The sequence below is a fragment of the Dendronephthya gigantea genome, unplaced genomic scaffold (genome assembly GCF_004324835.1).
Source record: "Dendronephthya gigantea isolate DGI-Jeju-01 unplaced genomic scaffold, DenGig_1.0 000150F, whole genome shotgun sequence".
NCBI lineage: Eukaryota > Metazoa > Cnidaria > Anthozoa > Malacalcyonacea > Nephtheidae > Dendronephthya > Dendronephthya gigantea.
Window position 1 is genome coordinate 258309 of NW_021163160.1, and position 277607 is coordinate 535915.

Below are 277607 nucleotides of genomic sequence, written 5' to 3' on the forward strand. Positions count from 1 at the left end.
TGAACAAATTTAGCTATACACACGTTTCAGCTCCGCCTAAAAATCAATCGATCTGGTTGTCAAAAATTCAGTTGTGAAACATTATTTTAAACTGCATGGCATGTTTTTTGTGGTTTCTTCGTTTATGATTTTCGCCTAATGCAGTCTCACACGAACGCAGGCAGAAAAAACAGGTGAATAACGTAACCTATGAAACACTTTACATTACTAACAAATCACTTTGGATTTCATAAGCCATGCAGTTACCGATATATTAAACGAACGTGCAAGAAATGTGACTACAGCAAGAATATTACTAGCTATTGTATAGCTATAAATAAATGATGATTTGTATCATCAAAGTAATTATGTTTTGTTTTTCCTATTGCTCATGCATTTACTCGAGTTCGTAAAAACTGAAAGTGTAAACAGCATTTATGAAAGTGAACACGCTAATTGAAGAAATCATAAAAAAATCCACAGTCACGCTTTCCTCTGATAATCACTCTAGCGTAGTGCATTGAGGCATGTGTAATCATTCTAACCCCCGTTCGAAATCATATATCTCGTTAACCTCAAATTCCTTTCAATTTCAATAGTTTCTGCAAAAATTTAAAGTATCTATAAAAATACAACCCAGCGTCCATTCAAAGTAATTTTATATATCAATTCCAAAATGCCGTTTTTTTTCGGCTGTGTACTAACAGCTCTGATGCATGTTGAGGTGCATTACAAGAAGAGTGAAATATATATATATATATACATATATATATATATATATATATATATATATATATATATATATATATAACTTAGCATCTGTAACTTAGCATCAAATGTGGTATAACAATTGCCTAAAATAAACAAAACACTTCTCGACGTTTCGACCTGCATGAGTGCCGTCGTCAGGAGAAGTACACGAGAAGTCATACTAACTCTCCTGACGAAGGCCGTCAGGTCGAAACGTCGAGAAGTGTTTTTTTTTAGGTAGTAATTATACCACATTTGATGCTAAGTTGTGTGAAGATGCTGCCAAGCTGCTCCCTGGTTATATTGGAACATAAATTTATATCTATATAATTATAGGCCCTAGATAGTCACTGAGAATAAAATGAATTAATACTGATATAATTGCTATTGCTTGTTTTCAGCTTTTATTCTTGCTCAGAAATGATGAGCTTGGGTATGTAAATTGGGGGTCTAATTTGACAGTTGCATGGCTTTCATAGCTGCTTTTAATCGGGCTTCAAAGATCGCGCCCAAGTTATCGTCTTTTTACAGTTCACCAGTCTGGGACCCAGAAACATGGAAAAATTTTTTGTCTGTCGTTTTTAGTTTGGCTAATATAAAGTCAGCTGGTTATGATATTTGTTCTCAAATTGCTTGGATACGAGGCAAAAAAATGCGCCGTACGTCAATTTCCATGGCAAAAATTTATTGCCATGGAAATTAATTGCTGTGACACGATGCACGTTTTAGTATTCACCTATGCTCACATAAAACAAGGACAAAGAGACAATAAACTTTTTCTGCATTATACTGTTGAATAGGTGCAAAAGCGTGTGTAAGATGTAGTAAAATTATAGTCATTTCATGTATGCAAAGGCTAAAAATGATAATGCACATGAAACGAATGATAAGATCTGGAAAGAGGTTGTGATAAACCCCCTCCCTAAAAAGCTAATATAATAGGGTGCCGACGCAATAGGTTCACTTGAGCAAATTCACGTGGACATGAATCATGAGGTTGTGTGTGGACATAGGTCATTGATCATGTGAACAAAAATCATGATTCACGTGGACAAAAATCATGAGGGTGCACGTGGACTAAATTTATGACGTGAACATTAAGGATTTGTTCGAAATATATGTTTCATTGAGGTCTAGCGTTATAAAATTGTATAGAATGGTAGAATGATGTGAATTATACTGCAATAGAATATTTTAATTTACAGACATAAATATTGAAATAATACAACGCTTTAACTTTGAGTAAATTGCAATTAGACACAAGTATGACACCCCAAACAATTATTAAAATTTTCTTCTTGCTTCCAAAGATGGTTTTCTATAATTCAGCATTTCGAACACTTCATTTATTGCCCTTCTTATGTTCTCTTTGTTCATTTCCTCTTTGGCTTCGTTAACAGCGATACACCAAAGAATTGTCCGCGAGTTTCTATTTGTTCCCGCATGATTTTTGGATGATTCTCAGTTTTTTTTCAACAAATTTTACAATCAAATTGGCCACAATTCCTTTCCTTGCTAGAGATTTTTTTGGGAACGGCAACTTTGGCTGTAAAAATAATAATGCTTAAGAATGTAAATGAACTGATTTCGCATTATTGATCATCACGCGGAGGAGGACCCGGTTTACATTACACCGTTTTCGTGTGTATATGTTTTTTATGGGTATTTATACAAGTTGAGACAGCTTTTCCGTTTTGGACTGTGGCAAAAAACACAAATTAATCTCTTATTCGGTTATTAAGTTATATAAACTTGAATACCCTTGATAGATTTTTATTCTTTCAACATTGTTTACAGTGCAGATATTTAATCAAGTTTTACAGATCATAATTTTATATCAAACAGGAAATCAAGCAGTGCGTCCATCCAGTCTTATATCAAATCATACCATCCATCTTTTGGGAGAGTGCCACATTCTCTGTATTAATCAAGACAATTGCTATGGTTACAACTACAGAGTGAGACCAAGCAACCTTTATACAGCAAACTGTCAGTTGAGCAACAGCACGGTGAAGATGAACAAAACAATAATGAAGGATGGGCCATGGATTTTTTACGAAGATGTTTTGGTATGATTAGATTCATTCAACTGTATCGCTTTATATAAAAAAACACAAAGGGCAGGTAGACTTTCAGATTAAAGTTGAAGACTTGCACAGAGCAGAAACACACTTTTCAATAAAGATTTTTAGTAACAATTATATCTTTCCAAGAAAACTTCCATTTCATTGTAAATTAGAGTTTCAATTTTGCGTTCATCATGCAATAATAGATAGAAAGAGCTAGAATAGATGCCACATAATATTCATCTTTGTCGTGGCGCCTTTGCCACCTAATGATACATCATTATGATGTGTAATGATTACAACATTCTGCTAGACAAAAAAATCAGATATCTCCATGTACGTATTGCTATGTTATAGTATAACAAAACCAGGGCACATGACTTTTCTTATAGAACTGCCTCCACCGTCCTATAATTTCTGGTGCCTGCAACACATTCGACACTGCGCGTCCCTTCACAATCACTCATTTGACATTGCTCTACAACATAATTTGAGAAATATTTACCACGATATTTTTCTTTCTCATATAGGTAACTGAAGGTAAGCGAAAAATAAATACGCATTAAAAATTTGACTTTGCATTTAGGTAATCCCATCAGAATTAACAAGAGATTTACTAGTACTTTTTGAAAATAAAAATCGCAAAAGCATATGTGCTTGGCATTCTTACAGGAAGACCTAAATTGTTCTTGTTTTTATATTTTTAACGGTATATTATACCACGCTTTGGCATTTTTCTTATAAATACTGAATATTGATAGGCACATAATTCTGTTTCAGATGTTGACGAGTGTGAGAAAAGAACTTATCAGTGTAACCAAAACGCAAATTGCAGTAACACTCCAGGTTCATATAGCTGTCAGTGTCAAATTGGTTACGAAGGAAATGGAAAGCAATGCAATGGTACAATTATTATTTTTATTACACAGGATTGTTGTAATACATCACCACGACATTAACCTGAGGCGATTGTCATAATCAATTAATGATCACTTAACACTGTGGAATTTAAGCCGACGTATTTGCTACTACATGGTTAATTTCCCTAGTGCTTAAACAGCTGACCGCTTAATCATTATGAAACTTTAATACCATGTAGTTTACGTTTTGTTTTGCCGTTGATGCTCGATGCTACTGCGGATGATATTATTGTTGATAATATATTTTTCAAACTCTTTAATATTTCTTTTTTGTTTTTAACGCTGGGATTTTAGATCGGTTTGATTAAGAATTTGAGATTAGAATTTGCATTCCGTTAAAAGAGTTATAACGCTTTCAAACATTCTTTAAAAAGCATAACAAAATATACTATAATGTCCCCATGCAACTTTTAAAAGCTTTCAGACATGAATTTTGCAGATATCAATGAATGTGTAGATAGTCCATGCGCCCACAATGCAAAACTGTAGAAACACAGCTGGTTCATACATTTCTGAGTGTCGAACTGGATATGAAGGAAATGACAAAAAAACGAATAAGTTCACGGCAATGCAGAAAATATCCATTCCAAAATAATCGTTTTCGAAACGAATCGTTTCCTACTTCAGGAACTTCGCTAGTATGATTTTCACATGCAGAAAGCTCGTCATAACATAAAGCAAAATTATCTAATCCAGTCGTTCACGTAAAATATCTAGTTAATAAATATTATTAGAAAATACATTCTGGCTTAGAAACTGTGAACCCGAATGCCTCTTTTTTCAAAAACACTATAACGTCAACAGCTCCTAGCATGCTTTACGATAGCTGGAATTACCTACTCTTTCCTACTTTTCTGTTTTTAGCTGTCTTTAAACAATGAGCCTATGTTGGGATGTATCAAGAATAATATATTTATAAGCTAGGGATGTGTATTTTAGATATTGACGAATGTAAAAAAAGGACACACAACTGCAGCCAAAATGAAGTTTGCAGAAACACAGAGGGTTCATACAACTGTCAGCGCCGATTGTCAGCGTCAGGTAAATAATTTATAGCATTAATTGTTATTGGCATATTCGCAATTGAATTATTGAAAAAATTATCATTTGTAATTGTACTAAAACAGTTTCGTCTCGGATTCATTGCTGAATATTAGTGGAATAGCAACGGTTACCAAACCTGTGGGTAATATGTGCATTTAGCAAAGTTAATTCCGTCATTTCTATCCACCATCGTCCATGACATTGCGTGCCGAGTGCAAATCGCGTACGCTCCACTGACCAACACTAAAATGACCAAGTAAACTAAAAAAGTTCTGTAAATTCTTAAATATTAATTCTAGGCGTCAGTCAAATAGGGATATTCTATTGTGCAGTGATAACCAATTTGTTCAGGAATAAATAAGATGTGGAGTGACAAATAATATTCACCATCGATCAATATTTTTTATTATTATAACTTTTACACCATCACACTATGCGCACATTATTGTATGGGTATACATATATAATACATAACTATAATTGTGTAATTTCGCCGCATAAAATTGGTGGATTACGAAAACTGAATGGTGGAATGGTAGGTGACTTCCGGGATATGTCGCAGCTCTCGGAAGCTTTCGTCCAATTGGATAATGCTTCTCTATGCTTTCTAAACAACGAAGCAATGCTATTGGTTGAAACAGAAATGTATTGTAAAGTTCAGGCAATGAAAATCATTCTTGCGAGGAGCTGCCACACTACCCTAACTTCCCCTATTATAAGCTGAAAAGTAACACATTATGTGGATCGATATGTTCCCGCGGAACGTTGGAATCTGGTATTATGTGGCTTTCACGCGGGGATGATATCTTGCCTAGAAACTTACGTCACTAGTGTCCTCGTATGTTTCATGTGTTAATTTTAGCTACATCCAACTGACGAGTTTTAAATTATCCACTGTCCTGGGGCCGGTTAGCTTAATCCTTGGTTTTAATCGCTTGTTTACAAAGTTGAATGTCTTTTTCCATAAAATTAATATTTTCTAGGTCGACAAAAGCCATATTTTCTAAAGCCTAAAGGTTTAAAAGAAGATATTTTTCTATGTCGCGTAATACATGCTCAAAACCTCAGTTATGTTTTAACGCAACAGGCTAAAATTTTTAACAGTTTAGCAAATATGAAAAGCATCTACAACATATGTTTACTGTATTAGTCCGTATAATCTCAGAATATTGTGAAAATGAAAAGATTTCTTGGGAAACGCCTAGAGGAAAATGACTCTTGAATCGAAGCTACTTTTGTATCAGTGATAATGGCGCTGACATTTATAACATTATTGATAGCCGCATTATATAACTCTTGTCGTTTGGTGTTTCGCAATTTTGGAATTTTAATTACATATTAATAGCATGAGCCAGTATTCCCTTACCGCAGAATCGAACCGATTCCCCCTATCTCCGGAATTTCACGTCCCCGCTTTTAAAGATATCCATCGATGAATGCTTCGTGTAAGTTTAAAATGAATTGTCTTTATACAGCGATGCCTTTCCGCCTGGCAAGTTTTCTTATTGTCGCAGTATGAAACACACTATAGACTCTGTCAGTCATCTCTCATTACTTGTCAGGGTTAATCTACAATTATCCCTAACTATTATTATTTTCTCCTTTTTGTCCGGGTCAATTTCAAGTCATCTTGTATTCTTACTTCAACATTTGTGTTTAAGAAATCTTGAAAAATGAACCTGGTGACTTTCAAAGAAAATTGAATGAATGGTTGCCACAATCTGACAAGAGCTGGAATGTTTGTTGGCGTGGTTCGAGAGACGGATGGACAGCTTCAACATTTCATTCTCTATGCGATGGAAAATCACCGACATTGACGATTGTTAAAGTTGTCAAACATAATAAGAATTATATATTTGGTGGATATGCGACATTTTCGTGGACTGATCCTGGTGGAAATCACAGTAAGACCTGATAATCATTAAATATACCCAAGGATGGATCCAGCACTAATTTGCATCACAAAACAAAGTGGTTATTTTTAACAGTTTTCTTGTGTCATGCAAATTAGTGCACTGTAGTGATGGATCCACCCCTGAACATACCCATTCGTTAGCAGCTTTAAAAAATGTTTATAAACCGAAAGTACAATACTAAACAAATAGGTGCGTGGCATTTACTAGTTCTGTCAAAAAAAATTATTTCAATATAGGTTTTAAGTATGATATTGTTTTAATAAAATGATTGTGTGGCCTAATAGTTTCAGTGGGCAACGCGTTTTTTAGATTGGACCATGAAAATTTAAACCTTTGGAAACCCAATTTTGTGCTGCGACTGTGCATGGAAGCACAGTGTTCGGGTTAATGCCACGGTCGTGGTTGCAATGTCAATATCAGCGAGAGATTTTATGACTCTAAATTCTCAAAAATTAATCCAGAGTCTTATGGTAGCCTTATTTGTCATGAAATTTGTTGCTACAAACAATATACAATTTATCTGTTTTATTTGGGAGACTGTTTATCCATTTGAAATTATTTTCTTTATGAATAGACGTAGTTTTGTTTTTCAGCAGGTCTTGGGTCCACAAAACATAATGTTTCCTTCCGTCGCAGTAAATAACTATTTTCCACAACCGTCCGTAGCAACATGTAGCGTATATCATACATTCCTGGCCACTCAGATAGAACTTAATGACTTTGGAAGTTTGGAGAAATACTCTACGGTTCGCTACGGTTCGCTACGGTTCGCTACGATGCGGTTGAAGTTCGATAACAAGCTTAAGTTTTAAGTTTATATAGCTAGGTTTTAAATGGTTTCTCTCTCGCAATTCAATCATGAAGTGAAAACCTTTTTATTGTTTGTGATAAATGTTTCCTGATGACCTTCATTGGATCTATTATTATTTTTTTTCACATTTTATTTGGTTCAATTAATGTTTAAAGACAGTTTTATGAAAAAGTTTGCTGATTAATAACAGTAAAATTATTGACGTTATTTATCGATAACTAACGTTATTATCATTACCAGATTCCATTCGTCTGAATTTCGCACAGCGCATTACTAACAAACCAACCCTATGTCCATGACACAGAATTTTGGACAATTTTCGATTCCGCGTTGGTCATGTTATCTTCCAACGGAATCAGTAGTTTTTAATGTTAGCTAGCTTTACTAAAGAATTTAGGCATCAAATATCTTAACGCCGTATTTTGTGGCAGTTTTGGTTTTATCAGGAATTGTCTTCTCGAGAAACAATGACGTCTAAGAAACGTCAATAAGCAAACTATAGTATAATAATATGTTATAAAGTTATAAAATAGAGTACGATTCTAGTAGATAGCAATAATCGTATGATAATTAGCCATTCCGAAGTTGCGGTAAAGGGCTTGTAATAGTGATATTTACAATGCATCATGGGGTTGTTTTCGGGACGAATCTTTTTGTCTACGCCCCAAAAAGAGTCCTTTAATGCGTTGTCGGCCTCACTGTCACCAGTCCACTGCCGCGACTCCGGAAAGGCCAATTAGACGTAAGATTCTGCTAAATCTATTTCAGATCTTAAGTAGCATTAATTTTGACCCATGTACTTAGCTTGGAAAATTATTTTATTAAAACTAAAGTAGTTTTGGGAATTAATGTCATCCAACAAAGTTTGAAGGTATTCGAGTTGTTCAACAGCTTTCAGTTTTTTACTAAAAATGATTCAAATCGATTCATTGAGATACGGATATTGAAAAACGGGTTTTTACTTCCGAGGCTCTTTATCCGTAATGGTGGCATGAACCCTAGGGCAATAAAATTAATGAGTTATCAGCGTACGCGTACTTTCGAATCCCCTATAAACCTTTATAATTATATACACCTACATAAAAATAATTGTATATTTGCATGTTGCATACTTTGCGCATAATTTACTCCCTTAATGCATGGATTTGATTTCTTCCTACCACGAAAATATACTTAGAGTGTGTCTTGTTAATCATGCAAAAATTTAAACCGATTAGTTATGCATGTGGCGGAATATTTTTTTGATGATCATTGCAGCAATCTGAGATAATCATATTTAATAAGAATTTACCGCGTATTTTACAGACCGCTATACATCTGCTCCAGGTTCCTTTTTGTTTTCTCTTCGTAATAATGACGACCTCCCTCCATTCATGTCTTTGGTAATTAATGGGAAAGATGGGTATGGAATTTACCGAAGAAAAGAACACGGGCCGTCATTTGGTGGCGGCCATGATTTGTATACTTCAAACAACGTAGGATACTCCGACCTGGGTCACACTTACCAAACTCCACTTGGTTACACATACAAGAATATCAACACGAGATACCTCCTTGCAGGAAGCTATCATTTCACCCCATCCGAGGTTGAAGTCCTGTATTGAATCTGGTTAACATTTCTCTTCATGTTAAATAACGATGTAAGTATAAAATAAATACTACAAGCGTTCTCTGAAACGTTGGAACATGAAAAATGAGCATTTACTCGAAATGTTTCTCAAAATGTACGTCACAGTTTCGTATAACTGCCTATTTTTCTCCATATATTATTCAAAGCTTCGAAAATCAAGTAAAAATATTTGAAATCCTTTCGTCCGAAATGGAACATTTATTATTATTACATGTTTGTTATTATTTTTGTATTGGTGATAATGATGTACAGGAGAATTTTTAACGACTGCGATTTGTTGATTTGTGCAGCTAATACCAAGCAATAGTGCAAAAATGTATCAATAACAAAACTCAGTAGAGTGTAATTTTTCTGTAATGACAAAGGAGAATTTCGTAACAAATCAGTTTTTGGAGAACAGAGAGCATAAAAAATAAACATAGAATTTGTACGTACTGATCAAAAAATACTCGGGCCGAAGAATACAATATGTGGCGAAAAATTTTATTCCAAGATCGAACTTGTGAGGAGGTATATCTTGCAGTCAATGATACAGGCGGCTAGGGCGAGTGTCTATAAAGACTGCTACGATTCATTTTTGAAATCGTTAGTATACCGTTACAAAAAACACAACATTCTTTAGCTTAAAAATATCAGGAAATAATATTCTTGCATGTTTGCATGGTGACAACTGACATCAATAAGTGAATTAGCTTGTAGGTACACCACGTAAGTGACGTAAGTGACGTAAGTACTTGCGTGGTGCACCTACAAGCTAATTTACATGAGGAAACTTTAATAGATTAAGTGTTTTTTGTAACCCCAAGTTAGAATGGAATACGCATAAGAAAAGAATATATAAATTGTAAAAAGAACCGAAGCAATGTTTGAGTAGAAAAAAAATTACGACGTTTTAAATTGCATTTCATACCAAGTCTAGTATGTTAAAAATCACAAAAACAAGCCCTTTCCACCTCATAGATCTAGCTCGTTGGGACCGCGCTTAAAAGCCTCTTCGGGACTGTACTGAAAAAAATATCCTTGAATGCCTCCAAACAATTTTTGCATCAGTACGCAATCAATGTCTATTATTTCTATACGACAAAGTATCGATCAGGTTAAAGCCATGTGTCAACATAATTATTTTGAGAGTTATAGAGATTGACATCATACAAATATATATGGAAGAAATACTCTGTTCCAGGCTTTTTTAACGAAAACAACCTCTTGGGAATAATATAGTGAAGTATTAGTACTAGTTTGTGCCCCAATACTGGTGTACAATTGGTATGCCAATATCTGCTGTCATCTCCACCAGCATTTCGCGTCATTTAAAGCGCCGACCTATCTTCCCTAAATGCAAAATCTCTCGGTACGACGCTACCATTAAAATTGATATTTTGCCACCTGAATAGCAGGACAAAAGTAATTTAATTTTTAGAATTTTATACACAAGCCTATCAATTATAACTGAGCTATAACATTTGGGCCGTTTATTTTGGGCAAAGTTCCGAGCTAAAAATTGATAACTAGGATAAAATGCATTCTTCCTGTTATTTTTCTTTTTTTTAGGTGACAAAATGTTTGTAGCAAGAGACCAACAGGCCAAGTTTATTACAGCAAAATATCATTGGAGTTCATAATTATTATTTCACATTAGAGAAAGGCTATTGAGGGTAGAATAAAGCAAGGCATAAATTGGGGCAGATATATAAGTCCAGTATCAACGCCACATTCCTGCCATAATTTGGCTTAGCTAATACGAAAATTTTAAATTCTATATTATCGGTATATTTTACATGATTATTTTCTTTTACGCGTCTTGTGCATCATTTGCGCATTCTGTAACGCGAAATATGTAAATGTTTTGCTAAATCTCTGCGGCCAGTTGCTGAAAAAATAATAACTTTGGCGATTACTTTCACTATATATTGCATTATTACCCATGGGCCGGTTGTTCAAAAGTAGGTTGAATTTAACGCTGGGTTAGTGCTAAACCTGGGTTAAAATCCTTAACCCTAGGTTAGCTAAACCTAAGTTAAAACTGTGTTGTTCAAAGCAGGGTTAGCGATGGGATTAGTTAACCCAAGGTTAAAATATTTAACCTAGGATTAAAAGTATTTTAAGGAATAAATTGGATAATGTAAGAACGCTTTCCATTGGTCAATAAACGAGCGTCAAAACTTTAACCGATGAGGAAATTTTGTCAATCGAAAAATTATATGCCGTGAGAGCAGTACGTTGTATTGAACGGCAATTTCCGTGGATGGAATTTTGGAAAGCTTCGAGATGCAAGGCCATATTTTATGTTAAACGATGTGAAATAAAATAAAGCAAATTATAAACAATCGATTTTAGAATTTCAGGCAATGTTTGATTATTAAATTCAGAAACAAACGTAGTCTTACCACTGCATGCCAATCAAGATCTAGAGAATCGAGATTCAGTTGACGTTTGAAATACAATGAGCTAAGATACCTGATACAATGGAATCCGAAACAAATATTTCGATTATGATGTTTCAATTTGTACGGTTGTATGCCTTTATCATGCATGTATTGCATTGAAGCGATTGTAAATAAACCAACAAATCAGCTGAAACAGAACGAAGTCAAACTTAAATAATTCTCTGCTGTCCGAAATTGTTCGTAAAACCTTTCAAAAGTGTTTAACTCATAAAGAATCATCTGTATTTACGTGTTTCAGCTCTTATTCATCCATTTTGAATCGAAGTTAACCCAGGATTAAAAAGTTAAACCACCTAGCTAGCAGGGTTAATTTTTTTCTTGATTTTAACCCAGGGTTAACGCTAACCGGGCTCTGTGCAACGCAAATCAACCGAGGTTTAAAATTTAACCCTGGGTTAAGCACTTTTAATCCTGGGTTAGCGTTAACCGACTTTTGAACAACCGGCCCCATATATATATATCACAACGTGTTGGATTATTGTTTCTCTGATTCAAATTAGACAACATTTTCACTCGGACGGCTATGTTTTAGTGTTTTTTTCCGCAATGTTGAGTCCTTTCTTTTGCTGATTTTTGGCTAGGCAATACCCACTTTAGTGTCTTTCAAAATCTTTCATAGAAGTAGATCTTGCCTTTATCCTGTAATATTTCTGTGATGTTTAAAACATTGTAGCTTAGACTATATATATCACGTGTTACCGGCCTCTGCACTGCTTCTAATTTCAAAGTGAATCAAAATTTTGCGTATGTAGCCTTGATTATAATTATTACAGAGCTGAGGCAGCGACTTTTTCTTGTTTTAAATATGTGCGAGTTTCACTTCAAGTGAAAAAAATGTTTTAAATTATAGTTAGTTAATAGAATAGAATATTGATTAGTTGTTTGAGATAAGGAACTTTTTGGAATGTATGCATGTGAAACACGTGAATACGATTTTACATGATATTTAACACCAAGTTTCAAATGTATATGAAACACCTGAATACGTTTTTACATAATATTTAACACCAAGTTTTGAATAAAATTAATTATGGTGTGTTGAAATATTGTGTTTATGATAGCTGTATCAACTTCACAACAATGCTATAAACAAGCTTAAAAGTATGCGGTCTGAAAAAATCTGTTCGGGCATAAGATAAAAAGGATTTTGAACATATTTTCCTATCCCCGCAACAATATATATACTTGCAAAAACCCTTCACCATGGCCTCTCAGAGAGCTAATATCTGTATAGTAGAGAGCCAATCAGATTGGACATTAGCTCATATCCAGCGCTTGTGTATAGATGAATCATATATTATAATATATAATATATTATAATCATATATACAACCATAGAAACAAAAGCAAACAAAAGAAATCAGTCCCGCAGTCATGGTCATGCACCCCACAATCATTATTAAGCTCTATCGACGGCCTTGTTCAAATGTATCTAATTATGTATCAATAAACCAATTATTTATGTATCGAAATACTCATTTTCAGAGGGCGACAATAATTTCGCCCCGTTTAAATCATCAGAACAGTCTGATACACGCCCTGGTTTGGTTTTCTTATCACACTACGCGGTGGATGGCATCAGTAGCGTAGCCAGCCTGACGATTTGTCCCGCTATGCTAATATTTTGGTGTTCATTGACTGTGAAAACAATAAATTTCTAAGGAAATGAGTAATCATAATAACTCGAAATTTACATAGTTTACATAGGACAAAATCCTTAGGCTGGCTACGCTACTGGATGGCATCAGTGGCGTAGCCAGCCTGTCCATTTTGTCCAGCTATGTAAATTTCGAGTTATTATAATTGTTCATGTCTTTAGAAATGTATTATTTTCACAGTCAATGAACACCAAAATATTAGCATAGCGGAACAAATCGTCAGGCTGACTACGCTACTGGATGGCATCATACCTGATAGAATAGAATAGAATAGAATAGAATAGAGGTTTATTCAAATTACTTTGCAGCAAAAGCTGAATTACGTAATGATTACAACCTTTGTATTAAAATTAATTATGATACTACTGATATTACTTACATCAAAAAGTTTAAAAAGCAGAATAAAATTCAGTTAAAATCTAAAAGTCAGGTAGACCTAAACCTATTTAATTTTATTATTGAATCTGTTGCACATAGCAAAGATAAAAGAGTTTTTGGTCCTTTCAGTTTTAATTAGAGGCAAATTAAAATTATTTACATTCCTTAAAAGATAGCCTGGATCATATCTTCCAGGCAATAAGTGACGAATCTTGTGATTTTCATCGGACATTACAGATTGGAACAAAGTGTCACATAAATATTCGTGATGATTTTCCATGGATTTAATGTTTAACAATCTGAGAGCATCAAGGTAATGCGTATCGGGCATAATTATCGCAATTGCCCTTTTCTCCAACCGTATCAGTTCATTCTTTAAATATTGTGGTAATGAGTGATAGAATACTGGTATTGCATAATCAACAACAGATCTGATACATGAAGTGTAAAACAATGCTAAATCTTTCGATTTCACTTTGGCACGTTTTAATTGTATGTATGTATGTAAAACCTTCTTTAATGACGCTAGCCTTATCAACAAAAGTTGGTTTCCATAAGGGGCGTCCAAAACACAATAGAACATTTACAAAAGATAATAATATATCTACATAGCTATTTACAAAAGAGAAATATATAAGTAAGAAAATAGATTAAGTTGGTGTGATCCGGCCGTATGCTAAGATCTGTACATGATTGAATCTTAATTCTATTTAACAATTCATTTGCTTTACAATATTTTTGAAAGAATAAATAGATTGCGCTTCCTTAGCTTCTTGCGAAAGATTATTCCAAAGTTTAGCACCACTGTACTTAAAACTTTTTTTCAGAAATTCTCGTCTCGGTTTTGGAAGAGCCAAATCAATGTGACAGTTTCTGAGGTCATAATTATTTTGCAAAAGATTAATCTCAAAAGTATAATCTTTTATTCACTTTCTTAACCACAACCGCGATGTGCTCATTCCATTCCAATTTACTGTTTATAGTGAGACCCAACAGCTTTATACTTTCCACGACTTCTAATTCTTTACCATTAAGAACCAAGGGATCCAGATCAATGGGATTTGCGGAAAACGTAATGCGCAGTTCTTTGCATTTCTCTGAGTTTAGTTGCATCCTGTTTTTTTCAGACCAGCAAGACATTTCGTTTACTAGGCTCTGAGCTTTACTAATGCCGTTTTTTCCGACTATCTCAGATGTTGTTGAGTCGTCAACATACTTCCATAGATCCCCTTGAGATATATGTAAGTCGTTTATTAAAATAATAAACAACCAGGGACCTAATTTTGTGCCCTGAGGGACGCCTGATGGAACAGAGTCCCACGACGAAAAGCAGGAATTTCCCAGCTTAATTCTCTGGAATCTATCGGTAAGAAAATCCATAATCCAATTTACGACACTGTGGGGAATATCTAATTGTGACACTTTTTTGATCAGGATTGAATGGTCTATGAAATCAAAGGCTTTCCGATAGTCGAAAAGAATTGTTCTAATAACTGATCCATTTCCATCTGTTCCAGTGTACCATTGGTGTAACATATTAATAAGTGCCATTGTTGTAGATGATTCAGGTATAACGCCGTATTGATTCCGATCAATCGCCTTTAGTACAGCTGGCTTTACATATTTATTTACCACAAATTCTTCTGCCACTTTAGAAACGCACGAAGTAAGCGAAATCGGTCTTAGATCTTTTTCCGGGTGTTTCACAATCTTAATTTTTGGCATTGGAATAACATCTGCCTTTTTCCAAAGGGAAGGAACATACTGCTCTCGAAAGGATGCGTTGAGAATAAGGGTAATAGGAAATGCAAGGATAAATGAATATTCCTTTAGAAGCCAGTTAGGGATTTCATCTGGACCAGCTGCTTTGTTCACCTTAAGTTTTGATAAGACTCTCTGTACTGATAATTCTGATACATTGAGAAAAACTGGAGACTCTTCCAAAGGATATTTGGGTAGTGGAGAATGTAACCTATACTCATTCAGTGGGTCTAGTCGTCTAGAAATGCCGCGTTAATCTTATTTGCTTGATCTTTAGGGCTTAAGTTGGAGAATTCCTCAACGCCTGTAAAGTTGGACACGCTTTCCTTGATCTTAAAATTACAAATACGTTTCACCTCGTTCCACCATTTCTGTGGATTTTCTTTTCCCAGTTTTTGAACTCTTGACTCGTAGTACTTTCCACGACATGCCTTTCTTTCAGCATTGACCATGTTTCTGTAATATTTAATTCGGTTGAGTTAACTCCATATATAGTAAACGCCTTCTGTCTTTTTCTTATAAGGCTTTTCAATGTGTGATTCATCCATGGAGCATCAGTTAGGGAAATTTTAACTTTCTTCATTGGCATAAGAATGTTTAATCCAGACAGGACGGCTTCGTTAAAAACGTTCCACATATTTTCACAATTTTTTTCAGCCATAATTAATTCCCAGTTTATTGAGCTGAGATATCTTCCCAGTTCTGCTCTGCAGTTTGCTCGTCTATCGCGCTTCATTATAATCTTCTTCTTTTCCTTATTACTGGGCTTAATGCTTGGTGGTATCACTATAGTGTTATGGTCAGAAAGACCAAAAGGAGGAAACGCCTGAGGTACCGTATAATATTCATGCATATTCGTCAACAATAGGTCTAAAGTAACATTATTTCTTGTAGGGACCTTTATAAGTTGTTTAAGACGAAATTGCTTTAACAGATTATTAACTTTTAAACGGTTAAAGTCTCCAGCTAAGATTATGCCGCAACTTTGGTATTTGGACTCTATTCTTGTAAGAGAGATAAATAAATGTTCTCGAATTAACGCATCACAGTTGCCCGGGGGATGGTATAAGACTCCAACAATTATACTTGAGATGCCCCGTGGTAAACGATTAGGTCTAATATGAAGCCAAAGGATTTCGTGGTCGTCACAGCAATTTACATCAAATATTGGCTTAAAATTTTGCACTCGATTAGCATGAACATAAATACAGACCCCACCGTGAGCATCTTTAACTCTATCCCGGCGAAAAATTGTATATCCTGGAATATTTATGGAACAATCCGGTATTGAGTCTCTAAGCCAAGTCTCTGTGATAAGTCCCAGATCAATGTTTTGGCATAACATGAAGTTAGAAATTTCATCTAATTTTGGAGCTAACGACCTCACATTTGTTAACAGAATGTTAGGTACGTTAAATGTCGGTGTGACAATAGAAGGCGTTTTCTTAATTGAAATTAAGTTATTCCTGATACTGTTCTTATGGATTTTGTCTTCAAATTTACGATTGGAGTCGTTTAATAGTACCAACGGAACCATTTGATTTTTTCTCTCGGTCGAACTTTCAAACGAAAATCCTCTGTGGTCAAGGGGCCGGCTTTTTCCTGACGGGAAGTTTTTCTGCGAAATTTAGTCGGTTTCAGTCGCTTAGTGATTCGCGTAGGGATAGGTTGTCCGTAGAAATGGGTTGGCCCATTACGTTCCTTTGTGGGCTCTTTTTGGGAATTTCTTTGAGCGTTTCTTATTTCATAATTCTGGTCGGTACTAATCTGTTTTTCACCCGTATAACGTTGCTCGATACTATTGACACACGGGGTTTACCAATAATTCCTTCCACGAAGTGGTAGAATTTACACTGTGCTTGAGAACATTTTTAATCGGGAATCTACTAACTTTTTCGCTCTGAACTGTATTATCATTCTCTTTAAACGCGACTGACACTTCTCTGCTTGTAATACCGGCTTGTTCCCTAACCACATCGCACATCCTATTGACATGATAGACATCTTTTTCGTCGCTAATCTCACTATTTAGCTCGGTCAAATTTGATTTACTTTGTTTATTCAATTGAGCAATTTCACGCTTGAGCGAGTGATTTTGTGCTTCACTAGTTGTAAGTGATTTTTCAAGGGAATTAATAATATCTTTGAGTTCGGCTGTTTCCGCATTTCTACCGTTAACTAAGATTAATATATCCGCTTGAAGTTTATTATTTTTTGATCTTTCGTTTTCCAAATCTTGCTCCAAACGTTTAATATTTTCTTCTAAATTTGTGTCGGCTGTATATGTATTCGACTGAATATCATTCCGCATAATAGCCATTTCGAGTTTAATGCCTTCAAGTTCAGCGGCTAGAAGGCTGCACTTACAATCACAATTCGGATTGCACAAAGACATAAGGCAGTTTTCAGATATCATCGGTTTATGTTCTTCAGACTGTTGAGCATAACTGAATGAGGTTTGGTTTGTGCTTTCGACATGTATCTCTGAAATCTCAACTGAATTGTTAAAATTATGTTCGGATGGTGTAATCGGTGATGAACATTGATCTTTTGAATTTATAACTAAGCTGTTCGATACACCGCTTGTATAATCAACAAAGTCCTTGTTCAACACACTAACCAAATAGTTTTTAATATCTACCCCGTCTTTCCCACTAAACGTCAGGGAATTTAGCTTTCCCGGGTACCAGGTTACGACAATATCAGAAATTGAACTTCGGAACTGCTTCGATCTGCCTCCAGGAGTTCGCCAATTTCCCGTAAGTCGGAGCACATTAGCGATAAATTCTTTCAACAACTCGTAATTCCCGTCCACTTAATACGATCACCGTCATAAACTAAGTACGATTGATCATTTATTTTAATCGTTTTATTGAATCAACATCAATGCTCTTATATTTCAAATTTGTATATTTTCGGGAGCTGAATTCTACATCACCGTCCGCCATTATTACATGTGAATATCTGAAAGATATGCCTCGGGTTGTGAGGTGTGCTCGTGAGAGTTAAAGTTCAGAAATAGCAAAACTCAAGAGGTCGCATCCATAAGAATTTGCATGGTCGAGGCGAGGCGTGAGACATAGTCCATCCAGGATGGCGTCAAAGTCTAAAATCGAATGGCATGCAAAACCACGCGGGACACCACGCGAGTCAGAATTAGAAGCGTTCTCTTTCGTCTAAAGCCGGTTTTCCACTAGCGATATTTTTCGTGCGAAGCGACTTTATTCCTTTGTATTTGAGTCATTTGTTCCAGATGGTTGCAATTGAGAGCTCTGAAACAAAAGTAAAATGTCGCTTCGCGCGAAAAATATCGCTAGTGGAAAACCGGCTTTACGCATTATTTATTTCATTAGATATTTGCTCAAACTCGCATATTTGTGTTTACATGATTTAGTGGTATTCCAATTCTTGCCATAATCTGCATTTATAAATAGTTGTAGCATCTATTACGATTCGGCTTTTCGTCGTCTCAATATATTATAGACACACTATAGTTGGACGATTGATTTTAAATTCAGTAATGCGATAAACCACAACAAGATGCATGGTGTAATGGTTACTGTTGTTATGATGTCTAAACTCTAAGCATCGGTATACAAATTCCTAACCCAAATCCCGAGTCATAATAATTATGAATACCAAGAAGATAAGAACTTACCGTCACTGCATGACTTCGCTATCTGAAAGTGAAGCATTTTATTGAGCTGATACAAAACTTGACAACCACGGGGTAAGCGAATGACCACAAGCTTCTTGACTTAACGGTTCACGTTCTTTTAAGTTATTTCTTCAACTCACAGCAAATAATAGTTGGTGTTTATCATCAGTCCGATGATTTAATGACACTTTTCCGTCGGGTTTAAAGAATCAACAAAAGTATTTACAAACATACATTTAAACAAACTTTAGTGTATGTATAGTCGTTGGATCAGCTCAAAACAGATCTATACGCGGGGGCGATCCAGTAAGTATCTACAGTGTTTATGATTCGTTCTTTTAGAAATCAATTTCTATAGTTAGTTGTTTTTATTGTTATCATCAACCAATAGCAAAGCTTGTTCTAATGGGTACGTACCGTACCGACCAGGCGATCAAATTGAACAACTGTTAATTTATGCAAAGCCAGTATGTTGCATAATTATTAGCCCGATTTATACTAGAGACGGATTATTCGTCTGGACGAACTTGGGCAAGCAAAAGAGAGTTCGTCTTCTAGTTCTTCTGTGTGTAAACACGGGCACACAGACGTATCGTCCGTCAACACGAATTATCGGCATAGTTCGTCTATTAAGGCGAATTTGAGTGGGTAGTTCGCCTTGACGCATTATCCGTCTGTTAGTCAGTTAGTGCAAATACGGGGTTGGGAGAACTACGAAAAATTCATTATAAACGGCTCTTGTGAACTCTTTTTACCACATAAACAATTCCCAATTCCTGTGCACTCTCTAAACGCGCGATGGCATGAAAGAAAACACGAGTAACGGATAACCGGATAGCCGGATACCCTACATATAGAAAATTGTAGGGTAGATGTACCAGAAAGGTTTGTTATGTTTGATTAAGAGTACTTCTAGAAAGGCAAGAATATGACACTGAATATCTCACCTCAATTATGCACTGAAAGACATCTAGAACAAAAAATGTAAATAAATATTCTAGTTATAAAAATTGAAGTTCTGTTGTTCTTAATCTAATTTACCGTTCAGACTAGAAATGTTGTCCATAATTTTTATTTTGATATCGAACATTGATATTTATCAATGATTACTTAATAGAGTTACCGGTTATCCGGCTATTCGGTTGCCCGCGTTTTAAAATGCCGCGCTCGATTTTGTTTCGTCTACAGTACAGGGTTCTCTAGATAGCTTGTGTGTCATACTCAGACGAATGATCTGTCAGACGGATCATTCGTTCAGACGGATAATGCCGATAATCCATCTCATGGCTTTTGTCCCCGAGTTACATGTATCATAAACAACAAAAAATGGAATTTCTCGTTCATTGTATGGTAGCACGTGGGTTTATTTGTGAACAAAACACTCACAACAGTCTCTAACTCTCAATCAATGCACGACAACATTGTGCACTAAAAGTCAGTAAACCATTTAACTGGAGAACTTTTACGAAAAAGGGGGAAAGTGAGTTTTCTATTATGTATGATGGGTATAATTTTATAAGTATTGGAAATAAGTGACGTCGCCAGCATCGATAAATGGCTAATTGTGACTACCGCGTAAGCGGTAGCCACTATGTCAGAGGCTTGCTTGATTGCTTGCTTGCTTGCTTGCTTGCTTTCGTGATGCTTGTCTTGGACCATGACGTCACACTCAGAACTACGTCACACAACTGATGTACGTCACACTCGGCAGTTTTCGCCATTTATTGCAACCTTTCCGGTGCAATCAAATATGCAATTCAAATGCAAATTATTTTAGTATCAACACAGCTTTTCTATACGTACGTTGTTTCGCTTACATTTTTGAGCTGTTTGAACTTTGCACGTCTTACTCAAATATAATAATCAATATTTAAACGACACATATGGTCTTCTAGGGTGAAAACAGCTACAGTATTTAGAGAACACCTGCAGACAGCCGACGGCAGGCGATTTGTTTGTCTATAGACGATTTGTTCGTCTTCTGATGTGAAAACGGCTAATCGCTCATATTTTATGAAATTTGGAGTTAATCAATACGGCGGATGCGTTGCAAAACCAAATGCAATTTCTATACTTTAATAGTAACATGTAATATTTGTAGATGTGAATGCTGTCTGCTGAAATTTTAGCATATAGCTCACATGCACAATCAGTTTCTGTAAACATAAGTAGAGGCAGGAACGCAAAATAAAAGGCCGTGTCATTCTACCTAAAATTATGCTTCGGCCGAACAGGTCTGAACGTGATCCCAATTATTTTATACATCGTCACGCATCGTCATTCACTTCAGCATTAGCTTTACTGCCATCATTGTATATGATCAATGAATGTGGTAATTATTGGCATGGTGAGTAAAATAGCCTGCTTATTTAGGAAAGAATGAGGCCCTTCATTAGTCATCAGCAATGAACAGTGATAATAATATGCCGATCCTTACTGATCCATTGTATTCTTCTCTGACTGACAAAGGATTTTACACATGCACCAATGACCTCCGGTAATGACATGGCGCATTCTTTGGACTACAGGGTGTCCTAAAAAAACCGCAATCACTTAAGTATGCAGAACATTAATACAGCTCTAAAGCGCAATAGATACGCACCTCTGGAAATTGAAAATGGCTCTTAATCCTTCATTTAAAATGCTAAAAGTCATTTTAGCTGAACTATGGTGCAAACCCGAACAATATTAATATTCTTGCATATTTAAGTGTTCGCGTTTTTTTTGAGACACCCTGTACAGTAGTGTCAACCACGCGCTTTAGTATAAAAAGTCACACCCAGTTTACCGTGCTGATTCAGTGAATCAGTTTAATCAGACGATATTCATGGCCTCGCGAAGAAATAATCCGGCCGTTATTGGCTACGTACACAACCTGTCACCTTTGAAAAAAGGTAAACTGAATGGTGCGACTTCGAACTCCAAATGCAAGACAAACGGGTACAACTATTAGCACTATAGTTATTCTGCCAGCCAAATCCATGATACCACTCAGATGACAAAGACAGAGCGGTAGTCACATGTACGCGCTGCGTACCTATTTTTTTATTGTGCTTATAATCGGGCTGTATCTGTATTAGACTGTGTAAGTTTGTTGATAAAACAAGTACGATCGTACTATAGTGGACCAGGAACTACGTAACCGAGTTTAATTTCTGAACTGCATTGTATCAATTTTATAACAATCGAGAGGACAATGTATTTCTAATCGTTTGCGTTTACTTATACAGGGTGTCCCAAAAAAACCGAAAACTATTGAAATCACTCATTGTTAAAATTTGAATGCCGTGTTCACGAATTTCAGCCCGTGGGGATTTAATGCAACTTATAAAATGCTAAATGCTTTGTGTTGCTGGAGAAAGGGGACATGTCGAAGGTCATGGTCCTTGAGATGCACATTTAAATAATGTTATCCATATTTGTAAGTTGTAAATATTGTTAAAAAATATCATTTTTGCGAACGAGCAAATCTTACTGCATCATATGCATGCATAAAAAAATGCTTATGGCAACCCCGATTATACACTTGTGAGCCCAACAGAGTGCTTAGGCATTCAAACTCTAACAATGGCATTGTTATGGGTGATTTCAATAGTTTTCGTTTTTTTTGGGACACCCTGTATATAGGCTGAATATTAATGATATGTATATATTATTTGCTGCAAATATATCAAGAATTGCTTGTAACTTGCTTCAAAGGTCAAAAGTAAAAATTCGAACTCCGTCAATCGATGCGGAATATTGCTTAGAATAATTGTGCCAAGTTTCATTCCGATCAAACAAGTAATGATAGAGCCTTAGGGTTTTTTTAAAGAGCGTCGCCCCCTAACAACAACAACAACAACAAAAACAACAACAACAACAACAACAACAACAGCAACAACAACAACAACAACAACAACAACAACAACAACAACAACAACAACAACAACAACAACAACAACAACAACAACAACAACAACAACAACAAGATTAGCAGCGGTTAGGGACCAGTTCCTGGTCCAATAAAAACAATCTCCACATTATTGTCTTTCTGGAATCGAGCGACACTGATCTAAATAATAAACTGAAAAATAAATCGCAGGAGCCTACAGACCCAACTGCTTGCCGGCCTGCATTCAGTCTGGCCATAATCATTTTTAACATTTGCATTTGTACAAATATCTTTGCGGTACTTTAAAAACCTGGGTTTGTGTCGGTTAAACCGATTGGAGCATGAAAATTGATTATTGCACAATTAATTGGTCCTAACTTCATGGTCTTAACCAAAGGCTGGAACCTCTTTTTGGAGCTAAATTGTCTGCAGGCTGGCTACGCCACTGCTCCTATCTTAAAAACGGGAATGTCCATCACAGAAATAATAATATAATATGACAGAAATTATATACATTACCACAATCTTTATTTTGATTACTAATTCTTTACTAATTTAAAATTCGTCATGCAAAACTTGGCCAAAACGTGTACCGTAACTACCAACAAATATATGATAATTTGCAGCGAACTCCTCCACACCAAGCTTGCCGTCCTATATTGAAGAAAAAAAATACGTTAAGCCGTTTCGTCTGTAATTTTAAATATTGAATATCTGTAATAATAGTATGACACCACTACCAGTGACGGAGTTATGGTCTACATCTAGCTGGTTCGCATTTATTGCATGGTAATTGTCATAAGCATGTCATGGTGGCTGATATGATAGAATATCTCTGTATGTGTAGTCAACAATGGCCGATTTGAATAAAGAGAAAAGTTTACACTCTGACTATTTGCCATGGATGATAATGACATTTCACGATTGTTAGCAACCTCGTTCCCAGGGCATTTCCCTTTTTGTCATTGGAGCAAGGTTGTATGGTTAGGACAAATGGAAACCAAAACGTGTTAAAAGAGAAGCAATCTACCCCATTCCCATCCGCATATTCCATAAGATGTATAGCTTCATCTTCGGCTTTATCGTAACTTTTAGGTTTCTTCATAATTTCAATTTCCATCTGCAAAATTGTAAAAAAATTGTTACAAGATAGCAACACATTGAGAAATCTGATTGTATGAGATGATTAAGCAATCGAGGGCAAAATGAGATTTCGTTTTCAAACAAACCTCGCGTTGATAGAAAATATCTGGTAAGTGTATTAGAATTTTTTTTTAATTCATATTTATTTATTTTACTTCCAATTACCAGGGGCGTAACTAGAACGATAATTGGAGGGGAGGTGTGAATATTCATATATTCAGTTCTGCCCGACGGATTTCTTTTACACTAACAATGGAAATCGGTCTGGCAAAACTGAAGATATGTCTAAAATTATTACAAAGTGTTCTCAGCTCACCAAGCTCAGCTTGCCATCGTGATTAAGGTCAAAAATTTCGTAAAAATTTTTCATATCTAGAGCGGCAAACGCTGGTGCATTAATGGAGTCTAAAGCCAATAAATAAATACAAGAGTAGTAAGAATTTCCTCTTTCGGACTGGATACAACTAAAGACTAAAGACGTTAGTAACAGAAATGGTTTGGAAATGAATACCTATATTATAATATATACATATACATATATATATATATACACATATTGTACATATATATACATATACATATACACATATGTGTTTGACACTGTTCATTGAAAGATTGGAATCAATTACAATGAATCTTAATTATTGAAAATTTAATGACAAGCTGAACTCAACCCTAAACTTTCCCCTCTCAACAAGTCAATTCCTCTCTAAACAAGCGTATTGTATATATCATCTTATAGGCTGCTATAAAACTCTAAAAACTAAATGTCTGCTCGGTGGCCTTTGCAAAATTAAAGACCGTCAATGGTGAACAACATCATCTATTAATTAAATTAAATTAGGATAGAGCGACACCATTTAGCACCATTTATGCGGTCATTCAAACTAGTATGTCGTTACTTTATAGTTTTTGTTTTCTTTGGCCCATTTAACCCTAATTAACGTACAGGTCTGTTAAAAATTGTCTTACGGGTGATTATTAAATAAAAGAGGTTGTAATTAATCAAAGACGTTGTCAGGAGACGGGAGAGTCGGATTAATCAAGAAGAGAAGTTTATTATCGTTTTAACATTGGAATGCAACAAATAAATACTCGTGACATGCACTGTTCAATTTAAACAGACTAAGGAACAGCGAGGATTGCAAAGGATCAGCGAGGTTTAGTAAAGAATAAGTGGGAGTAATTTGGATAATGGTCAAGACATACCTTCACTTGCTACGGAAATTGATAAGAATAGCTATTCTGCGCCTACCGACTCAGGAGAAAGTCTTACCAAGATATTCCTTCAAAGATAGAAATCCATCCTTATCTTTATCATATTCGTTCATTTCAAGCTGTAATTTTCAAGAAGATTAACAAACCTTAAATACAATACCACTAATTCGGCACTTTCTTACACGAATTGAGAGAAACAGCGTGTTCTGTGGACGCGTTGCTTTTGCCTAACGTATAACTGACGTTAGTGTCAAAAAATTAATAACTCACTAGTTAGGTGCCCAGCGGTCATGTGGGCTACTAGCTAAGCAATTTTTAGCACATATGAACTTCTACTTCCAATATTATATTTCGAGTACCACTGCTATCATGCTTTCACTAATTAAATTAATATACTGTTTCATACAAATATATTAATATCATACCACAGCAATGTACTCGCTCATCGCTTCGTGTTCTCGTGGATGGTGAAAGAATTCAAATTCCTCTCTTGTCAGATTTTTGTCGTCATTTTTGTCCGCATACTTCCACTTTAAACGATCATCTTCTATGTATTTATACAAATTTTCTCTGCTCCACTTCTTGTCCTTTTCTGAAACATGAACATCAGAGAAATTATTCTCGAAAGCATAATTAATGGAAACATGCTGCGGAAATTCGAATGAAATTAACTACATTTTGTATTGTTTAATTTGAATATTTACCACTTTCAATAAATCCAAAAATATTTTTCATGTACTCATCCCAAGTAATCTGATTATCATAATCAGCATCAATGTCATGGAATATTGCATCAATGTCCTCGTGGACAGTCCAAGGTTGTAACTTGTGACGTATCCATATTGTTAATTCATTATCGTCTACATATCCATCCTTATTTATGTCAATACGAGGTACAAGCATTCTGAAATAAACAGAGAGGATTTTCACATTTTCACACTTCCTCCCAAGACAGGAGCCGCGGAAGATCCTTAAGTGTCTGCTTGTGGGGTACGGGGGGATATTCATATATACTCGTTCTGCATACTGATTAGAATCGTTTGAAATAGATTGTTTCTAGTGAAGAATGACACTCGTAAATTAGTTTGATTTGAACTTACCGAAGTCTTCTTATTGACTCCTTCTGTGTTAATCCGTAAAACTCACGAGCGGCTTCCTCGCCAAGGAATATCACGTGATCCTTGTGTAGGTCGTGGCCATGTGCCGTCGATCGTTTGGCTTTGTGAAACTGTTTGTTTCCGCTAGTCCACACGAACGTGTTCAAAAACAGCAAAATGGCGAATATCGTATTCGTGCTTGTCATCTGTGAGGATTTTCTGAAGAAAACGTGGCAATAAACAATATTGTCTGTTGTGCTTTAGCAATTGCCTGTTGAGCCAGATTACATAATGAATGCAGAGTAGCAAACATTTGAGCAAACAGATGTAATTCGATCGTTGCCTTGTGTTCCTTTCAAAACGATTATTTTATTTCCAATGCATGAAATTAAATGCATATAAGATGTATAGGTTCAGTCATTCACATGATGTACGAAATAATATATAAACTTTGGTTTATGTGACTTTTGGCCTTATTTTAACGGATTTTTAAATAAAGGCTGTTAATTTTGAACAACCGCAGAGCAGGGAGCTCCCTTTTACCTCTGATGATTGGTTTGATTCTCACACCGGACTTAACTCACGAGGCGGAAAATCAGTAGACATATATACAGGCTCTATAGCCGCAAGTCGCTAGTGTAAATTTCTCCGGGCAGATTGAAGAAAAAAAATGAAGTGGATAATACATACGAGACGAATAAATATATTTACACACGACGGTAATAGAAATTTTGCCGTAATATTGAATTTAGAGTTATAAACTATAAACTTTAAGCAAGAAAACACACTTACCTATACAGCTACAGTACAAAATAGTTGTTTATCTACCCCAGATTTTGTTCCGCTAAGATGTCAATGAGAACGGACTGAAAATACCGTAAAAGGTATACTATATAATTCCTAACTATAGTATTGTTTGCTGAATGATAATCACTTATGTTTAATTTTCCATCCGCTAAAGGTTAGTAAACAAATCATGCATTGCTTTATTCAGGTATAACAGGTGTATTGACTTTATATAAAAATTATACTAATAAGCATATACATGAATGATAAAATCGGATGAAACAATGTATAATGGTTTACAATTTAAGGCCTATTTTAAATGTTGCACTCGGCACTTCCATCAGTTCCATGCACTGATTTATACGCCTTGAATGCGGAAAAGACCTTTCATATATTGCCGGGTTATATTTGTTAATGTGTCGATCCTTAAAAGGTAAATGAGAAAGAGGAACCTTTCAGTTTGATAGGGCCGGTGTAAAACTTTCAACTTTAGTTTCAACGCTACCGGGTTTTTAGGAGTCAAACTGTGAATCTACTTGCGAAGGCCAAGCACATAAGTCATAATAGTGAAATAAATATCTCAACTTCAGCAAATTGAATATGAAAAATTCCAAATTCTGAAGCATAAGCCATCTCAAAACTAAGAATATAAGTATAGACCTAAAACAAAAATTTTCGATTTATATTTTTTTATATATATTTATTTCGAAATATCTCAAGTTGTTCGGTTTTGTTTGTAAAATTGTATATAGATCCCGTTTTTGACTTTGTTGAGTTCTTTGAACAAAAGTGCGCCAATGGCATTTTTTGCTGGCAGCACCGATGAGAACATACGGAATATACTACTGATACAGGAGAACTTAGCATCAAATGTGGTATAACAACTGTCTAAAATAGAAAAAATACTTCTCGACGTTTCAACCTAAGGACCTTCGTCACGAGAGTTATATACTATACTATAACCAGTTGTAAAGCCTAATTTACACTGCATGGGTTCATAAAATTTTGTTTCCCCAATCTTGTCTGCATTTGGGGATACCCTATACCAGATTAGTTCAGACGTAGCTAAATGCTAAGACATGCATGTATGTTGGTTTTAGCCGCAGCAATCGTTCATTTACATGTGTCAGTATTTTCTATTGTGTGACTTCAATACCCAAAGATTTTTCACAATTTGACAGCTGCATGCATAAATAATTTGAATGAGTTTAATCTTAAATCTCTGGCCTAGTTATTAAAGCGTAGATTTTGGTATTTTCTTAATTTTTAAGCATTCTTCAAGTTCAAAGCTGGAAAGGCTTAATAAGGAGAGAATTCTTACAAAAGCCGAAAAAACCTCGCCAAAAATATGATACTATTACGAAAACATTGTTTTATAACACCTAATGTTTGAGTGTCAGGTATTTCAGCCTAAATTCATAGAAATCGTTTGATGTGGACATTCAAATGTGAGCCAGGTTCATCACCAGTTATCAATCCAGTTACGTGAGAGTTCAGTGGGTCTAGGTCGTCTGTAGAGGTCAGTAATTTCAATTTTAGAAGAGCGGCATCGAACATGTTTAAAAAATTCTTGTTTCCAACTCCACCATAATACCACTTGTGGATTTCAGAATAATTTCTGCACTTTTCCTAATATCATCAGACGACTGAGTCGACTTGATATTAAAATGACGTATGATGGATGCTAATACTATTTTGTCTTCCATCATAGCAAATCTTTGCCCTGCAACGAAAATCCACATGAATAAATATAGGTATCATGATGCGATGGTGAGTAGAATAGTACGAATTTAATTAGTACGATTAATAGTACGAGTGATGTTTGAAAATTTTGTAAAAATTGGACGAGCTGCCGGGGCTAGTTTTTATTATTAACATGTTAGCATTGGGAGCGTTTTAATACGAACTTTCGGGCGTAATTTTCAATGCAAACACGATAATTAATACAGTCCTGCCAGACATTTGTCCATTATTTTGTACTTTGGACAGTATTTGCGTTTTCCTTTTTGGCCTTTTCAGTTCATCAAGACTGTTTAGTTTGTATATGCAAATAACTTTCCGCCATTTTTTTATCTGGGCAAAATCATCAATTAATGACAATTGTACTGCAGTACAATTAATAAAATACTTGATGAATTAATTGTACTCCTCTTGATCAATCTGCATCCAGTAATTTTATTACGCTAATAATAATAGCGATGATAAAGATTTAATTTGCATATATCGATAAATAATATAGAAAACGGTTCGTTCAATTCTCACGTTCTTTAGATATTTCACAAAAAATATATCCAGAATCTATCCAGAACAGTAATATATTTCAATGTTTACAAAACACTTTGAACGTTTTTTTCTAAGCATCAATGTTTCAAGGCTAGGCTTCAAGGATTGATCTATTTCATACAATAACATGAATTCTTAGCAATAGCTAGAAATTTCATCATGTAATAACTACAGTGAAGCACGCAATCTGACTGGTTAATATGCACGGAATATGACTATTCATATAATTATTTGTTACTCACCAATGCAGTTTCTTGGTCCAGCAGAAAAAGGAACATAGGCAAAAGGATGTCTTCCAACGTTATTTTCTGAAAGAAATCGTCAGGATGAACGTCTCTGGATCTCCCATACTTCAGGATTACGATGCAAACCCATTAAAGCCACAATAATGCTACATCCTCTCAGGAACACGGTATGACCTGAAAAATCTTATTGTTTAGACATTTTACACATGATGCGTTAGCGACATGAGAAAAAAGAATCACCATAGCCCAGTGACCCTCTATGTGAAAGAGAACGATAAATCGGTCGCCTCTGCATGGAAGCCAATTTTATAGACACCGTAGTGGACCACTAGTCAATTCCATTGTTTTGTCTCCACAACGACGATCGCGCAAACAAAAACAATAGAAAGAAACTGGCATTTGTGCCCGATTTAGTTTGAGATTATAGCTTCAAAGATAGTGGCCAAATATTCCAAATATGAGACAACCGTCAGTTATTGTTCCAGTCTTCAGAGCGTTAACTCCATGCATAGCGTCGAAACCCGCACATCGTACATAGCCTGGTCCTCGGCAAGCACTCGGCGATGCATTGCAGGTAAATGCGACGAAGAAAATTTATTTTAAATATTTAGCAAAGCGCTTTTAGTCTATAGTGATCAATGACAGAAGCCTTCGCCGATCGTCGATGACCTTTGAAAACAAAGTGCCAGTTGTATTAAACTCTTTAACTAAATTTCACACAATCAAATCCTAGTTAACTCAGAAATACACGATTCTGATCGTCCAATTCTGTCCTTAACTACAGTAAAAAATTAACTAGTCTTTTATACAACTGACCCGAGAAATATGAATGCCTGCATGCTCGTTTGGCAAAACTAGCTAAACAAAACCTTGGTTTAATTTCCCATGCATATGCATGCCGGGACTGTCAACAACTTTTAAAGGTTTTTATATTATTAGTTGTTGCTTCACTCGTTGTTTACAATAGAATAATAGCGAATAAGTATCAGTTAAATCGGGAGTTCCTAAATGCTCAACTTTTGAACCATTTCCTCTCACTTTACTCAGTTCAATCACTAAGAGTTATGCATGGCTAGAAATGAAGCTGAAATCATCCCACAAGATAAACTAGTTCATTCTCGGATTATTATAATTATCAGCAGCGCTGCATGTCACTTTGCTTTGTAAAAAAATCTTACCGAATTTACATTCCTCCGTCAATTCACGACCAAAGAGAGGTACAGACGGAAACAATCGCAATCCCTCCTACAAGGGAAACAAATGCAAATTAGCCTGGCATGCAAATGTTTGAATTGACTTTTCTCTTAAAATATACTCCATATTAGTCGGTACTCTATATTAGTCAGTATTCCATTGCAAGTTTCCAATAACTCACAATATCGATCGTACCCAGTTCCTACAGGTAACGCTCGCGCGCATTAATTTTGATCATGAATCCAAATAGTATGGACAATGCGATTATCATTTATAAAATTAATAAAAAATGTTCCCTTACTAAATATTTTAATAATAATAGATTTATTTATTTCTGCAGAAGAAAGTACATTTTCATTTCGGTAAAAGATGGAATTTTCCATTCAAGTCGGCTTTGCTATTCAATCTTTCACCTCACGAAAACATTCATTATTAGTATAATTATATCTCACCTTCACGACACATTCCAGATAACTTAAGTCCTTAAGTTGTTCAGGTTTAATTTTTCCATCAGGCGGTAAAGATTCTACAAAATACCATTATCGATTGCTTCATCAAAATATTACTTAAGATGTGTTCACCCCAGCTATTTTCCTGAACATTTTGTTGCATGCGCATTTCTTCTTTTCATAGTGTACGAGAGTGTAGATTCGTTCAGGTCAATCTTGAATACAAAAATTTTTGCGCCATACCGTAGCTACTAAATTGAGATTAATTGTGATAGAACTTCAAAAAGGTATTTTATATAAACGAATTCAGTGTTGACACTGCTGCCAACATTTTTTTATACAAAATAGGGAAAAGTAATATTGGCACAACCAATTTCGTGCAGATTTGTTCAAGTCAATCTTAGGTGGTAAAATTTTTGCGCCTTACCGTAGCTACTAAATGAGACTGCTGTGGTACAACTTCAAAGTGGCGGACCTAGTGGTGTGCAGAATAAATTACTACAACATAAAACCGGAATCGCTTTGGTAGATTTTCATGTAGAATATTTTTTTCAAATCTATAACCAATAGCGTTTTTACTAAGGTGATTTGAATTTAAAATTTAGCTGTGTAATTTATTCTGCACACCCATAGATCCGCCAATGAAGGGTACTTTATATGAACGAATTCAGTGTTGACATTGCTGGCGACGGTTTTTCATTTGTTTCATACTGTGGATCAACCTCGTACCCAGGGAGCGTAGGTAATAAAACACTGGGTACAAGGTTGACTCTGGATATTCTTAGGCGAACCTTGTAACAAAATTTTATCAGAAACGCCCAGAAAAAAGAAATAGTGAAACTTACCATACCAATTATCTACTTCTCGTTGCAAGAGTGATTGAACATCAGGATTAATACTAAGAAGATGAATGATCCATTGTAATGAAACTGCTGTTGTGTCATGACCCTGCAAGGAAAGACTGTTCACTTAGTGCGTCGCTATCTCAAGTTCTTTAAGAAAAGCTTCGCTTTAGGAAAAAAAAAGATCCCAAACAGAGGTTAGACTGATATCGTTGATATTAAAGCTAATCTGAATGGAGAAAAGGCTCAGATTTGTAAAAGAATGAATCAGATCAAAGTACCTCAAACATGAATGTATCAACTTCTTCTCTGACGCCCTCCTTCGTTATATTTCCCTGATCATATTCCTCTAATAAAAGATCCAAAAATGCCCGAATACGACGATTACTAGACGAATATATCGCCCTATCGTCAGGACCATCGAAATTCTCTGTTTTCCATAATTTTCGTTGCTCGATACGGTCGTTAATCACCTTAAAGAGAAAACTTTGATAAAAAAAAATCGTTTCCGTACAATAATTCATGCATAAACAGCATACAGGGTGTCTGAAAAAAACGAAAACTATTGAAATCACTCATTGTTAAAATTTGAATGCTGTGCTCACGAATTTCAGCCCGTGAGGATTTAATGCAACTTATAAAATGCTAAATACTTTGTGTGGCTAGAGAAAGGGGACATTGCGAAAGTCATGGTCCTTGAGATGCACCTCATTGAGATTTAAATGTTGTTATCCATATTTTGTAAATTGTAAATATTGTTATTAATAATAAATATTATTTTTGTGTACAAACAAATTTTACCGCATCATATACATGCATAAAAATGCGTATGCATGGCAAACTTTTATGTACACCTGTGAGTCCCAACAGAGTGCTTAGGCATTAAAACTCTAACAATTGCATTGTTATGGGTGATTTCAATAGTTTTCGTTTTTTCTACACCCTGTAGTTCACGGCAATATAATGTTCATTGTGTCCCCAGTGGCGTAGTGCCCAATCGACGATTCAGTTGTTCCGGTCGCTATATGTAAATTTTGTGTTATTATAATTATTCATTTCTTTTGAAATTCATTGTTTTCACAGTAAATGAACACCAAAATATTAGCATAAGGGGACCAATCGTCAGGCTGGCTACGCTACGGTGTGTTCCTAAAGCGCGAACAAGTTTCTCTAGATTCTAAATTGATAGCTACAATCCTTGACAAATAACATTGGAACGAACATACAGACTACCTACAGAAATTGCTAACTTAGTAGGAGGTCAATGGGGAAATATCAAACCGTGTTCATGGTGTATTGACCAAGCTATAGCGAGGTCAATGCAGAGGTTTGCTATAATTTACTGTACAGACAATTAAATGTCGCAGTTCGTAAGCTGATTATTACAAGGCATAATTTAATGTATATAACTATCGTAGTGGTAATTTTTGCCACTGCTAAAAAATAAGAAAATCACTCATAGTAAATGGATAATAATTACTAAGGTATAACGAAAAAGGATGAACTAATGTAATTGACACAAACATATAAAACTGAAGGGAAGGATGATGATTTGTTGTACTATTTTTAGGACACGTCAATCAATCGCATGCAAAACTGATAAAAGTGAATTTACTCTATAAATACCTGGTTTGTGAAACCATGGAGAACATTCAAGGCTTTTTGATGGCTTCTTCCAGATGACGTTATATTATATATAAAATCGGGCCAAAGCCATGGTGACTTTTGACGTTCTTGAATAAGTTCACACGTGCTGAAGAGAAAAAAAATTTTCCCTAAATGAATTTAGTGTCGGGAAAAAAAGACATTTATGCCCGCGAACGTCAACTCCATTGTTATATTATTGTGGTTTCCAGTGTTTTATCTACCTATTCTGCGTGCGTTTGGACTGTTTTCTCGCCTCAATTGTGCTCACACGTAAGCCCATCTTATATCATATAAATTATTGGGATTACTGTTTGCGTTTGATGGTTTTAGAGTTTACATATATAGAGAGATTCTTACTGGTTTTCGGTTTAGATGAGATCATACACTACATACGTAATTCAATAAGAAAAAAAAACAGTACCTTACCTGAACACGGCTTTTGTATATTCTGGATTACTGCCATATTGAGCTTTGATGTCGATACCCATTGACGTTTCTACAATTTGAGGAGTGAAAAGTTAAGATCGTCGAGTTTAATTATGGGATTTACCGATGATTAAAAATTAGAAAACATACAAATCACGAGCGCATGACTAATTTTTCTGATTTTTGAAGCTCAGGATGCACGTCTATACTTGTTACGTACAAAAATAATTTCTGCACAAAATTCATTTACTACAGTAGGAAGAATATATTTTTGTGACTGACTTGAACACACTATCATGGATAAGTTGTCAAAATTGGCACGATTAAAATGCTGATATCACCAGTATATACGGCACTGAAAATGGACTTAAAATGGACCGCTTATGTATAATCATGTAACAGCTGTGAGGCATGCAAGGATCTTTGGGCGAAGTATAGTCACAGCGGGAAATTTTTAAGCCCAGACCAAAAAGACCAGAATTCCCTACATGCGTCACGGTTTGTTACGTCATTATGCATAGAGTCTATTGCATGTAGTGTAACAAATCCTTCCACATGTGTAGCGTTGGAGTGGACAATACAATGTTACCATGGAATATATTGAAATTAGCAGATGTCCCAGGAATGCACAGTTTGAATTATGAAATATTTGTTTCGACAGTCACCATGCAAGTGTCCTAGCTAGACGCCGTAGTTATGCAGTCCTAAGAATTAACCTTAATGTTCTTCCCAGCACTAGGTGAATGGCCAAAACTGTGGAAAACAGTTGCCCAGAATCTCTAATTCTTTATTATTGCGATTTATACAGCTAAGATAAAAAAGATTACCACATATGATATCCAAGACACAGAGCGTGATGTAAGGAGCTATATCAAATTCACCCTTATCAGCTTTTGCCTTCAATAAATAAAAAATAATGACCATATACATGAGACAATACATGATAGAACAGATTAAGAGGTTAAAAGATAGACGAGAAGCAGTAAAATCAGTGAGATTCAATCAACAAACAGGAAATTACGAACGGGCAAACAGAATTCTGCCTTCTTTTAAAGACATGACTATTTGGACACCAATGACTAAGTGAGAGAAAACAAAACAAATTTCGATCACAGACATTTTTAGTACGGTCATTTTGTGATGCATATATGGACACTATAAAAGTAATAAATAAAACAGGACCATTGATAGTGGGAGCGGGGAAAACTATTGATATGCTGCTAGAGAAATACGACTGTCGCTTAAGTATGATAAATAACTCAAATTGCACTGCGCATGGCAAAAAGGTTAATTTTCAAAGTGGAACGTTACCAAGTAACGTAGTAACTGTTGAATTCCTTGAAACGTAGTCACTTATTTGCATTTTGAAATCGTAATTTGCTTCAATTTGCTTGAAAATGACGTCTATTCACTGGATCAAAAAATTGAATAATCTCAAATGAAGATAAAGCTTTTAGTTGTTGGCACGCAAGCATATACGGCCTTCAATCAAAATCGTAGCTGATTGGTCAATCCTAGAAACAGGGTAGCAACATAACCGGCGATGAAAATTCAGTATAATTTATACATGTTTATTAGTAACATTTGGGTCATTTTGCAACGTTCTTTGTGATCTTTAATTTTGGTCAACAATAAATTGTTTTATTTACGCACTTATACCTTAATCAAGGACGAAAAAAGGATACCGCTTATATAATTTAAATAATTTTAATCTCACCATTTTTTCTGCAAAAAATATCGGAAATATAACACTTTGTTCTGCATGGCATTAACAAAATATCCGCTAACAAGTAGAAAACATCCAAGGAATGCTCAAAAGCGACTTTTTACACATAAATAATGCTCAATTTTCATTACTGGTTCCGTTGCTACCCTTTTGCTAAGTATTCACCAATCAGCTGCGATTTTGGTTGAAAGCCGTATTACGTAGCTATTTCATTGAAAGCGATTTGCTTGAGCAAGCGCGCAAAGGACTGTGGGAAGTATTCAACCGATGCTTATACTGAATTACAAGTATAGATGTATTCAACTGTGATTCACATGCTGAATACCTGAAGTAATTCAACCATGATACCAGATTGTTTTTGGTGAATAGAAACGAAGTCATTCAGAATTTTGAAATGAAATGTTGGAGTGAGAAGCCTTCGACGAGATTTCCATTTGTTACCGGTGCTGTAAAAGAAAGTGAATGGATATCTCAACCGCTTACTTTTAACTGACGGCTAAAAAAAAGGGGCTGCATCGTAAAATTGCAGGGAAAGGATGAAAGTTTAAAATTTACATTTTCTCCAGTGACGTCACTATGTCTGAGAGCCTCGCTCTCATGAATTGTATGACCAATCACAATCCACAAACGCTAAACTAACAACTGGTAGCTGCATTGTAAAACAATATTAAGAAACAATTTTGCGAAAATATAATACAACACCATCACGCGCGTGAATAAATTAATACAACTAACCTGGTTAAAAGACCTGGAAACAAAAAGAATATGGAATTTCACGAACGGTTGTTCAAAAAGTGGTTTAGAGCCGTTTAGTTTTATAAACGAAGGATAAAACCAAAACAGAAAACAAAATTATCCGTTTTATGAACAAACGAGCAGAAATATTTCGATTTCACTAGTTTAATAATTTATGTTATACAAGTTTCAAGCCTTTCGATCATTGGGTTTTGTCTTTTTCTTGTATTAATATGCTATTGAAAAAGAATGTAGCACTTTTTTGCTGAATATAAAGATTGTGCACGTACTGGGCGGAAGTACGTTAATTGACCATAAAAAAAAGATAGCAGATGTACATTTTACCAGAATGCATTTCGGTCGGAAATCGTTTAAAAAAGCAACCTGACATATTTTAAAGGACAGGCATAAAACAGGAAGTTATTTTCTTCGCTGTGTTAAAATTTCACGTCATTAGGTGTTTTTTTTGCCATCTTTTTTCAATCAATCATTCTAAATGCCCGCAATGTATTCTGGTAAAATGTACATGCCGCCATCTTTTTCGTTACGGTCAATTGCATCACAAATATTGATAGTCACCATGCCCCTAATTCCTGATCTTTGACAATTTGCTTTCTTTAGGAGGAAGCTAGTGCATTCTCCTAGGAGAGTGTAAAATTTTTAAGGCAATGTGAACCTCCTTGCACCCTCCCAATATCTATCCATCTCACAATGTTTTGCTTATAATTACTAAGAAGATCGTATACCTGTTCCAAGCCATGAATGGAGAAAAATGTAAAGTGGTGTTTTAGTGATGTTTTTCTGACTTGCTAATAATATCTAGTAGAAACATAATTGAAATAGAAAAATAATAAAAATATATGTAAGACTCGATGTAGTGATAATTAATTTAGTCATTATCGCCCCATTTACACTATAGAGGTTCAAAGGGTCTTAATTTCGAGTGGAATTATATACACTTCAAATTCAATGCAGGAGCAGTTGATGGAAAAATGATTCGATTATAGGTCCTCCGGGAGGAATCGAACCTACACTTTTGCGATGCCGGTGAAATGCTCTTGCCTACCGATTGATTTAACCATTTACACTATGCATAATTTTTAGTATGTTACAGAAAAAAAGTTACAGATGAAATTTTAGACGGCCAAATAGTTAGTCAAATTTCACCGGAAACAAATTTTATTCATTTACACGTAGATATACAAGATCAAGTAATACCTCAACATATTCTGGTTTAAAAAGGACAACAACAGGAGTTCTTCCTAGCCAGACAGAGAACAATCCATCTGCATAACATTTGTCTATCCAACCTTTAGTCTGGGTGAACAATTCTATTTAAGTAAAAAAAATAAATGTAGTCAAGCCTAACTTGCTTGTACTTGACATCATGTTAACATAATTATGTAGAAGCAGGACCAGGTGAAAAAAAAGGTGAAATGGAGGACTGTGTTAAGATCTTGCTGCATGAATTGATAAGTAATAAGTCAAAAGCTCAATAAAAAAAAAATAAATATATATATATATATATATATATATATATATATATATATATATATATATATATAGAAACTGGTGTATATACTGTATATATATATACTGGTGTGTATATATATATATATACACCCATTTGCAAAAACGTTGTCTGCAGATAGATAGATAGATAGATACTCGAAGTCATTTGCATGGGATTTCAATCATATTACACAACATATGCAATTCTAATTAGATTTCGAGTATCTATCTATTTATCTATCTGCAGCTAACGTTTTTGCAAATGGGTGTATAATATATATATATATATATATATATATAATATATATAATATATATATATAATATATATATATAATATATAATATATATATATAGGTTATCATATGAGGAGGGATGTGATATCAGTTTTATCGCTTGAGGGACGATATCATAAATGTCACGAGTGAGCGCAGCGAACGAGGGACATTTATGATATCGTACTGAAAGCGATAAAACTGATATCACCTCGTCCCGATTGTGATAACCTGTTTATCACATACTTCTTTTTCTTCTATAAAGCAATCGACATCGGCTGAAACAAACCTCGAATTAACTGCTCGAGTCAGCAATCTTTGTTTTGACAGCGGCAAATGCAGCGGGACAAAAAGCGATATCAGTGACAAAAAGCGATATCAGTGACGATATCGTTTTTATGTCACCCTGTTATCGCCCTGATAAAGGCACAAGTATGTGATAAATATATATATATATATATATATATATATATATATATATATATATATATATATATATATATATATATAAATATATATATATATATATATATAAATATATATATATATGGGCTCCGACTATATTGATTCAAATACATCCCCTATGACCACAAATTGTAATAACCCATCATCTAAGCTAAATCATGGAAGTGCATATGAAATCTCTGATCTACAAAATAATCTCAAGCTTGCTTGGATTGGCGATTTTGCGTCTGTGAAACTTTTGGCCGCTGATTATCTTCAGCTCGAAGGCGAGTGGTTCTCCCCTGGTGGCGAGAAGAAAGTTTTATATTGTGGAGAATATCCAACTATTCTCTGGTGGAGTAAAAAGAAACTTTTGCAGATCCAAGGAGTGAACGCAGAACCTATCCAATGAAAGCTGTTTCAAGCCTTGTATTCTGAAAGCCTTGCTACAGATGGAGCTATGGCCGCTAATCATTCGAATATTAGGAGAGAAACACGTAGTTCTTCTCCGTGTATCTGCAGCAATCTATCGGCTGATCTAGAAGAAATTAAACATGATATGACCATTGCTGAATCGAATCAGGAAAGAACTCTGAACTTAGTTAAAGCGGACATAAACAAAATGCAAAGTGGTTTCGACTCGATAATTACTGCAGTTAATAGCTTGACAAAGGACATGTTTATCTCGAATACTGCGAATAGAAACGAAGCAGAATTAACAACGCGTTTAAGGGATGAGAACAGTCTACTTTCTGACACCCTGGAGGTTCTAACAATCGAGCTGGCTAAGCGTAAACCTGCGGTTAACCTAAACGAAAGTGTAGATAAAGCCGTGACTCCCCATGCAAATTCGCCGGCAGCAACAGTCCTTCCTTTATCATCAATAGGAATCGGTCAACCGATTAATCAAACTGTGGCCGACTCATGCGAAATTGTACTCGAAGACGTGAACGACTACGCAAATTCACAGGCAGTATTAACATGCCCGTCATCGACAAGTCGAATGGATCGATTAAACCGACAAACAAATCCCCTAACTAAAAGAAGTGCATCGTTGCCCACCACGAGCCCTTTAAGCGAAATAAAAACGCCTGGGCCTTCCTTTGATGTACAGATGCAAGAATATAAGCAACTCTAAAAAAAATCGGTTGCGTACACAGAAGCCGTCTGCATCTGCAAGTCAAGACCCAAATCATCCTCCCATAACAGATCTACATCTAGTCAGAAACCGAGATCAAAATTTTTTATTAAAAGCGTCCAGGAGAAACCACCGCCCAAGGAGAAACCACCGTCCGAGACCGCCCTGGACCAGACAGTCCAGGCAGCTGCCAACGTCTATAAAGCCCTAGGTAAAGCCCAATTCAAGTTTTCGAATAGATCCCGTAGAACAAATGAAGTCATGGAAGGAATACCTTCACTATGTTCATCGAGTAACATGGAACAATATCAGCCAGCAGAGATGAGAATACCAACTAGAATTACTTACAGAAATAAATGCGATAACCGTAATAACCTTGATACCGGGCGAAATTATCGCATAGACGAGAGTCATGTTCTACACGCAAATATCGTTAATCAAAGGCGAGTAAATAATAAAGATAACAGTGCACGTCGATCCATGCAACCTAATCAATATACCTATGAACGACGTGCGTTGAAAATCTCTACCTTCCCTGTTGCTTTCTAACTCGAGGTCGCTTGTGAACAAGATTGATGAACTCTCGGGTACCGTCTCCAATCTCCTTGTTGACATTGTAGTGATTACCGAAACGTGGCTCACTCCTAACGTCGATAGCTCAGTGATAAATTTAAGTGGGTTCTCGACATTTAGGCGCGATCGGGATGATGGTAGAAGGGGCGGAGGCGTGTGCGCTTACGTTAAAAATTGCCTACCTGTCGTACAGTTGAAGGAACTCTCAAACCCTGATTTCGAAGCTTTGTGGCTTTTGATTAAACCAAGACGCCCACCACGTGGCATTAACTCAATCATATTGGGAGCCATTTACCATCCACCAAATGGCGAAAATAGGCCCATGCTGTCTTACCTTACCGAGTCCCTCGACCGTGCCCAAACAGCCAACCCAGGAGCAGCTATTATTTTAACTGGCGACTTCAATCAATTTAAACATCGCCAACTCTGCAATTCGTTTTCCCTAAAACAGATCGTGAAGAAGCCCACCAGAGGTTTTAACATTCTGGATAAAATATTCACGAACATTGCGAAATTTTACGATGTTCCTGAAGTTGTCGCCCCCCTCGGATTTTCAGACCATAGCTCGGTTTTACTTAATCCACTGATTCACAGCAGGAACTCGCGGTCCTTCCGAACGATTAGAGATGCACGCCCTTCTAATCGGAGGTTAATTACCGAAGCCCTATCAAACCTTAATTGGTCTCCAATGTATCACCTGAGCTCTTGTGACGAACAGTTCCGATACTTCTCTTCTATTGTCGATGGTATTGTTAGGAAATTTCTTCCGCTGAAACGCGTTAAATCTGACAGTAGCGATAAGCCCTGGATTACCTCGGAAATAAAAAGATTAATATCGAAACGCCAAGCGGAAATAAGCCAATGTTTCGATTTTATAGGAACAAAATCAATACTTTGTGTAGGCGTGCTCGGTCAAAGTACTATTCCAATAATGTCGCTAATACTACCCAGTCGAATCCACGGAAATGGTGGTCCGCTGTTAAAAATATTGCTGGCCTTGCTCCATCTAAAAACGTTTCAACACTTGTGTACAACGGCCAGCCCTATTCCGGTTTGGCTCTGGCCAACCTGTTTAATGACAAGTTTGTTGCTGTTGGAAATTCTCTGCCACCGCTTGCTTGGACTCCTCTCGAAGTCAGCGATGTTCCTCCCGAATTTTACATCTCAGTTAACGACACCGAGAAGGCACTGCAATCCGTCAAACTCTTTTCAGCTGCAGGCCCCGACGAAATTACGTCTTGGTTCCTCCGCGAAAATTCTTCATCATTATGTCGCCCATTAGCAGCCATATTCAATTCATCCATCCATGACGGTTATATCCCATCCCTGTGGAAATCAGCAAATGTTATCCCTGCGGCAAAGTCCTCTCCTGGCTTGGATGTCGACTCTGACTTCCGACCTATATCACTCACGCCCATAGTAAGCAAGATCTTGGAGTCGTTCCCATACAACTGGCTCCTGCAGTCTATTCACGACCAAATTGATAAACTCCAATTTGGTTCAATTAAAGGATCTAATACCATCATGGCGCTAATACATCTACTCCATAAATGGTACGAAGCGATGGATACACCTGGAGCCTGCCTACGGATATGCATGCTAGATTTTTCCAAAGCATTTGACCGAATCGATTTTAACATTCTGATGCAGAAACTCGTCAACATGGACATTCACCCTATTTTAATCAATTGGATCGCCAATTTTCTTACTGACAGAAGCCAGAGAACAAGAATTGGCTCTAACTTTTCGAACTGGAGGACTATCAATGGAGGAGTTCCCCAAGGAACAAAACTGGGCCCCCTCCTCTTCCTCATCATGGTGAACGACTTGAATGTTTCTGACGATACGGTTAAATTCGTTGACGACACAACTATATGGGAGATCGTCTCAAAGAGTCAAGACCTTGATTCCGTTTTACCGTCTCAAATTACGGAATCTACCAAATGGGCCTCTGAGAATAATATGAAATTGAATCCTAAGAAAACTAAAGAAATTCGTGTAGGGTTCTCTCTTGATACTGAGACTATTCCACCGATCATCATCGGCGATCAGGAGATTGATGTGGTTTCGCATGCCAAATTACTCGGCGTCATGATCTCCAACGATCTTAAATGGATTGAGCACGTCAATTATATCTGCAAGAAAGCTTCGAAGCGATTGTATGCTTTACGATTACTTAAGAGATCCTCTATACCAACGGACAAGTTAGTTCGAGTTTATACTACGTGCATTCGTCCAATCCTAGAATTTTCGTGCGAGGTATGGCATTACAGCTTAACGCAATATTTGGGCGACGAGATAGAAAGTATTCAACGCAGAGCCCTTCGTATAATCTTCCCAGACCTCAACTACGAAGATGCGTTAGTACGCGCTGGGGTGGTGTTGCTGTCTCTACGGAGAAAGACCATATGTGACAAACTTTTTGTTCAAATGTGTCACGAAACAACCCATAAACTCCATTCCCTTGTTCCACCGAGACACAGAACAGGTTACATCTCTGCGTAATGATAATTGCCTTTCAATCCAAAAACATAGGACAAGTAGGTTTGCCAATAGTTTTATAATGGCCGGTAGCAGGGCCTATAACTCTATAGTTTTAAATAGGTTTTATGTGTAAATAGCTATGACTTGTAAATAATTAGTATTTTTAGACCATTAACTATATTCATGTAAACCAATGTAATTCAGTTTCAACTGCAATATTGGCATTTTAAATATATATAATATATATATATATATATATATATATATATATATATATGAAAGATATATATATATATATATATATATATATATATATATATAATATATAATAATATATATATATATATATAATATATATATATATATATATATATATATATATATATATATATATATATATATATATGAAACATGGCTCAATTAAGAGCAAAAAAAGCACAAATATATATATCAACATTTGCAGAAGTAACTGCATAACGAAACTCCGAAAAGGACGAAACTCCGCATTGTCAATAACAACTCAAGCAAAATCACAGTCGTTCCCAACTTGGCCTTGTAGCTCAGACGGTAGAGCATCGTTCTAAAAATGCGAAGGTCGCGGGTTCGATTCCCACCGCGGTCAAGTAGAATTTTCTGCTTGCCCGGTTGGTCATACTTGTGTAGAAGAACAAACACACCTTACATATATATATCCACAAGTGAAACATGGCTCAATTAAGAGCAAAAAAAGCACAAATATATATATATATATATAACTATTCACGGTGTTGTGTGTTGTCCAATGTCAACTCCTTCTTTTGGCAACTCTCATTATTATGCTCGAAAACATCGAACGCGTATCTGAAGAGTCACGGAATTGTTTACCATGCAGTTAACGGTACCCTAAAACCCAGGCCAGAACGGCGTAGTTGAGAGAATGAATCGCACTATAGTCGGGAGTGTACGGTCGATGCTAGCTCACTCAAACATGCCAACTGAATTCTGGGCTTGGCAGCTGACATTGAACGGAAGCATGGAACGGAAATTATAATAAATAGTCGAAAAAGGTCACAGACTCAGAATTTAATGAATTAATGGAGAACAACAATACATGGGACCTTGTATACCTCCACCAGGAGACAAGAATATCACTGATAGTCGATGTGTTTATAAGTCAAACGAAATGCAGGCGGTTCAGTTGAAAGGTTCAAAGCAATTCTCATAGCACAGGGATATTCACAGACGGAAGGCGTAAATTGTAGCGAAGTGCCACAGTTGTTTGAAATACTTCTGTGCGGTCATTATTGGCTCTCGCGAACACTTTGACTCTGCGAAACTTACAAAAACGCCCAACGTCCATGACGTAATGGCGGACAACTTTGATTGCGCATTTGCATTCCCGGGCGTAAGTTAAATCTCCGGGTGGAATTAATACCCTCGCCCGATGCTTAGCACCGGCTCAGGGATTAAGAAATAGAATAATGTTAATCTACTTTGTTAAGTTTAAATTACTATAGTTCACTAAAAGTTTAAAAATGCTTAACACTGTTCTCAGTTTTTGTTCGTTCTTCCCGGCAAACGTGACAATGCATATAGTAATATTTTCATGAAGTGATTGTCAAGTATCACATGACTTGTAAAATCTCTCTGTACTTGTGTGTGAGTCATGGCGACCACGTATGAATCATGATATCTTTTGTGTATTTTGTTCTATTTGATTACATATAAATAACAGTCATTAATGGCAATTAAATGACTCCCATTTAATGTAGTTTAAATGTTGAGATTCTTTATAAGCATTTTGAACGTCTGGCAACTTAGCAAAGCAACAAAACATTGAGACATTTTTGTGGCATATAAATTGGGCAGGAAGCGCTAAAAAAAAAGTGTAGAAGTTTTACCTAGAGGAACAGGTGGACCTCTAGATAACAGGGGAACAGGCGGACTGAACCGTCGAATCTCTAAGTCAGGTCATCAGGTCGCGTTTTTGACCAGAATGACAATTGCACTTCGCTTAGTGAGGTGTTTTTGAGAAAGACAGCACTTCCTGCCATTGTTTAATCACAGCAATTCATTACAAGCTCCAAAAAGAATATCGATAGACTATCTAGAGATAACTAACATATGAATGAACATAACGTATCAGTATCTTTTTTAGTTTTTGGTTATTATAATTATTTTTAAAACGCGGATATCTATCGCTACCTTTCAATAAAAAAACCCTTTAAATATTTGACCAGCGTTGTGGGCGCATTGGCTGAGGTCTTGCGAATGACCAATGCATACATGGTAAACGGGCAAAATCCTTGCAGAAAAAGGGGGCCATTGTTCTAGTCCACGTGAAGGTAAAGACCGTCAGGGGAGATTCAATTGGCCGTAACACACAAGTTTGGTATACGTTGTTCACATGCTAAGTTGCCAGAGTTCAGTCAGATATGGACTTTATGACTATTAACATGGCTGGTAAAGACTGCCTTGTTCTGCTGAGGCCTTGACCTTGCCCGAGGTAATATTAGTGCATGGGATAACTATGACAGCTAGACCAGAGATAGTCCATATGTAGGGAGAAATAGGACCTTCTAGAAATTACTACTTAATTAACCACAAATCTTTAACTTGCGTATAAATTCTTTATTTAAAAATTAAAAGCCAGGGAATTGTTACTGTTCTTTTCAAAATTTTCGTATGTAAGATGTCAAAACGAAATATTGGAATCTCATGCATGAATACACTTCATACATACGTACCGTGTGGATCTCTCTTCAACGTCAGTGCGTGGCCAAAGATTGGAGAGGTTTTTACAGGAACAGGAATCAGCCATACCTCATTGCAGAATTGAAAGTGTTTCCACAACCTGATGCATAACAAGGTTAAAATAACACCGAATATTAATACTGCCACCAGCATGTTCCAATCACTGCAGCAGTTCTTCATGAAGCAAATGTAATCTGACCTTTTATAATTTATCCATGTAAACAGCGTGGATAAACTGCGACGTGTCAACGCGTCACACAAGGGTCTTGTTAAACGGCGAAATGACAGCGATATTATTACGGCGTGAGCGACAGAGTTGTTAAATTCGCCTCGGTTTTGTTTTGTTTTTGTTTTTTGTTTTTGTTTTAATTATTTTTCGTCCTCGCAAGTGCGTTTTGGCGCGAAATATACTGGTATTTGAAAAGTGAAATATTTGATATATCTATAAATAAATATTTGATATATTTCATTCATTCTAGGACTTGAATGGATGCGACGCTAATTGAAGAGCCTATGCGACCGCATTTATCTACGTCAAAGTTTTGTCTCGCAAGAGTTGTGGTGGCAGTGATGCACTTCTTACCATCTATACCATGATGTTGCATTTCCGCAGCTTGTTACTGGGCATGAAATTGGTAATTACGAATAAGACTCCCTACACGAGTTTGAGATATTTTGGTCTTGGGGTAAAATTCCCCCCAGCCATTTTATTATTCAAAAATTCTTTATATATATTAATTTTTCATATGTGTCAAAATTGTTTTGCCCAGTAAGGTGAGGGCACAAATTGCGCCATCTATGATAACTATAGGATGCAGAGATGGCGAGGAGGTGGGCTGAGATAAAAAACTTTTTGATTTGACAGTCGATTCTTCTAAGTTGACTTCGGCGACTGATTCTTCTAGCTTATGAGTCCCTTTATAATTCACCGTTCTTGTGATGCCTAGGCTCCTCCTTATCCGGATATCTGCCGGAACGCCATTCTTCGCCATCTTTACACCTTCCTAACGTACACCATTATATAATCCCCACTCTATCTTGAACCCTTAACCCAAAACTATTTCATGCCCATTAGCACAGGACGGAATACATAAAATACCTTATTCGCTAGCAAATGACTTATTTATGCATTCTACCCTGATGAGCTTGGCAATTATACGTCACAATAATGCTCTATTTTCATACCATGATGTTGCATTTCCGCAGCTTGTTACTGGGCATGAAATTTGTAATTACGAATAAGACTCCCTACACGAGTTTGGGATGTTTTGGGCCAGGGGTAAAATTCCCCCTAGCCAGTTTATTATTAAAAATATTAACTTTAACAAAAAATTTATATATTGAAAAACCAATTGTATACAGCACATGCATAACAAAGTTCACCAACATAACACTTCTGGTGTGTTCCACTGCTTATCCTTCATGTAAAATAGATTGTAGTATAGTTCTTATACAACAGCCGATCAACTTTTTCACGAGGTAGTTCTTTTGAGATAAACCTAATCCCATATTTTTTTCTGAAATTCTAAAAAACTCTTTACACTCTTTGCCAATTAACCCAATTGCTCCCATAAACAAGTTGAAGTGTGTAACCTCGCTATATCATAGCTTCAAGGTGGTACAGAGATATTTATAGCGTGCTGTTTTCCTCCTGCAGTTTTTTGTTACATTTGTTTGATTGTTTCGAAACTGATGGTCAATTCAACTACACATACAGAATGGAAAATATATAGTTCCTAGTTAAAAGAAAAAACGAAAAGAATTTCGCTGATCATAAACCGCAATACGACGCTGCGTAAATTTATGTTTTAGCCAAGCAGCTTCTGCGAGTTTTCTGGAGTTCGTGCTTGGGTCAAATAAACTCAAAATATCCTCGAATAATGCCTAATGCATTGATCAATAATGACTCGCAGAGAAAAATCTATTGCATGGAAAGAAACGAAGTTATTTCCACATTTTGTACGTCAGATACCCGACTATTTTCATATTCATATCTGAATCCGAATGTGAAAATGAGTATGAAACCGTAAAGCTGATGGTTGCGTCTGTTGCGATTGGTCTTGAAAGCAAACGGCGTCGCCCTTAACTACGCCATTGAGTTTAGGCTATATAAACTTTGGAAAATGTTTGGCTTTTCAAATTCCCGGTGATGCATGTAAATAGCTTGATATACACATTATAATGATACTCGTTTGGTCACATGCAATCATAAATTAGGTTAATACGTTTCATCATGACATCAAACGTGGTATAATAACTGCCTAAAATAGACAAAACACTTCTCGACGTTTCGACCTGAGAACCTTCGTCAGGAGAGTTAGTATCAAAATAAAAAGAGGAGAATATATGTTTTGTATGGGGGCAACACTTGTGATAAAAATGGGCCAATAGAAAACAAAAAAATCAAAACAAATTGGAATAAATTACGTTGCCATAGAGACGCCTGATTGTGGGCTAAGAATAGCCCGCAATGAGGGGAGCCTGATCAGCAACGAAAATATATTACAAACAGTTTTGATGTAAACAAAGAAATGGGATTCATACAGCGGATTCCTTTTGACTCCAAAATAACAAGCGTTCGCAACACATATTGGGTCGTTTAGAATATGACGTTTCAATTTTGAAATGTCGCACGGTTTTGGCGCACATCTTTCATGTAAACATATTCGAAACGCTTGCGGTATTTTAGAATGTGGAAAGTCATACGAAAGGGCGATCCTATCGTCATGGGACACTTAACACAAGCACTTTCTTTTAACACAAGCACTTTCTTTAAAGCACTTTCTTTCAACAACACTGCAAGTATGCCAAAGCACAAATGGAACGCTCCGCCCATTCCTTGGAAACAGTGCATGTGACACTTCAAATGTCATATTAAACGACCCAACATGCGTTGCGAAAGCTTGTTGTTTTGGAGTCAAACGGAATCCGCTGCATTACTCTGGGCGAATGAACGTAAATAAAAGAGTCTTTCATTTATGCTAGAGGGACGGAGAATACCAAGACTGAGTCGCATTTCCTTTCGTTTACGGCTATTGTTAGTACCGGAAATGGGACAGAGGGCTCTAATTCTTATGTCCGTGACATATTGATTACCAGACTGAGGTAAAGTGTCTGAAAACAGTCTTGGTGTCATCGTGGTTGTTGACCGACATACGGTGTTCAACAAACCTTACCCTTAGAGATCTTGTTTCATCATGAAACTTTTATGAATAATTAAAATTTATGTACAGTTGCTATAAAAGTTAGTAAATTTACAAACTTACCAAAAGTCAAAATGATAGCAGTCTTTCGTAACAAAATGGTAATGTTACAATTAGCTGCTGAAATATATCCTATCTATAAAAGGTATTAAAATGAAAAGGTCTCAGTTCGTGATGCGTTGCGATTTCGAAATCAGGAAGTGGCACAAACGAAAAAGCATGTTTATTTCATTTATTTTCGTTTCCCGTAGGGTTAATATGCAAGCTGCAAGCATATACAGTCTACTACACTGGCGGTCAAAATTCAAAAAGAACTGCTCAAAACAAGTTAAACTACTCTCGAATGAACGTAACTGTCCCTCTTACAATATATACGAGTAAATATAGACTAGTTTACATGCTAAGATATGAATATTAATATTTTGTTGACCCTCTTTTGGCCATTAATTTATGACGGCCTTACACCGGCGTGGCATACTTTCTGTTAAGGTGGTAATCTTAACGGTCAAAAGAAATTCATCCTAGGGACAGTCTTTACAGCAACGCATAAATCATGAACGGTTCATGAATGAATTCCTTTCTTGCACTATCCCCTTCACATTTTACCACAGAATTTCAGTAGGGTTAAAGTCTTTTGACTGTGCACGCCAATCCATTTCTGTCACCTCCTCTTCCTGAAACCATTGTTTGACTATATCTTGGAAGGGTGGCAGGTTGCATTACATTATTGAAATATTGCTTGGAATAAGAGAATGATCCAAAACGCCTATGAAGCTCTCTCCTGTATTCGCTTCTTTTTATGAATTTGTATCTAAACAGTTCTTTTTTACCGCTAGTGTACAATAAAAGATTGATTGTTACGATTCCTGTTACATACGATAATAGCAACATTTGAGCAGTTCTTTTTGACCGCCAGTGTATATTTGAGCATTCTTGAATATTTTTATGTAGTGGAAAGACCAAATTCACTTAAGGTAAATACAAATTGCCTGACTAATTAATATTTCTGACGAATTAATATTTCTGACTAAACTGGGGAGGCTGGGACCCGCAGAATTCGCGTGTATTAAAAATATATCGTCATTTCTCGTCCAAACGCAATACAATTAACCAACATCAGCACATTCTTTAAACCTAATAAGAACAAATGCATCAAGTTTAAATGACACACCATTTTTTGTTCCTATCACGTCATTCTTCCTTCTTGATCTTCGCTTGTATTTCGTGAAATGAAACACGTTCCCATTTACTATAGCTTTAGTAAAAAACTCCCCTTCATGTTCAATGTCACTCCTTTCATAAAACTTCTCGACGAGATACCTTTCCTCCACATTCAAAGGTCTGGAATAGGATGCCCCTAAAAAGGTTACATTTTGTGGCATTTTCCTGCGGTGCGTACACATTGGGTTGATCTTTCACGAAGTAGGCGGCTTCATCTTTAAGAGGATCAGTGGTTTTAACAGTGCTACAAAGCAGTGACAATTTTTTGTACAGAGAAAGAATTTACAATCTGCTGTGGAACTGCTCGAGTTCCATGAAAAAAGCTCAAAAGTACCCTGTTAAAGCCGTCAAAAATATACGAGGAATAGAAGGCAATGGACCCCAATCAATTACCGCTTGTACTAGATGGGTCAGCTGATGGACATTGTACGTCATATGTATTTTGCCATACAACACTTGAAATCTTGTCAGCCTGGTTGAGATCAGCAGAGCTAATACTTGACTTGATTAGCAACTAAACGCAAGTAGCGACCAGTGCCACTCAGACTTTATTTTGTCATAGACCTTGGAACCCTTTTAACCTCTTGCGGTGTAATCATCCTTTTCAATAGTGAATCATTAAGTGCAACGTCTTTGCCAAGATACCATGGCTCATTGTGATTGGTAGAATCAAACCATAGATGTCCCAGTAGTCTTGTAACGCCCTGGCAGGTCTATGCAATGTAGGTTGTCTACAACAAATCCTCTTGCAATGTCAGAGAATATAGAGAAATCAGACAGTTTGGTTGGCCTTTCACCCCTATACTAGCTCTTTTTTTTCGGAATGCAATTCGACCATCTTTCTTCATTTCCTCGTGTCTTCTCAAGTCAGGCTATAGCACCTCTTCTTGATAGACGCTACAATGACCACCTCCTTTTTCAATTGTCTGTCCTAGGTTTTCGCACCAACCACAGCTATACAAACCATTAAATTGTTGGATATTCTGCAACATAAACCTTGCCACGCTGTCACACGAGCAGATGCACGCGAAGAAACTCTGGAACAAACATTCACACCACCACGAACCCATCTTATTCCAATGTTACTCAATTTTGTTAGTTCCTCTGTAAAAAGCTTAAGGAAAGTAGTCATAATTGGTTTACCAGTTCCAAACCATAAACCAATTAAGAATACGTTTTATCTCCTTTGCTTTGGTGGAAGTTCATTCAAGATTCCCTGGAGTGGCCAAACCCCGAAGTTGGAAGACATTAAAATTGTACTCCATCACAATTGAAGGAAAGACTTACGGCATTTGGATCTGACATCAACAAGCCTCTAACAATAGATTAATTGGTATAATTGGCCACCAAAAATGTCCTCAATTGCTGAAGAGGACACTTTGTTTCTCGTAAATCTATATGCAAGGTTTAAAGTCTCACCACTCTTTGTGAACAAATCACGTATTTGCTTTTCAAGAGGCAAGTAAATGAAGAAGTTCCCAACTTGCACTAGCGCATCCTTTTGATACATTGCATTACATAGTGTAGTAAGTGTAAATTCAAGATATTCAATACCTGTCAGCATAGCATTGCAAATAGGGCAATACAGCTTAAACTGAACACTGTTCTTAAAAGGATTAAAATGTTTGTCGAAAAGATACTTTGTCTTTGGCAGGCGTGAGTCACGAGGTAGCAATGCAGTTAGTATAATTAATATAAAAGTCACGCTATTTCCAAAATAGGCAATATTTCATAATTTATTGTATAATAATTATTATATAGCCAACGTGAATTTTATTTCTTATAGATTTAACATATTTGCAGTGATCAAAAATATAGACAGATTTCGCGCACAAAATTTTAATACGTTTATTCTTTAAATAAACTGGGTTAATGAAATTTGGTTTCCCTAATTTCGTCTGTATTTGGGAAGCCCCTATACAAGATTAGTTCAGAGTCTTCAGACATAAATGTTAAGATATGCATGTTGTTTTTAGGCAGGTGTGTAAACCGATCGTTCATTTACATGTGTTATCATTTTTCAGAATCTATACACGAGATATTATTGCTCGATCAATATAATGCTATATCATCAAAATGAGTGGGATTTTCTGTTCAACATATTCACGGATTTTTTATTGTGTGACTTCAATACCCATAGATTTTTTGCAATTTAACAGCTGCATGCATGCATAATCGAATGAGTTCAATCTTAAATCTTTGGTCTATAGTAAATTAATTTTGTCAAAGTTCCCGACATATCAATTATGACAACGCCACTTTTGAACAAAGTTCAATCTATAATTTCAATTGCATATCGAATTTGTTCGAATAACTTTCGAGATCTTTTCAACCTTTTTCTCCTCTACGTTTTGTGATTTATAACTACTTTTCCTAAAGCGTAGATGTTGATATTTCATTCATTTTAAGCATTCTTTAAGATTCAAACGCTGTAAATGCTTAATAAGATGAGAATTCTTCAACAAGCTGAATAACCTCGCCAAAAATATGACACTATTACGAAAACATTGTTTTATAATAATGCCTAACGTTTTAGTGTCAGGTATTTCAGCCTAAATTTATAGAAAATCGTTTGATGTGGAGAAATGTAAGCCAGATTCATCACCTGTTATCATTCCAGGTATATTAGAGTTCAGTGGGTCTAGGTCGTCTGTAGAGGTCATTAATTTCAATTTTAGAAGAGCGGTATCGAACATGTTTAAAAAATTCTTGTTTCCAACTCCACCATAATACCACTTGTGGATTTCAGAATAATTTCTGCACTTTTCCTAATATCATCAGACGACTGAGTAGACTTGATATTAAAATGGCGTATGATGGATGCTAATACAATTTTGTCTTCCATCATAGCAAATCTTTGTCCTGCAACGAAAATGCCAGACTTTTATCCATTATTTTGTACTTTGGACAGTATCTTCGTTTTCCTTTCTGGCCATTTTGTCCATGACCATGAAATAATTAATAATGGTAATTGAACTGAGTGCAATTTTGGTGTGAAATCAAACGCGTGATTACAAATCGCACGACCACGAAGCGGGAGTGTGATTTATAATCACAAGTTTGGTTTCACACCAAAATTGCACGATACAAATTGCAATTTCCACTTAATTATATTCATTTTTAAATCATACAAAAAATTAAACAAATTCAAAACCATTTATTGGCTGGAAGAACCGTAAACGGCGTAAAATGTGAGTAATTTTCATCTATTTTTGTCAAGAAAGTTTGCGGGGCATTTAAAAATTCAAAATAATAAAATTTTGTGCTATTCTTCCTGTAATTGATTGGATAGTTAATACTAAATCTGATTGGTTATTGTGGTGCAGAGCTTCAATCTTATTGGCTTATAAATGATGTGGATAATGCTCAAAAATAGTGCGATTTGGGAATTATCAAATTATTTTCAACCAGTCAGATTGCAAGAGACACCATTGATTTCAAAAATGAATATAATAAATGAAATAATTGTACTCCTCTCGACTAAATAAATCTGCACCCGGTAATATTATTACGCTAATAATGACAACGATACAATGAAGATCGTTAGAATCTATCCAGAACAGTAATAATACATTTTTGTTAACAGAACACCTTGAAGGTTTTTTCTAATCATGTTTCAAGGCTAGACTTCAAAAATTGATCCATTGCATACTGTAACATGAATTCTTAGCAATAGCCAGAAATTTCATCATGTAATAACTACAGTGAGACACGCAATCTGACTGGTTAATTAATGTACATGGAATAGGACTATATTTGTTACTCACCAATGCAGTTTCTTGGTCCAGCAGAAAAAGGAACATAGGCAAAAGGATGTCTTCCAACGTTATTTTCTGAAAGAAATCTGTCAGGATTGAACGTCTCTGGATTCTCCCATACTTCAGGATTACGATGCAAACCCACTGAAGCCACAATAATGCTACATCCTTTAGGAACACGGTACGGACCTGAAAAATAAAAATGCTCACATGCTCGTTTGGCGAATAAAACTAGCTAAACAAAACGTTGCTTTAATTCCCCATGCATACATGCATGCAGGGACGGGCGAAAATTTTTAAAGGTTTTTATATAGAGGTTGTCTCCTCACTCGTTGTTTATAATAGTGAACAATTATTAAATTGGGAATTTCTAAATGCTCAACTTCTGAACCATTTCCTGTCACTTTGCTTAAGCTCAATCACTGAGGGTTCTGCATGGTTTCTTGTGTAATTCGAGTGCACCAAATTAAGTTGAGATGATCCCACAAGTTCAACCAGTTCATTCTTGGAATGAATTATCAACAGTCCCACATGTTACGTTGCTTTGTAAAAAAAATCTTACCGAATTTGCATTCCTCCGTCAATTCACGACCAAAGAGAGGTACAGACGGAAACAATCGCAATCCCTCCTAACAATAGAAACAAATGCAAATTGGCTGGGCTTGCACCTGTTTGAATTCACTTTGAAATTACACTCTATTTATTAGTCGGTAATCTCAAACATCAGTATTCCATAGCAAGTTTCCAATGACTCACAATATTGATCGTACTCAGTTCGTACAGGTAACGCTCGCGCGCATTAATTTTGATCATGAATCCAAATAGTATGGACAATGCGATTATCATTTATAAAATTAATAAAAATAGTTCCCTTACTAAATATTTTAATAATATTAGATTTATTTCGGTGTTTTTTTATGCTAAATTCATTTCTGCAGAAGAAAGTACATTTTCATTTCGGTAAAAGATGGAATTTTCCATTAAAGTCGGCTTCGCTTTTCAATCTTTCACCGCATGAAAACAAACATTGTTTGTATAACAATAATCAATATCTCACCTTCACGACACATTCCAGATAAGTTAAGTCCTTAAGTTGTTCAGGGTTTATTTTCCCATCAGTCGGTAAAGATTCTACAAAATACCATCACCGATTGCTTCGTCAAAAATATTACTTGAGATGTGTTCCTGAAAATTTGGGTGCATGCGCATTTCTTCTTTTCATAGTGTACGAGAGTGTAGATTCGTTCAGGTCAATCTTGAGTACTAAATATTTCTGCGCCATACCGTAGCTACTAAATCGAGACTGCTGTGACGTGATACAAGTTCAAAACGGTACTTTATATAAACGAATTCAGTGTTGACATTGCTGGCGACGGTTTTTCATACAATAGGGAAAAATAATATTGGCATTGATATACATCCAATTTCGTGAAAAATAGGTTTCTTGTAAACGTTGATCGACCAGACTTTACAACCATCGCTTTGTTTTCATTTTCATTATTTCATACTCTGGATCAACCTCGTACCCAGGGAGCGTAGGCAGCAAAACCCTGGGTACGAGGTTACTCTAGATATTCTTAGGCGAACATTGTAACAAAATTTTATGAGAAAAACCCAGAAGAAAGAAATAGTGAAACTTACCATACCAATTATCTACTTCCTGTTGCAAGCGTGATTGAAATCAGGATTAATACTAAGAAGATGAATGATCCATTGTAATGAAGCTGCTGTTGTGTCGTGACCCTGCAAGGAAAAACTGTTCACTTAGTGTGTCGCTATCTCAAGTTAGTAAAATTTGTTAGGAAAGGCTTCGCTTTAGGAAAAAAAATAGATTCCAAACCGAGGTGATTTGTAAAAAAATAAATCAGAGCAAAGTACCTCAAACATGAATGTATCGACCTCTTCTCTGACGCCCTCCTTCGTTATATTTCCCTGATCATATTCCTCTAATAAAAGATCCAAAAATGCCCGAATACGACGATTACTAGACGAATATATCGCCCTATCGTCAGAACCATCGAAATCCTCTGATTTCCGTAATTTTCGTTGCTCGATACGGTCATTAATCACCTTAATAAAGGAAATGCTTTGATAAAAAACTTTGTTTCAGTAGAATAATTCATGCATAGACAGCATAGTCCACGGCAATGTACATTGTGTTCGGTGTTCCTAAAGCGCGAACCAGTTTTGCAGATAAATAACATTGGAACGAACATACATACTAGCTACAGGACTTGCTAACAGAGTGTGAGGTCTGTACGGAGAAATATCAAACCGTGTTCATGGTGTATTGACCCGAACTAAAGCGAGGTATAGCGAGGTCAATACAGAGGTTTGCTATTTTAATGTACAGACAATTTAATGTCGAAGTTCGTAAGTTAATTATTAATTACATGGCATAATTTAATGCATATATAATTATTGTAATGGTCATTTTTGTTTAGCAGTCGTGTTTTCCTAAGCATGAATTATTAAGGTATAACAAAATAGATGAACTTACGTAATTGACACAAAAACTATTATGACTACTTTTTTAGCTACTATTTTTGTTAGTATCAATCAATCGTAAAACTGATAAAAGTGAATATACTCTATAAATACCTGGTTTGTGAAACCATGGAGAACATTCAAGCCTTTTTGATGGCTTCTTCCAGACGACGTTATGTTATATATGAAATCGGGCCAAAGCCATGGTGACTTCTGACGTTCTTGAATAAGTTCACATGTGCTAAAAAAAATTCGAGAGTTACATATTGTATAGCTTCCTTGTAAACTCGGCTCTTGGCGTACGTTCTCCCAATCAAATTTTAAGTAAATTTTCGAGAGCTGTTTTTTTCACCACATTTGGTTCAATTTATCAAATACAGTAATTATAATAGAGATTCTTACTGGTTAACTTCGGTACAATAATTAACACTATTTATCTAGATGAGATCATACACACTACATACGTAATTCAATAAAAAAACAGTACCTTACCTGAACACGGCTTTTGTATATTCTGGATTACTGCCATATTGAGCTTTGATGTCGATGCCCATTGACGTTTCTACAATTTGAGGAGTGAAAAGACAAGACCGTTGAGCATATAATTACGGGATTTACCGATGATCATGGAAAAATTACAAAACATACAAATCACGAGCGCAAGACTAATTTTTCTGATTTTTGAAACTCAGGATGCACGCCTATACTTGTTACGTACAAAAATAATTTCTGCACAAAATTCATTTACAACAGTAGGTAGAATATATTTTTGTGTCTGACTTGAACACACTATCATGGATAAGGCTTGATAAAAAATTGGAACAGTTGGAAATGCTGATATCCCCAGTATTTACGGGACGGAAAATGGACTAGTAAAACATAATGCACCTTATGTATAACAATGTACCTGTGAGGCCTACAAGGAACTCTGGTCTAAGTAGTCAAGGCGGGAAATTTTAAAGTTTAAATTTTCCGCCGAGACTACTCAGATCAGAATTCCCTGCAGGCGTCATGGTTTGTTATGTCATTATGCACAAGGTCTATTGCATGTAGTATTAACAATCATTTAATGGTTTCCGTGTTTGGATGGCCTGATCTAAACACGCGGGAATGCTGCGAGAGTTTAGAAAAGCGCGCGAAACATCATAAATTCGTTTATAAATTCCCGCGAAATTTCGGTGTTTGGATTGCCTGATCCAAACACGGGCTTCAACCAATCAGAACACGCGTATATACATGTTATTTTATAAAACAAATTCTTGTACATGTGTAGCGTTGGAGTGGACAATACAATTTTATCATGGAATATATTGAAATTAGCAGATGTCCCAGGAATGCATGCACAGTTGAAACTATGAAAAATATTTTTTTCGACAGTCACCATTTAACGATATCTAGACGTCGTAGTTATGCAGTTGTAAGAATTGACCTTAATGTTCTACCTAACACTAGGTGAATGGCCAAAACTGTGAAAAACAGTTGCCCAGAATTTTTAATTCTTTATTATTGCGATTTATACAGCTCAGATAAAAAAATTACCACATATGATATCCAAGACACAGAGCGTGATGTAAGGAGCTATATCAAATTCACCCTTATCAGCTTTTGCCTACAGTAAATAAGAAATAATGACCATATACATGAGAGAATACACGATAGAACAGATTAAGAGGTTATATGCAAGATTGACGAGAAACAGTAAAATCAGTGAGATTAAATCAACAAACAGGAAATTATGAACGGGCAATAGTTGACAACCTCGAGTCGTGTGCGAGGCATCCATGCGTGGTACACGCAAACTCGAATACCCCGCTGCAATCGAGCTTTCTGATTGGATGATTTACAGTTGATATATAATATTATATATAATATACATCATACATTTTTTTGTTGGCTATCCGGAATCTTTCATAACAAAACTATTTATATGCTGCTAGAGAAATACGACTGACGCATAAGTATAATATATAACTCAAATTGCATTTCGGATGCAAAAGAGGTTGATTTTCAAAGTGGAACGTATAGTAACGTGGTGACTGTAGTCACTTATTTGCATTTTCAAATCGTAATTTGTTTCAATAAAATATTACTGGATAGTACAGTTAACTTTGAAAACAACTATTTACTGCATCAAAAAATTGAATAATCTCAAAATGAAGATAAAACTTTTAGTTTTCACGCATGCATATTACCTGTTCCTCTTGAAGGGATTTGCTTGAGCAAGCGCGCGAAGGACTGTGGGAAGTATCTCACCGATGCTTATTCTAAATTACATACAAGTATATATGTATTCAACTGTGATGCACATGCTGAATACCTGAAGTAATTCAACAGGATAGCAGATTGTTTTTGGTGAATAGAAACGAAGTCATTCAGAATTTTGAAATGAAATGTCGGAGTGAGAAGCCTTCGACGAGATTTCCATTTGTTACCGGTGCTGTAAAAGAAAGTGAATGGATATCTTAACCGCTTTCTTTTAACTAGACGGTAAATTTGAAGGGCTGCATGGTAAAAATGCAGGTAAATTATAAAAGTTTACAATATACATTTTCTCCGTTGACGTCACTATGCCTGAAAGCCTCGCTCTCATGAATTGTATGACCAATCACAATTCACAAACGCTGAAACTAAACCGTGACGTGTTGTTTTCAACTTGTATGTATGTGAATAATTTTGCGAAAATAATAGAACACAATCACGCGTGAATAAATCAATACAACTAACCTGGTTAGAAGACCTGGAAATAAAAATAAAAAGAATATATGGAGTAAATTAAAGACGTCGATATAAAGTACATTCTGTGCATATCTTCTGATCATAACAATTAACTATAAAGAAACATTTCAGGGGGCAGTGCCGCAGTGGTTCGAAAAGCGGTTTAGAGGCGTTTAGTTTTATAAACGAAACCACGAACTATAAACGAAACCACGAACTCAAGAATGATAAAACAAAACAGAAAACAAAATGATCTATCTATTGAACAAACGAGCAGATATATTTCGATTTTCAGTACTAGTTTAATAATTACACACCCCGCCTGCGTATGCGCAGCGGAGTCTTAAAATGCCATGGTCTTTTTTCCTTTTAGTAGTAGTCGTAGTTTTGGGCGACAGAAGTTGGCATTTCTACAGGTAACCCAAAACAACTTCATTTTTGACCGAGAAGCCCCTGGGTTACACGGTCCACGGATGACTTATGTACATCAGTTGGCATGCAGGCGGAGTGAACGCCTTGAGCAGGCGTCTTGTTTTCAATTGAGGTACATATTTTATTGGTTTAATTATTGCATACTAAGGATGTACATAGATATCACCTCCAATGTAGAGTGTGCATGAACAGGAGCTGCCAGGATCAGGTATGAAAATTGCGGCGCCAAGTTGCAATCCGGTATAGTGTAAACGGTGTCAAATTCAGTCTTCACAAGTTGTATGAGAGGTATTTTGTGCATTTAATTATTATCAAATCACCCTATAACGGCACACTACTCGCTTTCTACTTTTTAATTCGTGAAAAAACACGGTATTAAATCCGTAAAACACTTCTTCCGGCGTAGCGCACTTGTTCTGGATTGGGTAAGGGTTGACATGAGAGATTGAACTATGCCATTTTTAATCATCAAATTTTTTCATCCTTCACATTCGGATTATTAATTCTCACACTCACAGAATATGCCAACCTCAACACAACCTTGCCCCACACCACCTTCCAAATTTATTAGGTTCTGCATGTTGATCAATGTTATATATAAATTGCATAGAGGCAAAAAGGTGGTTAATATTAAGTAAGGTTTAAGATAGTTAATATTGGGTTTTCAGGAGGAACCAGCTGCATGCTTGGCACTGAGCAAGAAAGTTTTAAAAATTTCAAGCCTTTAGTTCTTTGGAAGCTGTCTATTTCTAGTATGACTATGATATTCAGAAAGAATGCAGTACTTTTTTGTTCAATATAAAGATTGTGTAGTAATTTGGGCGGTAGTTAACTGCATCACAAATATTGATAGTCACCGGTGATGCCCCTAATTCTTGATCTTTTACAATTTGCTTTCTTTAGGAGGATGCTAGTGCATTCTCCTAGGAGGGTGTAAAATTTTTAAGGGGATGTTAACCTCCTTGCACCCTCCCAATATCTATCCATCCCCACAATGCTTTGCTTATGTTATTTACGAGGGTCATTACCTGTTCCAAGCCATGAATGGAGAAAAATGTAAAGTGGTGTTTTAGTGATGTTTTTCTGACTTGCTAATAATATCTAGTAGAAACATAATTAAAAAATGATAATTAACCCTGAAATACATTGTTGACTTTATAGTCATTATAGCTTCATTTAGACTTATATATACATAATTTTTGGTATGGTACTGAAAAAATGGTACAGATGAGATTTTAAGCTGCCAAATAGTTCTGAAAGCAAAATTTCACCTGTACCAACGAGAAAAAATTAAATTGCCACAGGAAATATGCACAGGAATTGTTAAACAGTACTGGCATGTAGATTAAAAGAACAATTAATACCTCAACATATTCTGGTTTATAAAGAATAACAACAGGAGTTCGTCCTAGCCAGACAGAGAACAATCCATCTGCATAACAATTGTCTACCCAACCTTTAATCTGGGTGAAAAACTCTATTTGAAGTAAAAAAGTTTAAATAATTAGTGAAGCCTAACTAACTTGTACTTGCAATTGACATATACATGTTAACATATATATGTAGATCAAAGCAAGACCAGCAGGTAAAAAAGCAGGTAAAATTAATGCATGTGTTAAGATCTAGTTTAAATTTAATAGTATATATAAACCCCATATTAACGGTTCCAGCTATGATTATTATGCTTATAAATATAATTACCTTGAAAGAGACTTATGCATATATAAATAACATCATATAAATAAATTAACACATTTATAAATGACTGTATCATTCCTGTACAGACGAAACAGACGTAAATGGACGAGCTGGACGTTATATCTACTCTATCTATACGGCAATGAGCGCTCTCTAGTATTTCGTACGTAAACCAAACGTCATTAAATCTTTATTTTTATATATATACAAGTACAAGTTACAAGTAGATTATGTATAAGAGATTAAACCAAAATTATGCAATTTAAAGAGCTTGGTTATTTGCCAAGTCATAATGGCAATTAAAGTACTCGTCATTAAAATTAAAAGCCAGGAAATTGTTACTACTGTTCTATTCGAATCTCCTATGTAAAAAGCTAAAACAAAACATTGGAATCTCATGCATGAATACACTTCATACATACGTACCGTGTGGATCTCTCTTCAACGTCAGTGCGTGGCCAAAGATTGGAGAGGTTTTTACAGGAACAGGAATCAGCCATACCTCATTGCAGAATTGAAAGTGTTTCCACAACCTGATGCATAACAAGGTTAAAATAACACCGAATATTAATACTGCCACCAGCATGTTTCAATCACTGCAGCAGTTCTTCGTGAAGCAAATGTAATCTGACCTTTTATATAAACAAAGAATGATAAATATTACCTTGAATGACCTTCGTGAATATCACCTTCATTGACCTTCCTGAAAACAATACTTTGACCAGTAGTCCAACTAGTTCAACAAGTGTCAACACATATGACATATTAACTGCATTTTCATTAGTTATTCTTACGAACTTGACTAGCCTTTATTCTTGTTTTTCACTGTTGCGAAATGTTTTAAAATGCCCAAATAAGCAAAGCTTTGCACGTTTTGCATACTTTTGTGTTAAGGCCTATTTACACAACGCGATTTGTCGTATACGATTTACGCGTACCCTGGCGTATGTGAACGTATGAATACAACCGTGGCATAGGCCCTCTTTTGCATCCGTCAAAATGATAATTGCATACAACTTATCGTGTAGTTTAAATCAGTTTAATCAGCCACGAATGTGGCAATTTCCGTGGGTAAACACCGTTACCAGAGAATCTTAGCGTTTATTTATCCGAACGAAATTCCATCATGAATGTTTATACTTATGACATTCCTTTTCCAGCTTTCCAGTCAAAAACGGGTATGATTGTTGATCAAACATAGAAACAAGTGAAATACCACGGAATATTTTTAGGTACTGGTTATGCTGCCTGTACCCAGGGAATGGCTTTCTAAAGAGATCTTTTCCGATGGTCTGGCAATTGGTTTTTATTTTGATATTCAAGCGCGGCGAATGTTGTAATCCGATTAACGAATTGCAAGGAAATATTTCCTCGTGCTAGTTACTACAAGAACCTGCTTTCCAAGTGAAAAAATTGTCTGCAGATTCTATTTATTATTCGAATTCTTTCGATTTGTTTTTCGAGAAAGCGAACGCTATACTTCGTATATAGCTACGTATGTTTCGTCATATCCGCGAGCACTTATAGCGACCTACGCCTCCAAAGCATTTCGATCACTCTCAGAGATCTCATTTTTAGCAATCATGAAACCACGGTTAGTGGTTTCCCCGCCTAACCGTGATGAAACACACGATGAGTCACTTCAGTCACCTTGAGTGACCTTCAAGTAAATAACCCTTCACTGAACTTGCTGGAAACAAGATTAAAGTTTACTGGCTATAATAAAACCTATTTGACACGTGACGGTGCATGATTTTGAAAAACCTGACAACTACATACGTGTGTGTCTGGGCAGGCATTAGCTGTGTTGAAGCGAAGTTTGTTTATAACCTCCGCTCCTAGTACCACTCGCTGAAAAAATCTTAAAATATTACGTGCTTTTCTCACAAAAATTGCTCGCAAAAAATAAGTGGAGCAATAGAAAAAATATATGAATCCCTGCTGACCCTGCAATATATGCACCCTCCCAATCAAGCTTCCCTACAGCCCCCCCAAAAATAATGTGCAAAACGTCGGTATAAAATAAACTTTGTTTTCAACACCATAGCAGCTGAAAGACAATTGTATAAACATTTGTTTAATTTAGTCAAACTATGTGTGAATTCTCTTTTAAGAATAAGCACTGGTTGGTTTACATATTTCCTCCTCGTCCAAGGCCTCCTCAAACGTCCACAAATCGCGATGACGGCGCAAAACAGTAATAGCCGCTGTATCTACAGCTGTCGGCTCAACTCCAATATCTTCAAGCATTGGCAGGCCATCAGTAGGGACATCAGTATTGAATTGCTAGATAACGATATACAACAAAAATTGCAATGCCAAATTCGATGTGAACTTATAAATTGACATCAGCCCGCGGCCCTTTTTCAAATTCCAAATGCAAGGAAATTTATTATTAGCAGAAAGAATTGCTTTCTCCCATAACTATACTACAGAAGACAATAGGAAGGAAGGCATGCATTCGGGTCCAATCATAAAGTATTTTATTCAATTCACTCATAGGGTATTTCATTTACAGTACAACAACTTCACACATAGCCACATACATACCCTGAACAACATATCCCGCGTTAAACGAGGATCAAAAATACTTTGTTCAGCAGCCCAGGCAACGATACTAATTCAAGGCAGTGACATAAAACATGAACAATTATCAGTTTGAGCATACACATGTGCATATATTTATCACCCTACAGGGGTAGGGCAGAGGAGGGTGATCCTCAGAATGCTGTGTATAGGCCCCGCATATAAGCCCAAACAACTGGCACTGTCACCAATGGTGACGACTATATTGCAACAATATAGTGTACACCTATGATGTATATCTTAAATCGAAATAGTGAATGTTGTTTTCTGCATAGTGCTAACAAAACTGTATAGCGTTGTCACGAGATTATTTTCCGCGCAAACGAAAGAAAGTCTATGTATGTAAGTGGTACTTAGTAAAGAACAAGGCTTACTTGTACAAAGGTCGAGGTAGCGTATAATGTCTAAACTTCCGTCGGTTCATTCTGTAAATGTAGTCCAACAAATCATACAGGAAATATTCCTTTGGTCTGCAAAGAGAGATAACGTATTAAATGCAAACCTGTTGTTTCATTTCTTAAGCCCCGTAATATGACATTTTTATGAACGCAATTACGTCATAACATGTGATAAATAGTCATATCCAACGGATCCAATATTTGACGTGCCCTCAAGGACGAAGACATCAACGTGTCCCAAGGGAGGAATTGTGAAATCGACACAAATTCGAGCGAATGGAGTTTAATGTTCACTCTTTCAAATAAATATTAAAGTAATTATTGAATTCGTTTTTTAAATGGTATGAAATACGATGCGTAACTTCCTAGACACTTCCCTGAGACACCTCCACGCAAGTGTGTTATTAGGTACAAAGCCAACCCGCTGACATAAGTTCAATCCAGTGAACCGAGCAATATATTTCATGAAAAATAATTACTCACCCAAAAAGTTCATAAGTACTCCCTAGTTTCCCATCATATATAGCGTTAACCGCAGCCTTGGCCACGTCTACAACCTACAGTATACCAATAGACGAACTTAGTGATACTGGCAAAACTAAATCAAAAATAATTTTATTCGCTGGGACTATGGGACTATGAACTATGTTGTCCTTTTCATCTCAATAACGAAACTCCAAAAGAAATAATGTCTTTCACAACCATCCAATCTAATATTTACAGTAGCGTGGCCAGCCTGACTATTTGTCTCGCTATGCTAACATTTTGGTGTTTATTCACTTTGAAAATAATAAAATTTCTAAGCAAATGAATAATTATAAAAACTCGAAATTTACATAGCGGGACAAAATCGTCAGGCTGGCTACCCCACTGAATATCTAAGGTCCCTCCTAGCCAGAGTTTTGCTCACTTCAATATAAGATTTAAGACATAACCTTCAATATACCATAATATTATATTAAACTTACTGCATTATAATTGTTCATATATTTCGCTAGCTCTGATTGGCTAGCGCAAGGAAAAGATAAGGAACTAATCTATACAGTACATGCTGGTGATCTTTAAAATACTTACAAAGACCGGTCTCTTTCTGGTGTTCATTCCACCATCAATCAAAGGTATACCCAAAGGAATATTGCGGAAATCTGAAAAGGCAAAATATTATCGTCAGATGGCGTACGCAAACTGTATTTGACAACTAGTTTCAGTTCTTTCCCGCCATTTCAGATAGTCGGTTGCTAAAGCCCTCTAATGCCTAATGGAACATACATGAATAGTAGTTGAAAAACTTGTCTTCGTGGCCGTAAATATCAGATGGTCGTAATATTATTGCGTCAGGGAATTCTTCTCTAAGGGCCTTTTCCCCGCGAGCCTAAAAAACAAATATTAATAGTTATGCTTGCTGTGTTAATATAGTATTTTGAGAAGGTGTTGGAGTGGGCGCCCATAAAGCGAGTTCTGTTGAACTTGGATTTGAACGGAAATTAACCAATAGTTATTCACGATGCAATTCCGAACAGTTAGCATACATGTACCGTACCACCACTGGTCGACAAATTAAGGTGGAGAAAAGCATAGATAAGAGCAAATCTAGCAATAGCCAAATAGACTTTTTAGCTTTCAAGCACGCAATGCGTGACGGTAGTTGATTATCAAGACCAATTTAAGTTGCCATGTTCAGGAGCGATTTAGTTTAAGAAAGAAGCAAAAAGAATAGGCAAAGTTTTCTTACAAACAAAATCGCTTCTAAGCAGAACAATATCGCAACTCAAAGTTGTTTGATAATCAACTACCGTCACGCATTGCGCACTCGAAAGCTAAAAGGGGAAAGGTCTGTCTGAACAGGCAGCTAAATGCAAATTTAGAATTTGTCAACGCTGATTTTTTGCAAAGATACTAAAAAATATTCAAGGTTCTACAACCGACGTTCTCATTTTATTTGCGCGTTCCACAAAAAACGCGTTCCACAATAACGCGCATTCTCTCAATTTCTCATTGGAAAATTCCGAGAACTACTGTACAGCCCAGCTCATAATACTAATTAGAAACGCGTGTCAAACTAAGCACTCGTCTAGTAATTCACTGCACGTGCAAGATTTAATAGTTTAAACTCGAAGTTCATCTGGATTCATGAGCGCATTTTACACTACACTCAATTTATTGACACCGTATGGCTAAAATGGTTACATGACTTATTGTACCTATTTCATTTGTGCCCGGCCTTTGTTTTGGTAGCCTGAACACTAACAATAAATCGAGTGTAGTGTAAATGGGTCTATAATTGACTGTATAGGCTTCCGGACATTGTTACACCAATCACAAGCAAATTTTGTACATACGCACAGTACTTCACATGCTACATTACAATTGATTTAGGCGGCAGAGCAATTCTGAAGAGAAACCAAATACCTTGGATTGCAAAAAGTGCGATAGCGAATCTTCACTGGCATTCAACGCAGAAACGTGAATTAAACGCTGAACTCCAGCTTGTTTCGCAGCACGAGCGATGGTTCTGGCTCCTTCAACATGACATTCATCAAATGAAAAGTTCCTGTAATAAGTTAAAAAATGTAGATCGCGCTTTCACTTCAAAATGGTGTAAAATTATCCTGTTTTGGCCTTGCGTTTACACGATAACAGCAGAAAACGAAGGACGTTTTTGCTATTAAAACGCTTCTGCTGTTAGGCCAATTTAAACTTTCTATAGCAGGGATAGTCAGAATAGGAGTGTTTAATAACAAATCCTAAATTTTAAAGGATTTGCCAAAGATATTTGAGGGAAGTAATAATTAACTATTATTCAGCGATATTCACCGAATAATTGCTTTAGTATAAGGTGATTATTTGAAAAAGTAATATGTTGTAGAAAATAAATTTTTACAAACGTGAAAAATATCACTACGATCTTTACGACGATATTGAAGGCATAAAACGCTAAATAAGAAGTTCTTAGCTACAACGTGGGTTTTTACCTCGAAATAACTTTAGGCTATTTTTTACTTATTTCGTTGTTTTAGGTACAACAACTTCTTAAACATTTCGGATTTCTCCGCGGCCATTTTAAAAAATATGCTCAATTACGGCGCGTAATAAGTGGCAGCGCCTCTAAACAAAGCTTATAGCATTTTGGTCGGCTACGACTTCTCAAATTGTGGCAAACAACTAAGCAAGCGCAGCAAAATTATTTACCGACGTTTACCGGCCAACGTCGCATTTAGCCGAACACTTTGCCATTGAAATTGGACGTGTAGCACAACCGCACCCCCCCCCCGGCACGCTACTCCACTGTGTACAGTACTTGCAGGGTGATGTTTCTGAGACTTATAAGCAGGCACCAAGAAAGACAGTAAATATTCAGCCACCCGTGGTGCGTAAATCCCAGACATACAGTACCTACTGTAACATAGAATGGGGGGAAAATCGTATACGACCTAAATCAAGACTTGTCTAATGTTGCAACAGTAGAGGTGGAGCCAACCCTGGTTTGATAATGTAGCTAATATTAATAATACACATACAATACAAAATTAAAATGACAGTATATGTACTGAACCTGGTGGGAAAGTTCTTTCCAATAAGATTGATGACGACATTTGAATGTTTCATCATGTCAGCTACACTGTTAGTATCTTGTAAATGATATTCCTGGAAATCATATTACAGATAATTTTAGGGGTTTTATTTTCCATGATATTAATTTAAGCACATGCCTCAATGTTTGGGCATTTACAGCCTCAATCAAGATGCTTCCAGTTGATCTGAACTTAGTGCAGTCAATAAAAAGATGTATGAACACCATTGTTTTTTAATTAAAAAAATCATTGAGTGTAACCTCATTCCCAGGGGTTTATAGAGTTAGTAATGAGGGGTGGGGACACAATAGGACCTGTAGGCATTAGCATCAATAACATTGATGAGAAAACTTGCATTTTCTGTCAATTTTGATTTTTCAAACATATATATGGCAAGTTCTCATGGAAGACCTGAGGCCCTTAGATTTAACTTGCTTTCTTTTTGGGTTTAAATTTTACTTTTAAACAATTAAAATAAAATTCTTGCAAGCACATTATAAATATCTTACTTACAAAGAACAACAGCTGACCAAGATCACCCATAACTTTCAGTTGGTTATAATCATATTCATTTCCTCTATATGGGATAACAACTTGACTGCCAACACGACCTGCATATCAAAAATAATAATCACACGTGCATGCTTGTGTTAATTTCAAATTAAGAAAAAAATTCTAGCATAGCAGAAGGGATGAAAATTCGCAAGCTCGCTGCAAGTGTTTGGCAACCATTGACGTTGGACGCAGAAATTTCTTCCAGTGAACTTGTGAGTTAGATTTTTGCAATTAGTGAAATTTTGCCTGTATAGTGAAATTAAAAAGCAGGTTATACCTAATGATACTCATAAGTTTAGGGAGGTTTGTGCTCAGAAAGACCTCATTTTTTCAAGTAACCAGGTGATTGCAAATACTGATTAATTTACTGTAGCTTCATCTATTTCACAAGACTATTTTTATACATCAAAATTGTTGTAATTCAATTATACTGTAAGTTTGAATTTGCTGTTATTTGATATGTCAGAATGCACAGTAACGTAACATTAAATTAACAATATTATTATATGTATGTACATCATTTGGGATTCCTCACTTCAGCAAATCACAGAGTACACTACAGTAGCATAAGGTGATAAAAGAAGTTGATATGCAGAATGAATTGGAATGATCATAATGAATGGTACCCGAATAGCAAATATTGTCATTAATCATTTTAAATCCTAAATACAGAATTGTTAATATAAACTAACCCAATCTGTTAACAACATATCTTCCCAAGAATCCAGTGGCTCCAAAGACAGTTGCTACCACACCACTAAATGATGAACGTCCCCCTTTGCCAACTTTTGGCTCATAGCTTGAGTAATTCTGTCAAATGTCATATTACAATTTTGTTATGAAATCAGACTGCAGAGTGGTGAAGGGTGAAAGAAGACATGAGAGGTAAGAGGAGGCAAATACTGCAATTGATTAGAGATGATAAATGGAGTGCCAATTAACAGCGAAGGTATTTTTGATTAATTTTACACTTAAACAATGTCTCTGACCGACTCCTACTTAACTCTTACACTCTCACTCTACAATTATACAGGCATACAAAGAGCAAATAGACAGAATCTCTGACAAGAGTGATTTTCGAATTCTGGTTCTGGGGAGGGGAGAACACCTTGAGTGTGGTATTGTCCCACTTTCCAGTCTGGTTATGAAATATAGCTGGTGTTCCACGATGCTCTTTAAAGAAAGAAACTTTTATGCCTCAATGGAAAAAGTAAGTTCAGCAAAAATAGTAAGTAAATCGATACGCAACTTTTCATTTAAGTTTATTAAATTTAAACACCAGTGTCTATATCACTATATGTAAATAGGTTTACCCTGCTTTGCACATACTGAATCAGTATGGGCCAATTATAAATGACTTGGAGCTGCCTCAATAACAAATCATTTAAACATATACTTTAAAACACAATATAATATAAACACCTTCTTTTGATTGGAAATTGAGCACACACTGCATCGACCTTGAACAGTCCACACTAAAATGAAGTGGAAGGAATCGTTCTTTAAAAATTACAACCAAAAGCACACCGATTTCACTGCACAACAAATAGCCAGTTACAACCATATACGAAAAATGAGTAATGACGGGAAATTTCTAGCGAACACACCTGAAAATATACCAGAAGGTTTTGCCAAAATTAACCTTCGAGTCGCCATCTTTCATGTTGAACACATCTCGACCCAGGCTCATTTGTTTAAAACACGGACTTGGCAATCTCTGGCGAGGAAACTACCAAACGAATTAAAATACCAAACAAAGGCGCTGGGATAATCCACAGGATAATCGAAATCAGAAATGATTCTGATTGGACGTTCATGTACGCCGTTGGTATGTTGTAATGCCATTCATACGGTTTGGATTATCCCTGTTCCCAGAGCCTTTATTTGATCGCAAGAGGAAATCGCGGGTTTATTAGTAAACGAGATTGACCGAGATTGACCCACGGAGGCGATACACTCTAGAGAACGTGGTATAATATGCTCGGTTTGATATCTATTTCGAAAGCCTTGTTTCATATGCCAATCTCATGATAAATTCAAATACATATATCAAAATATCAACGCAAAATATTGCACGAAACAAGTAGATACAAAATTGTAATTTGAAAAGATCAAGAAAAACAAGAAAAAATGAATTGAAGTTTACAAAAAAAAATGCTGATTGTGTTATAATTTCTTAAAGGCAACTTGGACTTATTGTCTAATCAATGGTTTCAAAGAAAATTCAGTTGTTCCGGCCCATTTGTTTTCAGTTGATCTGAGACGCCAATACTTGGCAGTGATTGGCTGAGGCAAGTCGTAAAAGATCATCTCAGCATTTTGCACAGGTGCAGGAACAGTTCGTGCCTAGGAAAAGGAAAGAACGTACATTATTTTATGTATTAATTAGTTAAAAAGATAGAATCAGCCTTTCTCAAATTTTCTAGTTTTTTCTGTCTGCCATTAGCGCCGTATTTTAGCCAAAAAATTAAAAATGGGTGAAAATTCTTACTTTTACGTTTGTAATTTAGCTCAAGTCTCACCGGTTGTGAATTTACAAGTTCCGAAATAATGCAGCAGAATATAGTAGCTTCGTGTATATTATAATATTCCTCCTTATGAATGGTCCGAATATTCCTCATTCAACGAAAGAACCGCCTTATTTTCTCTTCAAACAAAGTAAAACCACTACCTTTAACCAACTTTTGCCATCGAAAGAATATTCCAAGTCCAGGTCCGCGTATTCTGGCCTCACATCATGACCCCAAGATGATATGAAACCTCCAGCTACTGTTAATGACGTGACGTAAACAGGGCGAATATAAGTTGCTTGAATATAGTTCCCAGCATTTTCTGACTCGCTGCCCCAACCACCGGTTTCTGATCTGCCGTCAGTTAGAACACGTGATGTAACGTGATAGCGATTGTTGTAGTAACCACTCTGGGACACGAAGTAGCCATTAAGTGTGTATATCTCCATTTCCTGTTCCATCTAAAACAAACAATATTACCATAATTATACGGAATATACTCATAGTTTATACTGGCAACAAACTCTTCTGGATTTGAAGACAGTGAAGACATAAGTGTACGCCCCCCCCCACCCTACCGCCCCAAAGTTGGGCTAAGGCCATTTTTGGAAAGTGTGCGAAGTTGCTTGAAGACGCCGCCACGCTGCTTCTTAGCTATATCGGAATTTATCTACATTATTCAGTACTTGACGATACAAAAAAATTCGGATAGGGAAATACAGAACCTACGTTCTATCTTTCTGATAATCATTTTACCTTAGCGCCGGCCTTTCCTTTACTTCCTTTATAACCCTCAAAAATAAATATCGATGTTAACCAAAAAAGAAATTTTCTTTCAGTATGTTACCCAATACGTAAACCTTCTTTACCTTATCACCTTTTCTTCCCTTTTGTCCTCTGTCCCCCTATTATGATGATTTGGGTTGAAAACATTAGATTCAGTAACATTCACACATAATATTCCATGATTTTATACAAAAATTGCCGTATAATTAAATCTGCACTGGAATAGAAAAAATTTCTGAGTAAAACTGGCATGCATGGCGCAAGCACGAAGCGTGCAAAACGCTAAACAAAACATTGAATTTTCACTACATCTAAAATGAAGAAGAAACAATGTTTTGTGAAACATGGACGTATGTTGCTTTTTGTAACATGTGCATGTGTGATAATAAATCAATAAATGTGGTCGTTTACGTATAATTATATTGCTAAATATGCAAGAAAATTAGGATAATGTGCGGTTTAAGGGTACGGTAACCGTTTATGACTTGTTCATTGCAATCCGTTATTTCCGTATGTTTTTTGTTGAATTTTCTTTGCATGATTATAATAGTTGCTCTATACCTGAGGTCCAGGTGGACCAGACAAACCCCAGTCACCCTATAACGATTAGAAGACATATATTACTCGGTGATGAAAATAACACCATAATTTTTGTTAGCGTAATATTATTTTCTTAGCTATTTTGCGTATTATTATTTACCTGTATAGGCTATTGTGCGATATTTAAACAAAAACAGTTTATAAACAGAGGGTTGGTTCAATCCCTGGCATAATAGGCTATAGCTATTTATCTACTGGCTATATATTGAATGGTGCATATAATAAATAATAATGACAAATATTCTCAGTTGCGTAGCCAGCCTTACAATCTACAGGGTGTCTCAAAAAACCCAAAAAACTATTGAAATCACCCACAACAATGTAATTGTTAGAGTTTGAATGCTCAAGCACTTTGTTGGGATGTTACCACAATAAACACACGCGTTACGCAGTCAGCTGTGCCATTTTTTTTCGAAGCAATAACAAGGCTAATTCAAATCCAAACGTATTCACAATTTCAAATTTTTTGTATTTAGGATTTTATAAGTTGCATTAAATCCGCATGGGCTAAAATTCGTGAAGACGGCATTCAAATTTTAACAATGAGTGATTTCAATAGTGACACCCTGTAGTCATCTATGCTAATATTTTGGTGTTCATTGACTGTGAAAACAATGAATTTCTAAAGAAATGATTAATTCTGCTGACTTGTAATTTGCATAGCAGGACCAAATTGTCAGGCTGGCTACGCGACTGATTATTCTTCTTGAAAAAGAATTATCGAATACGGTAATGGATTACTGGATGATTGTTAATGTGAAACAATTTTTTAACCTAACTCGCATGTTTACTATAAGCTTACCATTTCACCAGTCAAACCGTCCCTACCGTTAACACCTGGCACTCCCTGGAAATAAGGAGAAAAAAATATCAAACATTTCTTTCGCTATTTAGTCAAGTTTTTTAATTGAAAAACCAAATTCATTTGCTTCTCGAGCTAACAGAAAATTTATCCACAACTTTTAATGTAAAAAATGTAATTTAATAAAAACTAATAGTCTATAGCTATTAGATTTTTGGTGTAATAAATTCTTCTTCGTCACTCCTGAGCAAAACTGTCCGCCATTTTGTTTTTGCATAGAAGTTGTCTTATAGGTGGCATGATGACAGGCAACATAATCACTTTCGTTGAGATTGCGTAGAAAATCGCTTTTAAGTAACAGTAATGAATGAGTCGAGCATATAAAAAGACCAAAAGGTATATGAAAAAAGCTTGATTGGAAGGGGATGTATATTTATGTATTCTTGTTTATCTTGTAGATGAAATGATAGCAGGCAACATAGTCAGTTTCGTTGACATTTCGTAGAAAATCGCTTTTAAATAACAGTAATGCATGCGTCGAGTATATAAAAAGACCAAAAAGTATATGAAAAAAGCTTGATTGGGAGGGGATGTGTATTCATGTATTCTTGTTTAAATAAGAGTAAAGAAAATCGCAAAAGAAATAATTCTGGCATTAGCTGAAATTATGAATTGAAATAATTCGCATCAGAGCGATCATACTCATGAATCATTTAATGCACATGCGGTGTCGAGTTATTACATTATTGAGCAAAAACCGTTTATCAAAACAAACCGGTTCACCAGGATCTCCTTTCATTCCCTGAAAAAAATAGAAAAACAGTATTTAAAAATTATGAAGGTATTAATTTGCAAGTAAAATTTAGCTTGAATCGCGATCGCTTAAAATAAATTGTAAAAATCAGGTATGAAATCCTTCAACCCATTCCTCCAATCTTGCTTAAAAAAATCTTCCAAAAAAATTCATCAATCGAATTAACGAATAAGTTTTCAATAATGGCCTTTTTAATAACTTCACCTCACTACAAGTGACCTTGTATTAATACTATCAATTAAAAATGACTGCTTGCTTTGAATTGCTTTAATCATAGTCTAATTATGAGACTAAACCAGCTGAGAGCAAACCAGTCCGGGCAAATTTAAGTGGTATTGGGACATCAGTGCTTGGATTACAAATCTGACGTTTGTTCACCTATCATAATTTGAAACTTTTTGAGTCTAACTAAACTTTGAACCAATCATTTCTAGCATGGTATTTTGCAAATGGAGCTTTTACAAACAGTTTTTTTATTAATTTTATTGAATGTTAATTATATATAAAAGTATAAGAATTTTTTCCAAATTTTAGAGAGAAACTTCGGTACATATACAGAGTATCCCCGAAAAATGCATCCCCTCTTGAAATGAAGGTTTTGTTCGAATTGGAATACATTATTAGGTTACGCACGTGTGCGTAAATAGTGCATGCACATTGTAGGTTCAGGGTCGTAGCTAGAAGCCTCATTGGGGGGGGGGGGGGGGGCGAATATTCATATTTTCGTTTTTAACGCCGGAATGATTTCTTTTGTATGCTATTGTTCCCATGGTATACAAACATGAATATATGAATATACACCCCCTTAATTAAGCGGTCTAGCTACGGCCCTGTGTAGGTTTATAGGAGTTACATTCCTGAGGTATTAATTCAATTTAGGCTTTAACTTTTTCTCATCCTTGGTTTTTATATAGCAGTTACAAAAAAATTGGACAAAAGCTCGATTGAGCACTATTTTTTAGCAGAATAATGATTGTAGTAACTAATCAATAATAGCGGTCTATTTAGGTGCATGATAGGAGAATTTACGGGAACAATAGCATTATTTAGGAGGTAATAGGAGTATTTAGGGGAACAATAGCAGTATTTACGAGGTAAAAGAGGTATTTAGGACTATAATAGGAGTATTTAGGATGACTATATATCCTACCTTCATACCATCGTATCCCGGTGTACCTCTTCTTCAAGGAGGTCCGCGGGAACCCTGAAATAAATGCATTGCTTGAATCTAAAGTTATTTATTGCATTGTGACTTATCGCAATTAATCACGCCAAAAACAATACCTAATTAAATAAATAAATAAGAAAGGTGGTTGGACAATCAATGACTTTGTAGCTTATTTATCAGTATTCTGCCAAACACCAGAAAAAGGCATATTGAATAAAACCCCCCGAATTTTCATTAATAATACGGTTTTAATAACATTGAGATGCAGGAGCTGGATCGATGTACTAGCTGAACAAGTACCCGCCAGGATAATTAACAGTGTGGGCGAGTTGGGGTAAAACCTAGCTCGCCATTCTTAAAAATCAAACGCCTTAATTAAATATTCTCTCTGGCTGAGTGGCTGTCGCTGAATAAAAACCACGACAGAACTTGCCGCCATTTTAAAAAATTCTCGTTGGTAAATCACGTAATACGCCGGGGTCGCTCGACTAATCGGCGGCCAGAAAGAGTCCAGAAGTCTCAACAATCACCTTTGCAGCTTGATAATTGCAAAATTTTACCTTCCCTCGACTGCTTACGTACCCGCGGTTAGGTCACAAGTATTAAATTCCTTTCGATTTCCTATCGTGAACTCTAATTTTTTTAAATTTCTCTTTCGCTTACCTTAAAGAATGCATTTCCAGCATAGCCTTTTGGGCCTGGCTCACCCTAATTAGTGAGAGATGTGAGGTAATGAGATGACCAATATCTCATATGAAAAGAAAATAGACTAAAAAAAACAGCTGATCAAACAAATAATAAAGTAATTTTACAGGGGCCAGTTGTATGACAGCCGAATAGCGGTATCCACCGGATAGCGATATTTCAACCCTTCTAAAAATGTTAGAAAAGCGATCAAATTCAGCTTCGGAAACAACAATTATTAAAGCGGATCATCCATTTAGAAATACTAGATTGAAAAAATCACTATCCAGAGGATAGACGCTATCTGGCTTTCATACAACCGGCGCCAGGTGTTATTGTCAACTGAACAAAGCATGCAAGTAGACGCGTAGGCTCGTAGGCTCGTAGGCAGCGTTCTTGATACTTAACCTTGCGGGGTATTCTATAGTTGTGCCAAATAACTGCTTTATTACGTGAGTAGGAGGAGCTTAGCGCGATACCTTTCATAGACCGGATGTCCATATACGTTGATTAATCTTGATGAAATATAACCTTCCAAGAGGGAAGCCTAACCTGCTGTTGAACCTATAAATTTAATCTTAGACAATATTCAGTTATTTACTAATTGCGAATCGCTATGTTCGGTGCAGGCCGTGCAGCTCATAGATTATACTCCTTAAAAAGTCCCTGCAGTACATAGTTCCTGTTTTATGACATATATGGAATATATATCCTAAAATAACAACATAATATGTGTTATGTACGTAATTTACTTGATTAATCAGCTTATTTTTTATACAAAGATGGATAAGTGTTTTCGTGCCATAGTAAGCCATACTATAGTGAAAGAAAAGCAAATTCAAGTTCGTTTGAACTCATACGCATAAGTACTTACCTATAGGCAGATTTACCAAACAGTAATCTTGCTAAGCTTTTGCAGTGCATGTTGTTTTATATTTCCTGTAGCTATATAACTTAATGCCTGTAAGTGTATGCAGTCGTCCAAGCATCAATTTTTACACAATTAACCTTAATATACACTGTAAAGCAGAATCTATACTGTATACTGTTTGATGAAATTAATTTCAAAATTATTGCCGTCGCTGGGGATTTAAACTTCGCGCGGTCCGTACGGCCTAATACGGCCCGCTCTCGTAGCCAAAACATGGCAGAAAAGCGTGAAATATGATTTAAAATTTATTATCGAAAACGATAATTATCCTACGGAAATAGGAGCTGAAAAACCTGTATGTTTCCTATGCCATATATAGAGGGTGAGTAAAAAAAAACTGACACCTTTGAAATTCAAATTAGCTACGAACTTATGGCTGGAATATGACAATTCCCATCTACAAACAACAAAAACGATTTGATAAAACTGTTCTTTTGTATTTAGAGAGCTTAGAATGTGGGAACAAACTCCCAGTGGGAACAAACTTTATGTTTTAGGTTAATTAATATGATATGCTTCGTATACCTATGAAATATTTTAAGCAACTTATGTCACATTAAAGCCGCTATGCGACTAATTTGAATTTCAAAGGTGTTCGTTTTTTTTTACTCACCCTGTATAGGTGTCGCGACAGGATTTGGCTGAAATGTAATTAGCATAGGTAGTCATGCGATGGCTAGTGCAACTCGGATTAATACGACGAGTGTTGTTTGAAAATTTTGCCAAAAATTGGACGAGTCGCCGGTCCAACTAGGCAAAATGTTCAAACATTACGAGTATTGTAAATCCCTAACTGCTTGTACGAACAATATCCCATGAGTATTTGACGTGCATTATCATAGTATGATAATAGTTAGCCTTAATTTCTGGTTATTTTTAGTTTCAGTAGCGTATAGCCAGCCTGTCGATTTGTCCCGCTATGCTAAAATTTTGGTGTTCACTGACTGTGAAAACAATAGATTTCTAAAGGCACAAATAGTTATAATAACTCGAAATTTACATAGCGGGACAAAATCGTCAGGCTGGCTACGCCACTGTTTAGTTTATTCAGGACTGTTCAGTTTGATGCGAATAACGTCCGCTATATTTTATATTAGTTAACATGCACCGAAGGACTTATAACCTCATTAACGAACGAAACTTACGTTAAGATCATTGTTCCCTATTGGCTGGGACTGCCAAATTCGTTCGTTACCGTAAAATGCCAGGCCCTCATTGGTTGAACGTTTAGTGTCAGGTGTGACATATTCATAATCGAAAATAAGTTTGCAGTTCTGTTTTGCATAAGTTCTTTCAACGCCAGTTGAATGCTTAAAATAAAATTATATTCTAATCTTAAAACGCCTTTAAGTCTGGTTCACACTTGTCTGGGATTCCCTTTGGGCTTTGTCTGAGGCCGCTGGTGTGCAAAATGCTTTTCTGAGACTATCGGAAAGTAATATAATGGATCTCCGATTCTTAGGAGCTAGTGTGAACCAAGCCTTACACTGATCGATCATTATATGTAGCTTATGCATGTACATTCAAGTTCATTTGACATAATGTAGACCCTAAAACTCGCTCGACTTCATGGATTACCCTGCGTCCTCTCATTGGAGGCAGTAAAACTTTTAGTTCTATACTAGAAGTTCATCTATTCTCGCAGCTTGGTAATTTCAACTAAATAAATGTTTGTTTGTAAAAGACTGCTTTATATTTCCATATTTATTGTGCTGAGAGAGCATGTCCCAAAGGACTAATAGTCTTGATCTATCTTATGACATGAAAATTTACACCGGCATTGCATGCGAGTTATAATTGTTTTCTAACATTTCACAATGTTGTGCTTGTTTCGCGACCATCATATAAAAATTAATAGTGTCAGGTGCAGGTATATGGGAAGCTTTTTTGACACTCCTATGCTACAAAATTTATGGAAAATACCGAAAATATAACGAATTTTGAAAACATTGCAATCGACTATTTACTTTTAACGAACATCAACATGCTTACATGCATCCATCGTCTCATTTGCAATTATTATACATCTAGCCAATCACAATTAGAACTTTTACGTTCGTACATTTGCATAACTGAATATAACGTCGCTTACGGTCTTCGGTGCATGTTAACTATTGGAACAAGACGCCGTTCTGGCGTTAACTCCGGCGCACGTGCCAGTCTTTAATATAAAGCTTCTGAACATAAACAATATATACAGTTCGCGTATTGTTTCGCATACATATTCGCATTTAGATGCCTTGCGAACCTAAATGTTCGATCGCGAAATTCAGAAGCACATCGCAGTATAGAAGTTCAATTGTTCAAAAATGTAAATAAACCGCATGATACATTCGCTTCGTCTTACACTTTGCCTTTGGAATTCGCGCTTATATAGTTGTATTAAATCTTCGATCCTGTGCAAACTACGCGACGTGTCAACGCGCCCATACACGACCACATCATCTTGTTAAACGGCGAAATAGCAGCGATATTATTAAAATAGGACCGTGTCTACATCCATGTATTAAATATATTCTTACCTCAATTCAATCTAAACTTAATCGAACAGCATGAAAAGAACGGTTTATTTGTTCCTCTTGGAGGATATGCCGTATCATGCGAGCGAAATCGAATCGCGCATTGGAAAATTAGCCAAAGCTGTGCACCACAACTCTTGGGAGATAAGACTGGGACGTAGATAAATACGGTCATATACACATTTTAAGTTCTAGTATATTTCGCGCCATTACAGACTTGCGACGACCAAAAATAAAACAAGACGCCTGTTCTGGCGTTAACTCCGGCGCACGTGCCAGTCTTCAATATAGAGCTTCTGAACATAAACAATACAGTTCATATTCGCATTTAGATGCCTTGCGAACCTAAATGTTCGATTGCGAAATTCAAAAGGACATTGTACTTTAAAAAGTATAGAAGTTCAATTGTTCAAAAATGTAAATAAACCGCATGATATATTCGCTTTGTCTTACACTTTGCCTTTGGAATTCGCGCTTATATAGTTATATTAAATGTTCAATCCTGTGCAAACTACGACGTTCAACGCGCCCATACACGACCACATCATCTTGTTAAACGGCGAAATAGCAGCGATATTAATAAAATAGGACCAAAATCTACATGTATTAAATATATTCTTACCCCAATTCAATCTAAACTTAGTCGAAAAGCGTGAGAAGAACGGTTTATTTGTTGCTCTTGGAGGAATTGCCGTATCATGCGAGCGAAATCGAATCGCGCATCGGAAAATTAGCCAAAGCTGTGCACCACAACTCTTAGCAGATAAGACTGGGACGTAGATAAATACGGTTACATACACATTTTAAATACTACAATGTTTCGCGCCATTCAGACTTGCGACGACGAAAAATAAAAAACAAAAAAAAACAAAAAAAAACAACAAAACAAAACCAGGGCGAATTTTCAACTCCGTCGCTGACGCCGGAGTAAAAAGAACAAAAACAAAACAAAACGGGGGCGAATTTTCAACTCCGTCGCTGACGCCGGAGTAATAATCATTGATTGTACTGCGCGTTACGTAGTTCATGAAATAACCATACTTCTCTCGACCAATCAGCATCCAGTAAATTTCATCATGCTAATAATAACCGAAGAAATCATTCAAGCAAACGATGTGCCAGTGCCATGCATATCGTCATACATCGTTATATATCGTCATTGATCGCATGATACATCGTCATACATATATATCAATGTTGGATTCATTCATATGATTCATTTCAACTTCAATCTCGAAGAAGGTAACTTGAAGAGCTGGTGAACCTATATTCGACCGCAAAAAATTTTCAGGTATACCTATATGCGCTTTTATTTCTCCTCGATAAAATGTTAAACATAGGAACATCTTGCACTTTACGAAGATAATGTGTATTTGAATCCGCCCACACCATGCAATGCGATTCTTAATTTGCCTGCTCGGTTTGAATCCCCTGAAGGATTAGTGTTACCGCAACACTGCTCAAACTGTCCTAATTTGAATAGTACTGGCAAATTTACCCAAATAATAGATATTGATATTGAATGCGTTAAAACCAATCTGTCCACCACCGACAGTCCGGATACAACAGCCGATACAATAGAGGATTATAACTGCGCCAATAGTCTGATTACTAGAAATACATGCATGCAGTAACCCCTCGCTATTCTCGCTATTTCAAACCAAGTACACAATTTCCTGAGTTAACCTGACCTAAACTTATATTATGAAATGACACAAAACTCAAATCAGCCTTAATATATTGTATTTCCCAAGTATATTATAGCTAATGTTTCCATCATTCAATACAAAAATAATCATAAAGCTACTTAAGCTAGTGTAAATATTGCCCGTTTAATTTTGCTGCATTATACCTTGCCAGCAATTAAGTAACGGTTTAAAATCGAAGTTTCAAACGATTAAAACAGTTATACAAAATCTTCACAGACAAAGAAAAAACTTCAAATGTTATTTTACTCTAATTGCAGTCGACGCCGACGGCTGAAAGTTTCAGTAAACTTTATAAATATAGAGTGTATTTTTGATACCAAAATTCAAATTACACTTTCAAAAACACTTTTTGACGTTAAAGCAAAGGTGTAAAAGCCCTTCACAGGTTTATGTGTTTGCATAAAAAACTGAAAATTTAACAAATAAACGGCATACAAAGCTGAAAAGTATACAAATACGGCTCATTCTTACCGCGAAACAAATACGAAATAAACAAAGTAAACACGTACCCTTTATCTTTGAAAACATTTATAAGCTTGCAGATTATGAATTATTCCTCTTACACTGCTTTTTTTTTACTGTATCCACGTTCATCTTTGCTAACTGTCATGCTTCATATATCTTGTTTCTTCTCGTTTTACTTTCTTTGCACAAAGTTTATGAAACGCTTTTACAAAAATGTTTACGAAATGACAGTTAAATTGCTGACGTTCTCATTGAAAAACAAACTTTCTGTCTTAGCTAATCAGAACGTTCGTTGATTACCACTCGCTTACATTTTGCGCATGCGCACAAGTACCATGACCATTGAACGTCCACGGTCCACGGTCCACGACATAGAATTTGAGCAACTTTGGATTCCGCTATGTTCTGTCACAATACCCGGGTGTAACAAATCTCCCAGCGGAATTAGTACCCTCGCACGGCGCTTCGCGCCGGCTCGGAGATTAACAGTGCGTTTGCTGAATTAACCCTCAAGGAAGGTGAAAATTGTAATGAAGTAAGCAATGTTGAAGATTAACCTCACAACGCCGACTCACATACAACAAATATAACAAATACTCTTATAAGTCAATCAGTACAGACGTAGCAATGTAGCTCCAACAACGCAACAAAATGTCCCTGACAATAACAATGCGAATACCATCCCTGTCCTTATTACGAACAGAAGTCGCTTCAAACCAAACCGAATGGACCTTTCAGCCCAAAAGAAGAAAAACCTAAGACGCACTGCACATCACCATCAACAAGTATATGGTAATCAAGTAAGCGATATTGCAGACGGGCATCACAATCCCTATTTACATATAGCCAATTCAAAAAAAACTTTCATAAATCATAACAGTCCAAACATTGTAACTCTAACAGCGCAACAAAAAGCCACTGAAGAAGACCATGCTAAGACCATTCCCGTCCGTATTACAAGCAGAAGTCACCTTAGACCAAAACGAGCGGAACTTCTAGCCCGAAAGAAGAAACATCTAAGACATAATGCATACCACGATCAACAAGTAAATAGCAGGCCACTGCAGTCACACCATAAAAAAAGATGAACAAAACCAATCTAAATGGATCCGACAAAGTTTTTTTTCGTACCGCCTCCAAACGGAAATCCAAACTACCGCATCGAACACAGAAAATATCGAGAGACAAAATGACTTTTTATCAATTTCATTATTAGATGTACATCCCTCCGCGAACACCTCAAGCGCGAACGCTTCTGGTGGGAATAATTTTATAATACCCGATCGATGTAATACAACGAACAACAATTAATAATCATAATAATAATCTTGTGAACTTTGACGAAGGCAATCAGAACCAGATCCCAGTAAGAATTACTACACGTTCTGAAACGTCATATGATAAAGCGAGGTCTCATGTACCTTCAAACTGTACTAATACAAGGTCAAATTGGAGACTCAATGCTCCAGGTCAAAAAAAGGTACTCTCTTCAAATTTGATTAAAATTGACCGACTCTTTGAGAAAAATTCGTCCAGTTATGTTCCACGCATAATGCTTTCTAATACCATGCCACTCGTTCCAAAAATGGTGGAAGTACAAGAATTTGTCCTACGAAACCGGGTTGACATTGCCTTCATAACTGAGACATGGCTTAAAGATACCATAAGTGACTCTGTAGTCGATATTCCAAGTTTTAACATTTTTAGGAAAGATAGGGAATTTTCCCAGCATGGTGGTGTTTGTATATACCTTAAGCAAGGAATTACGTGCGACATCCCTGAAAACCTGCAATGCTGCAACACCCATGAAACTCTCTTTTTTAGACTTCAACCGAGCAGGTTGTCTCGAGGTTTTACGTGTATTATTGTAGCTGCATGTGGTCTATCATCCCCAAAATTCTGATCCGCTATCCATGATAAACCATCTCTTCAACAGCCTGTCACATGCCGAACCATCTTTCCTGGTTGCGGTTTAATTGTTGCCGGGGATTTTAATCGGCTGGACATTCATTCCTTAAAACGGCATTTTAAATTGAAACAACTTGTTAAATCTGCTACTATAGGCCGGGCAACGTTGGACCTCATTCTCACGAACATGAGCGACCATTTTTCTAAGCCTGAAATCCAACCACCGTTTGGCATGTCTGACCACAACACTATCTTGTTAAAACCCAAGATAAGAGTTCCAGAACAGTCTTCTAGGAAGTGTGTTACAGTTCGAGACATGAGGGAGGACAGGAAAAAGTCCCTTGGTCATTACCTCACCAATATCACTTGGTCCTCTGTTTTTAATATCCATGACTGTGAAAGTATGCTTTCCAGTTTCGAACAAATTGTTAAACTGGGCATGAATATGATCATGCCTGAAAAATTAGTTCGTATATACCCAAAGGACGCCCCATGGATGTCTACCAAACTCAAAAATATGATCCTCCAACGTCAAAAGGCCTTCCATATAGACAATCAAAGTCAGCGATAGAAGGCTTTAAGGAATGCAGTTAATAGAGAAAGGAAAAATTGTAAGGCAAAATTCTATCGGTCTAAATTTCAAGACCTGAAAGGTAAAGACTCAAGGAAATGGTGGCAAGAGGTGAACAGACTAAGTGGATCCTCTCGGAAGAATTCCTCTAACCTGATCGATCAATTAACTGCTGTGCCTCACTTTCGTAATCTATCATATCAACAAATTGCTAATGAAATTAACTCGGACTTTTTGAACTCTCGAGTCCTTCCAACCCCTAGATCCTTCTGCGGCAAGAGTTATCGTGAAAAATGACGACGAAATCCCCACAGTCGATTTGACGCGTGTTCATAGTGCTCTGTCAAAGTTAAATAAAATCAAAGCATCTGGTCCTGATGGTATTCCCAACTTGCTCTCAAAATATTTTGCTGATGTTTTACCAGAACCAATCGCAAACATAATGAATGCATCTTTTAGAGAACAAGAAGTTCCTTCGTCCTGGAAATATGCAAATATATCACCAGTTCCAAAAGTTAACCAGGTTGTCGACGCCAAAAATGACCTTCGTCCTATCTCACTTACACCTACTATCTCTAAAATTGCCGAGGGTTTTATAGTGTGAGATTATATCAAGCCAGCTGTGATTAAAATCATTAACCCCAATCAGTTTGGCTCTATACCAAATTCATCTACGACAACAGCTATAGCTTGTATGTTACATAAATGGTAAAAAAGATGCAGACGGCAATGGTTCAACGATACGAATCTTGCTTTGTGACTATCGGAAAGCCTTCGACCTCATTGACCATTCCTTGCTAGTTGCCAAACTAAAGCTTCTGGACATTCCGGGTAGTGTCATTAATTAGTTCATCAGCTTCCTATCTGGCAGACAGCAAAGAATTACCCTTGGCAACGACTGTTTCTCGGTGTGGGGCAGTGTACCATCTGGTGTTCCCCAAGGAACAAAATTAGGCTCATGGCTTTTCTTGATAATGATAAAAGACCTTTTCGTATCGGATCCCTTCGCTATTTGGAAATACGTCGATGACTCCACTGTGTCTGAAACAGTCTACAAAGGTGACCAGAGCAAAATGCAACACGCGGCAAACGAAGTGAATCAGTGGTCAAAATCAAATCTGTTCCAATTAAATTGTGCATGGGAAAACAAAGGAACTTGTGATCAATTACGGTCGCTCGATCAATGATGAACTTTTCTTCCCAATTCATATTGATGGGAAGCAAATTAAAATAGTTAGCAACGTTGATCTCCTTGGTATGACGATTAACTCAAAATTAACATGCGACGATCAGATTGGAAAGCTGGTTAAAAAGGCGTCGCGGAAAATCTATTTCTTAATACAACTTAGGCGCTCTGGAGTGGCTCCAAATGAACTTGTTCAATATTACTGTGCGTGCATTAGGTCATCCTTAGACTATGTATGTCCAGTTTTCCATCACGCCTTACCAAAATACCTGCGGAACGACTTGGAGCGTATTCAGAGAAGAGCTCTGGCTTGTATCTTTCCTGGTCTCCCTTACGATGATGCTTTATCTCTAGCGACTCCTAAAGCAATTAATGACCATCATTCGGAGCTCACGAGCCGTCTGTTTAAGAACATTGCATCTGATCCTAATAATAAACTTTACTACTTAATTCCGCCGAATATTGATGTTAATGACCATGATTTGCGACATCGCGGGAAACTAGATGTCCTACTTGTAAAGACAGAACGGTTTTTAAATTCCTTTATCATAGCGAGTAGCAATCAATATAACTCGTTATAGTGTATTTTATCTCTGTATTTTAATTTTCTTAATATAGTGTAATTTTAATATTTTTAACTAACTGTAATTTTTACACGCTTATTTGTTCTTATATGCAGTAAAACTCACGCAACTCAGCTCCTGTTGCCAAGTGATTTCTCATTAAATAATCTATCTATCTATGAATGTCCTCCATAGCGTATAATACAAGCAGCACGAATATCGAATATATATAAATTAAAAATTTTATTATATGGGATACGTGATGGAATGTGTAGAACAACGACATGAAGAAATTAATTTTAATGGCGAAATTCATGTTTCATCATCTTGACATCAATATGCGTCCTTGCTTGATTCGCATTTTATAATGGCAATATATATATATATATATATATATATATATATATATTTATATATATATATATATATATATATATATATATATATATATATATATATACAGTAGGAGGCAAAAGTTTGAGTCCAGTCGTTGTAGAATTCCAGTATTAAATCCTGGCAGCGTATTGGAGTTAAGACATGCGTGCTAGTGTTTCAGTACTGTAAACTATATTAATTGCACACTGTTTTGGTCCTAATGATCTAAATTATAACAAAATAAAGTTCTCATTCCTTTACACTGCCCAAGATGGGTAGGAAAAAGGGCAAAGTGATGGTGCACAAGGACAAATAGTTCCATTAAGTATTGAAGGATTCTTTCCTCGTAAGATCGCAGAAGAAGTGAGAATTTAAAAAGGTGGTATGCAACTAACCTTGGAGAGGTTCGAAGAAACTAAATCCTACTCAAGCAAACTTTTAGCTGCTTTGGTCATGCTCGGTTTGGCAATATTGAAAGATATAATAGGATCCTAATTAAAGAAAAGTATCATCCAATTCTTCAAGGACATGGAATTTCATCTGGTACAAAGATGATCGCACGTCTAACTACATGATAATCACCCTAAGCACATGCACATCTTCTATGTGCCAGAAATCGTTTAGAAGCAAACTCATTCTGGTGATCTCGTTGTCATGGCTTTCCACCTCATATTCCAGATCTAAAACCTATGGAGCACTTGTAGAACCGTTTTAACCGGAAGAGGGCGAGGCACAGACCCGCCAGCCAGGCTGACTTGAGGCAAGTGGTCAACGAATGCTGGCAAGGTATTGAACGTGTGACATTAAAAAACCTATGGAATCTATGCGAGCAAGAATAAAGGTCATTTCAAGAGCAAAAAAGAGGGAACTAAGCAATGACATGTAAATGCATGTTTGCACATTAAAATACGTAAAAATGAATATCATAACATCTCATAGTTGTTGTACAGCATGTATTTTTCTGTTTACTTGTTTACTTTTTTCTAGTTCACTTATCGGTAAGGTTTTCTGTAGAATATTAATATATGCTGCTGAAACAAAGAAATACAGTCACTGGACTCAAACTTTTGCCTCCTACTGTATATATAATTTATATTGCATGCACAGGAGTGTTGGCCATATACGCGAAATTTATATACTTGTATGATATCATATACAGCATATTATTTATAAAGAGACAGATTAAGCTTTTGATTGAAATATTTTCGTGCCAGATGAAGGAGCTAGACCGACACTTCTATAGCTTCACTGATTTTCGTTGTCTTTTAGACTCCAGCAGGAGTGTTTGAAAAGAATAAATGCTTTGAAATACAGGTTACATTAAAAACCCAACAGCAGTTTCATGAAATATTTTGCTGTGAACACTAGATCTAGAAAAATAATTCAAGTCTGCAATTAAGCCTAGAAGGCAAGGCATGTTAAATTGCTAATAATGTATATTTTCTCCAATGTAATGTAATTTGACATATTTTTATGAAAACCTCCCCCAAAATTTTTTTTTATTTACTGTATTTGAAACCAACTCCTTTGTGCATTCCCACGAAACTTCGATACCGGAAAAAATCAGTGGTTCATGCATTCGACGTCTTGTTTTGTTCTCCTAAAATCGCTCTTTTTGTTTACTTCAATTCTAATGTCGATGTAGCTCAAACCAGGATGATAGCTTTGTATTCAAGATCTGTGTTCGACGACTGAAGATTTTTTTTATTCTTCCCTCGTGAATTCCGTAATGTTTTTATAGCATGGTTCGAGTTTCGTGGCATTATTGGACATAGAGATAATATCAGTTGGGATACAGTTTTGACAATGTGTCACTTCTTCTATACTCCGCACTACGTCCCAAACTCACTTTCTTATGACACTTGCGCACTGCTCTCATTTAAGACACTATTTAGTAAAATAAAGTCAAATTTAATACAAATCAAATAACTCAAAAGCCAACATTTCTATATTATATTCGGAACGATGGATCTAGGGGTGCACAATGAATTGCGCAGCATAATTTTAAATTCAAAACATTTGCTGCATTAACAATAAGGAAGCGGTTCATATACACTCTAATGAAAATAACTGCTTTATTACGTGAGTAGGAGGAGCCTAGCACGATACCTTTCATAGACCGGATGTCCATATACGTTGATTAATCTTGATGAAATATAACCTTCCAAGAGGGAAGCCTAAGCTGCTGTTGAACCTATATATATACATTTACTCTTATAAAATATTCTTTAAACTTTCATTGAGTTAAGTGCTTTCGTGCCATACTATAGTGAAAGAAAAGCAAATTCAAGTTCGTTTGAACTGATGCACATAACTACTTACCTAGCCAGATTTTCCGAACAGTAATCTTTCTAAGCTTTTGCAGTGCATGTTTGTAAATTGTTTGTAATTTGTTTGTAAATTTCCCGTAGCTATGTAACTTAATGCCTGTAAGTGTATGCAGTCATTCAAGCAACAATTTTTACACAATTAACGTTATAATTCACACAGAATTTAGACTGTATACTGTTTGGTGAAATTAATCTCCCAAATCATTGCCGTCGCTTGGGATTTAAACTTCGCAGGGCACGTACGGCCTAGTACGGCCAGCTCTCGTAGCCAAACAAATGGCAGAAAAGCGTGAAATATGATTGTCAAAATTTAGTATCGAAAAAGATAATTATCCTAAGTAAAGGGCCGTAAATAGGAGCTGATAAACCTATATGTATGTATTCCTATACCATATAAACATATCTCTACAGGATGTGGCTTAAATATAATTAGCATTGGTAGTCATGCAATGACGAATGCAACTCTGGTTAATACTATACGAGTGGTGTTTGAAAATTTTGCCAAAATTGGATGAGCTGCCCGTCCAACTTGGCAAAATGTTGAAACATTACGAGTACTGGAAATCCCTAACTGCATGTACGAACAATATCCAATGAATATTTGACTTTCATTATTATAGTATGATAAAAGTTTGCCTTAATTTCTGGTTATTTTTAGTTCATTGCGGGCTGTTCAGTTTGATGCGAATAACTTCCGCTATATTTTATTTTTGGAATAATTGTACAGCGCGTTACGTAGTTCATGAAATAACTATACTTCTCTCGACCAATCAGCATCCAGTAAATTTCATCATGCTAGTAATAACCGAAGAAATCATTCAAGCAAACAACGTTCCATGCATATCGTCATACATCGTCGTACATCGTTATACATCGTCATTCATCGTGATACATCGTCATACATATATATCAATGTTCGATTCATTCATATGATTCATTTCAACTTCAATCTTGAAGAAGGTAACTTGAAGAACTGGTGAACCTATATTCAACCGCAGAAAATTTTCAGGTATGCGCTTTTATTTCTCCTCGATTAAACATATACTGTAATCTCTTGCATGAATGTCCTCCATAGCGTATAATACAAGCATCACGAATATCGTCGAATATATATATATATATATAAATTATCGTTTTTGGTAATGAATTATATTTCACGCTTTTCTGCCATCTGTTTGGCTACGAGAGCGGGTTGTATTAGGCCGTACGTGCCCCGCGAAGTTTAAATCCCCAGCGACGGCAATGATTTGGGAGATTAATTTCACCAAACAGTATACAGTCTGAATTCTGTGTGAATTAACGTTAATTGTGTAAAAATTGTTGCTTGAACGACTGCATACACTTACAGGCATTAAGTTATATATAGCTACGGGAAATTTAAAACAACATGCACTGCAAAAGCTTAGACAGATTACTGTTTGGTAAATCTGGCTAGGTAAGTAGTTATGTGCGTCAGTTCAAACGAACTTGACTTTGCTTTTCTTTCACTATACTATGGCACGAAAACACTTAACTCAATGAAAGTTTAAAGAATATATTCTAAGAGTAAATGTATATATATAGGTTCAACAGCAGCTTAGGCTTCCCTCTTGGAAGGTTATATTTCATCAAGATAAATCAACGTATATGGACATCCGGTCTATGAAAGGTATCGTGCTAGGCTCCTCCTACTCACGTAATAAAGCAGTTATTTTCATTAGAGTGTATATGAACCGCTTCCTTATTGTTAATGCAGCAAATGTTTTGAATTTAAAATTATGCTGCGCAATTCATTGTGCACCCCTAGATCCATCGTTCCGAATATAATATAGAAATGTTGGCTTTTGAGTTATTTGATTTGTATTAAATTTGACTTTATTTTACTAAATAGTGTCTTAAATGAGAGCAGTGCGCAAGTGTCATAAGAAAGTGAGTTTGGGACGTGGTGCGTAATATAGAAGAAGTGACACATTGTCAAAACTGTATCCGAACTGATATTATCTCCATGCCCAATAATGCCACGAAACTCGAACCATGCTATAAATACATTACGGAATTCACGAGGAAAGAATAAAAAACTTCAATTGTCGAATACAGATCTTGATTACAAAGCTGTTATCCTGTTTTGCCCTTTATCGATATTAGAATTGAAGTAAACAAAAAGAGCTAGCGATTTTAGGAGAACAAAACAAAATGTCAGATGCATGAACCATTTTTTCCGGTATCGAAGTTTCGTGTGTATGCACAAAGGAGTTGGTTTCAAATACAGTAAATTTGAAAGTTTTTGGGGGACGTTTTCATAAAAATATATCTAATTACATTGCACTGGACAAAATATACATTATTAGCAATTTCTAGGCTTAATTGCAGACTTGAAATATTTTTCAAGATCTAGTGTTCCCAGCAAAATATTTCATGAAAGTGCTGTTGGGTTTTTAATGTAACCTGTATTTCATAGCATTTATTCTTTTCAAACACTCCTGCTGCAGTCTAAAAGACAACGAAAATCAGTGAAGCATTAGAAGTGTTGGTCTAGCTCCTTCATGGCACGAAACATTTCAATCAAAAGCTTAATCTGTTTCTGTATAACAAACATGCTGTATATGATATCATACAAGTATATAAATTTTGCGTATATGCCAACACCCTAGTGCATGCAGTACATATAGCAGCTACTGTGTTTATTGCATGTAGTTTTAACTTTTAACCTCATTGTTACCGTATTTAATCATGGGGTAACCCTTGTATGTAATAAACACAAATTATCTACTGCAGAAGTGTTTAGCTTGGTCCACACATGATACAGTGAGTTATAAGCGGCACCGAACTTATATTGCTTAATTCCCATTAAAAAGTGCAATTCGCCCATTCTTCATGCCGTTGTTCTACACGTTCCACGATGCAGCCCATATTATAAATTATTCTACGTTAAGGGCCGTAAATAGGAGCTGATAAACCTGTATGTATGTATTCCTATACCATATAATTATACATATCTCTACAGGATGTGGCTTAAATGTAATTAGCATTGGTAGTCATGCGATGACGAGTGCAACTCGGGTTAATACTATACGAGTGGTGTTGCCAAAATCGGACGAGCTGGCGGTCCAACTTGGCAAAATGTTCAAACATTACGAGTATTGGAAATCCCTAACTGCATGTACGAACGATATCCCATGAGTATTTGACGTTCATTATTATAGTATGATAAAGTTTGCCTTAATTTCTGGTTATTACTCCGGCTACCGTAGGTACGCCGGAGTCTTAAAACACCAGCGGCCGAAAGTTTTGGATGTCACAAATGCGACCTACGTTCATGGAGTTAACCGCTTTTTCCCTCGAAAGGTTCGCGGGCTCACGCAAAAGGCCGTGGATATAAACACTGAAAGGATTTAAATTTTGGTTTTTCCATCAAATACTGCGACTGTTTTCCTTGGCATTAGCACTCGTAGTGCGTCGGGTTTTACTCGCAGGATTTTGGCACAATCAGTCGTTAGATCATTGGTAAATATTATAGCGTCGCAGGTTGTATGCATGATATACAATAACTTCGATTTTAATATACTGTATACAGGCTGTGCCTGTTTATTAACTTGATATTTTGTGGAAGATAAAAGAACTGAACAAGCTTCAACAATGTGTGGAAATTTTACATTAGAACTGTAAGCCATTAAAACTCTACAGATGTCACGTATCATTGTTGTCTCCGTTTTATAGCTCATCTATTAAAATAATATTGGTAGCAACAGCTAAATTTTGCCCTCAAGAAAGAACAATATTGCTCTCAGGCATCACAAACCCCTGCCCGGTCTCGTTATTTTGACGGACGCATGTATACGGTACGCCAACCTGTTCCGTAGCCAGAGTGTACGCCTGCCCAGGCGTCTTGATTTTAGTTTATTGCAGATTGTTAAGTTTGATGCGAATAACTTCCGCTATATTTTATTTTTGGAATAATTGTACAGCGCGTTACGTAGTTCATGAAATAACTATACTTCACTCGACTAATCAGCATCCAGTAAATTTCATCATGCTAATAATAACCGAAGAAATCATTCAAGCAAACAACGTTCCATGCATAGAGATAATATCAGTTTGGATACAGTTTTGACAATATGTCACTTATTCTATAATTATTACGCACAACACCCCAAACTCACTTTCTTATGACACTTGCGCACTGCTCTCATTTAAGACACTAAATAAGAAAATAAAGTCAAATTTAATACAAATCAAATAACTCAAAAGCCAACATTTCTATATCATATTCGGAATTTAACGGTGGCGGATCTAGGGGTGTGCACGATAAATTACGCAGCATAATTTAATTCAAGACACCTGCTGCATTAACAGTAAGCAGGAGGTTCATAATTATACACTCTCCTAGCTTGAGCAGCTGTTCAACGTTTAATACATTATAGCAGTACTGAACACTCAAGGCCTATGTCGAATAACGTTTTTCGAATAGTTGTGCGGTGATGGTAATCGATTATAAAAGCGAGCCATTTTAAATTAATCTAGCTGCAATAACATGCAGGTAAAACGTCTTTGTTGCTATCTTGCCGTACAAATCTAATACTGATCTTCTGACCTTCGCTCGCTGACATATCCAGGGTTATAGTCAGAATAAATTACTATCTAATTTGCAACAATATTAATATTCGTAGATACTTTTTAAAATATTCAGTATTCAACTGCTAAACCTGACACTATCTTTACGTTCAGTTTCATGAAGTAGCTTGAACTATCAAGAACCGTCCCGCTTACTTTAAAATTGTCGTTATAAATATCTCTTTACCGTTTGAAAAAAATGTATTTTCGACAAGAGATAGTTTACTGTCAACCCAATCGAAATGTTGATTCATTTGCAATCCACTATGGCATTTTTGAAATGGATGATTAGTCTATTGTCAGCCCTAATATATATAAAATTATACAGTATAATCATGCAAAATAATGATTTTCATAAACGGCGGAATATCGTTAAGTGTATGTTGGGGGGAGGGGTATTGATATAAAAAAGCCGTAGCTAGACCGCTTAATTCGGGTATTGTTTTCATTTATTATATATACAAGCACTAGGTATGATCTAGAAAAGTAATTCAAGTCCGCAATTAAGCCTATAGAAGGCAAGGCATGTGAAATTGCTAATAATAATTATAATGTACATTTTGTCCGGTGTAATGTAATTTGACATATTTTTATGAAAACCTCCCCCAAAAAACTTTCAAATTTACTGTATTTTAAACCAACTCCTTTGTGCATTCACACGAAACTTCGATACCGGAAAAAATGGTTCATGCATCTGACGTTTTGTTTTGTTCTCCTAAAATCGCTAGCTCTTTTTGTTTACTTCAATTCTAATATCGATAAAGGGAAAGCAGGATAACAGCTTTGTATTCAAGATCTGTATTCGACGACTGAAGATTTTTTTATTCTTCCCTTGTGAATTTCGTAATGTATTTATAGCATGGTTCGAGTTTCGTGGCATCGTTGGGCATAGAGATAATAGGGAGCTTTAGCAGTGACTACGAGTACGACTACGAGTACGAGATTCGTCATCCTCGCGCGTTGTTTGCTTACGCCATCAGCCAAAACTCGTAGTCGTTGGGCTTTTTAGTACAAGTTTTTTGATAAATTACGTACTCGAAAGCCCAACGACTACGAGTTTTGGCTGATGGCGTAAGCAAACAACGCGCAAGAATGACGAATCTCGTACTCGTAGTCGTACTCGTAGTCACTGCTAAAGCTCCCTAATATCAGTTCGGATACAGTTTTGACAATGCGTCAATTATTCTATATTACGCACAACATCCCAAACTCACTTTCTTATGACAGCTGTTCAACATTTAATACATTATATCAGTACTGAACACTCAAGGCCTAGGTCAAATGTTGTTTTTCAAATAATTGTGCGGTGATGGTAGTCGATTATTAAAGCATTGTTCCAATCTTGCCGCACAAATCCACTACTGATCTTCTGAGCTTCGCTCATTGCCGTATCCAGGGTTAGTCAGAATAAATTATTATCTAATTCGCAACAATATTAATATTGGTAGATCATTTTTAATTCTATAGAAATGAATAGCAGATCGCGTTGTTATTTAAGGTAATCCAAATAATTTTATATATATTCTGACTGACTGAAAGCGCTTGGTACTTCTCTATACAAACAAGCCTTGCCATTGGATGACCATCAAAATAAAATACAATCAGCTGTAAGAATCGATTTTCAAAAGAATGAATCATAAACACTGTTCACTATTGTTACAAAAAGCACAAATCACAAAACGTCAATCATATTAAATAGATCTTTACTGCTAAACCTTACACTATCTTTACGAGCAGTTTCATGAAGTAGCTTGTACCATCAAGAGCCACCCAGCTCACTTTTTAAAATTGTCGATATAAATATCTGTTTATACGGTTTGAAAAAAATGTATTTTCTACTACAGATAGTTTACTGTCAGCCCAATCGAAATGTTGATTCATTTGCAATCCACTATGGGATTTTTGAAATGGATGATTAACCTATTGTCAGCCCTTATATATATATATACAGTATAATCATGCAAAATAATGATTTTCATAAACGGCAGAAGATCTTTAAGCGTATTTTGGGAGGAGGTATATTGATATAAAAAAGCCGTAGCTAGACCGCTTAATTCGGGGGTTTTTTTCATTTATTATATACACAAGCGCTGGATATGAGCTAATGTGGAATCTGATTGGCTCTCTACAGGGTGTCTCAAAAAAACGCAACCACTCAATATTGTTCGGGTTTGCACCATTGTTCAGCTAAAATGACTTTTAGCATTTTAAAAGAAGGATTAAGAGCTTTTTTAAATTCCTAGAGGTGCTTATCTATTGCGCTTTATATACAGGGTGAGTAAAAAAAAACTGACACCTTTGAAATTCAAATTAGCTGCAATGTGTCTGTAATAGGCTGTAATGAGACAGAAGTTGCCCACAAAAATCTAGTGGGTATACGAAGCATATCAAACAAGTGAACCCATTCACCTTGAACATAAAGTTTGTACCCTTTGGGAGTTAAAATGCATTCTAAGCTCTGCAATAAAAAAGAACGTGGAATTAGTTCAATTGGTTTAAACACTTTCGCAATTAACCACGTCTTGTTGATTGTGCACAATGAAAATTGTGAAATTCCAGCGATTAGTTTGCGGCTAATTTGAATTTCAAAGGTGTCAGTTTTTTTTACTCACCCTGTATATAAAGCGCAATAGATAAGCACGTCTGGGAATTGAAAATAGCTCTTAATCCTTCTTTTAAAATGCCGTAAAAGTCATTTTAGCTCAACATTGGTGCAAACCCGAACAATATTAAGTGGTTTCGTTTTTTTGAGACACCCTGTAGAAAGCCAATCAGACTCCACATTAGCTCATATCCATTTTTGGCTCACCCAGAGCTGTATTAATGTCTTGCATATTTATTTTTTTAGATATTAGCTCATATTTGTCTAATAGAGAACCGTAAACAACATTGCAGCAAGATTTGGGGAGTTAAGCGACGATAAAATTCAAGTTTTCCTTTATAAAAATACAACAAAGTGCACTAAAACGACGACAAACTTTCAAACAAATGCATTCAACAATGGGCTAAAAATATAGGTTTACAAAATACAGGGTTTTGCTTCTGCCTTCCTGTAATAAAATGTTCAACACGCAATAATTATTCAATCTTTTTAAAAAAGTGTATTCACTGTTGATAAAATTACGAATAAATTTGAAAGTTGAGTTATCAGCACAATCATGTACGACTAGTGTTCCCAGAATAACTGTTAAATATTCATGTTTACAGTCATATCATAGCAACAATAGCGTACAAACGAAATTATTCGGGCACAAGATGAATATATGAATATACACCCTACAATTAAGCTTCTAGCTACGCCCATGAAAACAATAAATTTCAAAAGGAACTATAGAATTGTTGAATGTGAATGGATATGTAAATATTAGCCTTCCATCGTCTATGATTTCATTGCTAAAAATCTATAAGGAGTCAATACTTCATTTTTCTAGTACCATGGCATCACACTTTCTTTGTGCAAATGTTCACCTTTTGAAAGGCGCGAAAGGATTCAAAGAATGCATGAAAGATCAGCAAAATCCACCAATCATTCAGCAGAGTAATTATTTAAAAACGTTCTTGCTAAAAATTCTCCATGATAACTTGCATCAGGCCTATTTGGAGTACGGCGATAACGAACCTGGCCCTGCCCCTCCAACAACAAGAATGGCACCGAAGCACATCCCGAAAATTAAATATGACGTCATTATTGTTGGCGCCGGAATGTCTGGTCTTTCTGCAGCTTATGAGTTGAAGAGGGTGGGGCTTACGGTGAAAATCCTGGAGCAGACTGATCGTTATGGTGGAAGAGTTTTCACCTTTGGAAAAGATGCAGGCCTTGCACCTGGTCTATATGGCGAAGGTACACCTACTGAAGGCAAAATTTCTAAAGATATATTGCAATAAACTACCAACAATTTTTTTGGTTGAATTGCTTCTATACTCTTAGTATTTCCGAACATGCCGTTGAACTCAGTTTATTGTTCCTCCTTTTCTGTTAAGACACTGCAGGGTTTAACTGTATCAGAAACGTTTTATTTATATAAATCTATATATATAATCTGCGTCACTTTAAAATTCGCTGAATTATTGATACTTTTCCTTTTAAATTTTTAGGCGGAGCGATGAGATTGCCTGATGGTGTCGGCTCGTCTGCCACTAAAACCCATTTTATGACCGATGGGTATATAAAGAAATTTCAATTAACCACGAAAGCGTTTCCAAATTACGATAAAAAAGGCCTTTCCTATATTTACGGACTGAAGGAGCAATCAAACCGTATGTGATATTATAGATCTTAAATAAATGTTTACTCTTATATGCTTTAATACCCAATTGGAATACTAGTTTAATAGCACAGAGAGCAATGACGGTGTATGTGATATTGTACGTGAAATTCATGAATAATTGAATAGTTTATAAGCAACCAAATTTCGTGAATTATATCGCACGCTCGTTCACCCCGTATACCTCTACAAATTATAGTTTGAATATATATGGAAGATAAAAACATTGGTGGTTGTATCGAAAAAAAACACTTGTTTTTGTAACTGATTTGCATGTGCATGTCTATTCAAATCTTATTGATTACAAGTTCATTTCACATAACATTGTTCATGTTCTTTATATTCTTCCTTAGTTTGGGAAAGTAACCATTTTACAACTGTTTGGCCAGATTGGAGGAAAGGGATTAGTGGCATCCACATTAACGATATCGGTATTGTATATGTTATTTACATAATGTACATAAAGAAAGTGTTTACAAAATGAAATCATATATATATATATATATATATTTATATATATATATATATATATATATATATATATATATATATATATATATATATATTTAGATGATTATTACAAAAAAACAACTGGCGTTGTCACAAATCAATTGATTGCCTGGTTGAAAAATACGACCACCATTGATGAAGAAATCGCAGTTTGGGATCGTTGGATCAACATTTGGAGCCAGTTTACATTGGAAAGCTTTCTGGAGAGCAGTAAAGAAGTTATTTGTGCAAAATTAACAAAATGTGATCAAGATTGCTTAGATGTCACGATGCTTGGGAAACTTTTGCCCTGGTCCAACGATGCAGTTCGTGGATACTCTGTATTTACATATACACAACAGCTGGACCAGTCATTGGTTGAGTATCTTCGCGATCAGCTAGGAAACTGGTGGTCAGATGATATGCATACCCTCGTGGGTGGCATGCACAGTTTACCAGAAGCTTTCTTCAAGTGCAAAGATCACCCGTTGGTTGCTAACGATATCGAAATGAAGCAACAAGTTTACAAGATTCGTTATCATTCCTCACCCTTCCAGCCAAACGATGATTATGTCATTGTTTCCTGCTATGCAAATCCACCGGCATCGGAAACGGAATACATAGCACGGGTAAGTGATTCAGTGGCGTAGCCAGCCTGACGATTTCGTTCTACTGTGAATTTTGAAGCTATTTAAAATATTCATTTCTTTAAAATTAATTGATCTCACAATAGTTGAACACCAAAAACAACAAACGAGACTAAATCTTCAGGCTGGCTAGGCTACTGATTTCATTGATTACGATTACACACATATCACACATTATGTCAACTGCCACATGCCAAGCAGTTGGGGATGAAATTGGGCATGAAATTGGAAATATTTAGCATAAAATCGAACAGGCTAGTAAGGTGTAGGTATACCATCATGATTTCTCCATGTATTTCCAACTCTATATGGAACCACCATTTGCCCAAACTTCGAGAAGTGTTTTTTTCCAATTCTACACGTTTGTAATAATCATTTTACCTAATACTCTGCAGCCTGGAAGCGCGATCACCGGTAATGAAATGTTCGTCTTTCATGTATGAAAATAACAATTTTAACCCCAGTGTGACCAGAACTGGTACATCACTTGATCCGCGGTCGGATGTGAACAGGCAGTCCCACCTGATTTTAATAATTACCAAATTTAGGGCAGGAGGGGGAAACGAAGCAAGAATTAAGCAGCTTTGGTTTAAAAATCGCATACATTATATGATGAAAGGCTGAAAATAATATACGATGGCAAACTTTTGCGCTTAAGCATGGAAAAATTCTAAACAGAATTTTTCCCTGTCCCAACTGGGCAAGAAGGCAATTTTACTCCGCCGGACACTTCACCTTTTAAAAACGTACTTTTAAAAAATGCATGTTGATGTTTTATCATTAGCAATTCCTTGATATATAGGCTGTTATCCTCACAACTCAAGTCAACATATTGCGGCAAATTACTTTTGAGCCAATTCAACCAACCCAGGAAGGCAGGGAGGCCCTCAGAAAGAATCACCAAGCCATTGAAGACATGTTCACAGCACCTTCCACAAAGATTATCCTGCAAACCAAGACCAGATTCTGGGAAGACAACTACGGAATCAAAGGTGGCTTTTCTAAGACCAACCTACCCATCGGACAAATACATTACGTAAAGCCCGATCCTGACTTTGTCGATACCACCAAGCAAGGAATTATCCTGATTTACACCTGGAAAAATGAAGCACTACTTTTTGGTTCCCTGACCAAAGAGCAGGCAAAGAAAGAGGCAATTGAACAAGTTGGAGAAATTCATCCTGAGATCAAAGAAGAAGGGGCAGTTGAAAAATGTATTGTCCATGCTTGGTACAGCCAACCCTCTTATCAAGGTGCCTATGGACTCTTGAAGACCACTCAATTCAACAATGTCAGGTGCGTTGTAGTCGTAGAAGTATTACATAGGATTAATTTCATAACAATTATTGTATAATTTTATACTGTGATAGATCGATCAATGATTCAATTTAATAAATTTTAAGTATGCGTCGTATTGATTCATCCCAGGATGAATTCTCGCCAATAAAGTCAATACCTCGGTTTACTAACTGCTCTAACTCAAACCTGTTAAACTACATGCTACTGTTTTTGTGAAACAGTGTGCTGCCATGGAGCAAAAGCAAACTGAAACAATTTGGCGTCTCCGGAATAACTCTTTTTTTTATAACTTATACAGATATTTGTGGGAACCAATGGGAAATGTGCATTTTGCGGGCGATAGCATATCATTTACCGCTGGCTGGATTCAAGGAGCTTTAGAAAGTGGCTTTAAATCCGCGTATCAAGTTTACGCACGTCACATGAAGAGAGATAAACGGGAAGGCAAGTGTTAAGTACATGGATTTACTAAAAATACATAACATTATAGAAAAACTGCATAGCAAATATCATAATGATGGTTCATAATTATCTGGATTAAAAAAGTAGTGATTTCTTGATCAAACTATGTAGCTACTATAAGAGGTAAACGGTAAAAATAAAGATTTCTTTGGAAAGGATTTTTGTAACAGTTACATGAATCAGAGTCTTGCCGGGATCTGCACCAAAGTTATTCGCCATGTAAATTTAAATATAATCACAACGCCTTGCAGAATTGTGCTCATCCTTACGGGCGATGACTTGCGCCGCAATGCATCGATTAGGAGGTTGTGGATTTGTTTTTTATTATACACAATGTGAAATATTAATCATCAGTTTAATGGTCGGAAACCATATTGGAGTATTAATTACATTCAAATTTTAACTAATAATGTTCCAATAACTTAACAAACTCCAACTGCTACTGTTTTTTTATATTCACAAAAAATTGGATTTGCGCTGAAAGATTTTCAACACAATATATAGCCTGAGCGCGCTAAAAACAAGTAAACTTTTCAGAACACAATTTACGGAGACATATGGGTAATACGTCGCATTTTGATCAAGTTGAATGCAATTCAGACAATAGATGAGATGATAGTCAATAGATAAGTTTTGTCTTTATAGTCAGTTATATAGCAGTACTGCACTGGTTTTAGTTAATTTGCTACCCGCGTACATTGCAAGTCAACAGACTACATAAAACATTAATCAGAGGTGAATTGGATTCGACAATTTTGGCGGTCATGTGAACGGACAATATAACCTAAAAAATTGTGATAAACGGAAAAACTGCAGGTGAAAGACATAATTTATTCATTACGTATGTAAGAGGAGCTTATAAGCCTGTAATTAGCATAGGTAGTCATGCAATGGTGAGTACAACTCGACTGAATACTACAATGGAGTGGTGTTTGAAAAATTTGCCAAAATTGGTCGTAGATCACAAGTGAACTGGATTCGACAAAATTGGAGCGTGTGCACAAATCTTATCCTGACAAACTTTTCCATAAGAATTTTTTTTGTTAAATTTTCTCCACTGAAAATTGTGATAAACGGAAAGACCAATATCACGAGCGAGAAATAATCTATTCATTACGTGAGTAGGAGGAGCTGATAAGCCTCTAAGCTTCCCATACCATAGTGTTTGGTGTCTCTACAGAACGTGGATGAAATGTAATTAGCATAGATAGTCACGAGATGGCGAGTACAACTCTGGTTAATATCAGTTCGCAAAATGTTCAATCATTACGAGTAATGTGAATGCCTAATTTCATATAATTATGAACAATATGGCTGATCCCATTATTATTAATTTTTATGTTCATTATCATCATGATATAAAATCGTTACGTTTTCAAAGCCCTCAGTTGTTTGAAATCTTTTTGGACGCAATTTCTAATGCATGCATGCATACGTTTCTTGTCAAAATATACGCCTGCATGCCAGACTTTTATCAATTCAGTTTGCAGTATTCAGTGTGTTCGTTGTTTGAGTGAAATATTTTCGTTTATGTTTTAGTTCATTCAGGAATGTTTGCATTTTTTATTCAATTAATTTCCGCCATTTTATTTTGGGCAAAATAATTATTCGTGCTGCAGCACGTAGTTATATGCAATTTTCTCTTCTGGACCAATCAGCATCCAGTAGTTTTAACATTCTTATAATAACCAAATAATCGGAGCATACGACGTTCCATTCTGCTATCGTCATACATCGTCATATACATATATAATGAATCATTGTTCATAGCTACATATATATCAGACTCATTTATTTCAACTTCAATCTCGAAGGAGTGCAGACAAGGTAACTGGTGAACATACATTGAACCGCAGGAAATTTTCAGGTATGCATTTAATTTCTGCTCGATAAATTGTGAAACATGTTATTTTTTTGCATGAATGTCTTCCATAGCGTATGTGTATTACAAGCATCACGCAAAAAACCCATACAATATTATATTAGAACCTGTGATATCGTATACATTTAAATTTATATTAATATACGTTATGGAATGTGTGGAAGAAATTACCTTTAATGGCGAAATTTATTTTTTATCTTCTTGTCCATGCTTCCAAAATTCTCATTTCATTGTTATGACGTCATTTACATACACATTTCAAATACTAGTATATTTCGCGCCAATTCAGAATTGCGACGACGAAGAATAAAAAAAAACAAAAAAAAAACCGAGGCGAATTTTCAACTCCGTCGATGACGCCGGAGTAATTATAAGGGATACTCCATGGTTAAATATATGTAACAATGAGGTTAACACAATATGAAGTAAACACATTTAGATTATACAGAGATATATCAAGCTTTTAAGTGAAATCGTGCCTTATAATAGCAAGATCAAACTCTTTTAAACCCATGATGGAAATCATGGGTTTAAAACCATGAGATGGTCATTATTCATGAGATGAGATTAATATTCCGATACATAATTATTCTATACTGCGTACAACTAGAAGGAACCACGTCACAAACTCATGTTCATATCATACAAACTTACGCATGCACTTCAGTCATAAAACGCACTTCCTCCTTCACATTTGCTGATGGAAATAGCTACATGCATGCAGCAATTGCTTGAATTGCTATGTAATTTGCAATCATGTTAAAATTGGTGGATTTGTATGTAAAAATATTCTTTACAAATGAATAACCAATATCGTTGTTATTAGGTATTTTGAATTTGAAATTTAAACCCAGAATTAAGGCTTATACACGGAACCGAAGTACCGTTCTGGACTTAGCTATACGAACAAAAAGCAAATCACAAAACTCGTGGATCATATGACATAGGTGAATCCTTACAGCTAAATCTGGCACTTTCTTCGCGTGTAGTCTTCTTCGTGTTTGAAGTAGCTTGTATCATCAATAACAATCAAGCTCGTTTTATAACTCTATATCGCAAACAATTCGAAGCTTTGCGCCATTCAGATCTCTTTCTCTCAACAACACCGCATCTATGTCAGAGCAGAAATCGAACGCTCCGCCCATCCCTTGGAAGCAGTGCATGTGTCATTTCAAACGAAATATAATTGTATTAAACGGCACAACTCTTGTTGTTTTGCAGTCAAACGGAATCCGCTGTATTATTGCCACTGTTGTAGAAAATACATGTTTTGCAAATGTAAATAAATATCTGGGTTCTGCCGATTCAAATAAAACAATGATCTAGAAAACAATTAATTCTAAAATTAATAAAGTATATAATAATGTTGAATGTGATATAATTATTCCCCAGCCATCCCCCCACCTCCTTTATGTTTACCCCGTTTACACTAGAACGAAAGTTTTCGGATTTGTAAAATTATCCGGATTCATAGTTACACACATGTATTGGATTCGTCAGGTGTTTACACCACACTTTAGTTGTTTTTGTATGCGGATTTGTCCGTTTACACTCACATTACTTGTTCTTGGAGAATTGTTTGGTCGTCACGTTTGAATTTCTTCGGATTCGTCGTGCAAGCGTTTACACAAGATAATTTTCCGGATTCAAATGTTTCAGGATACGAAGTTTCCACAAACTTTACGGATTCAAAGTTTCCGGATACGGCTTAAAACCGAGTACATTTTCTATCGGATTCGTTGCTGCGTGTGTAAACAGCAACATGAATCCGGTACTAAAACATTCCGCTTTCGTGATGAATCCGGAAACTTTCGCTCTAGTGTAAACGGGGTCTATAACGATCTTCCATGATCTACGATTTTCTTTTTAACATTCGATATCTATTGATTCTTTTCTTCATTTTTTCTAGTACCATGGCATCAAACTTTCTCTCTGCAAATATTCACCTTTTGAAAGGCGTGAAACCATTCAAGGAAAGAATGAAAGGTCAAGAAGACCCACCAGTCATTCAGCAGAGTAACTATTTAAAAACGTTCATGCTAAAAATCCTCCATGATAACTTGCACGAGGCATATATGGAGTACGGCGATATTGTACCTGGCCCTGCCCCTCCAACAACAAGAATGGCATCGAGCCATCCCCCCGTAATTGAATATGACGTGATTATCGTTGGCGCTGGTATGTCCGGTCTTTCTGCAGCGTATGAGTTGAAGAGGGTAGGGCTAAAAGTGAAAATTCTGGAGCAAACTGATCGCTTTGGTGGAAGAGTTTTCACTTATGGGGAAGATGCAGGCCTTGCACCTGGTTTATATGGCGAAGGTACGCCAGCTGTAGGCAAAATGTCTAGAAATATATTGCGATAATTACCAACAAACATTAATTCTAAGTTGAATTGTTTCTATACTCTTAGTATTTCCGACCATAAATTTTTGTACACACAATATTTTCCCTTCTTTTCCAAGAAGTCAGTGCGGGAATTGATTGTATCACAAACTTTTCACTCCTATAATAATAGCAATTATTATCCATACTGCTGGGATTCGTTTGAATTTGGCAGTAAGTAATTGTAGAAATGCGCGTGGCTACCTAATTATTGATATGTCTCGGTTTGAATTTTTAGGCGGAGCGATGAGATTTCCCAAAGACGTTGGCTCATCTAAAGCTAAAACGCATTTTATGACAGATGGATACATAACGAAATTTAATTTAGAGATGAAAGAGTTCCTAAATTACGATGAAAAAGGCCTTTCCTTAATTTACGGACTGAAGGAGCAAACAAAGCGTATGTGTAAAAGATTTCAAATAAATGTTTGCTCTTATATGTTTTAATACCCACTGAATTGAATATTAAATACCGCAACATTTTTTTTCTCTTCTCTCGTTTTTTTTGGCCACCATGCAGATTTCCTTTCAAATATCTTATTTCTTCATTTAACACTGGGTTAAAGCAAATCTTTATATTAATTTTTAATCGCATGATTACAAAGTTGAATATATTTTTGCATCAATATTTTCCTGACCAGCAGAAGTAATATTTTCTAAAATTTTAAAGCGAACAGTAGTTCAGAAGCGCATTAACCAAAATGCTGGGTTAAATTTAATGCTAATATTTGTATTATATTATTCACGTTCAGCATTATTAGTTCCTTTTGAAAATTATTGCTTCCACGCTCTGCTAACATGACGTACCAACCTAACGATCTTTTCCTACCCAAAAAATATAGTCCGATTATTATCTCCTACTCTATAAGGGTTAGTCCATCAAACAGTAGGATTCATAGAAATGAACGATAAAGTTATACAATTGATGTTGTTCAATTTCTTCCTTAGTTTGGGAAGAGAACCATTTTGCAACCGTTTGGCCAGATTGGAAGAAAGGGATTAGTGGTGTCGACGTAAGAGATATAGGTATTGTACATGTTACTTCCTATATTTGTTTCAGTGAAAAATATTTATTTCAGTGGGATACTTCTTTCAGAGAAAAACATTAGTAAGCCCAGGAATTGACACGCAAAAAGGCGTATTAAAAGTTATTGAGTAACGTTTCGTCGCACTACAAGTGACAGACAAAAATTAATACAGTTAAGCTATTCTATCTATTGCAATATTATTATAATAAACAAAGTACACAATTACTTCAAAATTAATGTTATCATAATATTACTATTCATTTCAAATTTAAATGTACTAGCTATAGAGAAGATAGAAGAGCTTAACTAATAACTGTATTTAGTCTGATGACGTCGCTGTGACGAAACGTATTAATTAATTTTAATATGCCTTATTGCTTATTATATGCTGGGGCCAGTTGTTCGAAAGGCGTTTAGGTTAAAACGGTAGATAAATAGTTATGTATTTCCATTGAAAATGTAACTATTAACATCGACATATTTCAGCTCAGTTGTTCAAAAAATCAGTATAACCACGAGTGTTTGTAATCAATTTGCATATCTATTCAAATTAATTTTTTTGGCGTATCAGGGGTGTGCACGTAACCTTTTTCACGAAATTTGGTTGGGTACAAACAGCATTAATCATCCACAATCCCAGTCATTAAATTATGATTTTCCTGGTTCTGAAATATATTTAGGTGATTATTACTCAAAAACAACCAAAGTTGTCACAGATCAATTGATTGCGTGGTTGAAAAATACGACCACTATAGAAGAAGAAATTAAAGTGTGGGAACGCTGGATCAACATTTGGAGCCAGTTTACATTGGAAAGCTTTCTGGAGAGCAATGTTGATGTTATTCGTGCAAAATTAACAAAGGATGATCAAGATTGCTTAAATGTCACGACGCTTGGCAAACTTTTGCCCTGGTCCAACGATGCAGTTCGTGGATACTCTGTATTTAGTTATACACAACAGCTGGACCGAGCATTGGATGGATATCTTCGCAGTCAGCTGGGAAACTGGTCCTCACCTGATATGCGCACCCTAGTCGATGGCATGCACAGCTTACCAAAAGCTTTCTTCACGTGTGAGAAAGATCCGTTGGTTTCTGACGATATCGATATGAAGAAACAAGTTTACAAGATTCGTTATCATTCATCATCCTCTCAGCCAAACGACGATTATGTCATTGTATCCTGCTATGCAAACTCTCCAGAACCAGAACGTCAATACACAGCACGGGTAAGTTCGTTTATTAGGTTAAGATTATCCGATTGAAGGGAGTTTACAACCGCTTGTGCGAATCGCTTCTGCCCATAACAACAGATAGTCAAACTTGTGTCAAAATTTCTCAAATTTCGCATGTTTCGAATATCACTGAACATAAACTCTCTCTCATATCCATCCAGATGCATAGTGAACTAAATGCGTGTCAAATACTCCGAACGTTTTTGATATTTTTGTAAACAAACGGATTCGTATTGTCAACAAAGCGTTTGTTTACATTACGGACTGTACCTCACAGGGGAGGAGCCGGAAGCATCCAGAGATTAGAGAGGGACACCAGCTTCAAGGACACTTTTGGTTAAGAAAAAGGGCAGTTATGTATACGAATGGTTTGATTGCCAAGGCTGGAAGGACACCACGCACTAGTGTGATTTATATTTATAATTTTGGTGGGCGTGCCTTCTGTGCCCAGCCGGTCTCTACGTCCCTGGTAACCCACTGTGAAACTTGTTTTCCTGTAGAAGGTGCACCGCCTTTTGGGATTTTATTTCATCTCGTTTTAACCACTTGTTAACTTATTCTTCAACAAAATTTTCATATCACAATTCGAACTTTTCCCTGAAATATTGAAAAATTATCAATATGCTTTTTATTCATCAGTAAATAGAAAGTGAGGAAATCTTTAGCAAGAAAATTCACTCCTCGCCTTTCGTAGTTTTAAAATAAATACATATTGATGTTTTATCATTATCTATTATTTGATGTAGGCTGTTATCCTCACCACTCAAGTCAACATATTGCGGCAAATTAATTTGAGCCAATTCAACCAACCCAGGAAGACAGGGAGGCCCTCAGAAAGAATCTTCAAGCCATTGAAGACATGTTCACAGGACCCGCCACAAAGATTTTCCTGCAAACCAAGACCAGATTCTGGGAAGAAGAGAAGTACGACATCCATGGTGGATTTTCTAGGACCAACCTACCCATCGGACAAATACATTACGTAAAGCCGGATCCTCACCATGTGGATTCCACCAAGCAAGGAATAATTATGAGTTACACCTGGAAAAATGAAGCATTGCTTTTCGGTTCTCTGACCCAAGAGCAGGCAGAGAAGGAAGTCATTGAGCAAGTTGGAGAAATTCACCCTGAGATCAAAGAAGAAGGAGCAGTTGAAAAATGTATTGTCCATGCTTGGTACAACCAACCCTCTTATCAAGGTGCTTATGGACTCTTGAAGACCACTCAATTCAACAATATCAGGTGCGTTGTAGTCGTGAAAATAGAGAGGTTAAGATCGACTTCCGCTACGAGTACTGATACCAATATTCAGTCACGCGCATGCGCAGACGTAACAATCGTCCAAAATGTGATAACACCGGAAGTCGCGAGTACCGTTTTGGGGCTGAAAATGGAAGTGGATAGGTAGGCGAAGTACCGAATTATATTTACTGTATTATTGCATTTCCTGCAGTTTTTTCTAATAATATTATTTAGTTTTTAGTTGTGTAATGTTTCTGCTTTGTTTGTCGAGACTTAAGGATTGTGACTAGAGTTTTTGATGTTAATATAGCCGCTATACTCCGCCGTGTTTATTTACTTCTTACGGAAGTCACAATCTTAACGCTTTAAAGTTTCCGCGCTGCCAAACAGTAATACGTCATGTATTTTTGTATCGGTACTGGTAGTGGAAGTAGATCTTAACCTCCCTAATATTACATAGGCCTAATACCATGCTCGTTTTAACTGGTAAGAATTATTTTGAATACTGTGATAGGCCGACCAATGAATTGACGATTGAATTCAATATTATTTTAGGATTATGTATTTTTTATGGATTATGTACTGATTAATATCAGGATGAATTCTCGCCAATAAAGTCAGTTTATTAACTCCAACGTGTTAGCAACGTACTGTTTTTGTAAGGCAGTGTGCTACCATGGACCAAAAGCAAACTGAAACAATGTGGCTCCTCCAACATAACTCTTTTCCTTATAACTGACAGATATTTGTGGGAACCAATGGGAAATGTTCATTTTGCTGGCGATAACATATCATTTACCGCTGGCTGGATTCAAGGAGCTGTGGAAAGTGGCTTTAAATCCGCTTATCAAGTTTACGCACGTCACATGAAGAGAGTTAAGTGCGAAGGGAAAGATTAATTGCACGGATTTGCCTAAAAATAAATGACATTGTAGAAAAACTGCATAGAAAATATCATTAATTATCAGAGCTAATAAATAGTGATAGTTGTTTAACAGTTACATGAAATAGAATATTGGATCCCGTCCGGATTAAAGTTGTCCGTTACGTAATTCAAACATTAGCGCCACGTTGCCGAATTGTACTGGTCCGTACGGGCATTAACATGCGTCGCAATGCATGATTGCGTCTCACTGGCTTAACATAATTGCTGCTCCGCCAAACTACAGGGTGTCCCAAAAAAAAACGAAAACTATTGAAATCACCCATAACAATGTAATTGTTAGAGTTTGAATGCCTAAGCACTCTGTTGGGACCCACAAGTGTGTAAATGTTTGCCATAAGCATTTTTATGCATGCATATTATGCAGTAAAATTTGCTCGTACGCGAAAATGATATTTATTAACAATATTTAAATGTGCATCTCAATTACCATGACCTTTGACATGTCCCCTTTCTCTAACAACACAAAGCATTTAGCATTTCACTGAGTTGCATTAAATCCCCACGGGTTAAAATTCGTGCACACGGCATTCAAATTTTAACAATGAGTGATTTCAATAGTTTTCGTTTTTTTGGGTCACCCTGTACAGGGTGTATCAAAAAAACTGCAAATACCATAATTGGTATGCACGAGATTATACATTAGAATTTCAATGACTGTGCAACTAATTACTCTTCTGGGATTTGAAAATACGTTTCCCAGGGTTATCAAAACAAGGACACAAAGTGAATTAAACTTATGAGTTCGATTACGAGTTTCGATTTGGCTTTGGGCGTACTTTAAAACAAGAAATACTCTTTGCTCTGTTCTTAGCTGAGCCATTCGTAATCGACCTAATTTTAATTCACTCTGTTTGCTTGTTTTGACAACCCTGGGGAACGTATTTCAAATCCCAGAAGCGTAATTAGTTGCACAGTCATTGAAATTCTAAAGTGCATACAAATTATTGTATTTGTAGTTTTTTTGATACACCCTGTACAGGGTGAGTAGAAAAAAACTGATACCTTTGAAATTCAAATTAGCTGGAAAATTATGGCTTGAATATGACAATTCCCATGTACAATCAACAAAAACGACTTGATAAAACTGTTCTTTTGTATTTACAGAGCCTAGAATGCATTTTAACTCCCAATGGGAACAAACTTTATGTTTTATGTTAATTAATATGATATGCTTCGTATACCTATGAAATATTTTAAGCAACTTCTGTCACATTACTGCCGCTATGCGACTAATTTGAATTTCAATGTGTGTCAGTTTTTTTTTCAGTACTCACCCTGTATGTATAGGGCATACTCGTTTGGTATTAAAGTGATTTATCAAATTAGTTAGTGACTGTAATATCACAGGAGCCAATATACGTAATAAGCGCTGAGAAATGTTATCGCATCCAACTGCCTTTCGTGGATTAAGATTGTTCAATATGTTATTTATACAGGCCACCTCGACTCGAACAAATTTAAATTCTGCTAATTAATAAGAGGTACGCAAATAATCGACTCTACGTATATGATCTGGGCGTAGGGAAGAGAAAAGTCTATTTTTAATTATAAATCACGGAATACAATAGTGAATAGACTTAAGAAATATCAGGCAGTAGGTATAATGAAGAATTTTCAGAGTAAATAGATGTGGAGGTTGTATATTCCATTTTGCAGGAGATGAATTTTCGATCAATTAGCCAAAGGAAAGGCGTAAAAAGGTGGGATTTGACGCGAAATAACAGCAGGAAATGATATTTTGCTTTTATTTGCAGCTAAACAATGCTTTTGAGGTGTAATGTGGCATGAGTTATAACATAGCTACGTTTTAAGCATCATATTACAAATAAAGCAAATTAGCTCGACTTTTATAGCTGTCGCGACTCGCGACTCTCGACAGTTACCTAGACTCAATCCTTCAGGCTGGCAGCTTAATAGAAGTAAAAATTGATATAAAACATCATTTAGGACTACTCTTTGGTGGCCGCGGCCGCTTAATAGGGGTGGCCGTTTAATAGAGGGATAGTTAATAGTATTTGTATTACAAAAAATTCGGAACTTCGATATGTGGCCGTTTAATGGAGGGTGCGTAATATAAAACACAATTGATTGACATAAGAGCTGGCAGCCGCCTAGAGCACCTTTGTTTTAATAAGGTTAAAATTTAATTTAGTTAAGCTGAAATTTAGCTTTGCTTGGGCTTTTAAGATACGTAAACTTTACATATTTACCTAAACCCACTGTTTACCTAAAAACGACAGATTGGACAAAATGATTGATGTCAAGCTTGGAAGGAATTGATATTTGTGAATCCCCAAAAATATTTACTCATGCATTTCGTGGCAATAATCAATTTCTCATCGACGTCATACCAGTTGATATTTCCTATTAACTATGTATGTTAGTATGCATATAACTTAACACAATAAAGCCGTAAGGACTGTAATATATTTAAGTTAAGTAATTTTTTTATACGTACGGCCAACGCGTAGGGCACATTAACCCTTTTAGGCGGTAACCCGGACAGAAAAATTCGCCTTGACAATGCCTTTTCGTTTGCTTATTTCATTTTATGTGCAATCATAATCCCTTCAAGGTCAGGTTATTGTCATTCGGGATTTTAATGCGCTCGAAGAATCGAAATAGGTCTAACAACCGCCTTCACAAACTCAGCCCTTGCTGAAAGTCACCCTGGGGCCAGTTGTATAAAAGGCTATAGTTAACTTTTAATTGTAGTTAGGGGCAGAATTGGACAATCATAGTCGTGTATATCTAAGTTAACTGGGATTTAACTATGCAGCGTGTAGTTGAATAATTTTATACAACCGGCCCCTGGTCTTAAAATAATTTTTACGTGTCATGCATGATACAGCCAAGGCTGAAACTTGCATGCAATTGAAGAATACTGCATGCCCCGATTTTTCGGGCTGAAACTCAGCCTGGGCTGAAAATACACCATGTAATCAAGTTTGTTAGACCAGTCATAAATTAAATTGATATAGAGTAATTCGTTATACTAAGATTATTAATACTACAATGGTTTAGTTGTAGTCTAAATGCTATATAACCAAGTTCTATTAACGTTCCTTCTCTATATATTGTCTGTAACATAACACCTGTATATTTACATGTTCTGTAACCCAATAATTATATATCACAATAGCAACGGGCTGAATTTTCAGCCTTGTAGCCGAAAATTCTTCCTATTACAAAAAATTCGGGACTTCGATATGTGGCCGTTTAATGGAGGGTGCGTAATATAAAACACAATTGATTGACATAAGAGCTGGCAGCCGCCTAGAGCACCTTTGTTTTAAGGTTAAAATTTAATTTAGTTAAGCTGAAATTTAGCTTTGCTTGGGCTTTTAAGATACGTAAACTTTACATGCTTACCTAAACCCACTGTTTACCTAAAAACGACAGATTGAACAAAATGACTCATGTCAAGCTTGGAAGGAATTGATATTTGTGAATGCCCAAAAATTATATTTACTCATGCATTTTGTGGCAATAATCAATTTCTCATCCACGTCATACCAGTTGATATTTCCTATTATCTATGTATGTTAGTATGCATATAACTTAACATAATAAAGCCGTAAGGACTGTAATATATATTTAAGTTAAGTAATTTTTTTATACGTACGGCCAACGCGTAGGGCACATTAACCCTTTTAGAGGCTGTCCCGGACAGAAAAATTCGCCTTGACAATGCTTTTTTCGTTTTATTTCATGTGCAATCATAATCCGTTCATGGTCAGGTTAATGTCATTCGGGATTTTAATGCGCTCGAAGAATCGAAATAGGTCTAACAACAGCCTTCACAAACTTATAGCCCTTGCTGAAAGTCGCCCTGGGGCCAGCTGTATAAAAGGCTATAGTTAACTTTTAATTGTAGTTAGGGGCAGAATTGGACAATCATAGTCGTGTATATCTAAGTTAACTGGGATTTAAAAATGCAGCGTGTAGTTGAATAATTTTATACAACCGGCCCCTGGTCTTAAAATAATTTTTACGTGTCATGGCACAGCCCGGGCTGAAACTTGCCATGCCTAGGCCCCGGTTTGCCGGGCTGAAAGTCAGCCTGGGCTGAAAATACACCAAGTATTACGGTTACATGACAACCACACTATATTGGTAAGTGCGCTTTCCATTAAGCAGCCAAAATGGTCAGACAGGTCATTGAAATTGTAGAGCAAAAGAACTATATTTCCCGCGCTAGGCAGATCTAAATAACGATAAACTCGAATGCAGAGTTCTTGAAACACTCTTAAATACCAATTATCTGACTGTACCGAAATACAACAGGACCGATCTGGCCGTTTTTTTCATATAAAGGAAAGCGCCCTAAGTTATTAAAGCCCCGTTTACACTACAGTCAATTTATCGGCACGGCACGGCTAAATTGGGTACCCGTGCCTAATTTCACTAGTGGTCAGGCTACCAAAACAAAGGCCGGGCGCGAATGAAATGGGCACGGGTACCCATTTTAGCCGTGCCGTGCCGATAAATTGACTGTAGTGTAAACGGGGCTTAAGTTTCAACCCTGGCTGAAATTTCAGCCTGGGTAGCTGAAATCGCGGGCTGTCTGAAACTCAGCCCGGGCTGAAATATTGCAATAACCGAGGTATATTATTGGCATTTCATAGATATTATCCGTAACGTCATATTTGTATACTAAGATTATTAATACTACAATGGCCATGTAGTCTAAATGCTAACCAAGTTCTATAGTAACGTTCCTCTATAATATTCTGTAACATAACACCTGTAATTTACATGTGTAGCCCAATAACTAATATCACAAAACAAAACGGCCTGAATTTTCAGCCTTGTAGCCGGGCTGAAAAGACCCCATATAATAAGCCTTATAGGCTACTTGTAGCTTTGTACCAGTAACTCTTCTTCGAGATCAAAGTGAAGATAAATTGGAAGACCGCGACCTCAGGAGAGCGGAATAAATTAGACGAATTACGTGAGTAGGAGGAGCTTCGCACGATACTTCCCATGTCCCGAGCCCCGAGGAGTCTCAGAGACCGGATATCCAAACCATTAATCAATGTTGACGAAATCTCATTAGCAAAGAAATCGTTCAAGCATACGACGTTATATCCTGGTATTCTTATATATATGTACATCAGATCAGTGTTCGATTCATTTCAATTTCAATCTCGAAGGAGGGCAGACTAGGCTACTGCCTACTACGTGAAGCTATATTTGACCACAGTGCGAATTGACCGAAGACAATTTTCAGGTATGTGTTGATAAATCCTGTAGCATACATCTTTGGCTAATGTTATACATACACGGGGGGATTGCATGTGTAGGCTTTTTACGAATCTATGTCATACAGTAGGCCAACATTTCTTGTAAAGTTCTGAATCAGTAACTAATTGAGAAGCGATAACTTCGGGTCTGCTCATATAGCTCGCTCCTTAAAAAAAGAACCATTTCAATAAAGTGTTATAACATTATTATATTGGTTATCCCAAGATGTGCTTTATTTTATTATCATAAGTGCAAGTCTATGTATAGCGTAATTTACTTCATTAATCAGATTATTTTAAACAAAGCTTTGAAAAAATTAAACTTTGAAGTGAAGTGTTTTCGTGCCATATAAAAGGAAAGCAAATACAAGTTCCTGCATACTCGTACACTTCCCTGATCTACCAAACTGTAATCCCGGCTAAGCTTTGCAGTGTTGTTTCACATTTGTCGTATATTATTTAATGCCTGAAGGGCTTTGTAAGTGTATGCAGTCCTTGAAGCATCAAATTTTATTCGACAAATATTAATCGCACAAAGCAAAGGAGAGTTTATACTGTGTGTACAAATTTATACTGTCTGCCATGGAGCAGCGTCTTCAAAGAACTTAGCATCAAATGTGGTATAACAACTGCCTTTGAAAAAGTGTTTTGTCTATTTTAGGTACTTGTTATACCACATTTGATGCCATCTTGTTTATACAAATATTTGATCGGGAGTATTACAACTGCGTAAATGGGAGGAGCTAAACTGACAACTTAACTGGTTTTCGTTGTGACTCAACAGGGTGTCCGAAAAGATTGAATGTTTACGAGATATTGATACAGGATATCCCTACCTTGTTTACTTCAATTTCAATAATGAAAATTAAGGCTAAACAATACTAATAGCTGGTTACCTTTGCACTTTATAAATACGACTGAAAATGTCCAGAAATCAGGAATGCGTTTATTTTTGCCTCCCGATAAATCTCGCAATATATCATTCTTCTATGGATGGTTCATGGCATTACTGAACCTATACTGATATAATGATATATTATCCGGCTGCTCTATAATACGGAAACAGGCATCAGACCGTAGACGTGCTTGACTCAACACATTTAAAAAAAAGGGATCGCAAAAATCGATCGCGCGACATTTTGCATGCACTGAATGGAAATCCGCCTTAAGCTTCGTTATAGTCTACAGTTCATATCTATTGCGCAGGGCACCAGAACATGGTAGTGGCCAGGCTAAAAGGTCAAAACAAAATGCGTTAAAGCTATTTTAGCATATCAATAATAGAATAAAGTTAATGAGGAAACGTTCAAATCAAGGTGTGTCTTCAGTTTTGACAAAAAAAACACGTTTGCGGGCGGCATTTCAGACATGTGCCAAACCAGCACTCCAGTACATTTGTAGATCCAATATGGCACCGCACGCGAACATTATTTGACCTGCTCAATCCAATAAATTAAACTCCTTTTTCATTTGGCGCAAAGAAACAACCAATAGCATTTCATAGGGTCACGCATAAGCATCATGCACAAGCTCAATCTTCTCACTTGGCAAATCGCTCTGCTCAAAGAGCCGTGTGTGTACGTGTATTGTTTTGGCAAAAAACCCGCTTGCTAGCAATCATTAGAACGGCTTCGATCATTAATTCACGGTACAAAAATCCGGGCATGTAGGTCTAGGCATCACAGCTAGTGTCGTATATTAGGCTGATTCTCACGGTACCGGATTCGCTCGGCTCAGTTCTCGACTTTAACCTAAAGACTTCAGGTCGATGGACGATTATCGATCGACACGAATTATAATTTCAGCTTGGTCATGTCAAGCTTTTCGGCCTTGACATCACTCATCTGAAATAAGACATCCGTTTACGTCACTGTTGCATCATCGTGTTGGCAACAACGCGCGTTTAGGAATAGGCTGCAGTGTCAGGGAGGAAATTGAATTTTTCTCTTCCCACTTGACGTCAGAAACTTTAAACGATTTGAATGTTTATACATTGGGCGGATTCAGCCTCGTATTCAAATTACTCACAGACGAGATATCTTCTCAGAACACAATGCAGGCAGTTCTGATGACAATGTTTATATTGCAAATTCATTGCAAAATATAGCTACGTCTCTCAAAAGTATCAATAAACATTCGAACTGGTAATTTGTTGCCGTGAATCGGCCTATTGTGTTGGTTGTAAAAACATGCTGTATTAAACTGTAGATATAGCAGAGTCAAAATTGACTTATTGGAATTATGTATGTTTGAGTTAGCAATGAACTGACTATGCAAAATGTAATTTAGGTTTATATATAATTAGCCTACACAAAGCTAGATCGTCGTCAACCCAGAAATCAGGCTATTTTACAACTTAGAAATCAGGCTATTTCACAACTTAGAAATCAGGCTATTTCACGTCGAATATGAAATCGGATACATATACAGTTTTGAAAATGCGTCAAGATTTTTGACGATTCCATCACGACGATTGATTCTAGTTCCTCTTGGTATAGTACAATATGTGAACTGGACTGGATGGTCCCTGTTTTCTTTGTCATTTCGAGAAATTCATCAAGCCTGTATACATGTGGTAGCGCAATATGTATTGAAATTATAGTCTAAACTGCTTAAATTGTATATTCTCCCTGTTAGTTTTGAAACGCATTTAATTCTATAATAATAATATATTTTACATATTTACATCAGCAAGACGCCAGCAATATTAATTCGCATGCGGAACTTGGCAAGGGTGTGACGGCCATGCATCAAGTTGATGCATTTGGCAAAAACACCTTCAGTTGAAACATAAACGTTATTGCGATAACAACTGCTACTGGCGTGACAATTTTTTTACTTGTTTTGTGTTGGACGCTGCTGGCGCAAATATTCTATCAAGTTCAAATCGTTGTCTTTGGTGCGCGTGTAAACCAAATTCGAACCTATTATCTGCTACTATCTACTATTACCTACTACGAATCTACATTTCTGCTACCTGCCTACCTATATCTACCCACTGTGATGACCCACCATACAACCTTTGCTACCACGCCGACCTGACGTCAATTTGCTTAGTCAATCAAATCATTTCGATATTAAAGTAATCATTTATTAACTGTTTGTTTACGCATTGATTGCTTACTCTATTCTGTCGAGTTCGAAATATCAGCGCACCGCCTACATCTCGCGCGACACGTGACTGCAAACTATCGTTTTGTCCGTGAGAAGTACACTCCCTATACGCTGAAAGGTTTTCTTTTTGCTCTTTACACAAGTCAAACTATATCCATGATGAGCTGTGGGCTATATATTGCACCCAATTTACAGTACGCACAATTTTTTTTATTTTTAGGTTTGGTAGGGATGAAATTTGGACCATCTATTTAAGTAGTTCAAATCACATCATTTGCAATATTATCCGTACAAAAACTGAAATTGAACATTGTGTAAAAGAATAAAATTGGTACCAATAGGTGAAATTTCGTAGACTATTTAGCAGCTTAAAATTTCATTCGTCTATTTTTCCGCTACCGTTACAGCTCTCCTGATTAAGGCCCTCAGGTCGAAACGTTGAGGAGTCTTTTTGTCTATTTTAGGAAGTTGTTATACCACATTTCATGCTAATATCCCATATCTTAGTGTCTTTTTCCTATTACATCTTTTCTAGGACAATGGCATCATCTTTTCTTTTAAGCAATGCTCACCTTTTAAAGGGAGTGAAAACATTTAAGGAGAGAATGAAAGAACAAGGCACCAAGGTCATTCAACAGAGTGATTATTTAAAAGATTTCATGCTGAAGATCCAGAAAGAAGGATTGAATGCGGCCTATTTGGAATACGGCGACTGTCCACCTGGCCCATCTCCTCCGACAATAAGCGCATCACAGGAATATGTTCCACCAAAGGATGTTGAATACGATGTGATTATTGTTGGAGCTGGTATGGCTGGTCTTGCCGCAGCGTATGAGTTGAAGAGAGCTGGGCTAAAAGTGAAAATCCTGGAGCAAACAGATCGTTATGGTGGAAGAGTTTTTACTTATGGAAAAGATGCAAGCCTTGCACCTGGTCTATTTGGCGAAGGTAGATTTAAAAAGACACGACTTCAAATTGATATTTGATTAAAAATACTTCACAAAATGATTTTGAATTTATTAGGAAGTTAAGTTTAACAAATCATTGATATGGCTACCCAAGCCTTAAATTTGTTCTTTTCTTAGCTGGAGCAATGAGATTACCTGGTGGCGTGGATGCACCAAACAATAGAGCGCATTTTTTAACGGATGGATATATCACTGAATTTAAACTCAGCATCAAAAAGTTTCCAAACTTTGATGAAAATGGCATTTCCAATATTTACGGATTAAAGGAAAAAACAGCAAGTATGTGATGCTAGATTGAAACAATTTCACTTTTGATAAAATTCACCATTCTACATTTTCATAGCTTAATTTTCATTACCCATATAATCAAACTGGATGGTAATGACTTCGATGTGTCTCGATCCTATTGTCATGTTAAAGTCACAGTGATTTTTTTCACGGCGTCACTATCACGCAATCTCGTTCCCCAGAATCAATGCAAGGTAAAAGGCCCAGGGAACGAGGTGGAATATCACGATGTCTGTCTCATTAGGTGGTGAATTTTTGGCATTGTCTCTGGGTTTTCCGCAGCGCATGCGCATGAACAAGGCCGCCAAAAGATAGGGGGGACAAAGGGGGCAATTTGTCCTGGGTCCAAGGTTTGAAAGGACCTCCAAAATGCTACAAGAATAAAATTAAACTATATTTTTGGAAGTATATAGCCCTGTTTCAGAATACGTTGGGTTATTTATGGTTCATAGGGAGTGGTATAAAGAACTAGTTAACTTCTAATTGTAGTTAAGCCCAAAATTCGCCAATGAGAGTCGTGTATTTCTGAGTTAACTAGGATTTAAATATGCAAGTGTAGTTAATTACTTCTATACAACCAGCCCCAGGTAATGCAACATGTATTCGATATCGCAGAAATTTCACCGCAAGAAACAAAAGAAATCACATTTGCTGCATTCTAAAATTTCAAAACTTTTTGGGACAGTATGCTCCCAAACTCACCTAACAGTGCTTTATCCCCAAAAATTTACCATTTACCAACCTCTGAAATCTCAGGCCATGCATTATCGCATTAACATTTACATGAACTTATTACGGCGCTTTTTTGTTGTAGATTTTGGTGCCCTAACGAGAATTCAGCCGCGGGCTGCCGAGACTCTATGGGCGGCCCTGCGCATAAAAGTAAACATATTATTCTTTTAATCCTTTTTATTAGCCTGGGAAAAAAACCATTTCGACACTGTTTGGCCAAACTGGAGGAAAGGAATTAAGACGGGATGCAAGAAGAAAGGAGAAAAGGACGTCGTTATTAAAAATATTGGTATTATATTTTGTCTTATTAGCTTACTAAAATTACTGTATGCTGATTCGTCGGATGATATTTCATTTCGTTACTTATTTTGCTAAGATGAACAAAATGGTGGAACGTTTTTTGTATCCAAGTTAAACGGCCCAGGGGTGACTAAAAATGCTAAGTCAGACAAGTAAATAATGGATAAAACCCTGTTGGGACTGTATTTTCACTTGAAACTATCGTGTTTGCTTTGAAAATTACACCCGAAAAGTTCGCCAAAAAGCGCTACGAAAGTTGTACGGTTGTATTTTTTTTCAAATATTAAAAAAATATAGCGCTCGTCCAATTTTGAGAACATTTTCAAGCATCACTCCTAAATGTCGAGGTTCTTACAAATAATAATCAACCTAATTTCATAAAAATTTATAATTATTTCAAATATCTTATTTGAAAAACAACAACAAAAAGCTATAGTCAGCGACCAGTATTGTTTCGGAGATAGCAAATCTTGACCAATCAAAATGTAGAAAAATCATTGGTCACCTGGAAATTTTTACTAGATAATATTAGAATACACAGCTTTATGTAACTATACTTCTGTGGGGAAATCTTTTTTACAACTCCTGTCATAAACTTGCTTCGCCCTATAAAAGATGGCACTATGCCCTACAGTACTAAAGCTTCAGGACATTTTAAATCATCCTCGTTTAATCCATTTCTTCTTTTTGTAACAATGTTTAGGTGATTATTACGACAAAACAACCAGCGTTGTCACCGATCAATTGATTGCCTGGTTGAATAAAACAACAACAAATAAAGAAGAAATCGCAGTTTGGGATCGCTGGATCAACATTTGGAGTCAGTTTACATTGGAGAGCTTTTTGGAGAGCAATGCTAATGTTATTCGTGCAAAATTGGAATGCGATGGATGTGATAATCTGGATTCATTAGACATTGACATGCTTGAAAACCTTTTGCCTTGGTCCGACGATGCAGTTCGTGGCTACTCAGTGTTTTCTTACACACAGCAACTGGATCAATCGTTCGTTCAGTATCTTCGTGATCAACTTGGACACTGGTGGTCAGCTGATATGCACACCTTGGTTGGTGGTATGCACAGTTTACCTGAAGCATTCTTCAGTCCAAACCGACCGAAACCGCTCAGTTCTGATGATTTGAAAAATAACCAACAAGTTTGCAAGATTTCGTATTATTCCTCGCCCTCTGACCCTAGCAAGGATTGCGTTATGGTAACCTGCTACGCCACTGAAAATGAACCAGAGACTACATACAAAGCACGGGTGAGTCTGTTAAATTACAATGATCATAAAAGAGAATAAAAGAGACGTTCACTAAAAATGTGAAGTTAATTTACAAGAATTTGTTAAAAATCTGTGTAATCAATTCTGGCATTTTTCATGTACGTGCGTTAAATCACAAAAGTCATAATAATTATTCAAAATTTTTATCGAAATACGCATTAAATTAGGGAGGGAAATAATATCACTTAGCCTAATTAAAGAAAGACTAAGTGTATGTTGATGTATTAATTTCAGTTCTAAATTCTGTGTGTAATTTAAATTGTTTGTATTCAGACAGTAATTGTCACCCCTCAAGTGAACATACTGCGACAAATCACTTTCGCGCCAATTCGACCTGACGAAGAGGTCAAGAAAGCTCTTAGAAAGAATCTTCAAGCAATTGAAGACATGTTTACAGGACCTTCCACAAAGATTATCCTGCAAACCAAGACCAGATTCTGGGAAGAGGAGAAGTACGGCATCAAAGGTGGCTTTTCGAAGACCAATCTACCCATCGGGCAAATACATTACGTAAAGCCCGATCCTGACTATCTCGCGTCCACCAAGCAAGGAATAATTCTGATTTACACCTGGAAAAATGAAGCACTGCTTTTTGGTTCCTTGACCAAAGAGCAAGCGAAGAAGGAAGCCATTGAGCAAATTTCAGAAATCCACCCTGAAATAGAAGGGGCAGTTGAAAAATGTATTGTCCATGCTTGGTACAACCAACCCTCTTATCAAGGTGCCTATGGACTCTTGAAGACCACTCAATTCAACAATATCAGGTATGTAATTGGAAAGATGAATTTTTGAACTGACGTATGAACGTCCAACCAAAAAATATATCCTCTTACGTAACTCAGGTGCCATATTATTTAATTCCTGACAACCGGGGCAAATACTTGTGTGTCTCTTCGCCTTCAACTTTCTTTCACAGCGTCTTTTTGCCGAAAACATAACGAAGCTAGTTTACCTGTCGCATGGAAGCAAATGAGATGTCAGTCATGACACCAAAAGAGACCACAGACCCAAGCACTTATGCCACAATTGTGCATGACTTTCCCTTAGAAAATTTTGATCATACGACCTAATTTCACTGATCTGATAATACGCTGGACCAACTTTTCCCATCGAACACAAAGTTAATTGATTTGTGAATTGATCGCTTACAATACTTCGAACCTCATGACTAGAACTCAATATGAGCCGCATAAAACGACTTCAAAGTCGTTCGTGGCGTTGGATTTTCGTTCATGGCCTCTTTTAAGGAATTTCGAGTGGGGGGACCATTATAATAGGAAAAAGGGACCTTTCTCTGGCGCAACAAAGTATACATGTTGACCGTGATGGAAAAGGTTACTTGGAAAATGTTTCAAATCAGTTGCTTAATTTTAAAATAATATGGGAAATATAATTCGGGAGCAGCGTGGCATTGTCTTCAAAGAACTTAGCGAAACACTTCTCGACGTTTTGTCTATTTTAGGCAGTTGTTATACCACATTTGATGCTAAATGTGGGACATAATTTTCTTTCGCCCTCAAAGTAATATCTTTTGCCTGTTTTTGTGTTTTCGGCGGGTATTCCTTGCTCTGTTTCCCTCTATTGAGTGTGTGTTATTAGTGGCGGATCCAGGATATTGGTAGATTTTTATGTAAAATTATTCTTTATGGTTTCTCAGATACGATCCAGTGTCCTATAATTAAAGTCTTTTTTCGCTGAATTACAGGTATTTGTGGGAGCCAATGGGAAATGTGCATTTCGCTGGCGAAAACATATCATTTACGGCTGGCTGGATTCAAGGAGCTTTGGAAAGTGGCTTTAAATCCGCATATCAAATTTATGCACGTCACATGAAAAGAGTGAAGTTGGAAAAAGAGGGAAAGATTAACTGAATGCATTTATGATTTTAGATTTACGGTTAAATATACATCATAGTTACTTTCTTAGTTAATTAGCATGGGTCATGAACATAAGTTAAATTCATCACGATTGATAAGTTGTTATTGATTGAATTATAAGCAATTTTTTTTAAAAAAATACAATTTCTTGGTCTTTTCTATTAATATAAACCTTTAAAATATAAAACATCCCGCAAATTAAAGACGGGCACGACCGGAACGTTGTCTAGGGCATTTTGGCCCATCCTGCATGTAAACAGGTGCATTATAGACTTTTTGATTTAAACAACTCTTTGCTTAGAGACGCCATCTCCCTCTTTAAAAAGACAAAATTTTACCTATTTAAAGACAGAAACGCGCTACGCCTATGATGTATATGCGTGAGGCCATGCAGCTTTGATGCAGTTGATTATACAGCAACTGATACTAGCAACGCGAGTGAGGAACAGCTCAAACAGTCTTCATTCGATGGTTCAGTGGACCTTGAACAGTTCGACAGCGGTTAACACCATTACTTCATGTTTTATTATTATATTAGAATTTAAAATAAGGTGGAATATTTTCTGGTTATAAATGTCTTCGTGATTAAAGCTGTGATCCGCTTAAAGCACCTAAATCGGCTGTACGTTTTCTGTTATGAAGGTCATGGAGGGAAATTAAATGTAGTTATGGACTTATAGGAACAGAATTTGCTAATCAAGGCTGTGTATTTTTGAGTTAACTAGGATGAAACTATATGCAAAATGTTAAGTCTGATGTGATGCGCTTTTTACCTCGCCTAGCTGGGATAACTTGCTCTATGTAAACAGGTCTTTTTAAGCATCTCGCTTTCAATTTTAGCCATCCATGGGTTCAGCATAATAATAAGGCATTGAAATAATAAAATATAGATTTCAATAGACCTTTTCCATTTGAGCTTTTGAGCGCAGTGCGTGACGGTATATGATTATCAACCAACTTTCAGTGGCGATATCTCTCGGTTTAGAAGCAGGGACTGCGGAGCAGTTTTTGGATTGGGGGGGGGGGGGGTAGCGAAGCCGAAAGAGTGAACCCTCGGGGGGGTCCATACTTATCTATTCATATTTTTCTTGTAAACACTTCAATGAAAACATTGTTTACCGACACGGATAGTGAACACATATTTATGATTATACAACTTACTATAAGGAGTTTTTATTCGTATTATTATGGCCATATAAAAATCGCTAAAAAGGAATCACATGTTTTTATAAAATTATTGGGGGGGGGGCTAAAGCCCCCCAGCCTCCCCCCCCCCCATCCGCGGTCCCTGAGAAGCGATTTTGCTTGTAAGAAAACGTTCCATTCCGCTATCATTATACATTTATTCGATTATCAGTATTCGATTCACTTCAATTTCAATGTCGAAGGAGGACAGACTAAGCTACTAGTGAAGCCATATTTGACCGCAGTGTGATATTTTCAAGAAGAAAATTTTCAGGTATGCGTTGATAAATCTTGTAGCATATAATTATACATCTTGCAACTATATCATACATTAATGTGGGGATTGCGAATGTAGGCTTTTTTACGAATCCATGGCATGCAGTTGGCCAAAATTTCTTGAAAATTTCTGAATCGGGGCAGCTCATAGCTCGCTCCATAAAAAAGCCAAACACCCTTTCAGTAGCTACATAGTTCGAGTCTTATTACCGATCAAGGGTTATCCCAAGCTAACATAAATATGTGTCCATGTAATCAGATTATTTTTAAACAGAGCTAAGCTGTGAAAAAAGTTTAAACTTTTGACATAAGTGCTCGTTTCGGGCCATATATGAAAGAAAAGCAAAAAAAAGTTCGTGGAAACTCGTAAACTTCGCAAGGAAGATTTACCAAACAGTGAATCCTGATAAGAGATTTGCAGTGTTGTTTCAAGTTTGCCAATATAACTTACGGCTTTTTTACATGGACTCATGGAGCAAGTTATCCCGCTACAGGCGAGATGAAAACTGCATATAATAAAAGACTAATCCGAGGTTGTGATGTGATGCTCTTTTTATCTCGCCTAGCCGGAATAACTGTCATAACTCGCTTCATGCAAACAGGACACTAATGCCTTAAGGAATGTAAGTGTATAATTTATGCAGCCGTTCTAGCATCAAATTTTACACGCGACAAACGTTAATCACACGCAGCAAAGCAGAATTTACTGTTTGACGAAATACATCAGCATGGTCTTAATTTGCTTTTTAAATTCCGCAAGTTTGATGTAAAATAAACGTTACGAGATTGTTGCACACTTAAAGATTATACAGTGCAGTGTAATTTCATTCCATTCAAAATATAAATTCAAATTATATTTGCTACTGATATAAGTACTGATATCTATACGACTGGAAATGTTCAGAATTCAGGAATGCGTTTATTTCTGCCTCGCGGTGAATGCCGTAATAATTTTTATATTCTTTCATGGATGTTTCATAGCATTGGGCACCGAGCTGCTAGCTGAATTTTCAGCCCTGTAAACCACTGCAGTAAACTCACTCGGACTGAAAAGACTCCATGTAATCAACCCCTTGAGTATCGTGCTTTCAATTTTACGCATCCGTCGAGCATGCATGATATAATAATTCAAATTTTAATAAAATCTTAAATTTCAAAAGGGGATAATTTTTTGTTCACCCGGTGCAATTGCAAGAATCTGCGAACTCCGCAGTATTTGTGTTAAGCATATTAATGCACGTATGGCTTGTTTAATAGAATAATTACATACATGTAAACCCTCATGTAAATTTCTTTCTCAAAATCTCTATGTAGTATAAGCTTTGTAGGGAGTAGCGATGTATAATTTATTCGGAATAAATCATATACGTGAGTAGGTGGTACTTAGCACGATACCTCCCACATCCCGAGGTGTCTCAAAGGCCGTATGTCCAAACATTGATGTTGATCAAATTTAATTAGCAGAGAAATCGTTCAAGTACGCACGTTCCATTGATTCCACTCTCATTATTTATTTATCAGATTATCAGTTTTCAATTCATTTCAATTTCAATCTCGAAGGAGGGCAGACTAGGCTACTGGCGAACCTACATTCTACCGGAGAAGATTTTTCAGGTATGCGTTGATAAATCCTGTAGCATACTTCTTGCATCAATGCTAACCTGATAGCATAAACGATTTGCGTGTAATCGGCTATATACGGCCTTTTAACTGATCGATGACATACAATAGTCCATGCATGAAACGGAGGTGCACGGGCTATTAAATTATAAATGCTTGAAAAAATTAGCTTCGCTAGCAACATTCATTTTAACTCATTCTGCTTTTACCACATGTCTGTGCACGTATGACCTGTTTAAGAATTGCTGTTTAAAAAATATCATTGTGATAATCGTTGTTATATATAATTTCTTGTAAAAATTCTGAATCAGCCGCATACATTTAGGAGGGATGGCTAAACTTTTTGCGAATCAATAAGTTTATTGCCGCTTGCAACTTGCTGTGTAAACGAAGCCAAATACAGTTAATACACCAATGTGTTTATTCCCGATATAAGAGTTATTGCATGCAGTTACATATTTACATGAGTAATTTAATTGATTAATCCGCTTATAATTTTCATACAAAGCTAGGTGGATCCAACTATAAGCTTCCGAGCGAAGTAAATATGTATATGTGCTACATGAAAAGAAAATAGCAAAACCATTCATCATATGATTTGGGGCTTGGAATGGCGAAACAAAGGTCACAAATATTCGATCGCGAATAATACATTTGACGTAAATGGGAGGAGATAATAAACTTCTTTGTGACTCCACAGGATGTCCGAGTATGATATAAATGATGTATTTTGGTTTTCCGAAATATTTTTCATTATGACTAAAACTTTCGTAGGTACACTGTTATTTTGAGGGAGTTATTTTAACTCCTAAAATAGGAGTTACGGAAAAAGGTACAGAACAACTCACTTTTTGGAGTTAAAAGTAACTCCATATTTGGAGTAAAATATTAACTCCGTTTTTGCAGTCAGAATAACTATCATTTAGGGGTTAAAATGTAACTCTTAAAAAGGAGTTAAGCAGTGGTAACTCCACTATCGGAGTTATATTATTTCTACTTTCAGAGTTCTGATGCGAATTGTGTTTGTGTATTAGATTATTAAACTAAAAACATTAAAGCGAAAGGTTCTCGTAGTGTCATATTGGTAAATTTATCTCACAAAATTTCTTATTATCAATTCACATGCATTTGTATAATATTGTGAGTTGTATATTTGAAAAGACAGATCAATACAAAAGCTCTGAATTGCTATATTAATTGTCTGGAAGGATCACCTTTTCATAGCCCACTTTTAAATAATTCTAACATCAGTTGTTGCTTTTAACCTCAATAATACTCTTCCTATACCCTAAATTATGAATTACTTCTGAAAGACTTTAATTACTGTAAATTTTAAAGTGATAAAATGACCTATTTAATATTGATTTTTGCATCCGGCCCGCTTGAAATGCATCCGGCCCGGTGTGAAATGTGAATAAAACGGCCAAACCAAAGCAACGTAAGGCTAAAATGTGTAAAAACCTTTCCGGAAAAGGCTAAAAGTATGTTAGAAATAAAAAACATACCCGCGAAAAACGTCTTAGTTTGGATTTTTTACTCCTTTTTTCGCTGCATTTTACGTTGTTTTTCTAGTCGATTTGCCCGAATTTGCCGTGATTTAGTTGCTATGGTAACAATATCTGCCATTTCATTGGCTGTTTCCCGACTAGGATATCCTTTTAAGGAGTTGTTGACGTATTAAAATTCTGAAATGGCTTGTAGCCTTGTAGATTGCAGAAATTATAGTTTTTATATAGTTATTTGCTAATTTTTTTGCTTTTTTGTGTTTCATGAAGTCAATAATGTAAAGGTAAAAAATAAACACGTTATATACCGCAGCTTCAGCCCGGAGGCAAAAATCTGTGCTCTCGGTCTCGAAAACTTCCCTAGGCCTAAGGCAAAGGTTAAAAAATAAACACATTATATTTTACCGGCAGCTTTGGCCCGGATACAAAAAACTGTGCCGACGGTCTCGAAAACGGAAATAACGACCTCACAGCCAGAAATAACATATATAATCAATAGATCATCGTCAGCCCTGCCATTTTTCCCTATTTTATGGGGGAATGGCTTTGATATACAGATGAACAGAACAGCCTTATAAACTTGAACTTAAAAGTTAAATGCCGTAGGAAGAAACTTTATACATCGGGATGAAGAAAGCGATATAAGTTAAAATATAGGGTTTAGAAGTCAAATTATATTAGTGGCACAAACATTCGTAATTTTTACAAGCCTTTTCCGCCTTTTTCACTCCAGAGTTAAATCAATTCACGTTTATAAGACTAAAATTTATAATAAACTATTAACCCGCTCCTCTTGTGCACGCCATTTTGAATTTTATTTAACTCCAAAAAGAGAGTTGAATTTTTATCACCCCCAAAAAAGGGTAATAGGTGAGTTAAAATAACTCATAAAAGAGGGTTAGATTGCTTAACTCCCCCAAAAGGAGTTAATTCTGCATAGTTAATAAGGTCTAAAAATTATTAACCCCTCAAAGAGAGTTATTTTTACTCCAAAACTATAGTTAAATTTTTAACTCCACTAAAAAAGGATAATGGGAGAGTTAAAATAACTCCCTGAAAATAACAGTGTATTATTTGTAATAAATGTACAATTCTTATTGATTTCTGCAGTGTAATGTACAGAAATTTGGCATTTATCTCCTTGAACACAATTAGATGCTGTTCAAATTTACAGAGATCCTTTTTGTGCTTTACGGAGCCTTGATACCAGAAAATTCGTTCAGGCATGTGAAATTGTATTCCTCTGTCTTTATATCGCTCTTCCTGTTTACTTCAATTCAAGCTAATCTCGAATGACTCCGTAGTAGAGACTGTGAAGCAAACAAATAGCTGGTTATTTTGCCTTGGACGGCTGAAAAGTTTAGAATTTTGGTATTTAGTTCTGCTACGTGAATTCCGGGTTGCTAATATAATATTGGGTAGATGTTTCATTGTATTACTGGCCATTTACATATACTGATATACAAACCTTGTGTGACAAACTATTTAGATTAGCCATTGGGCTATTAGAACTATAACTGTTTGAAAACAATATCACAAATTGTTAAACAGCGAACAATTCACCGTACTATCTATAAATCGAATCGTAACCACCAGCTGCCGCAGCCCAAATGCAGATCTAACCTATATACTTGCATCAATTGTCGAAGGCCGTAGATATCCTGATAGAGGCGAGGCCAAGTGAATTTACACTGCAAAAGTACAGGAAACAGCTAGGTCTATACTCTATAAATCATTTCTGCATGGCCACTACATGCATATATATAGCAACTTATAGAACCTCAAAAAACAAAGAACGAGGAATCGGGAAAGAAAATTGGTTAAGGAACGAGGAATGAGAAATTGTAATGAGAAACACCGGAGACTGTAGAACCCGGAATAGCATCCGTTAATAATTTATACAGACTTTATTCAGTTGAGGGATATACGGAGACAAATATCAAATCGGATATATGCTGTTTTGAAAATGCGTTACAAAATTTTACCATTGCGTCACTGGCAGGAGCTAAACTCGACAGTTTTTGTTTTCTTTATTGTATTTACTCACATCGAGAAACTCTATAAAACTGATGCATGAAACCTGTATATATAAGGCCTGTTTCAGTCATCAAACTTTTATTTGCACAGTCATATGACCTAAAAAACAAAGACTTTAGCCCCGTTTACACTACAATCAATTTATTGGCACGGCACGGCTAAAATGTGTACCCGTGTTCAATTTCATTAGAGTTCGCTGTTCAGACTACCCAAAATGAAGGCTGGGCACGGATGAATTGGGCACGGGTACCCATTTCAGCCGTGCCGTGCCAATAAATGGAGTGTAGAGTAAACGGGTCTTTATAGATGATTAACATTAGACGCAGACATGGATTGTGGAAGTCTAAAACGGGCAATATTCAACTGTCTAAACAATTTTAGATTTCCTATACATTTTGCCGTGGTGTTTCGTAATTCGAATATTTTGATTTTTAAAGACGAAAGCTCTTCAGACTTCAGCGCCCTTTATAACAGCAGGCTTATTACGTGCAAAAGTAATCTTGATTTGCCTATTCCAAAAAAGAGCTTATTGGCTTTTGAAGACGATATGTGCGTATTTCATATTCAATACTGAACACTTGACCATCGCTAGTGCACAAAGGCAAAATGTCAAGCTTAGCAACAAACCTTTCCCCTTTTAGCTTTCAAGCACGCAATGCGTGACGGTAGTTGATTATCAATCAACTTTGAGTTGCGATATCGTTCTGCTTAGAAGCGATTTTGTTTTGTAAAAAAACCTTGCCGATTTTTTTTGCTTTTTCGTTAAACTAAATCGCTCCTGAACATATACATGGCGAAATGACAACTTAAATTGTAATGACCTTGATAATCAAATACTGTCACACATTGCGCACTCAAAAGCTTACAGGGGAAAGGTCTATTAAATACTGCAGCTACAAAATTAATGCGTTCATATGTCTCTAAAAATTATCTATAATATGTCTGTTGTAAATTTGCTAAAAGGATGGTCCTAATACGCCTCGCGAGATTAAAGTCTGTGGCTAAAGGTTTTCTGTTAATAAACAGATCGAATTTATTGAATTAGCTGTGTATTACTTGACAAGCTGGGGGCTTTATTATAGGTCTCAAAAGCTGACATGTCAGAGTCTTCCATTGTATCTTTTCTAGGACAATGGCAACATCTTTTCTTTTAAACAATACTCACCTTTTAAAGGGAGTGAAACCATTTAAGGAGAGAATGAAAGAACAAGCCACCAAGGTCATTCAACAGAGTGATTATTTAAAAGATTTTATGCTGAAGATCCAGAAAGAAGGATTGAATGCGGCCTATTTGGAACACGGCGACTGTCCACCTGGCCCATCTCCTCCAACAATAGGCGCATCACAGGAATTTGTTTCACCAAAGGATGTTGAATATGACGTGATTATTGTTGGAGCTGGTATGGCTGGTCTTGCCGCAGCGTATGAGTTGAAGAGAGCTGGGCTAAATGTGAAAATCTTGGAGCAGACTGATCGTTATGGTGGAAGAGTTTTCACTTATGGGGAAGATGCAGGCCTTGCACCCGGTCTATTTGGCGAAGGTAGGCTTAAAAAAAGACCAAATTTCTTTGAATATTTTAGTGAACGTCATATTAATTCTTTTGATCGAAATTCTTCTTTATTTTCCGCATGATTAAATAGTCTCAAATTCCTTTTGAAGTAAAAATGTTTTACACAGTTTTTACTTGTACTCACAAGTGTAGAAATTATTTTATAAGGCAAACACGACCACCAATCCACCTAACGTTCTTATAAAAATAGTTGGAGGTCAGGAATTAAATTGGTGGTCATCCAAAAAATAAAATTTCTGCCCGACATATTTCTTTTGAAAATGCGAATACATACAAAATAAATCCGTTGCTTGGAACGAATATATGAATGAATATGCACCTCCCAACTATCCCATCTATATAGTTTAGTCCCTGTGTAGAACTAGTTTACTAGTGCGCATGTTCTCGCCTCTCGGCAAATGTCAACATCAATTACGTAATTTATTCTCCAAACTCCTCCATAAAACTGATAAAATCTGTATATAAGGCCTCTCCAAGTCATCGAACTTTTATTAGCACATATGACCTAATTAAAAGAAAGACTTTAGCCCCGTTCACAAGGAAAACACTATAAAGAAACTTTGCCTTACCATACCTTAAATTTTGTTATATTTTTAGCCGGAGCGATGAGATTACCTGGTGGTGTGGGGGCACCAAATGATAGAGCGCATTTTCTAACGGATGGATACGTCACTGACTTTCAAATAAGCATCAAAAAGTTTCCAAACTTTGATGAAAATGGCATTTCCAATATTTACGGATTAAAGGAAAAAACAGCAAGTATGTGATGTTAGATTGAAAAAAATTGACCTACAGTAGCATATCATGTAGTACACATAGTATATCATGTAGAGTCATATCCTTGTCATAATGTCAAACTTCGTCAAAATGTGGATGGTATGTCATGTCACTGGTATGAAAAGACGTTTGATGTATTGTTTTTTCCCAATGTCATCTAAGAGAAATCACTATTGTCCTAAGGTTAAACACATAGCAAAAATTTAATGACGTCATTGTCGTGAAGTCTTTCTCGTTTGGTGATGAATTTTTCATCATATGAATCAACTCTCTAAGTGATGAGAGTAAAATTGATCATCTTACCGGTTTTTTAGCCTGGGAAAAACCCACTTCGACACTGTTTGGCCAAACTGGAGGAAAGGAATTAAGACGGGAAGCAAGAAGAAAGGAGAAAAGGACGTCGTTATTGACAATATTGGTATAATATCCCATTTCAAATTCGAATGTGATTCGAATATGATTTTTGTGCTCAGATACTCACGACCCAGCCTAGTCTAATGTGATGTAACACGGAACTTTTACTTCATTTCTTTTTACTAGTAGTTGCTCTCCGGAAAGACAAGCATAGATTGGTTTGGAATTTTCAGTACCTATAGCCTTAGGAATAAAATATTATAATTATTGGCCCAACACTTTGTCAGGGCGTCCAATTCTGCAGCAATGATATTCAGTAGTTTCAGCAGTAAAATTAGATGTGAACCTGATACACAGTGTTATGTTTCCTGTTTAAAACATCATCGTCGTTTAATCGTTTCTTTCGTTTTTAACAATATTTAGATGATTATTACAGCAAGACAACCGGCGTTGTCACCGATCAATTGATTGCCTGGTTGAATAAAACAACCACCATTGATGAGGAAATCGCAGTTTGGGATCGCTGGATTGACATTTGGAGCCAGTTTACATTGGAAAGCTTTCTGGAGAGCAATGTTAAGGTTATTCGCGCAAAATTGGAAAGCGAAGACGAAGACGGGTGTAATAATCTCGATTCCTTAGACATTGACATGCTTGAAAACCTTTTGCCTTGGTCCGACGATGCAGTTCGTGGCTACTCGGTGTTTTCTTACACAGAGCAACTGGACCAATCATTGGTTCAGTATCTTCGTGATCAACTTGGGAACTGGTGGTCACGTGATATGCATACCTTAGTTGGTGGTATGCACAGCTTAGCTGAAGCATTCTTCAGTTCAAAACGATCGAAGCCATTGATTTCTGATGATTTGAAACATAACCAACAAGTTTGCAAGATATCTTATTTTTCCTCGCCCTGTGACCCTAGCAAGGATTGTGTCATTGTAACCTGCTACGCGTCAGGAAAAGATCCAGAAATTACGTACAAAGCACGGGTAAGTCGACGAAATTATTTATCTTTAGCTTTAATTTGTATGTTCCATATCTCTATTAAATGTGGTATAACAAAACAATAGACAAAAAAGTGGCCTTCGGTCTAAACGTCGAAAAGTGTGTTGCCTAATTTAGAGAGTTGTTATACAACATTAAACATTTGATGCGAAGTTCTTCCCCCGCTGCTCCCTGGTTATATTAAACTTATCCGCATTACTGGCAAGTTAAGTTACAAGGGTTTGTTAAAGCTTTATGCAATGATTTCTCGCAGCTCGTTTAACTTCCACGAATCATTGTTTGTTTTTTGTTTTTTTGCCCATGCATTATATCCAAAAATCATATTTGTAAATATATTCTCTCTCTAGATTCATTGAATTCATTTTCAGTAGCTGTCATTTCTTAATTGTAAATTCCATTGTGAAGTAACCTGAAAGTCTTTATATCGTAACACGCATGAAATTGCAATGAAGAAAGTTAGCATAAGAAACAGCGTGTGTTCACTGTGTCTTTTTGCAGTTCTGCATGTTCTGATTTATCTAATTTAAATCCAGGCTGTAATCCTCACCACTCAAGTGAACATACTGCTACAAATTACCTTTGAACCAATTCAAGCAAACACGAAAGACAACGAGGCCCTGAGAAAGAATCTGCAAGCTATTGAAGACATGTTCACCGGACCTGCCACGAAGATTATCCTGCAAACCAAAACCAGATTCTGGGAAGACGAGAAGTATGCAATCAAAGGTGGCTTTTCTAAGACCAACCTACCCATCGGTCAAATGCATTACGTGAAGCCGGATCCTGACTATGTCACGTCCACCAAGCAAGGAATAATTCTGATTTACACCTGGAAAAATGAAGCACTGCTTTTTGGTTCCTTGAAAAAAGAGCAAGCAAAGAAGGAAGCCATGGAACAAGTTGCAGAAATCCACCCTGAAATAGAAGGAGCAGTTGAAAAATGCATTGTCCATGCTTGGTACAACCAACCCTCTTATCAAGGTGCCTATGGACTCTTGAAGACCACTCAATTCAACAATATCAGGTATGTGATATGCGTAAGAGTATTACAGTAATTATACACCGTAATGCCCATGTTGTTCGGCGCCGTTATTATTGTCGCATTTTGTTGCCAGAATTATCCTATGAACCAGATCTAACATTATGGTTTCATTTGCGTTTAAGACGATTAGTTTTGGTTAAGAATTGGATGACAATTTCCCTGCCTGAAAAATAGGTCGTGGCGGGTAGTTCTTGCTCTGTAAACTGCATTTCTTATATCACCTATCGTAATATGCAGTTACTGAGTTTCATCGGATATTTCCAAACTTTCCGATGCAAATTTCTTGAACTATTTCCTTTTTCGAGTGCAATTTCCCATTCCTATAGGTGGTAAATGGTAGGCACACCAGATATACGTAGAATAAAAATGGTTTCTTCGATATTACCGTATTTTGTGATACAAATATAATTTTTTTTAACTGACAGATATTTATGGGAACCAATGGGAAATGTGCATTTTGCTGGCGATAACATATCATTTACGGCTGGCTGGATTCAAGAAGCTTTGGAAAGTGGCTTCAAATCCGCCTATCAAGTTTATGCACGTCACATGAAGAGAGTGAAGTTAGGAAAAGAGGGAAAGATTAACTAAAAGCATAATTTATTATTAAAGATTTATGGTTAAAGATACAGCATAATTACTTTTTTAGTTAATGAGCATGGGATATGAGTATGAGGGAAGGATAAATTGAATGGATTTATGATATTATTTTGAGGGAGAGTGATTTAGATTGAATGTTCGTATTTGTCAACTTTAGGTGCCTCGGCTAATTTCTTTACTAAACCAACTTTTTTGTGTCGTTTACCCCATCTTGATAAAATATATAATTTGTCTTCCAATCTAGTCCATATTTCTCTCTTCTATACGGACAGAAAATAACGTTTATAACGTACGTTTCGAGGCAGGCCCCTTTATCAGAAACGATCAAATCGTTAACCTCAAATATTAGCTTTACATGAATTAAACTATTAATTAGTAATTACATTCCGGCCTCTCTCCTGAATTTTTCTTTTTCTTTTTCTTTTTCTGAAGACTTAAGGCGAATTGCTCTACAGCGGCTCGAACGAATCGATAGCCCAACAAAGAACTCAAAGCCGAAAGCTTTTGAATTCTTTGAACATTTTTACCAGCAATGAATATGTTCAATGCTGAAAACACGGGATCCGTACTCGTATTATAATATAATGCGAGCATTTGTGAACACCACATAAAGCCACGTAAGCCTGATATTTAGTGCAAAGTGTTTTCAAAGTTTCAAACTTTGCAACACTGTGATGAGTGACAAAAATTCAACGAGTCAGATTTATTAAATTAGTAATGTTATTTTAGTGTCAAAATAGTTACAATTATATCATAAAAATAAGTATAAGCTTATGCATCTGAATGAGCTTATGCATCTTTAACCTGAAATCTTGGGAATCCGTAATAATCGTTAATGTGAAACTAGGATCTTTCATAACTTCTTCCTTTCCTTCAAGAACTATATAATCCTTCCCCTCCTCTTGGCCAAGTTTCTTGAGGTTTTTAATTGCTTGGTCAATGTTTCCCTCGCTACTCTCAACAGTGGAATCACCGAACCAGAGACAACCTGTTACTTGAAGAAGACTTTCGTCGTTCATCTCTTTTTGGAGCTTCATCCACATATCGTAGGTTTTCAGGGCAAGATCGCACAAATTCATTTCGGAATATGCTATGCGGTATTGTCGACTGTATCCAGGACTTGAACCGTGTGCGTTGGCAAAATTGTTAAACTGCTCGAGGAGAAGAACTTTCTTTCCTTCTTTAACACTACATTCGTAAGCGGCGGCGAGACCCATAGGTCCTCCAACAATAATTACGTCATACAATTCTTGCATCGAGCCAAATGAATAGATTGATCATGCAGGAACGTTTTAGAACAATCTAAATGTAGAAAATGATTTTACTGCTAAATTCGAATTCATCACAACCAAATAGTTCATTTCCTTCTTTCGTTTGTCATTCCAAACTCGTTCCTCGAGCTCGCGAATTCCTCTGGCGATGAAACAGAGCTCTGGGTTAGACAAATTTAGAATAGATAATATTTGGTCGTTCGCACCGTGAATGTTTTAATACAAGATATAAATAAATAAATTAACAAACCAGAAATTCCGGCTTCTAGCTTAGATTATCTCAGAGCCCTTCCTCGCGCTGTGGGAAATCGCTGGCTCGAGCAACGATCCACGATCCTGAACCTTAGACCCTAGATTGCCAGGACAAAACCCAAACTAAATTAATTACTAAAGTTCATATCAAAAAGAAAAATTGCGGCCGCAGATGTGAATTACAAATCTTTACCTAAAAGTTGGATGAATGTTAGACATGACAGTTTTATTCAGAAATTTCTGGGAGGTCAGGGTAAAAGTGTGACATTAAAGAGGTGAACATAATTGTACTGGTGCAGTCTAGACTCTAGAACTAAGTGTGCATTCACAGCTTTTACATACATTTTTCTCCCTTAAATGTAATATATACATTTAAAAAAAGGTATATAATATAATGCATACTATATTAAAATATTTTGCGCTGTTGAAACTTAAATTCGCCTCTTTAAAGTCATAACTAGTGTACAGCAAGACTGAGATAAGACTTATTGAAAGCAAATTATAGTTCATTTAAGGTGGCTCCCTAGAGTTTTGTAAAAATTCTAGATAGTAAGTTTCTTGTTGCGAATTAAGCGCCAATATTGCAGAGTAAAGATCAATAATACTTTTGATTATATTGTGGAGTACTTTAGAGATGAGAAACTGTTGACGGATTAACTATGAAGGCCGTTGCTATGGAAACAGCGAGGTTTCAACATGGCCGCTAATTACAATTTAATTGCAATTATTTCGTGAATCCTTCGGTGAATTTTTTTTATTTTTCACTGAATGCTTTGCAGGTCATTTAGTAAACGACCGGACAATTTTAAAAGAAAGTTATCGATAGGATTTTTTTTTATTGCGTAAAACCATATTTTCCCCCTTTAATTTTTTTTGTATCGATAACTTTTTCTTAAAATTGTCCTGTCAATTACTAACTATCTGGAAAAATGTTCAGTGGAAAAAGAAGACATTTCACCGAAGGGTTTGTAAAATAATCGTAATTTAATGATAATTGGTGGCCATATTGAAACGTCATTGTTGCCATGGCAACAGCTTCTATGATTGGCCAATCAATATTTTCTTATTTCGAACATGGTACTCAATACGTTAAAGCTAATTTCAATCTATAGTTTACAATGTTGGTGCTTAATTCTGTATCATCAAACATGCACTTAAAAAAATTCTCAAAACCCTAGGGAGCCACCTTAAACGATAATACTCCATATTTAGGCAAATAACAGTTTAAATGTTTAGTAGGTAGCGATAGAGGCTTTGCTTCTTGCAGAAATGTCACTTTGGATTCGCCATGCTAGTCAGCTCCGAAACTTTGCAGATCTTTAAGACCGAAATTTAGGTAGAGTGCAAATTTCTTGCAGGTTTTTGGCAAAGCATGTGCCCTGTCAAAATGTGCTGGGATAGGTTTTAGAGTATCAAATTGTTCATCAGTAATTTCACCACGTTTATTAAACTTTGCCAAGTTTGTTGCATTGGAAATTTGGAGACATTTAGATATTAGGTTAGCCATCTTATACCCACAAGTTCGAACCACACGTCTGTTTATTCTTGATTCTCGCGACCCTGACTATACTGCACGGTGAATATATGTCTGAACGCCATAGTTGTCTGTTACTACTTTATTCCGAATTTAATATCGGTTCATTTTTGTTTCCGCATAGCGACCTTGACACAACAGGTCGCGAATATATGTTTGAACGCCATAGTTGGCTTTTTATGACTTTATTCCGAACTAAATTATGAGCTTATTCCAAACTTAAACACCTGAACACTATAATTGTCTGTTTATTTCGAACGACACGTCTGTTTATCGCGACTGCGACTGTTAATGCCTTTTTAACACTTATTTACTCCGACCGACGAAATTATGTTTTGTGGACCTAAGACTTCCAGTTGTAAATATTTCACAGGGCCTAGCTAAGGCTCGGTAGCAATTAGATGAAATTCATTCGATTAACAGCTTCGTTTACCTTACTTACACGATTGGATGGTTTAATAGGTGTTAGCTCTGCCGTTCGCGGGGGGGGGGGGGTGGGTGTGTCTTGGAGCGACCACTGTAACTTGGAGCCAGTTGAGATCGTATCTCAAGCTTAACAACCCCCTGCCAAAAGAAAAACGTACCTGACAGGAGTAAGAAAGAAAAAAAAAGAAATTTACTTATAGCACTCTATCACAACACCGCGGAAAAATGTCTGCGTACGCGCCGAAGTATCAAAATATTATGGTAAATCTAAATATCAACTTTTGGAACAAAACATGCCCATTATTTGATGAAATATAAGTTAAGAAAAGGCAAAAATATACAAGACGGCCAGACAGAACATAAATTAAAAGCCTTCTAGCATTTAGAGTATCGAACTGGAATTCACGGTAAATTTTCCTTTTTTAACGGGGTGGCTTTAGAATATTTTTCGAAAACGAAAGTTTAAACCTAAAAGTTAAAAAAAACCGCGGAAAGTTAAGCTTTCTAATATATTTAAATTTTAAAATACATCTTAATTTTCAATCATTGAGAACACGCAAACGTCTCGTATCTGGCGACATATTTTTTTTTAATAAAACGTGTCTCAATTAAAAGTTCTCTCTGGACGTTTTTTCTCTTAGTTTCTATAATGCAGTGTTTATTTATGCCCTCGAAATATGGATTTGAAGACACGAATGAAATCACTCCTTTTTACCGCCATTTTTAGCCTTCGGAAACGTTCGGAACCGCTTTTTAATTATTTTTAATCTCACTTACAGGCAGAGTTGACGCGTGCGCAGACGTTTTTCCGCGGTGTTCTCTATCACAAGCTGCTGCTGTCGACTTTATCGCTCGTTCGCAGATGCGTTGTTAATGCCCTCTGCAGGCTCTTCGGTCACGTGACGTCACGGCCGAACGTCACTTAGGGGCTGTTTACATGAGCCCGGTTACCCGAGATTCAACGAAGCGTGAGATGATTTTGAGGTATTGAAATGAGCAGATAACATTTAATATTTATCTTCGGCCTGGGTGGCAGGCCTAGCTAATGGGTTGGTAAATAATACTGCACAAACAAACTAAAGAAGAGTTTGATGATATACAGGGTGCAAACTGTAAAGTGTCAAAAAAGTGACATTATATCAGTTTAGACATTTATCCGAATGTTGTATATGATGCTTCAGCGCTATATATAGTAATCCCAAATGTAAACGGGCCTTAGAGTGTGTGTGTGTGTTATGTACATTTTCAAAATGAAATCTCATATTCAGAAATTCAGGATTCCTTCTCTCGTTGCCAACTTATATTTCCACTCATTCGCGAATCTTTCAATCGAACAAAGCTATTTTGCTTGATTTTCAGAATTCGATCGTATAGCAGATTCCCCCGTGACCGGTTACAACTCAGTCAAGGGACTGATAATTTAAGCGAAAATAATAAGATATAGCTCGCAGGTTTCGCAGGCATAAGGTCGGTTTTCCACTAGTGATAATCGGAAGGTTTCGCAGCGACTTCGAGTACGATATTCGTCATGCATTCTCGCGCGTTGTTTTCTTACGCCATCGGCCAAAACTCGTCGTCGCCGGGTTATTGAGAACGAGTTTAGTTGGTAAATTTCACACTCGATGTACTCAAAATTTCGTACAGTCAGAAGCAATCATCTGAAACAAATTGCTCAAATACAAAAGAATAAAGTCCAACAAAAACCGTCGATGGAAAACCGGCTTAATAACAATTAATGACCTAAATGCAGTTTTCCACTAGCCTGAATTTTTCGATGGAACGAAAGTTTTAGCTCGATTTCTCTTCAATCGTGACTGGACACCGCCAACTGAGCTGCTGATTACATACCATATGTTTTCCTCTGACAGCACAATAATAATAAGGTGGAATTGGTCGAATGCTTATTACTGGCTATAGATTTCCGGCTATTCTTGTTACTGCATGAGACCGTACCTGTGCCTGTGGCCGTCTTAAGTTTTTTTCAGAGTACATTTTGTTTAACAATTTCACAGTAATACTTGCTTTTTGCGGTAGGAGTAATTGAAATGTCAGTTATTATCTAAAAGCTGTGATTCGCCAAAAACACATCCGATATTAAGTCCCCATGCACCCTGTATTAAAATACGATATTAAACCGCCGTTTGACCGTTCAGGTCAGGTAAGAGAAATGATAGTGCATGCCCTTTTTGAGTAAACCAGAAATGAATTGTGTGATTTGCTTACGATATATAGGATATTTGTGTTATTGCATGCCTTTGCAGCACGTATACACAGACCGTACGGCTTTTAAGTTCGTTAACTCGTGCAATACACTTGAATAGAATGAATACATGCAGGCATGTATATCCTCTCAATGCCCTGGTGAACATCTAAATCATAACAACATGTATGCGGGAAAAATTAAACACATACCTGAAACTTCAGCCGTTGTACAATATATACTATACCATACAGGGAATAACTATAGAATACCCCGCCATCGAAGCAATGCCTTTGATCTAACGAACCTACAGCCTACGCCCCTTTTTACGCATACATGTTAGCCCATATATGCGCCAGCAACCCTACACACTTAGCTTCTCGCCTATTGGCCTACACGCCCATTGGCCTACTGGCCTACACGCCTACTGGCCTACTGGCCTACACGCCTACTGGCCTACACGCCTACTGGCCTACACGCCTACTGGCCTACACGCCTACTGGCCTACACGCCTACTGGCCTACACGCCTACTGGCCTACACGCCTACTGGCCTACACGCCTACTGGCCTACACGCCTACTAGTCTACACGCCTACTGGCCTACTCGCCTACTGGCCTACTCGCCTACTCGCCTACTGGCCTACACGCCTACTGGCCTACTCGCCTACTGGCCTACACAGCTAAAAACATAACACTTCATCAAAGACCATTTTATTTTATTTTTTCCCTCTTCATTATTGTCGTTACTTCACATCAAACTGTATAAAAATCCAATAGCTAGCAAATATTAACCATGTGCGTGCGACGTCGACCACGAAAAGCGGCGTCCAATACATTTAATACTTAAATTACAATGCATTCAATTAATTCAATTAAATAAATATCTCCTTGAAACCACAACCCAAAACCCAAAAAATAACATTACTGAAAAAACACAGTAACAAGATATATAATCGACACGCATAATAAGTAAATTTTTCAATTAAATTTGAAACAGATTTTCGTCTACGAAGCCTTTGTCAATAAGAGATCTTTTCATCCCTTCACTCACACTCCCATGCAAAGGTTGACTGAAACGACTTCGATATTCTTCGCAACCAATGAGGTCGTTACCATCAGGAATACATTCTGGGCTTTTCTTTATAAAAAACATTGTTTGCGAAGCAGATCTTGCAGTGCGTAGACAAACGACCTTACCATACCCACTTCCTTCAAGACTTTCTACCGCCTCTTGAAACTCTGATGGCGCCGTTGTTCTCAGTCTTCGGCTCGTAGCTTGTTTGAAACCTCTTAGGGTGACAACAGGTCCTGCAACTCGTAGTACAGCCACCTTTCGCTCCAACACCGTCGGCTGTCTTTGTTCTTTTTCCACGTGACTACCACAAACCGAATTAACAAACTATGTGAAAATGTGAACAAAACTATTATGCATGCAACTACGAAAACTATTACGTAACTGTTAACTATCTTTGATTCATGTCAACGTTATTATCCTAAGTTAATATAATGAAGTCATACACATAAATCAATTAAAAGAAATGCACATATTAACCTAAAGAGTCGCCTTGAAAGACTAAGCTTATTTCACGCACCTTTGCTCCTGGCACACCAGGTTGGCCATCGTGTCCATACAATAGTTTAAGTGTCTGTTAGAAACAAAAATGTAACAACATTTATATATTCTTTAAAATCTCATATTATATTTAAGATTAATCTCATATAATATTAAGATAATTTAATGTGATATCTATATAATGTGACCGCTTTCCAGATGAGAACTTTTAAAACTTCTGCCTGTAGTTTGTGCATGCATAACATTCAATATCTTGTATATTTATCCAACGGCAGCATCAACCTCGTACCTAGGGTCTTTTTTCCGTGCTCAGACTCTGGGGTACGTCACACAGAGCATTTTTGTCAGTTATGGTTTCATATATTCCATTTGCGTCAAACTAAACTGTTTTGGCCTTTGGGGGGAGCAATTAAAGCAATTACGATCAACAATACTGTCTTGGAGAAGCAATTAAAGCAATTACGATCAACAATTGAATTTCATTTAAACGCGCGCTTAAAATGATAGTTTTAAAATTACAAGAAGCTCTGGTGTTTTGTTTTGGTATAATTTTAAATACGAAAGCCATTTTTGTTCCATACTGCAGTGCAGTACAGGCTCCAAAATTACAAAATAATAAGCGTAACAAGCGTAATTATTTCAAAATTACGCTTGTTTCAAAATTTGAAACATATTTTAAACATATTTTAATTCATAATAAAATATGCGCAATGCATATATATGCAATGGTACTATCCAAAACTCAACTAAAATGTGAATGACTTTGTGAACACATAGGACTGGTCAAATTTGAATCTGTTTTCAACCTATGACCACATAAACCAGACAAATTTGACAAGTGATATTGTCATTAGCATGACAACTGACCAGAAACTATGATCTAGGTAAAACTGAAAATGTTAACAATTGATTTGTTACAATACGTATTTACATGCAGTAAATTATTTAGCTCAGGAAAATTTCTCAGGATAAAAAGTAAAAGGTATGATTTCTCACGCCAGTCCTTGAGCCCCCAATGCTCAACGCCAAAATAATATCCCCGATACAACTTTAATTTTTGACTGTCAGCCGTTCGTTTATTTTCAGAAATGTTGAAATTATTTTTAAAAATGAGAAAAAATGCATCAAAACAGCAAATTGAAATGTAGGTTTAACACAATCGAGCTTTGATAAAGTGGCGCTATATACTCAAAGAAGTGCACATATTATTTATACTCACATCAGCTCTTTGTGCACAAATCGTTTTTTGATCAGTCGTGTTGACACTGTTTCCTGACGCAGCAACGTCGTTGGTTATCGACATTAACAGAAGAAACAACACAATTTCATTCATAATTATCTCAGTCTAAAACACCACAGTATCGTCGAGATGGGCTAAAATTGCTAAGTGAGGTGTTTAGGTTAAATATATTGTAGGTGCCAGAAGACCCTGGTGACCCAGTGTCCGGTGATGACAGCGTGAACGCATTCAAAAATTAGAAAGAAATTAGCATAGGAAGTTTTTTGGGTCAATTATAATCGTCTGGTAAACATGCTGTATTCGATGATGGTGATTGATTAATGTTATTAATATGATCGCAGTCGTGGATTCATAGTTCAAGCGAGGATTATTTTCTTCTCTTTTTATATATTCCTAATACACTGATAATCAACTCTCTAAAATTTAGTTGACAGAAAATATAGAATTTTATTCTTAAAATTTTTATAACTAGGGGCCTTGAATAAAAACCTCTAAAGGTTTCTGGTAGGCCTTTAGCCATATATTAAGGAATTTATATTGTAAATAGAGCTAGGTGATGTATATATGGGCAATTAAATTTAAAAAAAAGGGTTCATAAATATATTTGATGGTTCATCGATCATGCACTTATCTCGAAAACTGCATTGAACTCGCAATTCACGCTCTTTTGCATCAGCGCGTATAGTGTACGATGTAAAGCAACATGCAGTGCTAGGAAAATTCAGTGCGCGATCGGTATACTTCTTGCGAAATTGTTTATATTTCTTCCTCGAGCCTCGAGCTTCGACCCTCGTTAACGATTGAGAAAGTGCTATCCAGTTCTCAACGTCAAAATTTCTTCCGCTTTTTTATAGCCCTTAATTCAAGCTTGTGTTGATAACGTGCCTAATAAAATTTACCCCCTGTTGCACTTTAATTGATATCATGTCAACACCCGGAAAAATTGTTTTTAAAGATCTTTCCTATCGGAACAAATCACTGTACAAAACAAACTGAGGGCTTGAACGAGTTTATGCTGAATACACTGTATTTATGTTTTCATTCGCCATGAAGCTCGCAGTGCAGTTTATTTTGTTTGCAATAGTATTTAAAGAACATGTATCAGAAAATATATCAAAAGACAGCGTGGTCTGTGTTAATGAGGATGAGGTTTGTATAAATAAACAGCTATTGTATAGTACAACACAAGACGCAATTGAAGCCGGTTTTGAAATGACGCTTACTTACTGCATGTGCTAGATTAGGTAGGTTTGCGAAACAACCGGGTTAAATTTAAATACTGTAGCTACGTTTTGCAGGACACAAAATGGGTTTTAATTGATTTTAATCTTAAGTAGATTCTGATGACCCCGGATTCTAATCACGAAATGAAGTTTTGTATAAGACTTGAAGCCAGATTGTGCATTCGGATTAAAAATCGCATATTTTACATGTAACAGCTGCGACGGCATTCTCTTGAAAAAAAACTTTGTCATTATATATTATTATTAATCCAGCAAAGTGCTTTTAATACTTGCATTTAACCTTTGTTTTATTTATGAATGCAGATGTTAAACGCTTTAAAAGGAAGAGATGGTCCAGCGGGTCCGCCTGGATTGAAGGTATGTTGACTAATTTATTACCAGAGTGTATCACCCGGATCGGAGGTGATATTAGCGAGTTTGAGCAAGGAAACGAAGTACGAAGACGAAGACGAGGACGTGTTTCGGCCGAGGTAGACTGGGAATAGTATAGTCTTCGTCTTAAGTCTTCGTGCAGCGGGATATTTGAATTGAGCAGTTCTGTCAAAGTTATACGACTACGAACACGGTACTAATTTTTGTAAAAGAGCTGAATACGAGATGGCTATTTTAGCAATGTTTTCAGAAGATTCTTTGGAAGATGTTAATGCTTCTTTACGGTTTAAAAATCTCAAACAACATTTATATTCCATACAAGAACTATTCAAGATTTGGCTTGAATATATCTTACTTTGAAAACTTGGTTCTGACCACAACGAACTTTGTCAAAATATTCGTTCTAAACCAAGACAACAGGACGAAGACGTTAAACCCTCACCGCTGACCTTAAGCAGAGTATGCGCAGATGATGCGCAGACGCTAAAAAACTGTGATGTTTGTCTTCGTCTTCGTACTTCGTTGCCTTGCGCAAACTCCCTATTATCTAATTGTGCATCAGCGATGCCGGCGAACGAGTGCGATGATTTGTCGCACCATCTCGGAGGTGTCCGAGCTACCGTTTACGTTCGTAATCGAAACTTGCTTTTTCGATGGCCAGTGGGTCATCGTCGCTTATATTGCTTTGAAGGAGGAAATCAGCATTTCGCATTTGTGTTACATTTTATAGGGTAATCGAGGTGAGCCTGGTGATCATGTTACCCCAACTCAAGTAAGTCGTTTTAAGAGTTTAGTTAATTTTAGTCGATTGTAGATTTTGTACCGACTCAGATAAAACTCAGTTGTCAAGTTTATATTGCATCGGTCTATAGTGTCAAAAATATTTTCGTCTGCCGACTAAAATAGCAATTTTACCGACTGAATCTCAGGCTCCCGTGGCTCCGGGCCTGATTATATGGAAGGACGACTTTAATTATTTTTAGGGTGATGAAGGGTGGCCGCGGGTGTAGATGGCCAACCAGGGCGTAAAGGAAGAAAGGTAGGAAGTTATTTAACGAAAATGTCAAACCAAAATAAAGTTGGGATAAAAATTTATCTTATGCATGTTTAAAAAATTACCTTATGAATATGAATCATAAATCCCAAGGCCAAGTGTATATTTATAATTCAAGGACGATTTTACTCGGGACTTGAAACTTATACCGGCAACAATGATAAATGCTGTACACAGGTTCATATTCATTTTTAACCTGATATTTTGATAAACTTGATTTCAGGGGATCCGTGGAGAAACTGGAATGACTGTGAGTTATATGGTTTCAGTAGTTTACGATATTTCCAAAACATTTCCAGAAACGTTATTAACAATGAGAGCCAGGCACCGCTTATAATTTTACAACATTTTCAGTATATAGACTCCGAATAAATTTTATCTTGCATTTATATTACACCAAAGGTTATCGCATAGTTATAGGAACAAATAATGTACACTTAATGTATGCTCCCGAGGAAAATAGTGAGTTTTGTTTTCCCAAGAGTCTGAGACTTGAGGGCCGGGGCAAGCGGGCAACAATTTTTCACTTGTTTCCCTGGCGGGAAACATTACATTTATTCAAGTCATGTGACTACGAATTAACCAATCACATTTAAATTACACAGCACCGATATATATAACAATCATATTATGTTATTAAAGTAGTAGTTCGTGTTTCGATATATATCGCATTGCAGGGAGCTCCAGGCCTTGATGGCATCAGCAACAAAAAGCGAGGTATGAAGGTAATATGTTTAAGTTGATAATCAATAAACATCAATAATATGGGACTATATAATTTCGTGTTTGACATCACTCGTTGAGTTTACTTGTCTGTTGCACGAAGTATCAATATTGTGAAAAGCGGAGCTAATCGTAACTTTTTATATGATGTTATTTATTTAGAATATAGAAAATATAACTGAAAATAGACATGTGTCTGCATTGCTCGTTTCCTCCTAAAATTAACTGAGAACAAATGAGCTGCTCTACAGGCTATAATTTGAATGCTATATATGCGCATTTATATAACCGTGGTGAAGTCCGCTAATTCAAACTATTGCATGCATACATGTTCATTTTTTCCATTCCATTGCAATGCACTGAAAGCCTTTTTAAGCTTAAAAAAATTAACTTTGCGTGTTCTCCTGCGATGAATAGTTATAATAATATTATTATATACAGGGTGAGCAAGGAGTCGTCGGAGAAATGGGAGTGGAGGTAAACATCGTTGAACTTCAAATTTTCACTGTGATTGTAATATTTTAGCGACACTTTTGTCCGGAACAAGGTATAGCCCGCACCCTTTCTGGGCCTAGGGTAATTATGCCGTCAGTAACCTCGTCCTCTCGACACAACTAATTAAAGTAAACTGTGATTACATCATCTGTCCATTACAAAAGATGCAATATCTGAGCTATAGGTGGCTTAAAATCAATCCGCATTGTTTTTATATTGTTTTGTATAATTGTCTATTATAGTCTAAATTACGGTGCACCTAGTTCTCCAGTCGTTTTTCTTCTGAGGAAATTACAATATCAGTTGGAATTGACCGGCTCTTTCTTATTTAGGGTGACGCTGGATATGTAGGAGCCCTCGGCTGGAAGGTAAAATCACAGAATAAACATACCAAAAGTCTCACTTTCTGCATTTGGCGTCCGAATTTTTTTGAGAATTGCGTAGAACGGAGGACGCGTGCGCTTCTGAAAAATGTCGATAGCGAAAACATTAGTAATTCGCTCGTTCACATCAATCAACAGAAGAAAATCTCATTGAGTCGCATCAAAATTATGGATATGTGGTATGAAGGTAACAGTATATGAATGTAATGCGAATTGATAGGATATCGTACAAGCAACATCATTAAGCTTTCGATTCATTAGTCTCGCCTCATTCCTGCGCGTGATACCACATACAAGCATTAGCATTCTGCATCTTCTTCTGTTCAATCACCGACTACTCATGTGACTTAGTCGTTATTTATGTTTGCAATATTGCTTTTCATATTTGTAGGGCGAGCGTGGATCACCTGGAGAAACAGGCCCCAAGGTGAAATCTTTTGAAAGCGAAGCATTCATTCTAGCATGCAAAACTGGAAAGATCTTTCTTTATGAGCTATTATATTTAGCACGTTTTAAGAGCTATTATTATTTAGCTCGTACTACTTACTTTCTTTATGAGCTATTATTAAGCGCGTATTATTTACTTTAAAATTTAGTAGTGAAGTAGAGAAGTTGTTTAAATTTTACTTTTTTCTTTATTCACTCCCGAAATTCGAAATGACAACCAGTATATTACTGTATATGACATGTTTATCATCGACTTTCAAGATAAAGACTTGCGTATAACCTTATCACTATTGTTATATTTACATGCTGTCTTATGAATATCCTCGATATAATTATAGCTCATAACTATTTTTCGTAGTCAATGAATTTAAATAGGAGGTAAAGGTAGAATCGGCAAAATTTTCATGATTGGCCTAAAATAAGACCACGGAAAAATTGTCCTTTAAAACCAATATATCTGACATTCTTCCCACTCCAATTAATATAGATAAAAGAAGAGGTCTTGAAGTCTTTATTGAATGATTACTATGTTTTGGAAAACGCTTACTTTTACGATCTCTATCGCGTAACATCACGTGATTTGACTGATGGTAGATCAGATACTGGCGGTTGGGGAAGCGAGACAGCGAAGACTGGGAACTATATAAGAGCAAAATATTTCTATCCTGTCTACGCCACCTCGGTTACGTTAGCCGGAGGATTTATACCGTCTTGGGGCCATGAAACCAGAGAAGATTATGGTTATATGGATTTGGAATATTTTTCGGATGAACGAAAATGGGAAAAGGTAAATGAGTTGTTCTATAAGGGATATAGCAATCAATTGCTCAATACGTTAATGCACATAACACAGATGTAGAGTATAACAGAAATATACATACCCCATAAATAGCTAGCTAGCTTGCCTATGCCTATTAAACGGCCACATATCTGAATATCGTTATTGAGCAAATGAAATACATAAACTAAAAGCAAAAAATGTTACATATTGTATCAACCTTGCTCCTATATATATAGGATATTCTCTTGGGGAGTGATATTATATATCAACCCCCATAATACAAAACATATACAAATTATAAACATATACAAAACATATACAAAACATACTACAAAACATATACAAAACATAATATACGAAACATATATAAAACATATGCAAAACATATACAAAACATATGCAAAAACATATACAAAACGTATACAAAACATATACAAAACATATACAAAACATATACATGTTTCCTTTTTCTAGATTGCTAAAATTAAGACTCCATTTGGAAACAGAACGGTCACTCGCCATTTTTCTGCACCAGTCACAGCTAAGTACTGGCGCTTGATCTCAACAGAGAATAAGTGGATCGGAACAACAGAGTTCGCCTTGAAACCTCTCGTGAAACCATCTGGGGTTTAAACTTCCATAGTGGCTGGACTTTTCCTCTATATAGATATATGCTAATTGTATATTGAATTAAATAAGAATTAAATTTGTGTATTTAGTATCTAGTTAACATATGCAATACTATATGCATTGTTATGATTAATTGTCAAATAATTATAATGTCTGTTATTATGCATTTTGTGTGTATTGTCGTTCTTGATTGGTCTGAAAGCACCAGTTAATTCTCAATATTCTGTATTTATATTGTACATTTAAATAATTTCAGCTGCTGACGTGCTTAGACTGACTAAACAGTTTTTAACATCTTATGCCACGTTAAATTTCCTGGAGTAACAAACAATTATACAAAACTCTTTATCCAAGCATTCATTAAGAGTGAAGCCGCGTTGTTGTCCTGGGGCCTGTTGAGGCTATTTAGCCCGTTAACTTAAACAGAGGATCTAAAACGAATAAATCGGATAAAATAAACATCTCTCTTCTATTGAATGAGTGAGTTTAATTATTATATGAACTGAATATGTAGACTAGTTGTATATAAACAGTATCTTTGTATTACGGGCTCAAGGTTAAAAACATGTAGTTCGATTGTTGAATATAACGATAGACTTGCATTCTATTCAATTGAACTTATTTATAACCGCCGTTATACAAACGCCCCCTGTGTCTATGCAGAATTGACGATTGGATTACAGGTATATTAGGATGCATGCCTTGTAATTAAGCCAAAAAAAGGGAAGAAAATTTTCCTTCAAGTGGCTCAAACCGCAGTAAACAATTGTAATTAAATAGGTGCTAAAAACATCCTGTTTTTTGGTATCCTGGTTTGTTGACGCCGATAATGATACAAATATTAGGTTGCATGCACTGATAGATTTGTGGCATTTGTGTTTGTTTTAATTAATTTATTATCACAAGTATAATTTTACATTGTGGTTTTTCATACGCACGTACACGCGCACGTAAAATTCTAAATCCTTATAACACGTCAAATTTGAAAAATCTAGGTTTAGAAATCGAAACAACTTAGTCTTCCGCATGTTTTAGTATGGATTTGTTGACCCGTTTGTTAAATAACACCATGTTGTTAAATAATAACTTTTGGAAGCATTTAAATTCTTCCACACGTAAAAAGGCGCGAGAGTGGAAAGCTGTTTGCAAGTGAAGTGAAGTGGAAAACAGCCCTTGGCTAAATAGCCTAAAATATGATCTCGATCTCCTTTATCACGCTGCATTTCATTGACATTAAGATAGCCTAGAACTCGAGATATACTATTGCTTGAGTCAGGACTCGAGCCAGGACTCGAGCCAGGACTCGAGCCAGGACTCGAGTCAAGGACTCGAGTCAAGGACTCGAGTCAATTAACCTTTCTCACGCAATGCGACCAATCCGCCATATTTGGATGATATATAGTTGATTTTATAATAAATCACTTTATGAAATAAAAATTGGGGGTAACATAACTCGTAACCAACAGGCAATTGCTGTCCAAAATATCGGATGAAAAACGTTAATTTTCATTTCTGACCATTGCATGGAGAATAAAAACACATTGTGTTTCTATTATCCATTGTTTTAACTTTCAAATTTTTACGATTTAATGGTGCATGCACCGTAATGGTAAAAGAATTAGCCTTTCTAACGCTATGCGACCAATACAATGTTGCTGACTAACTAGAAGTTTTGCATAGTTCTGTTTCAGTTGAATTCATTTAGCGATTTAAAAATTGTGGACTCAAAAAATGGTATCATAAAAAATCACATTTAACGAATTCGGAAAAATTCTAGTCTGCTTAAAACCTGCTGCACACGAGAGCAACTAGCCGAGCTAATAGTCACTCGTGGCTGTTGGCGTAAGCAAATTTTTCTCTTGTGCGGACAAATTTTAAGCGCTTTTGTTCATTCGTGGCACTTTATTCTGGAGCGAATGAACAAAAGCCCTTAAAATTTGTCCGCACACGGGACACGCCAGCAGGCACGCGGGAAAGACGGCAATAGAAGTTTCCATCAGTCATGAGTCATTTATTTGGAGCTTGTCGGCTCGAGTCCTTGGCTCGAGTCCTGACCTCGAGTCCTGACTCGAGTCCTGGCTCGAGTCCTGACTTGAGTCCTGACTTGAATCCTGCCTCGATATTTAGGTACCCCGCTAGAACTCTAGAAGATATACAGGGTGTCCCAAAAAAAACGCAACCACTTAAATATGCAAGAATATTAATATTGTTCGGGTTTGCACCATAGCTCAGCTAAAATGACCTTTAGCATTGTAAATGAAGGATTAAGAGCCATTTTCAATTCCCAGAGGTGCTTATATCTATTGCGCTTTAGAGCTGTATTAATGTTCTGCATATTTAAGTGGTTGCTTTTGTTTATCTTAATTAGTTTATATTATTATCATAAGTATAAATTTACATTGTGGTTTTTCATACGCACGTACACGCGCACGTAGAATTCTAAATCAAATATTTTAGTATGGATTTGTTGACATATGCGTTAAATAACACCATGTTGTTTAAATAACAAGACGCCAATTCTGGCGGTTACTGCGTCGCGCCAATCGTTGCATGCAACTGTGCCCCATTTCCTGTCAATATTCATTCCTTTAGAAAAATGTTTCTTTCTTAAGTTTTCTAGTAAATAGAGCACTTCGTACAGAATATACGGGTAAAACTGCATTATTGGTGCTAGGCATATGTAGCTAACGATATACGTGAATAAGGCTGAGTTTGGAATCATGTACTCTGGGAATCAGTTTGTACTGAAATTCAATAGGATCGGTCTGGCCGTTTTTACCCTTGAGGGGAAAGTGCGGTTTGATTGAAAAATGGCATAGAATGGCATACAAGGCTTTCATAGCATACAAGGCTTTCATGGCATACAAGGCTTCATGATTCATGTGATCGTTGTCTGTAAACCCGTTTTAGTGTAGGTTTACCATCATCAGTGTGTGCTAGTGTATGCAGAGTGAGCATATCAAACAAGACAAGTCGAGAATCCAGCATTATGATTACCTGTATGTATTTTCTCGAACGACAGACGTCTAGATTTCCTGCGCTATCGGCCATGCACAGCGACTGACACAGCGACTCGTGTACGTGTTATTTTATATGACGTGTATCGTGCATGCTGTTTCCTGCTTTTGGTTCGCACGACCGGAGTTCGAATCCCGGCGACAACAAACTTTTTCAATTTTTTTTTTCAGTCAAATATTTCTTTTGTGGGGGTTACTAGGCTTAGGTTACTATTTGAAGTGTGTTTAGCACAAAAATATTTCGATACGAAATCAAACGAGTTCAAAATACGACTATCTTTAGTTGGCCTGCGCGGCCAGGTAGACCGGGTCGAAAACGTAAAAAACACAAAAAAAAACAAAAAAAACATAACACCGACGGCAATTTAAGACTGCGTTCGCGCAGTGCGCGACGCAGTAACAAGACGCCTACTCAGGCGATCACTCGGGCTACAGTTATCTCGTAGTAACATGGCATGTTCGTGACGCCCGCGCGAGAAACGATCCTAGGACGATTTCGATTGGTTCGAATACTTCGTGCCTCCCACGGGTGATTTTTGTAAACTCGCAACGCAAAAGAAAAAACGGAGCCCATTTTACAACTCGGTCTACCTACGGTAGCCCGAGTAATAACGTAAAAAGGCGCGAGGGTGGAAAGCTGTTTGCATAAGTGAAGTGAAGACTGAAGCCAAGTGGAAAACTAAATAGCCTAAAATGTGTACACGATCTCCTTAAAGAACATTATTATTCTCAATTCCTATCTATATTTTAGTCTATATTTGATTTATCAACGTCATTATTATTTTAGCATATTTGAGATGGTGTTCCGTAAGCTGAGCCAAGATCCATAAAAGAAATCGGAAGCAAAAATTGGAACACAGAGAAATGTCCGTCAAACTTATTATAACAAATTGATATAACATGATCGAGTAAAAGGATTAGTTTCTCGAAGACAAACCTGCTTGTTAAATAGAAAGAAATTTTCCTCTATTTAATAATTAATTAATCAGCTATAATATCCTGTGTCTGCTCTCCCTCGATTGACTTCTCAGCCCACTCAGTTTTAACTTCTAATTTAATACTATATCAAACTTTAACTCTCGACACTCGTTCCTTTTTTCTCGATCCTCTTTCCTCGATCCTCTTTCCTCGACTAATTAATTTTCAAGCAGATAAAAAACAGGAAAAGGTGGCATTGAGATATTTGAGATGTGAGAAATCGGACGAAACATATGCAGTCCTGAACTAGGTTCCAGTACTAAACCTAGTTGCCAACCTATATGGCTCGATTAACTGCATGAGCAATTAAAACCAGAAAAGGCCATGCTGCTGAAATATCTCGGGAAACAACGAGGGAAATTCCCGTTGACCCTGCATTGTGTGAAATTAATTGCTTTATTATTTAATCATCACGAGCGTCGATGTTGATCTGCAGGAGCTGTCAACAGGGTCATTGACATTTCCGTATCGCAGACAATAATAATTTGCAAATTTCTTCCCATTGATATATACTTGTAATTTAAACATTGAGTCATTGAACATTTATCCGAAACAAGCAACAAGATCAATCAGTGTGGAGTTAAAATAATTTCATTCTCGAGATGATTGTATTTCTTATCTTTCTCTCAAGCGTCTTTACGACAGACGGGCAAGTAGTGAGAAAGTTGGAAGGAGTCAACAAGTCGGTTGTGTGCATAAAAAGCAGTAAGGTATGCTTAATAAATGCACAGATATAGAGAGAGCGGCAGTATTATATAGTTCTCTGTGAGTTGCCTTTTAACAGCGAAGAGGATAAACGTTAGAAAAACTAGGACGAAATTTATTTTAAAGTACTTATCTTTAAGTTATCTTATTGTATTGACAAGATGTGATTGTCCGAAAATAACAAATTGGAATTATTCAAGCCCATGCAGTGGAGGCTTCAGGTTTAGGCAGGATAACTACACGGCTTATTTTTAAATTCAAAATACCCTAATGCAACGCTATTGGTTTTGAACTTTTAAAAAATGCTTTTAAAAAAACCCCAAATCAATGTCATACCAAGTTAGAACTGCAGAAATTACCTCGGGTTGATAAATACGAAAAAACGCTGGCATTCCGATATGTACCTCTTACCAGTGCTGTACCAAAACGTTCTATTGGTGGGGGGGGGGAGGGGTGGAGTATTCATATATTCATCTCATGTTTGTCTGATTTCATTTCTTCTAGTGATTGCTTTCACACTAGAAGATACATATATGAATATTGAGTACAGGGCCGTAACTAGAACGATAATTGGGAGGGTGTTTATTCATATATTCAGTTCTGCCCGACGGGTTTCTTTTGTACGTGCAATAGCTTACAATTGAAATCCGTCGGGCAGAACTGAATATATGAATAAACACCCCCCCAATTATCGTTCTAGTTACGGCCCTGATTGAGTAAAGTAGCCATGCAGCTTTTTTTTCATGTCTCGTACGAAAAGCCCTATACTCTTGACATGCATCTTGATTTCAGCGATTTTTGTTTGTCAGGATTATTCTTTGAGTGCACGTACCATGGTACTGCGGTTTTATCCACTGCAAATGCATAAATAAATAATTAAATACTGCTTTATATTCGCACTTATTTGCGATCTTATTTCACTTACAAATTACAATTCCAGTTGGAAATTTATCTATTGAAATTTATTGGAGAGACAAACGATAGACAACACACCTCTATCTTCAGGTCAAAAATTCCACGCTACATTTCAGAAGGAGAAAAAATTAAACCTCATCAACCGGCTTTTTTCTTTAGGCTTTTGGACTTACCATAGTGCAGGGAGAACACGGGAATCCTGGCTCGCCTGGACTGCAGGTTATTAATTATTATTTGAGAATTTACTTTTTGTTTGTTTTCGTGGTTAGGCGTTTGAATTATGTCTTATCCAGGAAACCCTGGGGCAATGGAACACACGCAGTACCCTCATTTTCAGTCTCGAATAATCGTCACTGTATATAATTCATTATCTTTCAATTATAGATTAGACGTGTATAATAATATAATTATGTTATACTTTCACTTTACCTTAAGTTTAATTTTCAGGGTGACCAAGGTGAAAGAGGATATTATGGAGATACAGGTCGCAATTATTACGTATGTCATTAACCACATGATATAAAATGCGGACTAGAATGCGCAGGCAAAAATATTGAAAATGAGATCGATTTAATTATGGCATGACAATAGAGAACACCACATGCATGCATGGATGAGCGCGGAGATATGGAATTTATTTCGAGTGTTCAGGATGATTCTCACACCAATGATTCTCACACGAAGCGTTTTCAGCAATATTTTTTTGAAAAGTCATAGTTACTGCTGAGAGACATTAGAGCAGCAACTATTGCCTCATAGTTACTGGTGATTTTTTAATTATGAAATTATACTAATTATTTTTCACATTGCTTGGTTTGGTTTATTCTTGTCGGGGAATATAATTATTAAGAAATTCTAAAAAGCATATAAGCATATCAAAGAATATATAAAAAGCATTTTCATTCTATTATTATACTATAAATGCAACCTCGGCAATAGGAAAAAATAAGTACGCAATTTTGAAGCACCTCCGGGGTATGTGTTTTATGCTATCATTACTCAAAATAACAACCGGGTAGTGTCGAAGCTCCTCGCAAGAATGATTTTCATTGGCTGAACTTTACAATACATTTCTGTTTTATGCAACCAATAGCATAGCTTCGTTCTTTAGAAAGCATAGAAAAGCATTATCCAATTGGACGAAAGCTTCCGAGAGCTGCGACATGACGAATTATAACACATAATATTATCTGCTATACGCTCTGAATATAACAAGACGCCTGCTCTGGTGTTAACTCGGGCATGCCGAGTACGTACCAGTCTTCAATATAACATTCGAACATAAACAATACAAAAGATGATGCCTTGCGAACCTAAATGTTGTTCGATATTCACACATGCAGAACATCGCTAGAGCTTGAATTAGCGTGTAATATGTGTAATGTGTTCGGAAACGTGAATGCTTCGTGCTGTGTTTGATCGTATTCTTCAATTGTGTGCGAACTGCGACGTGTCAACGCGCCCATACACGACCACATCTTGTTAAACGGCGAAATAGCAGCGATATTACTAAAATAGGACCAGAAACTACATGTTAAAAAATAAAAATATATTCTGACCCCAATTAAATCTACACTTAATCAAACAGCACCAAAAGAACGGTTTATTCGTTTCTCATGGAGGAATTGCCGTATCATGTGAGCGAAATCAAATCGCGCATCGGAAAATTGGCCAAAGATTTCGAGCATGAGCTAGCGTGGTTAACAAGTTTTATTATTTCCTACGAATACAATACAAAACGCCTTCAGAGTTAGGTCAGCTATCACAAAGGGTTTGATCAAGAACCTACGGCAGCTTATATAAGTTTGTTTATGCATTTCAAACATCTTGCATGCTGTCTTAATTTATATGCATCAACAAAAAGTTCAGGTGATTTCCTGCCTCGTCTTCAGTCGCTTGTAATTGCAAAAATAGAGATCAGTGTCTGTGAGGAAAGCTGTGACCGCGCGGGAATTATGGGAAGTGGAGAGAGGGGGAAGCCCTAGGGTGCCAATTAATCCACGCACAGGCGAGGGATTGTGGAAGAGTCAGGGCAATTTCTGCTCAATGTCAAAATTTGTTTCTTTTTAATTTCGACCACTTGAATAAATTAATTCTGCTACATTGCTCACAATTCAAAAGAAGCAGACGAAACTTTTCGCATTTCGCTTGAAAATTTAGCCCTTGGAACTTGGGCTTTTGATAAATAAATAGATAATTTGTATTTTGAAAGAATTTGATCACTGTGTAGTTTAGTATGTAGATAATTGATATAATTAAAAATTCGTTTATTTTTATTGCATATGTACATCTTTGCACTTCGTGGCATGTAGGTTATCATGCAGTTAGTTTATTTTCATTAAATTTACGAATTTACGAAACCTATAACACCGCTCGCATGATTATCGTTACTAACTTTTCCCACCAGCTCCACTAACAGCGAATTAATTAATTATAATTATGCTTTTGAATTCTCTTCAATGTAACCGCCTAGGAATTTCAAGGTCCACGAGGATCTGATGGGGCTCGAGGACGTAATGGAGAAATGGTAGGTATTACACGAAAATTGTCTACACTAATTCTTGTCTCAGCATTTTGTTCAGTTTGGAAGAAGAACTAAAAGAATGGACAATTTGCGTGTTACACTAACTCTCTGTCTTCACCATCCATTTTCTATCCATTATCGTTTAGAGAATCAGAAGTCCTAAACTAGAATCTGGTAATAATTGGTCTAACAAATTAAAAAATATATTATACTTTAGGGTGAAAAAGGACAACGTGGTTACAAGGTATGTTGTAATGCTCAAAATTGCCAAAATTTAATAATTATACTTTATAATATCAAATTTTCTCTCATTTATCATATTCTCTTTGGAGGCGGTGGAACATAATATTAATATAGGCACCACGATACACCTAATCTACAACGCGCGTATGTGACATGTAAGGAACTCTGCTTGAATTATAGAGGTTTAAATGGTCTTAATTTCGAGTGGAATTACACACACTTCATATTCAAGCCAGGAACAGTTTATGAAAAATCAAAATCACGAAATTCAGAAGCACATCGTACTTTAAAAAGTATAAAAGTTCAATTGTTCAAAAATGTAAATAAACCGCATGATACGTTCGCTTTGTCTTAAACTTTGCCTTTGGAATAAAAATAAAAACAAAACAAAACCTAGGCGAATTTTCAACTCCGTCGCTGACGCCAGAGTAATAATTATGTGCATACTTAATATTCATCCTGTGCGACGGATTTCTATTGTACGTATATATACGCTTTCAAAAGAAATCCGTCTGGCAGAGCAGAATGAATATTCATTCTCTTCAATTATCCCGCTCATTTCGGCCCCGTTAGCTTGTCTAAACTCGTTGGCGTTTTGTCTCTACTTTTAGGGCTCACGTGGTGCACCTGGAAAGGACGGGTTTAATGGACCAAAGGTCAGCTGAAAAATTGACACCCAAGGGGTTTTGTTTCTATACATGCACTGCACTGCAGTGTAGTGGATATGTTTATATAATACAATAATATATATATATATATATATATATATATATATATATATATATATATATATATATATATATAAATATATATATATATAATATATAATATATATATTATATATATATATATATATATGTATATATATATATATATATATATATATATATATATATATATATATATATATACACCCATTTGCAAAAACGTTAGCCGCAGATAGATAGATAGTTTAGATACTCGAAGTCTAATTAGAATTGCATATATGAATACAACATTTGCATGGGATTTCAATCATATTACACAACATATATAATTCTAATTGTGTATATATATATATATATATATATATATATATATATATATATATCAACCCTCTATGTACATTTGATAAATTGGTATAATAATTCGTTTCAGGGGTATATTGGTGAATCTGGTCCGATGGGTCTGAAGGTAATCTCTTTGAGGGCAATTCAAAGAGATGGGAAATGATGTATTTTACCTCACAGTTTTTCAGTTTAGGTTTAATCTGCGCTGTTGGGTATAGTTAAAAGAATATATAGAAACATGTGCAAATCAATCAATTTGTCCACGAGATATTGCATACCACAAACCCATCCCATTCTGCGTAGCCTGGTAACGAGGCACTTGTAGAGCGCACTTTTGAACTGATATAATAAATAATTTAGAGTACGGCAGATGCGATTTTCTTAAGGCCATGTTACACAGTGCAATTTTTCTTGCAACTATTACTTGCAATGCAATTCTACTTTTAAGAGATGTAAATTAGTGAAGAGTCTTTAAAATGTAAGTGTAAGAAACTCCATGGAGTGTAATAAAGACAAAAGTTTGGTAGTTGCCAAATTTACAAATCTTAAAAGAACAATTGCATTGCAAGTTGCAGAAAAAATTGCACAGTGTAAGGCAGAGCCTTTAGTTTTAAGAATTTCTTTTGCATCTAAAACATAATCAATAGCGTAGCAGCCTAACCACTTTCCCCCTATGCTAATATTTTGGTGTTTACTGATTGTAGACACAATAAATTTCTAAAGACATGAATAATTTTAATAACATAATACGTATCTTGCTTTACCTAACCTACGAAAAACACAACGAGATTTGTGCATATATCATTTAATCAACAGTTTTTTTGTTCCTGTAGTGTTTCTATATGGGTCCCTACATGTAAACCTGTTACCCTTGATATATTGGCCGTCCCCCCCCCTTTCGATGGGCGGTCCAAGTTCTGCACGAGTGTCCAGGAGACAAAGTTCATGGCTAAAACGAGTAACAATTGTATTAAAGGTAAATTCTTTATCATGCATTTTTATAGGGTGCGCGTGGAATTCGGGGAGAAGTGGGAAGTCAAGGTGAAGATGTAAGAATACGAATCCTTATATTCGAAATTCGCATCAAGTAGATAATTTCTTACCTATATTCTAATTATATTCTATATTCGTATTATCCTTTTGTTTATTGCGGCGCACGGGGTTATTAAATGATCGCTCGACAAAAAACAATAGGACAATGGCATTGATCCCCAATACACGGCCTCAAATTGCATGGTCAAATAATTTTAGGGTCCGTTTAAATTAATGAAGCGAGTTATCCCGGTTAGGCGAGGTGACAACTGCATAATTATAATGAAAGACTAATCAAGTTAAGCCTTTGATGTGATGCGCTTTTTACCTCGCCTAGCCGGGATAACCCGCTCCATTTAACAGCAGTGGCGTAACTATAGAGTGATAATGGGGGGGGAGGCGAATATTCTTATATTCAGTTGTGCCCTACGGATTTCTTTTGTAAGTGCAATAGCATAGAATAGAAATCCTTCGGGCAGAACGTAATATATGAATATCCCCCCCTCCAATTATCGCTTCAGTTACGTCCTTGGTAAACAGGCCCTTATAGTGATTATTTCAGTTGCGACTTTATTTTACTATATTTTTCAATTATAAATTCTATTACGTTTACTTCAATCGATAATGTTACTTAAATTTGGGTGACTATTTTTTTCGTGTGGCGTTTTATTTAACGATAACGGAAGATCCGATCTTTTAAAAACAAATGTATTTGCAAATAAGGACGTTAATTCTTGAAAATCTGAAAATATTTTCATTACAGCTTTCTCCTTCTTTAGAGTTTTACAAAAAGCTAACTTGCTCTTAAGTTGCAGATCTTGTGTGCATGAGTAGTTTAACAAAACCTGAGCAAAAAGTTCATTTTAATGCATTTTTAGGGCGAACCAGGACCTGATGGACTTACACGCGAAGAGGTTAGGCACTTAGTGTTCTTTTGCAGAAAGTGAAACATTTAGCTTCTTAACACTTATTCAAATTCACGAAAGAAGAAGAACTCATCTCTGCCTTGGACGTAATAGTAGAAGAACCTTACACAAAAAATGAGCAGAGTAGAGAATTTCATACAACATTTATTATAACATTTCATAATCATCTTACCGCATATTTTAGACAGAGCTAATCACGAATGCGTTGATCCATTCGTTAAATGACTACCAAGTTAGAGAAAATGGTTACTACAATGACATCTATCACGTGACATCACGTGAATTGACTGATGGCAGATCAGACACGGGTGGTTGGGGAAGTGAAACGATATGGACTGGGAACTATCTTCAAGCTACTTACATTCGTCCGGTGTTTGTGACATCTGTCACAGTGGCAGGAGGCTTTATACCATCTTGGAATTATAACGTCAGACACGGATATGGAAATTTAAAGCTGCAATACTCTACTGATGGAAGAAACTGGGCAACGGTAATAATACAGATTGCAATCTTACGAGTATTTACAGGGAGTAGATTATAGCCCAGCCGCATTGACAGTGTCTCGGGATAACTAATAAGTTGGCTGGGAAAAAGACAAATAAATTTTGCTGAAAGGAAAAACAGACTGAACAGCAGTCGTCTAAAAGGCTGTTGACTATGATAGGAAATTTAAAATATTTTCGCACTTGGAACAAGGCATTAAACCATGCGCCAGTGGCACACTCTTTCATACAGTTTTTACCTTGTCCACAGCCCTGGTTAAATCCTGTTTACACTATACCGGATTCGCATAGTCCCTGATATCGACACAAAATCCTCAGGCTGGCTACGCCACTGAAAGTGGGGGCAAGTATATGACCGTATTTCAAAACCTTTCCACTTTGCTCTTTAGCGTGTCATTTTCCCTTCACCGGTGATGCAGAGAATGGTGACGTTAAATTTTTATCCTACAGTAGCTCAATATTGGCGCCTGATATCAGCAGAAAATAAATGGGTTGGAACAACTGAGTTTGCATTGAAACCTTTGTTGAAGATATGAACTTTGGGATTGCGTTTGAATAATTTTTTTCAATTATTTTTTCATTTACAAAATTTAGTAATTTTTAGAAAATATCAAGTATCCTAAAACAAAGAATACACCAATTATATATCCTCCTATACGCCTAGCTTTCTCTCTTTTTTCCATTTAGAAGCATGCGTTAGCAATCAATGGCACATAATTCTTGCTTGCAGTAATAACAAATTACTAACGGCGAAAAAACTCGTATAATTCTAACTCACTTAAAAGAGAATAAATGAAAGACATACAAATACTAATCGACCGACGTTGGCCACTAAATTTCGACCTGTCACTTTCAGTAGATTTGTTCTCTGCCTTTGCAAAATGTTTTCACAGGAATACATCTTGCTCTTGGGGATTTAAGATTCCATAATTAAAAGTTTTAATTTGTCTTTTATTTATGCATCAATACATTGTACTGATTTCAGCTGACTGCGTAATTAGGTTTTCAAATATCGGAAGTCAACAAGTGCATTGGAAGAATAGATGGCAAGTTTTCTTAATATGCAGGTTTGAATAATGAGTAATAGTGAATGGAACCTTGTCTTCCAGATAAAAAAAAATTCCACCTCATCCTTAAATAGATGATTTTCCATTTTAAGGTAGCTCGATACAATTTTTCGAAATTCTTAGATGCACATTTTAAACAGGGATATTAAGCACCTAAATATTTCACTATAAGGCTAAAAGTTAATATACTTTGCAGGAAACATATCTAGAGCGGAAATATTCTCAGAACTTTTGCCTGGCACCCGTTACCATGGTAACAGAGGCGTTTCAAAATGGCCGCCAAACAGGGTTTACCCGTGTTTATATCACAAACGAGTTCGGTGACCCCCAATTTTTTTTGCATTAAACGTTTACGCCATAAATGCTTTATCTATAAAAAAGTTTTAAAAAAAATCTAACATGGGGAATTTTTTCTATTTACAAAAACGTTATTTTTGCTTATTAAAAAATTCCCCCATGTTAGAATTTTTTAAAACTTTTTCATAGATAAATAATCTATAGCGTAAACGTTTAATGCAAAAAAAATTGGGGGTCACCGAACTCGTTTGTGATATAAACACGATAAAACCTTGTTTGGCGGCCATTTTGAAACGTCTCTGTTTCCATGGTAACGGGTGCCTGGCAAACGTTCTGAGAATATTTCCGCTCTAGATATGTTTCCTGTAAAGTATATTATAATTAATTACTATAAATAATATACATAATTGGAAAAGGATCTGTACAATTGTACAAATTGTTATAGTCTAAGATAATTTATGCTAATGTATACAATTAGGGTCTCGAACACGAACGAGCATGCTTTATACTTGTTTTATGTGTTATCCAGGTTGAGCGTTAAATATACCGTGTACAAGTCAGTGAATGAGACTTAACACAAATAAATGACTACAGCGTTATTTCCCACTTATGCATTAAAATACCACATGCTTCAGTTCGTAACCAGGTAACGTGACAATTGACAATTTGTTTGCTTGATACATGATGGAACTTTGATTAGTTGAGCTAATAATTATAATGTCTATAATTTACTAACGGTTGCATTCCACTTTGTTTCTTCTGTCTAAAAGTAAAAATTTACAAAGCTAAATGATGTGGTTAAGTTCTTTTTTTTATTGCTTTTTCACTTTGCGAATTTCAATGGTACGTATGTTACTGAACAAAACTTTGCATAATTCTACTGTGAATCTTTTATAATATACTGTGATTAATATATCTTTGGGTTGACTAAGGTCCATTAAGGGCCGTGACTTTGCTTGATGGTGCATGACAAAAATCTCTGAAACTGACTGAGTGCATGTACTTTTGGTCAATAAAGTAATAAAAGTTACGTCTTACTAAAGCAAACAGCGAGCTTTGCTGTGTGATCTTGTTTAAAAAATCGGGCAAAACTGGTAACTCTACACATAACTTACTTTATGAAGGGTGAATGAATGGGACAAATTTTTCCTAGTCGACTAATCTTTACCCCTAAAATCCTAAATTGAAAACAATAATTGCAGCGATGTGGTGATAATGTAAACAGTGAAATAGGGAGTACTGACCGATAAAAGAATATGTTGACCGGAATAAAGTAAATACTAACAAAACAAGGGTGGAATATTTTTGAGACGAGGCCGGTAAATGTACTTCAAGGGTATTTGAGTCCGAGTTCCTGTATGCGATTACTCCACACCATCAGTAGCGTAGCCAGAACGTTAATTGGGGGGGCCCATATTCATATATTCGTGATACGCAGGATTAATTTCTTTTCAAATCAATTGTCTTTACAGTCTGTAAACATGAATATATGAATATGAGCCCCCCCCCAATTATCGATGCTGGCTACGCCACTGCACACCATTCCATCCCTCTACTTGGAAAAACTCGTCCTAGGAGCCTCCTAAGGAGAATTAAACCATTTATCTAGGATAAAAAGATATCGAAATCAGAAATGATTCTGATTAGTCATCAGAAATGATTCTGATTGGTCGTTCACGTACGCCGGTGGCATGTTGTAATGCAATTTGCACGGTTTGGATTATCCCCGTTCCCAGAGCCTTTATTTCATCGCCAGAAGAAATCGCGGACTTAATTGGGAAACGAGCTTGACCGAGATTGATCCGCGAAGGTGATACACTCTATAATTTATTTGATTTGATATGCTTAGTTTGATATCTATTTCAAAAACCTGCTTTGATATGCCAATCTCATGATAAATTCAAATATTTATTAAGATATCCATGCACGCAGAATATTTTCACGAAACAAGTAGATATAAAATTGCATGTAATTTGAAAGGATCAAGAAAAACAATTAAGAAAAATAAATTGAAAAGTTTACAAAAAAATTTGCTGTTTGTGTTATAATTTCTTAAAGGCGACTTAGACTTATTGTCTAATCAAAGGTTTCAAAGAAAATTCAGTTGTTCCGGCCCATTTGTTTTCAGTTGATCTGAGACGCCAATACTTCGCAGTGACTGGCTGAGGCAAGTCGTAAAAGATCATCTCAGCATTTTGCACAGGTGCAGGGACAGTTCGTGCCTAGGAAAAGAAAGGAAGGAACGTATATTATTTTGTGTATTAATTAGTTAAAAAGATAGAATCAGCCTTTCTCATATTTTCTAGCTTTTTTCTGTCTGCCATTAGCGCCGTATTTAAGCCAAAAAAAATTTACTTTTGCGATTGTTACTAAGCTTTCCAATTTAGGCAGAATATGTCTCGCCGGTTGTGTATTTACAAGTTCCGAAATAATGCAAGGGAATATAGTAGCTTCGTGTACATTATATTCGTCTTTTATGAATGGTCCGAACCGTATTCCTATAATTCAACTAAAGAGGCCCTTTCTTTTCTCTTCAAACAAAGTAAAACCACTACCTTTAACCAACTTTTGCCATCGAAAGAATATTCCAAGTCCAGGTCCGCGTATTCTGGCTTCACATCATGACCCCAAGATGATATGAAACCTCCAGCTACTGTTAATGACGTGACGTAAACAGGGCGAATATAAGTTGCTTGAATATAGTTCCCAGCATTTTCTGACTCGCTGCCCCAACCACCGGTGTCTGATCTTCCGTCAGTTAGAACACGTGATGTAACGTGATAGCGATTGTTGTAATAACCACTCTGAGACACGAAGTAGCCATTCAGTGTGTATATCTCCATTTCCTGTTCCATCTGAAACCAAATAATATTTCCATAATTATACGGAATATACTCATAGTTTATATATATTCATGTCTGGCAACAAACACGTCTGGATATGAAGACATAAGCGTACGCCTCTCCTCCCCCCCTGAATAGTTAGGCTAAGGCCATTTTTGGAAAGCGAATATTTGAATCTGTTCTCGGCCGAAGGAAATGGGCTACCCTGGGTATGGATTGGCTTTGTTATTGCCGTTAGTTTATTTGCTTCCGGTGAACTCTAAAAAGACTGGAACGATAACTTGGCCGCCATCTTTGATGGCCGCCATGAAGGCCAACAGCTGATTTTACACTACCAAAACAACGTAAGTTTTCAGTACACACGAGCCCATCACATCTGAGCATGAATGAAAGCTTAAAACAAGCAATATGTTACTCATTGTTTTTTTTTGTTTTTTTTTGGTAGGTAAGCTAACGAAAGAAATAGAAGTACGCCTATATGTGTGAAGTTGTTTTGAAGACAATGCCACGCTGCCTCTTAGTTATATTGGAATGTATTTGCATTAGTCAGTACTTGACGATACAAAAACATCGATAGGGAAATACAGAATCTACGTTCTACCTTCCTGATAATCAATTTACCTTAGCGCCGGCCTTTCCTTTACTTCCTTTTTGACCCTCAAAAATAAATAACGATGTTAACCAAAGGAGAAATTTTGTTTCAGTATGTTACCCTTTAAAAAACGTTAACCTTCTTTACCTTTTGACCTGTATCTCCCTTTGCTCCTCTGTCCCCCTTTTATGATTTGGGTTGAAAACAATATATTCAGTAACATTCACACATAATATTCCATGATGTTATACAAAAATTACCGTATAATTAAATCTGCACTGGAATAGAGAAAATTTCTGAGTAAAACTGGCATGCATGGCGCAAAACAAACATTGAATAGACCTTTGAGGTGCTTACGTCATGTCGTTCTCGAACAATGAATCGCAATGCAATCTGGGAAACAAGTGGGACAAAATTGTATACATAGAAAACTGTGTGACGTAAGCACTTCAGAAGGCTATTTTCAGTACATTTAAAATGAAATATGAAAAACAATGTTTTGTAAGATGTGCATGTGTAAAAATCAATCAATAAATTTGATCGTTTACGTATAATTATATTGCTAAATATGCAAGAAAATTAGGATAATGTGTGGTTTAAGGGTACGGTAACCGTTTATGACTTGTCATTGCATTCCGTTTTTTCCGTATGTTTTTTGTATTATAATAGTTGTTCTACCTGAAGTCCAAGTGGACCAGAGAAACCAATGGAACCCTATAATGTGATTAGAAGACATATTACTCGGTGATGTAAATGATACCGCAATATTATTCTTCTTGAAAAAGAATTATCCAATACCGTAATGGTTACTAGATGATTGTTAATATGAAACGATTTTTTGACCTCATCGCATGTTTACTAAGCTTACCTTTTCACCAGTCAAACCGTCCTTACCGTTAACACCTGGCACTCCCTGGAAATTAAGAGGAAAAAATAGGAAACTTTTCTTTCGCTATTTAGTCAAGTTTTTTAATTGAAAAACCAATTTGCTTTTCGCCCTAACAGAAATTTTATCCTCTACTTTTAATGTAAAAAATGTAAATGTAGGTAAAGCTAATAGTCTATATATATGATGGTTGTCCAATACTGTTGCACGCACACGGGTCGTTCGTTTCGTAAATTTTTTTATACGGATGGTAAAGTGGTTTAGGCATTTCTATTCGTTAGAAGTAAGCAACCATTCGTACTATTGGTATGGAATAGACTCTTAGTTTACGTTCCAAAAAATTAATAGACTATGTCGATTCGTAAACGCATTTTGTCGACTAGAACACGAGGCATGGAAACTAGCGTGTGTCTAAGGCGTAAGCAGCTGTATCCCCAAACAGACTGCATCCATTAATTTTGTAAATAGGGCAAGTTGTGTCTATAGGATAAGTCGATGAAGAGATTGTCGTTCCGTAACATTGGTATCGAATGGACTGTTCGTTTACGATCCGTAAACAGACTGTGTCGATTCGTAAATAGGGAAGACACCACCCAAAACTCTCATCAGGGGGATCATTCTCATGAATCATTTAATGCGCATTCCGCGTCCAGTCATTACAATATTAAGCAAAAACTGTTTAACAAAACAAACCGGTTCACCAGGATCTCCTTTCATTCCCTGAAAAAAAAACTGCATACATGAAGGTATTCACAAGGAAAATTTAGTTAGAATCGCGATCGTTTAAAATGACTTTTAAAAATCATGTATGAAACCTTTCGAGGGTCATTACGAACCATTCCTGGCAAATTTGAGTGCTATTGGCACATGCTTTGTTTACAAATCTGACGTTCGTTCACCTATCATAATTTGAAACTTTTTAATTCCAACTAAACTTTGAACCAATCATTTTTTAGCATAGGATTTTGCAAATAGAGCTTTTACAAACAGCTTTTTATTCATTTTATTGAACGTTAATCATATAAGTTATAAGCAATTTTTCTTAATTTTCGAGAGAAACTTCGGTATGCATACACAGTGGGAATCGCATTGGTAGATTTTAATGTAAAAATATCCTTTTTAAATCTAGAACCAATAGTGTTTTTTTAAGGTGTTTTGAACTTAAAATTAAGCTGTGTAATTTATTCTGCACACCCCTAGATCCGCCACTGTATATACAGGGTATCTCTCAAAAATATATCCCCTATTGAAATGAAGGTTTTGTTGGAATTTGAATACATTATTATAGCTAACGCACGTGTGTGTAAATAGTGTACATTTTAGATTCGCATTAGTTACATTGTGGCATTCAATTTAAGCCTTTCATTGGTTTATATATTTTTTATTCACATTTTTTAACAGAATAATAGAAGTATTTAGGAGAATGAAAGGAGTATTTAGGAGGTAATAGCTGTGTATTCAGGAGAATAATAGGTATATTATCAGGAGAATAATAGGAGTATTTAGGAGAGCAATAGGAGTATTTAGGAGGTAATAGGAGTATCTAGGAAGTAATAAGAGTATTAAGGAGAATAATAGGAGTATTTAAGAGAATAATAGGAAAATTTAGGAGTACAATAATAGTATTTAGGATTATTAAATATTTTGAATTTTAATTATCCTACCTGCATACCATTGTATCCCGGTGTACCTCTTCCTCCAGGAGGTCCGCGGGGACCCTGAAATAAATGCATTGCTTGTATCTACAGGGTGTCCCAAAAAACCGAAAACTATTGAAATCACTCATTGTTAAAATTTGAATGCCGTGTTCACGAATTTCAGCCCGTGGGGATTTAATGCAACTTATAAAATGCTTTGTGTTGCTAGAGAAAGGGGGCATGTCGAAGGTCATGGTTTTTGAGATGCACATTTGAATATTGTTATCTATATTTGTAAATTGTAAATATTGTTAATAAATATCATTTTTGCGAACAAGCAAATTTGACTGCATCATATGCATGCATAAAAATGCTTATGGCAACCCCGATTTATACACTTGTGGGCCCAACAGAGTGCTTAGGCATTCAAACTCTAACAATGGCATTGTTATGGGTGATTTCAATAGTTTTAGGACACCCTGTATAGTTATTGCATTGTGACTTATCGCAATTAATCGCGCCACAAAACAATACCTAATTAAATAAAAAGGGTGGTTGGATAAGCAATATCGCATTGCAGCGTATTTATTATTCTGCCAAACACCAGAAACACACACCTATTGAATAAAAAGCCCCAAATTTTCATCAGTAAGACGGTTTTGATAACATTGACACGCAGCAGCTGGATCATTGTCCTAGCTGAACAAACACTGCCAGAATGATTACTAGTGTGAGCGAGCTGAGGAGAAACCTAACTCGCTATTTTTAAAAATCAAACGCCTTAGTTGAATATTTTCTCAGGCTGGGTGGCTGTCGCTGAATAAAAACCACGACAAAACTTGCCATGATTTTAAAATTTCTCTTTGGTAGTCATCACGTAATACGCTGGAGTCGCTCGACAAATCGGAGACCAGAGTCCAGAAGTTTCAACGATCATCTTGGCAGCTTGATGGTTGCAAAATTTTACCTTCCCTCGATTGCTTATGTACCCGGTTATGTCACAAGTATTTATTAAATTCCTCTCTATTTCCTATCGTGAACCCCAAAATTGTTTATTTCCTCTTTCGCGTACCTTAAAGAATACCATTCCAGCATAGCCTTTTGGGCCTTGCTCACCCTAAGTGAATATGGTAAAGTCATACATATAAATCAAAGAAAATGCACCTCGTAACTTAACGAGTCGCCTTGAAAGACAAAGCTTATTTCACGTACCTTTGCTCCTGGCACACCAGGTTCACCATCGTGTCCATACAATAGTTTAAGTGTCTGTTAGAAACAAGAATGTAGCTTAAAAACAACATTTATTTTCTTTAAAATCTCATATTTTATTAGTGAACATGCACAATTCAACGAGAAAGAACGAGTAGCCTCTTCAGTTTAACCGAGCGACTCAGTTGTCTGCACTCGTTTAAACTCGCGTGGCTATACTAGATGAGACCTTAAATATGAATTTTCAACCAGCATTAGACGAATGTGATCATTTTATTCCGTTCCAAGCCGATTAGCATAAACAATTCACTGACAAGGAACTGAAATAAGACTTCAAATCCAGACGATTTGTCTACGGAAAAGTTAAACAATTGTACGTGTTGTTTTGAAAACACTTAAACCGTATGAATGTATATAGGGATGAATCCCCAAAGAAAACACAGCATAATTACGGCATGGCTATTCAATTTATTTGTAAAAGGTCGAGCCAAACAAAAATTGCATGATTAAACATGTGAATAATTATACAGGGTGTCCCAAAAAAACCGAAAACTATTGAAATCACTCATTGTTAAAATTTGAATGCCGTGTTCACGAATTTCAGCCCGTGGGGATTTAATGAAACTTATAAAATGCTAAATGCTTTGTGTTGCTAGAGAAAGGGGAATATGTCGAAGGTCGTGGTCCTTGAGATGCACATTTAAATATTGTTATCCATATTTGTAAATTGTAAATATTTTTAATAAATATCATTTTTGCGTACAAGCAAATTTTACTGCATCATATGCATGCATAAAAATGCGTATAGTAAACATTTATACACCTGTGGGTCCCAACAGAGTGCTTAGGCATTCAAACTCTAACAATTGCATTGTTATGGGTGATTTCAATAGTTTTAATAGAAACCCTAATTAAACATCAAATGTGTAATGGTTGAACGTCATTTCGAGATTATTTTGACTCTCCAAAAATTAAGATCTTTATAATTATGTATTTATAAATGTGTACAAGCACACATTATAAATGTGTTTGGCACAAATGTGTTTTGTTTTATATTAACATAACACTTATTAATATAACTGTATAGTCGTTCGTTCTCGTTGAATTGTGTATGTTCACTATTAAGAAACTGAAATTTAACAATATTATTATAATAAAAATTTTCAGTGAGATATCCATATATTGTGACCGCTTTCCAGATGAGAACTTTTAAAACTTTCGTTCGCACAATAAAATCTGAGATTAGATTACTCTGGGGAGAACTAGATTTTTAGGAGGATTATCTGTAGTTTTTCCTGCACGACAAAGCCAATAAAATTTATATGCATAAAATTCCTGCTTTAGCAAAATTAATTTTAAATTTCATGTTTTTGTTTGTACATGCATAACATTTCAATATCTTTCATATTTATCTAACGACTGCATCAGCCTCGTACCCAGGGTCTTTTTTCCGTGCTCAGACTCTGGCGTCACCCACAGCATTTCTGTCAGTTATGGTTTCATATTCCATTTGCGTGAAAATTAACTTGTTTTTTGGGGAAGCGATTTTGATCAACAAAACTGTTTTGGGGAAGCAATTAAAGCAATTACGATCAACAATACTGTTTTGCATGTTGAAGCAATTAAAGCAATAATTACGATCAAAAACACTGTTTTACTTGGGGAAGCGATTAAGGTAACTAAGATCAACAATACTGTTTTGCATAGGGAAGCAATTAAAGCAATTACGATCAACAATACTGTTTTGCATGTTGAAGCAATTAAAGCAATAATTACGATCAAAAACACTGTTTTATTTGGGGAAGCGATTAAGGTAACTAAGATCAACAATACTGTTTTGCATAGGGAAGCAATTAAAGCAATTACGATCAACAATACTGTTTTACTTTGGGAAGCAATTAAAGCAATTATGCGACAATATTACTGTTTTGGGAAGCGATTTCCACCAGGAACACTGCCTTTTGGAAAAGCGGCTTCGACCAGAGTTAGGTTACAGGTATTTGAATTTCATTTAAACGCGCTTAAAATGATAGTTTCAATACTACAGCGAAGGAACTCTAGTGTTCTTTTTGGTATACCGGTAATTATAAATACGAAAGCCATTTTACAGGCTCCTTAAATAATCGTTACGCTAATTTCAAAATTTAAAACAATTAATATGTGCGCAATGCACACGTAATGGTAGTATGCAAAATTCAACTTAATGACTTTGTGAACACATAGAACTGGTCAAATTTAAATCTGTTTTCAACCTATGACCACATAAACCAGACAAAATTAACTAGTGATATTGACATTAGCATGACAACTGACCAGAAACTGTGAGGTGAAACGAAAATATTAACAATTGATTTGTTAGCATATATATTACATGCAATAAATGATTTAGCTCAGGAAAATTTCTGAAGGTAAGATTTCTTACTCCATTCCTTGAGCCCCCAAAATAATAACACCGATACCACTTTAATTTTTGACTGTCAGCCGTTCGCTTATTTTCAAAAATGTTTGAGAAAAAATGCATAAAAACAGCAAATTGGAACTTCATACGCAGGTTTAACACAAACGAGCTTTGATAAAGTGGCGCTATATACTTAAAGAAGTGCACGTATTATTTATACTCACATCAGATCTTTGTGCACAAATCGTTTTCTGATCAGTCGTGTTGACACTGTTTCGTGACTCAGCAATGTCGTTGGTTATCGACAATAACAGAAGAAAGAAAACAATTTCATTCATAATTATCTCAGTCTAGAACACAACAGTATCGTCGAGATGGGCTGAAATTGTTAAGGTGAACACAGTGAGGCGTTTAGGTTAAATATATTGTAGGTGCAAGAAGACCCTGGTGACCCAGTGTCCGGCGATGACAGCGTGAACGCATTCAAAAATTAGACAGGAATAAGACAGGAAGTTTTTTGGGTAAATTATAATCGTCTACTGTAATCGATCATGGTGATTGATTAATGTTAGTAATATGACCGCGGTCGTGGATTCATAGTTAAAGCGAGGTACATAAATATTTGATGGTTCATCGATCACCTATCTCTATGGATCCACGCTGCTTTTCAAAACTCATAAGCGCGTATAAGTATAGTATACGATGCAAAGGTTATACATGCGGTGCAAGAAAAAATTCAGTGCGCGATCGGTATACTTTTGCCAAATTGTTTATATTGCTTCCTCGAGCCTCGATCCTCGTTAACGATTGAGAAAGTGCGTTCCAGTTTTCAACGACAGAAAAGCTTCCCCTTTTTCATAGCCATTCAGGCTTGTGTTGATAACGCGCCTAATAAGATTTATTACCCCCTGTTGTACCTTAATTGATATCATGCCAACACCCGTATCCGGAAAAATGGTTTTTAACAGACTTACCTATCGCCAACAGATACTCAGCTGGAGTGCAAAACAAAAGAGTTTAAACGAATTTATGCTGAATACATAGTAATAATGTTTCCGTCCGCCATGAAGCTTGCAGTACAGTTTCTTTTGTTCGCAATAGCATTTAAAGAACATGTATCAGAAAATATATCAAAAGACAGCGTGGTCTGTGTTAATGAGGATGAGGTTTGTATAAATAAACAGCTATTGTATAGTATAACACAAGACGCAACTGAAGCCAGTTTTGAAATGACGTTTACTTTCTGCATGTGCTAGATTAGGTAGGTTTGCGAAATAACCGGGTTAAATTTAAATACAGCAGATATGTTTTGCAGGACACAAAATGGGTTTAAATTGATTTTAATCTTAAGTAGATTCTGATGACCCCCGATTCTAATCACGAAATGAAGTTTTGTATAAGACTTGAAGCCATATTGTGCATTCGGAATAAAAATAGCATATTTTACATGTAACAGCTGCGACGGCATTCTCTGAAAAAAAAAACTTTGTCATTATATATTAATATTAATCCAGCAAAATGCTTTTATTACGTGCAGTTAAACTTTGTTTTATTTATGAATGCAGATGTTAAACGCTTTAAAAGGAAGAGATGGTCCAGCGGGGCCGCCTGGATTAAAGGTATGTTGACTAATTTATTACCAGAGTGTATCACCCGGATCGGAGGTGATATTGTCTAATTCTGTATCAGCGATGCCGGCGAACGAGTCCGGTGACTTGTCGCACCATCTCGGAGGTATCCGACCGCTTACGTTCGTAATCTAAACTTGTTTTTTCGATGGTTAGTGGGTCATCGTCGCTTATATTGCTTTGAAGGAGGAAATCAGCATTTCGCATTTGTGTTACATTTCATAGGGTAATCGAGGTGAGCCTGGTGATCATGTTATCCCAACTCAAGTAAGTCGTTTTAAGAGTTTAGCTGCATGACTTTAGCTGATTATATAATTAGGGCTGATTTCAAGGAACATTATACCCATGAGATATTTTAGGCATCTTCTGTCATATTGCAGCTGCTATGCGGGTAATTTGAATTTCAAAGGGATCAGTTTTTTTTACTCACCCTTTATAGCTTGTTGTTCATACATTATGTCGAACTTCGAAGGACGACTTTAAATATTTTTAGGGTAATGAAGGGTGGCCGGGTGTAGATGGCGAACCAGGGCGTAAAGGAAGAAAGGTAGGAAGTAATTGAACCAAAATGTCAAACCAAAATACAGTTGGGATAAAATTTACCTTAGGTTTAATTAAAAAATCAACTTATGAATATGAATCATAAATCCCAAGGGTATATGTGCGGAACAAACACATTGCATGTACGGCTACGTCATACAGTATGATATAGTTGCATGTCCTCCAAATGCATTCTTGCTCCTTTCTGTAGTCTAAAAAATGATATTTGAGCAGTTATCGGTTCAGATGTCCGACAAAGCAATATATGAAGAAAGAATTTTGTTTGCAAAAGCATCAATACATCATATCTCACCTGTAGTGTTCTTTATTGGTCTTTGTTTCTATGTATGTGCTGAAGGAAAGCGAGAGTCGAAATTTTACATTAATCATATTTCAAGGACGATTTTACTGCGGACTCGAAACTTATACTGGCAACAATGATAAATGCTGGACACAGGTTAATATTCATTTTTAACCTGATTTTTTGATAAACTTGATTTCAGGGGAACCGTGGAGAACCTGGAATCACTGTGAGTTATATGATCTCAGTAGTTTGTACTGTATTTCCAGAAAATTTTCAGAAACTTTATTTATTAAGAATGAGAGGCACCGCTTATAATTAATTTTTTATAACGTTTTCAGCATATAGACTCTGAATAAAATTTAATTATCTTGCATTTATATTACACAAAAGGTCATCGCATAGTTAAGAACAAATAATATACACTTAATGTATGCTCCCGAGGGAAATAATGAGTTTTGTTTTCCCAAGAGTTGGAATGGTGAGTTTTGTTTTCCGAAGAGTCTGAATGTTTTCCCGAGACGAAATCGAGAGAAACATTGCAACTCGATGGAAAACCAAAACTCACTATTTCCTGAGGTGGTGTACATTAAGTGCTTTGTTGTATTGGAACAAAAACATACATGTCACACTACAATTTCATTTAAAAAAACACTTTCTTGTGACAATATGCGGGCAACCATTTTTCATGTGACTCGAATGAACCAATCACATTTAAATTACAGAGCACCTATATAAGTAGTAGTTCGTGTTTCGATATATATCGCATTGCAGGGAGCTCCAGGCCTTGATGGCATCAACAACAAAAAGCGAGGTATGAAGGTAATATGTTTTTAAAAGTTGATAATCAATAAACATTAATAATATCCGATTGCCTGTTGCACGAAGCGTCAATATTGTGAAAAGCTGAGCTAATCGTAACTTTTTATATGATGTTATTTATTTTCGATATAGAAACTATAACTCAAAATAGACATGTTTCTTAATTGTCCGTTTCCTTCTAAAGTTTACATCCAGGTGCCAGTGCAACGTGCAGGCCCTCCAAAATCACGCGTGCGGTCAACCACGACAAATCATGATAATAATTAATTTCTACAAATATCTCAACCGTGTTCGTGAACAAATATGGCCATTTTATTCGTGACATAGCGAGTAACCAGCCCGTATTTCGATTAAACACACTCTGGAATAGATCCACTAATCCATTAATCAGAATGAAAACAAATACTCTACAAGCTATAATTTGAATGGTATATATGCGCATTTATATTACCGTGGTGAAGTCCCCTGATTAATACAACTATTGCATGCATGCCGGCATATTCATTTTTTCCATTTCATTGCAATGCACTGAAAGCCTTTTTAAGCTTAAAAAATCATTTTGCGTGTTCTCCTATGATGAATAATTATAATAATATATTATACAGGGTGAGCAAGGAACCAGCGGAGAGTTTGGAGAGCAGGTAAACATCGTTGAATTTTAAATTTTCACTGTAATTGTAATATTTCAGCAACACTTTTGTCCTGAACAAAGTGTAGCCCGGACCCTTTCTGGCCCTAGGGTAATTACCCCGTCAGTAACCTCGTCCTCTCGACACAACTAAACTAAACTGTGATTACATCATCTGTCCATTACAAAAGATGCAATATCCGAGCTATATATGGCTTAAAATCAATCCGTATTGTTTTTCAGTATATTGTTTTGTATAATTGTCTATTATAGTCTAAATTACGGTGCATACGTGTGTACTTAGTTCTCCAGTCGTTTTATTTCTGAGGAAATTACAATATCAGTTACAATTAACCGGCTCTTCTTTATTTAGGGTGATCCTGGACATGTAGGAACCAACGGCCAGAGGGTAAATTCACAGAATAGACATTATACCAAAAGTCTCACTCTCTGCATTTGGCGTCCGAAATATTTTTAGAGCATTGCGTATAAAGATGCACGCGCTTCTGAAAACATATAAAGATGCATGCGCGTCGATACGACACACAAATGCACGTTGGAGGAATAAAATCCATTTCAATAACATACAGCGATGTGAATAGCATGGGTTCATTGCTTACAGTATATATAAAGTATTTCACAATTCACACAGTTTTTCCTATACTTGATCGGAATGTTTTTTTAAAATTAAATTCAAAAATTACCCATTACGTTCTAGAATCCACATAGCCTGCATGCTCACAAATAGAACACGTCGCAATTTTTAGGCCCGTGATTTTTGCTAAGATATTCAATACGATTTTCCTCTTTTGGTAAATTTGAACATGTAGTTAGTTTTGATGTATAACAATCGCAACTAACTCACTCGTTCACATCGATCAACAGAAGAAAACCGCATTTAATCGAAACAAAAATTATGGATATGTGATATGGAGGTAAAGTTAATGCGAAATGTACAAGTACAAGCGATATCATTAGTACTTAAACTTAAACTTAAGATTAAACTTTCATTAGTCTGGCCTCATTGCTGCGCATGATACTACCAAGCATAAGTATTCTGCATTTTCTTCTGTTCAATGACCGACTATTCATGTGATTTAGTTGATATTTATGTTTGCAATATTGCTATTCATATTGGTAGGGTGAGCGTGGATCACCTGGAGAAACAGGCCCCAAGGTGAAATCTTTTGAAACATTTATTCTAGCATGGAAAACTGGAAAAACCTTTCTTTACGAACTTTTTTATAAAGCTCGCAAAATTACTTTGAAATTTAGTAGTGAACTAGAGAAGTTGTTTGCGTTTTACTTTTTTCTTTATTTACTCTCGAAATTCGAAATGACAACCAGTATATAGCATGTTCATCATCGACTTTCAAGATAAAGACTTGCGTATAACCTTATCACTATGGTTATATTTACCTGCTGTCATATGAATATCCTCGATATATAATTGCCATAACTATTTTCGTAGTCAATGAATTTAAGCAGTCGAAAAAGCTAAAATCGGGAAAATTTTCACGATTGGCCTAAAATAAGACCACCGAAAAATTGTCCTTTAAAACCAATATAGAATTGCACATGTCTGCAAAGTAATGTCTTTGAGTTGGCACATATAGATCATAGCTATAAGATGAATACAGTTTCGATATCTGACATTCTACATCCTTCCCACTCCAATATAGATAAAAGAAGAGGTCTTAAAGTCTTTATTGAATGACTACTATGTTTTGGAAAACGCTTACTTTGACGATCTCTATCACGTAACATCACGTGATTTGACTGATGGTAGATCAGATACTGGCGGTTGGGGAAGCGAGACAGCGAAAACTGGGAACTATATTCAAGCAAACTATTTCCATCCTGTCTACGCCACCTCGGTTACGTTAGCCGGAGGATTTGTACCGTCTTGGGGCCATGAAATCAGAGAAGATTATGGTTATATGGATTTGGAATATTTTTCGGATGAACAAAAATGGGAAAAGGTAAATGAGTTGTTCTAAGGGATATAGCAATCGATTGCTCAATACGTTGATGTGCATAACACAGATGCAGAACATAACAGAAATATACTGGGAGCTCCATAAGTAGCTAGCTTGCGTTTTGAGCCCTCTATATCTGAAAATCGTTATTGAGAAAATGAAATTCATAAACTAAAACCCAAAAATGTTACATGATCAACCTTGATCTCATAGGGCATTCGCTCGCGGAGTGGTATTATAATTATATCAACCCCCATACACAAAACATAATACAAAACATATACAAAAACATATACATGTATCCTTTTTCTAGATTGCTAAAATCAAGACTCCATTTGGAAACAGAACGGTCACTCGCCATTTTTCTGCACCAGTCACAGCTAAGTACTGGCGCTTGATCTCAACAGAGAATAAGTGGATCGGAACAACTGAGTTCGCCTTGAAACCTCTAGTGAAACCATCTGGAGTTTAAACTTTCAAAGTGGCTGGACTTTTTCTCTATATAGATATATGCTTTAAATATTGAATTGAATATGAATTAAATTTTTGTATTTAGCAACTATATCTAGTTAACATATATGCATACTATATGCATTGCACTGATTAATTGTCAAATAATTATAATGTCTGTTATTATGCATTTTGTGTGTATTGTTTTTCTTCATTGGTCAGAAAGCACCGGTTAATTCTCATATCTCAATATTTTGTATTTATATATTGTATATTTACGTAATAATTTAGACCTCGGTCAATGTTATTCGGCTCAGCTTCACTTGGACAGAAAACATTGACTTTGGCCTGAATAATTCTTGACCTAATAATTGTTTATTTTTTAAAGTATTAGAAATGAGTATCAAGTGATTAATTTGGAGAGAACAAATTAATAATGGGGGTTTTAGAACGCGTCAGATCACAGATTTTCATCAGCCTCGTTCCCAGGCGCTTTTAATAAAATAAATATAGGAACACTACAGGCTTTACACAGGTCAATTAGGTTGGATTTTCGTGCTTTTTCCCAAAATTTGCATTTAAAGACGCAACGAACGCTTCTTAGCCTCGTTAGAGCTGCTCCCAAACAGAGACTCGGCAGTTTTTAACATCATATACCACATTAAATTCCCTGGAGTAACAAAAAATTATACAAAACTCTTTATCCAAGCATTCATTAACTCGAGAGAGTGAAGCCGCGTTGTTGTCCTGGGGTCTGTTAAGCTTGTTGAGCCCGTTGACTTAAACAGTGGATAAGTCAAAATAAACATCTCTGTTCTATTCGGAGTGACTGCATGAGCTTGATTATTATATGAACTGAATATGTAGACCAGTTGTATATAAATAGAATTTTTGTATTAAGGGTTTAAGGTTAAAAACATGTTGTTCGATTGTTGAATGCATTCTATTCAGTTGAACTAATAACCACCGTTATACAAATGGGCGAAACGGCCCCTGTATATATGCTGAATTGACGATTGGATTACTAGTACATTAGGATGCATGCCTTGTAATTTAGTCTAGAAAAAAGGGAAGAAATTTTCCTTCAAATGGCTCAACCCGCCGTAAAAAAATGTTATCAGATATGTACTAAAAACATCCTCTTTTTTGGATATCCTGCTTTGTTGACGCCAATGATAAATTCGAATCACCAATATTAGGTTGCATACACTGATGGATTTGTGTTTATCTTAATTAATTTATATCATTGTCATAAATGAATTTTCATTGTTGGGTTTTTCATACGCACGTACACCACGCGCACGTAAAATTCTAAATCCTTATAATATGCCATATTTGAAAAATCTAGGTTTAGAAATCGAAACAACTTAGTTTTCCGCATATTTTAGTATGGATTTGTTGACCCATGTGTTAAACAATACCATGTTGTTAAATAATTAACACTTATTTACTGCGAACGAAGGAAACATTATGTTCTGTGGACCTGAGACAATGGTCCACAAAACTAATGTTTTCTGAGTTCTCGGTAAATAAGTTTTTTATTATAAGTTTTTTACAAAGAAAAACTAAACGACAAGGTAAACAACGAAATATCTATTCATTAAAAACATAATAATTCAAATGGATAAACAGTCTGAAGGTCGTACGCCCAGGTGCGCCGCACGTGATTAAAGTTGTTATTTCCCATGAGATAACAGGTTATCTCACTCTGCAGGGGGTGGCGCTGGTGACATCAAAATTTCGTCACTCTCATGTGTTCGCTCTCGACCAATGAAATGCTACGAACACCAAGCTTTGACAAGTGGTATATAATAATAATAATATTTGAAAGCATTTACTGAATACTTCCGCACGTAAAAAGGCGTGACAGTGGAAAGCTTTGCAAGTGAAGTGAAGCGAAGTGGAAAACAGCCCTTGGCTAAATAGCCTAAAATATATACACGATCTCCTTAATCACGCTGCATTTCATTGACATTAAGGTAGAATACTAGAACTTTAGAAGATGTAATGCTTTTTAACAACAAATTGTTTGCTATGCACACCCTCCATCCTCCTTGCTCACGAAGGTCTTGTTGCTTGATCATTACTTTACCTCGATGGAACATCTTTGTGCTCAAAGAACATTATTATTCTCAATACTTCTCAATATTTTATTCTATATTTTATTTGTCAATGTCATAATTATTTTAGCATTGAGCGAAAGTACAGTTGAAGAGGTGTTCCGTAAGCTGAGCTATGAGAATTAACGAATCGGAATTCGAAGTAAAAATGGGAACACTGTGAAATGTGCGTCAAACTGATTATAACAAATTGACATAACATGATCGCGTAAAAGGATTAGTTTCTCGAAGACAAACCTGCTTGTGAAATAGGAAGAAATTTTCCTCTATTTAATTAATTAATAATCAGCTATAATATCCTGTGTCCACTCGCCCTCGATTGACTTCTCAGCCCACTCAGTTTTAACTTTAAATTTAATACTATATCAAACTATAACTCTCGACACTGGTTCCTTTTTACTCGATCCTCTTTCCTCGACCAATTAATTTTCAAGCAGATAAAAAATAGGGAAAAGTAGCAAAAGTTTTTGAGATATTGTATGGTCTACAGTATATGCGTCGAATGCAATTCAAACAAGGGATAATAAACGACAAATATAGAACCACGCACTGCTTCACCCGATAGATATAGTGCTCCCGCGTTAAAAATGAAAATATCACCGGTTCTGCGTGTTCACACGAGGAAATCGGACGAATTTGAGCACGCGGTACAAAATTCGTCCGGTCCCGTGCGAACGCAGTCCTGAACTACGTTTCAGTACTATTAACTGGTTGAGCAAATAAAACCAGGGAAGGTCACGCTGCTGAGTGCTGAAATATCTCGGGAAACAACGAGGTGAAATTCCCGTTGACCCTGCATTGTGTGAAATTAATTACATCAGGAGCGTCGATGTTGATCTGGAGGAGCTGTCAACAGGGTCATTGACATTTCCATATCGCAGACTATAATGATTTGCAAATGTCTTCCCATGGATGTATACTTGTAATTTAAACTGATCCATTGAACATTAAACCCAAACAAGCAGCAAGATCAATCAGTGTTTCACTCGCAAGATGATTGTATTTCTTATCTTTCTCTCAAGCGTCTTTACGTCAGACGGGCAAGCAGTGAGAAAGTTGGAAGGAGTCAACAAGTCGGTTGTGTGCATAAAAAGCAGCAAGGTATGCTTAATACATGCACAGATATAGAGAGAGCGGCAGTATTATATATAGTTCCCTGTGAGGTGCCTTTTAACTGCGAAAAGGATAAACGCTTGAAAAACTATTAGAAAAACAAAATTTATTTTAAAGTACTTTTCTTAAAGTTATCTTATAATTATAATGTATTGACAAGATGTCCGAAAATAACAAATTGGAATTATTCAAGCCCAGTGGAAGCTCCAGGTTTAGGCACAATAACTACACGGCTTGTTTCAAATTCACTAAAATATACGCTAATAGCAACGCTAAATTGGTTTTAAACTTTCAAAAAAAACTTTTAAAAAACCCCAACCAATGTCATACCAAGTTAGAGCTGCAGTAATTACCTCGGGTTGATACGAAACAACACTAGCATTCCGGTATATAGCTCTTACCACTGCTATACCAAAAACCTTTATTGGGGGGGGGGGAGTATTCATATATTCATCTCATGTTTGGCTGATTTCATCTATTATAGTGATTGCTTTTACGCTTATTAGAGCAAGCATATATGAATACCCAGTAACATAGCCAGCTTTTGTTTTACATGTCTTGTGATCTTGACGTGCATGCATCTTGATTTCAGCGATTTTTGTTTGTCAGGATGATTTTTTGAGCACACACGTACCATCGTACTGCGGTTTTATCCAATGCGAATGCATAATTATATACTGCTTTATATTCGCACTTACTTATGTGCGATCCCAACTCGCGAGAGAATTCACATTGGCAAAGTTTTGTGACACGCGATATTTCCACTCCTGAAGGTGACTGCACGGGAGGAGATAAAGGCACTATACGTGTAATCAATCACCCCATTTCACTTACAATTTGCAATTCCAGTTTGAAATTTTTTTATTGAAATTTATTGGAGAGACAAACGATAAATAACACACCTCTATTTTCAGGTCAAAAATTCCGTCCTACCTTTCAGAAGGAGAAAAAAATTAAACCCCATCAACCTTTTTTCTCTAGGCTTTTGGACTTACCATAGTACAGGGAGAGCACGGGAATCCTGGCTCGCCTGGACCGCAGGTTAGTATTATTTAAGAATCTACTTTTTGTTTGTTTGCGTCGTTAGGCTTTTGAATCATGTCTTATCCAGGAAACCCTGGGGCAATGGAACACAGTGCCCTCATTTTCACTCTCGAATAATTGTATATAATTATCATTTATATAATCATTATCTTTAAATGATGGATTAGACGTGTATAATTATATGAATTATGTTAATTTCACTCCACCTTAAATTTAATTTTTAGGGTGACCAGGGTGAAAGAGGATATCCTGGATATACTTCTTTCAATTTTTACGTATGTCATTAACCACATGATAAAGGCGGACTAGAATGCGCAGGCAAAAATATTGAAAATGCATGGCATCGATTCCAATATAGGTTATTTTGAGGTAACGAGGGGAGTAAACGCATATCCCCGAGGTGCTTCAAAATAACGTACTTATTTTTCACAATGATTGCATTGCCGAGGTTGCATTTATAGTATAATAATAGAATGGAAATGCTTTTTATATATTCTTTTATATTATATTCTTATATGCTTTTTAGAATTTCTTAGTAATTATTTTCCCCGACAAGAACAAAGAAAACCGAGCAATGTGAAAAATAATACATATCATATACTTTTTAGTATAATTTCATAATTGAAAAATCACCTGTAACTATAAGGCAATAGTTGCTGCTCTGATGTCTCTCAGCAGTAACTATGGGGCCTGGCTTTTCAAAAAAATTTTGCTGAAATCTCTGCGTGAGAGAATCATTCGTGCGAGAATCATTCTGAACACTCGCTGAAATAAATTCCATATCTTCGCGCTCATCCATGCATGCATGTGGTGTTCTCTATTAATATGCCTTAATTTAAATATGATCATATAGCCCAGTGTTATTTCAAATGTGTATATTAGCGCATAATATTATCTGATACGATCTGAATATAACAAGACGCCTGCTTAGTTTATTTTAATTTAATTTACGAAATTAACCTACAACACCACTTGAGTATCGTTACTGACATGCTCTTGAATGGAACCGCCTAGGAATTTCAAGGTCCACGAGGATCTGATGGGGCTTCAGGACGTGATGGAGAAATGGTAGGTATTACACGAAAATTGTCTTCCCTAATTGTCCCAGCATTTTGTTCAGTTTGCGAGAAGAACTAAAAGAATGGACAATTTGCATATTGCACTAACTTTCTGTCTTCACCATCCATTTCCAACCGTTATCATTTAGAGAATCAAATTCCTAAGCTAGAATCTGGTAATAATTGGTCTAACAAATTAAAAAATATATATACTTTAGGGTGAAAAAGGACAACGTGGTCACAAGGTATGTTGTATAGAATGTTTAAAATTGCTAATAATAGATTTAATATACTCTATAATAAATCAAATATTCTCTCATTTATCATATTCTCTTTGGAGGCGGTGGAACATAATAATAATATTAATTAATACAGCGAACTTACGATAACCTAATCTACAACGCGTATCTGACGTGTAAGGAACCCTGTTTGAATTAGTTTTATATACAGCTCTGACCTTGTTTACCAAAGGAGAATAGAATTTCTATTCCTTTTTCTGAAACTGCATGTGGAAATGAAGGCAGTATTACTCCACGTCTATGAAGATCAATTGCGTTAACTTATTGATCATTGACATTTTCGGAACAACAACAGCAATAAATCAAACGACATTTTGCGTGAAGAAATACTAATTTACACAAAGTTCTCTCATCTGCGTTCTAATATATGTATACATAAATTACAAACAAAATATAGCTATAAAGGCACAGATGAGAAGACGTTGTTCACTACAAAACGTTCAATTTCAAAAACAAATTCTGATAGCAGCTGCTGAACGGAATGTGCATGCACTGCCTAACAGCATGGGGCAGACTTATGCATGCAGACCTACTTGAAAGAGAACACATCTAGGGATAAAACATACTGCACATATATTGCTGTTGTGTGAACAGACAAATATGATAGAATGCGAATTCTAATATTTACTTTGTACACCTTTACGTTAATGAATATTTCTCTATGCTAAATGTCGTTTGATTTATTGCTATTGTTGTTGCGAAAATGTTAATGATCAATAAGTTAACGCAATTGTTTTTCGTTAATTTTGTTCTATTGATTTTCACTTTACGGAATATATAATAAGGCGTTGTTGTTGAACTTCCGCACTAATAGAATTAATGTTAAATCAGCGCTATTTTAGTTTATTTAGCGCTATTGAAATACCAATCATTTTAATGTTCTTCTCTTTTCTTTAAATGACATGCAAATGCTTTAAAAAGCAAATTCGGAATAAACTGCGGGACATTTTGCAAAATTCAAAATATGAATAAAAAATATAGTATAAAAAATATGAGTCAAAAGATGACTTTCAAACAAAGTCGAAATTTTACAGTCTCAACCTGCGTGTTGTTTCATTCATATAATTATTTTGGCTCTCAAGATGTCCTGTTTATTCGGAATTTGCCAGTTTTTGAACAAACACAAGGTAGCCAAATACATTGCTTGTGAAGTTCTGCTTCAATATTCTATTCTACTTCCTGGTTTTCATTTAATCGTTATAATAATATAATACAGTATAAAATTATGTGTCGACATGTCAAGGTGGCTGATGTGAATATTTCTATATGCGGGTGACCTGTTTGAGTGCAAAATAAAAAAAAAATCACATCCGGATTATTTCTCAGAGAATTTTTCTTAAGAGAAACTCTTAAGAGAATTAATTATCTTAAAGCAAAAATTATTGTAACGAGCCAAAGCTATATTTGACAATTATGTGCATATAAATTATATATATTCAATATTCTCATATCTGCATGGCTCTGAAAGCAGAATGAATATTCATCCTCTCCAATTATCCCGCTCATTTCGGCCCCGTTAGCTTGTCTAAGCTCATTGGTGTTTTGTCTCTACTTTTAGGGCTCACGTGGTGCACCTGGAGAGGACGGGTTTAATGGACCAAAGGTCAGCTGAAAAAATAAATGAAATTTTTTAGAAATATATATGCCACCTAAAGGGTTTTGTTTCTATATGTGCATTGCAATGTAATGTATATGTTTATATAATATATTAATATATATAGTCAGCCCTGAATGTATATTTGATAAATTGTTATAATAATTCGTTTCAGGGGCATAGTGGCGAAACTGGTCCGATAGGTCAGAAGGTAATATATTTGAGGGTAATTCAAGGAGATGGGAAATGATGTATTTTACCTGCGCTGTTTATAGAATATATCCACGAGATATTGCATGCCGCACGCCCATCGTATTCTTCTGCGTAGCCTGGTAACGAGGCGCTCGTAGAAGGTACTTTTGAACTGATGGATGCGATTTTCTTAGTTGCGTTGGACGAAGGAGAACGTTTCCTTTCCTAGCCGTGTCATATCGAGATTTGCGATGTCAGATTCGGCCTCGTTGTGATGTGTCGTTATAGTAACTGGAGACCATGTGCTCGCTCTATTTTGACATTTTGTTGTTAATCAAAGAATATGAGCCATCACTGTTGTTAAATTACTCATTTTGCGGGTAACCTATTAATCACATACGCTGTGACGTTATAATGTTAACATTTTTGTTTTTGATGTTAAACCGAAATTTTTTTGTTAAACCGAAATCAACACATTCCGAACGCACCTCACTAATGTGTGATTACTATAAGTTCTTAAAAATTTCTTTTACCATCCAAACATAGCCAGTACAGCGTATCCAGCCTGAAAATTATCCCGCTATGCTAATATTTTGGTGTTTATTACTCCGGCGTCAGCGACGGAGTTGAAAATTCGCCTCGGTTTTGTTTTGGTGTTGTTTTTTTTTTGTATATATATTTTTTGTATTATATGTAATATAACTATATAAGCGCGAATTCCAGAGGCAAAGTGTAAGACAAAGCGAATGTATCATGCGGTTTATTTACATTTTTGAACAATTGAACTTCTATACTTTTTAAAGTACGTTGTGCTTCTGAATTTCGCGATCGAACATTTAGGTTCGCAAGGCATCTAAATGCGAATTATGAACTGTATTGTTTATGTTCAGAAGCTCTATATTAAAGACTGGCACGTGCGCCGGAGTTAACGCCAGAACAGGCGTCTTGTTGATTGTAGAAACAATAAATTTCTAAAGACATGAGTTTATTGTTTCTGCATGTAGCCTTTGACAAAGTTTATTGTTTCTGCATGTAGCCTTTCAGTGTACGTCCCTATATATGTAAACTGTTGCCCGGGGTATATTGCCTGATTTGCCGCCTCCCCTACACCTCCCACAGGACGAAAAGCGTGCCATTAATTAGCTTTAGCAAAAATACTAAAGGTATTAAATGCGTATCTATAACTTTTAATAAGCCGACTAAAGGTGATTAAAGAAAAAGTTACATTTAATCGCATTTATTTTGAATAAAACATCTCTTTTGGAAACCGATAGATTTAATTGCATTTAGTGAGCATTTTAAAGTGGGTTAAAGCCGACATTAGTGCGCGTATAGTTTAATAAACTTTAACCAGTTGTTTAAATGTTGATTAAAGGCAGAGATAGCATTTAATCACCTTTAATTTGATTTTAAATGAAGACAAAACCTGACACCTACTTTAATTCCGTTAGGACGGCAATTTAATAGGATTAAATATATTGTTATTGCAACAATTATATGGTAACAAATAAACATGATGATATCTGATACGTTTGTTATTATCGAGTAACGTAATGCTATAATGCGCCTTTATTTCACCTGAATTTAAGCACTTCGAGACACTGTCGGACAATATACAAGAAATAAGAAAGACTTCTTATTGTGCAAATTCGCTCATTAGTATAATTATAAAGTGCGGAAGTGATTGATATACAAGTTTATATAAATTGGCCAAAGTGCGTGGCAGTTATAATACGATATGGATAAGGCGAACAGTTACGTGTTTTGCGACCACTGCGAACAAAACGTTTCGGAAACAACATTCCGTAGACATATGGCTTTAAAACAATCTCGCCAGCTGAAGAGAAGTTTGAAGAAAGATTCTTCAACGTCTTCATCCGACACAGACGGAGAAAGTGATTGTAACAGTTACAGTTTCAAAGGTGAGAGTGTTTTGCATGCAAGTCCATAATATACAGCTATATCATTATTAGCACACTGTCCACCAATTCCATAAAATTCAGTAACCAATATGTATGGCTTTGATTGTACATTGATACCAAACAGAAATGGCAAACCTTATATAAGAAAAGTATTATGAAATTATAAATAAATAAAATAAGTCATGAGTCTTCTTGTATTTCCATGTACAGTACAATTTTACACAATCTGAATACAGAGACATTGAATGAAGTTGATCATGAACAATCAACTATTAAAGCAGAAGTTTCTCAGCTTTAAATTTTGAGTGAAAATACAAACTTCAGGATCAGTTTTGCTAGAAGAGTTGCCATACTGCTAATCATTATTCCACATGATCATACCTAACGGTAAACAGGCCTATCCCCAACATTGATAATTGGTGGTGTGGGGGGGATGGGTGTATTAATATATCCATGTATATATGAACATGAATATATGAATATACACACCCCTCCCAACTATCCACGTAAACTCTGTTACAGTGCCGTAAGTTTCAAGTATGCTGTAATCATAATAATTAATCATTTTCATACCAGGGTGATCAAATGAATTAATCATCATGGCTTCCTTTTCCACATCAGTTCTACTTGTATGGCTTTTAAACTGTTTCACAGCAACTACATGCCCTCTGTACATCTTTTTTACACAGATGCCAAATGTCCCCTCACCAATTTTATTTTTTCATCCACTTGACAATATTTTCAAGTTGGCTGGGTCAATTTCATGGATAGACCTAGAAAAATTTAAATAAATAATAGCCAGGTTGATATTGAAAATATTTAGGCTTGAATATTGTTCAGCTGTATAACTGCTATTCAGTATACTATAGTTGAATGCATTAGGTGGCAATGCCCCCTACTTATTTTTTTACTTGTCTAATGTCAGATTATTTCATTTGTCAGGGGGAAGCTCTGCCACTTAATGTGTTAACTACAAAAGCTGACAATCTCTCGAGTTAACGCATTAAGTGGCAATGTGCCCGGCATGCCCTACTTATTTTTTACTTGTCTAACGGCAGACAATTTTACTCATTAGTGTGGAAGCTCTGCCCCTTAATGGGTTAATATAAAGATCAAATGATCTTCAAGACAGTGTTGTTTCATGAATTGACAGCTACTGTAAGCACAAACTATTGTTTCAAAAGGTTGGAGACATATGGTCATATCTGTAGCTAGCATTTCATGAGTACCCCATTAATGTTCAAATTGCTTTCTCTTCTTAATTGGCCAGTACAATAGTAACTCCAAACGAGCAGAACATTTTGAGCACATTCTAGCTTCGGAATAAAAAAGCTAGTAAAGTGAGCTAAAATTTACAACATTTCACAACCAAACTTTGAAAATATACTAATTTTAGTATGCTCTTTTCCAGCTTTGGTGATTTATTTGAATCTCCTTGTCTATTTCAGTCCATAATTGGAATTGTCAATTGTGTCTAAAGTTTTTATGAATCATGCAAGATAAATGTACTAGGGACAGAGGATTCTAAATACTATACTATTACACCATTTATATCAGACTCCCTATGTACAAAGGCCCAAATCAAACATTCATCCCATCGCTTTCCACCCACAGCAAAGTTTGTATTGAGTATTGAATGAAAATGTTGCAGGGGAAATTTAAATTTCACACAAAATTTGAATTATAGTTTTGATCACTGTATCATCATTCAATCAAATGCAGATTCAAAAAGATTTTGTCTAATCGGGCAATCAGACAAAAAAGCCTGAATCTGGCTTTTTACATGCAGCATGGTAAAGAATATATCAGGTCCTCCTTCATTTGTCGCTGCCAATCAATCATAGCGAATGAAAACATACTGTAGGCCTGGGGCATGATACTTAGGTTACATTGTTGGTCAATGTTCCACTTCATTTAATAATATAAACCCCTGCCTATAAATGCAGTTTTCTAAGATGTGGCCAGAACTGCCAAATGAATTCTGTTAAGGTTGGAAAAAAATATTTCATTTCTGCAAGGGGTCTCTTAAATCCCAGCGTTAAAAAAGCACATATTAATATTATTCAATCAAAATTGCTTAGATTCTGGAGGGTCAAATATACTCCATAAGGGGGGGGGGAATTATACTGAATATAATGTGGGGTGCTTTAATGCAGTATAACAGTATTAAGTAAATACACACAATTTTAGCAATCTATCGATATAACCCTGCTTCTATAAACTGCTCAAATTAAATATAAGGAGCAATATACATGTACTTACATACGAGACGTAGTACGCAAAGACTTTTCCTCTCTCCACTTTCTCCAAAAAAACTCGGCCTTCGATCTCATTTCAGTCGTTGTGGCTTTCAATTCTTTCTCAATATTTTTCTTTATTTTCTCCTCCAGCCGTCTTTGCTTGACATTTCTGGTCTCTTTACGTTTCCTTTCTCGTAATTTCTGTTTACGTCGGCGACGTTTAAGGCGCACTTCCTCGACATTATTTGGTCTGGAGAGACGACGCTGCTTCGCAGGTATAAAACAATTCTGTTCAGCCTCTGGTGGCACTGGGCTTTTAGCTTCCAGAAGGCTGCGCATTCCACTGGTAGCAAGTGCGCCACTCGCTGTGTGGAAAGACTGGTTAAAATGTGCCATTTCAACCGGTTTTGCGCAAGGTATACCACCAAAAGCTTTACAGAATTTTTCAATTTAAGGCTTTTCAAAATATTTGTCGTTCGTTGTCATTGCGCCAAAGTACGTAATGTGTGCTTCCCGCGCTTTTGCGTTATTTAACAATTATGAATTTATGATATTTGTCTCCGATCGGATAACTGTCCCCTATAGGGTGGGTAGGCAACTCATAATATGTCTGTTCTATAAATAACGCGACTAAAACAATGGCGGATTATCGTTGTAGAGGAAATGTGCACGGAATCAATTTTTAAATGACTTAGTATTCGTAAGGAAGCCCAATTTACATTTAGGCCAGTGCTTTTCTAGGTTATCTGGGTAAAGACTTTGATGTTCGTGTGTTATACCTAACGGAAGAAATATGATAACGATAGAATCCTGCTGTGAAAGTTTTCTACAACCAATGAAATATTGGACGTGATCGCGCTCAATTATAAATCTACATACAATTCAACAATCAACTGTGTCAATGTGTTCAAAGTCCTTTCGCGACAAACAGCTGAATCTGACTTCACTGGATTTTTCGACATATCCACTGAAATGTCTTTGCCCGATCAGTACGTTTTTTTTACAAAATGTGGTCGAGGAAAACAGGCTCTTGAGAGCTCAAATGGCTAATACCATTTCAAGCAATGAAAGTGCTTTGAAAAATATTGAAACAAAAATGGACATCTTGTCCCAGACAACTTCACCTGGCAGACGAGTCAGACAGACCGGGCAGAACAAACATAAAGTGCCCAAAGCTTGCAGTGTAAGTAAATACAGTTTCATTTATTTCCTATTAACCATTTCATCTGAATGGCTTTATGCCTTTATCCGTTGACCGTTTATGTTGAATAACAGATTTTAATAATATGAGGACAAAAATGTCCATATTGTTTGAATTGGTCTTTGTTTATATATAGTTATCTTTTGTATGTTTTAAAGTCTTTATAAATGTCTCCTTATTATGGTAATATAATTATATTTACTATCCTATTCACTGCTTGTACCATAACACTAAAGGAGTAAAATGTCTGGTGTTACACAGAGAAAATCCAGGGGGCATGTCTAGGCACATTGCCACCAATTTAGGCTGACTTTTCAACTAAATGTTCAACTAAAAGCCAACCAAAGGTTTAACAGAAATCAATTGTAAGAACTGTAAACCATGTTTAAAAACCATTATTTTTAGATATTTAATTTTGAAATGTGTTTACTATGTTCTTCAATAGAATAATGTCCGAAGAAAACTCAAGGCTCTTAGGAGTGCTGATGAAAATATGCACTTTAGATTAACTGAAAGGTAATGCATAAAGGCAACTTCTTTCAATACTAATTTATATTAATAAAACTGGTGAAGTCATGTTACCGAGATGATGTACATTGTTTACCTTTCCGATGTTAGTATTTTAGATTGAGTCTTATCTTTTTTTTTGATTGTAATTAATATATTACCAATTAAGCACCAGCACTCTCCCCTTAATGAGTAAAATAGTTCTGGTGTAGACAGAGTAAAACGCCAAAGTAGGGCGCATCAGGGCGCAAACTTGATGGGTAACCCATTAAGTGGCAATGTGCCCCAGGACACCCTACTTATATTTTTTACTTGTCTATTGCCAGACGAAATACTCGTCAGTGGGGAAGCTCTGCCACTTAATGGGTTAAACTGCATATTAGACTGGAAGTTGTGCTGACATGCTATAAATATAAATTATACCAGTCTTTGAAATTTTATTTGAAGCCTTCAGAATTCTATGTGAGGCCTTCAGAATTGTGCGATATATGGTGAATTCAGAACATGTGATAATTATGCAAAATTCTGAAGGCCTTAAAATAAATTCATAATGGCATACATAAAATTCTAAAGGCTGGTATATTTTAATAGTGTGTCCCTTTGTACCACGTACAAGAACACTATCTTTTGAACAGTAACTCTCAAACTGAGCATGGAAGTTCGACAGTATGCTACACAGGTTAAGCACAAGTAATAATTTTGAACTAATTAAGTTTCTTGTTTCTAGCCCCGATTCTCAGCAAAATTCACAGCTATTTAAAAGAGTGGCAGAAGAACTGCAACATGAATTTGGTGGTCAGGAAAATTGTCCTTGGCCAACGGTTGTTTGGCCCTGAATCTAGAAGGTGATTGTTGCTTTTTTATGTTTTAGAGGCGTTTAAGAGGTATTTCAAGTCATGCAAAGCAAAACAGAAAAGAGTTGCTCTTGGAACAGAACAGCAACACGTTCAAATTTGCAGGAGAAGGAGCAGAAAGGAGGAGGTATGTTTTTACAATATCTTTTTAAAAAAGTTGATACTTAATGATTATTTTAGCTTTGCTTCATACTTGATTGAACACGACTATCTAACTACTTTTAACGTAACAGTTAAACAGTGTAGTAGGTTATATGCAACTACATGGAAAATAAGAAAATTCTTCGATGTTTCGAGCGAAGCCCCATCAAGAAGTTGGTTGTAGTACTTAGTTGGATAACCTACTACACTGACATGTAAGACTCGAACTCCGAAGAGAAAAACCACCGGAAGAAAAATTAGCAACTGGATTTTAGGCGAGACTATACTTAGCACCAAAATCTCAAACACTTACCCAAGTAAGAATATAATTATTCGACGATATTTGCTTTTAGAAACTAGCGAGAAGATTAAAAACGATCGAGAAAATGGGTTGGAACCAGACGAAAGTGGCAAAGGTGGCAGACGTCATGAGAATGGACTATATGTCCTCTGAAAAAAGCGAGGTAGACGAGGAAACAAATAGGATTAACACTACAAGGTTCGGAAGCTTTCTTGGGAAAGCAGAGAATTAAAGCGAACTAAGAAGAAGCTTGATAAAACCACAAGGATTCGCTACCTGGATTGTCCAAACGAGCTGTTACACCAAGAGAGGAAGGAGAACCCTCCGGTAAACCCAAAACCAGCCAACTGTCCTGGTTGGGCGTGTGTTGTTCTAACTGAAGACCCGACAAATGAACCAGTTGGAGCACAATATTTAGCCGAGGATGATTTGAATCTGTCACGATAGACTCTTTAGTTAAAAATTGCTACAAAATTATTTCAGTTACATGTACATTGACGATGGACATCCTAGAAGATGCAAATAATTATGTATGCTAGTCCGATGCTCTACCAAATGAGCTACAAGGCCAAGTCGGTTCTTAAATATATGTTTACTCCGAACTCAAAGTTCAGTGCCCTTGTTTATTGGTCTCTAGACGCGCAATATATTTTTGAAAATATATTGGCTATTGCGCGTCTGGAGATCGATGCACTGAACTGTAATTTAATTGTTGAAAACACCATATTATTCACCGTACCAGAAACATCACATCATGCAATAATATTAGTATAGGAATCATGGATGTATACTATACATTACGACTTATCTATTTATTTAAAATGATGAATTTTTGTAAATACACGGGTATAGAGGGAAATAAATGCTTTTTTGCAATGAACTGGTGATGCTTGTATTTGTTTGACTATAGCTAGCTATACGTGTAGCTTGTACCAAATATAACGATTAGAAATTTAAGTTTTATTGCGAGTTGAGCTTGTAATTGAATGGAAATCAGTTTCTTCGTTTATTTACATGGAATAGGTTATATAAGTATAACAGCCATGCAGCTAACGAATTAACAAAAGCTGAATTATTGTGAATATAATAGGTTAATTAAAGACAGTTTAAATGTGCATTTACGCAAGGTTTAATCAATGTTTTAAGGCGATTAATCTATACTTATCTCACGCTTTATCGACCTTTAAACAATGTATTAAATCTACTTTTAATACACTTTAGCCAACTAGCACATTTATGATTAAAATCGACTTTAGTCAAAAAAGTCAAGATATTAAAGGCAATTATACGTTCCTTTAAACTGCCTTAATCTGCATTTAATCCACTTAATTAAATCTGCCTTTAGCACACTTTAATCAACATTTAGTCTTAAGTATTAATCCCGCCGTTAATACACTTAGTACTGAACATTAAACGTGTCTAAAGGTGTGTTTAGTGTATTTAATAAATCGCATTAAGTGTAACTAAACACCAATAAAATACACGATTAATCTGCCTTTACAACCGTATTAAGGGCACGCTTTTCGTCCTGTGTCCCTCCCTTGGTTTGCGGTCCTGGTTCTGCACGAGTGTCCAGGAAACAAAGTTCAAGGCTAAAACGAGTAACCTTTGTATTAAAGGCATACTCAATATCATGCATTTTTATAGGGTGTACGTGGTGAACCGGGAGAAACGGGAAATGATGGTGAAGATGTAAGCTAGAATACGAATCCTTCGCATTAAGTATATAATTTCGTACCGCGAACACAGTGAACTATATTCGTATTGAACTACTAGACAATTGTCACTCTATGTTTATGGGGCGCGCGCGAGGTTAGTGATCGCTCGACAAATAAAATGCACCGACAAAAAATGCAAGACAATTGCACTGATCCACAATATACAGCTTCAAATTGCATGGCTTCAGAGACGGTAAATCTTATGTAATTGTTATATGTATAACAGATAATTCTTATAGTGATTATTTCAGTCCGAATACAAACTAGTATTCAACTTTAAAGAGGCAAACCTTTCTTAATATGTTTACCGCGGTTTCACTTGATAACGTTACTTAAAATCTAGGTGACTAATTTTTTTCATGTGGCCTTTTAACGTGACGGAAGATCCGATCTTTTAAGTTTTTAACAACAAGGACTTCCAAATAAGGACTTTAATTCTTGAAAACCTGGAGATAGTTTTATTACAGCTTTCTCCTTCTTTAGAGTTTTACAAAAAGCTAACTTGCTCTTAAGTTATACATCTTGTGTGCATGAATTGTTTCACAACACCTGAAAAAAAAGTTCATTTCAATGCATTTTTAGGGTGAACCAGGACCTGATGGACTTACACGCGAAGAGGTTAGGCACTTGCATTTGTGTTCTTGTGCAGAAAATAAACATTTAGTTTTTTTTTATGTCTCTTCAAATTCACGAAAGAAGAAGATAAAACAAAAGATAGAACTTGAAAGACCTTTAACTCCTGTCTGCCTTGGACGTAGCAGTAGAAGAACCTTACTGAAACAAAAAATGTAGCAGATTAGAGAATTTCATACAACATTTATTATAACATTTCATAATCATCCTACCGCGTATTTTAGACAGAGCTAATCACGAATGCGTTGATTCATTCGTTAAATGACTACCAAGTTAAAGAAAATGGCTACTACAATGACATCTATCACGTGACTTCACGCGATTTGACTGATGGCAGATCAGACACGGGTGGTTGGGGAAGTGAAACGGCAAAGACTGGGAACTATGTTCAAGCTACTTTTGTTCGTCCGGTGTTTGTCACATCTGTCACAGTGGCAGGAGGCTTTATACCATCTTGGCGTCATAACGTCAGACACGGATATGGAAATTTAAACCTCCAATACTCTACTGATGGAAGAAACTGGGCAACGGTAATAATACAGATTGCAATCTTACGAATATTTACAGGGAATAGATTATAGCGTTAGTCTGGCGTTAGCTGGCGCTTTGCAACCAGTAAATGTAGTAGTATATGCATTATTAAGTTTTAAGAAACGTCTTCAGCGTATGTGTTTAAAGTGGGCAGTATTGATGCCAGCCTGTCGATTTGTCCCGCTATGCTAATATTTTGGCGTGCATTGACTGTGAGAACAATAAATTTCTGAAGACATGAAATATTATAATAACTCGAAAGTCGAAAATTACATAGCGAGGCAAAATCGTCACGCTGGGTACGCCACTGAAAATGTGGGCAAGTATATGAACGTATTTCAGAACCTTTCTACTTTGCTCTTTAGTGTGCCACTTTCCCTTCACCTGTGATGCAGAAATTGGTGACGGTGAATTTTGATCCTTTGATAGCTCAATATTGGCGCCTGATATCAACAGAAGATAAATGGGTTGGAACAACTGAGTTTGCTTTGAAACCTTTGTTGAAGGCATGAACTTTGGGATTGCGTTTTAATCATTATTTTTTTCAAATATTTTTTCATTTACAAAATTTAGTAATTTTTAGAAAATATCAAGTATCCTAAAACAAAGAATACTCCAATTATATATCCTCCTATATGCCTAGCTTTCTCTCTTTTTTCCATTTAGAAGCATGCGTTAGCAATGGCACATATTTCTTGCTTGCAGTGGCGTAGCCAGCATCGATAATTGGGGGGGCCCATATTCATATATTCATGTTAACAGACTGTAAAGACAATTGATTTGAAAAGAAATTAATCCTACGTATCACGAATATATGAATATTAGCCCCCCAATTATCGTTCTGGCTACGCCACTGCTTGCTTGCAATAATAACAAATTACTAACGGCGAAAAAACTCGTATAATTCTAACTCACTTTAGAGAGAATAAATGAAAGACATACAAATACTAATCGACACGCGGTGGGCGACTAAATTTCGACCTGTCACTTTCAGTAGATTTGTTTTCAGCCTTTGCAAAATGTTCTCACAGGAATAAATCTTGCTCTTGTGGATTTTAGAGTCTTTTATTTATGCATCAATACATTGCACTGATTTCAGTGGACTGCGTAATTAGGTTTTCAAATATCGGAAGTCAACAAATGCATTGGAATAATAAATGGCAAGTTTTATTAATATGCAGATTTCGTTAATGAATAATAGTTAACGGAACCTTGTCTTCCATTTGAAAAAAATTCACTTCATCCTTATATAGATGATATTCCATTTTAAGGTCTTGATTAAATTGATTCCTTCAGGTATACTTCGTATAAATGCTATAAATATTACACATAATTGGAAAGGGATCTGTACAATTTTACAAATGAATGACTACCCCATTATTTCCCACCTATGCATTAAAATACCACATGCTTCTGTTCGTATCCAGGTAACGTGAAAATTGACAATTTGTTTGCTTGATACATGACGGAATTTTGATTAGTTGAGCTAATATAATGTCTATATTCTGTATGTAAAAACAAAATGAATTACGCGAGTCGGGTTTTAATTATTTTTCGATTAATTTTGGAAAGAAAATATTTACATTTTATACTCAATAAAAGTTCAATCTAAATTTAATTTCGCTGTTCGATTAATATTTTTCATTTACTTTATTTTAATTGCCAAAATTGGTTGAATTTCTATAAATATAATTTGAATTACAACGAGCACATTTACTAATCTTTTCATTGCATTCCACTTTTTCTCTCGTGTCTAAAAGTAAAACAACGCTAAATGATGTGGTTCAGTTCGTTTTTTCTTCTCGTATTGCTTTGTCACTTCGTGAAGTGCAATGGTACGTATGTCACTGAACAAAACTTTGCATTATTCTACTGTGAATCTTGTATAATATACTGTAAATAATGCATCTTTTGGTTGGCTAAGGTCCATCAGGGCAGTGACTTTGAACTATAGGGAAAAAGTCTTTGAAACAGACTTTGGTCAAATTCAGTATTGAAGGTCTCCTCCTATACTCCTACAAAAGGAAACTCTGAGCTTTGTTGAGTGATCAAGTCTCAAAAATCGGGCAAAATTGGTAATGCTACCTATAACTTACTTTATGAAGGGTGAATGACTGGGACAAATTCTTCGTAGTCGACTAGCCTTTGACATTTTACCACTAAAATCCTGAATTAAAAACAATAATTGCATCGATGTGGTGATAATGTAAACAGTGAAATAGGGAATACTGGCCGATGATGGATTATGTTGACCGGAATAAAGTAAATACTAACAAAACAAGACGTTTCTAATTCTTTGAGGCCGGTGAATATATTTCAATGGTATTTGAATCCGAGTTCCTGTATACGATAACTCCACACCAGTCCATCCCTTGGGAAAACTTGTTCTGCATGGGAGCCTCCGACCTAAGGAGAGATAAAGCATTGATCTGAGATCTGGAATAAAAGTAGTGAAATTGTGGGACGAATCATAACACAGCATTTCCTGCACTTCAATAACTGCAAACCTTAAAGATTTGATTAAATTTATGCATGATAACTTAGTTCCAATCTGAAAGACAGCAATGCTAATCTGAACAAAGAACCAGATTTTTCGCAATTTTTTTCATTGGAGTGCCAAGGATACAATCTGGGTTAATATCAAAAGCAGCTCAAATCGGCTCTGTCTAAAATTGCACATGTTTTTGAATTACTTATTAGGAAATAAATAAAAAATGTAAATAATGGGAAATGCTGCATGCATGTACGTAGGTAATTTTTTATTAAATGAATGATTTATTTCTGTGTATCGAGCGGACATATTGCGTATGAAAGGATTTTGAATTATTATTGAGGTTTTTATACTTTTCTTAAACTTCAGGCTCGCAATGCACTTATGCAAACTGGTGGCGCAGCTTTGATTATTCTGGTCGTTCGTCTTGTCCAGGGAAATATTACATTGCTGGCCTTGAGAGATCGTTAAGCAGCGATCACACCAAAGATTATATTTACCACATTGAAGGAGCTCAATGTTGCAAAGGTACAGGTGGTTATAGTGATCGCGCATCTCAGTGTTTGAATGCAGACTGGGTAAGAAGTTTTGACAGGTGAGTTATACAACGCCCTCCTCCGCGGGCTTTTTGAAAATTATGGTTATGATATAACGTTATAATCTAATTTGAATAGTGAAACACAGGAACTTTTTATTATTATTATTATTTTTATTATAAATTTTATTAAAGTGTCAAACTTTATAGCTTGGGATAAAAATCCCATACTAATATGGGGACACGACAAGAGTACGTACAAAAATGCTACTTCTTATAAAAAATATTGCAAGACTACGAGTTACACAAAGTGCAATTCTTGCAACCTCCCTCTAGTAATAATGATAAGTTATTTTTCCTAATCATACTTTTAAAGGAGGACAGCGATGTCAAGCCTCTCTCCCCTGAGGAAAGCATACCCCACAACTTGGTCCCATAGATATTCAAGGCCGTCGCCAGAAGCTTGATGAATAGATTGAAAATGATTGTTTTAATGCTTTAATCCAATAACACCAATGGTGATAAAACTACAAGAACATTGGGTCCATAAGAAAAGGCGCGCAAAAACATTCATACTTCATGTTATAACAAACGTTCTCTACTCATGCACGACAGATTTTATCATGCATTTTAATCACCGAATGGCAGGGGAATGCAACAAATGTTACAACCCTCAGGCTCGTTGTTGTAATTGATTAATTCGGTTTGAGAAATAAGCCACTTTTACTAATTTGGGTTTAGAGGCAGGCAATAACTACGTTTTAGGTTTAATGCAGCCTTTCTAGTTTTGAAATCCCCAAAATATCCTTTTTGAATTTAGAAATAACCAATGGAACATGTGTCCCAGTATATTCACTTATCTTCAAACATCACACTCTATAGACAATGCTCTATGATTGAATGTAACTAACTTGACTTAATTAGATCTGACGTGAGAAATGTGAAAATTGGGCAAGCAAATAGAGCCCCGTTTATACTACACTCGATTTAAAGGCAATGCACGGCTAAAATGGGTACCCGTACACGTGTACACGCGCGAAATCTCTGACCGGGTAAGAGATTTCGCACAGGTCAGAGATTTCGCTTGACACCGGATGATAGTGGTTTACTTTTCAACCATGTTTGGGACAAGACTCTGCCGTCTCTGCGGGATGGCTCGCACAATCTCTTTGGTATGCGGCGCCACCCAAATCCTACCTTGTGTCCTGTACGGGGAATTGAAGTGTACGTCTCCATTGCCAGTGAACTCTCCGTTGATCTTTTGGCAGGATATTTATTTCGTCCCACTAACCGTCAGGGTCATATTCTCAACCAAGCTCTATCTAGCTCCGCCGCAGCCGCGCTTCTTACGTTATATCTCCGGCAGGCTAACATTGACTCAGGAGAAACCCTTCACAGTTTTAGGTCTGGCTGCGCCCTTAGGGCCTGTTCATATGAGCCGGGCCAGCCCGGTTGAGCCGGGCTAGCTCGCTTTTGCTGTTTTCATATGAGCCCGTTAAAGGCGAGATCTCGCTTTGTTCAGGCGAGATCTCGCCAAAGCCGGGCTGGCCTGGTTCCATATGAATGCAATTTTACAAATAAAGTAAAATAATATGTGAGGCGAGATCCCGCCACTGCCGTGCTAGCCCGGCTAAACCGGGCTGGCCCGTCTCATATGAACAGGCCCTTACACTAAGTGCCGTAGTAACGGTCCAGCTCTCATATTTTTGAACAAAAACAAGTTTGCACTTTTATTTTTGACACGAAAAATATCGACGGAGAATGGACGAAGAAGACCATTATTTGGTACATGTGAATATTATATTTATTCATCTTTGATTTTTGTTTACATTACTGTATCATTCTTATTTAACGAATAAAAAAAAAAGTTTTGGAAGCTACTTCAGTGCTTGCTTGGCGACTGGCTGGCGAAAGAGCCGGCAAGCATATCAAACTCTGTGTAGACAAAAGGTATATCGTGTTTCAAGTTAGCGCGCTTCCAGCTGCGCGGCTATATTATTTGACTCAAAATTCGTGGTTTTTTCCTGCTCGTGCGTTGTGCGTAAAAAATACATCTTAGTTACCAGCGGGATTTAAAAATTTCACCTTCGGCACGTCTGGTAATGCAATTTTCATACAGATTCATCACGTTCTAGACCTGGACTTTGGGGTTTTTTAGTACGCCGCTATTATAGAATTTCACCGCTGAGTGACCTACTCACGGCGGAAGTGAGAGGGAAACTGGAGCTAGCGCTGTTGCAATACATTGTGACGTCTAGTTACTTCCATTTTTGGAATCTACATGATTTGGCGCAAATTTTGATACCAAATTCATACATATTCAAAGCGAATTAAGAGTGGACCAATGGCTCTATATCTTCGGTTTTTCGGGGTTTCTTTCTCGATTTTGGTTTTGTTTACCTCATAAATTCATTCCGTCGAAGGGATAGAGCATGAATACGAACAAAGTACGCCTTTTCTACGGACTACAGTTCCTTCTTTTAATTACGAAATAAGCAAGTAAGTATTAAAATTATAAATTTTTGATGATTGTCCATATTAAAAGTTTAAAATATCTTTGTTCGGAGTTGATAAACACTCTGTGTCTATATTTCAGCTTACTCATATATACTTTATCAAAAGAGAGGCACTGAGCAAAAGAACGGAGAAACCTATGGCTATGAATCTTCTTTTAGTTGACGTGTTTGCGGACAAAAACTCATTATTATTAATGTATTCATCGGCAAAACGCCGAGATGGGCCGGTGTCACGATCTCAGTCCTCCCCCGTTCTGAGTACTCCCCCTTGTAACAACTGCGCATGCGCTGTCTAGGGGGATAACTGAGCACGTAGCACGGCGGGCTCAGTTCTCCCCCAATCTCAACGATCCCACAAAAAACTTGATGCATATTAAAGCAAAGAAACTGTTTGGGTAACAGGTAGCCTTGTTAAAATGTGTCACACAGGGATTTCTTGTAATTGTGGGTAATTTTCTGTAGTATAAGATGAAATGAGCACAAATTTTCCTTATTTTAACAGTTTTTTGTGACTTGTGACTCCGCAGGAGGCTGAGCATGTTTGTTGATGATTAATCATTCAATTTTCAATCGTCTGTCTCATTCATCCCCTTCATTAGCCTCATACAACATCAGTCAGTCTCACTCATACCCTTTGACCAATATCAGTTGAACTCACTCATCCACTTCATACGACATCAGTCAGTCTCACTCATATCCCTTGACCAATATCAGTTGAACTCACTCATCCCCTTCATACAACATCAGTCAGTCTCACTCATATCCTTTGACCAATATCAGTTGAACTCACTCATCCCCTTCATACAACATCAGTCAGTTTCACTCATCCCCTTTGACCAATATCAGTTGAACTCACTCATCCCCTTCATACAACATCAGTCAGTCTTACTCATCCTTTGACCAATATCAGTTGATCACTCATCCCCTTCATACAACATCAGTCAGTCTTACTCATATCCTTTGACCAATATCAGTTGATCTCACTCATCCCCTTCATACAACATCAGTCAGTCTACTCATCCTTTGACCAATATCATTGATCTCACTCATCCCTTCATACGACATCAGTCAGTCTCACTCATCCCCTTTGACCAATATCAGTTGAACTCACTCATCCTCTTCATACGACATCAGTCAGTCTCACTCATATCCTTTGACCAATATCAGTTGATCTCACTCATCCCCTTCTTACAACATCAGGCAGTTTCACTCATCCCCTTTGACCAATATCAGTTGAACTCACTCATCCCCTTCATACAACATCAGCCAGTCTCACTCATATCCTTTGACCAATATCAGTTGAACTCACTCATCCCCTTCATACAACATCAGTCAGTCTCACTCATATCCTTTGACCAATATCAGTTGAACTCACTCATCCCCTTCATACAACATCAGTCAGTTTCACTCATCCCCTTTGACCAATATCAGTTGAACTCACTCATCCCCTTCATACGACATCAGTCAGTCTTACTCATATCCTTTGACCAATATCAGTTGATCTCACTCATCCCCTTCATACAACATCAGTCAGTCTTACTCATATCCTTTGACCAATATCAGTTGATCTCACTCATCCCCTTCATACGACATCAGTCAGTCTCACTCATCCCCTTTGACCAATATCAGTTGAACTCACTCATCCCCTTCATACGACATCAGTCAGTCTCACTCATATCCTTTGACCAATATCAGTTGATCTCACTCATCCCCTTCTTACAACATCAGGCTGTTTCACTCATCCCCTTTGACCAATATCAGTTGAACTCACTCATCCCCTTCATACAACATCAGCCAGTCTCACTCATATCCTTTGACCAATATCAGTTGAACTCACTCATCCCCTTCATACAACATCAGTCAGTCTCACTCATATCCTTTGACCAATATCAGTTGAACTCACTCATCCCCTTCATACAACATCAGTCAGTCTCACTCATATCCTTTGACCAATATCAGTTGAACTCACTCATCCCCTACATACAACATCAGTGAGTTTCACTCATCCCCTTTGACCAATATCAGTTGAACTCACTCATCCCCTTCATACGACATCAGTCAGTCTTACTCATATCCTTTGACCAATATCAGTTGATCTCACTCATCCCCTTTATACAACATCAGTCAGTCTTACTCATATCCTTTGACCAGTATCAGTTGATCTCACTCATCCCCTTCATACGACATCAGTCAGTCTCACTCATATCCTTTGACCAATATCAGTTGATCTCACTCATCCCCTTCATACAACATCAGTCAGTTTCACTCATCCCCTTTGACCAATATCAGTTGAACTCACTCATCCACTTCATACAACATCAGTCAGTCTCACTCATATCCTTTGACCAATATCAGTTGAACTCACTCATCCCCTTCATACGACATCAGTCAGTCTTACTCATATCCTTTGACCAATATCAGTTGAACTCACTCATCCCCTTCATACGACATCAGTCAGTCTCACTCATATCCTTTGACCAATATCAGTTGATCTCACTGATCCCCTTCATACAACATCAGTCAGTTTCACTCATCCCCTTTGACCAATATCAGTTGAACTCACTCATCCCCTTCATACGACATCAGTCAGTCTCACTCATATCCTTTGACCAATATCAGTTGAACTCACTCATCCCCTTCATACGACATCAGTCAGTTTCACTCATATCCTTTGACCAATATCAGTTGATCTCACTCATCCCCTTTATACAACATCAGTCAGTCTTACTCATATCCTTTGACCAATATCAGTTGATCTCACTCATCTCCTTCATACAACATCAGTCAGTTTCACTCATCCCCTTTGACCAATATCAGTTGAACTCACTCATCCCCTTCATACGACATCAGTCAGTCTCACTCATATCCTTTGACCAATATCAGTTGAACTCACTTATCCCCTTCATACAACATCAGTCAGTCTTACTCATATCCTTTGACCAATATCAGTTGAACTCACTCATCCCCTTCATACAACATCAGTCAGTCTCACTCATATCCTTTGACCAATATCAGTTGATCTCACTGATCCCCTTCATACAACATCAGTCAGTCTTACTCATATCCTTTGACCAATATCAGTTGATCTCACTCATCCCCTTCATACAACATCAGTTAGTCTCACTCATCCCCTTTGACCAATATGACTCATCTACTGCACAATATCAGTTTAATGCATGAATTTACAATTAGCTAATCTATTTACAATTTAATATTTAATAATTTACAATTAGCTAATCTATTTACAATTCGACACTTAAAAATTTACAATTAGCATAATATACTTACAATTTAACATGACAATTTTTAAGAGGAAATGGTCCTAATTCACCAACTTGAAAACATAGAGCCAGGTGCTCTCTCATGCAACTCTGGTCATAGGTCAATTGGCTTGGATCATCACCAGCCAACAAACTAAAGCAGTGCAAATAGGCCACAGTCATCACATCCTTTCTGTTTTTGCATGGGTGGATAGCTGATAAACATCTTGGATACAGTGGTGCCAAGCAATGCACCTAAACAGGAATGAAATTTCTGTGTCAGCTTCTTTGTCACATTCAAGGAGAGGGAGTCATAGACTTTCACAGCATTTTCCTCACAGTGGATATTGGTGACAGTTGCCCAGTGTTGTCCGCCAACATTAATAATCTGGACAAAGTAATCGTGCAGGAGCACCCCACCTAAAAATATTGTCATGCAGAAATGAAGCCTTTATCAGTCAGTAATTAATATGATCTGATGTGTACTAGTCAATAAGTTGTTCAAAAATAATCAATTACCTGCAGGAAAAGGTTTTAATGCACTTAGCTACACACTCTGCAGACTTATTACTTATGGGGTAAAAGTCAACGAACTTGGTGAAGTAGTCGGTGAATGTACACACATACTTTGAACCATCTGGTGTTGTTGGTAATGGCCCTAAAGAAGGTAGATAATAATATAAGCCAAAATTGAAATGGTAGTGAAGTACCAAAATGTGTGAAAATTTGCTGACGTTTTGAGAAAGCCCTTTATCAGAGCTAGGCATTCTAAACCTAATGCTTTTTAAATGAAGTAAACCTTACCAATTAAATCAATTCCGACCAACTCCAATGGCTCTTTAACCTTAATAGGAATAAGCTCTGGCGCTTGTGTTTTTATCTTCCTGTACATTTGACAGCGATGACATGACTTGACCTAGATATAGATAAATAAAGGATATTACACAGTGGAGCAAAGATGAATTTTATTTCCAATTCAAAAAGTATATAGCTCAATTCACATGCTTTCATTAATGCACTCTGTTCAAGATTTTTCTCTTTGGATGCTAACAAGGCTACTAGTACTATTATACTTACAGGATGAAAAAAAATTGGGGGCAGGGTATAATAAAAACAGAAATTTTATTTTCATATATCAACTCACATATTCCTGCACATCTTCCTTCATTCCATTCCAGCGAAAATGGTCAGAAATTTTACTGAGGGTGGCACTCACACCACTATGTCCACCCATTGCATTACTGAGTACTTCTTTTTTTACCCCTTCCTTGCCACCAGTATAGTAGAGCTTGTTGTCTAGAAATCACGATCAAGTATCAATCTAATGTATATTCTTTAATAAATTTAAACCTAGTGCCATTATGTTGCTATTAACTTTTGAATTGTAATGTCCAAAAAATAAAAATTAATACACAAGTGATACAATCACAGTATCGACATATTATTATATCATATCATAAATCATAAATCATTATTATTATCATACTCTATAGAGAAGAAAGTACTACGTCTACGGTTATTAAATGACGATATTAATTAATCATATCTAACTATCACGAAAGAAGAACTATAAATTACTTACTTGTTTCATCCATAACGTAATGCTTGACTTGGCCACGAACAACTCTCTGTTGGTTTTTCGTCAGACCATCCAAATGTTTACCATGACTTAAATAATACATGATCCGTTCACATTTCTCTCGTTGCTCACTAAAACGCTTCTCCCTGCTGAGATCGCTTGTCTCCCCAGACACAATATTTTCAATCTCACCAGTGTCTTGGTCGTTGGCTGCCATTTTAACAACGTAATAAGAAATATTTTTCTAATTGCTTGTTTTGATTAGTCGTCTGCACGTGTGTGTATCGAGCGCGAGGGGATCATTCAGATCAACACAAAATCGTATGAGCCGCTGCCGCTGACTCACGCATGCGCAAACTACAGGGGGAGTACTCAGATCGGGGGAGTGCTCAGACCGATTCGCTTCATGAATTCGCTTCGATCTCAACGCCATCTTTGTTTATGGCCGCGCGGTATTGCTCTCAAAAGAGACTAGACTCTAGCTAGGGCAAATGTCCCAATTTGTACTACAAGAGTTTGATATGAATGCTGCAGCGCATTGTATAAAGAAATAAACTAAATACTGTATCCCTCGCTGTATGCCATATAATAAATCCCTTATTAACCGAATACATTCGGTCCGTACTGGAAAAATATCAGACCTCGGTCTTTTTTGTCAAGACCTCGGTCTGATATTTTTCTACCACGGACCTCAAATTCGGTTAAAAAGTGGTATGTATGTCCATATAAGGAACGAAATATGACACGTGGTCGGCGCTTGTATGCAAATATTTTGAGCGCGTCGTTTGAAAACTGTTTTGAATCGTATATTCATCGAGATGTTCATGCTGATGTGTTGAAGACGTTTTGTCGGTTTTGAGCGTATTTACTCAACTATTTTGGTACTTCTAAATATCATGAACAACAACGGGCTCCCATAAGGAAATTTCAAGGCAATTGGTTGTGGTATTATCTCAGAAATATCTTGGTATTAAAGTGTTTGAATTTGATCAAATACAGACATACAGTATCCATGTTCGCTCAAAGTCAAACGGCCAAATCGCTAAACAAACAAATGTGTCCTATTTTTTTATTCTAGAGAAGCCAAATGACGTATTCTACTTTACTGCGATCTCTTCAGCAAGCTGTGGTCAAAGAGAATATCATTGCAATGATAGGTATATATGAATAAATACCGTATTTATTCATATTTACTTTACCGTAATTTTATGATGCGTCTTCGCTTGTCTCTTATATTATTGACATAATTTAGCGATATTTTATCCTATATCAACGATTGTCCGTGCTCTATTTTTGTATATTAACCATAATCCTTGCTCTATTTTGATAAATTTGATGTTAGAGGGCAAGTTATTTGTTTAAAATCAATGCTGTGTATGTCTTTTGATATTAAATTTAATCTCCTACAGGTTACCTGAGAGTCCCATTTTAGCCTGTCATTTTTCAAATTCACATTTATAATTATTTTAGTCAAATAACAAATCAAGTTTCCATAATTTAGTAAAATCATTTTCTTTTGCAAGTAAGGTTTGCAACTGAACACATTCTATTATTTTGTTGCAGGTAAAGGCAGAATTTGGAAGTGAAATGTCAAATGTGCAAGAACTATTAGTCCATGGTATGGTTGGCAAATTTCAATCTATCAAGAGTTGTCAAGAATGCCAAATATTGTGCCAAGAAGTTTGTATTGCGTCTTTCGAACCAGATAGAAACAACAAACAAGATTGGCCTATTTGGCCGCACAGAGAATCAGGTAAATGATCATGCAATTAGTATACTATAATTTTCCCAAGGAAAAATTACAATGTCACCTGTAGTTTATTGCCCCACAATCTACTATTTTGACTGTCTTTATCCAATGCTTAGTGTACCGATTATAGTTTTGGTAACCTAACTAGATTTTCTGCTATAATTGATAAACAATTTGTTTTTCAAAGAAGACATTCAGATCAACACAGCTAGTGGTTGCTTTAGGTCTAACTGAAAAAGAATCTCTCCTTCATGCTAGGAAACCTTGTGGGCTGATTTGACTTTTTTAATGATTATTGATCAATTTATCTTAGGTTGATGACTCCATATACAGATGATGAAATACAAATAATAAAAAAATGGCCATGGAAGAACATGCTGGGAAGTGAGTTTCTGTGGATAAATTTATAAAGAACTTGACATTGATTGTCGAAAATTGTAAATATTTGTTTGGCTGTTTTTGTAAATAGTCCTGCAGGAGTAATTGTAAATAAGCAACTGTGACCAAGTTTAATATATTGATTTTTTGTTTCCTGGTAAATATGTGTCATTAATTTTGATTTAGATATGATTACTGATGTACTGCATTTTAAATTGCAGTAGGTAAAAAGGTGCTGCTTTGACCTCAAATGTAGTGCTATTTAAACACCCAAAGGTGTTATTCTGACACCAGAATGGGCGTTAATTTAGCACCAGGGATTGGAGTTAATTTAGCACCCAGGTCATGGTGTTAAAATAGAACCTCGACAGCACCTTTTTGGTGCTAAATTGACACCTTCAAATTAGCAGTGTTGTTATTATAACTTTATTTTAAAATTTAGCGGAATCCAGCAGAATTGGTGAGAGTTATCTAAGTTAATTAATGTACAACGTTTCGACACATATTGTCTCATTTCTCATTTTTAAGAGTCTCGCCATAGCCATAGGTGTTTTTAGAAGATTTCTTTCTTCTAACCTTACTGGTAAAAAGTTCTATTTGTTTCTCACGGAAACATATATACGAACTTCTAATCCCCGGAAATAGAGCCTAGTAAAACATCATCGTTCTACCTTAAGTGGCCAATTGATTAAAGCAATTACGTTACGTAACAATCTCATTATGTCAAAGCTTTAATTAGTATCCGACGCTTATTTTTCTTACCGCGAGTTTTAGTGAGAGAAATGAATTTTTCTGAATATCAAGATATTCGGTTTTAAATATATAATGAACTACTTGGTTTCCTTCGCATCCAACATATGGACGCTCGTCACTGGTGAGTTTATTAATGAGTTTAATATCATATAGTCTTGGGTTCATGGGACAGGGTGACATCGAAACCACATTCTTGAGTCAGCGCGATTTCGTCCGCGGTAAAGCGAGACTTGGAACCAAACGAATACGATCGCGAAAATCTTTCAAATTAAAACAAAAACAAAAACAGCGGAACCAATTAACCAAATAATTTTCATATGGTTATGAAATCACCCGGTCCCTTTCGGAAACAGTCAAAGGTTATATAATTGCTAAATCTATTTCAGTATTCGGCAACATAGAGCCTCATTTAAAATTTTTAATGATTAAATATGCAGGGTTTTTTCGCGTAGTCTGTATTTTTATTTTGGGTTAGACAATCCAAAAGACATTGGATTGTCTTTTGGATCGTTAATGACGACAGTAATTAAATAGAAACATTCGCGTTGCTTAGTTACTGCATAAGCCAATCAAATTAATTAGAATAAAGTTGATCAAGCAATTAAATATAAAGAACAAAATGATGGGCCAATCAAATGCTTGGAACAATATAGAGAACCAATCACAGCGCAATGTGTTTCTTTGTTACGTCACTGGTAACTGACGCTGACGCACCCAAAGCTAGGATTGATTTAGCCAATCAGATTGCATGGAACGATGCCAGCCAATAGGATAAGTCGGATTGCATGGAATAAAATAAATTAGCCAATCAAATTACCATAGAACAAATATACAAGACTTCTATGTTCGTAATGGTGAAATTTCGCAAGGTAGGTGAAGTTTTTGTAAATTGTCGCGCGAATTCACCGAAGTTTGGTTTTTTGGAAAGCAGAAGCTGGACAGCGTGATGCCCTTGGAACTTTTTAAAGAAATAAATGTTTTCTGAACTTGTGTTTGTTTCTTGTTTGCTTTTGAGCGAGAAAGGGAGCGGTGAAGAACAGTTTTTATGTTATCGAGACTCATTGACAATGACAATAATTTGGTCGTATCTGTTGAACGTTGGTACTTTACTGGCTTCCTGCCTTAGGGTTTATGATAATATATATCCAACAGTGAATGCATGTAGTCAGATTACACTGGTATTTACAATAGTAATGAAAAGAAAAGCTTCATCTTGCTTGCAAAAGGTTCACTGAGAGCGGTCGTTCCATATCAATGACGTATTCTTTCTTACTTTATGACGCTTATTGTCGTTTTCAAAATTCCAGATGCACGTGCATGTGTGCAACACTGAGCTATATATTATTATATAGATCAATGATCTATGTGTTTCGAAAAATGTTTCGAAAACACAATATGAAATGTGGAATCAAATAACAGATAAAACACTGGGAAGAGTTTAAAATATTATCAGAACTGAAAGAACTAGCTGTGAAAAGGAACAACTCTTTTATAATCCTTGAAATGGTAGGAGTCTATTTTGTTTATTTCGAGGTTTATTTCGTATTTGCTGTACGAATACATTTTATGACCTTGGTACAGTATGTCGTTTTGCTCGGTTTTGCGAAGACGTGACCGACTATTTAAGGCTTTACATCATCGTTTTAACTTTAAAAAGAGTTCTTAAGAGTGTAATTCGAAGTTTTAATACAACAAATATCACTTTAAAGGTTTATAGAGTCGACTGCAATAACTGCATGAATTTAATAATCGAAAAACAACATTCGACGTTCACTGCTTGCTTATTTATATTATTTGTGCTGTTTTGATGTTTTGAAGGTTTAGCTATAATGAAGTATTAACTCTCACTTAAACTGTGAAAGTCTATAACTTAATGCAACGGAAAGCAGCAGGAAAACGGGTGATTTCACTTCATCTTTACGACTGTGTTTGTTTCCGAAAAATTTTAAACATCAGCTATCGGCTTTACATTTAGGACATTTCATAATATTGAAGGTTAGGTCTGGCTAGCTCAGAAAATATTTTACTTCGTTTGAAATGGAGAGGGTTTGCTGCATGCATGTATTAATTTCTAGTAGTATTGACTGTATGCGGAGCGGATTTTCATGAACTTCCATGCAGCTATCTGAATTTTTGAATGATGATTTATTCGAAAGACGAGAATTAAAACCGAACGTGAAGGGCTTGAAGGCAAGAATTTAATGAGAAGAAAGGATTTTTGTTTTTTTTAATTACATTCAAAATGAAAGGACAGTTATTTAACTGAACACAAATAAAATATTATTGATCCAGCTTCAAAACAACGATGTCGACAAGAGTTTTAGTCATGAAATGAAATATATATCTGCATGATTGCAAGAAACAACTGAAGTTGACAATCTCATGCATGATTTAAAAAAAAAAACAGGGCGATGTGTATAAATAGCCAAATGAGAGTCATTTTATCCACGGAATAAATGTTTTATATCAGAAAAGCGGACCATAGGTTAGTCGGCGATTACAATTTACAAAGTTTATTCAAAAACCAAACGGCAACCCGAAACTAGCGAAAGGAGGAAATTTCAAAAAAGGTTGAATGTTGATGTTTATGTTTTGGATCACTACAAAGTAAAGTTTATTGTTATACTTTACTAAATTCATGAATTGTAGATTAAAAGATCATGCAAGTCAGTCAGTACTAAACACAAATAAAATGTTATGAATTTCAACTCAAGTCGACAAGGATTTTAAAACAATTTAGCTATTCATATACAACAAACGATTGAAGTTGACATACTCTAGAGTTAGTAGAACAAACTCTGCTGCCGATATTTCTTCGCACGGTCTTTTTTCAAAGATGAAAGGGAAACAAAAAATAGATTCAATACAATAGACAACATAGTAATTTCATCGTTTCATTGTTTTTCTTTGCGAATTTCGGTATTATCACACAGACAGGTGTAATAATAAATATGCATCTGTTATTACAACACATAAGATATATCTATAATTGCAACACATGCGAGTATTATCCATTATTTATTGCAATGGTGGAAAAACTGGAAATGATAGAATTTATTGCAATGGTGGAAATGATACTCTTAAGTCACTACTCTATTTAATACTACCGTATATGATACCCGTTTTATATCAAACATTTATACCACAATCAGTCGTATCACTCATATGGTCGTATGTCATTGGTACGTAATCAGCACTAGACTGCTGGCTCATGTCTTTCATTCTTCAGCGGCCATCCTCACAGAGCATGCCCAACTGACGTGGCAATAGCCTATAGAAGAGTATACGAAATTTATTTCATAATACTCATCGCAGTTTTCGATCTCGAAAACCATAATTTTCTACATAAAGACTTTTAAAATACAGCAAGGAATCTATCCAGGAAAAAAACTTACTCTTAACCGTGTGGAATTTAATGTACGGAATATATTTCTTTAATACACGGGTTGCTGAATACTGAATTCATTGAACGTCCGTCATTCAAATTACATGAATATTATATAATTGGAAAATTGGGATTCATTCTAAATTACTGCATATGGTATTGTATTATTATTATTATCATTATTACTACATATCTATATAAAGATCTTGCGCATTTCACGTATAGTTGTGATATTTTTCTGTTTTTCTATGTTTTTGCTAATAGTCTGGCCGGAAAGGTTAAGCAATATATTCGTCTGGAAAGCACCAAGATATTTAGGAAGTGACTATAATTATTTTTAACCAGCATGTAAAGTTTTTTTTGTAAACAGACTTCACCAGATTATATTTACAGAACTCTGGTCCCTACTCTCCTTTGCATTTAGTTTGGAAATCAGGAATTAGAATTAGGTAGGATCCCAAATCAAACTTCAGAATTCAGGTGGTACTTTGTGCTCAATTTCTTTGCAAAGAACTTTTATTTGCTAGTGGTGTATAATAATGCTACAAGTACAGTCTAGCAAGTTTTTGAAAATTTTTGCCACCTCAAATTAATGGATGTTGTAATGTTCCGAGAGTCATTTACATGATATACGCTGCTCTCTTGACATGTGAATTACTTCCTGTGTATTCATCAATGATAAAATATAATAATACAGTCCGTAGCTATTATTTGGAATATATTTGTACAGTAATTACACCCAGTAAGCTTCAATTGTACCTGCATTAATTCATGAAAACTGCATGTAGGATTCCATTTCAAAACTTTTAGGCAATCATCTACACCACATCAAATTAATGTTTACCTTCTGCCCTGCTGTTTATACAATACTTATAATATATAGGCAAGCAGTTCTAGAATATAAAATCCAACATCCTAATTCCAATGTCCGATATATCTAGTACAAGAAAAATGATAAAAATATATTCATTCTTTTGCATAACATCTTTCCTTGCAAAAAATCAGTAAAATAAACTAAATGTGAACAAATTATTTGTATATGGTGAGCCAAAATGTTGAATCTCACTGGCATTTGCTGATCCTTGTTATCTTTATGGGTTGCACTATGTTTTTCTGGAGGTGGCTGGCTGACTATCACTGTTGGCTCCTCATTCACATTAGGTTACCTCTCAGGGGCTCCGTATCCGGGGGGGGACAGGGGGGAGGGGGCATGCCCCCCCAGGATTAAAACCTGTCGGAAATTTACGAACACTGCATGTTGTCGGAGTATATCAATCATAACAGGGACTAAGCTATTTTTGCATTTGTGGCTGTGTTATGCTGAACAACCCAAAAGTATTTGAACTATCAGAAAATAGACGCGGTTGTTTCTAATATTATACGGTACGACACTACCCCAATTTTTTACTGTTGTCGCGCAGGTTAAACTAGCTGTTTCCTCCGAACGTTTCCAGTTTCCGATAAACATAGTTTCTATTAATATAACATTACGCAAGGAATGTAATTTTCGAAATGTCGGAGATTGGCGCGATCAAATAATGAACGGCGATGTAGCTTCGACCGCATTTATTGTTCAATGAGTTTATACAGTTTATTGCATTATATGGTGACCGTCTAAAGAAACACCAGCATGTTCCGTATCAGAATGCTGGAGCTACAGCAAATCCTTTTCAAGTTAGTACTTTTAGTCAAACGGTTCCTGACGTTTATACAAAGATAAGGTACCACGATAGTACAGCGGAAGAACTAAACTGATGAGAGGATTGAAGCAATTGCGAATATGTTTATATTTTTGTTATAAACAAATGTTGCGTATAGAATACGCTGTATGCTCATCCACTAAGATTACAAAGCTATAATAGAGTATCGTGAAATAACGTATCTTTTTTTTGTTAATGCATGTGGATTAGAAATCTCTGTAATACAGTTTTCCCACAAACAGTTAACTGTATCAAAAATTATTCAACTACTCAATTTAAAAGCGTATATGTAAAACGTGAATATTTATCGGTCATATTCATTGTGCATGAAGCGTCAATTTAAATTAGTAGACGTAGCTCGTGATCTTTGTCATAGCAAATGCATGCGCATCCTTGCCCAAAACCTCTGTCAGTTTTATCAATATTCGTTACTTTTTTCTTATAAAGATGTCGGGAAAAAAACGAGCTGGTCGGAATAATCCTGCCTTTGGCCACCCTACATTAGCACACCCAGGGCGCCCTTGTTACCTCTATGGCAACACCATGACAAGACCTCGCCGAGTAACTGGTGCTACTGCAAAGGGTTGGGTTACTAGTATTGTTTTAGGGGTACTATTCTTTGTGCTAGATTATAAGCTAGAAGCTTACAGTTTCTGTGAAATAATTAGCCATCAAAATCAAGATCTGCAAGATGAATCCTTGAGTCTGCAAGAAAAATCTTTTTCCTTCATGTTTCTTACCATCCTTGTAAGGGTTGCTTATTCTGATTTGTTGATCTGTTACCTCTTTAATTAAGAATGAAAATTGAAATTTGTATTTGTCCTCCTGGTTTTAATCTAAGCTCTGCCTGATTGTCTTGTTCGATGTCAGCCTTAGGCAAATCTTACAGTATTGACAGGTAAAGACCTCGGTTGGTCTTGTTCCTCATTGACACCAGCTTTAGTATCAAGCTGCTATCGACGATACTGGACGAAACGAGCTGTGGGGATGATAACCTTAAACCACAACCATCATAGATATGTATTTCATCATGAAACAACAAATACTCTGCAATGCTCTTATGTCTGGTTTGGTTTTAAGCTACTGCACGTATTCCTGTAAACAGTGCATCTGCCTCTGTTTGGCGAGGTGATTAAAAGAGCCTAGAAATCTTTGCACAACTTCTACATTCTCTGCCCTGCCACATCTATATAGGTTGTCATGCGTCTTGCAAGCATTCCAGTATCTGAAACCCACCTTTTTATCCCATATCAGGCATACAGTATGTGTGAATTAAAACTTGGTCCTAGCCCCGCTGTCCATGCAGCCAAAAACTAGACGATCTCTCAAACTGATCAATAGTTTCATATAGTTGATGTTCAGAAATGTATCTTGTACTGGTACGAATGGAACAATCGCAGGTTCTTGCATTTTGGCTCTCTGATAGTGTTTTAAGTATTTCCAAAGTATTTTCTTACACTCAGTTCCCACCAAGCTGTTCAACGTCGTAATCTTCGTAATCTCGTTTTCAGCCAGCGTCTCTCATAGTATTCTCCATGAAGAAGGCAGGTCTGGAGGTTTGGTTGGTCTTGTTTCTCATTGACATCAACTTTCGTACCAGGCTATTATTCATACTGTCCGTAAAGTGTTCCAGAAAACTCAAGATTACCGTCGTTTCTTGCGAAGAACCGTGGAGATGATAACCTTAAACCATACCCCATCATAGATACTTATTTCATCATGAAACAACAAATATACTCAGCAATGCTGCTATCTCTGGTTTAGTTTAAAGCTATTCCTGTAAACAGTGCATCTGCCTCTGTTTGTCGAGGTAATTAACAGAGCCTAGAAATCTTTGCACAACTTCTACCTTCTCTGCCCTGCGACATCTATCTATGAGGTTGTCATATGTCTTACACTGACTCCATTCACTTTTTCAGACTCTATGTGGTACTCACCTGGCAAGCACTCCAGTATCTGAAACGACCACATTGTTCTATTTGGACCCCGCTATCTTCTCTTTGATATGTTGATTTGTTGGAAGATTATTCTATTTTTTACATATCTCCGATCCTAATTGACAGGTTCTTGATCGTCTTCCCCCTCTATTTTCTTCAATTGTTCAATCGTGGTCTCGTTTAACTTTCTAGCTTTCTCAAGGGTCCAATCTTTCTCGCGTGAATTAATTAAAGCCTGGTTCTAGCCGCACTGTCCAGACGATCTCTCAATCTGATCAATAGTTCCATGTAGTTGCTGTTCAGAAATGTATCTTGTACTGGTACGAAGTGGAACAATCGTAGATTCTTGCATTTTGGCTTTCTGATAATTTTAGTGTTTAAATATTTTCCTAACGTTGTCATTTAAATCATCTTAATCTTGCTTGCAGCCTGCGCTTCTCATAGTATTGCGCTTCTCAATGCAGAAGGGAGGTCTGGTAGTTTGGTTGGTCTTGTTTCTCATTGACATCGGATTTTGTATCAGGCTACTATTTATACTGTCCGTAAGAATTTCCGTCGTTTCTTGTGAAGAACGTGGAGATGATAACCATAGATACCCCACCATAGATACTTTTTTTATCCTGGTACAACAAATACTCAGCACTCTCTGCTTTGGTTCAAGCTGTATTCCTCTAACAGTGCATCTGCCCCTGTTTGGCGAGGTGATTAACAGAGCTTAGAAATCTTTGTGCAACTTCTACCTTCTCTGCCCTGCGCCATCTATTCATTCACTTTTTGTGGTTCTCACCAGGCAAGCACTCCAGTATCTGAAACGCATCTTTATATTCCATATCTAGCGAGTTTATGGACTCGACCACATTACTTGCCTTTTCCACATTATTTATTACGATCCTGATATTTTTCTTTGATATATTGACTTGTTGAAAGATTATTTTATTTCTTTACATATCTCCAAACCTAATTGACAGGCTCTGGTGTTATAATTAAGAAGACACATTACTCAGCCTTCTTAGACTGATGTTATATGAAGATACATTACTCTGCCTTCTTAGACTGGTGTTATATCAAGACACATTACTCTGCGTTCTTAGACTGATGTTATATGAAGACACATTACTCTGCGTTCTTAGACTGATGTTATATGAAGACACATTACTCTGCCTTCTTAGACTGATGTTATATGAAGATACATTACTCTGCCTTCTTAGACTGATGTTGTCAAGACACATTACTCTGCCTTCTTAGACTGGTGTTATATGAAGACACATTACTTTGCCTTCTTAGACTGATGTTATATGAAGACACATTACTCTGCGTTCTTAGACTGATGTTATATGAAGATACATTACTCTGCTTTCTTAGACTGATGTTATATGAAGATACATTACTCTGCCTTCTTAGACTGATGTTGTCAAGACACATTACTCTGCCTTCTTAGACTGGTGTTATATGAAGACACATTACTCTGCCTTCTTAGACTGATGTTATATGAAGATACATTACTGTAGCTGCCTTCTTAGACTGAAAGGCTATTACACCTTTGCTTTAACTTCAAAAAGTGTTTTTGAAAGTGTAATTTGAATTTTGGTATCAAAAATACACACTATATTTATAAAGTATAAAACTTTTAGCCGCCGGCGTCGACTGCAAAATACAGAATAAAATAACATTTGAAGTTTTTTCTTTGTCTGCGAAGATTTTGTACTGTTTTGATCGTTTGAAACTTCGATTTTAAACCATTACTTAATTGCTGGCGTGGTATAATGCTGCAAAATTGAACGGGCAATGTTTACACTAGCTTTATGATTATTTTTGTATTGAATGATGGAAACATTAGCTATATATAATATACTCGGTAAAATATAATAATGATTGATTTGAGTTTTGTGTCATTTCGTAATATAAGTTTAGGTCAGGTTAACTCAGGAAATTCTGTACTTGGTTTGAAATAGCGAGGGGCTACTGCATGCATGTATTTCTAGTATGTATCTAAATTAGCGTGCCACGATCTTCATATCGATCATCTATAGTTTCGGTACATGATATGGCTGAGGATATGGTCATCTCTGACGTAAAGAAAGGTTATATGAGAGATATTTCACCGTATGCAAGCTTCCATGGTTTCCATTGCTGAAATCTTGTTTACATTTCGCAGACTTGTAGACTTATCCTGGATACTAAATTTTTCACTATCCATCCCACCACCACCACCACCGCATTTTTTTTTGCTACGTGACGTAATAATAGACGGGCCACGTGCTCTATCTTTAATTCTTAAAGTTCTGCATGGTACTGACTGCAAGCTTCGTTGCTTCTGAAAAGCATCATCTTGATAGTTTAGAATTCTACGCAAATTATGTTCATGTAATTTAGGAAACGTACAAACAGCATTTTATCGATTCTCTGGCTGAAATTACGTAGTAACTAGTGCACTTCACGTTAATCGTCGTGTTTGGCTGATGCAAGCTCTGGATTTCATCTTGAACAGCAGACAAAACGTTTTCAGCAAACTTTATTAGCGATCTTCTCGTTTAGATTCAATCCATTCAGTCGAAACTCAGAAAAGTCCTAAGCTTAAAAAACTATAATTAAACCTTATCCACACGTTTGATCACATTTCTCACTTCTCAACCTCATATTTAGTAGACTTAATTAAGTTTGAAATGTTTTACAGAACAACCACGATTCATTTGCCAAATTGAAATACGAGAATCTACAATCTAAGTCCACAATAAAAAAACTTCTGTATGTTGGAGCATGTCATTCATTTATGCTCTCCGCCATATCACAAAAAATTCAACAACTCTCCAACAAAATTCCTCACAAACTTGCGTACAAGTTCTTCAGCTGTTTGATTTAATTTTTGTAAGTTTCTTCCACGCAAAGCTCTGAAAGTACTCTACGCTTTTGTACGTAGGGACGAATTTTGAAACAGAGCGAATTTTGTATAAGACCCATAACTTATTTCACGAAATCTTCCTCTCTGTCTTTTTCCTGACTCAACCTTGCAGCTGGTTGCTTTCAAGTATACAGTATTACTCCATGCGGTTTTTACGTTTTTTTATGTTTCATTTCCAATTTTTGCTCAGTATTTTATAAACACCAAAAAAGATAAAGTTTAAACCAGTTTTTTCATGGCAATTATCAAGACTAATTATCACGAGTAAAAACTACTACTAAAATTTCTGCAATCTGGTTGGCTACGCTACGTCTCGGTGCGATTTTTCATTTTTACAAGTTTTTTTTCTAAAAAAAATACCTCTGGCTAATACATGGCTCTTGATTTCTATGATAAGATAGACGTCGCCCTCATTCGATAATAGAGACCTTAAGATACACCAAATCTACGACGCTGACGTGAATCAATACTGTCTTCATTTCCACAGTTTCACAACAGGGGCCAGTTGTTCAAAAGCTGGTTAGTTTACCCGAGCTGGGTTAAAGCAAATTTAATTTTTCTAATCGCTTGTTTATGAAGTTTAAAATTTTTTTCATAAATATTTTCTGGACCGATGGAAGTAATATTTTCTAAACGGTTGTTCAGAAGCACATGATCATGAACTAAAACACTGTATTAAAATTTAACCCAGGGTTTGCGGCCCCTTTTATGAACTCCTTTTGTTAAACGAGGTCAGAGCTGTGTGTAAAACTAATTAAAACTGGGTTCCTAACACTGACACTAGCGGCTGATTTCATGTCACGTCCTCGTCGTAGATTTGGTGTATTTTAAGGTCCCTAATTAGAGTAATTGTCAGGGGCCGGTTGTATCAAGCCCGTTTAGCTTAAACGGTGGTTAAGTTCAAAATAGAAAGCAAGTCTATCGTTATCGTAAGATACTGTTTACATCTACATATTGAGTGCATAATATCCAAGTTGATTCATTCAAGAGAGACGTTAAGTGTGTTATTAAATTTTGACTTGTCTACACTCCACAGTTTAAGCTAAACGAACTTGATACAACCGGCCCCAAGTAGTCAAACAGTAGATTATTCCCACATTTTTGACTTAGAAACTATAAGATTCTTGTTATTACAGGTGATAACAGTGATGGTGCCCGTTTAGATCTTGATGACATTGAGAGAGGCCAAGGGTAAGTTTAAGCCCAGAAACTGCATTGGATTAATATTACCGTGAACGTTATGCGACCTCGGCTTATATATCCGCTATTTTTCTGGCAAAATAATTTGCTTTGGTGATTTTTGTTTCTTCAAATGCAAGTCGGAACCATTTTCTTCTTATCATACCTCGATTAAAACTTTTCATGCATTTGTTGTTAACCAGCAATATGGTGTGAGAAAACGTAACTTTTAAAATTTATATCCGTAACCATATTTCGAACAAATCTGCTTATTATGTTGACATACCTGAAATTCGACATCTTCATTGTCAGCGTGGTGTATGAGTAGAGGTATTGCAACAGTCTGCTAGTATTGAGTTAAAGATTCACTGAAATATCATTCTTACATTTGCTGACGATATTTTATCAATTTTTCACGCAGTCATGCCGCTCGTAGAACATCAGATCCAAGAGAACAATTTGTGGTATACGAAAACGTGAGTAGCTACATGAATACTTAGAGAAGAAAGCGCATGTATATCAACTATCTTTAGTCTAGTGAAGACAAGCAAATATGGTTTGGACAATTTGATACCGAGAATACAGCTATTATGACAATCCGGTAAAAATCGCAGCATCTATAGCAATATAATCCGATTTAAAGTAATGTTAGTATAACTAACAAGCCAAATACCATTTGTTGCGCGACAAAAGTGTTTATTAGCAATTTAATACATATTTACATGAAAATAATAATTAATTAATTCGCTCAGCCATTTTGCTTTTTCTTTGGTTTTACTATCCACCGTATATGAGCTGATATACGGTGAGTATAGCTCGACCAATCAAATTGCGGAATAGCTCATATACATGCAGTGAGTAGCTATACTATAACAATTTATACATATTACAACAATGATCATTGACAAGCGACAAGTTTGGCACAACATCAGGCAAGTATTTTACAAACGTTTTAACGATATTTTTTGTCTAGAATCTTTATTCTTTCTTCACCGTTGCTTTACAGCGTCGCGTGTTTTTTCTTAGCTATTAGTGATCGAGTTTGAGATGCAATCTGCGATGCAAAATCTACGGAGACTCTTTTTCATAAACAAAGTCAGAGCCGTATGTAAAACAAATTAATACTGGTTTCCTAACACACGTTTTTCATGTCACGTCCGCGTCGTAGATTTGGTGCATCTTAAACTCGCTATTTAATTGATGTGGACTGGCCATGACACCGCGGTGAAAGCTAGAACGGATGCGCAATTGTTAGAGTTTATGAACGCCATTTGACGTCAGTGTGAAAGGATCTATTATTGTTCTTTTGTTCGATTAATGTTGACTACTTGATGCGGTAGCTTCCAGCCAGAAATGTTCCTCTTCAAAATTAAATGCTAGGAGAAGGATTACTGGGTAACTCCACTACTCCAGTATTGGAATAGCACATTTAGCTACATATACCGCACTGCGAACCAGTGAAATCTTGGGTTGTTGATATTATTATAGAGCTTTAGGTTGATTACGAGTGATTAATGCCCCTTGGGATAGGATAGATCGCGGGATAAAGTTTTGGATTATCTGAAAACATGATGGAGAATCCCGTATCGTTGTTGCGAGTGAATCTTGTCGTTCCACTCAACTCGTAGTCAACTCTAAAGATCTCTATTTTCACAGGAGTGTGAGGTCCGCTTTGAACGAATTCGCTTTGAACGACGCAGTGTGCCAATATTAAGCGTCGACGAATCGACAAGAACCGAACCGGAAGCTACTACTGTCCGACCGAGGTACCGACGTTGCCCAAGACCACCAAGCAACCCCAGAAAACCTAAAATAGTTCCGGCTAGATTTCCAACAAACCGACCTGTACCATCCAACGGAAACTCACAATCAATTGCCACAAGTCCAGTTAATCAAATTGTTACAAAGAACGGTGGTTTGGATTTTGGTGAACCACCAAAACTCTGTAACCTAACCCATCGGTTGACAACACCGTCACCCCCAGTAAACAAGAAGATCTTGGAAGCCTTTTCCAACGATCCTGTTGAAGAAACTGGTGAAACCAATCCACTTGCCAAGTATTTTTCAACGCGAGGAAATACATCATCTACCTCAAAGGAAGCGGCTACTCCAACACCGTCACCCCCCAGTAAACAAGAAGATCTTCGAAGCCTTTTCCAACGATCCTGTTGAAGAAACTGGTGAAACCAATCCACTTGCCAAGTATTTTTCAACGCGAGGAAATACATCATCTACCTCAAAGGAAGCGGCTACTCCAACACCGTCACCCCCCCACAGTAAACAAGAAGATCTTGGAAGCCTTTTCCAACGATCCTGTTGAAGCAACTGGTGTAACCAATCCACTTGCCAAGTATTTTTCGACACCAGCTCCGGAAGTTAAAACAACTGTTAAGGTTGAGAAGTTTGTTGAAGTTAAAGCACCAACTTCAACCCTTCCACCAGACGAATACGTCGTTGAACAAGTTGTTGAAAACTTAGTTCAATCAGCCATTGAAGTTGGACCAACATCACCAACTTCGACACCTCCACCAGACGAAAACATCTTAAGGTCCGTTGCAAAAGATTTAGTTCAAGCAGCTATTGAGACCAGCAAAGAAGAGTTAATATCCGAGCAAATATCGCGTTTTGATTCATCTGCCTCTCAAGTTAAGAAGTTTGTAGAAGTTCAGGCGTTATTATTAAAAACGTCGACTTCGACCGTTCCACCAGACGAATACATCTTGAGGGCCGTTGCTAAAGACCTAGTTCAAGCAACTATTAAAGCAAGTCAGGTGGATTTATTCTCCGAAGTAACATTGTTAGACAGCTCCTCCTCAGATCAGCCTTGTAAGAATAAGATGTCAACAATCAACACTCGTCGGCACACGAGTTCTTTGACAGCTTTGGTTCATCCGATTCCGGCACTGCACCCTTTCATCGTTTTGACCACAGTTTCTTTACGCCTAACAAGAATCAAACATCGTTCCCGGCCTTGCCACCAACATCGAATGCAGCCGAGCAACGTTTCGTATCGCCAGCGACAAACGCTCAAAATTTTGAGCCAGCAAATCTGAGCGCGTATGCACATCCACGTCAAAATGTAGGAGACCACGCATGTCGATGCAAGAACCATCATATGGGGCACAGGAGCGATATTCAACAGCTCAACTCTTTAGTGAAGCTGGTGCTTCAACTACTAAAGAAACACCTCATGCCAAACAGCTCTCGGATGCTGAGAACCATGCAACATTGACTCCACCATCTTACGGGTCAAATTTGCCAGAACAGCCTTCTGCCCATACTGGAAACGACCTGTTTAACGTGGCAAAATCATCTACTCCTGGTGGTGGAACGTCACAGTTGTTTTCCGGGCAGCACCAGAATGATCCTTTCAAAGGTTTTAGTTCTAGTCAGGAGGAGAGCCGAAGATTTCCTTCTTTTGTAGCAGGAGATGGAGTGCCTGGTTTTTCGATCAACACCGATGCACAACATTCTTTTCAGCATACAGAAGCATCAGAGAAAGAACCTAAAGTAGGGAAATGGCCTTTCGACCACAGTGAATCGGCAGCATCTCAAGTTGAACCACCTTCCAGTCGAGACCAAAACACCTACCATGCATCTTCAGCTCAAAACTTGCACGCACCGCCATCGAGTTCAACTTTTCCTGATTTCGACCAGAAAAATTATTCACTTGGGGACACAGCCACAGTATCTTCTGATTCAGCTATGGCATTCAGTGGTATTCCTAGACCCAATACCGTATTGGGTAATCAGAGTAAGACTTCTGGCGAAACATTACCAGGCCAAGACGTTGTTGAAACTTACGATCCAATTGGAAAACAACCAGATGAACTTGCCAGCAATTTATATCCCACTGAACGCAACGCTTTTCCAGCTGTTCAATCTACAACTTCTGGCCTATATCCACCAGCAATGGTGAATGATGCTATTGACCAAGCCGCTGGTCCATCGTCGCAGAGTGTAACGCCGGCTTTCGACCCACCAGGTTTAACAACCAGCAAACCAGTAGGTCAAAGCGGCTCCTTGTACCCACCGGGAATGGATCTTGGGGAATCAAGCAAATTTCCACCGTCCAATATCAAGCGTGATGTAAACTCGGCACATTTGCCTCCGCCATCTTTAGAGATGATGAACACCACCAGCAACAATGTTGGTGAACGTTTTTCTCCTGGGCACAACCTTTTCCCAGCCACTAAGCCTGCCGCTCCAAATGAAGGGTTCTTTATGGAAGACGGCCAAAAGTTCTTGGCACAGAATCAAATTCATCTATTTTCACCAGCTGGTGCTTGGACGTCAACAGAGGACCTAACTGAGAACCAATCTGCGGCACAGAATTCCATTCCAATATCTTCATCGTATGCACCAATGGCAGGCTATCCTGGAGAAACCCAGTCGGCACAAAGGAAACTTGCTTCATCCCTTACGTCTGACAATGCCGTTAATTCTGAAGTGTCTCAGCCTGGATTTTCTATAAACAACGAGGAAAATAATCAGGTTTTACGTTCAGACGTTGTACAACCTGATACACCGCAGTTGGGACCAAGCAGCATGGTACCTTTTACTAGTAAAGAACAACTGCCCAGTAACCATCAAACAGCACGGCAACCGGCTACTCAGCCATTTGATTCGAAGGCATCAAGCGACGATGTCAAGGCTAAACCAACTCAGTGGGACGCTATTGATCCTCACGGTACTCCACGGAATACCCAACAAGCATCAACATTGTAACAAACAAGTGGAACAGTAAATGAGGGTGAAAAGTCCAGCGGGATTTTTTATACTCACCCATCGTCAAACGATCAGTCAGCACATTTTGGTAACCATGGTGTTGGCACTATCGGTTCAGCTAATCTTGAATCAAGTTTAGCCAATTTGGACACCATTATTGCTCGTGACGATGAATCTCGTGATGGTAATTCACTATCAGGTCACCAGCAAGTTCCAGCATTTGGTCACGAGCGAGTGAATTCACTCAATACAAGTGATCCCAAACTTGATACACCTCCGGCTAACACAAGCACCATCATCTCCAATGATGACCTAACATCGGGCAACCAGCAAGCACTCTCCAGTCAACATTTGGGTGCTTCGGTTACCATGTTTCCTGTTGGTATGACACCACAGAACACCAATAAAGCATCTATTGCTTCGACCGAGACCAGAGGGAGTCAACAACTGGATACCGTCGACCCAAACCAGCATCCGTCGGCCTTTATGCCAGTGAAGCCAAACTGCCCAAGCTCCCAAGACTACGAAGAAAAAGTTCGGCACTTAGAATCTCCGCTTCGTTCGCCAGTACAGCGCGAGAAAAAGGAAGCAATAATTCAAAGTGCTAAAATTCATACTTCTCTCTGGGACAATGATCCTCAATTGGCCATACCTGGTCTTATTGTCCAAACAGGGAATCGTGGAAATCAGTTTGTTCCAGTTTCCAGCCATGACCAACTTAATCGCCATGGATTCGACAACAGTTCTCAAAGAGCTATGAATGTGCATGGCCAACCGCCAAGTTCCAGTGGTATTTCGATCGACCATAATGCCAAAATATCGCAGCAACCACATTCTAATGTCGCGCCATCAGATCTGGGTATTCCTGGCTTCACACAGAATCGTAATCGATTCAGTAGTACTCCATCAAAGTTGCCAAATCCACCTGTGGCCTCCAGCGCCGCTCAGCAAACCCTGTTAGCGGCTGCTTTGCAGAGAAGTGATTGTGACTCGACATCCAGTCTTAGTCGCCAAAGTTCACTTGGTGTTTCAAGTTCAAATCAAGAACTCGCCAGTGCAAACCCTGTTCATGATGTGGTCGAAAGCCATCTAGTCTTAACCGAGGAAATATCCAACGGTGAGTATGGCTCTCTACCAAGAATAGCGATTTTTCACACCTCGATCGAAACCCGTTTTTAAATCCGCACACAAACTAAGCAACTATCGTCTCACGATGGTCCAAAATCTCACACTACTAACCATAACCTGAAAATAACAATAATCTGAGATATCAGTAATCGTTCAGTAATTTTTTAGTTAAAGTAAAGAATATAGGAAGATTAATAAAATTCTAGGATGTATAGAGAGCGACAGAAGTGTCAGCAGGGTAGACGCAGGTTCTTACAAGACATTGTGCACGGATTTCATAATTTTTAAATTGCTCAGCTATTTGTTGTCTTACAATAATTATTTGTTTCTTCGGTATTAATTATTCATTCTTCGTAACCTGCGTTTATTAACCGTCATTTGAGACGTTGGAGTCAACGTGGACGACTCTTGGCTTAGAGAAAGCATATTAAAATTAAGCGTTAATTAAGAGCTTAAAATTAAGAGTCTAGTTGTAGAATTAACGTATTACATTGTACAAATTTGCATTTTAAACTATCTCAAATATTAAATATAATACCGATATTAACTGGTACATAACGTAATAGTGTGACCTATTAATAAACGGCGTCAACGGATCAAAACCTATTCAGTAAAAAGTTTTCATGGTGTTTCTGGGGGCGAATTATTTATTTTGGTTTCAATTAACGGACTAGACTGTTGATACTTTTAATTTTTTAGGCCAAATGTCATCCAAGCGCCTGTAGTAAAGAACATTCCTTCCTCAAACCAGATTCCTGACCAGCACTTGCAACAGACTGCCTCTGCTTCTGGGACCATGACCGGTCTCCCCCAGAACTCCTTCACACATCCTGACGCCAGCCGCTCTGCAGTGCGTACCGGGTTGCCTCAGAGTGAGCATGCTCGAATGCGTGAAGGTAGTGGTGTGGGAATGGTCCCTGAGTATGGTGGCGCTGATGGTCATGTTGACCATCCTGTTGCTAACAGTGATGGTTATGGTTCTGGCCAGATTGAAGGTATGGTTTCCTCGAGTGAACAGGAACAGCATCAGTTGTTACACCAACAGCAACAATTGCAGTACAAGCAACAACAGTACGAACAAAGGCTGTTTCAAGATGAGTTCAGCTCGCAAAATCAGCAGCTGCGAGGAGGACACATGAATGTACAGCGGCAAAGGTCTGAACCGAATCAGTTTACTCAACAACATCATTTGCAACAGCAACAACAGTTGCAACAGCAACAACAGTTGCAACAGCAACAACAGTTGCAGCAGCAACAACAGTTGCAACAGCAGGCACAGGAGTACCAGCAGAATATTCAACATCAAAAATTGGAAAGGTAAATGAGATATTTTAAAGTACTCTACAATAGACTGTATAAAGTTCTTAAAACCACCTTAGGCACCGAAAGCAGTAGTAAAGTATTACAATATTGTATACGTAGAAGCCAATGTTTCTAGCACTTAGACTACATGACTACTATGGCGAAGTGGCAAGCACATTCACGAGATCATGAAATTACTGGCTAAATTTGTCAAAACACAAAATTGAAGTAATTTTTCGCACATTATCCTCTCGTGTTCAACTAAACAAATCCATCATTTGTAGGCAAATTAGCTGGCAATACCCACAGCAAGTTAGCAGCAATGTTAATCTACAGTATTCAACCAACGATACTGATCAATGGCAGCAGCATGGCAACACTGATACACAGTATGAAGATTTTGATTCAGAGGAGGAAAGCAATCGATATTATGATGAGAGCAGAAAGTGGTTTTGGTCTTTCAAAAGAGAACGCTGGATCCGTGCAGAGAAGTAAGTGCTGTTTTATGCGGAAGTGGTTTGAATTCAGACAACAGTATTTCTCATACAAACTATTTGTTTCAAGCAGCAGGCGAGAAAGCCAGTATGATGATCAACGATATCACAGATCTAACTCGAAAAGAAGTCGCATTCGTGAGCGAAGAAGAGAGAGCCAGGGTAGAAGACGAACAGACTACAATGACAGAGCATATTTTAATAAATATTATCGTGATTCTTATGATCGGGATTACCATCGTTGGGAGTCTGACTCTAGTGGGTCCAGTGGTGATAGTCAGCGGCGTGGTTCTCGTTCAGGACGATCATCTCGGGCCGAGTCTCCACGTTCAGTTTCCTCACGGTCGAGCTCGCGGGCTCGACGAAGTAACTACCGCCACTCGAAACGAACGGTCTACGACTATGAAGATTCGTAAGTTCTTAACTTTCACTGCATTCGAGAACGATTTGATGCAAATTACAAGGCTCCATTCCAAAGTGGACATAGATAATGTCCTTACTGACCCAAAGCTTTTCATGGCTCATAGTTTTACATTTGTTTATGATTGAAAGAAAAGTAATAATACTTGCAACGTATTGTAATGAATGACAAAGTTGTTTACAATACTTTTCGTGCAGTCGTCGAGCTTTTTAAGTCAACCTTCTCAATATTTTCCATTCAGTAATCGCAGAGGCGAGGACTATTATGGTCGAAGTCACCAATCATCTCGTAGCTCAAGACGATTGAGCTCAGGAAGTTACAGCTCATCCACATCAAACTCTCTGGGAGACAGCATCAAGTGGGATGACCAGAACAAGCAACAACAGAGTAGTGCAATCACCGCTGAAGATACGGTTAAACGGGGTAAGATTTAAGTAGAGTAGTAAACAGCGGTGGATGAAGCCTGGCGAGATATCAAAAATCCGAAGACCAAAGTTTCAAAATCATCAGAAACTTGTAGTTACCTTTATAGTACTGCATTGCATGGAATCGCTCGTTCGATAACTGTCACGAGGTCTGGTTGTTTATCCTTAGCTAAAATCGTAAATATATTTTCCACTGTTGTAGTAATTACTCCTGAACGACTAACCCCGAAGCAGCATACAAAACATCATATTGTTGGAGCGTTTTCAACCGCCTCTCGATTGAGTGTTGCTCAGCCAGACAGGTCCTTGATGCTGAGACTGCTGAAGTGTACTTGACTGATGTCAAGGTAATCATATAGCTACGTCATATTAACTATTTCTTTACGTATAACTACAACGGGGACGACACTTTAATACTGTTCTAGGCTTCTCGCGGAAGACAAATTCCAGTTAGATGTATTGGTATAGGTCTGAATGTGAGAGATAGTCATAGTCGTTTGTATAATAACAGCAGAGACAGAAATTCTGTGATATTGAACTGATGCTAGCTTAGTCTAAGCCTTATTTGTATAGATTTCTAGTAACAGTATTACACTCAAGACCAATACTAGCGTATTATTCGACTTTCAGGGAGATCAGATAGATCAGAAACAGCAAGCGTTAGCTCTAATCAATCAGGTTGGTTATCCCTTGTCAATTGACAGGTTTCGACATACCTATAATATTCTACAGTATAAATTGACGCATATGATCTTGTTTTATTCAGAGCGAAGGTAGATTCAACGAGGCGATTCGCAATTTCCCTGGACCACTTTGCAGGTAAAATGCCAAAATAATGGCTGGTTTAAGACCATTTCATTTCTGGAGCCAGCATATGATTGATCGGCACTAAGACTGTATTATCACTCAGCATTTGAAAAGCATACAAATTTTAACGACCAAAATTTTGAAAAACTTATAGTCAATGTTTTATTCTACTGTATTTTTCACAGGGGCAAAACCCATAAACGGGGTGTTGTAAAGTATGCCAAAGAGATGGCCATGATGGCTTTCAACAACCAAAGCAATTCTTTTGAAAAACGCGAGGCTGGCTACATTCTTTGGCAAGTGTTGGCTGTTATGGTCCAACAAAACGGGGTAAGAATTACATTCAGTCTTTCTGCATGCATAAAAAATTTAAAGATTGCGTGATTAGCTTGCTTTTAAACAGTCTGAAAGCACTGGATCAAAATAGTTTCCCGAGTAATCTACATTTTAATATGCAGAGTTTTTAACTCTTTCTGTTGGCTTTTTCTTCATTGGTTGAACTGCGATCTTTATTCCAGGTGTACCTCAACACCGATATTGCCGAAATTCTAACCTCGGACCTACCCGAAGATTCTTATACAAGACTGGAACGTAGTTCTTCCACCTCTCAAAGGGTATCCTTTGCAGCTGATGGGCAAGATCATTCCAAACACGATCAAGTCGCGACTTATCGAGAGCTTCTCTTGGCTGGCAAAACACAGGTACGCTGTTTACTAATCTTGCCATCACCCTTCTCTTGCCTGACGAAAGCCCGCTCTCCTGCTAGCGAATTCGTTCGCACGAACTGGTAAAAAGTAGAGAAGGATTAATTTTTACCATTACGTGCGCTTGTATTGAAAGAAGCATGTGTAGAAAAATACCTTTCAACATTGTTGACCTGTTAGACGTAGGAACTATTCCATGCAGAAGATCTAGAAAGCAATTCATTCTATCTACAGTTTCTTTACGGTTTTTTTAGAACAACACTGCACGTGCAAATAGTTTGGCCGTTATAAGAGCTTAGAGTTATTCATGAATTCCGGCTATATATTTATACCCGCGGCGAAGTGGAGAATAATACAACGCTTTTATCATTTATTCATTTCCTTCCATAGGAAGCTCTGGAACACGCAGTAAACTCCAAGATCTGGGGCCACGCCTTGATGTTAGCATACCACACTGACCAGAATGTATTTTCGAATATCATGGAAAGGTAACGACATTTATTCTTTGCTTGCGATATTTGAATTATTCTACTTGTTTTTTACACGTTTGCAACTTGTTTACACGTTTCTCTCAATTGTGTTCTTGCTTCATCTCTCCTAACTGCTTGCAAATGTCTATTTTTCCATATTGTACATGTGTCAGTATATTTCCAATGCTTTTTCGCATTGTTTATTGTAGATTCAACAGTCAACTTAATGAGGACGATTCCTTGTTATGTTTGTATCAGCATCTCGGGTCTAAGCGACCTTCAATTTTAGATGTGAGTTTAAAGAATTATCTTTTCTGGATTCACCCCTGCGAGGTCGTGGACCAATGTGGTTCACAAACCCGGTACAGTACACGTAAATAATAAAGCTATAGTTTTATACCCTATCTTTTTTTTGTCAAAACTTAGAAAAAGACAAGGCGATGGAGAAAACATTTGGCAATCATGATTTCAAATCCATCCAAGTCAACCGCTAAAGATAGCGAAAATATTCATGCACTTGGCGCGAGCTTAGGTAAGTTCAGTTTGGATAAGCTGGTAATTTAGGATGGTAATTTGGCCGGGGGGGGGGAGTTGTGTTGACCAATATCACAAACCAAGCTACGTTGTAGTTCGCGTGATCAAGTTGATGCATTTTCACATACGGTGATAACTGCTTAAACAAGTCACGAGGACACTGGCAACGTTTCCTTCAAGAGATTCTTGTTTCGATTGACATTTTAGGTGAATGCACGCATGCACGACCTACTACTTGTGTTTGTTGCTATCATGCAAAATGCTACTTTCTCTTTTCCAGAGTCTCGTGGCCTGATTGAAGCAGCTCATCTTTGCTACATATTAGCAGGAGAAGAAATTAGTAAACAGAGTGGCACACTGTTACTAGGTTATTCTTCGAAGTAAGTTGAAGAGTCGCATTGTCTATCTGTTTAATGAACATAAAGGTTCATGGTTCATCTTCTCACAAACTTAAACTCCTGTTTTCTGTAGTGAAATCCGACCAGAATTCGTGGATTTCCTGGCTCTTCAACGCACAGAGGTAGATGGCAGAAATGCTTACAAATCCTTTATTGAAGCCGCTATACATCTGCCATGCAGCATGCTCCAGAATTCTCTCTTATGTTTTTTTCACTTTTATACAAACCCTTATTCCGCCATTGCCTTTTTATTGCTTTACTTTAACTCTGCTTGCCAGTCGACCTAAACATTCATCCGTTTTTGCCTGCTACATGCATGTGTTATAAAATTGTTTAAAATAGTCAAAAGCCGGTATTGTGTTTGTATTCTTGTTAACCAACAACATGTTCCTGTAGATATATGAATACGCTATGAGCCTCAAAGATGAAAATTTTATAATAAAAGATTTCCAGGTTAGAAATTACTTCATTGTAGATTTCTCTAATGTGTGTTGAACTTTGAAAAGCACAGAAGTGCCGCATAAGTTGTTCAATTCAGCGTCTCACTTTACTTCGTATTTCAATACTTGCTTACGTTTCCGCAAATTGCGGGGATATCTATTCTATAGAATAAGATTTTTTGAGATCAGAAGATAATTCTATACTTGGTTGGTCCTGGAGTTGAACCTTCGCTGCACATTCTTTAACGTTATGTTTTTTTTCAGCCATGGAAAGAATTGTACGTCCATTCATTGGCCGATGCCGGATTCCATAATAAAGTTAGTAATTGTTATATCTTCGTTTGACTTATGGTGTTACTCCACAAACTTCACAATGTTTTATTTAACACGCGTGGATTGTCTTATTTAGGCATTTCGTTATTGCGAGAAATTGGTAGATGATGTCTTGAAGCATTCAACATCCTTTACTAAAGATATGATAACGCGACTTCATGCGGTATGTCATCATTTCTCGCCTTACCTTTCGTTCCCGTTCTCAAGTAAAACTACGCATATTTATTTAAAATAGACGTTTTAGACCTGTTCTAGCCTTCGCTCAAATCAAGAAATCAAAAGCGAATAATGAAATTTTTGAATAGCTTATTGTTTTCAGATACAACCTGATATACACATGGTGAAATCGTTTGATGCTCAAATTTTCTTTCCTTCCAGTTATCCATGAGACTTTACAGACGAGAATTTATTGCGCCGTTATTAGATATGAACGGACGCCTGCAACAATTGTTAGATCTACTCAAGGTACGAAGTATATTTTTATTTTACATGATTTTTATGTCGATCCTAAAATCTGCAAGTGAAACTTTGCGATCAAGAATTAGACAGCGTCGTTTCTGTGAGGACACGCCAACTGATGCTGTCCTGGAAGCATGCTTGCAGTTTTCCATGCGAAGCGTTTCTGAGGCGTGTTAAAAATTGTCTTTTTAGGAAAACAACGAAACCATAGGGCGCTCGTTCCTGTCTACTAGCAGCTGGCAAACATTGGGGCAACAACTACCTCAGCAATCGCAACTTCCACAGGAAATGCCGTATGAACACACGCAAAACATTGATAATAAAGAAGTTCAGAGTTCCACTACAATGGTACCTACAATGTTTGTTCCTCAAAAAAATAGTGACATAGTCCAGGAACAAGTTTTATATCGCGAGGACAATAAAGCTTCTCAGAATTTCGCTCAATTCAAGCCCACCGCTGCACCAAGTGCCAACATGTCCTATACCGGGGAATTTCAAGCTCAAGGGCCAGTACCATCGCAAGGGAATTACCCCTACGGGGTTGCTCCCACCGACCAAACTCTTCCACCGAAGAATTACCCTTATGAAAATGTCGCACAAGCAGTTTCGAGCAGCATAGAGCACGATGAAACAGGATTACCAAGTTCTGGCACAAACCTCTACGAAGGGAACTCTTTTGAGCATTTGTTACGAAAGCAGCCGAGTAATGCTAGTGTTAACGCAGTCGAAACAAGTGGAATTTCAGCGCCTGCGACTTCAGATAATAGTTTTGATTACTACGCTCAATCTAACTTCAGGGTAAGTGTAATATACGTTTATTAAAAATTGACCTTTCGGTACCTAGATCGCCCAGAAATCCTGGTAACCTTATTTGGAATAGATTAAACTCAGTATTATGGAGAGAAGTTTGCACCAACTTTAGATGAATAGGGCCTTTACTCGAACAATTTAGACCCAGGTAGGCATAGGATATTAATTATTTAACGAGAGTACGTTACTAATATTTAGTTTCTGTAAAATCGTTTTTAGGAATCAAATATTGCGAATGGCGCAAAGAAGGAAGAAACTCAAGCCCAGACCAAGGAAGAGAAGAAGACCAAAAAAGACGATAACAAGAAGTCAGAGAAACAGAGTGGCGTAAGTTTTCTACAGTTTCAAATTGCAGATTCCGAATCAACCCGGAATTGAGAAACATGCAGTAGTCGTATTGAGCTAGTTGTTGACCGTATGAGCGAAACATGTGCTGTGTTTTCCGAGGTCTTGTTTTATAGTTTGTGTGCGTAGGTATATGGTAGAAAACAGATGTTTCAGCAAGTTTAATTGTTAGTTTATATTGTGTGTAAGGGGGCGGTTGTTTTAAGCAATGTTTAAACCAACGAAATTTTGACTTCATTTTATTTAGGGATTATTTACGTCATTCGGCGCTTTCTTGAGATCTTTCATTCCCAAAGGTAAGAACGAGATTATCTTATTCGGGGCAGATTATACCGAAGAGCAAAATAAAAAAGCAAAAAAAAAGAAAACGCAGTAAAATGAAAAACAGTATAAATGCAGTATTAAATTTTTGTAAATTTATGAGAAATTGATGAGCAATGAGTGATTGTTCATTTGAATGACAGAGCTATTTATCAGTATAATTATATATGTGTAATAATGTGTGTCCTCAAGGCACGCCATAAAATATGGAATAAACTACACTCTTCTACAAGCATCATTTTATCGTGTGATTGTTTTTATCGCTGAATGACGATGCAGATAAATCATATTACATGCGCCGGTGGATGAACTCTAAGGTGGCTCGATACAGTTTTCAAAAAATTCCATCGTTCATCACTTTGACACGTTCAAACAACGCATTTTTATGATTTATTCCAGAGATAATAGGGGTTTTATATATTTTAATGTTTCTACTTTTGAATCGTATTAGTTTTAGTAACAAATCGTAAGTCACTATGGCGACACACGTGTACAAAATTCACTCCAAAATGACCAATTGTCTCGGATAGTTGGAAAAGAAGCACGGTGACCCCAATTCTTTTTCGTGCATTATTTTACTCGGAAGAAAAACTAACAATTAGCAAAATATAAAAAAATTCTATGATGGAAAAAAAATTATCAAAAAAAATATCATTTTTACATTTTTCAAAAATGTGGCATTATAGAATTTTTTTATATTTTGCCAATTGTTAGTTTTTCTTCCAAGTAAAATGATGGACGAAAAAAAAATTGGGGGTCACGGTGCTTCTTTTCAAATTATCCGAGGCAATTGGTCATTTTGGAGTGAATTTTGTACACGTATGTCGCCATAGCAACGGACGATCTGTTACTAAAACTAATACTATTCAAAAGTAGAGACATCAAAATATATAAAAACCTGAATATCTCTGGAATAAATCACAAAAATGCGTTGTTGGAACGTGTCAAAGTGATGAACGTCATAGACTATGTAAAATGTAGACGGTCCAAGTTTTGCAAACGCTTTGCGCGGCTACGCCTCCCCCTGTTGCTCGAATCATTAATTAACGACTAATCCATGAAAACTATGACAATATGTACATGTTTTTTATATAACATCTGAAAACGTAAAGGAAACATAATGAATTGCAGATCGCGTAGAAACTAGAAAGTACTAATGTTTCATGAATAACGAACAGGAATAAAGTAATACACATTTATTAATTATTAAAACCGTGCGTCTCCATATTTTATACAGTGTTTAGGTATTTACTGTTGTTGCTATAAACAATACTAACAATACGTGGGCTCGCGTGTACCGGAGGGTGAGTCCGGCACTTATATAGCGCCCTGGGCTCAACAAGAACTAGCGCTGCCAGTCACGTGACTTTAGTTTTGGCGGGAATTTGTATATCCTTTTCCCAAGAATTTAAGAACGATTCAAGGTATGCAAATTTATTTGTATTTTTTCAATTGTTTTTAATACAACTTTGTTTCGCTTTTTCTTTTCAAGTACTTCTTTCAGTATATTATACCTTAATTTTATACATTCTGTTTAATTAGGATGGTTTTAGTGTTATATTCGGAACAAAATCATTTTGTAAACAAAGGATCTTTTAATTTATAAACGTTATTATAGATAAAAATTTGTTGTTTCGTATTTAAAAATCTTGTCAAATGCTTTATATGCCTTACTCAGAGCGAATTCAAACACTGTAAAATTAAAATATGCTTTCTCCAGGCAATAAACTCATTTTATGACAAGTACTGAGTTTATATCTGAAGCTAGGAATTTTCAATTTTTAGCTAGGTCGCATGTCCTGAAGCAAAAGTTTTCTTTGGTTGTTATAACTGGCAGAATTTGGCCAGTATTGTAGTACTTACAGGGTATAGTACTATAGCACTTTATATATAACCTGAATTATTCATTATATGGCAGCCAATTTAATGTGCATGTAATTATTATAAACCTGCATGGCCTTGTAATTATTGTATTCTCTTGTGGTGTTTATTACCGGTCTCTTTCTAAATATGTACAACCAGTTGTACTACAAATATTTTACCTTGAAAAATTTGTTTAGAATGCATGTACTTATCTTGAGCCAGCCAGATCCTGGATACATTATAATCTTGATTGCATACCTGGATATACCTGGAGCCAGTATAAGAATAATTTAATTTTACTGACAAACTTCTGCCATGAGTACTGTACATATGTTTCATCCCAAATCCCAAAAGAGTATACATTTATAAAAATTCTATGAATCTTGCATGTAATTTCCAGTGTACATATGCAATGAGTTGTGATTCAATCCCCAGGTGCCTTAGAGAATTCCTTGTACATTTGTAACCCTAGCAACAAAAGGAATTTTGTTTTAGACTATATAATCAGCAAATTTGTTTATATTACCTATAGTAATGATTTACCAGTAAATCAGCTAGGACATACCAGTAAATCTTTGAACAAGTGACTTAGCTGAAAAGTATATGAGGTCCCACTTTAGGATAATATACATTTATGCAGGGGCTAGGAAAGATTGTTAAGGGGAGGGGGCATATATTCATGTTAACAGACATACTATAAAACCCTTCAATCAATTAAATTAAAAAGAAACTAATATATACTGCTGGGGCGGGTTGTATAAACCCTTCAACACTACACTTTGCATAGTTAAATCCTATAGTCAACTCAGAAATACATAACTCTGATTGGACAATTCTGTCCTTAACTACAGTTAAAAATTAACTAGTCTTTTATACAATTAACATGCCCCCTGAAAAATTAATATATGAATATTTGCCCCCCCCCCACTTACTGTAATGATCTTCTGCGGCCCCAACATTTATGGATAAACTGAAAAATGTACTTGTATTTTGCATGTATGGTGAGTTCACAAAATTTTACTTAATTATTACTCAATTCCTGGAACACTAAATGTATTAATTATACATGCAGAGCTAGATTTTTTATCTTTAACCAAGGCCTTTTGCCCGGATTAAGTTGCCTTAATTTTTTTCTTCAATTTATATTCAAACTGAATTAACTGATGCCTCATCTAGACATGCATGATCATGATAAACGCATAGGGATAAGAGTAATTTTAATTTTTAATTTTATTCTGCACCAAATACATCCCTATATAACCCAGCTGCATGTGCTGAAGCAAAGCCTTTATTGCTGGACACTGTGAATACTGTATGTGCAAATAATTTAGATCCACTGATTTGACAATTAACTAAGCAGTTAAAAGAGGAATTCTTAACAGGTAAAATTCTCAAACACTCCGTTAAAATGTTCTGTTAATTAAAAAGTTTTGTATGACCAATATTTTGCCCATATGATATTTTATGAAAAAATGTGACAATGTGGGCTACAACACTGTCTACTGATATTCCGTCACAGTGCTGTTACAGACACATGATATACAAATATCAGGGTCCGGTTGTTCGTAAGGTGTGGAGCTTAAACAGTGTATGAATAAGCCAATTAATGTTTACAAACTCATATGTACATCTTGTGAAAGACTGAACAGGCGTCGAAAGAACTTTTGATTAGGGGGGAGGAGGGTAGGGGCTGCGTCTATTCGGAAAAAAAGGTCATGGTGAGATCCCGCGCAGCACCTTAATTTCCCCCCATATATGCTTCAGTTTGGTGACTGGCCACTTTCAGTGACACAAACTAGCACGGTAAAAGTCTTTGGCATGGGCCACCTCGGGTTTCAAAGGGCAGACTGAACCTGCATCTTTTCATTCTTTTGCGCTAAATAATATGTACTTTCATTGAAAATTAAACTATTTACCTTGAAATATTTCAGCTAGCTCAGTTATTCAAATAATGGATGTCAATTTTGTTTTTCATTTTCAACCTATCTGCCGTTCCAGTTAGACGCCCTACGGACAAATGGCCCTGTACATCACTATTAATCAGTATTTTCCTTCAGGTCATTGCTCCGAGGCGTACTGGTTTTTAGTGACTCCTATATACTGTATAGTTTTACAGATAAATATTTTGTTCAGGTTTTGAGTTTCTATGGATGATCATGACGAAAGAATGGAAGCTGATACAGTTGCATTGGATGATTTAAAATTATTGATTGAGAGTATTAAATACCGACAGGAAGATTTAGAATTTCAGGAGCAAGCTCTAAAGACCATGGCATCTATATTTCGGACCAGTGGTAAGATTGCTGCATTTGCAGTGTATTTTTTAGTTGTCTTTTTATTTAGACGTGCAATAGCCAGATATGCATGAAAGATTTACAAGAAAGCACACGTGGTATTTTTTTAATTATCGTTTAGAAATATAGATAGTAGGTCTAGCAGATCTTTGTTGCGAAAATCAAGCGTACGTTATAACGTCTCTTTTGGAATGTGGCAGTGATCTAGATGCTCACGTGTTAATGCTATTGGCACGGCCACCTCCTGTTATTTCTCAGAATTTCTTGATTGTTATATGACGTTCTATTTCTGTGCATGAGACGCTTGCCCTGTAGGCCTAATGCTCCACCGTCCAGGTTTCTACACTCCTACTTACGTTGTTATTTTTGAAGTTCAAATTATTATTTACAAATTTCCTTTAGCAAGACCTCCGGCCGAGGGTCAACAAAACGCACTGCTTTCCCGAAGTGTCAGTAACTATGTGATATATTTGTTGTTATATCTAGTGTCAAAATGAAAATAAACCAAAGAAGATTCCTAGACCTGTATAGATTAGAATATGAAACAATATAAAGTTAACTTCAAAAACTTTCCTAGCAACAGGCATGAAATTTCATAATTTGCCCTAGGAAAAATTATGAAATTTGATGCCCGTTCGTGTTGATCACGCGTAATCATGGCGAACATTTAAAGCCCTCCACGCGTGGATCATCTGAGGAAAACAGAAAAAATGAATTGTGACACTAGGTATATAACAATAGAATGTAATGGCTATAGTTTGCTGGTTTGGTTCTTTCTAGACAATACATCGAGCTTCTTGGTTCATACGAATGGTTTAGAACACATCTTAAAGATACTGATATCCCCTGACGACCAACCAAACTCGCTTAGAGAGGCTTCTCTACATGCATTGTGCGCCGCTTGTGAAAATAATGGTAATAACATATGCTGTCCATGTTAAACGTGCAATAGTTTTGAGACTAAGGACATTATTATGTAGTTCTTGCATGTACCGTATTAGCTTTGGCCTATAATATTATAATAATCTGACAATTATATGGTTTTCCTAGGATTATTGAGGGTCTGGTAATGATTAATATAAAAGATAGTATTAGTGTCAGGGGAGGCTTTAGTTAGGGATTGTTAAGATCAACTTTGTTAATAGATTCAGATTTTAATATGAAAATTGACCCAGGGAACTATTCGAATCCCTCTCTTTTCTCTAAAGGGTTGAGTAAAAGAGCTTACGGGGTTAAAATAAATATGAAAGCAATGAATTAGCTAAATTCTTTCATAGATTATTGTGTATAAATCAGGTGAATTAATATTGCGATGGTGCTGCTCTGAGTTACAAACAGGTCAAGCTCAAAATTACTTTGATTGTCGAGGTTTTCATTCAGGAATATTCACGTTTCATCTCTGTTCTTGTAATTTCAGCTGGCGCCCGACAAGTATTGTGCACGCAAAAGATCTTTTGTGTACTGAAGAAATTTTTGTTGATGAAATCGTCGATAAGATTGCAAACACTCTCTAGTTACTTACTGATTTGTCTAATTAAAAACAACGGTAGGCCTAAGTAGAATGTTGATGATGATTTATGGCAACACGAAGTAGGATCAAATGCGGTAGAATTCTCATCAGTCGTATACCAATACTTCTTCAATTCTTTTTTTCTATTCCAGAGAAAGGTCAGAATCTGGCGAGGCAGACAAAATGCGTTGAAACATTACGTTACCTTTTCAAGTAAGTTTTATTCCCATATAGCTATACTCTGTAGAAACAGATTGTTAACACAACTCTTAGCAAATTAGTGATTCATGCAGCGAACTAGAGAACATGCATGCAGAAACCCCGCGCCTCGGTAAAACGATAACATGAAAGAAAGTAGTCATACCAATTAGCAACAGCCGTATATTTTCCAGTGAACTCTAATACAAGTGGAACGATAACTCAGGGAGGGGGGAGGGGGTTCAAGCCGACTTTGTGCTCAGTTTGCAAGTAGACCCACTCTTGTGAAAAATAAACATTTTTAAATCTATGAAGTTTTCATAATAATAAATCTTGCACTAGCTTCGTAAAATAGACGTAAACCCGAAGGATCGCGACTGAATTTCCCAAATTTGTAATCAGATTTAAAAAAAATGCTGCCGTTACGAAATCAGATTGAAGCAAACACAAAGATGACAGAAAATCCGCGCGTTTTTTCGATTTTTTTTTTGAAAGTTTGAGATACATCTAGATCTTCAAACTACCAAAATAGTGTACATAGATTGTTCTTAAAAACACTTACTCTCTTAGTTTGGGAAAAATTGGGCATTTGTGGAGAGAGAAAAACGAGGTTTAAAAACAAGAGCATCTTATCACCGAGGCACAACTAGGTCCAGGTTGTATATAAAGCAAATATGGACGGTAAATTAGTTCAAGCGATGAACTACGAAGCAAGATGATTTTAGAAGAGAGCAATCACCTCATATCTTCGTTGATAAATCCTCTCGATCAACTGTTTTTCCGAATCATGATCACAGAGTTGCAAAAAGAGTTCATCCTTCCTCCGGTAGGATTTCAAGTTGTGAAAATCTTCCTCAAAATGACGTTACGTTACTGAGTCAAATGGCAACCGGCAGAAAGAAATATTTGTTTTTTTGTTACATGCATGTGATCAAATAGGGTGTTCAACTTTGCACCTTCCTCACAAACCTCATTCAAAGCAAACCTTCCTCCGGGTGGCACCCGCGTACCCGCAGCTTTTTTGCAACTCTGCATGATCAAGGCATGAATGAATTGCAAGGAATGAAGGAAAACCAAGTGATAGACGTCAGTCTATGTACTTTAAAGATCAGTAACCTCGGAGATTATATATTCACTGGATTCATGTCTTTTTGATCAATTCTATTTGGTGATAAATCTGCGCATCGCTTCTGCTCATAACAAAGGAGGGCCCTCTCTACAATAATTTGGCCTAAATTTTGCACGTTCACAAGTTTTTCTGCACATGCGCTTTAATATACGTTCATTTAAAAGCGCAGCGAACCTAAAACAGAATTAGCTACATATAACAAAGCGTACGTATTTTAAAACAGTATAGATATTCAAAATGTTAACAAACCGTTTGTTCACGGACTTGACTTCCACTTAAGTATTTCAAGAACAATTGACTGTGGTTTTTTCCAGGGATGTTCGTTCTCCATCGCATTCTCCACGCCTTCCGAATAGACTAGGGGAATACCTTTCATCAAATTGCCAAGAAAATGAAGCTCTGATGAACCTCTGGCAAACAGCGACACATGCCTTGTCTGTTTGTGTTTATAACCCACAAAACAGTATGCATTTAATTTCTATCGTTTTTGTTTTGCTGCGATTTTTTGTGCAATTTTCTTATTTTTTTATAATTTATACTGTAGGTGAATGAGCGTATAATTTTCGGATGTGCAAATAGGGAGAATTGTCACGAAGAGAAATTTTAAAGTTTTATTCGATTAGGAAATCTTTTAATGTGAAAATACTTCCAATTATCATCGAATGGTTGCAGTTTTAATCATTTTATAACACAGTTTTTTTTTAATTGAAGATGACAACCAATTTCTATGTTCGTCAGCGTTTCCTGCTGCTGTGGCTTATCTAAGGAATTCCGATTATCCACGTATACAAACCAGTACCCTCACATTTCTGACAAATTGTTTAGTAAATAATAGTAAGTATAAAAATTCAAAATTCCTGTAGTCTTAAATATTAATTGCACTTGTGAAGTCGTTGTACTTTTTTGTCTAATTATTCCCAATGCTCGCCATTTTTTAAATAAATCCCCCCTTTCTTCTCCAGTTGGCCTCATATAGAGTCATAATTTAAACCAATTCAGTGTTGCCTTGAAAAACGCTCTCCTTTAGGTCGTTGTCAAGTCAATTTTCGTCTGGTAGGAGGTATAAGGGTATTATATGATATATTTCGAGAAGACCTGCTTGCTGGTGGCCAAATACCTTCCACTGTTCTTCAGATCTTGATATTGACAATAGATGCAGCTGTGCGTGACAATGGTACGCTAAAAATTTCATAATATATATATATATATATATTATATATATATTATATATATATATATATATATATATATATATATATATATATATATATATATATACTCGTGATACTGCGTCGACTTAACAGTAGCTATCAATTACTTTATTAATTTTTTTTCCGACTGATCAGGGGCGTAACTAGAACAATAATTGTGTGTGTGTGTGGGGGGGGGGTGAATATTCATATATTGGGGAGTTTTTTAGCAGCGACTGCGGGGACGAGATTCGTCACTCTCGCGCCTTGTTTGCTTACGTCATCAGCCAAAACTCGTACGCCTGTATTCTAAAAGCTCACTCACACTCAAACTCATTGAGTGGGAGATCCTAATCTTCTCATCACGTTTCAATGGCGGTATTTCCAGCCGAAAAGGGGCTTGATTTTCACTGATTTACCTTATATCTTTCCATCTATTGAAAGAAAACTTTCTCATTTGCCAGAATTAACAAAATTCATATGCCACACTCGATGAGTGTGAGTGTGAGTGAGCTTTTTGAATACAGGCGATAGTCGCTTGGTTTTTGAGTACGAGTTTTTTGGCAAATTTCGTACTCGAAACTCGAAAGCACAACGACTATGAGTTTGTGCTGATAGTGTAAGCATGCAAACAACGCGCAAGAATGACGGGTCTCGTACTCGTACTCGTAGTCGCTGCAAAAACTCCATATTCAGTTCTGCCCAACGGATTGCTATTGCAAACTATCGCACTTACAAAAGAAATCCGTCGGGCGGATCCGAGTAGCGAAACTGTAGACGGAACCAATATTGTAGAATGCCCCTTTCGGATACTGTTGGTACTGGATTTTTTCGGTAAGAGTGCAACAATTGCTACTTAAGAGAAGGTGCAATATCTTTTTATATCTTGATAGACATGTGTCGCGACAGTATAGCGGAAATGGAAATTGTTCCCCTCCTTTTGCAATCACTTCAGCTTTGTTTTGCATCTCCCAAGTTTAAAATACAGTGTTTGATAACACTTTCTGCGTGTATTGAAGGATGTGGTAAGTGGATTTAGAATGGAAGTCTGGTGCGTCCAAAAACGAAGACCCAGTGTCCAGATTAGTGCACCAGCATCGATCAAGCACGTGCAAGAATGTTCGGTTTGATATATAGCTGCAGAATCTTTCCACTGCTAAGTCCACCGTTAAGTCGTATATGTAGGCATGTAAAACTCCTGTCAGGTAAAACCAATTTTCCATCAGCTAAAAGCCCTAGAAAATTTTAAACTGTAAGCAGTGTGTCATAATACTGCTGAAATAAAATGAGCATGCAAAAAAAGCAGCACCCCAAGACGACTCTTTAATAAAGGCCGGCGCACACTAGAGCTACTTTCTTACCTAACAAAAAGTCATTCGCGGCATTGGCGTAAGCCAGTTGCTCCCGTGTGCGGGCGACTTTTCCGGCGACTTTGGTCATTCGTGACACTTACGGCAAATATCTAGCATGTTTGATAATTTCTGCCTCGCGTTCCAAAATCTTTCCGTGTGCGGCAAACTGAAAGCTATCTGCTTATGGATTGTCTTAACAGCGCATGCGTAATATACGAAAGTAAACATCCAAGATAGCGGTGCAAACAAAGCAAAACGAATTGGTGGCTGAGGCCCTATTGGAAGACAAACTGGTTGATCTTTGGCCAGAATACAGGTGTTTATACGATGTTAATTCTACAGATTTTAGAAACAGAGAGAAACGGGAATGCGCTATTGCAGAAATAGCTAGTAATTAAGCTTTCTCAATCAGGTAATATAAATAATAGCACTTGGATAACGGTGTTTAAACCGGAATTCTAGTCTAGTCCGACGGAACAGCAACAAAAATAACAACACCTCTTCGTCTTCACTTTCATCCATAATTTTGTTTTTGCAATCTGTCCGCCATCTTAGATATTTACTTTCGTATATTACGCATGCGCTGTTAAGACAATCCATAAGCAGATTGCTTTTATTTTGCCGCACACGGAAAGATTTTGGCACACGAGGCAGAAATTATCAAACATGCTAAATATTTGCCGTAAGTGGCACGAATGACCAAAGTCGCCGGAAAAGTCGCCCGCACACGAGAGCAACTGCCTTACGCCAATGGCCACGAATGACTTTTTGCTAAGCACATAGCTCTAGTGTGCGCCGGCCTTAAGTGTAAAACCAAGTGTAGCGTGGAAAACGTTTTTATTACTGCGAAAACAGTTGTATCGCGAATCTCGATAAACAGTAAGTAGCGTTACAACGGTTTTCGTAGTAAAGATGTTGGCACGTTTCTTTCCAGACTCAAGTTGCAAACAGTTTTTAACGAATGATGGGATGCTTACGGTAGTGAAGGTGTTAACCGAAAATCAGGTAGGTTGCGTGTGGCAAGGACTCTTGCTGAATGTTGAATGTCACCTTAGACACTTTATTCATTTTTTTGACTATGTTGTATTTGAGTCCCTTCGAATTTTCTAGAATTGTGAAGAGTTACAAAAGTCCGCTTTATGTGTTTTGCAAACGTACTTAGAGCAAACCAGTAAGTTTTTTAAACGACACCTGTTTTCTGATAATAAAAATTTTCAATCACATCGGTTTTAAAGGAATTGTGCTTAGGAAGGATTTGGTGCATTATTAAATATCTCATTCATTTCTTCAGAAATAACGATTCCGGAGTGTATGGATGACGTCTTAAAAAAAATACAGATAGCGCCAGATAACTTTCTTCGAGTGGAAAGTAAGCTGTCGTATTTAATCGCCTGTGACAATGTAGGGAAAACTGTTATTAAGGTGCCAGTACGAATACCGAAGTGGTAAATAGGTATAATAGTTGTTGGCAAGGGCACATTTCATGCAATATTTTTTTCCTGCTAGATGGAAAACAGAATATAGAAGGTGAAGGTGAAGTAGATGTTACAAATGTGGAGAATGGAAGTAGTAATGGTTGTGAAAGTAATGTTATAGAAAACAGAGACATAATGCCATCTGGACAAACTGATATGATAGTTAACCGGATTCAAGATTTAACGAATGAAGTCCGTTCTTTTAAAGAACTCTGTGTATTTACAGCGGTGAGAAGAGTATTGCAATTAACTTGAAAATACTTTTTTTGATTAATTTAGCATTGTTTCTATAGCTTAGTAATACACGATAAGTGTGCTTTTAACTGTAGCTAGACATGAGATAATAGAAGGTTTTTAGTTTCATATTATCCTTGTAGGAACAAAAGTCAGTCAGTGACAATCGAATTGATCGTTTAATGGATATGATGAACACTACAACGCGTTCTTGCATGATTTTTTCGAATAAAGACGTTGACAGCAATGGTGATAGCAATTGCGAAAAAGTTGCAAACATTCGTTGCGGTGAAACTCCTAAAAATCAGAAGACAGGTGAGTTATCAACATCTCTCCAAGAACCATGTTATGTTCTTTTGTGTTCTGGAAATATATTTATTTATTTTTCGTGCGTCCATGCATCACGCGTACAAAATTAAATTAGCGTAGCTACTTAATAAAATCATTCAAACATCAGAATCAACGTTTAAATCTTTCTTGGATTTTTTTCATCGAAAAAATCTTTTTTATGGAAAAATATAACCCCATGATTTTTCTGCTTTGCTTTTACATACCTAATAAGGAGAAAAATCGAATTAACTCTCTAGTAAATCTAGCATAAAAACTGCCAAATCGTTTTTTCTCTCAATCCATCGAATGTAAACAACGCTGTTCATTATTATTTCAAATATAGAAATGATCAACAGCAGAGCTAGCAAGAGGCCGTTCATAACAACGGCCAACGAGAAAAGAAACAACGAAAAAAGTTCAAAACGACAGCTTCGACTGTCAGAATCTGATCATGAAGATTCTCCTTCCCCTGGTCAAGAAATTCCTTCTGAATCTCCAGTTGATAAGTCTGTCGATGTTGATATACCAGTACATGACGTGGTATTGAAAGCACCTTTCCCACCCAGGAAAAAAAGAAAAAAGCCTTTGTTGTTTGAACGCAACAAAAATGGGGTAAATTTAATGAATTAATACGATCTCTTCTCCTTAACGGTATTAATAAATGCCACTTTCTTGTTGCAATTATTCTTTTAGATGTTTTTATTGGCCTTAAGGCTATTAAAAAGCCCGTAATTATATAGACCCAGTGATAGCATTATAGATCAAAAAAGAAGCGAACTATTGAAGTATGCCACCCGTGAAATTGATTTTGTTCTTGTCCCCTGGGCCCTGATGATAAGCTTGAAAATGTTTGCGCGATACCTAAAGACGCCCTACTTTAAAAGGAATGCTTGAGGAAACACTCTACTGATAGTTTTGCTGCATAATATTTTAGCAATTCTAAAATTGAGTTAAATACGAATTTGTGTGAAAATCACCGTGTTAATAATCTTATTGTTAATTATTTTTATTCCACAGATTCCCTGATTTTGATACATTCACACCTTTTAAGTTCCATTTCCATTTTTTCGCATAATCAGTACATTTCCGTTCTTATTATTTTGGTTTCTGCAGAATTGAAATAAAAAAGGTTATTTTTATTTTAGATCTGCCGTAAATGTCTGGGATGTCGCGTGGACTTCGCTAAAGTAAACAGCCATAATTATCTCAGTAGTATACGACGTAGCATCAACACGTGTACTGAACATCGTTTGTTTGTTATGGAAGTGGTATCTGCTCTTCAAAGATACAAAAAATTTAAAGAAACAAAAAAACGGTCACCAGATTTCGACTTCGTGTCGTCTCCAAAGGTTAACGTGCGCTGTGAAGGCTTCCCCAGAGAGGTAGGATATGACGCAGTTATTCGTTAGACATGTCAGTAGGAAGCATACGTTTGAGTGCACTACTGTATAGTTGTTTAGGTATTTTTGCGCAGTGCCAGATCTAGGGTTAGGTAGAATAAATTCAAATTAATTTTAAATTCAAAATGCTTTAATAGCAACGTTACAGGTTGTATTTTGGAAAAATTTGTATTTGGTATTCGAGTATGAAATCAATGGCAGATGTATTTTTTAGATAGCAAACAGGGTAAAACCCGATGAACAAAAGAACAGTTCAAGGCCCACCAAAAAACCTTTTACTGCACGCGAAATTGAAATTCTCAAAGAAGGTTAGTAGTCGTTGCAATGTTTACCGTTTACGCTGATGAACAGACAGTGGGAAACAGCCCTTAGCGCTGCTTCTTTCAATTTATTGGCCTAGTTTTTTCAAATAATTTATGTCCATCGTTATACATTATTGTGTCCATCGTTAACAGGCGTGGACAAATACGGGCCTAGATTCAGTATCATTGAGAGATATTGCGAGTTTAGTACGAAAAGGTCTGCAAAAACGTTGAAACAGAAATACACAAGTTTAATGCAGGTAAGTTTTATTTCTGGGGCAGTTGTTCAAAACACGGCTAACTTAAACCAGGATATGCAAATCTTTACATTCAATTTTCGCAATTTGTCTAATTTGTTGTGAACAGACGTGTTCATATGCTCCCATCCAATTTGCAAATTTAAACACGATTAATTAAGAAGCAAAACTAACTTGTAGGTGCTTTTCAGAGCGTCTGTAATTATTTTATTTTTTCTCGACGTAATAGTTTATTATCTTTCGTTACTGTTTTATGTTGTTCATGAGTGTTTTCACAGCTAAACATTGTGAATTTACTAAATCTGTGTGTGTTTTCCAGGCTACTTGCTATAAGCCAAAGAAACGATGTCCGTTCACTGTCCAAGAAGAGGAAAACCTCAAGGACGGCGTTTCTAAATATGGCTTTCAATGGAAAAAGATTTTGAATCATTACAGTTTTATGCCGCAAAGGACTCCGCAAAACCTGAAAGACAAATGGCGAAATATGTTAAAATGAGGATAAAATATATCCTAGGATTTCAAGAGAAGGTGTTTTTTTTGCAATTTCGCTTCCATCTTAATGTGATGACTATGATTTGAAATTATTTATATAAGTTGCCTGATATAGCAGGTGAATTGAAATATTGAAAATTTTCAACGCTCAAATCTCAACAATGCTGTATAAGCTTAAAAAATGTTGGTATCTATATACTCTATTAATACAAGTTTAGAATAGTTTAAGGTTGACTGTGTGCTAATTTGTCGAATTATATAAAATGTTTTTGCTAAATTCGCTCATTATGTTAACAAATACTATTGTTATAATTATACCTAGTGCTTTCCTATTGGACAAGAGGTCCACGCGTAAAGGGCTTCAAATCTAAATGATTAAGCGTGATCAACACGAGAAGGCTTCAAATTTCATAATTTTCCCTTGAACAAATGATGAAATTTGATGCGCATTCCTATGCTTTTCCTTGGGAAATCACAGGGAAGTGGCGAACATGTATATTTTTTATGATAAAGAATTTTTCTACTGTTTTTGAAGTTAACTTTATATTATTTCATATTCTAATCTATACAGACACTGTTTAGGAATTGGCTCTTCTTTGGCCTCCGGTTTATTTTTATTTAGCACAAAACACACTGTTTCCCTCAGCGTTAGGTAATAAATGTTAAGTAATTCAAATTACACAAAGGCCTTGGGAGTTGGGAGGTCTGTTATGATTATGCAAGCAAACAGAGGGAGAAATATAATAATATGGGCCCACCCTGAACTTCTAGAGTTTGGTTTCCCGATCCTTCTTATCTTCTCTGTTTGTTGGTAGTACGTTCAAACACGGGGCTCGGCGGTTTTATTGGAAGTTGGTTATCATGTGACGGGATGCGCATCTTTTTTCTTTTCTTATTTCTAGTTCCGGAGCGTTTATTCGTAAGCAAGAGCTGAGGATTGGCAAGCCATACCATTTGTTTTCCCGTTTCGACCGAAGTATGTGAAGCATAATTCATGAGCGAGGAAAATTGTTATTTTTTGCAAATAAAGATAACAAGATGCCAACAACTTTATTGACGTTAGTAAAGATGTAATGCCTACCGATACGTTTATTATTTTACCGATATACATATACAATTTGTATTTTTATATATTATTTTTAGTGTGCGACTATATTAGTATTAGGCCCCCGAAGCCTGTCGTATCGAATACCTGATGAGTGATTAGAGGAATATGATCAGGGAAATATAACGAAGGAGGGCGTCAGAGAAGAGGTCGATACATTCATGTTTGAGGTACTTTGACTTGATTGATTTTTTTACAAATCACCAGCTGGCGGAGACGGAGCCTTTTCTGAATTCTGATTGGCTGTAATATTAACAATATCTAACCTCGGTTAGGAATCTATATTTTTTTCCTAAAGCGAAGCCTTTCATGAACAACTGTATCAACTTAAGATAGCGACACCCTAAGTGAACAGTCTTTCCTTGCAGGGTCACGACACAACAGCAGCTTCATTACAATGGATCATTTATCTTCGTAGTATTTATCCTGATGTTCAATCACGCTTGCAACAGGAAGTAGATATTTGGTACGGTAAGTTCGCAATTTCTTTTCTCTGGGTGTTTCTCCTAAAATTTTGTTACAATGATCGCCTAAGAATATCCGAAATCAATCTCGTACCCAGGGTTTTGTTACCTACGCTCTCTGGGTACGAGGTTGATCCAGAGTATGAAAAATAAAAATGACAACAAAGCGATGGTTTTAAAGTCTGGTTGATCAACGTTTACAAGAAACCTATTTTTCCACGAAATTGGTTATACCAATATTATAATTTTCCCTATTTTGTATGAAAAACCGTCACCAGCAATTTCAACAATAAATTCGTTTATATAAAGTACCCTTTTGAAGTTGTACCACGTCACAGCAGTCTCGACTTAGTAGCTACGGTATGGCGCAAAAATTTTAACACTCAAGATTGACCTGAACGAATCTACACTCTCGTACACAATGAAAAGAAGAAATGCGCATGCAACCAAATTTTCAGGAAAATAGCAGGCGTGAACACATCTTAAGTAATATTTTGACGAACAATCAGTGATGGTATTTTGTAGAATCTTTACCGGCTGATGGAAAAATAAACCCTGAAAAACTGAAGGACTTGAGTTATCTGGAATGTGTCGTGAAGGTGAGATATAATTATACTAATAATGAATGTTTTCATGAGGTGATTGAATAGCGAAGCCGAGTTGAATCAGTGAGTTGAATGGAAAAGTCCATCTTTTACCGAATGAAAATGTTCTTTCTTTTGCAGAAATGAATTTAGCATAAAAAACACCGAAATAAACCATTCTAATGTTACTAAAATATTTAGTAAGGGAACAATTTGTATTAATTTTATATATGATAATCCATTGGCCATACTATTTAGATTCGTGTTCAAATGCGCGCGAGCGTTACCGGCACGAACTGGTACGATCGATATTGTGAGTCATTGGAAACTTGCAATGGAATACTGACGTTTGAGAGTACCGACTAATAGAGTATAATTTAAGGGGAAAAAATCAATTCAAACAGTGCAAGCCTTGCCACTTTGCATTGGTTTCTATTATAGGAGGGATTGCGATTGTTTCCATCTGTACCTCTCTTTGGTCGTGAATTGACGGAGGAATGCAAATTCGGTAAGATTTTTTTACAAAGAAAAGTGACATGCAGCGCTGCTGGGTAATTATAATAATCCGAGAATGAACTAGTTTATCTTGTGAGATGATTTCAGCTTCATTTCTAACCTTGCATAACCCTCAGTGATCGAGCTGAGTAAATAACAGGAAATGGTTCAAAAGTTGAGCATTTAGGAATTCTAGATTGAACTGATACTTATTCACTATTATAAACGACGAGTGAAGCAACAACCTATAATATAAAACCTTTCAAAATTGTTGACAGTCCCTGCATGGAATATTTGGCCGCTATCTTTGAAGCTATAATCTCAAGCTGAATTGGGCACAGGTGCCAGTTTCTTTCTATTGTTTTGGTTAGCGTGATGGTCGGTTGCGGAGACAAAAACAATGGAATTGGACTAGTGGTCCAGTACTGGTGCCTATATAATTAGGGCTTCAAATTAGCTTCCAAGAGGGCGACCGATTTATCGTTCTAGTTCACATAGAGCGTCACTGGCGGCTATAGCGTTTCTTCATCTCGTTAAAGCATCATGGTTAAAAGAGTCTAAAAATAAGATTTTTCAAGTCCGTGTTCCTGAAGGATGTAGCATTATTGTGGCTTCAATAGGTTTGCATCGTAATCCTGAGGTATGGGATGATCCAGATACGTTCAATCCTGACAGATTTCTTTCAGAAAATAACGTTGGAAGACAACCTTTTGCCTATGTTCCTTTTTCTGCTGGACCAAGAAACTGCATTGGTGAGTAACAAATAATTATATGAACAGTCATATTCCGTGCATATTAACCAGTCAGATTGCGTGCTTCACTGTAGTTATTACATGATGAAATTTCTAGCTATTTCTAAGAATTCATGTTACAGTATGATATAGATCAATCCTTGAAGCCTAGCCTTGAAACATTGATGCTTAGAAAAAAACGTTCAACGTGTTTCGTTAACACTGAAACATGTTACTGTTCTGGATAGACTCTGGATATATTTTTTGTGAAATATCTAAAGAACGTTAGAATTGAACGAAAAGTTTTCTATCATTTATCGATATATATGCAAATTAAATCTTCATCATCGCTATTATTATTAGCGTACTAAAATTACTGGATACTGATTAATTCATCAAGTATTTTATTAATTGTACTGCTGTACAATTATCATTAATTGATGATTTTGCCCAGATAAAAAAATGGCGGAAAGTTATTTGCATATACAATCTAAACAGTCTTAGATGAACTGAAAAAGGCCAAAAAGGAAAACGCAAATACTGTCCAAAGCACAAAATAATGGATACAAGTCTGGCAGGACTGTATTTTTACAAGAAACTATCGTGTTTGCATTGAAAATTACGCCCGAAAGTTCGTATTAAAACGCTATACGAATGCTAATAATTATGTTAATAATAAAAACTAGCCCCGGCAGTTCGTCCAATTTTTGCAAAATTTTCAAACATCACTCGTACTATTAAACGTACTAATTAAATTCGTACTATTGTACTCACCATCGCATCATGATACCTATATTTATCAATTTGTATTTTCGTTGCAGGACAAAGATTTGCTATGATGGAAGATAAAATAGTATTAGCATCCATAATACGTCATTTTAATATCAAGTCTACTCAGTCGTCTGATGATATTAGGAAAAGTGCTGAAATTATTCTGAAATTCACAAGTGGTATTATGGTCGAGTTGGAAACAAGAATTTTTTAAACATGTTCGATACCGCTCTTCAAAACTTGAAATTACTGACCTCTACAGTCGACCTAGACCCACTGAACTCTCATGTACCTGGATTGATAACTGATGATTGAACCTGGCTCACATTTGAATGTCCACATCAAACGATTTCTATAAATTTAGGCTGAAATATCCGACACTCAAACATTAGGCATTATAAAACAATGTTTTCGTAATAGTGTCATATTTGGCGAGGTTTTTTTGGCTTTTGTAAGAATTCTCTCCTTATTAAGCCTCTCCAGCTTTGAACTTGAAGAGTGCTTAAAAATTAATAAAATACCAACATCTACGCTTTAATAACTAGGCCAAAGATTTAAGATTGAACTCATTCAAATTATGCATGAATGCAACTGTCAAATTGTGAAAAATCTTTGGGTATGAAAGTCACCCAATAGAAAATCCGTGATTATGTTGAACAGAAATGAACGATTGCTGCGGCTAAAACCAACATACATGCATGTCTTAGCATTTAGCTATGTGTGAACTAATCTGGTATAGGGTATTCCCAAATGCAGACGAAATTGGGGAAACAAAATTTTATAAACCCAGTGTAAATTACTGGGCTTTACAACTGGATATAGTATAGTATATAACTCTCCTGACGAAGGTCCTCAGGTTGAAACGTCGAGAAGTTTTTTGTCTATTTTAGACAGTTGTTATACCACATTTGATGCTAAGTTCTCCTGTATAATATATTCCGTATGTTCTCATCGATGCTGCCAGCAAAAAATGCCATTAGCGTATTTTATTCAAAGAACTCAACAAAGTCAAAACCGAGCAATTTGAGATATTTCGAAATAAATATATAAAAAGAAACAAATCGAAAATTTTTATTTTAGGTCTATACTTATATTTTTAGTTTTGAGATGGCTTTATGCTTCAGAATTTGGTATTTTTTCATATTCAATTTGCTGAAGTTGAGATACTTATTTCACTATTATGACTTATGTGCTTGGCCTTCGCAAGTAGATTCACAGTTTGACTCCTAAAAACGCGGTAGCGTTGAAACTAAAGTTGAAAGTTTTACACCGGCCCTATCAAACTGAAAGGTTCCTCTTTCTCATTTACCTTAACGATCGACGCATTAACAAATATAACCCCGCAATGCAGGTATGAAAGGTCTTAATTTCCGCATTCCAGACGTATAAATCAGTGCATGGAACTGATGGAAGTGCCAAATGCAACATTTAAAATAGGCCTTAACTTTTAAACCATTATACATTGTTTCATCCGATTTTATCATTCATGTATATGCTTATTAGTATATTTTTTATATAAAGTCAATACACCTGTTATACCTGAATAAAGCAATGCATGATTTGTTTACTAACCTTTAGCGGATGGAAAATTAAACATAAGTGATTATCATTCAGCAAACAATACTATAGTTAGGAATTATATAGTATACCTTTTACGATTATTTCAGTCCGTTCTCATTGACATCTTAGCGGAACAAAATCTCGGCTAGATTAACAACTATTTGTACTGTAGCCGTAGGTAAGTGTGTTTTCTTGCTTAAAGTTTATAGTTTATAACCAAATTCCAATATTACCGCAAAGTTTCTATTACCGTCGTGTGTAAATATATTTACTCGTCTCGTATGTGTTATCCACTTCATTTTATTTCTTCAATCTGCCCGGAGAAATTTAAACCTGCGACTTGCGCCTATAGAGCCTATATGTCTACTGATTTTCCCCCTCGTGAGTTAAGTCGGGTGTGAGAATCGAACCAATCATCAGAGGTAAAAGGTAGCTCCGTGCTCTGCGGTTGTTCAAAATTAACAGCCTTTATTTAAAAATGCGTTAATATAAGGCCAAAAGTCAAATAAACCAAAGTTTCAAAATTCTCTCGTACATCTTGTGAATGACTGAACCTATACACCTTATATGCATTTAATTTCATGCATTGGAAATAAAATAATCGTTGTGAAAGGAACACAAGGCAACGATTGTATTATATCTGTTTGCTCAAATGTTTGCTACTCTGCATTCATTATGTAATCTGGCTCGATCAACAGGCAATAGCTAAAGCACAAAAGACAATATTGTATATTGCCACGTTTTCTTCAGAAAATCCTCACAGATGACAAGCACAAATACGATATTCACCATCTTGCTGTTTTTGAACACGTTCGTGTGGACTAGCGGAAACAAACAGTTTCACAAAGCCAAACGATCGACGGCACATGGCCACGACCTACACAAGGATCACGTGATATTCCTTGGGGAGGAAGCCGCTCGTGAGTTTTACGGATTAACACAGAAGGAGTCAATAAGAAGACTTCGGTGAGTTCAACTAATTTACGAGTGTCACCCTTTACTAGAAACAATCTATTTCAAACGATTCTAATCAGTATGCAGAACGAGTATATATGAATATCCCCCCGTACCCCACAAGCAGACACTTAAGGATCTTCCGAGGCTCCTGTCTCGGGAGGCAGTGTGAAAATGTAAAAATCCTCTCGGTTTATTTCAGAATGCTTGTACCTCGTATTGACATAAATAAGGATGGATATGTAGACGATAATGAATTAACTATATGGATACGTCACAAGTTACAACCTTGGACAGTCCACGAGGATATTGATGCAATATTCCATGATATTGATGCTGATTATGATAATCAGATTACTTGGGATGAGTACATGAAAAATATTTTTGGGTTTATTGAAAGTGGTAAATATTCAAATTAAACAATACAAAACGTAGTTAATGTCATTGGAATTTCCGCAGCATGTTTTAATTATTTATATGCTTTCGAAAATATTTTCTTCGATATTCATGTTTCAGAGAAGGACAAGAAGTGGAGCAGAGAAAATTTGTATAAATACATAGAAGATGATCGTTTAAAGTGGAAGTATGCGGACAAAAATGATGACAAAAATCTGACAAGAGAGGAATTTGAATTCTTTCACCACCCACGAGAACACGAAGCGATGAGCGAATACATTGCTGTGGTATGATATTAATATATTTGTATGAAACACCGCATCGAAAACGAGATATTAATTTAATTAGTGAAAGCATGATAGCAGTGGGACTCGAAATATAATTTTGGAAGTGGAAGTGGATATGTGCTAAAAAATTGCTTTGTAGCCTACATGCCAGCTGGGTAACTTTTACCAGTACATCTGCCTGGAAAGTCTCCCTGGTTTTTTAATCTGTCCGATACCTGGTGAATTATTATTTTTTTACACTAACGTCAGGTGTACGTTAGGCAAAAGCAACGGTCTCGCGTCCACATAACACAATGTTTCTCTCAATTCGTGTAAGAAAGTGCCCAAATTAGTGGTATTGTATCAGAGGTTTGTTAATCTTCTTGAAAATTACAGCTTGAAATGAACGAACATGATAAAGATAAGGATGGATTTCTATCTTTGAAGGAATATCTTGGTAAGACTTTTTCCTGAGTCGGTAGGCGCAGACTAGCCATTCCTATCAATTTCCGTAGCAAGTGAAGGTATACCTTCCGTAGCAAGTGAAGGTATACCATATCCCCACTAATTCCACTCATTTCTTACTAATCCTCGCTGTTCCTTAGTCTGTTTAAATTGTATAGTGCATGACACGAGTATTTATTGTACTAATTTATTTATTGTTGCATGTACTCAACTGCTAAAACGCGATGATAGAACTTCTCTTTTTGATTAATCTGATTCTTCCGTCTCCAGATAACACCTTTGATTAAAACCCGTTAATTAGGGTAAAATGGGCGCAAAAAAAACAAAAACTATAAAATAGAGAGTAGCGACTTACCAGTTTGAATGAACGCATAATGGTGCTAAATGGTGTCGCCTTCATCCTAATTTAATTTAATTACTAGATGATGTTGTTCTTTCATTTTGCAGAAGCCCACCGAACAGACATTTAGATTTAAGACTTTTATATATAGCAGCCTATAAAATGATACAATGCGCTTGTTTAGGGATGAATTTGATTGTTGAAAGAGGAAAGTTTAGGGAGAGTACAGCTTGTCATTAAATTTTCAATATTTAAGATTCATTGTAATTGATTCCAATGTTTCAATGAACAGTGTCAAACACCTATATATATGTGGGTATTCATTTCCAAGCATAGTCTGGTACTAACTTCTTTAATCTTTACTTGTATCCAATCCGAAAGAGGAAATTCTTACTACTCTCTTACTACTCTTGTATTTATTTATTGGCTTTAGACTCCATTAATTCACCAGCGTTTGCCGCCCTGGATATGAAAAATTTTTACGAAATTTTTGACCTTAATCACGATGGCAAACTCGACTTGGTGAGCTGAGAACACTTTGTAATAATTTTAGACGTAACAGAACGTGTGAAGTACATTAAGAAAAGAAAATTTTACACCCTCCATTAAATACACAAGACCCAAGATTCACGCAAAACAGCGGGGGTGTGAATATTCTTCAGTTCTGGCCGTCCGATTTCTATTGTAAGTGTAATAGAAATCCGTCGGGCATAACTGCATGAGTATATGAATATTCACCCCGCCCCTCCTCCAATTATCGTTCTAGTTACGCCCCTGGTCATAGGAAGTAAAATAAATAAATATGAATTAAAAATAAAAACTCTAATAGACTTACCAGATGTTTTCTATCGAAACGAGGTTTGTTTGAAAACGAAATTTCATTTTGCCTGGATCGCTTAATCATCTCATGCAATCAGAAGTACAAATCTACAATTTTGCAGATGGAAATTGAAATAATGAAGAAACCTAAAAGTTACGATAAAGCCGAAGATGAAGCTATACATCTTATGGAATATGCGGATGGAAATGGGGTAGATTGCTTCTTTTTTAATACGTTTTGGTTTCCATTTGTCCTAACCATCCAACCTCGTTCCAATGACAAAGGGAAATGCCCTGGGAATGAGGTTGCTAACAATCGTGAAATGTCATTATCATCCATGACAAATTGTCAGAGGTTAAACTATTCTCTTTATTCAAATCGGCCATTGTTGACTACACATACAGAGATATTCTATCATATCAGCCACCATGACATGCTTATGACAATTACCATGCAATAAATGAAAACCAGGCTAGATCTAGACCATAACGCCGTCACTGGTGTCATACTATTATTACAGATATTCAATTAATGTTTAAAATTACAGACAAAACGGCTTAACGAATTTTTTTTTTCTTCAATATAGGACGGCAAGCTTGGTGTGGAAGAGTTCGCTGCAAATTATCATATATTTGTTGGTAGTTACGGTACACGTTTTGGCCAAGTTTTGCATGACGAATTTTAAATTAGTAAAGAATTATTAATCAAAATAAAGATTGTGGTAATGTATATAATTTCTGTTATAATATATTATTATTTCTGTCACCGACATTCCCGTTTTTAAGATAGGAGCAGCGGCGTAGCCAGCCGGGCGACAATTTAGTCATGCATTCTGATATTTTGGTATTCATTGACTGTGAAAGCAATGAGTTTCTAAGAAATGAATAATGATAATAACATAAAATTTGCATAGCGTGACTAAAGCGTCAGGCTGGCTACGCCACTGGATAGGAGATCACGACATGGTAGGTACCTACGGTTACACAAGTGTCACAAAAGCCTACGCTATGGTACTGTAATATGTTTATTTTAAATCAAAATTCAAAATTCCAATTTTTGTTGGTGGTATAATATCACAGAATATCATGGGTTAGCTCCAAAAAGAGGTTCCAGCCTTTGGTTAGGACCATGAAGTTAGGGCCAATCAATTAATTATGCCATAATCAATTTTCATGCTCCAATCGGGTTAACCGACACCAATCCAGGTTTTTAAAGTACCGCAAAGATAATCGGACAAATGCAAATGTTAAAAATGATTATGGCCAGACTGAATGCAGGCCGGTAAGCGGTTGGGTGTGTAGGCTCCTGCGATTCATTTTTCAGTTTATTATTTAGATCAGTGTCGCTCGATTCCAGAAAGATATGGAGATTGTTTTTATTTTATCAACAAACTACACAGTCTAATACAGATACAGCCCGATTATAAGCACAATAAAAAAATGACCCATTTATCGATGCTGGTGACGTCACTTATTTCCAATACTTATAAAATCATACCAATGCATCATACATAATAGAAAACTCACTTTCCCCCTTTTTCGTAAAAGTTCTCCAGTTAAATGGTTTACTGACTTTCAGTGCATAATGTTGTCGTGCTTTAAGATATTATGATTAAGACAATATTTGTTGTGAGTGTTTTGTTCACAAATAAACGCACGTGCTGACCATACAATGAACGAGAAATTCCATTTTTTGTTATTTATGATGCATGTAACTCTGGGACAAAAGCCATTAGACGAACTATCCGTCTGAACGAATGATCCGTCTGACAGATCATTCGTCTGAGTATAACACAAGAGCTATCTAGAGAACCCTGTAGACAAAACAAAATCGAGCGTGGCATGGTAGAAAACACGGGCAACCGGATAGCCGGATAACCGGTAACTCCAGTAACTAATCATGGATAAATATTAATGTTCGATATCAAAATAAAGATTTTGGACATTTCTAGTTTGAACGGTAAATTAAGAAAAACAGAACTTCAATTTTTATAACTAAAATATCTATTTACATTTTTTATTCTAGATGCTTTCAGTGCATAATTGAGGTGAGATATTCAGTGTCATATTCTCGCCTTTCTTGAAGTACTCCTAATCAAACATAACAAACCTTTCTGGTACATCTACTCTACAATTTTCTATTTGTCGGTTATCCGGCTATCCGGTTATCCGTTACCCGTGTTTTCTTTCATGCTATCGCGCGTTTAGAAAGTGCACAGGAATCGGGAATTGTTTATGTGGTAAATAGAGTGCACAAGGGGCATTTATGATGAATTTTTCGTAGTTCTCCCAACCCCGTATTTGCACTAACTTACTAACAGACGGATAATGCGTCGAGGCGAACTACCCACTTAAATTTGCCTTAATAGACGAACTATGCCGATAATTCGTGTTGACGGACGATACGTTTGTGTGCCCGTGTTTACACACAGAAGAACTAGACTGAGACGAACTCTCTTTTGCTTGCCCAAGTTCGTCCAGACGAACAATCCGTCTCTAGAATAAATCGGGCCAATAATTATCCAACATACTGGCTTTGCATAAATTAACAGTTGTTCAACTTGATCGCCCTGGACGGTACGGTACGTACCCATATGAAAAAGCTTTCCTATTGGTTGATGATAACAATAAAAACAATGAACTACAGAAATTGTTTTCTAAAAGAACGAATCATAAACACTGTGGATAGTTACCATGGGTCGCCCACGCGTATAGATCTGTTTTGAGTTGATCCAACGACTATACAGGGTGTATAAAAAAAAGGTAATCCAACTTCAACAAGCTATTGTACGTGAACTACTCAGTCTGTGAACAATTTTTTTTTCACATTCGGAAAGATCAGGGGCCGGTTGTATAAAAACGTAGTTAGCGCTAACTGCAGTTAAAAAGTAGTTAAAAAGCAGTTAAAAAGTAGTTAAAGTTAACTATCCTCAAGGGCATCGTTAACTTTCCGAATCGTAGTTAAAAATGGCATCTTGAGATTTTGAGGAGTGAGAAAGCATTAAAATCAACACATACCAAGGTTGTGAACTGTTATCCACTCAGAAAAGGCCCGTTGAAGCTTGTCCCCGAGCCGGTGCGGAGCACCGTGCGAGGGTACTAATTCCGCTCGGATATTTACACCCACGATGTGCAAATGCGAAATCAAAGTTGTCCGCCATTATGCAATGGACCTCACGCCATGGACGGTCTTCTACGTTATGCGCATGCGCCAGAGTGAACCACTAAGCTCTTGATTGGTCGAGACAAAAATTTGTATTTTCAAACGTCAATAAATAACTGTCATTTTGCAAAATTTTGATGAAATTTACAAATTTTATGTTTTCATAAATAAAGAATATATGTATTTTTAATTAAAATAGGGGGAAACTCGAATGTGGTCAGGACTTTTCACGGTTTAACAAATAACAAGACCAAATTTTTGACCGAATTCACCATGTATAACAAAGTCGGAAGATTTTACACTTGATAATATTTCATCCACAGCTTTAAAAAGTAATTTTTGTGGTAAACACAACTTTAATATTCTCAAATGTATTTCACCATAAATCTGAATGTGTTATGTGATAAACGACATTATATATAATTTCATTTATAAACTCCGTTTTCATAATGACAAAAAAAAAAAAATCAAAACATTCCCGTGCAAAAACCAGTCGAGGCGTAACATAAAACTTCGGAAGTTGTATGAGACGTCTGATGTTATATTTCATGGTAATTAATAATTAAAATAATTTACCATAACACTGACTATAGATGAGTAACTTAACTTCCAGAAAAAGGTAAGAATCTTCCACGTGCAGAAAAAGATTTCCACACTTTTCTCAATTTCTTTTTCTCACATAGGTAATTTTTCTAACAATCATGTTACCATCTCTATGCTTAATTAATAACTAATTTTGTTAAACCGAGGCGAGGGGTTTCTGCATGCATGTATTTCTAGTAAACTTTCAATATGCTTTTATTTTTTTCATTTGGGCAGCAACGGAGTATATTTTTGCTTCGGGAGACGTGTCGATGCAAAATTACGATCCTAGCAAAGATTAGCCATCTCCATTTTCAACTGCACGCGGTATTTTGACTCAAAGGGACCTTTTTATATTAAAAGCGCCTTTTTCTTTGAATTTTTGAATTTTTTCCTTGTTTTATTGCACTTTTTCCAATATTTTAGATCAAAATACTGTCAATTTTTGTAAACACGAGTCCACAGTCTTGTTTAAAATCAATAATAGCGGTCAATAACTTCCCGATACTTCATGTTATTTCTCTGTTTAACAACCCCACGCAAGCTCCACGCAAGTTAACTACGTGATTAGTTAATCATCCGACTAACTACGGTTTGTGCAACGCAGTTAAGTCGTGTAGTTAACTAATCATAGTTAAGGATTTAACTACAGTGATTAGCGCTAATCATAGTTAAGGTTAACTACGTTTTTATACAACCGGCCCCAGGCTTTTTACCATCGAATGGCATGTTTTTAGTATCAAATGATGAAAAATTGAATACATACGAGGCTGATAAAAAATGTTAGTCGCAATCGCATAAAAGCAGTGCATAACAAAAGAAAAACAATTAATCCTGAACATGTCACAGCTTGCACTGGTTTTACGCCGCATTGCTTAGAATGTTCTCCTGATGTGATTTATTCCTACTTAATATGCATATGCGGGTAGTGTATTCAGAAGCAAAATTCTTCAATTAAGTCCCAAAGGGAGTTAATTTTCAATGGTCTTAGTCCCAATTCTCAGAGGTGAAAACATGCGATTTTGACTAACACTTTTTATCAGCCTCCTATTTCCTCATTTTTTCACAATTTGGTATTAAAAACATGTCATTCGATAATTAGAAGCCTAAACTTTCCGAATGTGAAAAAAATTCGTTGATAGAATGAGTAGGACACGTACAATAGCGCGCCAAAGTTGGATTACCTTTTTTTTATACACCCTGTACATACACTAAAGTTTGTTTAAATGTATGTTTGTAAATACTTTTGTTGATTCTTTAAACCCGACGAAAAAGTTTCAATAAATCATCGTACTGATGATTAACACCAATTTATTATCACATGCACGTATATATAATCGTGACTCGCTACTCGCGTGGTTGGCCTTGCGTAATTTCTCGCACACTCACTGGTTACTCCGGAGTAACTCCCGAGCCAATACAGAGTGTATAAAAAAGCATTTGGAAATTAATCTATAGTTATAATTTAGATGTCCCCCCACTATGCTAACCCTATTGATATGGGTAAAACATTGTCAGCTTTGTGCATAATATACAGGGTGTCCCAAAAAAGTCCCCCCTATTGAACTGGGCCGGTTGTTCGAAAGATGGATAACTTATCCAACGGATAAGTCATTAATTACTTAGAAATTACTTAGATATTAGCAAGTTTCCTTGGAATAGGTTGAATGTTTCTTTGCATATTCGCGTTTATAAACTGATTAGAAGCGTATAGTAAATTTACCGCCTGTTATAAATGCGAGGATCTCCAAAAAAACGCCGCTCGGAACGGAATGTGTAGGCTACGTGAAACGCTGCTGCGACAAATTGCACTTCGAAAACATTTTTAATAGTGAATACAATCATGATGTGTATTAGTTTGTTGAAACACAGTAACAGGAATATGGCATTTTTGTCCTATTTTATATAAATGTTTACAGTGTTACCTTGTATCTTTGAATTTATCCACTGGATAGTGGATTTAAACCACCTCCGGACCTTGGATAAATTTATCCGGTAGATAGCGATTTTTATCCGCTGGATAAAGTTATCCAAGCTTCGTGCAACGCAAATCACACGCTGGATAAAACTTATTCGTTGGATAGCGACTTATCCGTTGGATAGCGACTTATCCACCTTTCGAACAACCGGCCCCTGAAGCTTTTGTTGGAATTTGAATGCATGATCAACGCAGTAGTGTGTAAATAGCATAGTTATTAAGTTGAGGCATTCAAATAAAGCGTCGTGCTTTCAATTAGGTTGATCACAATATTAAGGCAATCAGTTTCTAACAAAGGCTTGATTTCATTAGAGGGGACTTCTTTGAGACACCATGTATAGAGTGTCCCAAAAAACCCAAAAACTATTGAAATCACCTATTGTTAAAACTTAAATGACTTTATTCACGAATTTTTGCTCATGGGGAATAAAGCAACTTTTAAAATGTTAAATAGGCCTAGAATTGCTAGAGAATTTAAAAAAGAAAAGTCGAAGATATTTCGCTGACTTGTAATTAGAAATATTGTTATCCATATTAATTTTTTAAAGATTTTTAGTAATAAAAATCATTTGTGAGTATACAAAAAATTTTACTGTCATCGACTCATCATGTCAAACATTTATGCACTTTATACACTTGTGGGTCCTAACAGGGTGATTAGGCTAGCTTTGAAACTCCGGTTGTTATATGTATTGTTATGGGTGATTTCAATGGTTGTGGGGTTTTTTTGGGACACCTTGTTTTACATAATTATCCTTGTCACAAGCACAAAAGCCTTGGTGCTCCTGGATATTTAATAAACGTCTGAAAGCAAAATTCTGCACAATAACACATGGTCAAAAAAGAGTTATTATCGTCCAGACTTATATCCAGATCAGCCTAATCCACGGCGCGTGTTCATTTTCATATTGCGTAATTATTGTCATATTTCGTAATTATTAGCGGCGGTGAGGCGGGGAAATTGTGTCGAAAAGTGAAATTTGGCAACCTTTTACAAACTCGAACAAAGACAATGGTCGAAGAAATTTACAATTCTTTTCAGAACATGACTAATCGAAGGTGAATTCTTGTATTTTCTAGCTTAATTTATTATTAAGATCTTGAAGTTTATAAAGTCGTATAAAATATGAATTTTCAACACAAAAATCATTTGGAAAGAATTCATTTGAAAGCAGTATGTATACTTTTCTTTCTAATTTTGTACTTATATAAGACATCTTCGGATTCTTCGTACAATATTTCTTCGTTCTAACGTACATTCGGACATTTTGAACGCATTTTTCATGCCAGGCGCGTCCCCGCCTTCCGTCTCTGTCGCCTCGGGCGTGTCCAAAAATACGCAATTATATATAAAAACACAAACACACGCCTGGGACGAGCCGGCTGTATCCACATGAAAAGTACGTACAGCTGTGGTACAAAACGCGTTTTGAGAAAGGTTCTTGATCGAAATCCACCGGTGAAAAGCACAACATTGAACAACGTTGGCGAAATTAATTCATTCGTGCCATGCATTAAATTTTACTCGGCTTGTGCATGTTTGCGAACCCGTGCACTTGAAAAATTGATCAAGCATTTAAATTATAACAACAGTTTAATTTCTAAAGGTTTTCTTTTTTTATATTTTTAAAATAGCACTCGCAGTCAGCACTGTTGACGACTTCTTGATAATTGCAAAACTCTAAATTACTGATATAACCAAGGAGCAGCGTGGCAGCGTCTTCAAACAACTTAAGCCCTAAGGTCGAAACGTCGAGAATTGTTTTGTCTATTTAGTCAGTTGTTATACCACATTTGATTTTAGATTACTGAGCCAACTTTTTGCAGCGGAAGGTTTTAAAATGCCGAATCAAAATATCTGTTCCCCTTCCCCATGAACATGAAAAACTCATAACCCTTTGAAAAAAAATCTGTAAACGTGGGACGAAAAATGTCCCGTCCCGGCAAACGTCTGTTATGTCCCACCACTCATATAAATAGGGCCTTACACCTGATACAAATTTTCACACTGAAAGTATTGCTGTCAAATTGTCACAGCTATCATGAAAACGACACAATGCAGTCCAAAACAGCATAATTAATTTAAGACGATATTATGTGGTGAATATTTTGCATGTGTGTTAAAACTAATAATTCAGGTGTTCCATTTATTCCAATAAACAAAACGTAAAAGTATGCAGTGTCGATATTTCATTTTCATTCTATGCAAGAGACATCGTCAGACTGAAACTCTGGCTCTGCATGTCTTTCCAGTCTTGTTTCATCTTGAATATCACATGTATTAAGAGCGCAAGATTCTATAGATCTTCGGATTTCTCCATGCGTATTCCGTGTCGTATAGCCAGCCCGAAAATTTAGTCATGCTATGCTAATAATTTGGTGTTCATTGAATATGAAAACAATGAATTTCTAAAGACAAGAATAATGATAAAATAACATAAAATTTGCACAGCATGACTAAATCGTAAGGTTGGCTACACCACTGTGTGTATATATAGCATGCTTTTAGAATCCTGTAACGATCCCACCCCGTTTATTAAAATTGATTAAAATTTTTTTTCCATATGTTAATCAATATGCTCGAGAATATATTAAGCAATAACCGCCCCAGAACACTTACCTTTTCTGAGCATGGGTATTTTTTAGCGAAATCAAGCCATAGAGAGGAACTTGCAGTTTCATTGGGGGTAGGGGAGGGGGGAGGTTCAGGTAGTATACAGTCCTTTTCATAAGAATGTAAAATATTAGACGATTCTAGGAAGATTTTCAATCTAATGAGTTCACTTCGAAATTTTCATTACAATTATATTGCTAAAAAATTTTTATTTTTAGTGTCGTTATTCAGTTATTTACACACTGTCGCCATACATATTTTACCTGTGCAGCCATAAAACAGGGTATATTGTTCTGTGAATAGTGGAATTGCTGTTTATATAATCTAACAACAGCTAGTTAATTTGATGGTCAATACTGTACCAAAGCAGAGCACCTAAAGTACCAAGATTTGGCCTAGGTTGTCGTATAATGCAAAATCCAAGAAATTTGGGCCCATGAAAACGGGGTCTAGGCCAGCCAGGCTTTGCGATATTGTAAACAATTTAGTGTTGACTAAAGACTCGTCTCTATGAAACGTTTCCGTTTGTCGCTCTATGTTTTAGTGCTGATGTCCCAGTTGATAACAAAAGAAACCATGCAGAGTGAACATATACATTATGAAATTTGAACTTCTTAAAAAACTTCCACTTCCGCTGCATATACTTCAACTTCCATCAGGACGAGAGGACTAGAATGGAAACTTTGAATGACAACAAATCGACCAATCAAGGGAGGTGAACAAGAAATTATCTTATACTCTTTGAGTGGCACTGAATGTCGATCTCCACACTTTAGATTCTTACGACCTTCGTTTTCCAAACTGTCGCCGATTTTGATTTCAAAATTGTGTAAACCATTATACCAATCTTTTCTGTTTGCGATACCGATTCTTGCCACGGGGATTGTAATCTGCGACATATTTGAACTAAAATTTATTACGAATATACGAACGCGCTAAACTAGTTATTTAGTATAATATTCAGCGTATGCCGCGCTTACTATATTCAGTGGCGGGTGGGAAGGCAGTCTGAAACTTTTTGTCAAACCGACAATAAAACTGCATATTTCTGTAAGGATACAAAATTGATAGTATGTGATAATACAGAAAGCAACGAAACTAAGTCTTTATTATCTCGAGCTAGATTTAAACTTAAGTTTTCGGGTATCAAGGTTTTCCCGTTTGCTATTGTCGTTACAACCAAGCCTCGATTTTGTGAATATATTGCATTAAAGTGAGGCTTGAAAGGCACTGAGATATCCAACCATCCATGCATGTCAAAATATTTCATGATTACTTTAATTGGATTGAAGATTTCCTGATCATTGTTTGCTGAATAGACCTTTTCGGTAATTACGTCTCAACATTATCGTTTTAAATTTAGAACAATTTTAAATGAGATGGATTTCAAGTTTTAAGCAATAACGCGGTCTTGGCCTCTCAGCCTCGTTCTCGTGTTATGGCTTATTTCCACATTTATTGGTCAAAATATAAAAATATTTTCGTGCATGTGTTGAAGAAGGATGTTTTGCATCTTTGCACGTGGCTAATGAGAGTAAAACTTGAAATCTATTTCATTTAAGGTCGATATAAATTTAAGACGTTGTGATGTTAAAATGTTGTGACGTAATTACCGAAAAGGTCTATAGTGCATGACTCCATACAAGAATATTCGAGTTTCTGAGATTGTGTGTATTAATTCTTTCATTGTTAAATCGAAATGTTTCATTTAGATTGGGAGCGGTGTGGCCATTCAGAATCTTATAAATAAAAATGGACTTAAGATTGTTTCGTCTTTGATCCAGAGATTTCCAATTTAGGTTCTGGAGTAATTCAAAAAACCGAGTATCGTAAGTTGCCCCCTTGCTGCACGATTTTGGGATTTTTGCAAGACCACTCACGCAATTATCCCATAGAAGACTGCAATAATCAAAATATGGCTGTATTATACATAGTATTATACAACATTTTGGTAGTCGACAGTGGTACAAAAGGTTTAATCCGTCTGATTGCACCAATGCCGGCACTAACCTTGAAACAGATAGATTTAATATGTTTATCCCAGGACATCCTTTCATTCAGGCTCCCGAGCATGAATATTTATTGGTCCTAGGTACTTGTTTATTATTAATTAAAATAGAATTACTGCATATTTTATACTTGAGATTGTGAGAAGATCCAATGAACATATGTTTCGTTTTATTGGGGTGGATCTGAAGTTCATTCCAATTTATAAATCTGAAGATAGCAGAAACGTGAAAACTATATTTCTATATTCCCCGTGGTGAGTAAAGTATTTGAAAGACAGGTTTTTCGACAACTTACGCATATCTTTCTGATAATTCACTATTATCTGAGTTCCAATTAGGGTTAGGGTCATCAACGTAAATGCCAATGGGACGTCACGGATGGATGCTATGTCGTTTTGAGATTTTTGTGAGGCATTTGCCTCGCTTTCGTGTTTTTGCGTTTGCTTTACCTGCTGGATTTCCTGTCGAGTCCTAATGTCACGTGCTTTCTGTATTTTGTTGTTGTTTAGCAGTTATGACCGAGCAATTAGGCCGAATTCACCTGTTTCATTAAGACGTTGTAGGAATTGTATAGGTTATGTTGATTTTGAAGTGTCTGAAATTTCAGTGAGATTTCTTATCAAAGCATCAGAAATCTATCTTGCAGTGTCATCTTTACGATGGGAAATCCGATCACCGAACGCCACTTACTAATCTTTGATTACTTCTAGTTATATAGGTTAGTGACGGCGTAATAATACTCCGCAGAGAGTTGAAGAACCTTAGCTGGAATTTTATCCAGACCAGTGGATTTGTTTGATTTAAGGCGCACAAGTGGCAGGACTATATTTTCAACATTAATCGGATGGAAATGGAATATTGTATCAGTAATAGGAGCGGAGTCATAGCAACTATTGTGGTGTTTTGAGCTATCGGGTCTTCACTTACTTCAGAGGCAAGGTTAGGACCAATATTAACAAGATACTCATTAAGTGATTCAGCGATTAACGTAGGATCTGTAATAGTATTATCTTTCACAACTATTTCTGAAATATTGTTACACAGCAAAAAATCCTTTTCTTATCGAGAAAATATATCTCATCTTAAAGAATTTTTTTTCTTATGCAAAGAAAATTTTTCTTAAACCGAGAAATTTTTTTTTAACCCTAGGATATAAAATCTCGTTTAGAAAGTAATTTTTTAAAATAAGACAGTAGTCAGCACACAGATTTACAGATTTTAACACAAGAAATTATATTCTTATGATTGGAATTTTTTTTCTTAAACTGAGAATTAAAATAATTTCTTGATATATGTGTAAGAAAGATTATCTTAACTTCTGAAATTCTCAATATGAGAAAATTAATCTTGAGCAAAATCCCAAATATTTCTTAAAACAGGAAAGCTTGTCTTATCTTATCCTCGTTACAAGATACTGATTTCTTGAAATAACAAGATGAATAAGAAAACAGGAGCTAAAGGGGTATAGTAAATAATTATACTAAATAATAGAATTTTTGTATTTACAAAGAACGAATGTCCGCCTCCCTTCATAAATTATATCTAGCTAAGTCCTATGTACAAACAATTTTTACAATATAGAAGCTCTTTAGAAACAAATTTCATCAAGAGAGGAATGTATCACATTTTGCCTTTCAATAGGTGTGCTTGGTTATTCACTAAAAACACCACCTTCACTATCCATGTACATGCAATACTATTTGATATGCTAAAAATAAGTCAAAGATTGATATCTTGAATTTTGATTATCACGGAAAGGAGCATTGATTGCAACATAACGTCGTGTGCGCGACGTATCGCGCGTCATCGCGCGGTTCCACGAAAGAGCGCTAAAGGCATTGTGGGGAAGAAGCGCGTCGTTTTCAAATTTTCTATGCTCTTCCTGTTGTGTTAAGCGTCTTTTTTTCAATTCATACGTTTTAATATGGATCAAGAAACGACAAATTTGCTCGAACAAATCGCTAGTGTGGTCAAAGAATGCGAGCAGATATTGGAAGGTATTAATTTTGTTGAATATTGATACAATTTAATTGTAATAAAAACGAACGTACTCTAAATTCGTTACAAACTAAACTCAAAATTCTGCTACTGGTAAAATAATTCTAAGTACCATTTTACGAATAGTAACTATCGCACGCTTAAGAATGACCTAATTTAATAGCTTAATCGTATTTTAGTATGTTGTTATTTACGTTTTTACACTCAGATGCAGCATGTGAGATGCTGTTACATGTAAACGTTTACTATCCGACATTTGTGTTTTGTGTGACCTGGGGTCTGGTATCTAGATTCCTCTCCCTCACACATATTGCAATTCAGCAATTGAAAAGTGGTACACCCTTGTAAATATTTCAATTTTTATAGGAAATGGGATTGTAGCAGATAAGGATCTGCGTGCAGGCTTTATGCTATGAATCGCTCAAAGATATACTGTATATTCTGGAAATCGAAAAAAACAAGCCTTATAAAGTAAGACTATTTTAAAGATGAATGTTTTTTATCTACATAATTAATACCTTCCAATATCTGTAATGTTAACTGAAACATTAATTATTTTTTATTTTACCTTTATACTTAATGCATTATAAAACAAATACTTTTTCTCCTGTTGAATGGCATTAGACAAACTGTATGATTATGGCAGGCCTACATTTCAATAAACCCTATATGTTGCCAGATTTTTGCTAGCTAGATTTTTGCTAGATATGTTGCAAATTTTGAAATTATATACATTAAAATTCTATTTGTCACAAATCACAATAATATCAATAGCATAACCATCTCCCAAACATACAGGAGAAAGAAGGTTAGCATGAAAGGAGGTTAAGATGATACATCTTCTAAAGAAGATTTCTGTGATATTTCCTGACAAAGCTCAAAAAGTCTTCAAAATTAATGATAATTGAATTAGTCCATGAATTAGCTGCAGGTGAATATGTATAGAGTTATTAAGCAATATAAGATGTATAAATACTCAAACATGGCTTTCAAGCATAATTTATAATGTAAACTTAAATTGTTATTATGAGCATTCATTTTGTTTGTACTCGATAAATAGGTTGACAGTGAGGATCCAAAGCATTTTGTGGAAAATGAGTTGGAAATCTTCCAATCATCCTGATTGACCAGGAAGGTATTTACATTATTGTTGAAAAAATATTTTGCTGTGGGCAGCAGGTGAACTCATAGGTGTATTAATAGGATTGTCAGCTATTTTTAATAGTCAAAATTGTCTCATTTGAAGAAATTTATTCTCAAAACAAGGTTGTTTTTCTTGAAATAAGAATTTTTTTCTTATAATTATGTAAAAAATATTTTCTTATTTCAGGTGTAATTTTATATAATTTAGACTTTACAATTTCTTATTTCTAGAGAAAGTGTGCTAAAAAATGTACTATCTTTTCTTGATATGAGATATATTTTTCTAAAAACAAGAAATATATTTTTCTCATATGAGAAATAATTTCTTGCACAAATTCTTGGTTATGATTTTTTCTCGCTATTCTCCATAGCAAGAAATTTTTTGTTTAACAATTTTTTTTTCTTGGAACAAGAAATGGATTTGTTATTCTTTCCAGTACGTTTGAGAGTTCATGAGCGACCAGTTTTGAAATTCTTTGAGTGTGTACAGTCCCAAATCTCGTTGTGGTGATAGTCAATTTTGCTTTCACGCATTTGCTTATTTACTGTGTTTCGCAATTGTTTGTATTTGTTCCAATGAGTAGATGATTTTATACTCAGATTAAGTTAATGGCTCTCTTTTTATGATAATCTCTATTTCTCATTTGTTGTTTGATTGCGGGTGCAATCCACGGACCCGACTTAGATTTAGTTCTTATGTGGCGCTCAGATGATTGTTTATTTAAGATTGATTCAAATTCGAGGAAAATTGATTCCCATACTACGTACGTGTCCCACGGTACATGTCGTAAATCAGCACGGAAACGTGATTATAAAAAGTGTTTGAAGTCCCGGACTTCTTTTGTAATTGGGTTGGATTTGAGTAGTTTATGCTCCGGTTTATTAGTAAAAATTAAGTCTATGAGTGTGGATGTTGTTTCCGTGATACTTGTGGGCTCATCAATAACTTGCGTTAATTGATAGCTGCCGAGTAAGCGAATCAGTAACTAGGTGCTATTATTACCTGTAGGAGATCAACGCCATTATTACCTGCAGGTCAACTCGCCACCATTGGTTGTTGATGGTACGTAGATGAGCACACCCCACAACCGGAGGTATATGTTTACAGGAATCAGGTATGATGCCATCCACCGCGTAGTGTGATGAGAAAAGCGAACCAGGACGTGTATCAGACTGTTCTGTTGGTTTAAACAGGGCAAAATTGTAGTCGCCCTCTGAAAATGAATATTTCGATGCATCAATAATTGGTTTATTCATACATTATTGGATGAATCTAAAAAGATTAGGCAAGTTTAGCGAGTTGTGGAAAATTCGGTGTCGTAATTCAGTGAAATTTTTACTCGTTAATATAGACTGTGGAGTAATTTTTGCTTAAGTCCTGGACGCCGCATAATACTCGTAACCAAATAATTATAATCATTTACGGTTTAGCGGAATTTCCTTGGATGAAGGATAGGTTTTTACGGTTTAAAAGTCTTAATTTCGTTGTAAATTATACACAACTCAGGCTTGGTCTGCAGATTTAAATTAACCCAGGATTAATTAGTTGACTGTTTTGTCTCGAAACAATTTTAACATTAAAATTTTCTAAAATTAATAAAATCTTGGCTTAATTAGCAAATGTACTAAAGTTATTATTGGCCAATGAAAAATTTCGAGTCGAAACCAGAATATTAATAGTGATACCCCCACTATGGCTACGGAAGTAATTAGTATGCAAAGGCCTGTGGCATCATTATGTATTCATGACTTAATTATTGCTTTGCTCCTTTAAGACCTTAACCCTAGTTAATTATTCAACCCGATTCGCATCCGAATATCACCCGAAGATTATGTCACTCGTTTCCACTATTTTACGAGTTCATTACATATTCATAACAACTTTGAGTTAATTTATTCCTGTCGCAAAAAACGCGAGTTTTTTTTAGATATTTATCACTTTAAAATACAAAATGCTAGGATGGCCGAGTTGGTAAAGGCGTTAGGCTTAAGATCTAATATGAGTCGCACTTCGTGGGTTCGATTCCTACTCCTAGCCTTATCCTTTTTTATGATTGCAGTCATTAAATAGCATTGTAGAATTGCTTTGATAGAATTGTAGTTTAATTGATATTAATTTTTACGCAAACGATATCACTCGCTTACCTGGTTTAAGACGAATTCACTTGGTCAGCTACGGAATATAACTCTTATGGTCTGACGCAATACAATCGTGGTTGCCATTCATTGCCAGTTTTTACTTTGTGCAATTTGATTGTCCCTTTTAACCAATTTTCTCAAAGCGACAAGGTTTTAAACGGGAATTTTATATAGCACATGGTATAGGACAATGGCAGGGGTCATTAAGGCGGCATAATTAAATAATTATATGACTGAACACATTGTCAGTTGATGACTTTGTACCAACGCGTTTATGCATACATTACTGGTAATAGGTTTTAATGACAGGACGAACCTGAACATATTCTCTTCAAAACAAAAGGGTAGCTTGCACATAAATATCGCACATCGAACAGAAATTCTCGAAAAAAACACAGCAATGGAGTGCTTACATGGAGTGCCTGCGGCCGCAATCTCTACGAATGGTTTGCAACAAGAACAACCGAAGATGATGTGGAGGCGAATGGCGCGATTCATCCGCTGTGTGATACCCACCAAAGACCGACCAGGAGCGTGAAGGATTTGAGTAAACGCAACTTTGGAAGACTGTTTTTTCGGGAACAGTTGGTTTTTCCCGAAAATATGCGCGCCTCCACGCGAGATCAATGTGCGCACGTGTGTGTTATATATTGCAACATAGCTTTAAAACACGTGGAATGACTTGCGTGGGAAAGCTGTGCGTTAATGCTATACATAATTATAAATACACACTAAGAATTTGCGAGGAAAATATTTTATTACTCATGTTGCAACATTGAGAATATTTCTTTCAATACCACGAGGACTGTTCATATAATAAACACTGTATTGCCATTACAAACACTATATAATCATGTGAGAAGGTACGTAGACTGTACGTACCGTACAACGTGATGAGGGTGCCTACCATGTGGTGCAAAAATTAACATTTCGCATGGGCAATGACTGTATACGCATACAGGATCACCAAACTCCTAATAGATATTGTTAAGATTAAAAAGTAATGCCGGTTACCATTTTTGTGCGATGAGCAGATGCTCATATGCTCAACGACTTATTTCAAACGAATACAAAACACTACCTTATGGATTCTAAATTCATATAACAGTTGAACGTTTTGTTGAACTATATTGTCTTGATGAAAGTATTAATCTACAGGGATATTTGGGGAACAAAAAGTCCCCGGAGGGACATTAGGGAAGCATGTTATCTTCATAAGAACATTCCTCTGCACCAGGGACACTGGGAGACCAATTTATTCCCCAAAGGGACTTGTAGCAGTAGCTGTATATTATACAAGGCTTCAGACGCTCATCTGCTCAATGATATATTTCAGGCCCTAACTCCTCATATAATAAATATTGTTAAGATTAAAAAGTAATGTCGGTTACAATTTTTGTGCGATAAGCAGATGGGCACATGCCTATAACTGCTCATGGCATTTCCACACTTCTAGCGCTAAGGGGATAGGCAGTCTATTTTGCGGAAAATACTTCATCCGTGGTTACAATCAACGCAGACACGAACGGGAGTATTGTCCACTACGAAAACAAGAAAGAAACATCTCAAACAGACTCAGACAGTCAAGAAAGAGATTTCCAAGATGATGTCTCGACCACTTCCACTCAGCAATCTGGAAGTTCGACGACAACTGACTCAGAATGTCAAGAAGAAATGGATCCCTCGATACTGTTAATAGAAGAAGCAAAACAAAAAAGTAACACAGCATGACCAGCCGACAATTTAAAAAAGTAAAGTAAAAAGCAAATTCCAAATAAACAAGACATCTCGAGAATCAAAATATAAGTCAAACAACACACAGATTAAGACTGTAAATTTTCGACTTTATTACAAAGTCATGAATTCAGACAGAATGAAATACAATACTTTTCAACGCATATAATAATACACAACAAAGAGAAAGAGTGCCCTTCTCTAATGAGAACTTAGTTTTTATGTACTATAGAATTATTCACATAACTAAATCGAGTAACTATAATATTCTCGCCTTTCTTGAATCACTCTTAATAATCAAACATAACAATCCTTTCCTTAACACTGGACTTAAGGCCGGCGCACACTAGAGCTATGTTCTTATCAAAAAGTCGTTCGTGGCCATTGGCGTAAGGCAATTGCTCTTAGTGTGCGGGCGACTTTTCCGGTGACTTTGGTCATTCGTGCAACTTACGGCAAATATCTAGCATGTTTGATAATTTCTGCCTCGCGTGCCAAAATCTTTCCGTGTGCGGCAAACTGAAAGCTATCTGCTTATTGATTGTCTTAACAGCGCATACGTAATATACGAAAGTAAACATCCAAGATAGCGGTGCAAACAAAGCAAAACGAATTGGTGGCTGAGGCCATATTGGAAGACAAACTGGTTGATTTTTGGCCACAATACAGGTGTTTATAGCAGAAGTAGCTAGTAAGCTTTTTCAAACAAGTAATATAATTAATAGCACTTGGATAACGGTGTTTAGTCTAGTCCGACGCAACAGCAGCAAAAATAACAACACCTCTTCGTCTTCACTTTCAATTTTTTTTCAATCTGTCCGCCAACTTGGATGTTTACTTTCGTATATTACGCATGCGCTGTTAAGACCATTCATAAGCAGATTATTTTGCCGCACACGGAAAGATTTTAGCGCGCAAGGCAAAAATTATCAAACATGCTATATTTTGCCGTAAGTGGCACGAATGACCAAAGTCGCCGGAAAAGTCACCCGCACACGAGAGCAACTGCCTTACGCCAATGGCCACGAATGACTTTTTGCTAAGCACATAGCTCTAGTGTGCGCCGGCCTTTAAAACCAGCAAAGAGCTACAACTGTTCACTTAATCTGTATATATTTTAATTGTCGGGTCTTTCTTTTACTTTCTTAAATCTATCTAACATATTGTTGTAAATAGCATAAATATTTAGTTTTATTCACAACCTTATCATGTTTGGCTCTGCTTGGTTTACCGGCCTTCCGCCTACATTCTGGATTGACACGTGCGCTCTCTCTCTGTGTTGTATATATATGCGTTGTAAAGTATTGCATTTCATTCTGTCTGAAGATGACTTTGTAATAAAATCGAAAATTTACAGTCTTAATTAATCTGTGTCTTGTTTGAATTATATTTTGATTCTCAAGATGTCTTGTTTATTCGAAATTTGCTTTTTACTTTAAGGAACACAGCTTTCGAGGAAATGAAAGAAAGCCTTATAAACAGTGGTTTCGATGAGAACGCCTGTTTTGTGAGTCAAATGAGTCTATGAGTTGTGAGTCAATGAGTTATGAGTCAGCTCAATTTTTTTTTTTTTTCGTTAAATGGAATAAAATACTGAACAAAAGACAACGGAAGTGGTTTTTGGATTTTTCGAACTTATGCATGGTTTACGAATTTACGTTGTTATTTTCATATTTTCAGTTGGTTAGTACGTTACTGGTACGGTGTTGCAAACCATCCTTACGATTTATATTATATTACAGATTTGTGAACTTTGTCCGGTTACTGGTTAGAAGTATTCTTCAATAATTATCCAGTATTAATACAATATTACTTCAAGGGTTCATATGTACATGCATGCGCAAGGTAGGATGAATGCAGTCACCGCAGTAAGTCGCTTTTGAACATTTGCGACTGATTCCGATATTTTTGACAGTTTCCATGAACTTTTTGTGAACATTTAAAATTGGTTTATATGAATATTTACAACTTTGATCTTGAATTCCGTGACGTGTAGCTGTGTTTAAAACCCGTCCGAACGTGTATATCAGTTAATAAATTAAACGTTAGTGAAGACCTGCCCTCCTAAATAACTGCTTAATAAGCTCATTTCAACATTAATCTCGGTTTCGATGAGCACTCTGCTAAAGAGAAAGCTTACGTCAATGTTATGCCTAGACTCCAGAAAGAATTAGAAAATATCTATTTAGAGAGCGCCTTTTGTGGATGAGAAAACTAAAGAAAAATCCGGTACATAAGAAAATAATGCACACATAAGATGCATTTATTACAAATGATGATTTTGACCAAGAAGAAGCAAAAGAAGCTGCCGTTGATAAGAGAAGATTTCTTATTAAGAGGCTTTTAAACGACCATGATGATAATATGATGATGATGATGATGATATGTTCTAAGTATCTTGAACTAGCTATCTCGTTGGAAAGAAAACTCATACTAAAATGACCCACTCGAGTTAGGTTTTATTGTCTCCATTACCAAGCCGTCTACCCTTTTATTTCGTTCCTGACCAAGTGAATTCGTCTTAGACCAGGTAAGCCAGCGATATCGTTTGCGTAAAAATTAATATCAATTAAACTACAATTCTATCAAAATTTAATGACTGCAAACTCATATTAGCTCTGAAGTCTAACGCCTTTACCAACTCGGCAATCCTAGCATTTTGTATTTTTAAAGTGTTAAATATCTAAAAAAAACTCGCGTTTTTTTCGACAGAAATAAATTAACTCAAAGTTGTTATGAATACATAATGAACTCCTAATACATTGGAAACGAGTGACATAATGTTTGGGTGATAGTGATGCGAATCGCGTTGAGTAATTAGGGTTAAGGTCTTAAAGGAACAAGGCATTAATTACGTCATGAATACATAATGTGCAACAGGCCTTTGCATA

General features: G+C 36.3%; 13 protein-coding genes, 4 long non-coding RNA genes, 1 other non-coding gene and 1 pseudogene across 25 annotated transcripts; 14 read left to right on the forward strand and 5 right to left on the reverse strand.

Annotated features, from left to right (window-relative positions):
* Nucleotides 1–23416: 23416 nt before the first annotated feature.
* On the reverse strand, nt 23417–26556 carry LOC114537124 (calumenin-like). Its single transcript, XM_028558261.1, has 7 exons — nt 26354–26556; nt 25958–26157; nt 25679–25845; nt 25312–25372; nt 24352–24440; nt 23923–24012; nt 23417–23546 (listed from the first exon to the last, which is right to left on the reverse strand). The coding sequence occupies exons 1-7, from the start codon at nt 26554–26556 to the stop codon at nt 23448–23450; spliced, it is 909 nt and encodes a 302-aa protein (XP_028414062.1). The 3' UTR covers nt 23417–23447.
* A 4215-nt stretch (nt 26557–30771) lies between these two features.
* LOC114537125 (cytochrome P450 4V2-like) lies at nt 30772–40903 on the reverse strand. Its single transcript, XM_028558262.1, has 12 exons — nt 40807–40903; nt 37902–38014; nt 37430–37502; nt 36684–36696; nt 36274–36394; nt 35050–35119; nt 34223–34292; nt 33776–33902; nt 32431–32622; nt 32153–32255; nt 31311–31384; nt 30772–30909 (listed from the first exon to the last, which is right to left on the reverse strand). The coding sequence occupies exons 1-12, from the start codon at nt 40901–40903 to the stop codon at nt 30772–30774; spliced, it is 1191 nt and encodes a 396-aa protein (XP_028414063.1).
* Nucleotides 40904–43657: 2754 nt separating this feature from the next.
* Trnaf-aaa lies at nt 43658–43730 on the forward strand. Its single transcript has one exon. It is a non-coding gene; the product is annotated as a tRNA-Phe (tRNA).
* A 9132-nt stretch (nt 43731–52862) lies between these two features.
* Nucleotides 52863–61961, reverse strand: LOC114537126 (annotated as a pseudogene).
* Nucleotides 61962–63367: 1406 nt separating this feature from the next.
* On the reverse strand, nt 63368–70151 carry LOC114537103 (NADH dehydrogenase [ubiquinone] 1 alpha subcomplex subunit 9, mitochondrial-like). Its single transcript, XM_028558233.1, has 12 exons — nt 70074–70151; nt 69889–69941; nt 69159–69276; nt 68425–68522; nt 67893–67984; nt 66749–66890; nt 65609–65711; nt 65414–65484; nt 64823–64896; nt 64316–64411; nt 63906–63972; nt 63368–63641 (listed from the first exon to the last, which is right to left on the reverse strand). Exons 1-12 carry the CDS (start codon nt 70120–70122, stop codon nt 63465–63467), a joined length of 1140 nt encoding a protein of 379 aa, XP_028414034.1. The 5' UTR covers nt 70123–70151; the 3' UTR covers nt 63368–63464.
* A 487-nt stretch (nt 70152–70638) lies between these two features.
* Nucleotides 70639–172568, reverse strand: LOC114537107 (collagen alpha-1(XVII) chain-like). Of its 3 annotated transcripts, none has more exons than XM_028558244.1 (11): nt 172308–172568; nt 169689–169742; nt 169549–169593; nt 168504–168557; nt 167533–167559; nt 73165–73209; nt 72324–72359; nt 71846–71881; nt 71733–71768; nt 71138–71437; nt 70639–70812 (listed from the first exon to the last, which is right to left on the reverse strand). In XM_028558244.1, exons 1-11 carry the CDS (start codon nt 172419–172421, stop codon nt 70660–70662), a joined length of 900 nt encoding a protein of 299 aa, XP_028414045.1. In that variant the 5' UTR covers nt 172422–172568; the 3' UTR covers nt 70639–70659. The 3 variants fall into 3 exon arrangements, with proteins under 3 accessions (XP_028414045.1, XP_028414046.1, XP_028414044.1); XM_028558245.1 differs by lacking the exons at nt 167533–167559; nt 168504–168557; nt 169549–169593; nt 169689–169742; nt 172308–172568 and adding exons at nt 73940–73966; nt 75129–75182; nt 75810–75854; nt 141913–141966; nt 143113–143315; XM_028558243.1 differs by lacking the exons at nt 70639–70812; nt 71138–71437; nt 71733–71768; ... (1 more) ...; nt 72324–72359; nt 73165–73209 and adding exons at nt 164467–164740; nt 165074–165373; nt 165983–166018; ... (1 more) ...; nt 166632–166667; nt 166822–166866.
* LOC114537104 (L-amino-acid oxidase-like) lies at nt 104289–134655 on the forward strand. Of its 4 annotated transcripts, none has more exons than XM_028558238.1 (7): nt 125614–125737; nt 130414–130826; nt 131454–131615; nt 131948–132051; nt 132411–132979; nt 133529–134019; nt 134463–134623. In XM_028558238.1, the coding sequence occupies exons 2-5, from the start codon at nt 130418–130420 to the stop codon at nt 132453–132455; spliced, it is 720 nt and encodes a 239-aa protein (XP_028414039.1). In that variant the 5' UTR covers nt 125614–125737; nt 130414–130417; the 3' UTR covers nt 132456–132979; nt 133529–134019; nt 134463–134623. The 4 variants fall into 4 exon arrangements, with proteins under 4 accessions (XP_028414037.1, XP_028414039.1, XP_028414035.1 ...); XM_028558234.1 differs by having other exon boundaries at nt 125628–125737; nt 134463–134655; XM_028558236.1 differs by lacking the exons at nt 125614–125737; nt 130414–130826 and adding an exon at nt 104289–104340 and having other exon boundaries at nt 134463–134655.
* On the forward strand, nt 113892–122801 carry LOC114537101 (putative L-amino-acid oxidase YobN). The gene is made up of 7 exons (XM_028558232.1): nt 113892–114086; nt 117749–118161; nt 118299–118460; nt 119386–119490; nt 120205–120764; nt 121059–121549; nt 122491–122801. Exons 2-7 carry the CDS (start codon nt 117753–117755, stop codon nt 122654–122656), a joined length of 1893 nt encoding a protein of 630 aa, XP_028414033.1. The 5' UTR covers nt 113892–114086; nt 117749–117752; the 3' UTR covers nt 122657–122801.
* LOC114537106 (collagen alpha-1(XX) chain-like) lies at nt 144138–178491 on the forward strand. Of its 3 annotated transcripts, none has more exons than XM_028558240.1 (11): nt 144138–144282; nt 144681–144734; nt 145480–145521; nt 174205–174258; nt 174755–174781; nt 175327–175374; nt 175980–176015; nt 176376–176411; nt 177144–177179; nt 177685–177984; nt 178295–178491. In XM_028558240.1, the coding sequence occupies exons 1-11, from the start codon at nt 144166–144168 to the stop codon at nt 178451–178453; spliced, it is 909 nt and encodes a 302-aa protein (XP_028414041.1). In that variant the 5' UTR covers nt 144138–144165; the 3' UTR covers nt 178454–178491. The 3 variants fall into 3 exon arrangements, with proteins under 3 accessions (XP_028414041.1, XP_028414043.1, XP_028414042.1); XM_028558242.1 differs by lacking the exon at nt 145480–145521 and adding an exon at nt 173937–173978; XM_028558241.1 differs by lacking the exons at nt 144138–144282; nt 144681–144734; nt 145480–145521 and adding exons at nt 173092–173249; nt 173649–173702; nt 173937–173978.
* LOC114537110 lies at nt 146433–147899 on the forward strand. Its single transcript, XR_003688554.1, has 4 exons — nt 146433–146528; nt 146968–147003; nt 147354–147389; nt 147796–147899. It is a non-coding gene; the product is annotated as an uncharacterized LOC114537110 (long non-coding RNA).
* A 2955-nt stretch (nt 178492–181446) lies between the features above and the next one.
* On the forward strand, nt 181447–196625 carry LOC114537105 (collagen alpha-1(XXVII) chain B-like). The gene is made up of 11 exons (XM_028558239.1): nt 181447–181652; nt 182646–182705; nt 182933–182983; nt 183723–183776; nt 183985–184011; nt 185624–185668; nt 185835–185870; nt 194665–194709; nt 195318–195353; nt 195593–195898; nt 196265–196625. Exons 1-11 carry the CDS (start codon nt 181545–181547, stop codon nt 196409–196411), a joined length of 915 nt encoding a protein of 304 aa, XP_028414040.1. The 5' UTR covers nt 181447–181544; the 3' UTR covers nt 196412–196625.
* Nucleotides 191020–193198, forward strand: LOC114537108. Its single transcript, XR_003688553.1, has 4 exons — nt 191020–191196; nt 191660–191730; nt 192449–192702; nt 193070–193198. It is a non-coding gene; the product is annotated as an uncharacterized LOC114537108 (long non-coding RNA).
* Nucleotides 196626–207080: 10455 nt separating the features above from the next.
* On the forward strand, nt 207081–207909 carry LOC114537093. Its single transcript, XR_003688551.1, has 3 exons — nt 207081–207247; nt 207359–207437; nt 207844–207909. It is a non-coding gene; the product is annotated as an uncharacterized LOC114537093 (long non-coding RNA).
* Nucleotides 207910–228131: 20222 nt separating this feature from the next.
* LOC114537132 lies at nt 228132–229051 on the forward strand. The gene is made up of 3 exons (XR_003688555.1): nt 228132–228325; nt 228576–228757; nt 228962–229051. It is a non-coding gene; the product is annotated as an uncharacterized LOC114537132 (long non-coding RNA).
* Nucleotides 229052–229803: 752 nt separating this feature from the next.
* On the forward strand, nt 229804–233203 carry LOC114537127 (protein transport protein Sec16B-like). Its single transcript, XM_028558263.1, has 12 exons — nt 229804–229896; nt 230085–230267; nt 230661–230758; nt 230950–231031; nt 231167–231272; nt 231555–231654; nt 231746–231794; nt 232069–232125; nt 232377–232430; nt 232522–232608; nt 232824–232910; nt 233138–233203. The coding sequence occupies exons 1-12, from the start codon at nt 229804–229806 to the stop codon at nt 233201–233203; spliced, it is 1062 nt and encodes a 353-aa protein (XP_028414064.1).
* Nucleotides 233204–238389: 5186 nt separating this feature from the next.
* On the forward strand, nt 238390–245646 carry LOC114537128 (telomere repeats-binding bouquet formation protein 1-like). The gene is made up of 12 exons (XM_028558264.1): nt 238390–238537; nt 239318–239452; nt 239955–240083; nt 240200–240260; nt 241689–241837; nt 242086–242208; nt 242402–242548; nt 243458–243589; nt 244851–244921; nt 245027–245087; nt 245208–245285; nt 245423–245646. The coding sequence occupies exons 1-12, from the start codon at nt 238390–238392 to the stop codon at nt 245644–245646; spliced, it is 1458 nt and encodes a 485-aa protein (XP_028414065.1).
* Nucleotides 245647–247126: 1480 nt separating this feature from the next.
* On the forward strand, nt 247127–248477 carry LOC114537133. The gene is made up of 4 exons (XM_028558267.1): nt 247127–247337; nt 247570–247663; nt 247811–247917; nt 248234–248477. Exons 1-4 carry the CDS (start codon nt 247215–247217, stop codon nt 248408–248410), a joined length of 501 nt encoding a protein of 166 aa, XP_028414068.1. The 5' UTR covers nt 247127–247214; the 3' UTR covers nt 248411–248477.
* A 588-nt stretch (nt 248478–249065) lies between these two features.
* LOC114537129 (cytochrome P450 4V2-like) lies at nt 249066–252770 on the forward strand. The gene is made up of 7 exons (XM_028558265.1): nt 249066–249072; nt 249614–249681; nt 249880–249982; nt 250501–250574; nt 251001–251067; nt 251594–251806; nt 252607–252770. Exons 1-7 carry the CDS (start codon nt 249066–249068, stop codon nt 252768–252770), a joined length of 696 nt encoding a protein of 231 aa, XP_028414066.1.
* A 2102-nt stretch (nt 252771–254872) lies between these two features.
* LOC114537131 (calumenin-like) lies at nt 254873–258073 on the forward strand. Its single transcript, XM_028558266.1, has 7 exons — nt 254873–255082; nt 255273–255472; nt 255587–255753; nt 256129–256189; nt 256971–257059; nt 257479–257568; nt 257944–258073. The coding sequence occupies exons 1-7, from the start codon at nt 254880–254882 to the stop codon at nt 258040–258042; spliced, it is 909 nt and encodes a 302-aa protein (XP_028414067.1). The 5' UTR covers nt 254873–254879; the 3' UTR covers nt 258043–258073.
* The last annotated feature ends 19534 nt before the right edge of the window (nt 258074–277607 follow it).

Bases quoted from the DNA above. Each gene is read 5' to 3' on its own strand.
- LOC114537129 (XM_028558265.1), top strand. The intron at 249,682-249,879 runs GTACTTTGACTT...CTTTCCTTGCAG, and splicing joins TCGATACATTCATGTTTGAG to GGTCACGACACAACAGCAGC. The intron at 251,807-252,606 runs GTGAGTAACAAA...TTTTCGTTGCAG, and splicing joins TGGACCAAGAAACTGCATTG to GACAAAGATTTGCTATGATG.
- LOC114537124 (XM_028558261.1), bottom strand. From the start codon at position 26,556: ATGACAAGCACGAATACGATATTCGCCATTTTGCTGTTTTTGAACACG. The intron at 26,158-26,353 runs GTAAGTTCAAAT...TGTTTATTTCAG, and splicing joins GAGTCAATAAGAAGACTTCG to AATGCTTGTACCTCGTATTG. The intron at 25,373-25,678 runs GTATGATATTAA...TGAAAATTACAG, and splicing joins TGAGCGAGTACATTGCTGTG to CTTGAAATGAACGAATATGA.
- LOC114537133 (XM_028558267.1), top strand. From the start codon at position 247,215: ATGGAAGTGGTATCTGCTCTTCAAAGATACAAAAAATTTAAAGAAACA. The intron at 247,338-247,569 runs GTAGGATATGAC...TGTATTTTTTAG, and splicing joins GTGAAGGCTTCCCCAGAGAG to ATAGCAAACAGGGTAAAACC. The intron at 247,664-247,810 runs GTTAGTAGTCGT...CATCGTTAACAG, and splicing joins AATTGAAATTCTCAAAGAAG to GCGTGGACAAATACGGGCCT.
- LOC114537106 (XM_028558240.1), top strand. From the start codon at position 144,166: ATGTTTTCATTCGCCATGAAGCTCGCAGTGCAGTTTATTTTGTTTGCA. The intron at 174,259-174,754 runs GTAGGAAGTAAT...ACTTGATTTCAG, and splicing joins CAGGGCGTAAAGGAAGAAAG to GGGAACCGTGGAGAACCTGG. The intron at 176,016-176,375 runs GTAAACATCGTT...TTCTTTATTTAG, and splicing joins GCGGAGAGTTTGGAGAGCAG to GGTGATCCTGGACATGTAGG.
- LOC114537104 (XM_028558236.1), top strand. From the start codon at position 132,638: ATGCTTGAAAACCTTTTGCCTTGGTCCGACGATGCAGTTCGTGGCTAC. The intron at 132,980-133,528 runs GTAAGTCGACGA...ATTTAAATCCAG, and splicing joins AAATTACGTACAAAGCACGG to GCTGTAATCCTCACCACTCA. The intron at 134,020-134,462 runs GTATGTGATATG...TTTAACTGACAG, and splicing joins ACTCAATTCAACAATATCAG to ATATTTATGGGAACCAATGG.
- LOC114537128 (XM_028558264.1), top strand. From the start codon at position 238,390: ATGGATGATCATGACGAAAGAATGGAAGCTGATACAGTTGCATTGGAT. The intron at 240,084-240,199 runs GTAGGCCTAAGT...TTTCTATTCCAG, and splicing joins TTGTCTAATTAAAAACAACG to AGAAAGGTCAGAATCTGGCG. The intron at 245,286-245,422 runs GTAAGCTGTCGT...TTTTCCTGCTAG, and splicing joins TAACTTTCTTCGAGTGGAAA to ATGGAAAACAGAATATAGAA.
- LOC114537105 (XM_028558239.1), top strand. From the start codon at position 181,545: ATGATTGTATTTCTTATCTTTCTCTCAAGCGTCTTTACGTCAGACGGG. The intron at 182,984-183,722 runs GTATGTCATTAA...GGAACCGCCTAG, and splicing joins ATACTTCTTTCAATTTTTAC to GAATTTCAAGGTCCACGAGG. The intron at 194,710-195,317 runs GTAAGCTAGAAT...ATGCATTTTTAG, and splicing joins CGGGAAATGATGGTGAAGAT to GGTGAACCAGGACCTGATGG.
- LOC114537103 (XM_028558233.1), bottom strand. From the start codon at position 70,122: ATGGCGACTCGAAGGTTAATTTTGGCAAAACCTTCTGGTATATTTTCA. The intron at 68,523-69,158 runs GTTAGTTTATAT...TTTGATATGCAG, and splicing joins ATATGTTGTTAACAGATTGG to GTCGTGTTGGCAGTCAAGTT. The intron at 64,412-64,822 runs GTGAGTAATTAT...CTCTCTTTGCAG, and splicing joins AGTACTTATGAACTTTTTGG to ACCAAAGGAATATTTCCTGT.
- LOC114537127 (XM_028558263.1), top strand. From the start codon at position 229,804: ATGGCTTTCAACAACCAAAGCAATTCTTTTGAAAAACGCGAGGCTGGC. The intron at 231,032-231,166 runs GTGAGTTTAAAG...GTCAAAACTTAG, and splicing joins AGCGACCTTCAATTTTAGAT to AAAAAGACAAGGCGATGGAG. The intron at 232,431-232,521 runs GTTAGTAATTGT...TGTCTTATTTAG, and splicing joins ATGCCGGATTCCATAATAAA to GCATTTCGTTATTGCGAGAA.
- LOC114537107 (XM_028558244.1), bottom strand. From the start codon at position 172,421: ATGAATGAAATTGTTTTCTTTCTTCTGTTATTGTCGATAACCAACGAC. The intron at 72,360-73,164 runs GTAAGCTTATAG...TAATCGTTATAG, and splicing joins ACGGTTTGACTGGTGAAATG to GGTGACTGGGGTTTGTCTGG. The intron at 71,769-71,845 runs GTAAAGAAGGTT...TTTATTTTTGAG, and splicing joins AGGGAAGAAAAGGTGATAAG to GGTTATAAAGGAAGTAAAGG.
- LOC114537125 (XM_028558262.1), bottom strand. From the start codon at position 40,903: ATGATTGAGTTAATGCCACGTGGTGGGCGTCTTGGTTTAATCAAAAGC. The intron at 38,015-40,806 runs GTAGGCAATTTT...TTACTTAAATAG, and splicing joins TTCCTTCAACTGTACGACAG to AATTGTTCACCCAGACTAAA. The intron at 32,256-32,430 runs GTACTTTGATCT...CTTTCCTTGCAG, and splicing joins TTGATACATTCATGTTTGAG to GGTCATGACACAACAGCAGT.
- LOC114537101 (XM_028558232.1), top strand. From the start codon at position 117,753: ATGGCATCATCTTTTCTTTTAAGCAATGCTCACCTTTTAAAGGGAGTG. The intron at 118,461-119,385 runs GTATGTGATGCT...CCTTTTTATTAG, and splicing joins ATTAAAGGAAAAAACAGCAA to CCTGGGAAAAAAACCATTTC. The intron at 119,491-120,204 runs GTATTATATTTT...AACAATGTTTAG, and splicing joins CGTCGTTATTAAAAATATTG to GTGATTATTACGACAAAACA.
- LOC114537131 (XM_028558266.1), top strand. From the start codon at position 254,880: ATGACAAGCACAAATACGATATTCACCATCTTGCTGTTTTTGAACACG. The intron at 255,473-255,586 runs GTAAATATTCAA...TTCATGTTTCAG, and splicing joins TTTTGGGTTTATTGAAAGTG to AGAAGGACAAGAAGTGGAGC. The intron at 255,754-256,128 runs GTATGATATTAA...TGAAAATTACAG, and splicing joins TGAGCGAATACATTGCTGTG to CTTGAAATGAACGAACATGA.